Source organism: Salvelinus alpinus, chromosome 9 (genome assembly GCF_045679555.1).
Source record: "Salvelinus alpinus chromosome 9, SLU_Salpinus.1, whole genome shotgun sequence".
Taxonomy (NCBI): domain Eukaryota; kingdom Metazoa; phylum Chordata; class Actinopteri; order Salmoniformes; family Salmonidae; genus Salvelinus; species Salvelinus alpinus.
In genome coordinates this window covers 48,807,030-49,085,375 of record NC_092094.1, presented here as the reverse complement: position 1 = coordinate 49,085,375, position 278,346 = coordinate 48,807,030, and the positions used below count along the sequence as shown (strand labels likewise).

At 42.8% G+C, this 278,346-nt stretch overlaps 6 protein-coding genes and 1 long non-coding RNA gene across 28 annotated transcripts; 2 read left to right on the top strand and 5 right to left on the bottom strand.

Annotated features, from left to right (window-relative positions):
- Nucleotides 1-7,464: 7,464 nt before the first annotated feature.
- On the bottom strand, nt 7,465-36,228 carry LOC139530255 (plasma membrane calcium-transporting ATPase 1-like). Its single transcript, XM_071326489.1, has 21 exons — nt 35,815-36,228; nt 31,173-31,612; nt 26,544-26,741; nt 25,548-25,805; nt 25,202-25,327; nt 23,907-24,152; nt 20,930-20,956; nt 16,473-16,619; nt 16,121-16,335; nt 15,764-16,006; nt 15,224-15,465; nt 14,878-15,115; nt 14,476-14,655; nt 14,296-14,383; nt 14,089-14,195; nt 13,760-13,951; nt 13,362-13,575; nt 10,092-10,303; nt 9,881-9,988; nt 9,571-9,759; nt 7,465-9,418 (listed from the first exon to the last, which is right to left on the bottom strand). Exons 2-21 carry the CDS (start codon nt 31,369-31,371, stop codon nt 9,047-9,049), a joined length of 3,801 nt encoding a protein of 1,266 aa, XP_071182590.1. The 5' UTR covers nt 31,372-31,612; nt 35,815-36,228; the 3' UTR covers nt 7,465-9,046.
- A 19,312-nt stretch (nt 36,229-55,540) lies between these two features.
- Nucleotides 55,541-103,224, top strand: LOC139530251 (GRAM domain-containing protein 4-like). 5 transcript variants are annotated; one of them, XM_071326474.1, is made up of 20 exons: nt 55,541-55,660; nt 68,145-68,352; nt 70,168-70,291; nt 77,763-77,886; nt 78,176-78,240; nt 83,602-83,734; nt 86,384-86,409; nt 86,605-86,696; nt 87,174-87,265; nt 87,375-87,423; nt 87,605-87,676; nt 87,822-87,865; nt 91,182-91,291; nt 91,471-91,625; nt 93,380-93,397; nt 96,584-96,731; nt 96,969-97,062; nt 98,011-98,101; nt 98,641-98,709; nt 99,729-103,224. In XM_071326474.1, the coding sequence occupies exons 2-20, from the start codon at nt 68,188-68,190 to the stop codon at nt 99,834-99,836; spliced, it is 1,779 nt and encodes a 592-aa protein (XP_071182575.1). In that variant the 5' UTR covers nt 55,541-55,660; nt 68,145-68,187; the 3' UTR covers nt 99,837-103,224. The 5 variants fall into 5 exon arrangements, with proteins under 5 accessions (XP_071182575.1, XP_071182573.1, XP_071182574.1 ...); XM_071326472.1 differs by lacking the exon at nt 55,541-55,660 and adding an exon at nt 65,632-65,851; XM_071326475.1 differs by lacking the exon at nt 55,541-55,660 and adding an exon at nt 67,790-67,996.
- On the bottom strand, nt 60,433-119,882 carry LOC139530962 (uncharacterized). The gene is made up of 7 exons (XM_071327758.1): nt 119,640-119,882; nt 118,472-118,643; nt 117,411-117,488; nt 116,365-116,889; nt 61,046-61,184; nt 60,631-60,785; nt 60,433-60,538 (listed from the first exon to the last, which is right to left on the bottom strand). Exons 1-5 carry the CDS (start codon nt 119,880-119,882, stop codon nt 61,051-61,053), a joined length of 1,152 nt encoding a protein of 383 aa, XP_071183859.1. The 3' UTR covers nt 60,433-60,538; nt 60,631-60,785; nt 61,046-61,050.
- LOC139530254 (uncharacterized) lies at nt 98,401-99,681 on the bottom strand. The gene is made up of 2 exons (XR_011665989.1): nt 99,311-99,681; nt 98,401-98,884 (listed from the first exon to the last, which is right to left on the bottom strand). It is a non-coding gene; the product is annotated as an uncharacterized lncRNA (long non-coding RNA).
- Nucleotides 116,497-202,143, bottom strand: LOC139530252 (GRAM domain-containing protein 4-like). 14 transcript variants are annotated; one of them, XM_071326484.1, is made up of 23 exons: nt 200,793-202,131; nt 200,612-200,696; nt 199,854-200,061; nt 197,871-197,994; nt 175,139-175,346; nt 173,156-173,279; nt 165,508-165,631; nt 165,169-165,233; nt 154,295-154,415; nt 151,664-151,689; nt 151,377-151,468; nt 150,742-150,833; nt 150,584-150,632; nt 150,325-150,396; nt 150,136-150,179; nt 148,175-148,284; nt 147,849-148,003; nt 146,238-146,255; nt 143,182-143,329; nt 142,857-142,950; nt 141,800-141,890; nt 141,168-141,236; nt 136,113-139,811 (listed from the first exon to the last, which is right to left on the bottom strand). In XM_071326484.1, exons 5-23 carry the CDS (start codon nt 175,301-175,303, stop codon nt 139,704-139,706), a joined length of 1,767 nt encoding a protein of 588 aa, XP_071182585.1. In that variant the 5' UTR covers nt 175,304-175,346; nt 197,871-197,994; nt 199,854-200,061; nt 200,612-200,696; nt 200,793-202,131; the 3' UTR covers nt 136,113-139,703. The 14 variants fall into 14 exon arrangements, 11 of the variants coding, with proteins under 11 accessions (XP_071182585.1, XP_071182579.1, XP_071182588.1 ...); XM_071326478.1 differs by lacking the exons at nt 197,871-197,994; nt 199,854-200,061; nt 200,612-200,696; nt 200,793-202,131 and adding exons at nt 175,898-175,982; nt 178,139-178,564; nt 180,394-180,478; nt 180,575-180,770; XR_011665988.1 differs by lacking the exons at nt 136,113-139,811; nt 197,871-197,994; nt 199,854-200,061; nt 200,612-200,696; nt 200,793-202,131 and adding exons at nt 116,497-116,633; nt 119,640-120,125; nt 121,828-124,532; nt 176,079-176,299.
- Nucleotides 202,144-215,285: 13,142 nt separating this feature from the next.
- On the top strand, nt 215,286-223,252 carry LOC139530250 (L-amino-acid oxidase-like). 2 transcript variants are annotated; one of them, XM_071326471.1, is made up of 9 exons: nt 215,286-215,301; nt 215,394-215,539; nt 215,993-216,201; nt 216,334-216,446; nt 216,903-217,104; nt 217,235-217,303; nt 219,314-219,450; nt 219,799-220,096; nt 220,395-223,252. In XM_071326471.1, exons 2-9 carry the CDS (start codon nt 215,503-215,505, stop codon nt 220,869-220,871), a joined length of 1,542 nt encoding a protein of 513 aa, XP_071182572.1. In that variant the 5' UTR covers nt 215,286-215,301; nt 215,394-215,502; the 3' UTR covers nt 220,872-223,252. The 2 variants fall into 2 exon arrangements, with proteins under 2 accessions (XP_071182572.1, XP_071182571.1); XM_071326470.1 differs by lacking the exon at nt 215,286-215,301 and having other exon boundaries at nt 215,365-215,539.
- Nucleotides 223,253-237,090: 13,838 nt separating this feature from the next.
- Nucleotides 237,091-252,802, bottom strand: LOC139530249 (platelet binding protein GspB-like). Of its 4 annotated transcripts, none has more exons than XM_071326466.1 (10): nt 252,505-252,802; nt 249,853-249,915; nt 249,512-249,673; nt 249,101-249,190; nt 248,774-248,892; nt 248,468-248,603; nt 248,074-248,340; nt 239,824-244,608; nt 239,604-239,679; nt 237,091-239,483 (listed from the first exon to the last, which is right to left on the bottom strand). In XM_071326466.1, the coding sequence occupies exons 1-10, from the start codon at nt 252,526-252,528 to the stop codon at nt 239,377-239,379; spliced, it is 5,829 nt and encodes a 1,942-aa protein (XP_071182567.1). In that variant the 5' UTR covers nt 252,529-252,802; the 3' UTR covers nt 237,091-239,376. The 4 variants fall into 4 exon arrangements, with proteins under 4 accessions (XP_071182567.1, XP_071182568.1, XP_071182566.1 ...); XM_071326467.1 differs by lacking the exon at nt 252,505-252,802 and adding an exon at nt 251,998-252,258; XM_071326465.1 differs by lacking the exon at nt 252,505-252,802 and adding an exon at nt 250,259-251,169.
- Nucleotides 252,803-278,346: the final 25,544 nt, after the last annotated feature.

The following is a 278,346-nucleotide window of genomic DNA, read 5'->3' as shown; positions in this document are numbered from 1 at the left end:
TAAGAAGGAAAGAAATTCCACAAATTAACTTTTAACAAGGCACACCTGCTAATTGAAATGCATTCCAGGTGACTACCTCATGAAGCTGGTTGAGAGAATGCCAAGAGTGTGCAAAGCTTTCATCAAGGCAACAGGTGCCTACTTTGAAGAATCTCAAATATAATATATATTTTGATTTGTGTAACACTGTTTTGGTTACTACATGATTCCAGAAAATAAGGGGGGGGGGGCAGAAATGCTATTTCTGAATGTGGGGGGGGAATTTCCGCAGTGAAAGTTGAGCCCCTGAGTGGAAGGGTACTTTTAGTTATGCAAATTGTAGTTGAGAAACTCATCAAGACAATCAATTAATTAAGACAAGAAAATGACCTCAATGTCTTCGTCAGTGAGGGCATCAACGCCGAGGTGGCGTTGGAGAGCAACTGTTCTGGAAAATACCAAGTAATAAAGTGCATTATTTTTTATTGATCAAACGTTGTATTCCAATTGGAAAATTACGCATTAACAATGAGATGGACTCCCAAAGACATACCTGTTGAATGTAATCTTCGTCACGCATACTCTGCCAGAGACGCAGCATGGTATCGAAGAAGATGCCACAATGCTGACTCATCAAGTTCCTGTCTCCACCACAAGGTCGTGAACCTCGAGTTCTGCCATCTGTAATACATAAGAAACAATATGATTGAGTTGAACATCTTCATTCAGACACTTTGTTCAGAACCTGGAACACACAGATTGCTATTTAAATAAGGTTGATGACTTACGGAGCAGACAAAGACTCCAGTTGTCACAATACAGGATTTTGTTATGTTGCCCTTTACACTCGTACCCAGAAACTTTTGCAAATGTTTTGTTGTCTGTAAGTCGCACTTACCTCATATTTTCCAGGAATATTCTTATCATGTTACTGATTGTATCCAGAGTATTTTCAGATTTCGTTAATATTTCTGCTTCTGCTATTGTTGTGTCCTCACCTTTGGTCTAATAATGTTCACATAATCTCCAAACTGTTCCCTTTCAATTGCTACCATGTTTGTGCCTATGCATTTCATATTTCTTCTGTAAGAAACATTTCAATTTAGCCCTATCCATATAGGCCAATTCCCAGGAGGGTCTAAGGTTAATATACCACAACCATGACTTCCCATGTGTTTTGGAATTGAGGTATGGAGAGGGTTGAGGTACCCCAGCAAGTCTAGACCCTCTGACCCGATGCCTTGGCAAGAGCCTTTTGACTCATACACTCTGATCTGCTTGGACGCACCATCAAAGACCTGTCTGTCACGTTCCTGACCTATTTTTATGTTATTTTGATTATGTTTAGTTGGTCAGGGCGTGAGTTGGGGTGGGCATTGTATGTTGTGTGTGTTTGGTTAGTCTATGGGTGTTGTATGTGTATGGGATAGTGTTTGTTAGGTTGTCTAGTTATGTCTATGGCTGCCTAGATTGGGTCTCAATCAGAGACAGCTGTCATTCATTTGTCTCTGATTGGGAGCCATATTTAAGGTAGCCATAGGCAGTAGGCTTTTGTGGGTGTTTGTTTCCTGTGTCAGTGTTTGGACCACACAGGACTGTTTTGAGGTATGTCACGTTTGTTGTTTTGTAGTTTGTAGTGATTTCTTGTTATTTACATTAAACATGTACAATTACCAATCCGCATCTTGGTCCGATCCATGCTCCTCCTCGTCTGAGGAGGAGAACGACTTTGACAGCCATTACACTGTCGAAAATATTCAATACATGCATATCTCATGAGACCTCATGACATGACATGGAAATTTGTCTTAGGTCTTCAACATGTCACAAAAATCATTAACTGGACAGGCACCTAAAGGATGCAATGGTCCCCTTTCTCAGGATCAGCTCCCACACACTAAGGAAGAAGGACCTTGGTTGTTTGTTTAAACATCCTGTTTGGGTTTAGAGTTTATGAGGATTTAAATAGCTTTGCAAATAAATGACTAAATATGAATCAGAAGAGGGCAGTCATTTCAAAAGGTGGTAAAGTAATTAAGTTAAATTAATCTGCAATTCATACCTTCAGGAAGGGGAGCAACTTTCACATTCTCAAATTGCCTTTTTGTCCCCGCCCCCAGTTTTAAAAACAAAACGCAGCAACGGTGTGCGTTAGTACCATGCGGACGCCTCCAAGCGGTCGGGTAGGCTTTTTGGAGTGTTTATCAGACTGGATTTAGGACCACAAGGACACCACAGAGACTGTGACAGGCTGTGTGAAGGCAAAGCTTCTGGAAGGCTGGCTGGACCAGCACAGGAGAGTTGAGCATAGTTCAGTGTGCACTGGCTACTCTTTAGTTGACTGATGTAGTTGGCAAGGTAACTTTCAGAAGTAAATTAACTTGGCAAGCTTTTGCCAGTTGATGCACCTTTAGAGAGAGAGCTGGCCAAAAGTTGGTTTACATTAGCTATTATTTTTGCCTCAATCAAACTAGACCTGAATCAAACGATGAAACCATCGGCCAAACGATTGAAGATTGATATTCTGACGTTTTTTTCAGTGCAATCTGAGTTGTATTAGCAGTGGCGACCCGTCATTCATGAGTCCCACATTTTTAGCAAAAAACATTTTTTACATGTTATTTTGGCATTAATACGTGTCACATATCAGTTTGCAAACAATGTAAAAAAACAATCATTGAGTTAATAAAGCCTCTATACAAACATGGTCTCTTTTTTGCTTTCGTGAGTAAGGCAGATCCAAAATGCAGGTGTTTCAGCCTAGCTCAGTGCTTTCTGTGGTGGTGGGGCAGCCAGCGGAAAATACGGAGCGTAGGAGTTGGTAATGTTCTCCAGTTGCACCGTGATTGGCTCATTGTTCTGTCACTCATGGGGACACTACTCCACTGACGAATCTAAGGGTAGAGCTCCAAAATTCAAGCCCCTTGGGTGCTGCCATAGAGTTACATTAGAAGTGCCCATCGGAGAAGGCTCAATGTCATTGGCCACAGATAAAATGACTCCAAATCACGTTATACCTACAGTAGCTTTGATTGGACTGTCAACTTCATACTTTCAAAATCTTAGCTAGCAGTTATCATTATGAATCAAGTCAACAATCTACTGGCAAATCCTGTTTAATCCTTGTCAAATGAAGAGAAATAATGAAGAGAAATTATAGATAAAACGTATCAGTGCTCATTGGCCATTGGACATAAACATTACACAACAAGTTGGAAATCGCAAATTCAAGTGGTTTGGAAGGAATCAGTGGCTAACTGCAAGCATTACACAGCAATCACTAGCCTGTTATTCAGTGGAGTGGGTGTGTGGTCCCAATTCTGGGTTTAAGGGTCTCTTTTCCAAGCTTAAAATGATAAACATTGGCCATGCTGTCAATCCAGCATGATTTCTGCCGTGCTCAAAATACATTTTGAATGGTCATCCAACTTGGAATTGTAAGTCAGGAACTCAGGGAACTTCTAGATCTACGACCTGAAAATCACTGACGTTTGTTTCCGAGTTTCCAGTTGTCTTGAAAGCACCATAAATCCAGTGAATGCCAGACTTTGATGACAAAGTTTGATGACCAAATTTGCCCATGAAGGAACACTGCGCCACCTTCTTGTTCAAGTGAGCACAGCACAACAAGGTGAGCCCAAAAATGTCTTGCATGCTGCTGCATAAATTATGTAATAAGCCAGAGAGATATGCATACTGTAGCTAAGAAAGTAATACCAAGTGTATGTTGTGTAGTAAGCTTTTAGTAGCCCATGTGCCTCACCCTAGTAATTTGGTATATTTTCCCCTCCTAATTTCGCCTACTGTTTTGACTTGGTGGTGCACATGTAGCCTATAACCTGTTTTAGAGAAATGTAATCATCGAATATTGTAAGAGCTTTCATTGTCTGCTTATGTGCCCCCTTTATTTATCCTAAGCTTCTGACTTGGTGTACAGGGAGAACACTGTAAGAATGGTCCCTGTTCTGAATTGTGTCGCTGTACATTTCAAAAGTGCTGAACAAGTAGTTATATTGACTACGTCTGTCCTAACTCGCTCGTTAATGTCTTCATCACAATTACGGATTGCCTCTTATCCGTTTGTCGTCCCCTTATGCCATAGTTCATACATCTCAATTGTCAGTAGAAATCACATTTATTTAAGCAAGTCAGCCAAGTCAGCCATATCAGCTCATCTGATAGCCAGGTGTAGCAGTGGTAAGGTGTTGGGACTGCTGTTGGGACTGCTATTGGGACAGCTTTATGTAGGCCCTAACCATTTGTCACCGTTATAGTGCAATTCATGTATTGTTTAGTGTTGTGTTGTGTAGTGGCTTTGATGGCATGCCACTGTGTATTAGTCAGTATGTCAGTGTAACGGTATTGATCTGTCAATTTCCCAAGATAATTCCCTACTTTTCAGTTGTTCATTTGTTAGGCTATTAGTGAAAGGTGCCACACAATATTGATTATTGTATTATCATGGATCTAGTTGAGTCTTATCAATCACTTAAACATATTTAATAATCTCTTACCTAGCTTGATGACTGTGGGCCTTTTTACTTACTTTTTGTTGTTCTAAATAGAGATGGCTAGAATTATATTATATTCTACACAATATTAGATTGTGTAGAAATGCAGGAAATGTGCTTTAGATGTCCCCCAAAAATGGGAGGTCCCCCAGACCCCCTGCCAAGTTATGTCAAACAAAAGATTGTAAAATATACCGTGTCCGTAAAATGTATATACTATGCATACGCTGGAAGTATAAGCCTAAGTGTTGTTGTCCATTAGTTACACTACATGACATTTTTTTTAAATTTTTTATCTTTTACTCATGGGTTTTTCAATAATAGGGTATTGTAATGCTAGCATTGCAAACAACTGGGAGGACCACATACCAGTAGGCATACATGTGGTGTGGTTTTTTTCAGCAACATGTCTTGCTGCACCTACATTTCTTATGACACTGATGACCAAATTCAATAGCATTTTTCAATTCATTGAGTATGTTGCAACAATGACTGACAGTTGAGAAAAGATTCAATACCATTTTTAGGTAAGCTAAATATGAATCCTTTATTTTCAAAAACCATACACAGCACTCAATAAGTTTCAAAAATAAATATCAACCACAAGAACCATTTACACTGCTCAAAATAAACAGACATTAAGTACTTTTTTAAAAACCAAATATTGAGATATAAAAATGTATAATCCATAAAGAGATTGATAAACATTCATTCCCAATTGTGGAATGAAACTACAGAGAAACACAAAAGTGACCTACGGAAACGTTCTCCCATTTTTACCACCTAAGTACTTTCTTTGGATTTATACCTATCTTTCGATGCCGTTTGTAATTGCACCACAGGGAAGAAATCCAAAATAATTATGTCGTCAAATTAACTGTGACCCTGACATGGATTCCAGAAACATAAAATTGATCCTATACTGTGAAAAGTTGCATTAAAAAAGTGTAATGAAGTTAATAATTTTTAGACCATAATGTAACAAAACTATTTTTTAAAATCCAGTTCTCCACTGCCCAGGACCTCTTTTTTTGTTCTAGCATTCCTGGTTATTAGGTGTCTGTCTTTTTTTATAGCACTTGGTAAACATTTAGGCTATTTCCAATGACAGTGTGAGGGTATTTGGACTTTTGGCTTGCAAAACGTTTTAAATCATTTTCCATCCTCTCCCAACTGATGATACCTTGACTTTTGTGACAGATGAAAGCTACAGCTCTCTCTAAGAAGATACAAAGCTAGGCTATATTTGACAAAATGTAAGTCTCCCTAAAGGAGGTTTAGTGCAATAAAGTACTCTGTGCTGAGAGTCTTTTGTGTCTTGAGTATTTTATGTTTCCTAAAAAATACAACATTCTCCCAGGTCACGAGAGAGATCAAAATTAAACGAGTATCACTTAATCAACTCATACTGTACATGTTAATGATATGGAGAATGAAGTTATTTCTGTTAGCTGGACGAACCCATTGATACTATTTTGTGAAATACCACTCAGGTCCTTAAAACCATTCAATAAATGTAATTCCTTTGAATTAGGTTATTTTTGATCAAACAACAACTTTCTCTTGATGTCAAAATCCTAAAAATAACAATCTACTCGCTTTACAAAATGTTCTCTACAGAAAAATCTGAAACAGTAACTGGTTTCTCCTCTCTTTTTCTGTAATGTATGGATCTTATCCTTGATTCATAATGAGCCTGTCAATGGATCAGTGGTCAGTGCTTATGATCAGTGGTCTAGATTGAAAGCACTAGGGACACAAATAGGAGCTCCACCACTTTCTAGTAATCATGAAATTGAGTTTTGGAATGATTTGGGAACAAAGTTAAAGAGATTCTCCGGTACTTTAGTTTACTTTTTAGCCAGTAGTTCTGAAAGTAGCAGCACTCACGAGCCAAAAGCGGTCCCTGAAGATTGCTTACTACGTCACATATGTGCGTAAATGTGCACCATGTCATTGCTATATCTCTCGCTCTCTCTCTCTCTTCTGTGTCCACTGAGCCGGTGGGCCTGCCCTGCAACTTCATTGGATAACACTGGGCAGGCCTCTTGCTAGCTGTCACTCAAATGCTGAAGCTCATTGGCTAGAACTTGAATTGCTAGGGGGCTGACCCATGTGGGGAGAAATGTAGGGAAAATTGCGCTGCAAAGCTTCAAGAAAACAATCACTATCAAAATAAGGATTTCTTGGCTAATTGAGATAAGACAGTAATTATGCTCATAGATTATGCAGGTATGTACTACATATTGACACATTCAGCCCAAAGCTGGAGGTTTATAAAACAATTTCTTAGTCGCCAAAGTACCGGAGCATGTCTTTTAATATTTACAGTGTGGAAGTGTGAACATGGATATTTGAGGACATTTTCCAGTTTTCTCAATGTCTTCTTATAAACCAATTTCTTCTTACTTCACTAGATATTTATATGTACCTAGAAAAAACCCTACCAAATAGAACCTGCAGGCATATTAGTTCAGTTTCAACAGAAACCTTGCTTTTCTCCTAAAAGACAGCAATATCTAAAATACATTATTAATTTTTTTCATTTCGCAGTATGCAGCCCCACTTTGTACATATTATAACGTTGGTTTTTCACGGACACTCAAAGTTTCACAAACGTGTAAACAGGGTTGCTTTCACAACATGAATGAAATCATAAAAATATATAAATAGCCAATGCATGAATTCTTTAGAAGTACTGCTGATGTACAGCAATGCATACCAGTCTCCCTGTTCATTTAATTACACCAAAAAACGGTCTATAATTCTTCCACGCAAAATGTGCACCTCTCCTCGATACAAGACCAAAAAATGTTTTAGGAACCAAACATACAGTGGGGAGAACAAGTATTTGATACACTGCCGATTTTGCCGATTTTCCTACTTACAAAGCATGTAGAGGTCTGTAATTTTTATCATAGGTACACTTCAACTGTGAGAGACGGAATCTAAAACAAAAATCCAGAAAATCACATTGTATGATTTTTAAGTAATTCATTCGCATTTTATTGCATGACATAAGTATTTGATACATCAGAAAAGCAGAACTTAATATTTGGTACAGAATCCTTTGTTTGCAATTACAGAGATCATACGTTTCCTGTAGTTCTTGACCAGGTTTGCACACACTGCAGCAGGGATTTTGGCCCACTCCTTCATACAGACCTTCTCCAGATCCTTCAGGTTTCGGGGCTGTCGCTGGGCAATACGGACTTTCAGCTCCCTCCAAAGATTTTCTATTGGGTTCAGGTCTGGAGACTGGCTAGGCCACTCCAGGACCTTGAGATACTTCTTACGGAGCCACTCCTTAGTTGCCCTGGCTGTGTGTTTCGGGTCGTTGTCATGCTGGAAGACCCAGCCACGACCCATCATCAATGCTCTTACTGAGGGAAGGAGGTTGTTGGCTAAGATCTCGCAATACATGGCCCCATCCATCCTCCCCTCAATACGGTGCAGTCGTCCTGTCCCCTTTGCAGAAAAGCATCCCCAAAGAATGATGTTTCCACCTCCATGCTTCACGGTTGGGATGGTGTTCTTGGGGTTGTACTCATCCTTCTTCTTCCTCCAAACACGGCGAGTGGAGTTTAGACCAAAAAGCTCTATTTTTGAATCATCAGACCACATGACCTTCTCCCATTCCTCCTCTGGATCATCCAGATGGTCATTGGCAAACTTCAGACGGGCCTGGACATGCGCCTGCTTGAGCAGGGGGACCTTGTGTGCGCTGCAGGATTTTAATCCATGACGGCGTAGTGTGTTACTAATGGTTTTCTTTGAGACTGTGGTCCCAGCTCTCTTCAGGTCATTGACCAGGTCCTGCCGTGTAGTTCTGGGCTGATCCCTCACCTTCCTCATGATCATTGATGCCCCACGAGGTGAGATCTTGCATGGAGCCCCAGACCGAGGGTGATTGACCATCTTGAACTTCTTCTATTTTCTTCTATTTTCTAATAATTGCGCCAACAGTTGTTGCCTTCTCACCAAGCTGCTTGCCTATTGTCCTGTAGCCCATCCCAGCCTTGTGCAGGTCTACAATTTTATCCCTGATGTCCTTACACAGCTCTCTGGTCTTGGCCATTGTGGAGAGGTTGGAGTCTGTTTGATTGAGTGTGTGGACAGGTGTCTTTTATACAGGTAACGAGTTCAAACAGGTGCAGTTAATACAGGTAATGAGTGGAGAACAGGAGGGCTTCTTAAAGAAAAACTAACAGGTCTGTGAGAGCCGGAATTCTTACTGGTTGGTAGGTGATCAAATACTTATGTCATGCAATAAAATGCAAATTAATTACTTAAAAATCATACAATGTGATTTTCTGGATTTTTGTTTTAGATTCCGTCTCTCACAGTTGAAGTGTACCTATGATAAAAATTACAGACCTCTACATGCTTTGTAAGTAGGAAAACCTGCAAAATCGGCAGTGTATCAAATACTTGTTCTCCCCACTGTATAAGTAAAAACAGAAACCCATGAGGCTTCCAGAAGCCCTCTCTCCCCACGTCTTGGTATTGTGAAGTGGACTGAGGTGAGTGGGTAATTACTGGTATTAGGGCCCAGCTCAGAGGGAGGTCTCCAGGCTGTGCAGCGGGCTCCCAGGGCGCGGCGGCAGCGCAGCACTCTGGGGGATCCCGCCAGTCTTTGGGCTCTCTTTGTAGAAGGGGATGATCCTGTCCACAGCATTATTGTTCTGGTTGGGCGTGGATGGAAGGGTGGCCAGCGTGGAGGGTGGGGGCAGGGTCTGTGCAGCGTTGCGCTTGGTGGGAGCATCGTTCTCCCCCTCTGTGTCATCGATGAGGGGGATCTGCGGCTCCGAGTCTTCTATCCGGAACTCCGGGGTGGTCATGAAGTTGTGGATTGAGTTGCGGGACTCAGGGGTCTCCAGGCCTTCGTAGGGGGACAAAGTGTCTTGGAAGGCATTCACTACGCGGATCTGGATGGTTTGGGGATGAAGACACAGTCAACATTTTAGTATTGAGTCCCCATCGAAAGTTAAAGCACAATCCTGCGTTTGTATCCTTGGTTTGGTGTAAAGCTAAGGGATGATTGTGAGCTGAGATGTAATTATGAGTTGATCAAACAAACCTGAGTCTGGATCCTGCCTAGGCCTCTGCACCAGAGCACCTGCCCCCTTCTCATCTCCATCTCACCATGGTCGATCTCATCCAGGTCCTCCATCTCCTCCAGCTCATCCTCAGGGATCTCCTCCTGCTGCGTGCCATGACCTGCAGACTTCAGGAACTTCAGCCGGCTGGTGGGGACAGTGGTGACCACCTAGAAATGAACAGACAGGAACTCAAATGTTGTCACTAATTTGTGACAAAACAGTTGTGACAAAGCTTCATAACAGCCAAGGAGATCATTGGAAGACATTAGAAACCTCTGAGAATCTCACCTGGCCCCATAGAAGACATCCAAAGCCCAAGAACACACACCAGAGCCACTGGTCGATGCTGAGGCCCACACAGCTGAAAGGTTTCCCTCCAAACTGAACGATCACAATCTGGACAAGAAAACACAGGTTGATTAGAGAGCAATGTTATTTTCTGTCCAATGTGAAATCTCCTCTGTGTGAATATCCTGTATGGATCTGAAGGCTAGCTCACCTGGATAATGAACGTTCCGAACACAATGGAGCAGAAGATCATGTTTTTGAAAATGCCGTCAAAGACGTTACGCTCGCCGTGGATCTTGCGAGCGTTGATTTCGTTGAAGAGCTGCATCATGACGAAGGTGTTGAAAACAATGGTGTAATGTTCCGAGGGAGGGGCATGGAGAGGCGCATACCTCCCGCTGTCAATGTCGAAAATCTGCTCCCCTGTGGTGGCAATATACAGGTACATAATAACAAGTCCCACTGGAGACAAGCAATACGGATCAAGTCATTTATTAGATCAATACATTTGCTTTCATATCTTCATAAAGAACAAAGTTAGATGTCCAATTGGCACGACTAACTAATTTGAACCCAGGCGGTACTCACCAGTAAGGATGCAAAGCTACTGGTAATTTACCAAAGTTACCGGAATCTTTGGCAATCTATGGCAATCTATGGCAATCTATGGTAACTATGGTAATTTATCCTTGAATAACTTGAATTTAAAAAATGTATTCACATATAGTTAACACTTTTTATATCAAAGGGCAGTGGTGGAAAAAGTACTCAATTGTCATACTGTAAAAGTAAAGATATTAAAAGTGAAAGTCACCCAGTAAAATACTACTTGAGTAAAAGTCTAAAAGTATTTGGTTTTAAATATACTTAAGTATCAAAAGTAAATGGAATTGCTAAAATGTACTTCAGTATCAAAAGTAAAAGTATAAATAATTTCAACTTTCTTATAAACTTAGCAAAAAAAGAAACGTCCACTCACTGTCAACTGCATTTATTTTCAGCCAACTTACATGTGTAAATATTTGTATGAACATAACAAGATTCAACAACTGAGACATAAACTGAACACGTTCTTCAGACATGTGACTAACATAAATGGAATAATGTGTCCCTGAACAAAGGGGGGTCAAAATCAAAAGTAACAATCAGTATCTGGTGTGGCCACCAGCTGCATTAAGTTCTGCAGTGCATCTCGTCCTCATGGACTGCAGCAGTTTGCCAGTTCTTGCTGTGAGATGTTACCCCACTCTTCCACCAAGGCACCTGCAAGTTCCCGGACATTTCTTGGGGGATTGGCCCTAGCCTTCACCCTCCGATCCAACAGGTCCCAGACGTGCTCAATGGGATTGAGATCTGGGCTCTTCGCTGGTGACGGCAGAACACTGACATTCCTGTCTTGCAGGAAATCACACACAGAACGAGCAATATGACTGGTGGCATTGTCATGCTGGAGGGTCATGTCAGGATGCACCTGCAGGAAGGGTACCACATGAGGGAGGAGGATGTCTTCCCTGTAACGCACAGCGTTGAGATTGCCTGCAATGACAACAAGCTCAGTCCGATGATGCTGTGACACACCGCCCCAGACCATGACGGACACTCCACCTTCAAATCGATCCCACTCCAGAGTACAGGCCTCGGTGTAACGCTCATTCCTTCGACGATAAACGAGAATCCGACCATCACCCCTGGTGAGACAAAACTGCGACTCGTCAGTGAAGAGAACTTTTTGCCAGTCCTGTCTGGTCCAGCGACGGTGGGTTTGTGACCATAGGTGATGTTGTTGCCGGTGATGTCTGGTGAGGACCTGCCTTACAACGGGCCTACAAGCCCTCGGTCCAGCCTCTCTCAGCCTATTGCAGACAGTCTGAGCACTGATGGAGGGATTGTGCGTTCCTGGTGTAACTTGGGCAGTTGTTGTTGCCATCCTGTACCTGTCCCGCAGGTGTGATGTCCGGATGTACCGATCCTGTGCAAGCGTTGTTACACGTGGCCTGCCACTGCAAGGACAATAAGCTGTCCGGTCTGTCTCCCTGTAGTGCTGTCTTAGGCGTCTCAAGGTACGGACATTGCAATTTATTGCCCTGGCCACATCTGCAGTCCTCATGCCTCCTTGCAGCATGCCTAAGGCACGTTCACGCAGATGAGCAGGGACCCTGGGCATCTTTCTTTTGGTGTTTTTCAGAGTCAGTAGAAAGGCCTCTTTAGTGTCCTACATTTTCATAACTGTGTTCTCATAACTGCCTACCGTCTGTAAGCTGTTAGTGTCTTAACGACCGTTCCACAGGTGCAGGTTCATTAATTGTTTATGGTTCGTTGAACAAGCATGGGAAACAGTGTTTAAACCCTTTACAATGAAGATCTGTGAAGTTATTTGGGTTTTACCTAATTATCTTTGAAAGACAGGGTCCTGAAAAATTTACATTTCTTTTTTTGCTGAGCTTATTAAGCAAACCAGACAGCACAATATTTTTTAAATGTTTTAACGGATAGCCAGGGGCCTACTCAAACACATCATTTACAAACAAAGCATTTGTGTTTAGTGAGTCCGCCAGATTTAATGAAGTACTTTACACCACTGTCTAGGGATGGATCGAAATATAGAGAAAGGTTACATGGAGGAAAATGGGGGAGGGTCATGCTTTTTGAATTTCAATCAAGGAGAGGGTTTAGTCTTTTTTTTAATCTAGTCCAGGGGAGGGTCATGTAATTTGTCATTGATGAAATCTCTATATTTCTCAGTGTTTGAGTTGTTTATCTTTGTGTGCCTGATGCTGCCCCTTATCTCTGATTCTCCACTGGGCGGGCAATATCAATAGGCTATAGGCTACGAAGTGCATCCTCTGAGAGGCACAGAGCAAAGTTATATTTCTAAGATAGCTGCTGGGATGGTATAAATACAACTAGGCTGCATTACACCCATTACTCCCTGAGCCCCGGCCTGCTCTGTTCTTGCTGATCAAAAACATGTTTGTGTGCTGCCTAACCAATGGCTCTGCTGTGTAGGCCTACAGTGGCAGTTCAGGAGGAGAGTCAAAGGCTTCTTCCGAATATTTTATTTATTTATTAGGCCTAGTCCAAAGAATCTTGCTCCCGGACTAGCCTATAGCCCAGGTCTTTCCAACCCTGTTCTTGGAGAGCTACTCTTCTGTAGGTTTTCGCTCCAACCTCAGCTGTAACTAACCTGATTCACCTTATCAACCAGCTAATTATAAGAATCAGGTGTGCAAGATTACGGTTGGAGTGAAAACCTACAGGACGGTAGCTCTCCAGGAACAGGCTTGCTGAAACCTTCATTTTAAACACCAATTGTATCCACTATTTATTCTTAGGATAATGTTTTAATTAATTGCATTATTTTATATATTAGGCCACACATAGGGCCAGACATAATTTCAGACACCTGTGATAATATGAATTACCCAAAAGGGGCACTTTGAAAGTTTCCAGTAATATACCCTCCCTTTGCAACACTACTCACCGGTGAAGAGCAGGGTGAAGATGACAGTGAGCTGGTAGACAGCATGGCCCAGGATGTTCTTCATCATGGTGCGGGAGATGAGGGGCTTGTTGCGGCCATACGGTTTCCTCAGCAACAGAGACTCGGTGGGGGGCTCAGTGGCCAGGGCCAGGGAGGCAAAGGTGTCCATGATCAGGTTCACCCACAGCATCTGGACAGCTTTGAGAGGAGAGTCCTGGGGGAGATGTAGTTTGTGTTATGTATAGCTCCCCACTTTTCAAAGACCGTTGTAACTTGTAGACTTGATAAGAAAAACTCCCTATAGTGAGTCAGCCGCTCTCTAGTTGACCTATGCATCCCCTTTTCAAGCAGAAAGACAAGATGGGTAGGATGAACATGACAGCAATACGGTGTCTCACCTGTGTGATGCATGCTCCTGTGAAGGCCACGATGACAGCCACCACGTTGACTGTCAACTGGAACTGGAGGAACTTGGAGATGCTGTCGTAGACGTTCCGCCCCCACATCACCGCCTTGACGATGCTGCTGAAGTTGTCGTCTGTCAGGATGATGTCTGAGGCCTCTTTGGCTACGTCCGTGCCCGCAATGCCCTGTGGGGACAGCATGTCACAGCGCATTAGTCACAGGACCAAAAGTACCCGTCTGGTCAAATCAGAGAGACAACATACTCATGAAATATTGATGGGATATAACATACGCCAGATCTTGAAGTATAAAAATACCATACCATGGCAAATCCAACATCCGCTTTCTTCAAGGCAGGGCCGTCATTAGTACCATCTCCTGTTACAGCAACAACTTGTCTTGGTTCTAGTACAGTGCTGTCCATTATACCTGTGAACAGAGGAAAGCATCATCTCTTTAGATAATAATAATATGTAAGACCTAAAAATGTATCTGTAGTGATAAATGAAAAAATACCCCCCAAACATACCTTTTACTAAAGTATGTTTGTCAGTGGGTGAGGATCTTGCAAGCACACGGAGTTTAGGCCAAATCTTATCAATGCGTTCTTGCTCAATCTGGAAGTAGATTGCTTCTTGCGTCACTCTATCATCACCATTTTTCTCCACAGAAACAGATGCATTTTGTGAGAGAAAGAGAGGAATATTACCTCTCCCAGTTGGTTTCTTATCCGTCGGTTGAACTCTTTGCCGTCTATACAGAGGAAATCATCTCCGGGGTGCACTATGCCACACTTACTGGCAATGGCGCGAGCCGTGTCGATGTTGTCCCCTGTGACCATGCGCACCGTGATGCCAGCGCGCTGACACCTCTTAATGGCGTCAGGAACCTAGGGTGGAAGAAAAATACTTTCTTTTTCAGATTATAGAAATGTGGGTTTTGCTTATAATCTAACACCCCAAGACACACTCAGAAAGACCTGCTCTCCCCTTCAGGGGGATTATACATGTACATCGTTGAGGGTTATACCACCACAAACATCTACCTCCTTGAATTAATTGGACCTTTGCAACAAGGACCTTGATTGGGCATTTCCCGCTTGCCCTTTTACCTCTGGCCGTACAGGGTCCTCGATGCCCACCACACACAAACAGGTGAGGCCGGTGAGGATGTCAGTTTCATTTTCCCAGTCTGGCTCGCCGTCGACCGGGGGGAAGTCCCTGTAGGCCAGGCATATGGTCCTCAGGCCCTCGGAGGCCATGGGCTCGATCACATTCTTCACCACATTGTCTCTGTCCCTGGGCTTGAAGACCTTAGCCTCCCCGCTTGCTGTCATGATCTTACAACACCTGCGATGAGATAAAGAGGAAATCTATATTACATTTCGGACAAATAATACTGGGGAAGTTCATTGAGTTAATTTGCAAGAAAGCAAGAAACTGAAAGTGCCAGCCTACTTCTTTAGGAGGATCTCTGAGGCTCCTTTGCTGAACATGCGGTAACTCCCGTCTGCGTTCTTCAGCACTGTGCTCATGGACTTCCTGACTGAGTTGAAGGTGTAGACCTTGAAGAGCTTCTCCTCTGGGATCTCGTTGCGGATGGTCATATAGTCACGTCTCAGATCCAACACAAAGCCCAGCAAGGCACATTCGGTCTTGTTGCCCACCTGGCGTGGCAGCCCGCCCTCCTTCTCAGGAGACTGAGACAAACCATTTACACGTTAAGGTCAGTTCCAAACTTCAAATCAACTAACATAACTGATACTTTGTACGAAAATGTCCCATTATATCAATGCATGATTTAAAATAAAGTCTGAGTTCTCAGATTTCAAGAGGATTTGGCCCTGGCTTGAAATCCCTGACCTGGCACTCAACGTATTTGCTCAGGTGTCAAGGAACGATTGCTATGAAAAGAGCTGTATTGCACATCTCTTTGTGTTCTGTTTGACAGAGGTGAAAACCTCAACTCGGAGTCTCAAGTGAAGTATGTCCACTTACCATGATCTTGGATGTGTAAGCACAGTTGACTCCGATGCCCATAATGAGCAGGTCCAAGACTTTGCCTGGGATGAGGTCAGACTCAGGAACCTTCCTGTAGTGCCTGTCTCCCAGATAAGCCTGGACCACGGTCATCCTGTTCATGGTTAATGTTCCCGTTTTGTCAGAGCAGATGGCTGTGGCGTTGCCCATGGTTTCACAGGCATCCAGGTGCCTCACCAGATTGTTGTCTTTCATCATTTTCTGAGGAAGATAGGAGGCTATGATTTGGGATCTGGCAATGCCTTTCTTAATTGCTCCTGTCTGTAATATATATATACGATAGTAACATAGTGGTGACAAAGTAGTGATACCTACTTTGACAGAATACGCAAGTGAGATGGTGACGGCCAGGGGGAGACCTTCGGGCACGGCCACCACAAGCACAGTAACACCAATGATGAAGAACTTGACGCAGAACTGAATGTAGATGGGTGTGCAGTCTGCGACCCACGGTAGGCCCTGGATCCAGAAAGTGTCCACCATAAACAGAGTTATCAGGATGATGACCGTCAACCCTGACATGAACAGGCCTGGACAGAGGAAACGATAGTAGTGTACTGTACACAATGAAATAATACAATATTTGCAATAATGACAAACTGGGACAAGCTGCTGCTGAAAATCAAACGCACTTTCAACATTCAGAATTCCCTTGTGGTGGTCTTACCTGCTTTGCCGATCTGCACCGCTAATTTGGTCAATTTCCCCTGGAGCACAGACTTCTCCTTCTTAGGGTGGGCTTTCTTCTTCTCCTCTCCTTCGTCGTCACTGTTGAGGGCCTGCATCTCCACGCCTGCACCATCCTGAGACTTACCTGAGGGAGAGGAGAGGATGGGTCCAAAGACGTTAAGTTTAAATAGGGACATTTAAATAAGAATTGTTGATGCAGCCAATAAAAAAAGTATGAAATGGGACAAATAGTCAAAAAATTGTACATTGGTGTTTAAGGGTTCATAGTGAGATGGCACTGCTACTGCTTGGAAACAGATAGGGGGTGCTATTCTATGTGATACACCGCACAACACTATGGTGTTTGGTTCACAGTCCTTAATCCGAGTCTGGGGATTATTGCTCCTTCTAGGCTGAGATTCTTTACAAACAAATTCTTCCACCATCATCCCAAAACATGCCCACGTTCTATAATAGTACAAACACACATGCACCAGAACACTAAATACTCAAAACTTTTGTAAGTGAAGTAAAGGGACATTGTTCATCCGGGCAAATGTGTGAGTTAGTGTGTGTCTGTAAGTGTGTACAGTATGTGTGTCTGTAAGTGTGTACAGTATGTGTGTCTGTAAGTGTGTACAGTGTGTGTGTCTGTAAGTGTGTAAAGTATGTGTGTCTGTAAGTGTGTCTGTAAGTGTGTACAGTATGTGTGTCTGTAAGTGTGTACAGTATGTGTGTCTGTAAGTGTGTCTGTAAGTGTGTACAGTATGTGTGTCTGTAAGTGTGTACAGTATGTGTGTCTGTAAGTGTGTACAGTATGTGTGTCTGTAAGTGTGTACAGTATGTGTCTGTAAGTGTGTACAGTATGTGTGTCTAAGTGTGTACAGTATGTGTGTCTGTAAGTGTGTACAGTATGTGTGTCTGTAAGTGTGTACAGTATGTGTGTCTGTAAGTGTGTACAGTATGTGTGTCTGTAAGTGTGTACAGTATGTGTGTCTGTAAGTGTGTACAGTATGTGTGTACAGTAGGTGTGTCTGTAAGTGTGTACAGTAGGTGTGTCTGTAAGTGTGTACAGTAGGTGTGTCTGTAAGTGTGTCTGTAAGTGTGTACAGTATGTGTGTCTGTAAGTGTGTACAGTATGTGTGTCTGTAAGTGTGTACAGTATGTGTGTCTGTAGGTGTGTACAGTATGTGTGTCTGTAAGTGTGTACAGTATGTGTGTCTGTAAGTGTGTTGGTCCAAAAACAGTACATAAGGTTGTTAGCTAAGGGAAGAAAGGCACTGGGAAAAATCAGCTGCTGAGCTTAAGAGCTGTAATCTCCTTGGTCCTAATCACCATGAACGGAGTCAAGAGCACCTGCTGCTCGGACCACAGGAACACACACATGACCATATGGCCTCAGGGACACACAGGGCCACACTCAGACTATACACACCTTGTGCACAAACCGGAGCCCTATACTATGAATTTAGTTTGGTCAACTCTGAGTTCAACTTGGGATAACCAATACCACGAAAGTGGCTCACCTTTAAGCAAGGTCAATTTCTATGCCAACGAATCCTTCAGATCTAACCTGAGCCATATACTACAAATCTAGTTTGAGGACTTAGTGAGGTACAGTGCTTTCAGAAAGTAGTCACACCCCTTGACTTTTTCCACATTTTGTTGTGTTACGGCCTTTAAGATTTTTTTTGTCACTGGCCTCCACACGATACCTTATAATGTCAAAGTGGAATTATGTTTTTAGAAATATTTACCAATTAACTAAACATGAAAAGCTGTAATGTATTGAGTCAATAAGTATTCATCCCCTTTGTTCTGGCAAGCGTAAATAAGTTCAGGAGTAAAAATGTGCTTAACAAGTCACATAATAAGTTGCATGGACTCACTCTGTGTGCAACAATAGTGTTTAACATGATTTTTGAATGACTACCTCATTTCTGTATCCCACACACACAAATATGTCTAAGGTCCCTAAGGCGAACAGTGGATTTCAAACAGAGATTCATCCACAAAGACCAGGGAGGTTTTTCAATGCTTCATAAAGAAGCGCACCTATTGGTAGATAAAAAATAAATAAAAAAAGGAGACATTTAATATCCTTTTGATCATGATGAAGTTATTATTTTCCCTTTGCATGGTGTATCTATACACACAGTCACTACAAAGATACTGGCGTCTTTCCTAGGTCAGTTGCCGGAGACAGAGGAAACCACTCAGGGATTTCACCATGAGGCCAATTGTGACTTGAAAAAGGTTGAATGACTGTGATAGGAGAACTGAGGATACATCAACAACATTGTAATGCTAAACAATACTAACCTAATTGACAGAGTGAAAAGAAGGAAGCCTGTAAAGAATACAAATATTTCAAAACATGCATCCTGTTTGCAAGGCACTACAGTAATACTGAAAAAGAATGTGGCAAAGGAATTACATTTTTGTCCTGTATACAAAGTGTTGTGTTTGGGGCAAATCCAATAAAACACATTACTGAGTACCACTCTCCATATTTTGAAGCATAGTGGTGGCTGCATCCTGTTATGGGTATGCTTGTTAAGGACTGGAGAGTGTTTCAGGATAAAATACTAACAGAATGGAGCTAAGCACAGGCAAAATCCTAGGTTCAGTCTGCTTTGCACCAGACACTGGGAGATTATTTCACCTTTCAGCAGGACAATAACCTAAAACACAAGGCCACATCTACACTGGAGTTGGTTACCAAGATGACAGTGAATGCTCCTGAGTGGCTGAGTTACAGTTTTGACTTAAATCTACTTGAAAATCTATGGCAAGGCCTGAAAATGGTTGTCTAACAACCAATTTGAAAGAGCTTGAAGAATTATGAAAACAATAAATAGTCAAATGTTGCACAATCCAGGTGTGGAAAGCTCTTAGACACGTACCCAGAAAGACTCACAGCTGTAATCGCTGCCAAAGGTACTTCTACAAAGTATTGACTCAGGGGTATGAATAATTATGTAAATTCGATTTCTGTATTTAATTTTCAATAAGTTTGCTAAAATGTCTAAAAACATGTTTTCACTTTGTTATTACGGGGTAATGTGTGTAGATGGGTGAGCAAAAAAAGTATTTAATACATTTTGAATTCAGGCTGTAACACAACAAATTTAGGAATAAGTCAAGGGGTATGTATGAATACTTTGGTCAACTCTGAGGTCAATCATTTAGAACCACACCAAAGCACACCTAAGAAGCCATTAACAATAAGTAATAACATAAAGAAGGCACTTCTAAAAGTCTAGATAGCCTGCTGAATTTGCAAGATAACTTTTCTTTCATTTTGATTTCGGGAACAAATGAAAATATGGCACTGACCCACCCATGGATTGATGTTTCAGCATTGAATCAATGACGAGTACTTTGTTCGACTAGCCACGTGCTGCATGCATGCGCAGTTACAGCTGTAGGATCTTAATTTGATCACTCTTTTTTGTTGCTGAGAATTTTCCTGCACAACAGGAAATGCAAATGTGTATGAGGTTTAAAAAGGCATCGACATTTTTCTATTTTCACTTTGAAATTTCAGACTTGATTTGCCCTAACGAAAAACTTATCAACCCATAGAAACATTTCCATGAATTATAATCCACATAATAATTTACAATTGCTGTTGCTGCAGGTTTATTTTCCTGCTGTAGTTAACTGGCTCAAATTAAGATCCTACATCTGTACAAGCCTGCAAGAGTTAGTGTCTGACAGACAAGCAATGTACACCGTCGTAGTATGGATGAAGCTAACTGAAGCTGGCTAGCTTTAGAAAATCTGAGTAGATCTAGCTTGCTTCGCAGTATACCCCTCCGACCATACAGATTCTATATACTGTTAACACACACAAACTAAACTAGTAAGTACCCAATATAAACACAACATGGTCATGGAGTGCACACAAACTAAACTAGCAGTCTCAATATAGATATAACACACAATGAGTACGGTTACATGCACACAATAATGTGATTATTGTGGATAGTACGATTAATAGTTCTATTACAACGTTTACATGCTTTGCAAAAATAACCATTTCCCTAATAATCCTGTTTACATGGACACAACTGAAATAAGGCTACTTGATGGCACTCTGATAAATGCATTTGATTCTGAGTTTGTACATATAAAGTTTGTATGTGAATACTACTTCTAGACCATACATTCAGTATGTTCAGAGTTTGCTCCGAACTCACTTTGTTTTTTCAGATCAAATACACCGCTGGAACGCCAATTAAGCTCTTTTCATGTCATAATAATTTGAAAGATAACTCAGAAAACCAGGTGTTTTAATCGGCGTATACTTACTGCGATTTTGACCTTTGGCCGATTTAAGATGAGCAAAGTAAGGTGTTTACATGACTATTGCATAATCTGCATACTGCCATAATCAGTTTAATATCAAATTATTACTGTGGATTTAAACGCACTCATTGACAAACTTACCTTTCTTGTTTTTCTCATCTCTTTTATCTGTGGAAAAATAAACGACTGCAGTTAATAATTTGTCCATTTACACATCAGCAAAGAGCTTCTCACTTTTGCAGAGTGGCAAAACACTTTTAGTTCTAATATGTTCCCTTGGATGCGAGTTCCCTTGATGGCTAGCCCTTAGACACTGAATTGGAAACTATGAGGTGTGAATGCTCTGACATGCATTTCTGTGTTAACTCCCTGATACAGTCCTCAGTCACTCTGAGAATCCCCTGATCAATGATACTGCGACTACAAACGTAAACAAAACACTCCCCTAACACACTTAGCAGCTATGCACCAGGTTGGTTAATTCACAGGCGGTAACTTTTCTTTTGCCTTGGTATGGCAGGTTAGGTAACGTCCATAGTCCAACTGACCCAACTGCAGTCAGTTAACTAACTGAGATGTTAACCAACTGTGTCTAAGTCAGCATCCTCTATAGCGCTCTCACATGCCGTGATTAACCTGCACCAAGATTCAGCTACAGATACTCTGTCTGTGTATTGTGGTGTAAGGTGGGAACTTCCTCTATTTGGCCCAGCATCTGAGTGGGAATGTTGAATGTTGAATGTCACTCTCACGCCACTGGCAGACACATCATATCATTCAAGATCGTTGAACAAAAAGCAACATTTCATTTGACTACTTTCATGAATTGTTCTTTGACCCCTTCAGTTAATACAGAGCTAATGTTGCAGGGCTTTCGAGCCATCACAGATTACAAAGGGAAACCCAGCCGCGAAATGCCCACCGGTGCTAACCTAACAGACGAGCTTAAAGCCTTCGACGCTCACTTCAAGGCAAGAGACATTGAACCAAGCAACACTCCTCCGTAGCACATCAACACCATCATCCCAGACACCCTGTAACCACTCCAAATTCCATACCACCCCAACAGATCCACAGATGACGCAATCTCTATTACACTCCAACTGCCCTAGCCCACGTGGACAAAAGGAAGACATATGTAAGAATGCTTTTCATTGAGTACAGCTCAGCAAGTTTGACAAACCCCATCATCAAGTTTACTGACGACACGACGATGGTATGACTGATCACTAACAACAATGAGGCAGCCTATAGGGAGGAGGTCAGTGTGGCGCCAGGACAACAACCTCTCCCTCAACGTCAGCAAGACAAAGGAGCTGATCGTGGACTACAGGAAACGGAGGGGTGAGCACGCCCCCATCCACATCGATAGGGCTGTAGTGCAGTGGGTTGAGAGCTTCAAGTTCCTCAGTGTCCACCACTAAGGAATTAACATGGTCCACACACACCCACATAGTTGTGAAGAAGGCACGATCTAAGTGATTACATGATCTAAGTGACTGATAGTTGGTATTCAGCATTCATAAAAGTATGCCTTATTTACTTTGAAGAACTACTAAAATAGTGATTTTGTCCAACAGCATAGGCAACAGCTCAATGGAGATGAGATGTTGACTTGGAATGAAATAATAAAGTCACCAAATAAAACAAATGTAATATACACAACAACTGAACTATTTTATTAAAGTAAAGTATTGTGAAAAAATGAAGGTTAATAAGCAGTAATTGTCATGCCCTGATCTGTTTCACCTGTCCTTGTGCTTGTCTCCACCCCCACCAGGTGTCGCTCATCTTCCCCATTGTCCCCCGGGTACCTATGCCTGTGTTCTCTGTTTGTCTGTTGCCAGTTCGTCTTGTTTGTCAAGTCAACCAGCGTTTTGTCTCAGCTCCTGGTTTCCCCCAGTCTCTCTCTTTCTCGCCCTCTTGGTTTTGACCATTGCCTGTCCTGACTGAGCCCGCCTGCCTGACCACTCTGCCTACCTCTGACCCTGAGTCTGCCTGCCATCCTGTGCCTTTGCCTCACTACTCTGGATTATCGACCTCTGCCTGCCTTGACCTGTCGTTTGCCTGCCCCTGTTGCTGTAATAAACATTGTTACTTCAACACAGTCTGCATTTAGGTCTTACCTGAAACGTGATAGTAATGGGCAGTTACTACCATCATGGGACTTTTATTAATTGTTTTATTCTGTGTTGTTACAGAATTCAACCCACATAATGCATAGTGCATTTACTGTTTAAAAAAATATGGAAACCGAAATAGAAAACCGTGATTACAAAAAATATATAGAACAGAAACGACCTCAAAAAGCACTAAGTGCTCAGCACTAGCTCTCTTGCACTGACTCTATGCACACACACACTTAACTGTACACACTCACACATAATTACACTGACACCCCAACATATACACACACACTATATGCGCCCACACACACACATAACATGCGCACACATGCATGCTTACACCACACAATAGCTGCTGCTAATGTCTATTATCTATCCTGTTGCCTAGTCACTTTACCCCTACCTATATGTACATAGTTACCTCAATTACCTTGTACCCCGGCACATCGACTGGGTACTGGTACTCCCTGTATATAGCCATGTTATTTTCTACTCCCTATGTATATATATATAGCCCTGTTATTTTCTACTCCCTGTATATAGCCATGTTCTTTTTACTCGTTATTGTTATCCGTTATTCCCTGTGTATTTTGTATCTTTATTTTTAACTCTGCATTGTTGGAAAAGTAAGTAAGCATTTCACTGTTAGTCTACACCTGTTGTTTACAAAAGCATGTGACAAATAACATTTTATTTTAATAACCTTGTCTGACACCTTCTATGGTGGCAAATAGCTTTATGTTATGCCACTGGCAAAATGTAACTTAATAGAATCTGTAGGCCCTATAGGATAGCATCATGGAATATCTCATAACACATATTGTTGGACAGGGTTTTTCAAAGCAATTATATTCTACGCTTACTCCTATGATGGTGAGTCTCAACCAAAAGCAAGTAGGCCTATATTTCACAATTAATACAATATAGATGAGGTTAGTTTTACAAATGTTGTGTAACAGATGACTATAAAAGTAGAATCCAGTTCCACATACTTTTCTTGTCCAGTTTGTCCTTCTTGTCCTTCTTGTTCTTCTTTTCTTTCTTCTCTTTCTTTTCCCTCTCTTTCTCCTTCTTCTTCTCCTCCCTTTCCCTCTTTTTCCTTTCCTTCTCTGCTTTTTCCTCCTCATCGTCATCTTCGTCTTCCTCGGCTCCGAGCAGGGTGAAAATGATGCCCGTCTGGGAGTTGACACCTACTGCTGTGATCAATATCTTCCCAGAACCCTCCATGACATGGGTACCTGACGAAAGACAAACATGGACAGTCATTGAGACATGGTCATAGGAACCTGACAAATATAATATCTCCAACTAAAATGGGATAGTAAAAGATGCTTCTTTCTTTTACAAGTAAGGCCATACAAATGCATTTAAATGTTTAACGGATAACATTTTTGTGAGGTGAGCAAGCAAATAACATTTGATTTGATTTTTTTGAAAAGTGAAGAGGGGCATGCGTTAAATATTTAATGACATGTGTATGACCAAACAGTATTTATACAGGAATAGCAAGATCATGCTGTTTCAAGTAGTTGTTAACTTCTAAGCGCTCTTATGAAGATTGATTGACAGTAATAAGATGCCAGGGTAAACAACAAATGAAAACAACAATGGAAAAGCAAAAGGACCCAGTGGTGTAAAGTACTTCAAAGTATTTTTTACTTTACTTCACTATTTATATTTTTGACATCTTTTACTTTTACTTCACTACCTTCCTAAAGAAAAGAATGTACTCTTTACTCCATACATTTTCCCTGACACCCAAAAGTACTCATTGCATTTTGAATGCTTAGCAGGCCAGGAAAATTGTCTAATTCACGTACGTATCAAGAGAACATCTCTGGTCATCCGTATTGCCTCTGATCTGACGGACTCACTAAACACGAATGCTTTGTTTGTAAATGATGTCTGAGTTTTGGAGAGGGCCCCTGGCTATCTGTAATTTAAAAAACAAGAAAATGGTGCAGACTGGTTTGCTTAATATAATGAATTTGAAATTATTTATACTTTTACTTTGATACTTAAGTATATTTTAGCAATTCAATTTACTTTTGATACTTTAGACTTTTACTCAAGTAGTATTTTACTTGAGTCATTTTCTATTAAGGTGTCTTTACTTTCACTCAAGTATGACAATTGGGTACTTTTTCCACCACTGCCACCACCTTAATTCATAGTGGAAAGAACAAACGAAGCGATGCCTCTGGGCGATGCCCAGCTTGATCCAAATTGGACCTGCATCTAGACATCAGCCATATTACATGAAGAGAGGAAGGTTCATCATCATTACCTGACAGCAGCATTGGATCGTTGTCCAAAGTCTTCTTGACATGGTCAGATTCACCGGTGAGAGAGCTTTCATCGATTTTCAAATCATTTCCCTGGATCAATACACCATCAGCAGGAAGAAGGTCACCTGGGAAAAACGTACATACTATACATGAACATCAGACAGTCCAGCTGGGTAAGTTAGCTCATTTAACCCAGATTCAGACAGAGTAGTGGAAAAAGAAGGGTAAGGAAAGTTATATCAAAAGTAGGATTGAAGATGCTCTTTGGTTTTAATGCACACGCGCATATGTAAGCTCTCACGGACACACACACATACACAGGTCACTTTTCCTTCAGGAACATACCGTATTTCACTTGTGCAACGTCGCCGACTACGATCTCAGCCACGTGGACCTGGATGACTTGGCCTCCGCGGACCACCGTAAACTTTTGCTCCTGTTCGATGCGGCTCTGCAGCCCGCGGAACTGCTTCTCTTTACTCCAGTCGTTGAACGCTGTCACCAGGACCACACAGACGACGGACAGGAGGATGGCTGCACCCTCAATCCAGCCCGCGTCTGCCTCCCCCTCATCCTCCACCCCTCCCGCTGCCTTTCCACAATCTGAAAAGAGGGACAGTTGTCAGTATCTGGACATGCTACAAAGAACAGAAGTACAATGCAATCCCTCCAGAATTGTGTTTTTAAGCCTAGGCCTAACCCTAAATCGAGGACAAATGGCTAATTCATTCTGACGACATTGCCAATGTTGTCGTTGGTAGCATGGCCATCTAGTGATTACCCAAGGGGACAGATACAGTGAGTCCCACAGAAAGTAGCCTACAAAAGTAACCTATAATGATTATAAGACAGGAAGTATCACTGTCTTGATCGCAGGAAGTAAAACTGGCTACCCACTATGCCTCTAAAGAGTCCTTTGAAGAATGGGATTATGGATTGATTGATGTGTATCAAGAGTATCAGAGTAAATCCCTGTATGATTATTCAATGGGCAGGATACTCACATTTTGTACCAATTGATATCTCTTTGTGCCAATAAAGCCAGAGACATGAGATCAAACCAAACTTTGTGAGCATCCTCGGGAAGACGCAGCAAAACATCTGAAATTAGATCTAGGCTACTTGTTTTGGCCTCCAATGAATTCCAAAGTATCTGTCCAAGAAACAATTACCAGAAAGTGCACAAACCAGACACGTGGAAATTGCATGACTGCATGCATGAAGTTTACAGGTGCAAAGTAGCAACAATCTGATCATTTGGTATTAGACGGAGTAAATATTCATTATCTGGTGACGAATCAATTAGAATACATTACATTTCAAATGAGAGGAGACACTTACTTTCTCTTTCGGCATCTGGAGGTCTATAAAAAGAAAGGCCTAATGAAATGATGGCTGCCACTTCTAGGATGATTAGTGTCACATCTTGCAATGCTTCCCACACTAATTGAAGAAATGTTTTTGGCTTTTTTGGAGGTATAACGTTTTGTCCAAACTCCTCTTTCCTTCTGGCAATGTCGTCGGCATGGCCTCCTAAACCTAGAGACAAAAGAGGGGAAGGAATAATGAACAACTGTAAGGCATTTGCATGGTCTAGAATTCAAACATTAGCAAATACATGCGTCACTCTCTCCTGGCTGAACTCCCTTTTTAGAGCCATGTAGTGCAGACCTGTGTTTATATTTGTTCTATGTTCACAGACTGAACAGCAGAAACAGAACCTGTCAAGAATGGTAAGCTTGGCTTGTTTTTGGAGGCTTTCGAAGCTGAAGCTTCAGACCTTTGAGGTGGCTCTGCATGGGGGCTGTGTTCATGACAAAAGAGGGCCATGAATATAGCCCATGCAGCGTTACCACAAGGGTCTTCAGCACAGGCATTCGATGTCAACAGCAGGGAATCAATGACTTTCAAACGCACAAGCCCTCATCTGCTCTCAGACAACATACTCAACAGTCGGTTTAAAAGCAGTAGCTCTCAAAATACTGTAGTTCCAGTGAGATGGATCTCAAAACCTTTTTTTACGTTGTGCATGAGATGACGGCAATACCATGCAGAAATTATGCAAATCCCAACAGTGCGTATGGGATCATGTTTATTGATGCACTTGTGAGCTGCAATATTCCAATATCTTTGGTAATATTTTGTCATTTTGCGGACAGAACGTGTCATAAGAAAACCACCCCAATCCACACCAAAACCTTTTTGTTGGACATGTATTCTCGCTGAAAGGATTTCATCGATGAATTCCTCACTGTGACACTGTACTTTTCTGTACATTTAATCATTGACAAAGTTATAAATAACAAATACCTACATTTCCATTATGTGACTCAGCCTCTGCATCTCTGATTCAGAAAGCAAACCAAATGAATCTCTGAGCTATATGGACAGGCAACCCGGCAAAAGACGTCACACAACGAACCATGTTTATCACTCGTATATTCTCAGTCGATCTAACAGAGATGACTAGTGGCTCTATGATAACAACAAATAAAAGAGACAAGAGAAGAAAGCCTTGTGCTAATGTGAGTTACACGTGAACATTGAAGTTACAACTCTGCCCTGAGTGTGTATGTATTTAACGTCCCTAAAAAGTAATGGTCAGAGCCACAAACGATGTGTGTGAAACAGAGACGCTGCTCTCTGCTGTGGCAAACATCTGGATTTAAAAAAAATCATGTCATGTAACATTTAGCAGTTCAAAATGACAAGCATTGCTGTTTGCGGGCACAAAACGTCAATCAAGGAATGAAGAGTAACAAACCGGGAAAGTTCAACTAGTGAGGAGAGATGGTCTGCAATTGATCATATGAGCCGCACAAAACTGGTCTGCACAAAACAATTAAAAGTAACTACCAATTGGATATCACAAAATTGGGGAGAAAAAGGGGTACATATATATATATATATATATATATATATATATATATATATATATATGTGTGTGTGTGTGTTGTTGTTTATGCTCCAGGAGACTAGTAGATGTAATTAAATTAGACTGAACTTTAATTGTAATCAAAGAGTAAGAGTGCAGCTCTTTGAACTAATATCATGAGACATGACCTATCTTGCGTTCCCCCTGGAGAGCTGATGACTCCATTGTTATCACTGCAGTAGGGGTCAAATGGCTGCTTTTGTGACTCCATGTAGCACAGCATTGGCCTTCTCTGACCTGAGTTGGGTTAGTATGCTTATTCCCTCTAAATCCCTCTAAGCAATGCTGCTTCTTCTGACGCTTTAAGGTTAGATTCCAACTCAGGGAAAAACCCCTGCGGTGATTCTTCACCCTATCACTGAATTGCATATTTCTGACTTATCTTAGATTCATTCTGACTATTTTGAGGAGGTGTACTTGTTGCTACGGCGTCTCAAGAAGGACAAACAGTTATATTGCCACTTTTTTCTCATTTTTGAAGCAAAGCTCTTTTAAGGGAGAATGCGAGGCACAGACGTGCACTTCGCCGCGCCGAGTTCTGCCAGGAGCAAACCCAACCTAGTATGCGGGTACCTTTATACTAGCACCTGCCATTTGCATTTTATAGTGCAAAATGTATATGTGTGTCACATGGATTTGTAACTGTACTCATTTTCTTATACCGTCTTAAATTGGGAATCATGTATGCTGCAGGATTGGAAATGTTTTTTTGTAATCTGAGAATCCCATTCAAATCCCATTCCCTAAGAGTTCACCAAAAGGTCATCAAAGGGATTATGCAGAAGGACAATAGAGAAGCAGTACTGAAAGGCTTGTCACAATTTGGCCGGTGTACGCTATGTGTGTGCTTGACTGACAAATTCAGGTATAGATTGGAGCAGAATAGGGCATCATCACAAGCACAGCAGTATCAAAATGGGAAAAGGTTCATGGCCAACATGTTAGCCAAACAACATCTAACATCACATAATTCCATCCACATAGGGATTTATAAAACGGCTTGGTCTGAGTAAAGCTGGTTCCTGTTTCCCAACAGCCTACAACTGGCAAAAACATACATGAAAAAGCCATTATAATTGCTAGTAAATGTGTATCAATGCATATTTCTGAATTATAAAAAAGGATTTTAGTTGTCATGCTTTTAATGCTTATACATGTTTACAAATGAATGTATTAATTGTATGTACAGTGCCAACAGAAAGTATTCACACCCCTTGACAGTCCCCACATGTTGTTGTGTTACAGCCTGAATTTAAAATGGATGCATTTGAGATTTTTGGTCACTGGCCAACACACAATACCCCATAATGTCAAAGTGGAATTATGTGTTTCGAAATTGTACCAATTAACTAAAAATTAAAATCTGAAATGTCTTGAGTCACAATAAGTATTCAACTCCTTTGTTAAGTTCAGGAGTAAAACTTAGCTAAATACGTCACATAATAAGTTGCATGGACTGTCGGCAATAATAGTAACATGATTCTTGAACGACTACCTCATCTCTGTACCCCACACATACAATTATCTGTAAGGTCCCGCAGTCGATCATTGAATTTCAAACACAGATTCAACCTCAAAGAGCAGGGAGGTTTTCAATGCCTCACAAAGAAGGGCACCTATTGGTAGGTGGGTAAAAATAATACCTTTGATCATGGTGAAGTTATTAATTACACTTTGGATGGTGTAGCAATACACCCAGTCACCACAAAGATACAGGCGTCCTTCCTAACTCAGTTGCCGGAAAGGAAGGAAACTGCTCAGGGATTTCACCATGAGGTCAATGGTGATTTTAAAACAGTTTAATGGCTGTGAGAGGAGAAAACTGATGATGGATCAACAACATTGTAGTTGCTCCACAATACTAACTTAATTGACAGAGTGAAAAGAAGGAAGCTTGTGCAGAATAAAATATATGCTGCAAAGCAATTCACTTTAATTCCTTAATACAAAGTGTTGTGTTTAGGGCAAATCCAATACAACACAAGAGTACCACTCTCCATATTTTCAAGCATAATGGTGGCTGCATCATGTAACGGGTATGCTTGTAATCATTAAGGGCTGGAAAGTTTTTCAGGATAAAAAAGAAAACGGAATGCAGCTAAGCACAAGCAAAATCCTAGAGGAGAACCTGGTTCAGTCTGCTTTCCACCAGACACTGGGAGATGAATTCACCTTTCAGCAGGACAATAACCTAGGCCAAACACAAGGCCAAATCTACACTGGAGTTTCTTACCAAGAAGACAGCGAATGTTCCTGAGTGGCCAAGTTACAGTTTTGACTTAAATCTACTTGAAAGTCTATGGCAAGATCTGAAGATATTTGTCTAACAATGATCAACAACCAATTTGAAAGAGCTTGAAAAATGTTGAAAATAATAAAATGGGCAAATGTTGCACAAACCAGGTGGGGAAATCTGTTAGAACCTTACCCAGAGAGACTCACAGCTGTCATCGGTGCTGTGTGAAAAGTGTGAGTTATCCCCATGTGTAGAGAAGTGACAGCCGGGCCCTGCAGAGTGCCGTCCACTCAGAGCCCAAACCGTAGCCCACACCAGTTCCCCTCAATAAACTCAACAAGACATTGTGCTAAAAGGCTTGAGATTGGTGTAGGAGGAGCAACTCATGACAACTCCAATGGAATCAATGCAGTATCTAGAATCATTCTGCATGGCAGTTGTAGATGCCATTTCGAATTGTTCTTGTATTCAAAATGTAACCACAAACTTGTTATTGGGGGGTCGGGTTGAAGTCAATTTAATTTCAGCCACCAGATAAATCGGCAATCAACTCATAAATTGAATACGTCCATTACTTCAATTAGGGGTTTTCAATTTGTAAATTATTACAATTCGTTGCAGAGGGGCCCAACTAAATCTCGCTTAGGGCCCCCAAAAGGCCCAAAAGGCCCCCAAAAGGCCCAAAAGGCTGATTGGAGTTAAGCCTATCCCCAATGAGTAATAGGAGAATTGGTGTGTGAAGGACCAGACCTGAAAAAATAACAAAAATACAAAGCAAGATGCTCAGCAGCATATTTACCAGAAATAGGTGATGTTCTTAGTCTGGTACAGAGTCCTTGGACATCTCCGTAACATTCCTGGATTCTAGTTATTCCCTCAGGTCCCCTGAGTTCCATGAGAGACCGCAGCTCCTTGAGAGAGCAGTTGAAGTCTCCAACATCATGATTGGCCTGTGCATGTCGACCACGCTTTGACCCACGGAACGAGTTGCTGGCCATGTCTCCTCTACAGCGCACCACTCGAGGGTGGTGGAGAGAGGCTTTCCCAAAAAGGCAAGTAAAATCCTCAGAGGCAAAATACGGTGTTTCCCATAAACTGCTGTTATTTCTCAGGGGTGTAGGTTGCTTGACTCCTTAGAGCATGACTTGGACATGTAGAAAGCCATTTTAATTTGATTCCTGTAAGCCCACTCTCTCATCTTGGCTGTTGATGTTGGCTTAAGTCCTCACAAGGCTACATCTGAAAAGACAAAAAAATATTGAGTAAAGGTTTTTCCGTTTATCTCTGAAGTCATTCATGTTGAAATAAGGAACTGGATCCCGCATATGGCTGAAATGCTATCTAGTAATGTCACACTAATAAACAAATACAATGATCCCCAAATCATTTACTTACACTGATAACATACTACAATACGATCAATACATCGTACTGTCAACATACTACAATACGATCAATACATTTGTAGTAAACATTTTACATTGCATTTACATGTTAGTCATTCAGCAGATGCTCTTATCCAGAGCGACTTACATCTGAGTGCATACATCCTCATATTTGTTTTGTACTGGTCCCCCATGGGAATTGAACCCACAACCCTAGCATTGCAACTCTAGCAACTGAGCCACACTGGAACCCTCAGCAACATATGGAATCTGCCTTTTGAAACACACGTCTGTTAAAGTAAATATGGATATGGAGATCTTTAGCAATGTTTATGCCAAGCTTCTGCACAGCCTCTGTATAGAAAAGCTGTTTGAGGAAGAAGTCACCCAGAATTCTACCATGACATGACCATGAAATCATTCCCCTTCTCCTGAAATGATGAGGACATTTTGATGGTCTCTGGTATAGCTCTAGACCTCCCATCTCAGTAAATCAATCAATCATTTGTTTTTTGACTCAATCAACTTGAAGGGAGAGTTCTGTTAGGGGTGAGCCTGTCTGACACTCACACCCACTGGCCAGTACACAAAGTGACAGCCGGCTTTAAACACAAGGCCCTGCGAAGTCTATTTAAGACAGGAAAGGCACAAATTAGTTCAGTTACATAAAAAACTGACACGTTGGCCCTGAAATGATCAGCTTTGGGCAAAGTGTACTTGACTTTGTGTACTTGAAATTTGGAGAGAAACGCTGGAAAAAGGACCCAAAGATGTTGAGGACCTATCTGCTCATCCTTACTGACACATCTAAGCCTAGTGGGGCTAATAATAACACACAGGGTGCAACTAATTGTCGGCACGATGGGTGTGCCTTGCAATGAAAACTGTGACGCCTGAAGACATCGATCCTTGGAGTCGTTTCGGTGGTCGAGAAAGTCTTGTAATTTAACAGCTGATCAGACAGTGTCTGCGTTGGAGGGAGACAAGATTAGCAGGCCCCGACTCAAACACCAGACATCAGGCCTCTCTTATTTGTATCCGCACGGAGCAATAAGAAGTATAACCCCTTCAAGGAATGACACCGTGCAAGCACGGCTAACGAGTGACACTGGACGACACCTTACAGCGGTAGCAGAGAGAACCAGCTTGAGCATTATTAAAGAGACATGACACATTTTCCGTACAACAATTAACACTGACACTCACAATGGATTTTAGAGATTGCTTCTGCGTTGACCAAAAGATTGAGTGTACTTACTAGAAATCCACTCTTTTCATATCGTCATAGCAACAGGAGGTATATGACGGTAACACCACAGGTCCGATTAGGGAAGGCAGTGTCTTTCACAGAACTCCAGAAACATCCCCATAATCCCCCTAGGAGCATCGGCCAGCACTTCTCAGAGGGTATCCAGTTAGTTACCCTTCTCAGGGTTACGTCCAAATTGCAAGTCTTCCTTTGAAAATCAAGGTTTGACCTTCAGTGCACACGCTCAACCGACACAGGCTTCATTAGAGGGAAAAAGGCTCGCTCAATGATTATCTCAGGAAAGCTTCTTCCTTAATCTAATTAGACAATCTGTGGCATCGGTGCGCTCTACCGCCACTGCTTGCCGTCCCTGAGAGAGCCACTAACACTGTGATGGGGAGACACTGTGGAAAAGTGAAGACACAGCCACCCCATATTCTTCACGACCAGTTTCACTACCACTGTCCATTCAGCTCTACTTTGCCTGTGGTGAATGACATCTGTCAAAATGCAGACTAGAGAACAATTAAAGGCACTGAATTAGGAGGAATATCTTACAATCACAACCAGGGAATGTACCGTGTTCTGGAATGTACCCGTCCTTGGTTGAAACCTTTCCAGGTAGACTGAACTTCCTACTCAAGGGAGGCACACTGCCTAGATATCACAGACCACCAGATGTTTTATTCACTTCTGTTTGACACTGAATGGCTATGGAATACAATCTTCTCTTGACAATTTTGATTATATTCTGAGGTCTACTTTATGCCTTCAAGCACAAACAGATGAGCGCTTTCTATTTAATTAAATCAATTGCTACACTAAATACTCTTTCACAGCCTCGACCGGTGAAAGGTTATTTTTTGGTGAAACGTTTTAATTATGTAGATCTCACTACAAGACAAACTAGAGCCATGGAGTTATAACCAAATGGTTCGAGCACATTCTAGCCTAAATAGCCTAGATTAATTGGGCCACAATACAACAACAAACAAAACGTCACAGGGTCACCTGTAACATACAGGAATGGATTAGTTGCATTGCGGCAACCAATTGTTGCGTGCCACGTCATCAACTGTGCAGTTAGGCATCAGATTGCTATATGATAAGATGTGGTAAACGTATGTGTTAAATACCTATCCAGGCGTTGTAAGATCTGGCATCGGTCTGCATTGTAGTCCTGATCTAGTGACACTACAAGTGTAATGATGCCACATCGCGGACCGAAGCTGATTAAGTTATATTCATCAACTCCGGGACACCCTACAACTTCAGGGAGCAAGTCATGAGAAAATGAGTGTCGAATCTAGGCAATAATGTGAACAATATAAAATATGAATATTTCTATAAAAATGACTCACAGGATACAGAGCATTGACCTAAGATATATTTTGTCTGGAAGCATTCTGCTCTTTCATGTCAGGACCTTTATATCAGTTTGGACCTTCCCCCAGGATCTCTGTCTATGGCGTTCTCTGCCTTTGAATTCATACACTGCCCGCAGAAAGAATTCAGCCAAAAACACGTATGGATGTTAGTTGCATTTCAACAGAACGAAAGTAGCCTCATGACCCCGCTGATGAGCATGCATGTTTGTCTCTTCCATCCATTACACGTTTGTCTTTGTGAATCTCAGTTACTACGGAAATGATTGAAAGACCTTGTAAAGGTAAGCACCAAAAAAATGACTCTGTCGTCAATGATCTTTTTCTGTTGTCTTAAAGCTGAATGGAGGCTGGAGAAACACAAATGTGTGTGTGCTTGTGTGTGTGTGTGTGTGTGTGTGTGTGACGTGCGTGCGTGCCTGGATGCAACGTGTGTGATGTGCATTCGTAGTGTGTGCTCTCGGGTTTGTGTGTGTGTGTGTGTGTGTGTGTGCGTTCAAGTATGATGAATTGATCACACTTCAAAGGGAAAAGGGATGAAGAAGTAAAGCTCTCCATAACAACAAAGACAACAGGAGAAAATGAGTCAATGGATTTCTGCTGTAAAGGTCAAAGTTGGGGGGGTTAAGTAATTCATTTGGACAGCTTTCCTTCTCCACTGAGGCCATCAATACTACAACAACAGGCATAATCCTGAAATCTATTTGAAATGATAGTCCTGATGGCACCGCTAATGACTTCAGATCACACATCCCCCCCCTTTGGATAGGGGTTAAATTCTCGCTAGAGCCCATTCTGTCTGCATGCCCCTCTATCTGTATCTCTCTTCTTTATTTGATGACTTCACTACAATAAATAAAGAAAAATACTTAAAAAGACAACAACTCCCACATTGATACGTCATCAAATGGAAATGTTTTGATATTAAATTCCGTAAAAAACAACGTTAAGGTTCACGGAAACACGGTGATTCAAACAGCTCGTGACATGGCAACATTTTAAGCCATGTCATGTTGCTTCCAGTTACATAGATGCTTCATCTTAAAATGGTGGCACCTACCTATCCCCTTGTAAATGCATTCTCAGACAGAGAATATATTAATAACGTCTTATGTGTTGCTACGACACAGTGTGCGTGTGGTGTTAGCGTGACAGAGCAAATAACAAATAATAAAAGGATAAATAAACAATTGGTATAGCTTTTAAAATTCAATTCTAAATACAAAAAGCTCCCACAACTGGTAATGCAAATGTCTTATTTTGACCAACAAAAAGGGAATAATTTCAGAATTCTACAAAAAAATATAATTCTAATAAAATGATCTGCAAATCCAATGAGATCCAAGAAACCACCCAAGAGCCCACAAATGATTGTTTATGTTGGTTTGATATGATAGTTCATGTCAAGGCGGAGTCACTTACAGGTGAGTCACAGAGGGGGCCGCCGGTGGGGCAGGGCTCGTGTGCAGAGGTGAAGAGAAGCCGCCATGTCAGAAACATCCAGAAGAGCCCTGTCTATCTGTCCATCAACGGTCCCACACACGAATGGAGCCCGGTCCTGCTGCCCAGCTTCATCCTTTGCCAGCCCTCTCTTGCACGACGACAGCACGCAAGCGGCGCTTAACTCCGATTGCTCCGTCTCAGGGACAGTAGAGAGCACGACCTCACCGAAACAGGATTAGCTATAAATAGGCATGCATATCCGTCCAGGGGCGGCTGCCTGGCAGTGGCTCAGTCTTTGCCTGTGTGGTACTCTGTAGCACTAGAGCGCTAAACACTTGTGGAGTAAACTACTAAACCTGTGTACCCTCACTCAACCCCACCCTACTTCACCCACCAGACATTGGGTTAGCTATAGCTCCAAGGGATTTAGGGAGTGATGGGCAGGGGATTATGTTAATCAGACTCCTTTCCCGTCCCCTTTGTTCTACAGAGTCCTGCCTCTCACTATGCCCCCAACTCCCCAATTAAGAGATCAAGCCAAGTATCCCATGATCAAGGCCTCATTTCACCTCACTACTGCTGTGTTTTACACATACTGAAATGCAGTGCACATATCGCACATGCATGCACACACCCTCCCGTGCACAGATGCCCACATTCAGAGGAGGATTAAACTACACTGCACCTACACACATGCACACACAGCCAGATTACAGACGCACATATACACACGACACAGAAGGATTATACACAAATGCACACACCCACACATACACTGCAGCTAGACAGCAGGATTAGAGGCACACACAAGTACACACACAGAAAGAGACAGACAGAGAGAGAGATTACAATGCAGTTCAGACCCGGTTGCCTCTGCAGAATGTGCAGATCTGATATGTAGGGCAGCAGAGGAAGAGGACATTATTTAATGCAATCTCTCCAAATAATATGATACCCTCCCTGCCAGTGACACTGTTTGAAAGCTACCCTAACTTGACATTCGGCCAGGGCAACCACAAAGAGTGATGAGCCATTGAAAAGCATAGCGACCAGGCTGCGTTTCTCTACCATGTCAGCTTCTTTCTGAGAGGATTGTTTGTTGCTTGTGGCTCCTAGGTATTCGATCCTTTAGACAAAGGGCAATTCCACAGTAACGGAATGCCGCTTTGACTCCGTTTTTCACTTGAAAATGCATACCAAACAAAAAACATTGATTTCAAAGATCAACAAACCATACAAGGACTACTTTTTGTACAAAAACTAATTTAGTGGAAGAACTGTCCAGATGCAAACTTTGGTAACATCATTTTTATGTGACCACGTTTTCCAAAAACGTTAAATACCTGCTCCGAATTCTGATTAGATGATATCTGCATAAAGAATGGGGTATCAGCTATGGCATGGCACCTTGAGTTTGAAAAAAATCTCTTTCGGTTATTGAACTACAGCAAGTGAAGTAGATTTACACCTGATAACTGAGTTACGGTAACAGATTTACATCATGGGTCCCTGATCTCTACTACACAGAAATGCATAATTATGGATACGAATGTCATTCTCCTCATGTTTCACATGTTTGGACATCAAAGCGCAGCACAGTAGAGTACAGCACAGTACAATACAGCACAGCAGGGTACAGTACAGTGCTGTACAGTACAGTACTCAGTACTGTATTGTACTTGTTTTGTACTGTACTGCGCTACCCAAACTTGTGAAACAAATGTCTATGATAGGTTCAGATTTGGTAACGGAATTATGAGTTTTAATCACTTCATTATTAATAATCAAAATTGATATAAATTAAATCACTATGACTAATTGATAGGTCTTCCATTACTTGTTACTTCTATGAACTTTTATTATCCTTCCTCCTCATGCAGTTTTGATAACAGAATCACAAGCAACAAGGCAATATTCCTTAAACTTACAGACGGTAAACAATTTCTCCAAAACAACATTTTGATATCTTGGCAGGGGTCTTTATGTCAACATTATTGTGTTTTGATGTATTTCTGATACCTTTTAAGACTTTTTCTGGTAGATGTTTTCTAAGACACCGTTTCCGTCCGTTCAGCTTAATCATTTTGAAAATGGAAAATGGTTGAAAGATGTAACTTTATTCAGGGAACAGTAGTTATATTCATAACTGTAGGTTTCCTTTCAGTCGGTCACTCAGTATAACATACGATGGGGAAATACAATCCCACACCAGGCCGGCTTAGACGGTACCAATCTAGGAGGCCCATGGCAGCCCAAGCACACACAGGTTCCACTGGCTCCTCCACCTTTTTCCCTAATACTTACCGAGAAGCCTGAACTGTCAGACCCCTATATAGGTAACCAGAACCTGCTGCAAATTGGCTATGCGCCCTGACCATAGAGTCCAAGTCCATAGACCCCACAGTTCCAAGAACAATACTTACCTTGAGAGTCTGAAATGTCAGAACTCGTACAAGGAACCCCAAGTCTAAAACAACAGAACACCTGTCGTGACTTAGTAAAGCACGCACGCGCACTGCATAGCATCGATCAGAGTCGGGGAATTATGGTAACCCGGGTTAAATGCGCAACCTGCACAGTGGTCTAAGGCACTGCATCGCAGTGCTAGCTGTGCCACTAGAGATTCTGGGTTCGAGTCCAGGCTCTGACGCAGCCGGCCGCGACCGGGAGACCCATGGGGCAGTGCATAATTGGCCCAGCACCGTCCGGGTTAGGGAAGGGCCTGTCCCGAGTCCGTGTGGGAGTTGCAGCGATGAGACAAGACTGTAACTACCAATTGGATACCACAAAATTGGGGAGAAAAAGGGGTAATTTAAAAAAAAATGTATAAATAAAATAATAAATAAAATAAATGCGCAACCTGCGGGCTGCCTAACACCCACTCCTGAACCCAGTAATAAAAACACTATGAGGCACACTGGGAGCAGTTACATCCAAGTGACACAACTGCAGCAAAGATATCACCAATTGTCATACTCCTGCAAAATGCCCAAGCAGCTGCCACACCCCTAGTGGAGTGAGAACCCTTGTCCTTTGCTTTCATACCCCAGGGAGATCCAATGAGAAATACACTGCTTAGAAAGAGCCCTACCCCTAGCTAGATTAGTGAAATAGACACAAAGCTGGTCACAAATGCAGATATCCTTGGACCTATCCAAACACGTGCATAAAGCGCGCATCGGACACAGGCCATGCAACATCCGTTGTTCACTGGAACAAATGGAGTAGGTTAGAAAGGGAACAGCTTGAATGCCAGGGACCTGTAAGACATAGGCATAACCTTGGGAGCAAACACTGCATTAGGCCATAGCATCACCTTGGAGTCGTCAGGTGCAAACTCCAAATAGGAAGGGTGTACTGATAGCGCGGAGATCCCTAATGCGTTTGGGCGATGCCAAGGCCATGAGTAGCCCAGTCTTGTAGGAAAGGATCTTCAGGTCCACAGACTCCAATGGTTCAAATAGAGGCTCACACAGTGTCCAGGACCAAATCCAGGTCCTAGGTCGGGGCCATAGGCTTAGACACTGGTCTGAGCCGACGCATGCCTTTCAGGAACCGCCCCACCAGAGGATGAGACCCCAGGGTATTTTCTTTTATTTATTTAACCTTTATTTAAATAGGCAAGTCAGTTAAGAACAAATTCTTATTCACAATGACGGCCTACCCCGCCCGATGCTGGGCCAATTGTGCGCCGCCCTATGGGACTCCCAATCACAGTCGGTTGTGATACAGCCTGGAAGGGTCTGGGGTGACACCTCTAGCACTGGGATGCAGTGCCTTAGAACACGCCGAGATGGCTGCCATATAAACCTTTAATGTGGAAAAAGATTTTTTTTTTTTATGTTCTTGCAAGAACATCAAAATCCACCAAAGAGCTCTGAAAAGGCGTAACTGGTTTAACCTGAGAATGCGCATTTTGTCTTATAAAAGTGGGACTAAACACTTCCCTCTGCAACTGGATCCTGGACTTCCTGACGGGTCGCCCCCAGTCGGTGAGGGTAGGTAGCAACAGGGGACTGCGTGCTCAGTCCCCTCTTGTACTCCCTGTTCAGGCCAGGCACGACTCCAACACCATCATTAAGTTTGCAGACGACACAACAGTGGTAGGCCTGATCACCGACAACGACGAGACAGCCTATAGGGAGGAGGTCTGAGACCTGGCCGGGTGGTGCCCGAATAACAACCTATCCAAAATGTAACCAAGGCTAAGGAGATGAAGGTGGACTATAGGAAAAGGAGGACCGAGCACGCCCCCATTCTCATCGACGGGGCTGTAGTGGAGCAGGTTGAGAGCTTCAAGTGCATTGGTGTTCACATCAACAACAAACTAGAATGGTCCAAACACACCAAGACTAGAGGTCGACCGATTATGATTTTTCAATGCCGATGCCAATACCGATTAATCGGCCGATTTTCCCCCCCGATTTTTTTATTTGTAAAAATGACAATTACAACCATACTGAATTAACACTTTTATTTTAACTTAATATAATACATCAATCAAATCAATTTAGCCTCAAATAAATAATGAAACATGTTCAATTTGATTTAAATAATGCAAAAACAAAGTGTTGGAGAAGAAAGTAAAAGTGCAATATGTGCCATGTAAAAAAGATCACGTTTAAGTTCCTTGCTCAAAACATATGAAAGCTGCTGGTTCCTTTTAACATGAATCTTCAATATTCCCAGGTAAGAAGTTTTAGGTTGAGGTTATTATAGGAATTATAGGACTATTTCTCTCTATGCCATTTGTATTTCATATACCTTTGACTATTGGATGTTCTTACAGGCACTATAGTATTGCCAGTGTAAGAGTATAGCTTCCGTCCCTCTCCTCGCCCCTGCCTGGGCTCGAACCAGGAACACAACAGCCACCCTCGAAGCATCGTTACCCATTGCTCCACAAAAGCCGTGGCACTTGCAGAGCAAGGGGAACAACTACTCCAAGTCTCAGAGCGAGTGACGTTTGAAACGCTATTAGCACGCACCCCGCTATCTAGCTAGCCATTTCACATTGGTTACACCAGCCTAATCTCGGGAGTTGATAGGCTTGAAGTCATAAACAGCTGTCCTATTTTTGTTTCTCCTCGAAACAGGCCTGTAAGGACTTCATAGCTGAGCCAAACAACCTTGTTGGCGAAACTGGCTCATGAGCGAAAGCCACCTGAGCATGTTTCCACCCTAGACAAACAGGACAGCCCTCGTGAGTATCTTTCATTTTCCTAAAAATAGGGCACGGTCAGAGGTTCAAACTCTGCTTTTTGAAATTACTCTTACCACTGGCCATCTTGGCTACACACACAGAGCAGAAAGTAACGTAAACTCACGTAAACTCGTACATCGCCTTGGTCCGTACAATTGCCCTTATTATAGCGCCCCAAAAACGTAACACTTCCAGATCAACTGTAGTGTCAATACCATTGTAAAGCACAATTTCATCCCAACATTATCAATTACATGACCTAAACGCTGCCCGTTTCTGCATAATTCAAGCAGGCAATGAGCCCCGTTGGGTCTTTTTAAAAATGGCGGGTGGGGATGCGAAACTAATGCGTGATAGTGAGAAGGAGAGATGTTGTGTGTGAAAATTGCTTTTTTTCACTCGATCTGTCCAACTTATCGCCTCTAAAATGTAAATAAAACACGATAAAGAGTTTATATAATGTGTCATTACATACCTATTTGAAGGTTTGTGTCGAATTTGAATCGGGTTTTTAGGGCGGTGCTAAAGTGATCTTAGAAGTTGTCACGTTCCTGACCTTATTTCCTTTGTTTAGTCTTTGTTTAGTTGGTCAGGACGTGAGCTGGGTGGGTATAGTCTATGTTATGTGTTTCTATGTGTAGGTTTGTCTATTGGCCTGATATGGTTCTCAATCAGAGGCAGGTGTTTTGCATTGTCTCTGATTGGGAACCATATTAAGGTAGCCTGTTTGCACTGTTGGTTTGTGGGTGATTGTTCCTGTTCGTGTGTTCATGTATTTTGTGTTCCCATGTTCAGGACTGTAGCTTCTTTGGTTTTCGTCTGTTTATTGTTTTTGTTCGTGTTGAAAAGTATTCCAATAAATATGGAAACGTACCACGCTGCGCTTTGGTCCTCCTCTCTTTCCAACGACGAGAGCCGTTACAGAAGTAAACAGCGGCTTTGAGAATGATGATCGCATGCAATGATGACGCAAAAAATGAATAGGTATCCCCCTTACCCCCGTCACTGTCCATTTCTTGTTTTTAAAGTGCTACACCTGGTGTAGAGAGATTGTAAAACAGAAATAGTTGCTTTATGCGTGCTGTACGTTACGACATGACACGTCACGATGTAACGGAGCGTTCGTTTTTTCAACTTTTCTCCAATACTATAGAGCCATTACCATGTCGATCAACGCTTGAATAGAAACCTAGTTCACACCCCCGATTTTGAAGTCAACACAGTCGCTACAGTCCCATTCGTTTTCTTTGTAGCCTCGTGTGAATGTTGCGGTTGCGCACATTTGTACGGAATGGGGTGAGTTTAAGTTTGTGGGGTTTTAGCAAACACAAATTGTACTGAAGCAAGGAGGCATTAGCTACACAAGCAGAGCAGAAAGTAGTTAGCTTTTAGCAAACACAAAAACCGATACCAAGACCCAAACTTGCAACATCTAGGGGGACGAGTACTCTCTCCCCACTAACAGACTAACAGAAGTCAGAGACGAATCCCTTAGTCTTCAAATGCTTCGTAAATTAGTTAGTAAATTGTGTAACACCTACTTCCTTCAGGCGAGCTAAAGAGAGAAGCATTTAGGAAATGGATGCGAGCCCCGGTATTATAGCCAGGAAGGCGTTACTTCCAAGGGCATACTAGGTATTCATTGGCCCATTGGGTGTGATTTCAGTTTTCTTCAGGTGAATATAATTGGTTGTTGACTCCCCATATTGTGTTATACCGAGTGACCGACTGAAAGGGAACTGAAGATGCATGCTTAGTCATTCATTTTTGTTTTTAGGCATGCAGAATTCATGGCCTGCTGGTCAGTGTGGCCTTTTGTTTTAGAGAGAGTATGTCTGTGTACACGAACCATGGTCACATGGGTAAGCAAGCATGTCATTAAATCTAACAGACGCACCTCCCCTACCTTGCCAGTCAACCAATCATTGTCTGTGTATCGGGCATGGCGCTTGTGGAAGCCTAAAGCTGTTGTTAGCTTAGAACTAAGGATTGTTAGCAATTACAAATCTATAGTGTGTCTTTAAGTTAAAGTAAATATTCTGGCACAAAGCTGCAGCACTCATGTCTGCCCCAGAAACCTTACTAACACACACACACACACACACACACAAAGCCACTGAAGAAGATTAATCATTTTAGAGGTTAACAGCATCAGTATGCACACAGATTAGCCCCATGGGCATCACTAGGCAACACACATCATATGGTGGCAACCGTGGCATCAAATGAATCCACACCTTACCCACTCAACCTGTCTGCTAATCAAAGAACTGGTCATGGACACATGTTTGCAGTCCAGTTTTGCAGTCCAGGTAATGACTAGAGGGTGTGAAAGGCAGTAAACTTCTCATTAACATTCAGTGAAAGCCAATGTTCCATCAGGTAACAGGAGAACAGGATCACGTTTCTGACATTACTGTACATGTTCAAACTGTTTCTGTTCAAACTGACAAAATGTGGAGCTCAATAACTAATGTACTGAAGGGAGAGCAAATATCAACGGTCAAATGGATTAGATGGTTTATCACCAGGTTTGGGGGGGGGGGGTTCAATTCACTGTAATTCTGTCCATTCAGCAAATGTATTGAAAATCACTCCATCAGGATCTAATGGAGAATTTCCCAATCCATTTTAGCCAAGGTAAGTGGACAAATCTTGTTTGTATTTTGAGAGGAACATTTTTTTAATGCCTGCACCAGTCTTTAAAGGGATGTTTCACCCATAACATAATATAATCTGTGTAGCTCAGTTGGTAGAGCATGGTGATTGCAATGCCAGGGTTGTGGGTTCACTTCTCATGGGGGACCAGTATAAAAATGTATGCACTGCTGTAAGTTGCTCTGGATGAGAGTGTCTACTAAAATGTCAATGATTTTTGACGAAAGGGTCCTTGCTGCTTCTGTTTACATAGTACACCGTAGGCTACTAGAGAAGAAATGTCTGCATCCAAATGTTGCATTGTATTTTAGGGAGAATATATCGATTTCATTTACTTTCAATCATCCTTTCTCAAATAAAATTACATGCAATCTGCAGTGTTGGAAGAAATCAAATACATTGACCTCACAAAATACTGGCAAATATTATGTGATACTGCCTACTTGTGGTCATTGTTGACCATCTGGAATGTTTTCTCAAAACTTGTAAAACATTTTCGCGAGAGCTGCCTCGGCCACAATTTATATCTCAATGGAATACATACGAGGCTCTGAATATTTCCTAAACCTAGAAGAAAACAGTAACATTCATCACACCAAAGAGAGATACATTAACTTTACTGGCGTGGTAAATTGTTTCCCTACTTTTTAAACCGAGAATACTCAGTATATAACTCTGATTGTGCAATAGTGCATACAAGGGCACACTTGTGTGGAGAATTGGTGGCTGTATCATTTGAAGCCCTAGAAACATGTCACATTCAGTCTCACCCCACACTTTGACACATTTGATGGAGAATGCAGGCGCCCACTACTACAGGACATTAGGACTGAAGAAGAAATAGAACTTCCCCCCCATTGGAGTGGTCAATGATCCTAAAAGAGTCGTTGAGGTGGATCTCTTCACCTGATGAAGACCATCAATGCCATATCCAGCGATGTGGTGAGGGAACTTCACCAGGCTCCCTGGGAGGAGGAGCAGGTCCATCTGAAGCGACAGAGAGCAACCCTGTGCATGTGCTGCCTGTAGCAGAGATGAGGCAGTTTAGTTTTTCATTCATCTTGTTCCAATTTATCTTGTATCCTTTTCATTGTATTCTGGTACTTTTAAAGGGGTAGTTCAGGCCCTTTATCCACTTCCCCAGAGTCAGATTTAATTGTTGATATCATTTGTATGTATCTGTGTGCAGTTTGAAAGAAGTAGCTAACCAGCATTAGCACAATGACTGGATGTCTATAGGAACAGCTGTTCCAGTCATTGGGCTAATGCTAATGCTCATTAGCATTGGCCGTGAAACTACTTCTTAACTTGCTTCATATTGGACGCAGATACATAACAATGGTATCAACGAGTTCATCTGACTCTGGGGAAGTACACAAATGGCATTGCCAGCATCCCATACTATCCCTTTAATGACCATGTTTGAGTTGTTGCAACCTAAATTAAATCTCTTGAATTTGAATGTTTACTATGAAATGATATATTTCTCAGTATTATCAAAGTAGGCTAAGAAGCAAAATATAACATTGTGGTGTCCTCCTATAGCCTTTTCCCGCCCTCCTTCCCATACCCCCAGTGCTCCTTCATGTCACACCTACAGTTGAAGTCAGAAGTTTACATACACTTAGGTTGGAGTCATTAGAACTCGTTTTTCAATGAGTCCGCAGATCTCTGCGTTAATAAGCTATAGTTTTGGCTAGTCAGTTAGGACATTTGCGATGATGCCAGACAGAAGTAATTGGGCCAGCAATTGTCATATGGTCAGATGAAACCAAAATATAACTTTATTGGTATAACAACTCAACTCGAGGATCAAAGAATGCTGAGTTGCATCCACTAAGAACACCATACCTACTGTGACAGCATGGGCGGTTCCTGGAAACGATGTCATGGCTTTGGGGCTGTTTTTCTGCAAAGGGACCAGTTGACGACTGATCCGTGTAAATTGGACAGAATGTACATGGGGCCATGTATCGTCGAGGCCTATTTTCGAGCTGAAAACCTCCTTCCATGACAGCAAGGGCATTGCAAGATGAAATGTGGCTGGGTCTTTCAGCATGACAATGATCCCAAACACACCGCCCGGGAAACGAAGGAGTGGCTCATCGTAAGAAGACATGTTCAAGGTGCCTGGAGTGGCCTAGCCACGTCTCCAGATCTCAACCCCATAGAAAATACTTTGGAGGGAGTATGAAAGTCCGTGTTGCCCATGCAACAGCCCCAAAACATCACTGCTCTAGGAAGGAGATCTGCATGGAGGAATGGGCCTAATAATGACCAGCAACAGTGTGTGAAAACCTTGTGACAGACTTAATCCCAGAACAACATTTAAGGACCTCTGTGCATATGCCAGACGAAACGGGTATATAACAAAGTATCTGAGATAAACTTTTGTTATTGACCAAATACTATATTGTTCCAGCCAGTAATTTGCAAATAAATTCATAAAAAATCCTACAATGTGATTTTCTGGATTTTTTTTCTCATTTTGTCTGTCATAGTTGAAGTGTACCTCTGATGAAAATTACAGGCCTCTCTCGTCTTTTTAAGTGGGAGAACTTGCACAATTGGTGGCTGACTAAATACTTTTTTGCCCCACTGTATGTTTGGAGGAAAAAGGGGGACGCTTGCAAGCTGAAGAATACCATCCCAACCGTGAAGCACGAAATGGGTCAAAATTCACCCAACTTTTTCTGGGAAGCTTGTGGAAGGCTACCTGAAACGTTTGACCCAAGTTAAATAATTTAAAGGCAATGCTACCAAATACTAAATCATTCTCTCTACTATTATTCTGACATTTCACATTCTTAAAATAAAGTGGTGATCCTAACTGACCTGAGACAGGGAATTCTTACTAGGATTAAATGTCAGGAATTGTGAAAACTGAGTTTAAATGTATTTGGGTAAGGTGTATGTAAACGTCCGACTTCAACTCTACCTGCAGAAGCCCTTTTCTTCCTGAGTAGCAGACCCATTCTACCCAACAGTCAGGAGATCTCACCCTCGATATGAGCAGATCAGTCCCCAAAATGCACACACCGCAGCCTCCATCCTTCCCACACATTGACCTCTCCGACCTTTCATCCTGACAGGATCACTTACTCCTGCTCATCTCAGAGGTACTCCACCTCAAAATCAAGATATATCATTTGAAATTAATGAAAAATTAGACAAAATTGTACCACTCTGTCGATGTTAAAGACAAAACTCTTCTATCATGTCAATAGCTAAGGCTACTTTATTTTTATTTGAGAGCTTCAGTGAGCCTCTCTAGGCAATGCCTAGGCCTACAATACCTGCCTACCTTTACTTTACACGAATAGGATATAGCTGTGTCACGTTCTAATTTCTTTGTGTGTAGTTCATTGAAAAGAAACACTGTGAAAACATGAATTGGCGTCCCCTTTAAGATATCACTGTCATCTACTAAATGTACTGGTAGCTAGCCTTGAATGCCTCACTAAAAGCAAACAGAACTTTGAAACAGCTTATTGTTGTGGAATGCTTTCATAAAACTCTAAGAACTTTAGCGGGACTTCAACATTTTTTTGTGTATGGACTTCTTGCATTGTTTGCCATGAGATAATGTTATTTATTGGGGTTCTACAGAGGCTGGTGGGACTGGACTATAGGAGGATGGGCTCATTGTAATGGCTTGAATGGAATTGATGGAACGGAGTCAAACATGTGGTTTCCATATGTTTGATACTGTTCCATTGATTCCATTCCAGCCATTAAAATGAGCCCGTCCTCCTATAGCGCCTCCCACCAGTCGCCACTGCTGGAGTTCAATGTTAAAGAGAAACTTCACCAATTTTCAACTTCATATTCATCATCTCCAAAACCACCCCAACATCAACATATGTGAAAATGTGTTTCTATGTTCTGCAGTAAAAAAGATTAAGATAAGTGTTTTCGATCATCAACCAATTAGTAGACAAATTGCAGCCAATTAGTAGGCCACGCCTACTCACAATTGGTCAAAATCACACAAATAATACTGATGATGTCATTGGAAAAACTTATCTTCCTCAATTGTTTTACTACAAAACATAGAAATGCACCATTTTCACATACTGTATGTTGATATTGGAGTGGTGCTGGAGATGATGAAGTTGAAAACTTGTGAATTTTCCCTTTAATACCTTGAATGAAGGTTTCTTTGAAACGTGTGTCCTGAACAGCATTAATATGAGCAACATTAGTGGACACTTCCCTTGACAGGAGGACGGGAAGGGTCATATAGCCTAGTAACTTTTGTTGTGATAACTAGGGATGAAACGGTTACCGGACGGTAATTATTACCGTTTCAAATTTGAATTATCATTGAAACCGTGTTTGATTATTACGGTTTGAAAAACTCACAGTAAATACTGTCCAGCATCAACCAAAGTTAGCAACAGTCGGACGCAGGTGCAGCATGTAACGTGGGTTTTGTTTTGTGTGAAAACATGGCCGGAGATTTTTCACATGGCGGGAGATTTTTGCCTTCTAAGAGGACCAAATCTGAAGTGTGGTCGTATTTTGGGTTTTACAAGAGTGCTGAGAGAAACTTAATCGAAGATGGTCACCCTTTCTGCAGAACATGCAAAAATAAATTGCTGCGAAAGGGGGCAACACTTAAAATCTCTTGAGTCATCTTCGTGACCACCAACCACACTACTTTATAGCGAATGCAAGGTAAGTATCTATATCCCCAGTAAAACGAGATATATATCGACATAACCTGAAAGGCCACTCAGCAAGGAAGAAGCCACTGTTCCAAAACCTCCAATAAGCCAGACTACGGTTTGCAACTGCACATGGGGACAAAGATTGTACTTTTTGGAGAAATGTCCTCTGGTCTGTTGAAACAAAAATAGAACTGTTTGGCCATAATGACCATAGATATGTTTGGAGGAAAAAGGGGGACGCTTGCAAGCTGAAGAACACCATCCCAACCGTGAAGCATGTAATGGGTCAAAATTCACCCAACTTATTGTGGGAAGCTTGTGGAAGGCTACCTGAAACGTTTGACCCAAGTTAAACAATTTAAAGGAAATGCTACCAAATACTAAATTATTACCGTTTCAAATTTGAATTATCATTGAAACCGTGTTTGATTATTACGGTTTGAAAAACTCACAGTAAATACTGTCCAGCATCAACCAAAGTTAGCAACAGTCGGACGCAGGTGCAGCATGTAACGTGGGTTTTGTTTTGTGTGAAAACATGGCCGGAGATTTTTCACATGGCGGGAGATTTTTGCCTTCTAAGAGGACCAAATCTGAAGTGTGGTCATATTTTGGGTTTTACAAGAGTGCTGAGAGAAACTTAATCGAAGATGGTCACCCTTTCTGCAGAACATGCAAAAATTAATTGCTGCGAAAGGGGGCAACACTTAAAATCTCTTGAGTCATCTTCGTGACCACCAACCACACTACTTTATAGCGAATGCAAGGTAAGTTAACTTTTAGCTCAATGCATGATGTGAGGACTTTGGAATGGGGGAAAATGTTATGGTTTGTTTGTCTGTCTAACTTGCTAATGGCTTGTCAATAATGTAAACTGAAGCGTTCAGTGTTACCTACTCTTGTAAAAACACTACACGTTGTTCTGCTGCTGTATGCGTCATGTGTCTGTAGACTCTATTCGCTCATTGCACACGATAGCACGTTATGTAGTTTAGTCACCCAACCAACATATTTTGTTCATTTAAAATCCGTCAGTCCTCGACTTGGTTGTAAAAGTGTTCCAACAGGAGAAACACTATATACTCCTATACAAGACTCCTGTATTTATGTCAATTGTTGGGCTCATTGCAATTACTATCACTGTCTTCTTAAGACTCATTTGTATTTATGTAAATTATGCATGGGGTCATTACATATACTCAAATGCAACACAGAAGTGAGTGAGATAATAATTATAATGTAGCACTAATAATAATACTACATTTGATATTCCCTTGTTTACAGAGTGGATGTGCAGCAGGCAAACCCAGTGATGCTACTGGTCCCTCATCTACAGTTGTGACAGACACTCAAGCAAGTATTTAAAAGGCAGGTTGCTTATGCACCCACATCAAAAAATGCTCAAGACCTCACTGCAGCCCTTTCATATTACATTGCAAAGGACATGATGCCATTTCAAATTGTTGAGAGGCCTGGCTTTCTGAGGCTGATGAAGGTTGCCGTGCCTCACTACAAAGTGCCATTACGAACATTATTTTCCACGACTGAAATCCCAAACCTGTACAACCAGGCTAAAGCTGATGTTGGGAAACGTTTGGCTCAAGGCACATGGTTTGCTGCAACTACTGACCTCTGGACCAGTGAAAGCAGGGCTGGTCAACTACACCAGCTTCACTATCCATTACCTCACCCCAGACTGGCAACTGGAATCAAGCTGCCTAGAAAACACAGTTCTTCCCAGAATATCACTCAGCTCACAACATCAGAGTTTTTTGAGAATATGCTGGAAGAGTGGGGGGGGATCAACAAGAAAGACCTGGTCTGCATTACCACAGACAACGCAACAAACATGATCAAGGCTTTTGAAGAGTTCCCAGATCTGTGGCTTGGGTGCTTTGGCCATCCTTTGAACCTGGCCATCTCAAAGGCTCTGAAAATTAAGTCAAGGCCTGCCATCATCTGGTCCAAGACTTCTCACGGAGCTGGAAGAGAAGGAGAAAACTGAGAGAAAAGCAAGCTGCCCTCAACATGCCACAGAAGGCTCTGATCCATGATGTGGGGACCCGATGGGGATCTACACACAAGATGCTTGAGTGTTTCCTCAGTCTACAGCAGCCAGTCTGTGCGACACTGGCTGGAGAAAAAGGAACATGGCATCTGATGCTGACATAAGTGTCACGGAGCAACTGTGCCAGCATCTTGAACCTCTGAACCTCTGAAGTACTTGCCTCAGAGACACGAGTGACACTGTCAGCCATCAAGCCTGTCCTGGACCACATCACCCGTGATGTTCTGGTGGAAAAGGATACGGAGCCAATCCCTGACCAAGGAGATGAAAAGGGTAATGAGAGAAGACCTTAACAACAGATACACAGAGAAGGCAAAGAGTCATGCACATGGCTTGTTTCATTGACCCCCGCTTCAAAAGGAGCTTTTTAGATGAGCTTGAGGCTGCAAAAGTTAACACTGACAGCTGTGTCCAGGAGGCTTTGAAGCTGGCAGCTGCACAAGTCAGGGAATAACCAAAAAGCACCAGCAGCATCTCCACCAACAACACCCCCACAGCGGCATTGGAAATCCCTGGCTGGGTTGCTGAGAAAGATTACCTCGCTGGCCATGGCAGAACACTGACATTTCTGTCTTGCAGGAAATCACGCACAGAACGAGCAGTATGGCTGGTGGCATTGTCATGCTGGAGGGTCATGTCAGGATGAGCCTGCATGAAGGGTACCACATGACGGAGGAGGATGTCTTCCTGTAACGCACAGCGTTGAGATTACCGGCAATGACAACAAGCTCAGTCTGATGATGCTGTGACACACCGCCCCAGACCATGACGGACCCTCCACCTCCAAATCGATCCTTCTCCAGAGTACAGGCCTCGGTGTAACGCTCATTTCTTCAACGATAAATGCGAATCCGACCATCACCGCTGGTGAGACAAAACCACGACTCGTGAGTGAAGAGCATTTTTGCCAGTCCTGTCTGGTCCAGCAACGGTGGGTTTGTGCCCATAGGCGACGTTGTTGCCGGTGATGTGTGTCCAGTGTGTGTTTCCACTGTGTGTGTGTTTCCACTGTGTGTGTGTGTCCTGTGTGTTTGTGCGCGCGCACACACACACACACACACACACACACACACACACACACACACACACACACACACACACACACACACACACACACACACACACACACACACACACACACACACACACACACACACACACCTCTTGATAGTGAAGCTAACATTTTAAATGTGACTCTGTACTCCAGTATTTTGGGTTTCAGATCAAATATTTCATATGAGGTGACAGTACATAATGTCACCTTTGATTTGAGGGTATTTCCATACATTTTGAAATGAAAGCACTTCATGTATCTAGTCCCCCTATTTGAAGAAGTCAGACGTATTCTGACCAATTCACTTGTATTAAACCTGCACTAGGGAAACTTTTACCTCTCATGGCCACATGGTGTCATCTTTAATGTTAATGTTATTAATTTAATGTTAATGCACACAAAAAGTGCATAGTGCTGCTAATTTAATTTGTTGGTTGTTGGTTTTCAATATAAAACTTGACGAAATGATTTCAGTGTGTGTATCAGTACTTTTTGAACATTCCCAGCACATTTTAACAATACTGCGATAATACTGATAACCGTGATAATTTTGGTCACTATAATCGTGATATGAAATGTTCATACCATTTCATATCTTTTCCACCTTTTAGTTAGATGAGAGACGAAGAAGAAAAGGACTGAAAATGGCTAACGATCTGGTGTCGATAAAAATGCCCCTGCTCCTATTCGGATACATGGAGGTAATTTACAAGATTTGCCTGAAGGCAATAACAGCAAAGGAAGGAAATACATATAACCTGGGCTCCCACCTCAGGGTACACCACCTTCTGACCTATGCACGCGCTGGGCCTGGGTCCTCATCATTGCCGTCACCAACCCAATCTACACAGTGGTGTGTATTCATGGATGCCAAGAGAAGCCAGGCTTCCCCAAAAAATTTACCAATATTTAAAAAAAAATGTTTGACATCAAATATTTTATCTTTTGCCTCTCTGTTTCATCATTTTCCTTCAATTGGCAAGAAGCTGAATGCATCTCAACGGAGAAATCATCCGAGCGAGCAATACAGCGCCCTCTCTCTATGTTTAGGCCATCTATTTCATACTGTCTGGCCCAAACGAGTATGACATTGTTGCCGCACGTAGCATTGAATGTAATGCAAGGGAAGCACAAGCATTTGGCCTCCCTTGACGAAAAAAGTTTTTAAAAAAAAAGCCAAAACTGAGCGACCTCACCTGTGAATGGTCCTGGTGTCAAGGGAAGCCAGCTTGGATGTCAAATCAAATGTTATTTGTCACATGAGCCGAATACAACAGATGTAGACCTTACTTACAAGCCCTTACAAGCCCTTACAATGCAGTTCATGAAATAGAGTTGACAATTTTTGGTGTCACTCCTATACAACCGCATTGAGAGCATACAGTACGTCATTGATAGAAACAACTTGAATTGTTTCATCTCATTGTGTTGCTGTCCTCCGGTGGCTTGCTAGCTAAAGTTGGCCCTTTCCTAAATTAGCCATGGATGGAGATAGGGATTTTGACTTGTGGTTTTACTTAATTTTCTGTATTGGCCAATGATTATAACGGCGATTCTGGTCCAACCATTAATTCATACATTGTTGTGCCCCTGGCCTGAGAGGATGGAAGTTCAATATGTACTTTGATGTAAAAGACTAATGTTAACTAGCTAACATCGCCCATGAATGGAAGTTAGGCTAGCGAGCAAGCATTTTAGCCAGGTAGCCTATGACAACAAAAAATAAAAGCGTGTACTGTATGACAGAGTGATAGACCGTTTTGTCTTAATGTTTTTCCTCATAACCCTGGACTATCAAATCAAATCAAATCAAGTTTATTTTATATAGCCCTTCGTACATCAGCTAATATCTCGAAGTGCTGTACAGAAACCCAGCCTAAAACCCCAAACAGCAAGCAATGCAGGTGTAGAAGCACGGTGGCTAGGAAAAACTCCCTAGAAAGGCCAAAACCTAGGAAGAAACCTAGAGAGGAACCAGGCTATGAGGGGTGGCCAGTCCTCTTCTGGCTGTGCCGGGTGGAGATTATAACAGAACTATGCCAAGATGTTCAAAATGTTCATAAGTGACAAGCATGGTCAAATAATAATCATGAATAATTTTCAGTTTTCATAGCCGATCATTAAGAGTTGAAAATAGCAGGTCTGGGACAGGTGGCGGTTCCATAACCGCAGGCAGAACAGTTGAAACTGGAATAGCAGCAAGGCCAGGTGGACTGGGGACAGCAAGGAGTCATCATGCCCGGTAGTCCTGACGTATGGTCCTAGGGCTCAGGTCCTCCGAGAGAGAGAAAGAAAGAGAGAATTAGAGAGAGCCAAGATTTTCAAAATGTTCATAAATGACAAGCATGGTCAAATAATAATCAGGAATAAATATCAGTTGGCTTTTCATAGCCGATCATTAAGAGTTGAAAACAGCAGGTCTGGGACAGGTAGGGGTTCCATAACCGCAGGCAGAACAGCTGAAACTGGAATAGCAGCAAGGCCAGGCGGACTGGGGACAGCAAGGAGTCATCATGCCCGGTTTGCCGTGACGTATGATCCTAGGGCTCAGGTTCTCCGAGAGAGAGAAAGAAAGAGAGAACGAGAGAATTAGAGAGAGCATACTTAAATTCACACAGGACACTGGATAAGATAGGAGAAGTACTCCAGGTATAACCAACTGACCCTAGCCCCCCGACACATAAACTACTGCAGCATAAATACTGGAGGCTGAGACAGGAGGGGTCAGGAGACACTGTGGCCCCATCAGAAGAAACCCCCGGACTGGGCCAAACAGGAAGGATATAACCCCACCCACTTTGCCAAAGCACAGCCCCCACACCACTAGAGGGATATCTTCAACCACCAACTTACAATCCTGAGACAAGGCCGAGTATAGCCCACAAAGATCTCCACCACAGCACAAACCAAGGGGGGGCGCCAACCCAGACAGGAAGATCACATCAGTAACTCAACCCACTCAAGTGACGCACCCCTCCCAGGGACGGCATGAAAGAGCACCAGTAAGCCAGTGACTCAGCCCCTGTAATAGGGTTAGAGGCAGAGAATCAGAGTCTTTATTGAAGACTCATCTCTTCAGTAGGTCCTATGATTGATTGAGTGTAGTCTAGCCCAGGGGTGTGAAAGTGAACGCAAAGGCACTGGAGCGACGAACCACCCTTGCTGTCTCTGCCTGGCCGGTTCCCCTCTCTCCACCGGGATTCTCTGCCTCTAACCTATTATGGGGGCTGAGTCACTCACTGGCTTACTGGTGCTCTTCCATCCCGTCCCTAGGAGGGGTGCGTCACTTGAGTGGGTTGAGTCACTGACGTGATCTTCCTGTCCAGGTTTGGCGCCCCCCTCGGGTTCATGCCGTGGGGGAGATCTTCATGGGCTATACTCGAGAATCCGGATTGGGACACCTCCCATAGGCCTACGTTTTCAGAGACGTGAAAATGCCCCCCTCCCCTCTACAATATCAATCTAAAGTATAACATTTTTCCATCAACGGCCATGTAGTTGCTTTGATCGGCCCGAGCTCTTATCGCCATAACCCAAACCATTAAGACACCAAGTCGGCATGGTGTTGGTCCATGGCACCAGTGGCGGTTCTAGACCATTTCAACTGGGCTGGCCAAGCTGGGGCCAATTGTCCTGTTAGAGGGGCCAGTTACATTAGACGGTATTGTTGTCATATCGTTTTCTTCACTGAATTGCAGGCATTAGCAGGCAAAAGACCATGTTCATAATCATCATCGTTGCCACTGTCTAATAACGGATGTAAAAAAAGAACGATAGCAAAAATGTATGTAAAAATTATTTCACACTCCACATTTAGGGGGGCCACAAGGGGGTCCAAAATTGTTGTCACCCCCCCCCCCCCCCCCCCCAGAGTTAGGCTAGAGTCCTGGTGCTAGCTGGGATTACAATTGATGTTTACTTTGTGTCAAATTAACTAATTGTTTTCTTTTGTTTTACTTATATAACAGTAAAACAGTGTTTAGGATCATCTAGTCAAATTGCATCGGTTTGCATCAGTTTCAATGGGTGACTTTTAATTTGAAGGCGAACCGCCGATTCCGCTATTGTTGTCCACAGCACCCTGGTCTATGAAACACTGACAGGTGAGAAAGGGCGACCGAAGGACTAACAACAGCGTTAATGAAACTTTGTTGCTGATTTCGTTATGGGTAAGAAACTTTCTGACCGGTTCTTATTTATTTAACCTCATAGTTCTAAGATCAACAGGCGCAGTCCTGTGCGATGTCTCGTGGCACCAAAAATATATTGGTTTAATTCGATTTCAGGCTCTCATTCTGCGCTCATAGAGAACATGATATTTCACAACGTGTCGTCTTCCCCTGACCACATTTAAAGTTTTTGATAGAATTCTATAATTTAGCCTAGCATAACCTACTGTTATAGTCTTTCTTATTAATATGTACCATTGCCTCATTTTACTCTTGTGTTAGCCACCACTACGACTAAAACTGGCTACTTTTGTCTGCTTTACAATAGTCTAACGTTACACTGTAACAATGTTCTTTCGATCACGATTAGCTGGTGATGGCGCAACATCGTATAACGAAATGATGTTTGTACATGTGTTTCTACAAACCCTCATCCAAACGTCTTGCACTTGAAGGTTCGGATTTTTACATTTTATTTTGCAATGATATGTGGCGATGTAATCTGCCCAGCAGCTACATAATTCAGTCTCTGTTGGCCCATTTAAAAACACATAATGACCATTAACAAAGACAGTACAACCTAAAGGACCAAACAACATATACCATACTGCCTCTGTCATTAATATTTATAAGCTTATTGATCTCCTGTTCAAGGAGTGGTTCTTAGTGTGTTGCACCCAATGATATACATTTACACTAGATCACGGAAAGGGGTGCTGTTTTGAAGCTTACGTGCCTCCATCTTGGCACAACCCACCATAAGAAAAAAAGCCGTTCAATTCACTAACTTTGTACTTTGTAATGCAAAATATGCTGATTTTAAATCTGATTGCCGCCTAAACTTTATTCATTCACTTAATCGGTCTCTCTCACGTCTCTCCCAAAGATGATCTATTGCCTCAGTGAACTGACTGTGTCTGTGAATAGGGCTTCCACAGGCCACCTCGTGAATGACCACATTACTGGTTAGAGATAGTGGGCACTTTTGTAAAATAAGCTACTTTTATGCAGATGTTGTTGATCAGTACAATAAAACAAGCTCAATAACTCAATGCATGCACACACACCTATTGAATATGCATTCAACTGTATTATGAATAGGCCTAGGCTTGATTTACCCAATCGAGATTTACCATTAAAATAAATAATCACTATGTTACCAAAGTCAAATTGATTATATGATTTATTCATTAATGCATACATGGCTGTCACTGAAAAATTTTGACGTGTAAAATTGAATGATATTGAACTCAAAATATTCCCAACGATTTAAACAGAGCAGAGTTTCTCTCTGGCTCAAGTGCCATTCTGTGATTTTGGTTAATATGCCTTTTTTGCCGTGGTATCGTTTTAGTATCGTGATGGTATTGAAAATCGTGATACTAAACCCGGTATCGATGTAAACATTTTGGTAATGTGACAACACTATGTCACATAAGACCTTTACCCTTTAGCACACGCGTCAAACTCATTCCATGGAGGGCCGAGTGTCTACGGGTTTTCGGTCCACCCTTGTACTTGATTGATGAATTAAGGTCACTAATTAGTAAGGAACTCCCCTCCCCTGGTTGTCTAGGTCTTAATTGAAAGGAAGAAACAAAAACCCGCAGACACTCGGCCCTCCATGGATTGAGTTTGACACCCCTGATTTACATCTTCCATGATAAAGGAATTGGAATTGTGAGGGACTGTAAAAAAAAGTTGCACTATGCTCCCTTTCCTCCCTATGCTTTCCTTTCCTCCCTTTCCTCCCCTTTCGTCCCTTTCCTCCCTATGCTTTGCTTTCCTCCCTTTCCTCCCTATGCTTTGCTTTCCTCCCTTTCCTCCTCATCAGCAACTTGTTGCCAGGACTGAAAATAGGGTAAATCCATTTAAATTCAACCACTTTTTGTCAACATTCATTTTGATTTAAACAAAACTTTCCATACATGTTTGCTCATGGAAGAAGCGGTCAGAAATATACTTTTTGGACCAGAATGCCAAAACATTCAGTGTATAAAGGTGCTCAAAGTTGACCCATTTTGCATACCCCACCATACCATGCGACATTCAGGTCTTCATCACTGGAAAAGATAAACGGTTGATTGATTATCATTTGAAAGCTTAAAGTGTGTTCTCAAACAATTTCATTATTTCTTTAAAAAAATATTTTAATAAACATTTTAAAACTTTAACATCATTTATCTAAACACACGTATTTTCATATTCACGTACAGTTAATTCGGAAAGATACTGCCGCCACCGTGCTTCACCGTAGGGATGGTGCCAGGTTTCCTTCAGACGTGACACTTGGCATTCAGGCGAAAGAGTTCAATCTTGGTTTCATCAGACCAGAGAATCTTGTTTCTCATGGTCTGAGAGTCTTTGGGTGCCCTTTGGCAAACTCCGTGTGCCATTACTGAGGAGTGGCTTCCGTCTGGCCACTATACCATAAAGGCCTGATTGGTGGAGTGCTGCAGAGATGGTTGTCCTTCTGGAAGGTTCATCCATCTCCACAGAGGAACTCTGGAGCTCTGTCAGTGACCATCGGGTCAATGATTTCTCAGTTTTGCCGGACTGCCAGCTCTAGGAAGAGTTTTGGTGGAATGATGGAGGCCACTATGTTCTTGGAGACCTTCAATGCTGCAGACATTTTTGGTACCCTTCCCCAGCTCAAAATGTGGAAAAAGTCAAGTGGTCTGAATACTTTCCGAAGGCACTGTATGTTGTAGCGTAGACCCTATTTCACATCATCGGAGGTTTTTGTGTTGTGCCCGTCATTATTTGATCTGCAATTTAGCTGGTACACCATTGACATTTTTACCACACAGATGACTTCAGGTCCATCCGCCATTGATCGTCAACTTAAATGGTCATGTCTATTCTATTATCCATATTTCTATGATTTTAATTGGTTTCCTATTGAGTTTGACAGTATAATTTAAAACAGATATTTCCATTCAAGTCAACATTCTCTGATGTGTGGACACCCAACCTTCTTTGTGGTAGCATTTGAAAGTAGAAATGTAAATGTTTTTCTCCCAATTTTAGTACATTTATCAGTCAAAACATGACACCCACCGTGCATGCAAGAGTGGGCACAACACAACCTTAGACTATGTAAAATAGGGTCTAAGCGACAACATATGGAAAAAATCGGAGTTTAAGCATTTTTTGATAATTGCTGTTATTAAAAGTTTAAAAAAATTACAATTTGTGTTATTTAAAAAAAACTAATTTTTTTCTTCCAGAAATGATAAAATAGTTTGACAACCCTGTGTGTAAGCTTTTAAATTATATCAAACTCAACCCTTTATCTTTTGCAGTTATGGTATGGTGGGGTATGGCATTCAGGTCCAAAAAGTTACTTTCTGAGTACTTCTACAATGGGCAAATATCTATAGAATGTATCATTCAAATCAAAAGGGCTACTGTCAAAAAGTGATTGAATTCAAATGGATTTACCCTATAGGCTTAGAGGATTTTAGTCTTCTCATTGCTCTGTTTACTTTGCCTTTGTGCACAGACACAGACATCACACCTTTCTGCTCATGATTTTCTCTCAATCGGTAGGGCTTAGCTGCATATGTCAAACCCCTTAACTCAGAAAAGATTAATGGTTAACCTTAGTCCCTTCTTAGACTTTAGCATTTATTCATGCAGTTATCTTCTGGCTGGGGGAGTTTTGTTAAAGGGCACTTCCTGATTTGGCCTTTTTCATCAATGCTCATTAAGAAATCCTTGCAGCTATGACAAAAGTCAAACGAGACTTGTCTTGAGGGTGTGGTTTGATGTGGCAATTTCTTGGGTGTGTCTTTGCCATTCAATCACAATAAACAAGACCAGTAGTGAGTACAGTGAGGTAAGCTAAGCTAGCTTTGCTATGGAGAGAATTAAGTTTTGAAGTTGAGGACTTCTCCCCTCCAGACTGATTCGCCATCTCAAGATGGAAAGCTAATTCAGTTCTTGGTGAAATACTGCACCAAACATCTTAGTTAGATGTAAAATTGCGAAACTAAGATCTCCTCCGCAAAAACGTCAAAATGAATGACCGATTTCTTGAGTTATTTTAGTATACACTTCCTCAAAAGTCAGAATTAATCTAACTACGGCGTCTCAAAATGGACAAACGGTACTATTGTCGCTTTTTTCTCATTTTTCAAGCGAAGGTCTTGTAAGGGAGTATATGAGCACACTCCTTCCTTTCGGCTAGGCACCAGCCAAACTGAAGCATGCTGAGGCCTTAACCACACACTGATATGCACAGCTCTCTGGGTGAGATTCTGTCTTCAAGTCTCCAGTGGTTGATATGAAGTCCCTTCCATCTATGTAATGTATTACAGGTTATGGACAAGTGAGGTCAGGTGGCAAGAGGGCTGGAGTGCATGACACTCCATCCTGGATATGACTGAGTTTGCCTCAACCCATGGGTCCAGCAGGCAGAGTTCAATAAATACAGGCAGATGTGAGATGCAAGAGGATGACACTCTTCTAATACCACTCCGTAGGCTGTCTAATTCAAAGCTTCCGCCAGAAGGAAGCTTTGATTAGGTCCGTAGCCTACAGAGTAATATGAGAAGAGTGTAATTGCTGAACTTATGCAGATATTCGAAACAAAGTGTTTTGATAACTTTCAAGTGTAACAGTTTCATGTAGAATAATCCATATTCTGCTAGTATAACAATGTGTAAATATTATACCTTCCGGTACAGTGTCATGTGTAAGAAAGAAGCTCCCTGACATGTTTGATAGTACCATTCGACTCAATAATAACAAAAGACGATAAAAAGTAATAGATGTCTTGTATAATTTTAATGCTGAGTGTAAGGTCTCTCCCAATTCAGACATCAGTATCAACCTGTTTCAGGACTCCATTTCAAAAGCATCTCTTCTGCCCATCTGTTGAAAAACAAGGAAGGGTTGATGAGGGACATGCATCAAAAGGGTGATATTATTAAACACTTGTGATGTACTGTCTCATTAGCAATCACCTTTTGTCCCTTCTGAGGTATTTGCCAATGCCTGATGGGCATGGTAGCATAGATCAGCTCCAGGCCCCTCGTCACACATACTGGTCATGAAGGAGCCTGACTTTGGCTCCTGTATCCAACCCAGCTCCTATAGCACAGAGGGGGAGAGAGAGAGACTGCCACCATACAGTCATGGAAGCCACAAGTAAATACACGGTTGAACATAGTCAATCGGAGATGCTAATTCACAAGGGACACATGCCAGCATGGTACTGATTGGTTGGCATTACACACGTGCCCAGGAGTAGTCCATTGGGACAGTGGAAGGGGCCACCTCCTTACAACATACAAGACATACAGCACTGATTACATTATCAATGGTGGTTAGGTGAATTCCAGGATAGATAGTATATTGACCAGATCAAATGTGCCCAACCTGATTCAAGTGTCCTCCATTACTCTGAAGCGGCACTGGTGTCTGGCCACTGCCTCAGCCTTCTGTAACAGCTCTTGATACGTTAGCGGGGTTCCCAAGACGCTGCTGAACAATAAATCCACCAGGTTCTGTACTTTGCCTGTGAATGGAATAAAGTATCACCCAATAAACATATAGCGAGAAAAATAACTTATTCTAGTTTGGAAGCAATTTATATGCTAAAAGAGGGACTGTAACTACAGAATAGATTCAGGCCAGTGACGCTGATGCCGTGACTATGCAAACAGCTGTGTACATTGCTGAATGCTTGCTGATACATGTTGATATTTGCTGCCATAGCTGTATTTTTAGTAGACAAGTACCATCCTTAATTCGTTTTTGCCTTTGAAAATACACAAACTTTTATGAGAACAGGCATGTTGTTTTGGGTTAGAAGACGAATCTGAAATGCTAGCTACTTAACTTGCAAATCCGGGTTAGTTATATTTTTGTCTGAGTTGAAACAAGTTGGCTAGCTAACGTTGGCTAGCCAGTTTGAGTTGAAACATCATTGAAAGCAAGCTAGCTACATCCTATGATAAGCTTGGAAGCTAGTATCCAAGAGCCTGTCCTGTATTGACCTAAATGCCAATGTACTACAGTTAGCTGTTGTTAGCAAGGTAGCTAGCTAACGTGAGCTACACACATCTTCCTCTGACTACATCACATTACACATTATCTTGATGTGGTGCCTTTTGGACCTCATAACTTTTAAGGGAAAAAAGTGTTTATATACTGATATACAGTGGGGAGAACAAGTATTTGATACACTGCTGATTTTGCAGGTTTTCCTACTTACAAAGCATGTAGAGGTCTGTAATTTTTATCAAAGGTACACTTCAACTGTGAGAGACGGAATCTAAAACAAAAATCCAGAAAATCACATTGTATGATTTTTAAGTAATTAATTTGCATTTTATTGCATGACATAAGTATTTGATACATCAGAAAAGCAGAACTTAATATTTGGTACAGAAACCTTTGTTTGCAATTACAGAGATCATACGTTTCCTGTAGTTCTTGACTAGGTTTGCACACACTGCAGCAGGGATTTTGGCCCACTCCTCCCTACAGATCTTCTCCAGATCCTTCAGGTTTCGGGGCTGTCGCTGGGCAATACGGACTTTCAGCTCCCTCCAAAGATTTTCTATTGGGTTCAGGTCTGGAGACTGGCTAGGCCACTCCAGGACCTTGAGATGCTTCTTACGGAGCCACTCCTTAGTTGCCATGGCTGTGTGCTTCGTGTCGTTGTCATGCTGGAAGACCCAGCCACGACCCATCTTCAATGCTCTTACTGAGGGAAGGAGGTTGTTGGCCAAGATCTCGCGATACATGGCCCCATCCATCCTCCCCTCAATACGGTGTAGTCGTCCTGTCCCCTTTGCAGAAAAGCATCCCCAAAGAATGATGTTTCCACCTCCATGCTTCACGGTTGGGATGGTGTTCTTGGGGTTGTACTCATACTTCTTCTTCCTCCAAACACGGCGAGTGGAGTTAGACCAAAAAGCTCTATTTTTGTCTCATCAGACCACATGACCTTCTCCCATTCCTCCTCTGGATCATCCAGATGGTCATTGGCAAACTTCAGACAGGCCTGGACATGCACTGGCTTAAGCAGGGGGACCTTGCGTGCGCTGCAGGATTTTAATCCATGACGGCGTAGTGTGTTACTAATGGTTTTCTTTGAGACTGTGGTCCCAGCTCTCTTCAGGTCATTGACCAGGTCCTGCCGTGTAGTTATGGGCTGATCCCTCACCTTCCTCATGATCATTGATGCCCCACGAGGTGAAATCTTGCATGGAGCCCCAGACCGAGGGTGATTGACCGTCATCTTGAACTTCTTCCATTTTCTAATAATTGCGCCAACAGTTGTTTCCTTCTCACCAAGCTGCTTGCCTATTGTCCTGTAGCCCATCCCAGCCTTGTGCAGGTCTACAATTTTATCCCTGATGTCCTTACACAGCTCTCTGGTCTTGGCCATTGTGGAGAGGTTGGAATCTGTTTGATTGTGTGTGGACAGGTGTCTTTTATACAGGTAACGAGTTCAAACAGGTGCAGTTAATACAGGTAATGAGTGGAGAACAGGAGGGCTTCTTAAAGAAAAACTAACAGGTCTGTGAGAGCCGGAATTCTTACTGGTTGGTAGGTGATCAAATACTTATGTCATGCAATAAAATGCAAATTAATTATTTAAAAATCATACAATGTGATTTTCTGGATTTTTGTTTTAGATTCCGTCTCTCACAGTTGAAGTGTACCTATGATAAAAATTACAGACCTCTACATGCTTTGTAAGTAGGAAAACCTGCAAAATCGGCAGTGTATCAAATACTTGTTCTCCCCACTGTATATAATACAGGTCAAAAGTTTGGACACCTACTCATTCCAGGGTGTTTCTTTATTTTTACTATTTTCTGCTTTGTAGAATAATAGTGAAGACATCAAAACTATGAAATAACACATGGAAACATGTAGTAACCAAAAAAGTGTAAAACAAATCAAAATATGTTATATTTGAGATTCTTCAAAGTAGCCACCCCTTTTTTTGTATGTGGTTTTGTTATAAACATTTTTTTACCTCTTTTTCTCCCCTATTTTGTGGTATCCAATTTGTTGTTAGTCCTGTCCCATTGCTGAAACTCCCGTATGAACTCGGGAGAGGCAAAGGTCGAGAGCCGTGCGTCCTCCGAAACACGACTCCGCCAAGCCACACTGCTTCTTGACACAATCCTCGCCGCACCAATGCCAGCCGCACCAAAGCCAGCCGCACCAATGTGTCGGAGACCGCTGCGCCACTCGGGAGGCCTGACATTTTGTTTTTTTACATTGGATAAAAGTAGAGACAGAGCTACAAAATGGTATGTCATGGGAAAGTAATTCTGCTTTGAAAGTTGATAAACTTGTAGCCCCACTTTTGAGAAAGTGGCCCTTGAATGATTTTTGGTACGCCTACTGGAGTGCTACTTTGTCTAGACCTATTCAACATTGTTCACACCCTCTTAAGCTTTAGAACCGCCTGTCTCTTTAATGATTCACTTGTGAGGCCATGTGCTAAACAGAGGGAGTAAGATAGTCTTGAACTCTTTGGTTGTTTACTATACTAAAAGTGGTTTAAGTAGTAGCCTACAATAAGGGAAAAACTCCAGGTAAAAATACACTATCTAGTTTTTGGCCTATATCTTAATCTGACTTTCCAGATAAAAAATATTGTATAAACATTTTATAATTATTAGATGACGCTTGTCTAAACACTTGTCTAAATTGATGGGTCATGTGATATAAATGCTATAACCAGCCACATGTAGCTACGTGGATGGGTCACAAAAAAGTAGTCTGTAGTAGTGACGTGTGACATATGCCTAGCTTCTTGAAACGGGTTACAATTATCCTATTTACACTTTGTAGTCAAGTTTGACACTAAAAATAATGTTTCTGAGTCATATCGACACCACATTTTTTTGGTTTTAAACGGTCTAAGGGTCAGTTGACCTTTTAGAGCTCCGCATTAACACACATCGCTTGTCTATAAAAAGACGAAGGTTAAATTACTACACATCTTGGTAAGTTTAGGGTTAGTGTTCCCACGCAGCCATATCTCCATGTTACAGCGCTTGTTTACAGAAGACGTGCTACACCTGTGTGTAAGTGTACTCGGGAAAGAAGTGTAGCGGAAGTGTATTTTGTCGGCTGAAGTCACACAGCCGTATGGATCTGTGCAAACCTGCTACAGCAAGTGTCTTTTTTTTAATTTGAAAGATAAGATCCATATGTTTCGAAAACCTTATCGCAAGCAATGATTATTGATGTTTCTAAACGATAAAACAGAGCGTCGGGGTTGTAGTTCACATGGTCCCACCGGTAAGCGGTGCTTATAGTTGAGATCCCTTGGGATTTGGATTTTTATTAGGATCCCCGTTAGCCGACGCCAATGGCAACAGCTAGTCTTACTGGGGTCAGACACATAACGAAAAAGACATTACAGGCAAAAGACTCCAATTTACATACATTTAAAAACATTAACATGTGTGTGTGCATCTATCAGTTTCACATACAGTGCATTTGAAAACTGCCATGCGCTGTCAACTGTGGGACCTTATATACTGTAGATAGGGGTGTGCCTTTCCAAATAATTTCCAATCAATTGAATTTACCACAGGTGGAATCCAATCAAGTTGAAAAAAGTAATTTTTTTTGTTGAAATTATCAAATAGTTTGACAACCTTTTTTGTAAGCTTATATATCAAACTCAACCATTTATCTTTTCCAGTGATGCAGACATAGATGTCTCATGTGAGACATCAAAATGTGATTGAAATGAATTAGAATGACCCTCCTAAATTAAACCCCTCGTCTTATAAAGGGTGCCTAGTCTCCTAATTAATGATGCAAGTTGGCCATGTACCACATCTCTCTTTCAATCTCGCTCTCTGGGCAGAGGCTAAAGGGTCCGGCGTTCTGTCTGACCTACATAGAGTAAAGAGATAATGCTGGAGAGGCCCAGCCCTAAAATCATTGCCCGACTCACCCACACCGCCTCAGTCACATTGGTCTCACACCGCTCTGCCCCTACTTTGCTGGTGCAACATGTATAGCAAGTTAAGTTTTGGGGAAAGAATAATACTTAGAAAAATAGATTCTAGATGAAAAGGGATCAAAGTTACGGTAGAAGAAATAGACATTCTTCCTGCCCACCATTTGGCTATTTTGTCATCGTTTTAGAATTGTCTAATCATGTGGAGAAGTGATGGGAGTCATGTTTATTCTACGGTAAGTGTCTCATTACTGATTTGAGTAGAGGGTTTTATTTCTCCCGTAGGAAATTGATAGGAATGAAATCATGCTGTGTGCCCATTACTCTTGCAGAATTGAATGACTGCATGTGGATGACTATGCCGTTCATACCACCCTCATGCCTGTGCTAGAATGCAATGTCATGTGGAATGCACATGTAAGTATTACACTGCTCAAAAAAATAAAGGGAACACTTAAACAACACAATGTAACTCCAAGTCAATCTCACTTCTGTGAAATCAAACTGTCCACTTAGGAAGCAACACTGATTGACAATAAATTTCACATGCTGTTGTGCAAATGGAATAGACAACAGGTGGAAATTATAGGCAATTAGCAAGACACCCCCAATAAAGGAGTGGTTCTGCATGTGATTACCACAGACCACTTCTCAGTTCCTATGCTTCCTGGCTGATGTTTTGGTCACTTTTGAATGCTGGCGGTGCTTTCACTCTAGTGGTAGCATAAGACGGAGTCTAAAACCCACACAAGTGGCTCAGGTAGTGCAGCTCATCCAGGATGGCACATCAATGCGAGCTGTGGCAAGAAGGTTTGCTGTGTCTGTCAGCGTAGTGTCCAGAACATGGAGGCACTACCAGGAGACAGGCCAGTACATCAGGAGACGTAGGAGGGCAACAACCCAGCAGCAGGACCGCTACCTCCGTCTTTGTGCAAGGAGGAGCAGGAGGAGCACTGCCAGAGCCCTGCAAAATGACCTCCAGCAGGCCACAAATGTGCATGTGTCTGCTCAAATGGTCAGAAACAGACTCCATGAGGGTGGTATGAGGGCACGACGTCCACAGGTGGGGGTTGTGCTTACAGCCCAACACCGTGCAGGACGTTTGGCATTTGCCAGAGAACACCAAGATTGGCAAATTCGCCACTGGCGCCCTGTGCTCTTCACAGATGAAAGCAGGTTCACACTGAGCACATGTGACAGACGTGACAGAGTCTGGAGACGCCGTGGAGAACGTTCTGCTGCCTGCAACATCCTCCAGCATGACCGGTTTGGTGGTGGGTCAGTCATGGTGTGGGGTGGCATTTCTTTGGAGGGCTGCACAGCCCTCCATGTGCTCGCCAGAGGTAGCCTGACTGCCATTAGGTACCGAGATGAGATCCTCAGACCCCTTGTGAGACCATATGCTGGTGCGGTTGGCCCTGGGTTCCTCCTAATGCAAGACAATGCTAGACCTAATGTGGCTGGAGTGTGTCAGCAGTTCCTGCAAGAGGAAGGCATTGATGCTATGGACCGCCCGTTCCCCAGACCTGAATCCAATTGAGTACATCTGGGACATCATGTCTCGCTCCATCCACCAATGCCACGTTGCACCACAGACTGTCCAGGAGTTGGCGGATGCTTTAGTCCAGGTCTGGGAGGAGATCCCTCAGGAGACCATCCGCCACCTCATCAGGAGCATGCCCAGGCGTTGTAGGGAGGTCATACAGGCACGTGGAGGCCACACACACTACTGAGCCTCATTTTGACTTGTTTTAAGGACATTACATCAAAGTTGTATCAGCCTGTAGTGTGGTTTTCCACTTTAATTTTGAGTGTGACTCCAAATCCAGACCTCCATGGGTTGATACATTTGATTTCCATTGATAATTTTTGTGTGATTTTGTTTTCAGCACATTCAACTATGTAAAGAAAAAAGTATTTAATAAGAATATTTCATTCATTCAGATCTAGGATGTGTTAATTTAGTGTTCCCTTTATTTTTTTGAGCAGTGTATATTTCTGCACCGGAATCTTTAAATTGGCATTTAGAATTGGTCATATTGATATAGTTTCATCATTTTCCGATATTTTTATTAATGACGATGGGTTTGGATTTCTGAGCTTGAACTATTATTAATCATTAGTTATAAAAGAGACATAAAGGGTGCCATATTGAAGCTGGGGGGGGCTGCTGAGTGCAGGGAAAACGGTCACATGTGGCAGTACAGATAAGGGGAGGAACTGTTTAAGGCCCATATCACTCAGCTCCCAGCCTAGCAATAATGATGCAATGTTTAGCGATAAGGAGGAGACTGCACCCAAAGTGGGTTATGTATACTACCACGGGTGGAACCATGTCTTTGTCTGTTTAGCTGTTCAATCCTCTGGGAAGAATACACTTGGTTTGAGCTTTGTCTGAGTATTTACTCTAATAATTAGAACCTAACAATGACAATATAACGCCTTATGGAGACACATCCTGGTCAATGAGTTGGCAGTACAATATTTTATTCTAATCACCTGTGTCTTTCTTCCTTTTTGTCCCCACAGGGATGCCATACGCCATGTTAAGATAAAGACGACTGTGTTTAACATGCTTAAGCGGTTGGACAAAATCCGGTTCCGGGGTCAGCGGACAGATGTGTTTCTGGATCTGGGCGACTCGCCCAACACATCTGACACTGAATGTAGCGAAGAGATTCTGATGAAGCCTCGGCCCTCACTTGAAATGAAAGACACTGAAGAAGTGCAAGACCCTGTAAGTGAATATCAGTGTTAATAGAACCACAGAAATGGCGTCTCTTCAGACTCTTTCACTTCACTAATTCTCACTGAAACAAAAGAGATATTTGCTTCCTAATTTAGTTTGGAATCTTCCAGATCACTTTGTTAAGTCTACTCACTCGCCATGCCAAGGTGCCGCTTCCTGTTTCGGGGGGATTTTGGCCAAAATGTCCCCCCTTTGATACATGGCGTTCATGTTTATTCAACCCCCTTCCTGTTGATGTCGTTCACTCAAGCGAGGATGGAGAGAAAGACTTAACAACCGCTGTCTGCTTCACTGCAGGCAGAGCTTAGTCAAACTAGACATGAGCCAAGGCCTACCACCAACTCAACATCCCTGAGCACATTAGAAGAACAACTGTTTTTCATCTTACTATTTCATTTGTCGGCGTTGATGTTTATATTTTTGTGGAAAGAGGTTGATAAAACTGCTTGATCTTTGAAGATATACTCAGAGGAAAAAGTTGAATGCATGTTTTCCCCATTTAACACAGATCAAAGTTATCATGAGTTATTGATAACATCATCCCACACTGGGTCAAATTGATTGCGTTCTTTATGAAGTGTCCAAAAAAAAGCTCACAGTTGACAGATACACACTAAAGACGTGCAAACTTGGCACTGGTGCAAATGCTCAGCTAGCCGATCTGGTTCCTAAATATCAAGACCCAACTTGCACGTCGAGTCTACATAAGAGAAGACAGTTGGAGATGTTGATCCTTTTAGGATCGCTGTGTCTCAAACAAACTTTGACCTGGAACGCCTATGTGCAGTGGAATTAGGGCTTAAACACAGCCCCTGTAATGTCTTAACCACACACGTCTTGGTTCAGTACTGTACAGTGACACATTTTGTTTGTGTCTTGGGCTTGTTCTCATGGAAACAGGAACAGTGTGGTTCTTCTCACTCTGGTTATTTATCATAATCTTGACACCTTTGTCATTATGTTGTAATCGATTTATGAACTCATGTCAAATAACCGTTCCAGATGTATTTAACCCCGTTAAGCCTGGCTGTCATTACTTAACACTTTTGATGCACTTCAGCTCTTTTATGGGGTACGTCTAATTAACGTTGAGGTCTAATTTACACAGATGGATTACATTGATGTACATTACATTTGTCAGCTAGTAGACCTAGTGAAAGGCGTCACTGCTTCTCCGGGTAAATGGCTCAAAGAGGGACAGTGTTAATGTCCTTCTATTATTCTCATCGTTTTACAGAGCAAACAAGCATCACTATTGCAATCTGCTATTGCACTGATTTCTCTCCTGACACAAGCGGTCTTTCCTCCTGCTGAGAGGATGTGAAATTAAATCATCTTTCCCTCTCCCAGCTCTGTTGTCTGAGTAGTGTCGTACAAGTTGGCACTAGTGGCTATCTCACTGTGGCAATCCTCTCTCTCACACTCACACACTCACTTACTCAATCTTTCCTCTTGCGCACTCTCACCATCTCATTCTCCTTTTGTTTCTCTCTCTTTGTCAAAATCTTTGTTCCTTTATCAGTGTTTTGGGTCATGATACTAGGCATACAGGATTATACTGCTGTTTTTGAGCCAGGCTTGATGGTGCAGGGAGAAACTGTTGGGTGAAATGAAGTCTTCTGCAGTCAGCTTGCCTCCATTTATGTTTGTTTGGGTGTTTGTGTGTGTTTGCTTTGCAATATCCAAATTTTGAGGTTCTGTGTGCAGCTGTTTTGAACCAGAGCCTACGATAGCTCACATCGGCAAGGAGGTGTTTCATCTTTACTCACCCCTGCATTTTCTTGTGTGTTTGCCCACATCCAGGCTGGTCCAGGGACACTTACTATGCCTTCTGCAGCCATCCAGGACTACCAGAGGACTGAGACAGATCGACTCAACGACTTGAAAGGCCACCTGGAAATTGCCTTACTGGAAAAGCATTTTCTACGTGAGTACTGCACTGTGTAGTGCAGTTTATTTTTCAACCTAGGTGATAGTTTGTCAGACCTCTAGCCGGAAGTCTTTGATTTGCAAAAAGGGATATCTTCACACATTTTGTTGTTTGATTGCCAATCTTCACAGCAGCTTTGGATATCTGTCTTTCCTGTCCAGGTGTCTGTTGGGGCATTTTCACACATGCAGTAACAGTCAAAAGTTTACACACACCTACTTATTCAAGGGTTTTTCTTTATTTTCACTATTTTCTACCGTGTAGAATAATAGTGAAGACATCAAAACTATGAAATAACACACATGGAATCATGTAGTAACCAAAAAAGTTTTAAACAAATCAAAATATATTTTATATTTGAGATTCTTCAAAGTAGTCACACTTTGCCTTCATGACAGCTTTGCGCACTCTTGGCATTCTCTCAACCAGCTTCATGAGGTAGTCACATGGAATGAATTTGAATGAACAGGTGTGCCTTAAAAGTTAATTTGGAATTAATGCGTTTATGCCAATCAGTTGTGTTGTGACAAGGTAGGGGTGGTATACAGAAGATAGCCCTATTTAGTAAAAGACCAAGTCCATATTATGGCATGAACAGCTCAAATAAGCAAAGAGAAACAACAGTCCATCATTCATTTAAGACATGAAGTTCAGTCAATCTGGAAAATTTCAAGAACTTTGAACGTTTCTTCAAGTGCAGTTGCAAAAACCATCAAGTGCTATGATGAAACTGGTACTCATGAGGACCGACACAGGAAAGGAAGACCCAGAGTTACTTCTGCTGCAGAGGATACGTTCATTAGAGTTTACCAGCCTCAGAAATTGTAGCCCAAGGACACAAATAAGAAGAAGAGACTTGCTTGGGCCTTGAAACATGAGCAATGGACATTAGACCGGTGGAAATCTGTTCTTTGGTCTGATGAGTCCAAATTTGAGATTTTTGGTTCTAACCGCCGTGTCTTTGTGAGACGCAGAGTAGGTGAACGGATGATTTCCGCATGTGTGGTTCCCACTGTGAAACATGGAGGTGTGATGGTGTGGGGATGCTTTGCTGGTGACACTGTCGTGATTTATTTAGAATTCAAGGCACACTTAACCAGCATGGCTACCACAGCATTCTGCAGTGATACGCCATCCCTTCTGTTTTGCGGTTAGTGGGACTATCATTTGTTTTTCAACAGAACAATGACCCGAAAAACACCTCCAGGCTGTGTAAGAGCTATTTGACCAGGAATGAGAGTGATGGAGTGCTGCATCAGAAGACCTGGCCTCCATAATCACCCAACCTCAATCCAATTGAGATGGTTTGGGATGAGTTGGACCGCAGAGTAAAGGAAAAGCACCCAACAAGTGCTCCGTATATGTGAGAACTCCTTCAAGACCGTTGGAAAAGCATTCCTCATGAAGCTGGTTGAGAGAATGCCAAGAGTGTGCAAAGCTGTCATCAAGGCAAAGGGTGGCTACTTTGAAGAATCTATAATTTGTTAAACTTATTTTGTTACTACATGACTCCATATGTGTTATTTCATAGTTTTGATGTTTTCACTATTATTCTACAATGTAGAAAATAGTCAAAATAAAGAAAAACCCTTGAATGAGTAGGTGTGTCCAAACTTTTGACTGGTACTGTATTTCTGAGCTCTAGTTCGAATCAGTTTGTTTATTTGTTACATTGTATTTTTTTCATTTGATAAGGTTGGTTTCAAATTGTCGAATTAACTAAAATGCCTAAACGAAACCACGTGTTCATGTAAGTCATTTGTTTATTGGGCAACAGTGCTCACTTTAAAACCATCTATAATATCATGGAGCATCACTTTTTGTCCCAATCGTCATATTACTTGAACTTTCTCTTCCGACAACATGCGGGAGGGAAACAGCTCAATAGCTGCTCTAACTGCGACGTGAAGTGAATATATTCAGTAGGCTATATCCTCTATACAGCCCCCGTCTCCGCTAATCTGCATAGGATGCACTCATAAATGCGCTGCTGCTCACGCAATGTTTCAGAGATATCAAGTTATGTTAATGTGTGCATTTTATAAAACGCTTGCATCAAACCACCAATAATACTGTGCGCCTCAGGAAAATAACTAACGTTTGGTCCGGACTGCGTTCTCACCTGCAGCGAAACCGCACCACGGTACTAATAGAAACGGACAGAGGCCACCCTTTTTGAATGAACCCCAGTGCTTTGTTTGGTACGTTCCCGAGTGCGGTCACACCAGTTCAAATGTACACACTAACGGGGTAAACGCACTAGAGTTAGAATACTTTTTTTTTGGTGTGAAAGCCCCCTTAGTTGGTAAACTCATTAGAATTTGTGTAAATTGTATTTTTCTCTCTTTTGGGGCTCTCCTGGCTGCGGAATTACTATATACCCCTCTGGCAACGTTAAGTGTTAGCCTCTTATTACCCTAGCTAGGTCAGTGATCGTACATATAGTATCTGTGAGTGAGTGACTATCACTACTAAATGATGATTACGTTTGGCCGTTATTGTCATCATACTCGGGCATGTATCAATACATTTCGCACATTGAGGAGATCAAAGTACAGAAGAGGTGTGTGTGTGTGTGTGTGGCCTTCATTTCACATCAGCCCTTCATCTGGGATGCAGGATGTGTGTGTCAGCAGTATGTGTCTCATTGTACAGCCTATTGACCTCTGTCTAGCACCAAAGGGTACTATGGGAACGATCACAATCTCCAAATGTACTTTTGCTGCTCTGCTAAAGCACACGTGTAGTGACACGTTTTTTTTCTAAAGATGAGATTCCAGATTTCCGTGTTGTCACAGTTGGTATTGAAGTTGATAATCCAATGACAAGGAGAGCATTGTGCATTTGCAATGCGAATGTTGTTTGTCTGCCTTGATTTGAATCCTGGTCTGTAACTTGAAAGGGGCGGGAGAATGTTTTCTCATGAGCCTTCAGGGAGGTGGCAAATTGAGTAAATGATCAGCTTTGTCCTTTTTTAATTTTGCTTTGAGTCAGTAAGACCTGCAGCTCCGAGACGTGTTCAGGAATGGTGGTGTTGCATTGCACTGTGTTGGCAAACCTTGTTTATCAAAGTGACCCAGCCTTTAATTTCAATTAGTGTGTTAGCAGGCCCAAGAGATTACCCCTATGCTGATCAGAGAATGGTTAGAAACACGCACGGACATGCACTACAGTAAATGCAATCGCTACCAGGAATGACCAGTTACATTGTAACACACCGACCACAGTCATGTGTTTAACACACATGCACAGCACACACTGCAATGCTGATTAATTGAGGCCAATCTGCCCCGCGCTCAATACATTAGTCTAACAGACAGTCCATGTTGTGATATCATCAGCCTCTACAACGGCACAGACCAAGGCATTACCACCCTTTTGAGTTGGATACAATTGACAGATTTAATAGTGCTGTGAGGTTGACCATTTCCCCTAAATAGCTTGGATTTCACTCTCACGATCGATTCTTTCACACAACCTGCAACAGGAAGAGCCTCAGAGACCCAGGAATGTGTATTTTTATGAGTTTTCCCCCTGCTTGCTCTCTTGATGTTTAAATCCTAGAGGCCTCCGCACTTACCACCTGCACTGACTCCCTGCACCTTAGCACACATGCACTCACTTACACACACGCGTGCACGCACACACAATTTAAACACTTGCCCCCCCCCAGTCCCCTCTTCCCTGATACATGTGTACATTTTGTACTCTAAATTGTGCGTTCCTGTATTATACTTATGCAACAAACAAAAAAAAAGATTCTGCTAAACCATTGACTTTGTTTGTATTCTTATCTTTTATTAATTCTTATTGCTTTTGCATTGTCGAAGGAACCTGCAAGTAAGCCTTTTGGAAGGTGTATACCATGTGTATCCTGTACATATGACAAATACAACTTGAGTCACTTCACAAGATTTTAAATAACGTGAAGTGAGGTAATTGTCCACTATGAGTGCGGGAGGACATGAAAAGTCAGACGAGGACCTTCTTACTGTGCCAGTAAATTAAATCAATTATTACGGATAGTCGATGTCACAGAAGCCTCCCTACACTCAGAAGAAAGGCAGGCAGGTATTGAAGGACCATTGGGTGTCTCTGGTCTGATCTGCTGGTACAGAGACCGAAGGATAAGAGGTCTCACACAGTTAATTTCACAGTAGTAGTTACTTCAGAAGCATTCACTATGGCCTCTCCCTTGCTCTAGGCAACTTAATCTATGCTGGCTAGAAACCACAATACATTTTTTTATAGTCTCCAATTCCAAACTCGTCTGTTCACACGCCTGGGCATGTGTAACCAGGGCTACACTTTTAACGACAATGGCGGCGTAGAATGAGAGAGTGGTGGTAGCAGTAGTATGATGTATTTTAATAGGCGTTAATTATGCCTATGTATGTGTAAACACTGTTAGTAAAGTAGTCCAGGTTCTGTTGCACATTTTATGTAACAGCTTGCCCCCAGAGAAATGGGGATGTTTCTACAACAGCGAGTGTTTTCATCGTCCAATAGGGCTATATCTAAAATGCGTTTAATCTTCACTTGAGCTAAAGGTCGGTAGGTACTAAAGCGGTCGTACCTCCCAGGTGCCCTGTATTTGAGGGATAGCTTTTGTCTTTAGAGATCAGGGTATGGGGTGGTTGTGCCAAAACGAGGCAGAAGCCGTTTTTGATTCTTTCCAGTTTACTCTGCTAGTCTCTGGCTACAGGCCAAAACAAGGTCAAGTCACACGGGTCCACCTCCTCCTGTTTTACATTGTGAAATGCCTGGAGGAGGTTACATAGCGATACCTCAGGAATGTCCAGGCCAGCCTGTAGACGTCATTCCACTCACTGTTTCCTTGTCGTGAATCATTGCGCAGGGCGCTCGGTTTTCTTAGGGAAAGTATTAGTGTGAAGAGATGCTGCATGTCCTGGATGGCATTAGTCCTTTGGCTCACTTTTACATTTTTATACCCACTGTTAGACACTGATTCTGGGACAGTTGGTCAAGGTTATATGATAACCCTGCCCCCCCTTCCCCATCTACCTAGAATGTGTGAGGATATAGCTAGCTTTGAGTATGACGTGAACCTCACCCAGAACACTATTACAGGAATTCAACCTGTTAAGCATTGCGTCATGGAATTGAATATCTAATTCTCGGCATCTCTGTGTGGGAGTTAGAGGCGAAACTATGTGCCTGTGTAACAGGAGTAAAATACCTATGTTTACCCTGGCACTCCTTTCCCTAGCCTGGCAACATATCCATTAGCTAAGTGTTAGCCAGTGATAAAGATACAGCACCTCCCTTACCATAGGTGTCCCATGATACCGACGCTGGAACATTTACTTGAATATAATAGACGAGAGCGACCTCAACAGCGTGTTGGAGATGCTAACATAAATGGTTGTCTTGCGTTGGCAGCTAGCCAAAACAAGGCACTGTGGGAAAGAAGAAGCAAGGAAGTCAGAGAGATAGAAGCTGGCCTTCAAATACGGGGAACCTGGGAGGTACAACCGCTCTCTGTGACCGCCGGTAACTTCAGGACAAAGTTGACTACAAATACAAAGTTACCAATGTCGTCGCAATTGATACAAACCAGCGACGTATTAAAAAATATGCTTCAAATTAAAACCGATATGACTGCGTTAAAATACAGTAGGCCTATTTCAGCAACATTTAAGGCAGTTATGAATGTATTGTAATGTATAACAGATTTTACAATGTTTTAAGTGTGTGCCCACAGGCCTCTACTTTACTACCACATATCTATGACACAAAATCCATGTTTACATGTGTGTGTGTGTATAGTGCGTGTGTTTGTATGCGTGTGTCTATGTTTGTTGCTTCACAGTCCCTGCTGTTACATAAGGTGTATTTGTATCTGTTTTTTAAATCTAATTTTACTGTTGGCATGAGTTACTTGATGTGGAATAGAGTTCCATGTAGTACTGTGCGCCTCCCATAGTCTGTTCTGTACTTGGGGACTGTGAAGAGACCTCTGGTGGCATGTCTTGTGGGGTATGCATGGGTGTCTGAGCTGTGTGCCAGTAGCTCGGTGCATTCAACATCAATACCTCTCACAGTCAATACCTCTCACAAATAGTGATGAAGTCAATCTCTCCTCCACTTTGAGCCGGGAGAGATTAGCATGCATATTATTAATGTCACTTGACCGCACGACCAAACAGTTGTGCTGGTGCGTCAACTAGGGCCTGTAGGACCTGCCTTGTTGATAGTGCTGTTAAGAATGCAGAGCAGTGCTTTATTATAGACAGTTCTCCCCATCTTAGCTACTGTTGTATCAAAATGTTTTGACCATGACAGTTCACAATCCAGGGTTACTCCAAGCAGTTTAGTCTCCTCAACTTGCTCAATTTCAATCAATTGAGTTCTATTTTTCTACTTGTAGGCTACCGTTTGTAATTTGTCTCAATATATTTTATGATGTGTAGCCTAACGTGCGCAATGATTTACCAAATCTTGATTTATTGCATTATTATAGGGTAAACAATAGAATAAGCTCCTCAATATTTGCAAACATGGATATTATCGCCTATCTAGGAGCTGATCCATCGTCAGTATTGTGGAATAATTCTAATGTTGAGGTAAGATTTGAATGGATAAATCTGATCCGAGAGCAGCGTTGCCTTTCCTGCGATCCTCAGTGTCGCCACATGCCTCAACGACGCGTTTAGCGAACATTCTCTCTGGGTGGTGTTTTGGGAAACGTGTGTTACATCTTCGGCCGTCGTAGGAAAGATGCATTGTTAAAACACTCGGAAGCCGAAATTTCATCGCTATCCAGATACCGGGCCCTGGACAGTTGAAATGAACATAATTGATACCTTGTTGCCTGTCTACCTCCTTATTGTGTTAGCCTATCCCATTCAAATAATATCAAGTCATTCTTTCTCTTGGGGATTAAGGAAGGACATTGAGGAAGAGTCTTCCTGAGATCTTTTCTGTATCTGTTATTCTGTGTCATGGGGGAACATCCCTTGTGAAAAAATGTCATTTTTCTTTTATAAGGTCTTAGTTCAATTACAGTGATGAAGTAGGTTGAGGTGTTCTCTGCCAGAACTCTGTGCTACATTCATTTTTAATGACCTAAAACAGTTGCATTAACGAGAGAAACTTTACGGGTCTTAATTCATCTTCTTTTTTCCCCTCTCTCTGCTCAGGCAAATAAAAGCTCAATGATTTGGGGACTGTTAAGGTAGTTGTGGGCAAAAATATCTGTTCCCATAGAACAGGCGTAGGCAACCCTGGTCCTGGAGTGCAGCAGATTCTTATTTTAGTTCCAACCAGGAACAACATCTGATTCTACCAATCATCAGATGTGCTACTTGAGCAATATCAGTGACTGGTTAAAGACTTACCAGTTTGTCCAGGTGCCTTTGACAGGGACTCTCCAGGAGCAGGGTAACTGTTAGGAATATGTATTGGCTGAGACAAATTGATGAGCTTTTATTGCTTTGTTTTTCAGAGGAAGAGTTGAGGAAACTTCGAGAAGAAACCAACATAGACACTCTGAAACAGGAGTTGGAGAAAGAGAGATCGAAGAGGCTGGACTTGGAACAGAAACTGAACTTGGAAGTTCTCAAAATGGGGTAAGGCGCATGTGCGCACATGCTCCACCGCAGGCGTCCTTGTGTTAGTGTCTATGTGTGTGTCAGTTGTATTTGTCAGTCCTTGTTAAAAATGGAGCCTCTCCCTAGAGTTGGGAGTGGGAATTTCTCAAGAAGCAGAGCCAGGCTGCCAATAAGCAATAATTGTTTTTCCCCTATCATTTTGCTTTCGCTTGTCTGACACAATTATGTCTCAATAAGTGAATGTGTTTTTCTGAAGCCTTGACTAATGCTCTACCTACCATCAATGCTTTTTCTTCCCTGTTCCTAGACCGGAAGATTCCCCATCACAGCGACCCAGAGAAACACCTCCACCTCCCACTGCCAACGGTACAGGTAAGCCAGAAACAGGTATTCCACAATAGATAACTAAAGATACGCACAGACACGCTGACAGGCACGCTAATTCACACATTTTTTGAATACCTTTCATTGCAGACTTGACACTCCCCAGATTGCGTATCCCAGGATTTCAGCTCCATAACAGGCCATCTCTCTCACCATTCAAATGACCTGTCTCATAATGGTTCAGAATGGAAATGTGGCATTGGAGATGGTCTCGGCATCTCTGTGTGGGAGTTAGAGGCGAAACGATGTGCTTTTCTAAGCCCCTCTGGTTTTTGATGGCTAGAGAGCTATCTATCTTTCCCGTGTTTGTGTGTATGTGTGCAAAGCTTAGCATGAGTATCAGGAAGGGTGTGTGGCGACAGGAATTGCATCCTTCTCCCTCTCTGTAGGGATTGTCACACATTCATAGGTGGATGAATGCAGCTGTGGGACACTGCCTCTTATGGTGGAACATTGCCTTTCTACTCCCCTGTGACCGTGCTCAAGTCTTGATTTTGTCTCACACCATGTTTCTTCATTCAATTCTGTCAGCCTTGTTTTCAGATGAGGGTTTCTTTGTACTGCGAGATACAATATGTGACCGACTGGGTCGATTCGGTCCTACGTAGCAAAATGTGTTTATTTTTTATTTTTATATTGGATAAAGTACACTCGGAGCTAGAACATGGTATATCATACACCGCAGTTGAGGAACAATGGGAAAGTAATTATGCTTAGAAAGTAGATCAACTTGAATGCCCTTGAATGTTTTGGTGCACCTACTGGAGAGCTCTTCTTTGTCTACACCCATTCAGCATTGTTCACACCCTCCTTAAGCCTTAGCACTACTGATCTCTTTAAGGATTCACATGTGAGGCCATGTGCTAAACAGAGTAAGATAGTGTAGTAAATAACCAAATATTTCAAGACTAAAAGTGGTGATAGTAGTAGCCAAAATACATTTTATCTAGTTCAAAATATGACTGTAATCACACCTGGCTAACTTGATGGGTCATGTAATTATTTGACGAATTGGAGTCTTTTGTTCAGACATGTAGTTAGCTAGCTAAACAATTAACCTAATGGTGCTTTCAAGACGACTGTGAACTTGGAAAAATACGAGGTCAAATCATGACCTCAGTGATCTCCAGGTCGGAAGATCTAGAAAGAGGCCAAAGTTCCCGAGTTGGAAATACGAGTTAGATGACAAAAAAATCTAATCCGATTCAGAGCTAGTTTTTTCCCGAGTTTTCAGTTGTCTTTAACGAGCTGAATTCAGAAGTCAGAATTCTGAGCTCCCAGTTGTTTTGAATGAGGCAATAATCCCAATCCAGATACTACTAACAATACAAACGGATTGTCATAGCTAGCCACCATGCATGAATCTGCAGGTAGCTAAAGCTAATCAACGAGGTTCAATGTTAGCTAGCTAGCTAACATTAGGCTATAACTAGCAATGCAAATGGCTTTCTGAGATACACAGATCATACACATAACGTTAGCTACCAAGCCAGCCAGCTAACGTTAGCTAGCTAGCTAGCTAACAGTACACTTTAACTTGCAATGAAAACAACTTTAGAAATGTATAATATCTGAAAATGTAGCTAGCTAGACCATCTTACCCGTATACATGGATGAACGCTTCTCGCTGTCTGTCACCGATGCCATGGTTGCCCTTAGTTTGAAGATGTAATCCGCAGACAGGTGTTTTATTCAACTTCTCTTTTCGACTCCCGCCACATATTTGCAATCAAACGCCAGAATTATCTCCATCTCCTTAGCTATCATACTCTGCTTCCACTGGGCATTCCACTGATTTCAAAACTGGGTAAACTTCTTTCATGACAACAACACTGCTGTCTGTCGTTTTAAAAGACTACAATGTCTGGTTCAATGAAAATGTTTTTACCGAAATCAGGGATTTCCTCATCATCTGATTCATTTTCAGAGTCCGAGAGAGTCAGCATGGCACGATCGTCCTCCAGAAAGTGGAGCGCATTAACAACACTTTTGCAGTTCTTCATGTTATTTCTTTAAGAAAAACTTGGTAGAAAGGTTTAGCTACACATACTGAGCAGGTCATGTTATAGACAGAAGCATGCTACATGGCTACCAATCCGAACTAATTTCTCGGCAGGCTAGCGGGAAGGTTCCTGTGTTTTTCTGTGGTTAAACCAACTAGGGTCGTAATTTAACAAATGTATTCGTATTTACAGATGGCATAAATTTTTGCTATTATGGCACATGAAAGTTCACATGTTCCAGAAGGCATTTCTACCAAAAAACACATTTTAATAACAAATAAATGTTTACATTCAAATGCCTCTCCTGTGAAATAGTGACGTGCAACATCCGCCTAGTTTCCTGAAACGAGTCAAATATTTGACTAAAACATAATCTTTTCAAACCTTGCTTATGGGTGGGAAAACTTTGGAACAGATTTCCAAAATTAAAATCACTTGGATGTCACCTGGAGATGATTTGCTGGTGTTTTTACCATCTTATGTCGAACAATGAATACAAATAAATCAATACTAATGGGCCAAATAAAATCACCCTCAGACCAAATTCAGCCTGCTGGGGAACCTTGGGGAACCTTGCCTTAAAAAAATAGATTTGTTTAAAAATCTTTTATGTAAATTGCATGTTATGTAAAGGTCCAGAGGCTTTTTTTTGTGATTTCACGTGGTTCTGAAAAACATACCCAACCTGCAATAGACTTCCTCATTGCTCGTTCTGCAGTATGGGGGCTCTGAAAAACATGAAAAAAGGCTCCAAAAACACCCAAATACTTTCTTTTGAAATGACAAAGCTCTCAGTATAGTGATGCAAGTAGATGTTTAGAAATGATATCGTGTACTTTATCTGCTACCTTATATTCCATTTTGTGCGACTCAAGCTGTTTCCCCTACCAGATGTGCTGCGCGGGCTACACAGAGAAGCAGCACAGATGATAGACACTCATTGGATGTGGTAGGGCTTCCAAACTATCAGGGATTACAAAGGGAAACCCAGCCACGAGCTGCGCAGTGGAGCGAGCCTACCAGACAAGCTAAATGCCCTCTGAGGCAGACAACACTGAACCATGCATGAGAGCACCAGCTGTTATGGACGACTGTGATCTCGCTCGCTGTAGCCGATTTGAGTAAGACCTTGAAACAGTTTAACTTTCACAATGTCGCGGGGCCAGACGGATTACTAGGATGCGTGCTCAGAGCATGCGCTGACCAGCTAGAAAGTCTCTTCACTGACATATTCAACCTCTCCCTGACCCACTCCAATTCGCATACCGGCCCAACAGATCCACAGATGACGCAATCTGAATTGCACTCCACACTGCCCTCTCCCATCTGGACAAGAGGCAGTGTTCAACAACATAGTGCCCTCCAAGCTCATCACTAAACTCAGGACCCTGGGACTGAACACCTCCCTTTGCAACTGGATCCTGGACTTCCTGACAGGCCGCCCCCAGGTGGTGAGGGTAGGCAACAATACACACGCAACGCTGACCCTCAACACGAGGCCCCTCAGGGGTGCATGCTTAGTCCCTTCCTGTACTCCCTGTTCACCCTTGACTGTGTGGTCACGCACGGCTCCAACACCATCATGTTTGCTGATGTCACAACGGTGGTTGGCCTGATCACCGACGATGATGAGACAGCCTATAGGGAGGAGGTCAGTGACCTGGCAGTGTGGTGCCAGTACAACAACCTCTCCCTCAACGTCAGCAAGACAAAGGAGCTGATCATGGACTACAGGAAACAGAGGGCCGAGCACACCCCCATCCACATCAACGGGCGGGTCAAGAGCTTCAAGTTCCTCGGTGTCCACATCGCTAAGGAATTATCATGGTCCACACTCACCAACACAGTCGTGAAGAAGGCACGACAATGCCTCTTCCTGCTCAGGAGGCTGAAAAGATTTGGCATGGGCCCTCAGATCCTAAAGTTCTACAGCTGCACCATTTGAGAACGTCTTGACTGGCTGCATCACTGCTTGGTATAGCAACTGCTTGGCATCTGACTGCAAAGCGCTATAGAGAGAAGTGCGGCTGGCCGAGTACATCACTGGGGCCGAGCTCCCTGCTATCCAGGACCTCTAAAAAATTGTCAAAGACTCCAGCCACCTGAGTCAGACTGTTTTCTCTGCTACCGTATGGCAAGCGGTACCGATGCACCGAGTCTGGAACCAACAGGACCCTGAACAGCTTTTACCCCCAAGCCATAAGATTGCTAAATAGTTAGTTAAATAGTTAACCAATAGCTACTCAGACTAACTGCATTTACATTTTTTGACTGATCACATATGCTGCTGCTACTGTTTTATCGTCTATCCTGTTTCCTCAACACTTTATCCTTACCTATATGTACATATCTACCTCAATTACCTTGTACCCCTGCACATCGACTCGGTACTGGTATCCCCTGTATCACAGGAGGTTGGTGGCACCTTAATTGGGGAGAACGGGCTCGTGGTAATGGCTGGAGTGGAATGGTATCAAATACATCAAACACATAGTTTCCATATGTTTGATTCCATTTGATACATTCTGGCCATTATTATGAGCTGTTCTCCCCTCAGCAGCCTCCTGTGCCATTGTCGTTACTCATCGTGTGTCTATTCCTCGTGTTATTTTTCAATAATTTCCCGTTTTTTTCCTCTGCATTTTTGAGAAGGGCCCATAAGTAAGCATTTCACTGTTAGTCTCCACCTGTTGTTTACGAAGCATGTAACAAATACAATTTGAGTTGAACCACCCACCACCACATAGTCCCGGAAATCCCAGACCTATGCTGGAACATTGTTAACATTGTGGGATGCAACCAATATGCCTTGGGAGACTGACTACCACATTGCTCGTCCGCTCAGCCACATTCCAAACTAAGCGAGGATGGAGTACAGATTTGAATGGTACTTGTGATGTGTCTTGGGGAATAACCCGAGGTGTCTATTTTAATTGGGTGTGATGTCAGGCTGCAATTTATTTTAGTGAGGTGTCTCGTAGCGAGCTGTTAGTTAATTAGTTCCAGAGACGTGCTGTAGTGACGATACAGTATGAGGGAAAAGGAGATTAGAGAAACGGCTAAATAAAGACACGGTGTTTGGATACACTGTAATGAAGAAATACAGGTGCTAATGTAGGTCTAACAAAAAGCATACAGTGTGTTGTATTCACATAGTTTCATACTGCTACGACCATGTAACATTGAGTTGAATACTGGTCAAATGTATACAGTATAAGTCATGGTCACCAACACTAGTCCTGGAAACCAACAAGGTGTGCAGGCTTTTGTTCCAACCCAGATATAACCGACCTGATTCAATAAAACAAGGTCTAACAATATCCCATATGTTCCTTTGCCCCTGCAGACAAGCAGAAGGAGACCATGTACTCATGGCTGCAGGCGTGGCTATACAACCGGTTTGGAGCGTACATCGGGGACTTCCTTTTCCAGCCGGAGGAGAACACAGTGGAGCCAGAGGAGCCGCTAAGCGCTAAGAGGTGAGAACTGTCACACTTTTTCCCCCCGTTGAGAACATGTGTAGGGATAGTTTTGTGGAATTTCCCTTACCTTGAGTTCTGCCTAAAGGCCCATACTGACGGAATCCACAATAATCCATTGTTTACTTCTGTCACAGCCAGGCGCTAGCATAATGGGCATCGTCCAAATTCATGAATTTAAACCAGCGGACTGATGTTAGCAAAGCGTCACTATGGACCTTCAGCTAGGGTTACAAAGCTACTGGTAATTTACCAAAATTGCCAGAATCTTCAGTATTATTGGTAATTAACAGATTGCCATAGATTTTCCATCGTAACTTTGGTAAATGATGCTTGAATAAAATACATCTATTCATATCGTGTTCTTTTTTTAAATTATCTGTTGTCCATGAGTTTCTAGTAGATAGACCACAGGAGAAAATAGCCTAATTGAATGAAAAATATCTAATCACCAATGGCATTATTTTCTATTAACTCTGCAACTCTTCCAACTATTGACTTCACAACTGCCACCAGTTTGACACCAAAACATTGAGAAAATAAATGAAGTGTGTAAAAAAAAATTATATAATGGATATTTCATGCTGAAACCCTCATATTTGATGCACACACACACTACATGTTAATGTTTTTAATGGATGTAAATTGTAATGTCTTTTGTCTGTAATGTCTGTTTTGTTATGTGTCGGACCCCAGTAAGACTAGCTGTCACCATTGGCGTTGGCTAATGGGGATCTTAATAATTCAAATGAAATGTTCACTAAGTTTGTATTTAGGATAATGTTTTACAGTTTTGTCATTGTATTTTTTTAAATTTTAAAGTCATCTTTAAAATCTGCAATATATAACTTTTTGGGTGACCCGACCAAATTCACATAGAAATATGAGTTACAGATCTTTCATTCTCTTTGAAAGCAAATCTAAGTAGTGTTAGATATGCTTTATGTACGCTATTTCTATGCTTCCCGTTCTTAAGTTTCATTTTTGCGTCTTTTACTTTGGGTTTTGTACACCAGCTTCAAACTTCTGAAACAACAATATTTTGGGTTATTGAAAATATATTTCATAGTGGTTTAGATGGTAAAATGACTCTACACTATGCGTTGTTTGTTTTGTCACAAACTGAAGTTAGGCAAACTATTTGAATTTTAGCAAACAGGAAGTGGCTAAGAGATTTCTGCATATTGCAACTTTAATTATTTCATATTTTTAAATGTTTTAAATGTGATAAGGGTCGGAGATAATTAGACACCTGTGATAATCTGAAATACCCAAAAGTGCCAGTAGATGTCTTGTGATAGATTACATAAATTCCTTGAAAGATTATGGTAGTGTACTGGTAAACGTCAAAAGTTTCCAGTAATATACCTTCCCTTTGCAACCCTAGACACAACTCAAGGTAAGGTTAATTCCACCCATATGTGGATTTTGCCTGAACTATCCCTTTTTAAGATTCTGATTTCAACATTTGCTCTGACGTTGCTCCCCTCTGCTTCTCCCCTTTTCATTTCGATCAGCCAGCCACCAGTCATCAGGTTAACCAGCTCGGATGACCCTGAGTACATGCTGCTTAGAGAAGGGTCATAAAACTGATTGCTTTGTAATGGGCCTAGAGTCTGTCAGCATGCTATTCATCAGCACCCACCGTAAAGTAGCCGTCCCCATGTCTTCACCCTGATGCCAAATTGGCCTGTTATTATAACCCACAGCCAATCCCAGGGCTTTCAGCACAGTAGAAGTTGTAACCCTGTTGTTGTGGAAGTGGGAGGATTGTCTGACCCCTGGGGCTAGATTGAGTGCACTGCAGCAGGCTGTTGTCATTCTATGCTAGTTAAAACTGATTTAGGATCAGTTCTTCCTGCTCCAATCCAAACAGTGACCTTTTATAGTTGCCCTGGATCAGTCCTCTCCTGATTAACGCAGAGTGGAGTCATGGGTACTCTGACTCAAACTGTGTTATGAAACTCAATCCAAGTACAATATACAGGGGTGAGAGGAAGAGGGGAGGAGAGGAAGAGAAGAAGAGAACACTCAGTGTTAACAATGCCAGTATAGTCATGAGTAGTCTGACTCAAACTGTGTCCTGTAACTTTATCCAAGTGCATAAGAGGACGGAGAGTGAGAGAGCAGAAGAGGCAGGGGAAGAGAAGGAAGGAGCGTTCACTGCACCCTGCCAGTTGAAATTAACTTGATGTTAGTATTGGAGGCTGAAACAGAAAGGGAGATGAGATAGGAGGCAGACAAGAAGGCTTTGGCAGACAAGTGATTATTTCAGGCAACACATATGGCAGGTAGGTAGCCTAGTAGTTAGAGCGTTGGACTAGTAACCGAAAGGTTGCTAGATCGAATCCCCGAGCTGTCAAGGTAAAAATCTGTCGTTCTGCCCCTGAACAAGGCAGTTAACCCGCTGTTCCTAGGCCGTCATTGAAAATAAGAATTTGTTCTTAACTGACTTGCCTAGTTAAATAAAGGTCAAATAAAATACTTTCCCATGAAGGATAGCTAAATGCGGGGAAATCAGTTTTACTCTTCCTCCACCAACACCTATATAGCACTGTTTGTGCTTTTTCCTTACATCATTTTGTTCTTGCTTTTGTCATGCTGTGTTCTAATTGAAAAAACTCCCCTTCTCTTGTCCCCTGTACTCAGATTGACTGAAAACATGAGAAGACTCAGTAAGTTTAGTGAACAAGATGTACAGATCACACTCAATGTCAGCCGTATCTTGATGAATATCATATTCTGAGTCTAATGCTATTCCAATGACATATCTTTATTGTAATAAAATATGTATACATGATTGATGCATCAACATTTGTGTCTTGATAGTGTTTAAAAAAAATGTTTTAATACTTTCTACATGTCTGTAGAGCGAGGTGCCAAACCTGTCATAAACTTTAAGAGGAACCTTTTTGCCTTGTCCAGCTGGCAATCAGTGTATACGTCAGCCTTCGCCTTCATTGTGAGTGTATACACACACACACACACACACACACACACACACACACACACACACACACACACACACACACACACACACTGTTGAGCGTGAAAACCCAGCAGCGTTGCTGTTCTTGAGACAAACCGGTACGCCTGGCACGTACTACCATACCCCGTTCAAAGGCACCTAAATCTTTTCTCTTGCCCATTCACCCTCTGAATGGCACACATACATAAGTCATCTCGATTGTCTCGAGGCTTAAAAATCTAGATTCCAGCGATAAAAATCAATAGCTCTATCGCTCCACCTGTATAGCAACATCTATTTATTTTTTAGAGAGATATTTGCATGAAAATCTTTATCTGCCCCAAAACGGTATGCAATATGTGTTGCATAGTACCGAGATGTTTCATACTCAGTATGAGTATAGACTAGAGGTGGATAGATGGAAATAATAGATTGTGTGTGACCTGTTCTCCCCCTTTATATTTTACACAGATCTATATGAATGCAGCGTGGCACGGTTGGGCCGTCCCCATGTTTATCTTCCTAGCCATTCTAAGGTTGTCCTTGAATTACCTCATTTCCAGGTAGCTAAGCTCATTACAAGGTGCATTGCCTGTTCTAAATTGTTCCATTTGAACATATACAATCTCTTGTGAGTTGAGTCAAACTTGTCTCTCTCCACTTTCTTCTCAGAGGTTGGAGGATCCAGTGGAGTATTGTGCCCGGGGTCTCTGAACCTGTGGTAAGACTTTAATGATGTCACCTCTTTTGGGATCAAGCTTTACCTAGGTCCAAAAAGAATCCCCTTGCACCTTCCACACGCTCCTACACCGTCAGTGTTTGCAGATTTTAGGGCACTGGGCGTTACCTTAATGCTGTTTGCTTTCGGGGGAATAGTTTGGATGTATCTCTTCTTTTCCTAGGAACCACCAAAGGAGGATCTGACTGTTTCAGAGAAGTTCCAGTTAGTTCTTGATGTAGCTCAAAAAGCACAGGTGAGCTGTAACAACTGTTTCACCTTTTTGAGTTAGAAATTGTTAGAGATGCTTGATGACATCTATTCATAGTCATGGAGCTGCGATGTGAGGTGTTTAAATTGTTGTCCCTTTTTCACAACAACAATGTGTGTGTTCTTAACAGAATCTTTTTGGAAAGATGGCAGATGTCTTGGAGAAAATAAAGAAGTGAGTGTGTGTTTGTTACCGGTATGTTTAAGTTTGTTAACCAGCGTGTGTTTTACACTTCGTGTGTATATATACAGTTGAAGTCGGAAGTTTACATACACCTGAGCCAAATACATCCTCGTAAAAATTCCCTGTCTTAGGTCAGTTAAGATCACCACTTTATTTTAAGAATGTGAAATGTCAAAATAATAGTAGAGAATTATTTATTTCAGCACATTCCCATTAGGTCAGAAGTTTACATACACTCAATTAGTATTTGGTAGCATTGCCTTTAAATTGTTTAACTTGGGTCAAACGTTTCGGGTAGCCTTCCACAAGCTTCCCACAATGAGTTGGATGAATTTTGGCCCATTCCTCCTGACAGAGCTGGTGTAACGGAGTCAGGTTTTTAGGCCTCCTTGCTCTTTTACAGCTCTGCCCACAAATCTTCTGTAGGATTGAGGTCAGGGCTTTGTGATGGCCACTCCAAGCCATTTTGCCACAACTTTGGAAGTATGCTTGGGGTCATTGTCCATTTGGAAGACCCATTTGCGACCAAGCTTTAACTAACTGACTGATGTCTTGAGATGTTGCTTCCATATATCCACATAATTTTCCTCCCTCATGATGCCATCTATTTTGTGAAGTGCACCAGTCCCTCCTGCAGCAAAGCACCCCCACAACATGATGCTGCCACTCCCGTGCTTCACGGTTGGGATGGTGTTCTTCGGCTTGTGAGCCTCCCCCTATTTCCTCCAAACATAATGATGGGCATTATGGCCAAACAGTTCTATTTTTGTTTAATCAGACCAGAGGACATTTCCCCAAAAAGTACGATCTTTGTCCCCATGTGCAGTTGCAAACCAATCTGGCTTTTTTTATGGCGGTTATGGAGCAGTGGCTTCTTCCTTGCTGAGCGGCCTTTCAGGTAATGTCGAAATAGGACTCGTTTTACTGTGGATATAGATACTTTTGTACCGGTTTCCTCCAGCATCTTCACAAGGTCCTTTGCTGTTGTTCTGGGATTGATTTGCACTTTTCGCATCAAAGTACGTTCATCTCTAGGAGACAGAATGCGTCTCCTTCCTGAGCGGTATGACGGCTGCATAGTCCCATGGTGTTTATACTTGCGTAGTATTGTTTCTACAGATGAACGTGGTACCTTCAGGCGTTTGAAAATTGATCCCAAGGATGAACCAGACTTGTGGAGGTCTACAATTGATTTTTCCTAAGGTCTTGGCTGATTTATTTTGCTTTTCCCATGATGTCAAGCAAAGAGGCACTGTGTTTGAAGGTAGGCCTTGAAATACATCCAAAGGTACACCTCCAATTGACACAAATGATGTCAATTAGCCTATCAGAAGCTTTTAAAGCCATGACATCATTTCCTGGAATTTTCCAAGCTGTTTAAAGGCTTAGTCAACTTAGTGTATGTAAACTTCTGACCCACTGGAAATGTGATACAGTGAAACAATCGGTCTGTAAACATTTAATGAAAAAATTACAAGTGTCATGCACAAAGTAGATATCCTAACCGACTTGCCAAAACTATAGTTTGTTAACAAGAAAATTGTGGAGTGGTTGAAAAACTAGTTTTAATGACTCCAACCTAAGTGTATGTAAACTTCTGAGTTCAACAGTGTGTATATATATATACACAGTGGGGAGAACAAGTATTTGATACACTGACAATTTTGCAGGTTTTCCTACTTACAAAGCATGTAGAGGTCTGTAATTTTTATCATAGGTACACTTCAACTGTGAGAGAAGGAATCTAAAACAAAAATCCAGAAAATCACATTGTATGATTTTTAAGTAATTAATTTGCATTTTATTGCATGACATAAGTATTTGATACATCAGAAAAGCAGAACTGAATATTTGGTACAGAAACCTTAGTTTGCAATTACAGAGATCATACGTTTCCTGTAGTTCTTGACCAGGTTTGCACACACTGCAGCAGGGATTTTGGCCCACTCCTCCATACAGACCTTCTCCAGATCCTTCAGGTTTCGGGGCTGTCGCTGGGCAATACGGACTTTCGGCTCCCTCCAAAGATTTTCTATTGGGTTCAGGTCTGGAGACTGGCTAGGCCACTCCAGGACCTTGAGATGCTTCTTACGGAGCCACTCCTTAGTTGCCCTGGCTGTGTGTTTCGGGTCGTTGTCATGCTGGAAGACCCAGCCACGACCCATCTTCAATGCTCTTACTGAGGGAAGGAGGTTGTTGGTCAAGATCTCGCGATACATGGCCCCATCCATCCTCCCCTCAATACGGTGCAGTCGTCCTGTCCCCTTTGCAGAAAAGCATCCCCAAAGAATGATGTTTCCACCTCCATGCCTCACGGTTGGGATGGTGTTCTTGGGGTTGTACTCATCCTTCTATTCCTCCAAACACGGCGAGTGGAGTTTAGAGCAAAAAGCTCTATTTTTGTCTCATCAGACCACATGACCTTCTCCCATTCCTCCTCTGGATCATCCAGATGGTCATTGGCAAACTTCAGACGGGCCTGGACATGCGCTGGCTTGAGCAGGGGGACCTTGCGTGCGCTGCAGGATTTTAATCCATGACGGCGTAGTGTGTTACTAATGGTTTTCTTTGAGACTGTGGTCCCAGCTCTCTTCAGGTCATTGACCAGGTCCTTCCGTGTAGTTCTGGGCTGATCCCTCACATTCCTCATGATCATTGATGCCCCACGAGGTGAGATCTTGCATGGAGCCCCAGACCGAGGGTGATTGACCGTCATCTTGAACTTCTTCCATTTTCTAATAATTGTGCCAACAGTTGTTGCCTTCTCACCAAGCTGCTTGGCTATTGTCCTGTAGCCCATCCCAGCCTTGTACAGGTCTACAATTTATCCCTGATGTCCTTACACAGCTCTCTGGTCTTGGCCATTGTGGAGAGGTTGGAGTCTGTTTGATTGAGTGTGTGGACAGGTGTCTTTTATACAGGTAACGAGTTCAAACAGGTGCAGTTAATACAGGTAATGAGTGGAGAACAGGAGGGCTTCTTAAAGAAAAACTAACAGGTCTGTGAGAGCCGGAATTCTTACTGGTTGGTAGGTGATCAAATACTTATGTCATGCAATAAAATGCAAATTAATTACTTAAAAATCATACAATGTGATTTTCTGGATTTTTGTTTTAGATTCCGTCTCTCACAGTTGAAGTGTACCTATGATAAAAATTACAGACCTCTACATGCTTTGTAAGTAGGAAAACCTGCAAAATCGGCAGTGTATCAAATACTTGTTCTCCCCACTGTATATATGTGTGTGTATATGTATGTATATATATATATAATTAAATCCGTGTGTGTGCGCGCATATGTATTTCAGCCTGTTCATGTGGGTGCATCCTGAGTTTACTCGGAAGCTTTACGTTGGTCTATGGGTGGCCTTGATCTGCTCCTGTCTCATCCCCTACAAGCTCATGGGCTTTATGATTGGTAAGTACAATATGTAAATTGTACCCTGGACTGACCTAAGGTCAGCATAGGGGTCACTACCTGCTACACCTACTCAGTGAGAGCCCCAAGCATTGAGATGAGAAAAAGACTGATATATACCAGATGTGGAAAGAGACTCTTGAGCTTCCCTCATGCCTTTCTGCATGTCTCCTCTTCAGGGCTGTATGCGGGGATCAAGTTCTTCATCATCGACTTCATGTTTAGGAGCTGTCCCAAGCTAAGGGACAAGTATGACACGCCCCACATCATCTGGACCAACCTGCCCACTGACCCCCAGCTGAAGGAGCGCGGGGGCGCGGCATTGTCCAGACGGGTACGTCTCAAACTCTACACATACTATTGTATATAATGTGTTTGTGTGTCTGTATATGTGCAAGTCTTTTGTGCCTACAGTGGATTCGGAAAGTATTAACTTCCCTTTTTCCACATTTTGTTACGTTAAAGCCTTATATTCTAAAATGTATTAACACGTTTTTCCCCCTCATCAATCTATACACAATACCCCATAATGACAAAGCAAAACCAGGTTTTTAGAAAATGAAAATATGACATGTACATAAGTATTCAGACCCTTTACTCAGTACTTTGTTGAAGCACCCTTGGCAGTGATTACAGCCTCGAGTCTTCTTGGGTATGACGCTACAAGCTTGGCACAGCTATATTTGGGGAGCTTCTCCTATTCTTCTCTGCAGATCCTCTCAAGCTCTGTCAGGTTGGATGGTGAGCTTCGCTGCACAGCTATTTTCAGGTCTCTGCAGAGATGTTCGATCGGGTTCAAGTCCGGGCTCTGGCTGGTCCACTCAAGGACATTCAGAGACTTGTCCCGAAGCCACTCCTGCTTAGTCTTGGCTGTGTCCTGAGTGCTCTGGAGCAGGTTTTCATCATGTATCTCTCTGTACTTTGCTCCGTTCATCGTTCCCTCGATGCTTACTAGTCTCTCAGCCCTTGCCGCTGAAAAACATCCCCACAACATGATGCTGCCACCACCATGCTTCACCGTAGGGATGGTGTCAGGTTTCCTCCAGACGTGACGCTTGGCATTCAGGCCAAAGAGTTCAATCTTGCTTTCATCAGACCAGATAATCTTGTTTCTCATGGTCTGAGAGTCTTTAGTTGCATTTTGGCAAACTCCAAGCAGGCTGTCATGTGCCATTTACTGAGGAGTGGCTTCCGTCTGGCCACTCTACCATAAAGGCCTGATTGGTGGAGTGCTGCAGAGATGGTTGTCCTTCTGGAATGTTCTTCCATCTCCACAGACAAACTCTGGAGCTCTATCAGAGTCACCATCGGGTTCGTGGCCACCTCCCTGACCAAGGCCCTTCTCCCCCTATTGCTCAGTTTGGCCGGGCGGCCAGCTCTAGGAAGAGTCTTGGTGGTCCATTTAAGAATGATGGAGGCCACTGTGTTCTTGGTGACCTTCAATGCTGCAGAAATTTTGTTGTACCTTTCCCCAGATCGGTGCCTCGACACAATCCTGTCTCGGAGCTCTACAGACAATTCCTTGGACCTTATGACTTGGTTTTTGCTCTGACATGCACTGTCAACTGTGGGACCTTATATAGACAGGTGTGTGTGCTTTTCCAAATCATGTCCAATCAATTAAATTTACCACAGTTGGACTTCTACAATCAAGTTGTAGAAACCTCTCAAGGATGATCAATGGAAACAGGATGCACCTGATCTCATTTCCGAGTCTCATAGCAAAGGATCTGAATACTTATTTTACATAATGTGTCTCAGTTTATTCTATTTTTATATATTAGAAAACATTTCTAAACTTTTTTGTTACTTTGTCATTACGGGGTATTGTGTGTAGATTGATGAGGAAAAACATGAATTGAATCAATTTTAGAATAAGCCTGTAACGTAAACAAATGTGGAAAAGGTCAAGGGGTCTGAATACTTTCCGAAGGCACTGAAGGTACATGTACACACACATGACATATTGATGTGTGTCATTGTCACAGTTCATCCCTACTAATGTTGGTGGTCACAGCAGCTGGGACTGTGGGAATCCTTATGTTTGTGTCTGATCACCTGAGTTCTCTGTTGTTTTTCCTCTCTCAGCTCTCTGGGTGTGAAAAGGTAGGGCTCCCTAGCGTGCACTTTGGTTGGAGAGTGTCTGTGTTTGCGCCACCATCGTGTATGTGTCATTAGAGATAAGCTGCATTCCAAAAATGACCCCTTGACCCTTTGGATATCAGCAGTAGAGCAATGCTAACAGTGTCTATGTGAAGGATCAAAATGTGCCTTGTCTTTTTAAATATGTGCATCTACCACAGTGCTGTTGAAAGTGTTATTTTCCATGTGGCACCAAAGTAGAGATTACCATAATGGTGTTTTGAATGTTAATTTTGTATCCATTCTGATAGACGCGATCAGAAGGAACACTATATTCAAGGTAGTGCTATGTGTGTTGAGGAAGTAACTGGAAGCTAAAAACTGCTCATTGGTTCTTTTGAAAGATAGTGATTTGTTAATAGTATTTGTAGTTTGTGCAAAAGTGTGATTGCATTAGAGTAATGTCTATCATAATATCATACCGGGAACTACTCTTCCATAAAATCCCATGCAATTATTTAAGGTTGTTTTTATAATGTTCTAATAGTTAGCAATACTTATCAGTGTGTTCGGGCCAGTTTGTGTTTTCTAGAGAGAATTCCTGCCAATGGTCAGCAAAAACACATTCAAGTCAAATCTAATAAATAAAGGAATAAAATAAATAAGAATGGAGCTATATACAGGGAGCACCAGGTCAATGTGCTGAGGTACGAGGTATCATGAAGGCAGGGTAAAGTGACTAGGCATCAGGATAGAGAATAATAAGGTATTTGAGGTAGATATGGACATTAAGGGGCAGGGTAAAGTGACTAGGCATCAGGATAGATAATAATAAGGTATTTGAGGTAGATATGGACATTAAGGGGCAGTGTAAAGTGACTAGGCATCAGGATAGATAATAATAAGGTATTTGAGGTAGATATGGACATTAAGGGGCAGTGTAAAGTGACTAGGCATCAGGATAGATAATAATAAGGTATTTGAGGTAGATATGGACATTAAGGGGCAGTGTAAAGTGACTAGGCATCAGGATAGATAATAATAAGGTATTTGAGGTAGATATGGACATTAAGGGGCAGTGTAAAGTGACTAGGCATCAGGATAGATAATAATAAGAGTAAAATAAAGAACAGAGTAGCAGCAGCAACTTTTGAGTTTCAAAGTGTGTGTGTATGTTGTGAATGGGACTGTTAGTGTTGTGTGTGTGTGTATAGTCTAGTGAGTGTGCGTAGGGTCCGTGCAAGATGGAGTCAGTGCAGATAGTTTGGGGACCATTAATTAACTATTTACTATTTAACTATTTAGCAGTCTTATGGCTTGGGGGTAGAAGCTGTCTTGGCGCCTGTTTGTCCTGGAGCCGATGCTCTGGTACTGTTTGCTAGGAAGTAGCAGAGTGAACAGTCTATGGATTCAGTGGCTGGAGTCTTTGGCAATTTTTCGGGCCTTCCTCTGACACAGCCTGATACTGTTTAGAGGTCCTGGATTGCAGGGACCTCGGCCCCATCACCCTCTCTCCACACCACCCTCTGTAGCGCTATGCTAAAGATGGTGGTGTTTCTGCGGTCAAGGGCGGTGCATTTGGTATACCAAGCGGGGAAGCAGCCAGTCAAGATGCTCTCGATGGTGCAGCTGTATAACTTTGAGGAGCCTAGGGCCCATGCCAAATCTTTTCAGCCTCCTGGGGGGGGGGGAAAGGCCCTGCTGTGCACTCTTCACAACTGTGCAGGTGTGTGTGGACCATGTTAAGTCCTTAGTGATGTGGACGCCAAGGAACTAGAAGCTCTCGACCCGCTCCACAACAGCCCTATCAATGTGGATGGGGGCCTGCTCTCCCCTCTTTCTCATATAGTCCACGATCAGCTCCTTGGTTTTACTAATGTTGAGGGAGAAGTTGTTGCCCTGGCATCACACTGTTAAGTCTCTGACCTCCTCCCTGTAGGTTGACTCATCAACCTACCACCATCGTGTCGTTAGCAAACTTGATGATGGTGTTGTAGTCATGCGTGTCCACACAGTCATAGGTGAACAGGGAGTACAGGAGGGGACTAAGCACTCATCCCTGAGGGGCCCCCGTGTTGAGGGTTAGCAAACTTGATGATGCTGTTGGAGTCGTGTGGCTACGCAGTCATGGGTGAACAAGGAGTATAGGAGGGGACTAAGTACACACCCCTGAGGGGCCCCCGTGTTGAGGGTTAGCAAACTTGATGATGCTGTTGGAGTCGTGTGGCTACGCAGTCATGGGTGAACAAGGAGTATAGGAGGGGACTAAGTACACACCCCTGAGGGGCCCCCGTGTTGAGGGCCTGCGTGGCGGAGGTGTTGTTGCCTACCCTTACCACCTGGGGCCGGTCCGTCATGATGTCCAGGATCCAGTTGCAGAGGGAGGGGTTCAGTCCCAGGGTCCCTGGCTTGGTGATGAGCTTGGAGGGGACTATGGTGTTGAACACTGAGATGTAGTCTATGAACAGCATTGTCGCGTAGTTATTTCCCCTCTTGTCTAGGTGGGAGATGGCAGTGTGAAGTGCAATTGAGATTGCATCATCTGTGGATCTGTTGGGGAAGTAGGCGAATTAGAGGGGGTCTGGGATGATGGTGTTGTGTGTCTTGACCAGCCTTTCAAAGCACTTTATAATTACAGATGTGAGTGCTACAGGGCGATAGTCATTTACGCAGGTTACTTTGGAGCTCTTGGGAAACATGGACAATGGTGGTCAGCTTGAAACATGTTGGGACAACAGACTGGGACAAGGAGTGATTGAAAATGTCTGTGAAGACACTTGCCAGTTGGTCTGCGCATGCTTTGAGAGAACCTGTCCAGTAATTTTTCATGTTTCATTCTTTAGAATGAAAGGTTGTTATATACAGTACAGGGCATGAGTCCATTGCGTCATGCTTTGCATGAGACACACCATAAACGTATCATTCACATCCCCATAAGCAATGTATCCAATGCTCTCCACTAGTACCCCAGCCAATATGCACTGCTAACCAAAAAACTGTGTACGCTTTGAGTCACCTGCAGTGAAGTTGACTGAGTGATGCTGATGACCAAGTCAAGCCACTGGTTTGAGAGAGCCTGCTATAATACACATACGTTGCTTAGGTCTAGCCAATTCCCTTCCCCACACTCCTAGTCTAAAATGCTGACCTCTCCCCTCCATCCTTCCTTGTATCCTACCATTCTTATCCCCGCTCTCTGTTTCTCTTTAGATCCATCCGACGGTAGCTCATGGCAGTCTAGGAACAGCCTTACCATGTGGTATCAGTCTAGAGGAACAGACTGGCAGGGCCTACAATACTAAGAAGGGGGCTTTCCACGAGGTCTTCAATCTTTCCGGGGATGAGCGCCCCCTAGCAGGTTGGTAGAGCACTACATGATAATTCTCAGGAGCGACAGCTGACTATTTGTGCCTGGATCACCACCTCACCCTTTTCCATGTTGACCTATTTCCATAGTTTTTGTTGAGGAATTTAGTGTTTATCGATTGTGTTATGTTGGTGCAGTGCAAGCAGTGAAACCATGAGTATTGACTGTGTTTGTTGGCAGTGTGTCAGACCTGATATATATGTGTGTGTCGACTGGTTTCGTTGGCAGTGTGTGAGAATGGCTGGCGATGCTGCTTGATCAACAGGGACAGGAAGAGTCCCACAGACTACATCCGTAATGGTGTGCTCTTTGTCACTGAAAAGTAAGCCATATACTGCTATTACCTAGCTGTCACATGTAGATATGCACACTGAGTATACCAAACATTAGGAACACCATACCCCGTTCAAAGGCACTTAAAATCTTATCTTGCCCATTCACCCTCTGAATGGCGCACATACACAATCAATGTCTCAATTGTCTCAAGGCTTAAAAATACCTTTTTTTATTGTATTTATTTTGATTTAACATTTTTATTTAACTAGGCAAGTCAGTTAAGAACAAATTTACAGTTAAGAACCAATTTATTTACAATAACGGCCTAAAAATAAAATAAAAAAATAGGACAAAACACGAGAGAGAGAGAGACACCTAAGACAACAGCATAGCATGGCAGAATAGCTTCATTAAAACCCCCTAGAGTCGATGTCCGGGCCCCCGTGGAAATCTAATTAGCATAATACAAAAATCCCCATAAAAATCCTTCAGTTTAAGCTGGAGATGTGTTTTTATGCATTGGAAGCATCTCAATCCACCGTGTCCGAAAGGTGACCGAGCTAGAGCGGTGTTTTTCAGATCATGAGACATCCCGAAAATCGGTCTTCTCAGAAAATCGTCTGTAGCGTCTGAACGGGTTTGGCCTACAAACTATTATGACCCCTCTATGGCAACATGAGACTCACACGAACATGATGGTGTTCTACAACCCCCACAAGCGTCTTGGGACTCGTCTGAAGGGCTTAGACTGTTATGGGTTAGCTTGTCTCCTGCCTTTCATCTACACTGATTTGAAGTGGATTTAACAAGGAACCATAGCTTTTACCTGGATTCACCTGGTCAGTCTGTCATGGAAAGAACAGGTGTCCTTAATGTTTTGTAAACTTAGTGTATGCATGTGCTCTTGCAGCACCCTGTTGTGTGTTTTGTATTGGTTGGTGTGTTCAGGTGTAATGTGTCCTTCTCTGTGCTTACAAAGTGTTTCCCTCCCCAGTTACCTTTGCTTTGAAGGCTCAAGCTGCAGGTCAAATTCCTCTAGAAAGAACAAAGTCATCAAACTGATTGACATCACTGATATTCAGAAGGTGGGTTTCTCTATTTTCACTTCACCTTCTGTCCAATGTCTAAATTCATTGGTTGAACAAAAATTTGAGTCGGGCGGTATTCATATTTTCTGTACCATACCGAGGTATACGGTATTACCGAATGTGCACGCAAGGGGTGCTATTTCCAAATTATAAAGGGAACTTTGCAGTAGTTTAGGAATCACAAAGACAGACGTGACTGGACAGGGATGTTAGTGAACTTTGTTTACTTGTGTTTAAATAAAATAAAAAAATGATTCATGTTTTTTTTTTTTTGAGGCACAAACAATTTAGGCAAGAAGGATCTTGATCCAGGAGGATGCATAGCTGGAGCCCTCTGCTGGATATAATTTATTTGACACATCTTAGATTGCACACCCAAACCCCCAAAAATAAACATGATTTTCTACAGTATTTAAAATCATACAATCAGTATTTCGGTATAAACGGTATATCGCCCAAGCCTACTAAAAATCGACTTCTGCAGTAGAATGTTAAGGTTGTCTGAGTTTATCTGGTGTTTTTTTTTTGTCCCACAGTACAAAGTCTTGTCTGTATTACCTGGATCTGGAATGGGAATCTCCATAGCAACACCGTCCACCCAGAGGGTAGGAACACTTATGGACAGTCCATTTTAGGCCATGTTTCTTTTCTCTCTATTTAGGTCTGAGTGTTTTGTCAAATATGTTGTTAACAAGTTGAGAAGATTGTTTATTTTTTGTGTTAAATTTTATTTATTCAGGGGAGCCCAATTTAGACCAGGGTCTTCTTTTCAATGGTGCTCTGGGGGCAGAAAAGAAAATATAGAAAACTATAAGAATATCAAGTCCATTACATTAGAACATCACATCCATCATAAACTACTGTAGCTGTTAAAGTAAATCAATCAACAAAATTGCACACCTGGGTGAAGTCGTTTATCATCAGGGTTTTAAAGTGCCCTAGTGGCACCAGGGAATCCAAATGTAATTCATTTTGTAAGTGGTTCCAAAAATGTGGAGTGTTACAACTAAAAGCGGATTTACCTAGTCCAGTGGAGACCCAAGGAACCTTGAGTGAACGGATTTGGTATCTCATGTTTTTATACTTTACTTTTTATATATACTTTAACAACCAAGTGAGTTAAGTTGGAAGCTTGTATAGTAGAGCTTTATAAACAAAAAGGAAGTAATTAAGTGATCTACGGGACTTTAATGAGGACCAGCCTACCTCTTGAGACAGGATGCAGTGTTGAGTATTAAAACGGTCACCTGTGATCGAGCGAAAGGCACTATGGTAGAGTGGTAAATGGTATCACCATAGACAAGATCTGGTAGGAAAGTTGACTGTACAATCTGCTTCCTGCTATTTAGGGAGAGGCAATATGTATGTATATATATATAAAAAAAAAAAAGCCCACTTTAAATCTTAGCTTTTTAACTAGCTAATTTGTATGGTTTTTAAACATAAAATCTTTGTCAATTCAAAAGACCAGATATTTATAGGCAGGAACCCAATAATTGAGCTCCATAACAGCTTTTTGACAGGTTTATCAACGCCTCAAATAATCTTCCAAAAAATATCCCCCCCTATTGTCACTGTCTTTCTATCCCCTCACTCTCCCCTTTATTTACCCGTTCTCTCTCAGCCGTTGGTGTTTGGTGCCATGATCCACAGGGACGAGGCCTTTGACGCCATCTTCACACAGTATACGAAGAAAGTGACCATGACCACAGCCACCAACCCTGAGACCTAACATACCAAAATGGCTGCCTTCACCAGGGATGTCCTATACTGACACAGCGAGTTCTCTATGTAGTACACTGCTACTGGCCAATTAGTATATCTGCACGTATGTTAAGCTAGTGTCCATGCCAAGGTGGTGGATTCCTCCACCAAGCCACATTAGGTTAGTATGTCAGGATGGTATCCACTTGATCTGGGGCCTGGTCCATCACTATAGAGCCCAAGGTCTTCTTATCCTCTCGTTGATAACCACAACTCCTCATTAGGTCTAACTAAGGAACTACAACTCCTGGACCCGCACACCATCGCTGCCTCCTACTGGTTCGGTCGAGGCTATTGCATCCAGGGAAGTAACCTATAGAGCCTAGAGAGCACCTTGTCTTGATTTGCTGCTGTTCTGTACTCGGGTAATAGCTTTTCAATTCTATCTCTCTTTTGTTGTCAGTTTTTTATTTGTGCATGCGTGCAAGAATGTGTGCTGCTAAAAAGCGTATGTGTGTGTGTGTGGTGGGGGGTGATCATTTTATGGTCAACACTGTTGTGCTGTTTCAGGAGGAGGCTGGATCTCTTTGCCTATCAGACAGGACTGCCTGGCATTCCCATTTTGTGTATCACACACATTGATGCTCTTTGCTCCACTTAATGCTCTCCTTCAATAGGATGTATTTGGTTTGATATACTGTATATATCATTGGTGGCCTTGCACACTTAACTCACATTTTGTTAAGTGCACCCGAAACCACGTTCATGAAAACCTCAAGCCTTCATGTTCCCAGATAATGAATGTGCTTTAGATATCATTTCTGCAATAGCCTTTAGGTGTAACTGTTTTATTTAGCCTTTTTTCTGAGAGTGGAGTGGAGGGACGGAACGGGAATCATTTAATGATGGGCAGCCAAAAGTCAAAAGCCTGAAGTTATTGTAGTCGATATCTTTCTCACACACATTGTTGTCTTGGCAAAGAAAAGGTATGGATGTACATGTCCATGTTAAGGAGTCATGATGCATTCATAAGCACCGCATAAACATGACCTAATGTCAACACCGTCTTTCTGAAGCCTCAGAGTATAATATGTAGAACAATATGTGATTTGTAATATGTGACATTCCACATAACTAATTGGATCAGTAAAAACAATAACTTATGTAGGTTTTGTGGAATGTTTATGAATGTACTCTAAGTACTTTATGGGACAGATTACATGTAAAGCAATTTCAAAAAAATCTATCTCCAAAAAAGCAGGAGCCTTTTCTACACTGCCTTGTTCAACCACTCTCAATGAAGCCTTATCTAATTCTCTCACAGATTTAGGCCAGGATTCAAACCAATGCAGCACTGCACTTTCTACTGATTCTGACGTGTAACTTCAGGTAAATTGCCATTGGATCACGAAACCACATGTTCTTAAAAGTCGAGTGCAGTGCAATGCCAGTTATTTGTGTTAGTTTGAGTCCCGGACAAATATTTTGGCAATAAAGTTTTCTTTTGGGTTTTGACAGCAAACGGGAATGGGGTTTATATTAAAATGCTAGTGACCTTGTCAAGAGGTTTGGACCTCTTGGTGTAATGGTTAAGGTGTTGGCTTGAAGGTCGCTGGACCCGGCTTTGAGTCCCGGTCGGGGATACCCCCTGAATTCGCTACATTGGTGTCAGAAGTGGGATGGTGTCTGTGAGGTCATCGGAGAGGCGTGTACACCTGAGGGACTTGGTATAGAGAAAGTATTGGGGGGGGGGGGGGGCACTCCCGAAGGAAGGGGGTAATGTAGCGTCATTAACCCAACACCTAGCGACCTTGTCAAGATGTTCAGAGCTTTTGGCGTAACGGTTAAGGTGTTGGCTACAATATGTTCTAGTTGAGCACATGCTAGGGAGGCTAACTGGACATTTGCTTGATGCCTTTTAGTCTACACTAAGTAACTTAGGTATCTCACTCTCCAAGCCCCTCGAAAAAGTTAGATATACTTAAGAAGCACAGTATGTACTGTATGTATGCCAAAATGTTTTCTTCATTTCACTGCTTGTCATTTAGTTCTTTCACCCTATATCTGTAATGTTTACAGATGTTAGGTTCTAAACTCCACTGCTTTAAGTCAGTTTGATTCCTTGTAAGACTATGAGGTCATGAAGACTGACCGGTACGTCTTGTGATGGAGAAATTCTGAATGCTGATAAACCTGAGTGGTCACATCTCAGCCAATCAAAAACTTCACCTGGGTTTAGCCACACTCTTTGCAAGTGGATGGTGAATTGAAAGGTGTCAATTCGTGGAGTCATGTTGCTTCCAAATCGGTTTGAATCAGCACTGTCTGAACAATGTCAATTTATGGCATGGCCGTCAACTTGAAGATGGAAAGTAATCATTATAGTACCGTGTGTGTCCCAAACCATCGAAGGTGTTGTAAAATAAAATAGCCTCGCTAATCGATCATGCCCTTGTTGATCGATCATCCTTTTCGTCGCTTGCAAATTCCCAGTATGATGGCAATGGCTTCACCAAGCCCACCAAGTCCAGTTTGTTGTGTTGCAGCCTGAATTCAAAATGGACAAAAACAAAACATTTTCTCTCACCCATCTACACACAATACCCCATAAATGACAAAGTGATAACATGTTTTTAGAAAATGTTGCAAATGTATTAAAATACAGTAAAATACAGAAATATCTCATTTACATAAGTATTCACACCCCTGAGTCAAGACTTTGTAGAAGCACATTTTGCAGAGATTATAGCTGTGAGTCTTTCTGGGGTCTATAAGTCTATAAGCGCTTTCCACACCTTGTTTGTGCAACAGTTGGCAATTTTTTTTGTTTTTTTGTTTACCTATCTACCAATAAGTGCCCTTTGCGAGGCATTGGAAAACCTCCCAGGTCTGATGTCGAATCTGTATTTGAAATTCACTGCTCGAATGAGGGACCTTAGGCTTGCCATAACAAAGGGCTTGAATACTTATTGACCCAAGACATTTCAGCTTTTCATTTTTTATTAATTTGTAAAAATGTCTAAAACTTTGACATTATGGAGTGTTGTGTGTAGGCCAGTGACAAAGACATGTTGTCCTTTTTAAATTCAGGCTGTAACACAACAAAATGTGGAAAAAGTCTAGGGGTGTGAATACTTTCTGAAGGCACTGTATTTCTTTTAAATCAAAGTACTTGTTTGCTAATTCATTTTTCATAATACTTCCCAATCGATATGTAACTGTTTAGGAACGATAACCAGTTACAGTAGGTGTGAATACTTCTTTGTAATCTGCGGTGTCCACTGCCTTCCCAAAAAATTGTACATATCACATTTTGTAATGAACACATTTTAAATCCCTGTCAAGTTTTTAAAGAAAATTGTTTTATTGTAAAATGTTATGAACATTTTCACTTAAGTAAACACATTTTAAAGTAATGATTGTTGGCCGTTTTCTTTCAAGCATCTCAGTAACTTTATCACTTATTTCTTTATCCCTGTAATCTGGGATTATCCCTTGATGAAGGTGGGCATACACTGGAAAGATTTGGAACGCACTGGGATAGAAGACCGCGGCAAATATGATTTTGTTTCTGGTGTGAATGGATCCTTTGGAGAGACATTGGCTTGAATGCTCAGAGTGCAAGAGCTTTGTACTAACTTGTGATTGCTCAGTCTGTACACAAGCATGGTGTAGGTTGAAATTGCCCCTAGATGCTGATCTTGGGTCAGTTTTGCATATCCCCCACTAATGGTTAAGGTTAGGATTGGGGAGGGGGAGCTGATGATATAGTGGGTCCTCATTTAAAAGTTTTGTTATGCTTGCGGAATGGTATGGTACATTGGAGTGAATGACGTCATAGTATTTTACTATTAGCCATTGTTGCCGTTAATGCTAGTTCGACCACCAGAGGGCGTCAGTGTCTTTATGAAGCTTCTTCGTGCTTGCTTACGTTTCCAAATAATCCTACGGTCCATGTAGGGCAGACGTTTTGATTGCTATACCCTATCCGAAAAGAGCATATTCCAAGGTTTTTAATTAACCTAGTTTTGCCAAACAACACAAAATGTTTTACAAATGGTCTCTCTTTCAAAATATAACTTTTCCTAGAATAACTGCAGCTCCATGCCCACTGATGAAAATCAGCAAATACCCATTTGGGGAAAATATCCTTTCTATTGTGTTCTCTTATATTCCATCATATTGTAAAGGGCTGGGGAATGTAAGCATGTGATGTCTGCTAAATTAACACGTTCATTTCATTGACATGCCATGGCCTATAGCACAGATACATAAATCTTAAAACATGCTATTCTGTTATTTTTTTATAAATTGTCTTACTACCCTGTTTTTTTTATTACCTCTCTAAACAAAATATGAATGGATTTCTTTGTGATTGTGTATATTAAACATATTTAGGAAAAATCGGGGGAGAGATGGGTTCAAGGTTTTTATTGAAAAGACATGAAGCTGTAGGCCTAAGAGTGCTGTTTACTGTAGCTGTCTTAACTTACTTACTGGCATAAAGGCCGACTTCAATATACAGTTTATCAATCAATCATCCAGTCGTGTATGTCATCACACAGCATCCGTGTCTTTTTAAATACAATCAAGCATTTTAGTTATAAAACTAAATAAAGGGAGCCTTGAATAATTAAACAATGAATAAAGCGCAACATATGTTCCTAAAGCATTTGAATTCACAAATGTGTTTGACTGTTTCTTATATTGGCTGTACTAAAGAATTTACAACCTTTTTTTGTTAGAACAGACTACATGGGATTGATTATAATTTGTAAGATATTATTGTATTTGTTGTGCTGTTTATACTGTTAGGCAGCTGTAAAATGCATTTTTCTATGTAGAGACCTCAGGGTTTCCATTAGGAAAATATGGAGCTGTACAATGTGACCGGTCGGGAGTAGGCCTAGGCTACTAAGCGACTGTGATTGAAGAGAAAAATAATCCTAACATTTCCACAACCTAATTATAGGGTAACCAATAGCCAAATGGAGATTCAGTGGGGGAAAAAATCTGATTGATCAAGTCCAGTCCCCATGCTTGTCTCAGCAGTGCGAAATGGTGCTGAAATAGTTGACCACACGTGGGTAGGCTTTTGCTTCCAATCCGAGTATAACAATTGGATGACTTTGGGAGTTTCAGTAAGCAACAATTTGTCGCCTTCAATTGCATTAGCCTACTTTATTCCAATATTTCCGTCATTCAGTGATATTCCCACAGTACTTTGTTATGAATCCATCCAGTTGTGTGACATGCCTCGCAAACATCCATTAATACATGTAAAGTCCCTAAACTCGGCAAGAGTATATTGTCCTGCTGATAGCCCATCAAGAGTGGATGGCATCTTTTGAATTCCAATTTATTGGAAAGGCTGCTAAACCATTTACATCTGGCCCACAGCGTTATTGCGTACTTACAGTGCACTTTCACTCCGTTCTCCGCCTGACTCTCTACCAATGCCACCAGATACTTCTTTCTATTGTTGTTATCCTTTCGGTAAAATTTCACAATTAAATGTAATAAATAAAACCCAAATTAAACAGCTCAGGTCTTAAATATGTGGAAACAATTTTTTATATATTTTTTTTATATGTGCTTACTAGCCGAGGCTATATGGCTGCACCATCAACTTGTTAATTTAGCAGACATGGCTTGTGTGTATTCAGTCAACACATACTTTAAGAATATAACAGAACGTTTTAGTTTCTCTTAGAATAAAAACCTTAGTGTAACAGTTTTAGTAAGTGATAGGCTCGTCCAGCTACAGCTTCTTCTGACAAAGTAGAAACAAAAAGTGCGCGGAACAGAGGAAGAGCAATTCTTGCACTATTGTTCTAAATTCAATTACCCTCTTCTTCTTCATCATCCTCATCATTCAGTTCATTCAAATAGAAATGTAATACATTTTGTCCCGTTCAACAACTCCAAATCACTATTGCATGCACTCCAAAGGGACAACTTGAAATAACATGATATAGGTTAAGTAAATAATCAAAAGGGAAAATGTGATTTATTTATTAGCCTAGTGGATATAAGTATTTTAGGCATATTATGTGAATTAGGCCTCATGTAAAATCATTGTCAAAAGCGCAAGATAAACTGTTGCATGACAAACAGGTGCTTTTAGATTACAGTATTGTTTTCTGCCCGTTTAGAACAATGTAAACAACACCAGATCCTTTATTACAGCATAGCAAAGTTTAAGAAGACGGATTTGTGAAATTGCTTTATCTGACATTTTGTGGTTGCATGATCCTTGGTGATCACAGAATCAGTAGGATATTAAACAAACACTCAACTAGGCAACAGAAGCATAGGGCTGACTCACTCATTCCTGGTTTTCATTCAGTCCTGCATCGGGTCGTCCCGGAGTTGAGAGAGAACTTTGGTAAATACAATGTCGCAATTACACTTGACATGTGAACTGACGATTTTCTAAAATTAGAATACTTGTGCCTTACCGCTCATTACATAAACAAAGAGTGGGTGTTATCCAACACAGAGTGGGACAGTGCAGCTCAAACTGCAGATAACATAAGGCCAGCTATTGTGAAAGAATACTTGTGGATCTTGTTGATTTCCTCTATCGCTTCAAGAGGCCTGCTGTCCACCTGGTAATTGTGTGGTTCCAAAGGACAAAGCGTCACCGTTAGATGGATCTGTGATTTCCAAGAGAAGCCAGCTGCGACCAGGCGCCGTGGATGACATCCTTTTCTTGCGCAGCAATTTGAAGAAATCCAGTGACGAAAGGACTGTTTTTGAAGTTATTGTGTAATAGAAATTCAACCCCAGGGACACCTGTCAATGTTAAATGAATCACTCTTTATTAACAGTTAACTGGAGAGGTTCCAACGAACTTGATGCACCATAGTGAACGTCTGTCAGGACGCCGCCGGGGGCGGTCCCTTCAGTTCTCTTATATACTGCTTACACAGACATATTTGCATGATTTACATGATTCATTAGTCATCACTAACGTTGGCTCCTGCATTTGACTGACCAATACCTCACATGGCTTCCTCTCTCCAAGACCTAGAAACTGAGATACCTCTGTTCCCATAGCAATGTTCTGGACGCACTGCCAAGTTGCTTATCAGTGATGGTGAGGATTCCTCCATACACGATCAGTCAGTCACCTGCACGAAGCCGTCTAATTGGTTATTAGAAAAGTAGCATTGATTTGATACGCAAACGGGACAGTTTCCCTCACATTCCCTCCTCTTATCACTCTGATAATTATCGTGCCATTTTAGGGTAAGCATTAGATTATAGCTTCTATCAAAGGAGGTTCAATCAAAATAGTTCTGATAACGTAAGCAAAATCAACACAGAAAAACAGACACTTCATCCTTTCAAACCCTTCACTCTGGGTTTTACAATCTAAAATACACACACACTCAGAGGTGACAATCTCTCAATGTATAACCATTGTTTACGTAGGTCTTACCACAATCGGGTTGCAGTGACATTTGTTCTGCGCCAACTGTTCCAGAGACTAGTCAAAACATAAAACAAATCCTCTAGGGCCTTCTAAACATGTCAAACAAAAAATAACTTTCAATTGTCAATCATCGTCCTTTTCTAAAGGGGGAAAAGGAAGCTCTTCCAGAGTCGGCAGCTCATCAGTCTCATCATCCTCTTGAGGAGCATTAAACATGATGGCTGCCAAAATCTTATCAGCTAGGGAGGCACAAATAGCCTTACAACATGTTATTAATACAATTAGATAGACTAAGCAAAAAACAAACGCTGCAGCCCATTTGGCAATTTGGGATCCCCAACATCCAAACAGAGATTTCAAGTTGCAAGAGTCCACTCTGGCTGTCGGGAATTGTTCTTAGCCACAGTGGCAATGTATTCGGCAAGATCGGTAACAGAGTACCGATCCAGGACAAAAGTGCACCACTCATCTCCAATTCTTACACGTGCACCCTTGACCTGCCAAAAGATAGTCAAGACCCTCTCTGTTTTGCAGAGCCAATTTACGCAATTCTTTCAGTTCGCCATTCAATTGTTTCAGGGCATTTCGAGTACCATTGCCAATTTCTTCTATGTGTTTAGAGATATCACGAATTTGGTCTAGTGCGCATGTGACTCCATACCCTGGAAAAAATACACCAAAGAACCTGGAGGCAGGTGCCTGAGTGTGAGTGATGTCAGCCAGAGACCTCTTATCTCTTCTCATTCCAGGAGGTTTGTAGGCTCTAAACAGAGTCTTAAGACTCTTATCATTGTTTGGAACGGTTGTCATAGCTGTCACTACAAACCCAACAGTACAAGTACCTCCCCAGTTCAGGGGCAGGCTATAGTAAGCCATTTCCCCACACAACCAATAGGTGCCATCTGGTGCTCCTCTCAAAGGGATAATAACACTATAGACTGAAATACCATAAGTAACATTACCAGGTTCCCCAGTGTCGGCATTGTTAACAGTTAACTTACAGGTATTGGACCCGTTGTAATACATTGTACAATTACATTCTCGTTCACCCAAATGATTGACTCCTTCTCCTCTAATATACCAAGGGGCTGTCATCACCCCTGCTACTGAGATGGGTGGGAGTAAAGTATTATCTGGGCTAGCAAACGACGGTGGGCCTATGTGGTTGTGTAATGCAGAAAACGTCATGGGGTCAGGGTTACGTGGCATTTGTGTAGTTAGATTTACCCTATGGGAACTTCCACAAGTGGTAAACCTGCTCCTACCTTAACTGGCCCCAACCCACACACCCAACACTCTTTTTGTCCAGATGTAAGATTAGTAACCATTTCTGCTCTAGAGAGGAACAGATTGCCCTGATGGTTATGATAAAATGGTAACAGTGTTAGGCACCAGAGGTGCTCTTGCATGTACAGCATTGTTTACTATCCAAAAGTCTTGCCCAAAACGATAATCACCAGATGGTTTCCTAACAGGTAAAATTGGTGTGTTGCATGGTGAATTCGAGCAGGGAACCAGAGTGCCTCTTTCAACTAACACACTATGAATGGGAATGATACCCTTTTCGGCTTCTTTGCCAACAGGGTACTGAGCTTTGTAAGGTCTGTGGGTGCTTTTTGGAACGTCCACAACTGGTGCAGCTCCTTTCATACGTCCAACGTCGGTCTTTGATTTAGCCCACAGTTCATCAGGTATATCCTTTAGCCAATCAATGTATCAATTATCTTGTAATACCGCAGGCATGGTTTCAACGGGAATTGTTTATTTTCTTGGTGTTGTCATCGCAGTAGCCCAGTATGGCGAAAGTTGCTGTTGAAGCTGACCACTTTCCTTCCCCTTCCCAGGCCACCAAATCAGTTTCTTCCATAGCTTTCTTCATCCAAACACCCACATCTTTCCATTGTGTTCCAGGAGCTTTTGATAAGCTACAATGGGGAAGAGAGCCACGGACGTCATACAAACTCATGTTAGTGTCTGTCAACAACACTCCAGCTGCTACTAAGTCTTCTCCTCTGTATATCCCATTCATGGTTATCTCAACTTTCTGTTTTGACCATCTTTGTTGGTATTCAGGGTCCTCGTTGCATGAGGGAACAGCAGCAGTACAATGTAGGTGTTCAGATAATTCCCAGTTAGCATGCAACGGGGAAGAGAGGGATTGCTAGCTTAGCTGTCCCTCCAACATGTTGATTATTCATAGTAATAGTTCATCAGGCACGGGAAGATTCCATTTTCTCTTGATCCCAATGACAATCCTTCTTCAGTACAGGCAACAGATGAATTCATTTTACACATCAAATCTCTTCGTAAGAAATTTACTGGGCAGGCAGATGAGTATAGGAATCGGTGTCTCCATTTGCCCTCTCCCCACTCCACGTCCAGGGGAAAGGTCAAAGATTCTTCAGAGGGAATTCCAGACACTCCAACTGTGTGCATTGTTTTCTTTGAGGGCGATACAGACAGGGCAGACATTTTCAACACTGAGACCGCAGCCCCAGTGTCCACCAAAAATGTAATTGTATGTTTATTAACTAAAATATCAATATCAAGTGGGTTTTGGGTTGACAGTGGTCTTTTTTAGCATTTGACAGGTTTCTTCTGGTTCTTCATCATTTTTTTCTTCATTAGTTTCTTCTTCTGTTTCCGCCTCATCCTATGATTGGTAGGCCCCTCATCCACCTCTTCCAAATGGGTTGTTCACCTGCACGCCCACAGGTGGGGACATCCACTCTCCTTGAGCTTCTCCAGGACAGTGTCTTGAAAGATGCCCTACCTTCCTAAATTTGTAGCAACTCTCGTCTCCCTCCGTCAGCTCCAGCAGGGGTCCCTCTGCTTCTACCTCTTCCTCTACCTCTTAGGTTTCCATGGTTGCCATCATTTTCTCTATGTCCTTTTCCTCCTCCAGAGTAGCACATCAGCTGTCCCTTCTTCAGTGTATTTCCGTCCTTAGTTTCATTTTCCTTCAATTGTCTTTCTGAATAGGTTATAGATGGCTTTATGTCAGACAGTGGGTTTTTTCCCCATGCAATACAAGTTGTAGTTACAGCTGTTTTCAGATCTTGTGTCAGGCCTGTCACCACAGCATGACACAATAGGCTGCTGTAGGAGTCTTGGTCAGGCCTAAATGTTGGAGGAAGACTGTCTCCATTCTTTCCATGTAGTCACTCACTTTTTCATCAGTTCCCTGTTTGGTGGAATGGATTTTCTGCCAGTCTGTGCGTCCCCCCCCCCCAACCTTTATAGCGGTAAAAACTGCAACCAACTGGTCACCACGAACAGCCACTAGTGCATCGCGGTCCCACGTGTTTATAGTCCTTCCATTTAAAGGAAGGAGCGGCGGAGTATCTCTTCAATTCCTCTGGTGGTGGGGTTGTACATGGAGATGATTGCTTTTACCTCTTCCTCAAACCTCACAGCATCTTTTGCTGGGTCAATGACATCGCCCACTATTGCTTTTATTTCGTCAACATCCCACGTTCTCTCCATTTCTATTATCCCACCTCCGTTGGGGTAGTGTATTATTGGAAACTTTTCCTCAAGCTTCTTGAGGGGGTTTTCTTTCTATCCTTCTGCTGGTCTTTTCTGCTTTTCCTTCGTTGTAGTCCCACGGCTCCTCCACGGCTCCTCCACCTGGCACAGGCACAACCCCACCATCTCAGGTCTGCTGGTGGAGGATTTGGCAGTGGCAGATACAAGGGGAGCCCCATGAATGGGTTCCCCTCTCAGAAAGGCCAGTCAGGCTTCTTCTTGTTCTTTTCTTCTCCGGTTCTACTTGCTTTACCATCAATCCTCTTACAGCTTTATCTTTTGCATTTTTCTGCTTCTCCCTCCCACTCTCTGAAATTGTCCCACTTCACTTAAACGTTCTTGTGTTTTCTTTCTTTACTTTCAAGTTGGCCTCACAGACTCCAGTTGTTCTGTGCTCAGTGTCCCATCAACAGGGACATGTCAGTCTGTCCATCTTGTCCAGTCTTCTGACACGCTGCAAATAAGCATCTGATTATTCGTTATGAATAGCATTTATTTAATGTATTTCGTTAACATTCATTTTAACCACAATGTCAAAAATAATTGAACATATACACACACACACATACACATGAGCGGATTAACTTGGTCAAAACATTTATTTATTTAAGATTGTCAGAATGTTGGTGCTTATTAACTTTGATCCTAAGCCACGAATGATCCACTCAGCTTTATGATGACAAATCTAGATATATGGTGCAAAATAGCCTACTAAATATGTCAAGCGTAAACAAATATATTAAATTGCCTAAATAAACTAGTACATTTCATTATTTAAATAAATACATTTAAGTAGCTCAGGTCTTGAAAATATGGACAACCTTTTCCCCTCCCTATCCTCACTGGGATCTCTTTCATTCAGTTTCTTCTTCTCATCAGCGAAGAAGGACTCCATGTTTCAGAAATTCAATTCATATAGAGGGGCGATCACTCTTTCACACTGGTAAATAAAGCCAGTTTTTCATTTAGAATACTTTCTTTCTACTTTTATAGGGAGAGAAACCAAATGCATTATCAGCGTTCTAACTCTTCCTTGTGATAGTGTGGCGCAAGAACAGAATGACATCATTTACCAGAAACTGACGCAGCATAAGCTCAAAACTTTTAATTGAGGAACCACTATAAATCTGTGGCTTGAGGAAACTTCACCCCAGAGCGGTGGTCATGGGAGGTGGTGTGGCTGTGGCATGCAAAGGGGAGACCAGGATGTGTGAACAACTGACTTCTCCAATGCAGTGTTTCAGTTTTAATTCTGTAATATTTTGAACCATTTCCATCATTAGGCCTACATCTGTCATTTAAATGGTTTGTGACCAGAGTTTATGGTAAATTAATGATCTATTCTCTGTGTCGATATTAACCCTTCTGAGCACATCCTGGAAACATAAAAAACAGTCCAGCTTGGAGTAAGGAAATTGTTTTAATATCATGAAAAAAATAAAATAAATTCCAGTCAACTCAAAAAGTGAACCAAAGTCTAATTCAATTCAAATCCATGGTGAAGTCCCTTCCCTCCAGAGCTTCTGCCATTGTTTTATTCACACAATTAACCCCCTCCAAGTCCCTAGGACTAGGCTGGTGTTGTACCCACATTTCTCTTTCACTTTCCCCCATTCTTCTACGGGTGTGTTTGGATGGAGTAGGTGTAAAGTAACAGGTATTTTCCACACCCAGAGTCTTATTAATCTCACTATCTACTCCCAACCCCATTATGCCGCGACAGCCTGGATAATTACCCCCTCCCGTAGGGTGACTGGTTACAGTAATTGGGGCCAAACACCCCTCTGGGGGGCATGGTCCCCCTTCTACCCACAGACCTTTTATCCATATTCAATATCGCGTTAACACACTTCTCATAATATTTATACATTGCAGGGTCTTTTTTAGTCTGCATTTTAGTCGTGATGTTCCTTTAGGATAATTGCTTCCTGTCCCCTCAGCGCGCGTCCCCTCAGCCCGAGTTAGAAGATAAGGCCATACAAGTGGACGTGATTAAAAGCGAAAGGGAACATTAAGGCTATACACACATTGATGTGTTCAATACCTTAAAGGGGATCCGGGCACGCCTTTATGGGAAAATGAGTGTGTAGAAACAGCAAACCAAGGACTGGAAGAATGTAATGTCAACATACCCTGGTCAAACTCTTTTAAATGACAGGTCTGGATGATGTCGTGAATCAGCCTGGTCAATATGACATGATGACCCCGCCAATCTCCCGAGAGGACTCTGGCAACACTGAAACCAGGAAGAATAAGAAGAAGCGGAAGGACAGGAAGGAAGAAGACCTAACCATAAGCAGCTAGAGAACAGCTTGACCCAGTTAAAGGCAGGGAGGAAGTGACTGGTGTGGGTAGACTGTATGCAGATGCTCCTCTGCTGGAGAACGGAGGTTCCTCTAATATAGCAACACCCCCGTTAAACTCAAGCCCTGGGTTATAGCTGCAGGATGGCAGGTGGGCCTTTGAAACGGATGACACCCCGGATTGTTCTCATGTATGAAGGAAACAATGTGTTAACCTACCTGCGTAGACACCACGTGTAAAAGGAGTCAAAGTGTTATGTAACTTATTTTTATACATTTTTTATTTAACCTTTCTTTAGCTAGGCAAGTCAGTTAAGAACACATTCTTATCTACAATGACGGCCTACACCGTCCAAACCAGGACAATGCTAGGCCAATTGTGCGCCACCCTGTGGAACTCCCAATCACAGCCGGTTGTGATACAGCCTGGATTCGAAACGCCTCAAGCACTGATATGCAGTGTCTTAGACCGCTGCGCCACTCGGTTTAAACTTTGCTTAAACATCACGTGTGAGAGAGAGGATGTGATGTGTGGCTGTAGTCAAGAGAGGCCTCGGCTTGGGAAAAATGTATAAATGCCAATGTAAAAGATAGGGAAAGGGAAGATTCTAGGACTGACAGAGCAGGAGCTGATTGCTGTATTATAAGTGTGAAGACTTTGAGGCAAGGTAAGCACAGAGCTTAATTACTATTGTTAAAGCAACTGTAGAGTGTAATTGCTATTAAAAATGATCTATTAAATCCATCAGTTGCGAAGCTGAGGAACAAAAAAAGGAACTGTTACTGGTTTTCATTAACTATTTAAAGTGGAAATTCATCCAAAAACACGATCTTTGTCCCCATGTGCAGTTGCAAACCGTAGTCTGGCTTTTTTTAGTCTGGCTTCTTCCTTGCTGAGCGGCCTTTCAGGTTATGTCAATATTGGACTGGTTTTACTGTGGATAGATACTTTTGTACCTGTTTCCTTCAGCATCTTCACAAGGTCCTTTGCTGTTGTTCTGGGATTGATTTGCACTTTTCGCACCAAAGTACGTTCATCTCTAGGAGACAGAACGCGTTTCCTTCCTAAGCTGTATGACGGCTGTGTGGTCCCATGGTGTATATATAGTGGGGAGAACAAGTATTTGATACACTGCCGATTTTGCAGGTTTTCCTACTTACAAAGCATGTAGAGGTCTGTAATTTTTATCATAGGTACACTTCAACTATGAGAGACGGAATCTAAAACAAAAATCCAGAAAATCACATTGTATGATTTTTAAGTAATTAATTTGCATTTTATTGCATGACATAAGTATTTGATACATCAGAAAAGCAGAACTTAATATTTGGTACAGAAACCTTTGTTTGCAATTACAGAGATCATACGTTTCCTGTAGTTCTTGACTAGGTTTGCACACACTGCAGCAGGGATTTTGGCCCACTCCTCCCTACAGATCTTCTCCAGATCCTTCAGGTTTCGGGGCTGTCGCTGGGCAATATGGAGTTTCAGCTCCCTCCAAAGATTTCCTATTGGGTTCAGGTCTGGAGACTGGCTAGGCCACTCCAGGACCTTGAGATGCTTCTTACGGAGCCACTCCTTAGTTGCCATGGCTGTGTGCTTCGTGTCGTTGTCATGCTGGAAGACCCAGCCACGACCCATCTTCAATGCTCTTACTGAGGGAAGGAGGTTGTTGGCCAAGATCTCGCGATACATGGCCCCATCCATCCTCCCCTCAATACGGTGCAGTCGTCCTGTCCCCTTTGCAGAAAAGCATCCCCAAAGAATGATGTTTCCACCTCCATGCTTCACGGTTGGGATGGTGTTCTTGGGGTTGTACTCATACTTCTTCTTCCTCCAAACACGGCGAGTGGAGTTAGACCAAAAAGCTCTATTTTTGTCTCATCAGACCACATGACCTTCTCCCATTCCTCCTCTGGATCATCCAGATGGTCATTGGCAAACTTCAGACAGGCCTGGACATGCACTGGCTTAAGCAGGGGGACCTTGCGTGCGCTGCAGGATTTTAATCCATGACGGCGTAGTGTGTTACTAATGGTTTTCTTTGAGACTGTGGTCCCAGCTCTCTTCAGGTCATTGACCAGGTCCTGCCGTGTAGTTCTGGGCTGATCCCTCACCTTCCTCATGATCATTGATGCCCCACGAGGTGAAATCTTGCATGGAGCCCCAGACCGAGGGTGATTGACCGTCATCTTGAACTTCTTCCATTTTCTAATAATTGCGCCAACAGTTGTTTCCTTCTCACCAAGCTGCTTGCCTATTGTCCTGTAGCCCATCCCAGCCTTGTGCAGGTCTACAATTTTATCCCTGATGTCCTTACACAGCTCTCTGGTCTTGGCCATTGTGGAGAGGTTGGAATCTGTTTGATTGAGTGTGTGGACAGGTGTCTTTTATACAGGTAACGAGTTCAAACAGGTGCAGTTAATACAGGTAATGAGTGGAGAACAGGAGGGCTTCTTAAAGAAAAACTAACAGGTCTGTGAGAGCCGGAATTCTTACTGGTTGGTAGGTGATCAAATACTTATGTCATGCAATAAAATGCAAATTAATTATTTAAAAATCATACAATGTGATTTTCTGGATTTTTGTTTTAGATTCCGTCTCTCACAGTTGAAGTGTACCTATGATAAAAATTACAGACCTCTACATGCTTTGTAAGTAGGAAAACCTGCAAAATCGGCAGTGTATCAAATACTTGTTCTCCCCACTGTACTTGCATACTATTGTTTTGTTATAGATAAACGTCGTACCTTCAGGCATTTGGAAATTGATCCCAAGGATGAACCAGACTTGTGGAGATCTACAATTTTTTTTCCTAAGGTCTTGGCTGATTTATTTAGATTTTCCCATGATGTCAAGCAAAGAGGCACTGAGTTTGAAGGTAGACCTTGAAATACTGTCAGGGGGTCTATGTGTAGCTGGTGTATAGGAGTCAGCCGCAGGACAGCAGATATGAGTAAATAAACATATTTTACTCAACATATAATAAATGCAATACAAAAACAGAGCCCACAATAACGGACCTTCCTACATAGAAACAATCACTCACAAACAAACATTTGGGAACAGAGGGTTAAATAATGAACAGGTAATTGGGGGATTGTAACCAGGTGTGTAAGACAAAGACAAAACAAATGGAAAATGAAAAGTGGGTCGGAGATGGCTAGAAGGCCGGTGACGTCAACCGCAGAACGTCGCCCGAACAAGGAGAGGGACCGACTTTGGCGGAAGTCTTGACAGTACCCCCCCCCCCCCCCCCCTCCAGCAGCGCGCCAACACTGACCCCGGGGACGAACCAGAGGATGAGGCGCAGGGCGATCCGAATGGATCGCCCTGCGTAGCAACGAAGGGTCCAGGACGTCCTCCACCGGCACCCAGCATCTCTCCTCTGGACCGTACCTCTCCCACTCCACGAGGTACTGAAGGACCCTCGCCCGACGCCTCGAGTCCAGGATGGCTCGAACAGCATCCGCCGGGGCCCCCTCGATGTCCAGAGGGGGCGGAGGAAATTCCCACACCTCAACTTCCTGGAGTGGACCAGCCACCACCGGCCTGAGGAGACACACATGGAACGAGGGATTAATGCGATAATCTGGGGGAAGCTGTAACCTATAACACACCTCGTTCAGTCTCCTTAGGACTTTAAATGGCCCCACAAACCGCGGACCCAGCTTCCGGCAGGGCAGGCGGAGAGGCAGATTTCGGGTCGAGAGCCACACCCGGTCCCCCGGAGCGAACACCGGGGCCTCACTGCGGTGGCGGTCGGCGCTTGCCTTCTGCCGCCTCACGGCCCATTGCAGGTGCAATCCTCAGAGCGCTTAAACCATTCGTCCACCGCAGGAGCTTCGATCTGGCTCTGATGCCACGGTGCTAGAACCGGCTGATACCCCAGTATGCACTGGAAAGGAGAGATGTTAGTGGAGGAGTGGCGGAGTGAGTTTTGGGTCATCTCTGCCCAGGGGATGAACGCCGCCCACTCCACCGGCCGGTCCTGGCAATATGACCCCAGACACCTACCCACATCCTGATTTACTCTCTCCACCTGCCCTTACTCCTGGGGTGAAAACCTGAGGTGAGGCTGACCGAGACCCCCAGACAATCCATGAACGCTCTCCAGACCCTGGACGTGAACTGGGGACCCCGATCAGAGACTATATCCTCAGGCACCCCATAGTGCCGGAAGACGTGAGTGAACAGGGCCTCCGCAGTCTGTAGGGCCGTAGGGAGACCGGGCAAAGGGAGGAGACGGCAGGACTTAAAAAACTGATCCACAACGACCAGGATCGTGGTGTTGCCCTGTAAAGGAGGAAGATCTGTCAGGAAGTCCACCGACTGGTGCGACCACGGCCGTTGTGGAACGGTTAGGGGTTGTAACTTCCCTCTGGGGAGGTGCCTGGGAGCCTTGCACTGGGCGCACATCGAGCAGGAGGAAATATAAACTCTCACGTCCTTGGCCAAGGTGGACCACCAGTACTTCCCACTAAGGAAACACACCGTCCGACCGATGCCAGGGTGACCAGAGGAGGGTGACGTGTGGGCCCAATAGATCAAATGGTCGCGGACAGCAGACAGAACGTACAGGCGCCCAGCTGGACACTGGGGGGGGGGGGGGCTCTGTGCGTAACGCCCGCTCTATGTCCGCGTCCAACTCCCACACCACCGGTGCCACCAGGCAAGAGGTCGGAAGTATGGGAGTGTGATCCATGGACCGCTCCTCTGTGTCCTACATCCGGGACAGTGTGTCTGCCTTAGCGTTCTGGGAAGCTGGTCTGTAGGACAGAGTGAAAACAAAACGGGTAAAGAACATGGCCCACCTTGCCTGGCGAGGGTTCAGTCTCCTCGCCGCCCGGATGTACTCCAGATTGCGGTGGTCAGTCCAGATGAGAAATGGGTGGTTAGCCCCCTCAAGCCAATGTCTCCACTCCACAGAGCCTTGACAACAGCCAACAGCTCCCGGTCCCCCACATCATAGTTTCGCTCCGCCGGGCTGAGCTTTGGTGGCGTGCCCGAGCGCTGAGAGAGCACGGCTCCTATCCCAGCCTCGGACGCGTCCACCTCCACTATGAATGCCAAAGAGGGATCCGGATGAGCCAGCATGGGAGCCGAGGTAAACAGAGCCTTCAGGTGACCAGAAGCCCTGTCCGCCTCAGCCGACCACTGCAGCCGCACTGGTCCCCCCTTCAGCAGTGAGGTAATGGGAGCTGGTACCTGACCAAAACTCCGGATAAATCTCCGGTAGTAGTTGGCAAACCCTAGAAACCACTGCACTTCCTTTACCGTGGTGGGAGTCGGCCAATTATGCACGGCTGAAATGCGGTCACTCTCCATCTCCACCCCTGAAGTGGAAATGTGGTACCCTAGGAAGGAGACGGACTGTTGGAAGAACATACATTTCTCAGCCTTGACGTACAGGTCATGCTCCAACAGTCGACCAAGCACTCTGCGCACCAGGGACACATGCGCCAGGGACACGGCGCATGTAGTGAAGTATATCAGAATGCGGTCGATATACACCACTACACCCTGCCCGTGCAGGTCCCGGAAAATCTCGTCAACAAAGGCCTGGAAGACTGATGGAGCATTCATCAACCCGTACGGCATGACGAGGTACTCATAGTGCCCAGAGGTGGTACTAAATGCTGTCTTCCACTCGTCCCCCTCACGGATACGCACCAGGTTGTAAGCGCTCCTGAGATCCAATTTTGTGAAGAAGCGCGCCCTGTGCATTGACTCGATCGCACTGGCGATGAGAGGCAGCGGGTAGCTGTATTTTACCGTGATCTGATTGATACCTCAGTAGTCAATACACTGGCGCAGACCCCCATCCTTCTTCTTCACAAAAAATAAACTTGAGGAGGCAGCTGAAGTGGAGGGCCGAATTTACCCCTGCCCCAGAGATTCGGAGACATATGTTTCCATAGCCACCGTCTCCTCCTGTGACAGAGGATACACGTGACTCCTGTGAAGTGCTGCGTCTGCCAGGAGATTTATTGCACAATCCCCCCGTCGATGAGGTGGTAATTTAGTCGCCCTCTTCTTACAGAAGGCGAGAGGAAAATCGGTATATTCTGAGGGGATGCGCACTGTGGAGACCTGGTCTGGACTTTCCACCGTAGTCGCACCGATGGAAACCCCCACACACCTCCCTGAGCACTCTCGTTACCACCCCTTGAGAGCCCTCTGTTGCCACGAAATAGTGGGGTCATGACAGGCCAACCAGGGTAGGCCCAGCACCACGGGAAACGTAGGAGAATCAATAAGGAAGAGACTGATTCTCTCCTTATGACCCTTCTGCGTTACCATGTCTAGTGGAGCGGTGGCCTCCCTAATCAGCAGTGACCCTAATGGTCGACTATCTAGGGCGTGCACAGGGAAGCGCATATCCACAGGATCAAGGGGGATCCCTAAACTAAGGGCAAATGAACGGTCAATAAAATTACCAGCTGCGCCTGAATCTACGAGCGCCTTATGTTGGGAATGCGGGGAAAACTCAGGAAATGAAATAAATACATACATGTGAGCATCAGGGGGCTCTGGGTGAGCCTGGTGCCGACTCACCTGGGGTGACACGATGGTGCCCTGTCTGCTGCCTCGACTCCCTGAGGAACCCCCCCAGCACCGACCAGGAGTGTGCCCTCTGCTGCCACAGATGGTGCAGGGAATGGCCCCTCCTCCGGTTTCCCTAAGTGCAGCACCTCCCAGCTCCATGGGCATATGAGCGGAGGTGCTGGGGGATGGAACTGACAGGCCCCGATCGGGACGTCCGCGGGCAGTCAGCAGGTTGTCCAGCCGGATGAACATGTCCACCAGCTGGTCCAATGTGAGGGTGGAGTCTCGGCAGGCCAACTCCCGACGGACGTCCTCGCGTAGACTGCACCTGTAGTGATCGATCAGGGCCCTGTCGTTCCATCCTGGGTCCGGAAGTCCAAGGCGAAATCCTGTGCGCTCCTCGTCCCCTGCCTCAGGTGGAACAGACGTTCACCCGCCGCTCGGCCCTCAGTCCCGGTTTCTTCACACATCGCGCCGACAGAGACACACATCTCTCTGGTAAGAAGAAGGGCGGGTGTGTATGCTTTATGATTAACGAGTCGTGGTGTGATCATAACAACATACAGGAGCTCAAGTCCTTTTGTTCACCTGACCTAGAATCCCTTACAATCAAATGCGGACGCCATTATCTACCAAGAGAATTCACTTCGATTATAATCCCAGCCGTTTATATCCCCCCCAAGCAGACACCTCGACGGCCCTGAAAGAACTTAATTGGACTCTATGTAAACTGGAACCCACATATCCTGAGGCTGCATTTATTGTGGCTGGGGATTTTAACAAAGCTCATCTTAAAACAAGGCTGCCTAAATTGTATCAGCATATCGAATGCGCGACCCGGGCTGGCAGCATTCTGGATCATTGCTACTCTAACTTCCGCAACACATACAAAGCCCTCCCTCGCCCTCCTTTCGGCAAATCTGACCACAACTCCATTTTGTTGCTCCCAGCCTATAGACAGAAACTAAAACAGGAAACGCTCGTGCTCAGGTCTGTTCAATACTGGTCCGACCAATCTGATTTCACGCTTCAAGATTGCTTCGATCACGTGGACTGGGAAATGTTCCGGATAGCCTCAGACAACAACATTGATGTATACGCTGATTCGGTGAGCGAGTTTATTAGCAAGTGCATCGGTGATGTTGTACCCACGGTGACTATTGAAACCTTCCCCAACCAGAAATTGTAATTTGATGGCAGCATTCGCGCAAAACTGAAAGTGCGAACCACTGCTTTTAATCATGGCAAGGCGACCGTAAAAATGACAGAATACAAACAGTGTAGCTACAGTTGAAGTCGGAAGTTTACATACACTTTAGCCAAATACATTTAAACTCAGTTTTTCACAATTCCTGACATTTAATCCGAGTAAAAATTCCCTTTCTGAAGTCAGTTAGGATCACCACTTTATTTTAAGAATGTGAAATGTCAGAATAATAGTAGAGAGAATTAATTATTTCAGCTTTTATTTCTTTCATCACATTCCCAGTGGGTCAGAAGTTTACATACACTCAATTGGCTGATTTCATTTGATTTTCCCATGATGTCAAGCAAAAGAGGCACTGAGTTTGAAGGTAGGTCTTGAAATACATCCACATGTACACCTCCAATTGACTCAAATGATGTCAATTAGCCTATCAGAAGCTTCTAAAGCCATGACATCATTTTCTGGAATTTTCCAAGCTGTTTAAAGGCACAGTCAACTTAGTGTATGTAAACTTCTGATCCACTGGAATTGTGATAGTGAATTTTAAGTGAAATAATCTGTCTGTAAACAATTGTTGGAAGAATTACTTGTGTCATGCACAAAGTAGATGTCCTAACCGACTTGCCAAAACTATAGTTTGTTAACAAGAAATTTGTGGAGTGGTTGAAAAAATTAGTTTTAATGACTCCAACCTAAGTGTAAACTTCTGACTTCAACTGTACCTGGTACTAGATAAAGCAACTTAAAGTAATTTGTTGTGGAAAGAAACCTCTTAATCTTAGGAAAGATAATTGGAACCTGGAACATGAAAAGACACCCACCATGAGCGCCAACTAAATTTGCCCAGAAAGAGGCAGGCAAAATAAAAACCCACACCAAACTTAAAGATAGGAACCAAACCAAAAAGTGGTGCAAAACGAACAGGGAAGATCAGACAAAATAATGTTTTTTGAGAAATCAAATAGGGAGTGCAAACTAAAAGGTGTTGACCTTCCACATCTCTCAAGACAACTGGAGCACTGGGCCAGCCACTCTTCAATAGCACCTAGCAGTATTGCGGTGTCAACGTCGACTCCCTTGGTGCCCTCAGAACCAGAATGGCGCATATGCTGGTTACAGCTGCACAAAAATGGGATAAAGAGGAACAGATGGAACCTGGGTGGATTGGTTCAGAGCCAGCAGGGTTGGCCCTCTACCACAACCTCTTACCAAAAATCTCGGTCTCATGGACACCCTTCGGCATCCACCCTAAACAAAATAGGAAGGGAAGAAAGTGGACCCGCCCAGAGATATAGAACAAACACCTCAACCAAGGGGGCAAATGGAAATGAGCAGGAGTGACACAGCCGTGAGGGGCCAAAGCCACAGTGAACTGGGATCTTGAAGGGGGAAACCGCAAAAGAGAAGGGGAAGCGAAAGGAGACATGTCTGCTCCTAAATTACATCCCGGCCGAATCAGGCAGGAGGTTTAGCACAGGAAATTTGCTATTGGGAGGACCTCGACTGGAGGCCGAAAGACAAGCCCAGATTGCAGTAAAGGGACCAGCAAAGGATATACATTTTTTTAAATAATTAATGGAAGTAATCTGACCAAAAGCACCCCCTCAGGAGAGGTTAGGAAGTATGTGGAACATGCAGTGGTACCAGAGAAAAAAAATCTCACAAGATTTCCTAGGAGAAATCCAGGAAACGGCGGTAAGGGGAAACGTTGGTAAGGGTCCTGGAGACCTGTCATAAGGCAGGCATATCCTCGGTGCCGGGATATTCGGAGCCACCACAGAGGAATCTGCACAAGCCACAATAGAACTGAAATGGTACTTGGAAAGGTACTGTAATGAGCCCTCAGGGTTGAGACACATAATGATAGTGGCCTATTCCCAAGGTGACTATCAATGGAGAATTTGAATGAATGCATATTATCAAGGTTTGGGGGTGGACGGACCATGTGGGACCACATATATCGGAAATGAGATAGCCACCCAGGTACGGGATGGTGGCCCCTAGACCTATGGTCAGGCCAGGGGTCCAGTCCAAGTGTACGCTCCATGACACCAACAGGCCAGTATTAAACAAATAATAACGACCCTGAGGATGATAGGGATGATAACAATAACAGGAGGGACAGAAACCCTAAACGAGCTAGTAGAAAGTAGAAAACATGCACTTAACAATACTATAAATACTATGTTCCTAGAACAGAAGAGACCATTATTACCCCTCCTAGATCATTATTACCCCTCCTAGATCATTATTACCCCTCCTAGATCATTATTACCCCTCCTAGATCATTATTACCCCTCCTAGATCATGGATCGATAAGATGGATGAAGGAACTTGTGTCACAGGGTTCACTTATGGTGATTAATTTTGCCAACCACCCCTTCTCAGAGCATTTGATGACTCTCGCCCTTAAAACGTCCATAATGGAGGTGGCACATGATGCCATGTTGCAGGAGCCTAGAAGAAAGATGAGAAAATAATTACAAGTGGAAAGTAAAAAGAAAAGGAGAGTTAAGAATTTCAGAGGCTGAAGACTGAGATGACTCTAGCTCTGAGACATTAAACAGCAAGAGCTGCTGGGACCCAGTGCGTCCTCGAGAGGACACGCTGGCAGTTTTGATCTGAGCTCTGACAGACCGCTACAGGAAGCTGGGTTACCACAACCACAAGCAATACCCACGAGAACCTTGTTTCTGTCTGATGTGCTGTGAGAACCCAAAATATTATAGACAGTGTTGCCTAAAAGATATAGACTACCTACAGTATCTAGAGTTAAACATTTACTAGACACGTATGGCTTCTCTGAAGAGCCCCAACAGTTGTGGTAACTTCAAACTGCAGTATTTGAAGGCCTGTTAAAAACGAAATATAAGCACATAAAAAATGTGAGAATAATAACTGATAGTGACTACTGCCATAGAGCCCTAAAATAAGACCTAAGGATCTGGGAACAAAATGGCTATGAAGGAGGTAAAGGAAAGCATAAAGCTAACCAAGGTGTATGGGCAAAAATAGCTGAATTGCTAATGCATTTGCAACATGAAATAATACACTAGCAAGCACATGTGAAAGAAGGAGAGTACTGGCAGGGTAATGAGGAAGTAGACTCTATTGCTCAGATGAGGAGTGTAATAGTGGAAGGGGAAGAAGCTGGAAAACAATTCCTAAAGGGAGAGCTCCCTGGGGAGGCTGAACGAGAGCTGATGTCTGGCGTCCATATGGGTTTAAAACACCGAGGGATAAAACGAACTAGGGAAAAACGTATGGTCCAGAAGAGCCTTACCGCTACCAGAGTTACAGTAGCGAAGGACGGCATGACTAGCACGGTGCCTGAAGGTCTGAAGTGGCGCCAAGATGTAGTAGGAGAGTGTGCCACCCGCCTGTTGTCTGGCAGTGTCGTGGGACGGAAAGGCCAAGAAAGATACCGGGCGGAGAACAATGTTATTAGATGGAATAACAGCAGGACCAGTTAAAGTGGGGGATATATTGTTTTGCTACCATTGTCGAGTTAACCTACTCCCTAAGCTGAAGATAGTTGTGGAGTGAAAAATAAGGGTGATGAAGTAACAATGCCCACTGACTGTTTCTGTAAGTTCGATGGTGCCCAGCTGTCCAACTGTCCAAGACGTTCACCCGCCGCTCGGCCCTCAGTCCCGGTTTCTTCACACATCGCGCCGACAGAGACACACATCTCTCTGGTAAGAAGAAGGGCGGGTGTGTATGCTTTATGATTAACGAGTCGTGGTGTGATCATAACAACATACAGGAGCTCAAGTCCTTTTGTTCACCTGACCTAGAATCCCTTACAATCAAATGCGGACGCCATTATCTACCAAGAGAATTCACTTCGATTATAATCCCAGCCGTTTATATCCCCCCCAAGCAGACACCTCGACGGCCCTGAAAGAACTTAATTGGACTCTATGTAAACTGGAACCCACATATCCTGAGGCTGCATTTATTGTGGCTGGGGATTTTAACAAAGCTCATCTTAAAACAAGGCTGCCTAAATTGTATCAGCATATCGAATGCGCGACCCGGGCTGGCAGCATTCTGGATCATTGCTACTCTAACTTCCGCAACACATACAAAGCCCTCCCTCGCCCTCCTTTCGGCAAATCTGACCACAACTCCATTTTGTTGCTCCCAGCCTATAGACAGAAACTAAAACAGGAAACGCTCGTGCTCAGGTCTGTTCAATACTGGTCCGACCAATCTGATTTCACGCTTCAAGATTGCTTCGATCACGTGGACTGGGAAATGTTCCGGATAGCCTCAGACAACAACATTGATGTATACGCTGATTCGGTGAGCGAGTTTATTAGCAAGTGCATCGGTGATGTTGTACCCACGGTGACTATTGAAACCTTCCCCAACCAGAAATTGTAATTTGATGGCAGCATTCGCGCAAAACTGAAAGTGCGAACCACTGCTTTTAATCATGGCAAGGCGACCGTAAAAATGACAGAATACAAACAGTGTAGCTACAGTTGAAGTCGGAAGTTTACATACACTTTAGCCAAATACATTTAAACTCAGTTTTTCACAATTCCTGACATTTAATCCGAGTAAAAATTCCCTTTCTGAAGTCAGTTAGGATCACCACTTTATTTTAAGAATGTGAAATGTCAGAATAATAGTAGAGAGAATTAATTATTTCAGCTTTTATTTCTTTCATCACATTCCCAGTGGGTCAGAAGTTTACATACACTCAATTGGCTGATTTCATTTGATTTTCCCATGATGTCAAGCAAAAGAGGCACTGAGTTTGAAGGTAGGTCTTGAAATACATCCACATGTACACCTCCAATTGACTCAAATGATGTCAATTAGCCTATCAGAAGCTTCTAAAGCCATGACATCATTTTCTGGAATTTTCCAAGCTGTTTAAAGGCACAGTCAACTTAGTGTATGTAAACTTCTGATCCACTGGAATTGTGATAGTGAATTTTAAGTGAAATAATCTGTCTGTAAACAATTGTTGGAAGAATTACTTGTGTCATGCACAAAGTAGATGTCCTAACCGACTTGCCAAAACTATAGTTTGTTAACAAGAAATTTGTGGAGTGGTTGAAAAAATTAGTTTTAATGACTCCAACCTAAGTGTAAACTTCTGACTTCAACTGTACCTGGTACTAGATAAAGCAACTTAAAGTAATTTGTTGTGGAAAGAAACCTCTTAATCTTAGGAAAGATAATTGGAACCTGGAACATGAAAAGACACCCACCATGAGCGCCAACTAAATTTGCCCAGAAAGAGGCAGGCAAAATAAAAACCCACACCAAACTTAAAGATAGGAACCAAACCAAAAAGTGGTGCAAAACGAACAGGGAAGATCAGACAAAATAATGTTTTTTGAGAAATCAAATAGGGAGTGCAAACTAAAAGGTGTTGACCTTCCACATCTCTCAAGACAACTGGAGCACTGGGCCAGCCACTCTTCAATAGCACCTAGCAGTATTGCGGTGTCAACGTCGACTCCCTTGGTGCCCTCAGAACCAGAATGGCGCATATGCTGGTTACAGCTGCACAAAAATGGGATAAAGAGGAACAGATGGAACCTGGGTGGATTGGTTCAGAGCCAGCAGGGTTGGCCCTCTACCACAACCTCTTACCAAAAATCTCGGTCTCATGGACACCCTTCGGCATCCACCCTAAACAAAATAGGAAGGGAAGAAAGTGGACCCGCCCAGAGATATAGAACAAACACCTCAACCAAGGGGGCAAATGGAAATGAGCAGGAGTGACACAGCCGTGAGGGGCCAAAGCCACAGTGAACTGGGATCTTGAAGGGGGAAACCGCAAAAGAGAAGGGGAAGCGAAAGGAGACATGTCTGCTCCTAAATTACATCCCGGCCGAATCAGGCAGGAGGTTTAGCACAGGAAATTTGCTATTGGGAGGACCTCGACTGGAGGCCGAAAGACAAGCCCAGATTGCAGTAAAGGGACCAGCAAAGGATATACATTTTTTTAAATAATTAATGGAAGTAATCTGACCAAAAGCACCCCCTCAGGAGAGGTTAGGAAGTATGTGGAACATGCAGTGGTACCAGAGAAAAAAAATCTCACAAGATTTCCTAGGAGAAATCCAGGAAACGGCGGTAAGGGGAAACGTTGGTAAGGGTCCTGGAGACCTGTCATAAGGCAGGCATATCCTCGGTGCCGGGATATTCGGAGCCACCACAGAGGAATCTGCACAAGCCACAATAGAACTGAAATGGTACTTGGAAAGGTACTGTAATGAGCCCTCAGGGTTGAGACACATAATGATAGTGGCCTATTCCCAAGGTGACTATCAATGGAGAATTTGAATGAATGCATATTATCAAGGTTTGGGGGTGGACGGACCATGTGGGACCACATATATCGGAAATGAGATAGCCACCCAGGTACGGGATGGTGGCCCCTAGACCTATGGTCAGGCCAGGGGTCCAGTCCAAGTGTACGCTCCATGACACCAACAGGCCAGTATTAAACAAATAATAACGACCCTGAGGATGATAGGGATGATAACAATAACAGGAGGGACAGAAACCCTAAACGAGCTAGTAGAAAGTAGAAAACATGCACTTAACAATACTATAAATACTATGTTCCTAGAACAGAAGAGACCATTATTACCCCTCCTAGATCATTATTACCCCTCCTAGATCATTATTACCCCTCCTAGATCATTATTACCCCTCCTAGATCATTATTACCCCTCCTAGATCATGGATCGATAAGATGGATGAAGGAACTTGTGTCACAGGGTTCACTTATGGTGATTAATTTTGCCAATCACCCCTTCTCAGAGCATTTGATGACTCTCGCCCTTAAAACGTCCATAATGGAGGTGGCACATGATGCCATGTTGCAGGAGCCTAGAAGAAAGATGAGAAAATAATTACAAGTGGAAAGTAAAAAGAAAAGGAGAGTTAAGAATTTCAGAGGCTGAAGACTGAGATGACTCTAGCTCTGAGACATTAAACAGCAAGAGCTGCTGGGACCCAGTGCGTCCTCGAGAGGACACGCTGGCAGTTTTGATCTGAGCTCTGACAGACCGCTACAGGAAGCTGGGTTACCACAACCACAAGCAATACCCACGAGAACCTTGTTTCTGTCTGATGTGCTGTGAGAACCCAAAATATTATAGACAGTGTTGCCTAAAAGATATAGACTACCTACAGTATCTAGAGTTAAACATTTACTAGACACGTATGGCTTCTCTGAAGAGCCCCAACAGTTGTGGTAACTTCAAACTGCAGTATTTGAAGGCCTGTTAAAAACGAAATATAAGCACATAAAAAATGTGAGAATAATAACTGATAGTGACTACTGCCATAGAGCCCTAAAATAAGACCTAAGGATCTGGGAACAAAATGGCTATGAAGGAGGTAAAGGAAAGCATAAAGCTAACCAAGGTGTATGGGCAAAAATAGCTGAATTGCTAATGCATTTGCAACATGAAATAATACACTAGCAAGCACATGTGAAAGAAGGAGAGTACTGGCAGGGTAATGAGGAAGTAGACTCTATTGCTCAGATGAGGAGTGTAATAGTGGAAGGGGAAGAAGCTGGAAAACAATTCCTAAAGGGAGAGCTCCCTGGGGAGGCTGAACGAGAGCTGATGTCTGGCGTCCATATGGGTTTAAAACACCGAGGGATAAAACGAACTAGGGAAAAACGTATGGTCCAGAAGAGCCTTACCGCTACCAGAGTTACAGTAGCGAAGGACGGCATGACTAGCACGGTGCCTGAAGGTCTGAAGTGGCGCCAAGATGTAGTAGGAGAGTGTGCCACCCGCCTGTTGTCTGGCAGTGTCGTGGGACGGAAAGGCCAAGAAAGATACCGGGCGGAGAACAATGTTATTAGATGGAATAACAGCAGGACCAGTTAAAGTGGGGGATATATTGTTTTGCTACCATTGTCGAGTTAACCTACTCCCTAAGCTGAAGATAGTTGTGGAGTGAAAAATAAGGGTGATGAAGTAACAATGCCCACTGACTGTTTCTGTAAGTGGGATGGTGCCCAGCTGTCCAAGTGTGGAAAAGGCCCCAAAGAAGGAGGCCAAAGATTCTATGAAAAGGGTGAGGATGGTGAAGGAGGAAATGCTGGGCGTGGTGGGGAGCCGTCCAGGAAGCGCTCGTTCGTGTTTAGACTCCATAACATTCTCAGACAACTAATCTCTCTTTCAGCGGGATCGTCCTCTAAAGTGGAAGTATTGTTACCGCTGGAGCATGGGCATGCTGTTTTTAGTACTGCTGTTGGTGTCTTTGTACTTGATTGGAGAGCCAGGCTGGGAACAAACACATGTTAGAGTAGGGATAAAGAAAACGGAAAGATTGAACAAAACTGCCCGCATTCCAGTGTTTAAGACTCGTGCACTCCCGATAATATGTGAATGGGCACAGGGTATGATCTCTACTAAAGGTGGTTTGATATTTAAGCACTGGAAAGTCAGCAGAAAATGAGAAAAGCTTTTTAAAGGATATAGGAAAAGAGATAAATGAGACTTGAGCCGGGTGCTCACAGAGGTTAGTGAATCGGAAGGTTGACGGCCACTTGAATGATGAGGTTGGCTACAGAGTCTTGGACGTAAACTGGGACCGCAGGAATTTTACTGGGTCACACTGCAGTGGACCGAGTTAGAAGATAAGGCCATACAAGTGGACGTGATTAAAAGCGAAAGGGAACATTAAGGCTATACACACATTGATGTGTTCAATACCTTAAAGGGGATCCGGGCACGCCTTTATGGGAAAATGAGTGTGTAGAAACAGCAAACCAAGGACTGGAAGAATGTAATGTAAACCTACCCTGGTCAAGTCTGTTCTGGGGTCATTTAAATTCGACATGCCCAGGGACAGAAAGAATTGTTAACGCTGAGGGGACAGGAAGCAATTCTCCTAAAGGAACATCACGACTAAAATGCAGACTAAAAAAGACCCTGCAATGTATAAATATTATGAGAAGTGTGTTAACGCGATATTGAATATGGATAAAAGGTCTGTGGGTAGAAGGGGGACCATGCCCCCCAGAGGGGTGTTTGGCCCCAATTACTGTAACCAGTCACCCTACGGGAGGGGGTAATTATCCAGGCTGTCGCGGCATAATGGGGTTGGGAGTAGATAGTGAGATTAATAAGACTCTGGGTGTGGAAAATACCTGTTACTTTACACCTACTCCATCCAAACACACCCGTAGAAGAATGGGGGAAAGTGAAAGAGAAATGTGGGTACAACACCAGCCTAGTCCTAGGGACTTGGAGGGGGTTAATTGTGTGAATAAAACAATGGCAGAAGCTCTGGAGGGAAGGGACTTCACCATGGATTTGAATTGAATTAGACTTTGGTTCACTTTTTGAGTTGACTGGATTTTTTTTTTTTTTTTCATGATATTAAAACAATTTCCTTACTCCAAGCTGGACTGTTTTTTATGTTTCCAGGATGTGCTCAGAAGGGTTAATATCGACACAGAGAATAGATCATTAATTTACCATAAACTCTGGTCACAAACCATTTAAATGACAGATGTAGGCCTAATGATGGAAATGGTTCAAAATATTACAGAATTAAAACTGAAACACTGCATTTGAGAAGTCAGTTGTTCACACATCCTGGTCTCCCCTTTGCATGCCACAGCCACACCACCTCCCATGACCACCGCTCTGGGGTGAAGTTTCCTCAAGCCACAGATTTATAGTGGTTCCTCAATTAAAAGTTGAGCTTATGCTGCGTCAGTTTCTGGTAAATGATGTCATTCTGTTCTTGCGCCACACTATCACAAGGAAGAGTTAGAACGCTGATAATGCATTTGGTTTCTCTCCCTATAAAAATAGAAAGAAAGTATTCTAAATGACTAACTGGCTTTATTTACCAGTGTGAAAGAGTAATAGCCCCTCTATATGAATTGAATTTCTGAAACATGGAGTCCTTCTTCGCTGATGAGAAGAAGAAACTGAATGAAAGAGATTCCAGTGAGGATAGGGAGGCGAAAAAGGTTGTCCATATTTTCAAGACCTGAGCTACTTAAATGTATTTATTTAATTTATGAAATGTACTAGTTTATTTAGGCAATTTAATATATTTGTTTACACTTGACATATTTAGTAGGCTATTTTGCACCATATATCTAGATTTGTCATCATAAAGCTGAGTGACTCACTCATTCGTGGCTTAGGATCAAAGTTAATAAGCACCAACATTCTGACAATCTTAAATAAAGAAATGTTTTGACCAAGTTAATCTGCTCATGTGTATGTATGTGTGTATATGTTCAATTCTTTTTGACATTGTGGTTCAAATGAATGTTAACGAAATACATGAAATAAATGCTATTCATAACGAATAATCAGATGCTTATTTGCAGCGTGTCAGAAGACTGGACAAGATGGACAGACTGACATGTCCCTGTTGATGGAACACTGAGCACAGAACAACTGGAGTCTGTGAGGCCAATTTGAAAGTAAAGAAAGAAAACACAAGAACGTTTAAGTGAAGTGGGACAATTTCAGAGAGTGGGAGGGAGAAGCAGAAAAATGCAAAAGATAAAGCTGTAAGAGGATTGATGGTAAAGCAAGTAGAACCGGAGAAGAAAGAGGAAGAAGAAGCCTGACTGGCCTTTCTGAGAGGGGAACCCATTCATGGGGCTCCCCTTGTATCTGCCACTGCCAAATCCTCCACCAGCAGACCTGAGATGGTGGGGTTGGGCCTGTGCCAGGTGGAGGAGCCGTGGAGGAGCCGTGGGACAACAACAAAGGAAAAGCAGAAAAGACCAGCAGAAGGATAGAAAGAAAACCCCCTCAAGAAGCTTGAGGGAATGTTTCCAATAATACGCTACCCCAACCCCAATGGAGGTGGGATATTGGAAATGGAGAGAACGTGGGATGTAGACGAAATAAAAGCAATAGTGGGTGATGTTATTGACCCAGCAAAAGATGCTGTGAGGTTTGAGGAAGAGGTAAAAGCAATCATCTCCATGTACAACCCCACCACCAGAGGAATTGAAGAGATACTCCGCCGCTGCTTGAAAGTTAAATGGAAGGACTATAAACACGTGGTACCGCGATGCACTAGTGGCTGATCGTGGTGACCAGTTGGTTGCAGTTTTTACCGCTATAAAGGTTGGGGGGGGGGGAACGCACAGACTGGCTGATAATCCATTCCACCAAACAGGGAACTGATGAAAAAGTGAGTGACTACATGGAAAGAATGGAGACAGTCTTTCTCCAACATTTAGGCCTGACCAAGACTCCTACAGCAGCCTATTGTGTCATGCTGTGGTGACAGGCCTGACAAGATCTGAAAACAGCTTTAACTACAACTTGTATTGCATGGGGAAAAAACCCACATAAAGCCATCTATAACCTATTCAGAAAGACAATTGAAGGAAAATGAAACTAAGGACGGAAATACACTGAAGGGACAGCTGATGTGCTACTCTGGAGGAGGAAAATGACATAGGTTTCTATTGTTGCCACCATTTTCTCTAAGAGGTAGAGGAAGAGGTAGAAGCAGAGGGACCCCTGCTGGAGCTGACGGAGGGAGAGACTAGAGTTGCTACAATAGTAGGAAGGTAGGGCATCTTTCAAGACACTGTTCTGGAGAAGCCCAAGGAGAGTGGATGTCTCCACCTGTGGGCGTGCAGGTGAACAACCCATTTGGAAGAGGTGGATGAGGGGCCTATCAATCATAGAATGAGGCGGAAACAGAAGAAGAAACTAATGAAAAAAATGATGAAGAACCAGAAGAAACCTGTCAAATGCTAAAAAAGACCACATTGTCAACCCAAAACCCACTTGATATTGATATTTTAGTTAATAAACATACAATTACATTTTTGGTGGACACTGGGGCTGCGGTCTCAGTGTTGAAAATGTCTGCCCTGTCTGTATCACCCTCAAAGAAAACAATGCACACAGTTGGAGTGTCTGGAATTCCCTCTGAAGAATCTTTGACCTTTCCCCTGGACGTGGAGTTGGGGAGAGGGCAAATGGAGACACCGATTCCTATACTCATCTGCCTGCCCAGTAAATTTCTTACGAAGAGATTTGATGTGTAAAATGAATTCATCTGTTGCCTGTACTGAAGAAGGATTGTCATTGGGATCAAGAGAAAATGGAATCTTCCCGTGCCTGATGAACTATTACTATGAATAATCAACATGTTGGAGGGACAGCTAAGCTAGCAATCTCTCTTCCCCGTTGCATGCTAACTGGGAATTATCTGAACACCTACATTGTACTGCTGCTGTTCCCTCATGCAAAGAGGACCCTGAATACCAACAAAGATGGTCAAAACAAAAACAGAAAGTTGAGATAACGTAGCAGCTGGAGTGTTGTTGACAGACACTGACATGAGTTTGTATGACGTCCCTGGCTCTCTTCCCCATTGTAGCGTATCAAAAGCTCCTGGAACACAATGGAAAGATGTGGGTGTTTGGATGAAGAAAGCGATGGAAGAAACTGATTGGGTGGCCTGGGAAGGGGAAGGAAAGTGGTCAGCTTCAACAGCAACTTTCGCCATACTGGGCTACTGCGATGACAATACCAAGAAAATAAACAATTCCCGTTGAAACCATGCCTGCGGTATTACAAGATAATTGACACATTGATTGGCTAAAGGATATACCTGATGAACTGTGGGCTAAATCAAAGACCGACGTTGGACGTATGAAAGGAGCTGCACCTGTTGTGGTCGTTCCAAAAAGCACCGACAGACCTTACAAAGCTCAGTACCCTGTTAGCAAAGAAGCCGAAAAGGGTATCATTCCCATTCATAGTGTGTTAGTTGAAAGAGGCACTCTGGTTCCCTGCCCGAATTCACCATGCAACACATCAATTTTACCTGTTAGGAAACCATCTGGTGATTATCGTTTTGGGCAAGACTTTTGGATAGTAAACAATGCTGTACATGCAAGAGCACCTCTGGTGCCTAACACTGTTACCATTTTATCATAACCATCAGGGCAATCTGTTCCTCTCTGGAGCAGAAATGGTTACTAATCTTACATCTGGACAAAAAGAGTGTTGGGTGTGTGGGTTGGGGCCAGTTAAGGTAGGAGCAGGTTTACCACTTGTGGAAGTTCCCATAGGGTAAATCTAACTACACAAATGCCACGTAACCCTGACCCCATGACGTTTTCTGCATTACACAACCACATAGGCCCACCGTCGTTTGCTAGGCCAGATAATACTTTACTCCCCCCCCATCTCAGTAGCAGGGGTGATGACAGCCCCTTGGTGTATTAGAGGAGAAGGAGTTAATCATTTGGGTGAACTAGAATGTAATTGTACAATGTATTACAACGGGTCCAATACATGTAAGTTAACTGTTAACAATGCCGACACTGGGGAACCTGGTAATGTTACTTATGGTATTTCAGTCTATAGTGTTATTATCCCTTTGAGAGGAGTCCCAGATGGCACCTATTGGTTGTGTGGGGAAATGGCTTACTATAGCCTGCCCCTGAACTGGGGAGGTAGTTGTACTGTTGGGTTTGTAGTGACAGCTATGACAACCGTTCCAAACAATGATAAGAGTCTTAAGACTCTGTTTAGAGCCTACAAACCTCCTGGAATGAGAAGAGATAAGAGGTCTCTGGCTGACATCACTCACACTCAGGCACCTGCCTCCAGGTTCTTTGGTGTATTTTTTCCAGGGTATGGAGTCACATGCGCACTAGACCAAATTTGTGATATCTCCCCACTGAATCTCCATTTGGCTATTGGTTACCCTATAATTAGGTTGTGGAAATGTTAGGATTATTTTTCTCTTCAATCACAGTCGCTTAGTAGCCTAGGCCTACTCCCGACCGGTCACATTGTACAGCTCCATATTTTCCCAACGGAAACCCTGAGGTCTCTACATAGAAAAATGCATTTTACAGCTGCCTAACAGTATAAACAGCACAACAAATACAATAATATCTTACAAATTATAATCAATCCCATGTAGTCTGTTCTAACAAAAAAAGGTTGTAAATTCTTTAGTACAGCCAATATAAGAAACAGTCAAACACATTTGTGAATTCAAATGCTTTAGGAACATATGTTGCGCTTTATTCATTGTTTAATTATTCAAGGCTCCCTTTATTTAGTTTTATAACTAAAATGCTTGATTGTATTTAAAAAGACACGGATGCTGTGTGATGACATACACGACTGGATGATTGATTGATAAACTGTATATTGAAGTCGGCCTTTATGCCAGTAAGTAAGTTAAGACAGCTACAGTAAACAGCACTCTTAGGCCTACAGCTTCATGTCTTTTCAATAAAAACCTTGAACCCATCTCTCCCCCGATTTTTCCTAAATATGTTTAATATACACAATCACAAAGAAATCCATTCATATTTTGTTTAGAGAGGTAATTAAAAAAACAGGGTAGTAAGACAATTTATAAAAAAAATAACAGAATAGCATGTTTTAAGATTTATGTATCTGTGCTATAGGCCATGGCATATCAATGAAATTAACGTGTTAATTTAGCAGACATCACATGCTTATATTCCCCAGCCCTTTACAATATGATGGAATATAAGAAAACACAATAGAAAGGATATTTTCCCCAAATGGGTATTTGCTGATTTTCATCAGTGGGCATGGAGCTGCAGTTATTCTAGGAAAAGTTATATTTTGAAAGAGAGACCATTTGTAAAACATTTTGTGTTGTTGGGCAAAACTAGGTTGATTAAAAACCTTGGAATATGCTCTTTCGGATAGGGTATAGCAATCAAAACGTCTGCCCTACATGGACCGTAGGATTATTTGGAAACTTAAGCAAGCACGAAGAAGCTTCATAAAGACACTGACGCCCTCTGGTGGTGAACTAGCATTAACGGCAACAATGGCTAATAGTAAAATACTATGACGTCATTCACTCCAATGTACCATACCATTCCACAAGCATAACAAAACTTTTTAAAAATGAGGACCCACTATATCATCAGCTCCCCCTCCCCAATCCTAACCTTAACCATTAGTGGGGGATATGCAAAACTGACCCAAGATCAGCATCTAGGGGCAACTTCAACCTACACCATGCTTGTGTACAGACTGAGCAATCACAAGTTAGTGCAAAGCTCATGCATTCTGAGCATTCAAAGCAATGTCTCTCCAAAGGATACATTCACACCAGAAACAAAATCATGTTTACCGTGGTCTTCTATCCAAGTGAGTTCCAAACCTTTCCAGTGTATGCTCACCTTCATCAAGGGATAATCCCAGATTACAGGGATAAAGAAATAAGTGATAAAGTTACTGAGATGCTTGTAAGAAAACGGCCAACAATCATTACTTTAAAATGTGTTTACTTAAGTGAAAATGTTCATAACATTTTACAATAAAACAATTTTCTTTAAAAACTTTACAGGGATTTAAAATGTGTTCATTACAAAATGTCAAATGTACAACTTTTTGGGAAGGCAGTGGACACCGCAGATTACAAAGAAGTATTCACACCTACTGTAACTGGTTATCGTTCCTAAACAGTTACATATTGATTGGGAAGTATTATGAAAAATGAATTAGCAAACAAGTACTTTGATTTAAAAGAAATACAGTGCCTTCAGAAAGTATTCACACCTCTCGACTTTTTCCACATTTTGTTGTGTTACAGCCTGAATTTAAAAAGGAAAACATGTCTTTGTCACTGGCCTACACACAACACTCCATAATGTCAAAGTTTTAGACATTTTTACAAATTAATAAAAAATGAAAAGCTGAAATGTCTTGGGTCAATAAGTATTCAAGCCCTTTGTTATGGCAAGCCTAAGGTCCCTCATTCGAGCAGTGAATTTCAAATACAGATTCGACATCAGACCTGGGAGGTTTTCCAATGCCTCGCAAAGGGCACTTATTGGTAGATAGGTAAACAAAAAAACTAAAAAATTGCCAACTGTTGCACTAACAAGGTGTGGAAAGCGCTTATAGACTTATAGACCCCAGAAAGACTCACAGCTATAATCACTGCCAAATGTGCTTCTACAAAGTCTTGACTCAGGGGTGTGAATACTTATGTAAATGAGATATTTCTGTATTTTATTTCAATACGTTTGCAACATTTTCTAAAAACATGTTATCACTTTGTCATTTATGGGGTATTGTGTGTAGATGGGTGAGAGAAAATGTTTTGTTTTTGTCCATTTTGAATTCAGGCTGCAACACAACAAAATGTGGAATAAGTCAAGGGGTATGAATTCTTTCTGAAGGCACTGTAAGTGTTTAACACAGAGGCCACATGATTACTACTGCAGTTTTCAGTTGGCAAGCCTCAGTGGTTCAAACCATCTCTGCCCCTCTGATACAGAACTATAGAGACAATATCCATCATCCTGTGAAAATGTATCCAGTCCCGTGTTGATCGTCCTTAACTATTGTGAAATGACACGGTAGGTGAGCATTACAGTGTGGCAGAAACTGTACAAAAACCTACCAGAGGACTTGGTGAAGCCATTGCCATCATACTGGGAATTTGCAAGCGACGAAAAGGATGATCGATCAACAAGGGCATGATCGTTTAGCGAGGCAAATTTTTTTACAACACATTCAATGGTTTGGGACACGCACGGTACTAAAAATGATTACTTTCCATCTTCAAGTTGACGGCCATGCCATAAATTGACATTGTTCCGACAGTGCTGATTCAAACAGATTTGGAAGCAACATGACTCCACGAATTGACATCTTTCAATTCACCATCCACTGGCAAAGAGTGTGGCTAAACCCAGGGGAAGTTTTTGATTGGCTGAGATGTGACCATTCAGGTTTATCAGCATTCAGAAGTGCTCCATCACAAGACGTACCGGTCAGTCTTCATGACCTCATAGTCTTACAAGGAATCAAACTGACTTAAAGCAGTGGAGTTTAGAACCTAACATCTGTAAACATTACAGATATAGGGTGAAAGAACTAAATGACAAGCAGTGAAATGAAGAAAACATTTTGGCATACATACAGTACATACTGTGCTTCTTAAGTATATCTGACTTTCGAGGGGCTTGGAGAGTGAGATACCTAAGTTACTTAGTGTAGACTAAAAGGCATCAAGCAAATGTCCAGTTAGCCTCCCTAGCATGTGCTCAACTAGAACATATTGTAGCCAACACCTTAACCGTTACGCCAAAAGCTCTGAACATCTTGACAAGGTCGCTAGGTGTTGGGTTAATGACGCTACATTACCCCCTTCCTTCGAGAGAGTGCCCCCCCTCATACTTTCTCTATACCAAGTCCCTCAGGTGTACACGCCTCTCCGATGACCTCACGGACACCATCCCACTTCTGACACCAATGTAGCGAATTCAGGGGGTAGCTCCGACCGGGACTCAAAGCCGGGTCCAGCGACCTTCAAGCCAACACCTTAACCATTACACCAAGAGGTCCAAACCTCTTGACAAGGTCACTAGCATTTTAATATAAACCCCATTCCCGTTTGCTGTCAAAACCCAAAAGAAAACTTTATTGCCAAAATGTTTGTCCGGGATTCAAACTAACACAAATAACTGGCATTGCACTGCACTCGACTTTTAAGAACATGTGGTTTCGTGATCCAATGGCAATTTACCTGAAGTTAAACGTCAGAATCAGTAGAAAGTGCAGTGCTGCATTGGTTTGAATCCTGGCCTAAATCTGTGAGAGAATTAGATAAGGCTTCATTGTGAGTGGTTGAACAAGGCAGTGTAGAAAAGACTCCTGCTTTTTTGGAGATGTAATCTGTCCCATAAAGTACTTACAGTACATTCATAAACATTCCACAAAACCTACACAAGTTATCGTTTTTACTGATCCAATTAGTTATGTGGAATGTCACATATTACAAATCACATATTGTTCTACATAATATACTCTGAGGCTTCAGAGTAATGTTTATGCGGTGCTTATGAATGCCTCATGACTCCTTAACATGGACATGTAAATCCATACCTTTTCTTTGCCAAGACAACAATGTGTGTGAGAAAGATATCGACTACAATAACTTCAGGCTTTTGACTTTTGGCTGCTCATCATTAAATTATTCCCGTTCCGTCCCTCCACTCCACTCTCAGAAAAAAGGCTAAATAAAACAGTTACACCTAAAGGCTATTGCAGAAATGATATCTAAAGCACATTCAATATCTGGGAACATGAAGGCTTGAGGTTTTCATGAACGTGGTTTCGGGTGCACTTAACAAAATGTGAGTTAAGAGTGCAAGGCCACCAATGATATATATATATATATATATCATCCAAATACATCCTATTGAAGGAGAGCATTAAGTAGAGCAAAGATCATCAATGTGTGTGATACACAAAATGGGAATGCCAGGCAGTCCTGTCTGATAGGCAAAGAGATCCAGCCTCCTCCTGAAACAGCACAACAGTGTTGACCATAAAATGATCACCCCCCACCACACACACACACATACGCTTTTTAGCAGCACACATTCTCGCACGCGTGCACAAATAAAAACTGACAACAAAAAGAGAGATAGAATTGAAAAGCTATTACCCGAGTACAGAACAACAGCAAATCAAGACAAGGGTGCTCTCAAGGCTCTATAGGCTACTTCCCTGGATGCAATAGCCTCGACCGAACCAGTAGGAGGCAGCGATGGTGTGCGGGTCCAGGAGTTGTAGTTCCTTAGTTAGACCTAATGAGGAGTTGTGGTTATCAACGAGAGGATAAGAAGACCTTGGGCTCTATAGTGATGGACCAGGCCTCAGATCAAGTGGATACCATCCTGACATACTAACCTAATGTGGCTTGGTGGAGGAATCCACCACCTTGGCATGGACACTAGCTTAACATATGTGCAGATATACTAATTGGCCAGTAGCAGTGTACTACATAGAGAACTCGCTGTGTCAGTATAGGACATCCCTGGTGAAGGCAGCCATTTTGGTATGTTAGGTCTCAGGGTTGGTGGCTGTGGTCATGGTCACTTTCTTCGTGTACTGTGTGAAGATGGCGTCAAAGGCCTCGTCCCTGTGGATCATGGCACCAAACACCAACGGCTGAGAGAGAACGGGTAAATAAAGGGGAGAGTGAGGGGATAGAAAGACAGTGACAATAGGAGGGGATATTTTTTGGAAGATTATTTTAAGCGTTGATAAACCTGTCAAAAAGCTGTTATGGTGCTCAATGATTGGGTTCAGTCAACTTTCCTACCAGATTGTAACGAACGTCTACTTCGTCCTCCTCCTCAGACGAGGAGAGGCGAGAAGGATCAGATGACCAATATGCAGCGTGGTAGTTTGACATAATGAAATGTATTTACAAAACAGACGAAGACGAAAAAACTCTTAAACAAACTACAAAACAACAAACGACGTAGACAGACCTGGACTTGAGAACTTACATACTACGAAGAACGCACGAACAGGTACAGACTACAATCAAACGAACGAACGATACAGTCCCGTGTGGTACGAACATACAAACACAGGAAACAACCACCCACAACAAACAATGTGAAACAACCTACCTTAATATGGTTCTCAATCAGAGGAAACGTAAACCACCTGCCTCTAATTGAGAACCATATCAGGTCACCTATTAACCAACATAGAAACACATAACATAGAATGCCCACCCCAACTCACGCCCTGACCGACTAAACACATACAAAACAACAGAAAACAGGTCAGGAACGTGACACAGATCTTGTCTATGGTGATACCATTTACCAGATAGCAGCAGTCACCACTCTACCATAGAGCCTTTTGCTCGATCATAGGTGACCGTTTTAATACTCAACACTGCATCCTGTCCCAAGAGGTAGGCTGGTCCTCATTAAAGTCCCGTAGATCACTTAATTACTTCCTTTTTGTTTATAAAGCTCTACTATACAAGCTTCCAACTTAACTCACTTTGTTGTTAAAGTATATATAAAAAGTAAAGTATAAAAACATGAGATACCAAATCCGTTCACTCAAGGTTCCTTGGGTCTCCACTGGACTAGGTAAATCCGCTTTTAGTTGTAACACTTCACATTTTTGGAACCACTTACAAAATGTATTACATTTGGATTCCCTGGTGCCACTAGGGCACTTTAAAACCCTGATGATAAACGACTTCACCCAGGTGTGCAATTTTGTTGATTGATTTACTTTAACAGCTACAGTAGTTTATGATGGCTGTGATGTTCTAATGTAATGGACTTGTTATTCTTATAGTTTTCTATATTTTCTTTTCTGCCCCCAGAGCACCATTGAAAAGAAGACCCTGGTCTAAATTGGGCTCCCCTGAATAAATAAAAGTTAACACAAAAAATAAACAATCTTCTCAACAACATATTTGACAAAACACTCAGACCTAAATAGAGAGAAAAGAAACATGGCCTAAAATGGACTGTCCATAAGTGTTCCTACCTTCTGGGTGGACGGTGTTGCTATGGAGATTCCCATTCCAGATCCAGGTAATACAGACAAGACTTTGTACTGTGGGACAAACAAAAACACCAGATAAACTCAGACAACCTTAACATTCTACTGCAGAAGTCGATTTTTAGGAGGCTTGGGAGATATACCGTTTATACCGAAATATTGATTGTATGATTTTCAATACTGTAAAAAATCATGTTTATTTTGGGGGGTTTGGGTGTGTGTGTTATGCCACTGCTTATAACTTTAAGAAATCTAAGATGTGTCAAATAAATTATATCCAGCAGAGGACTCCAGCTATGCATCCTCCTGGATCAAGATTCTTCTTGCCTAAATTGTTTGTGCCTCAAAAAAAAACAAAAAAAACATGAATAATTTTTTTAAACACTAGTAAACAAAGTTCACTAACATCCCTGTCCAGTCACGTCTGTCGTTGTGATTCCTAAACTACTGCAAAGTTCCCTTTATAATTTGGAAATAGCACCCCTTGTGTGAACATTCGGTAATACCATATACCTCGGTATGGTACAGAAAATACGAATACCGCCCGACTCAAATTTTTGTTCAACCAATGAATTTAGACATTGGACAGAAGGTGAAGTGAAAATAGAGAAACCCACCTTCTGAATATCAGTGATGTCAATCAGTTTGATGACTTTGTTCTTTTTGGAGGAATTTGACCTGCAGCTTGAGCCTTCAAAGCAAAGGTAACTGGGGAGGGAAACACTTTGTAAGCACAGAGAAGGACACATTACACCTGAACACACCAACCAATACAAAACACACAACAGGGTGCTGCAAGAGCACATGCATACACTAAGTTTACAAAACATTAAGGACACCTGTTCTTTCCATGACAGACTGACCAGGAAGATCCAGGTGAAAGCTATGATCCCTTATTGATGTCCCTTGTTAAATCCACTTCAAATCAGTGGAGATGAAAGGCAGGAGACAAGCTAACCCATAACAGTCTAAGCCCTTCAGACGAGTCCCAAGACGCTTGTGGGGGTTGTAGAACACCATCATGTTCGTGTGAGTCTCATGTTGCCATAGAGGGGTCATAATAGTTTGTAGGCCAAACCCGTTCAGACGCTACAGACGATTTTGTGAGAAGACCGCTCTAGCTCGGTCACCTTTCGCCACCGATGGGAACATGCGACATCGGCGGACACAGTGGATTGAGATGCATCCAATGCATAAAAACACATCTCCAGCTTAAACTGAAGGATTTTAATGGGGATTTTTGTATTATGCTAATTAGATTTCCACGGGGGCCGGACATCAACTCTAGGGGGTTTTAATGAAGCTATTCTGCCATGCTATGCTGTTGTCTTAGGTCTCTCTTCATGTAGTGTTGTGGTGTCTCTTGTCGTGGTGTGTTTTGTCCTATTTTTTTATTTTATTTTTAGGCCGTTATTGTAAATAAATTTGTTCTTAACTGTAAATTTGTTCTTAACTGACTTGCCTAGTTAAATAAAAATAAATACAATAAAAAAATAAGTATTTTTAAGCCTTGAGACACTTGAGACATTGATTGTGTATGTGCGCAATTCAGAGGGTGAATGGGTAAGATAAGATTTTAAGTGCCTTTGAACGGGGTATGGTGTTCCTAATGTTTGGTATACTCAGTATGCATATCTACATGTGACAGCTAGGTATTAACAGTATATGGCTTACTTTTCAGTGACAAAGAGCACACCATTACGGATGTAGTCTGTGGGACTCTTCCTGTCCCTGTTGATCAAGCAGCATCGCCAGCCATTCTCACACACTGCCAACGAAACCAGTCGACACACACATATATATATCAGGTCTGGCACACTGCCAACAAACACAGTCAATACTCATGGTTTCACTGCTTGCACTGCACCAACATAACACAATCGATAAACACTAAATTCATCAACAAAAACTATGGAAATATGGAAAAGGGTGAGGTGGTGATCCAGGCACAAATAGTCAGCTGTCGCTCCTGAGAATTATCATGTAGTGCTCTACCAACCTGCTAGGGGGCGCTCATCCCCGGAAAGATTGAAGACCTCGTGGAAAGCCCCCTTCTTAGTATTGTAGGCCCTGCCAGTCTGTTCCTCTAGACTGATACCACATGGTAAGGCTGTTCCTAGACTGCCATGAGCTACCGTCGGATGGATCTAAAGAGAAACAGAGAGCGGGGATAAGATTGGTAGGATACAAGGAAGGATGGAGGAGAGAGGTCAGCATTTTAGACTAGGAGTGTGGGAAGGGAATTGGCTAGACCTAAGCAGCGTATGTGTATTATAGCAGGCTCTCTCAAACCAGTGGCTTGACTTGGTCATCAGCATCACTCAGAAAACTTCACTGCAGGTGACTCAAAGCGTACACAGTTTTTTGGTTAGCAGTGCATATTGGCTGGGGTACTAGTGGAGAGCATTGGATACATTGCTTATGGGGATGTGAATGATAGGTTTATGGTGTGTCTCATGCAAAGCATGACGCAATGGACTCATGCCCTGTACTGTATATAACAACCTTTCATTCTAAAGAATGAAACATGAAAAATGACTGGACAGGTTTTCTCAAAGCATGCACAGACCAACTGGCAAGTGTCTTCACAGACATTTTCAATCACTCCTTGTCCCAGTCTGTTATCCCAACATGTTTCAAGCTGACCACCATTGTCCATGTTTCCCAAGAGCTCCAAACTAACCTGCGTAAATGACTATTGCCCTGTAGCACTCACATCTGTAATTATAAAGTGCTTTGAAAGGCTGGTCAAGACACACATCAACACCATTATCCCAGACCCCCTCTAATTCGCCTACTTCCCCAACAGATCCACAGATGATGCAATCTCAATTGCACTTCACACTGCCCTCTCCCACCTGGACAAGAGGGGAAATAACTATGTGAGAATGCTGTTCATAGACTACAGCTCAGCGTTCAACACCATAGTCCCCTCTAAGCCAGGGACCCTGGGACTGAACCCCTCCCTCTGCAACTGGATCCTGGACATCCTGACGGACCGGCCCCAGGTGGCAAGGGTAGGCAACAACACCTCCACCACGCAGGCCCTCAACACGGGGGCCCCTCAGGGGTGTGTACTTAGTCCCCTCCTATACTCCCTGTTCACCCATGACTGCGTAGCCACACGACTCCAACACCATCATCAAGTTTGCTAACCCTCAACACGGGGGCCCCTCAGGGGTGTGTACTTAGTCCCCTCCTATACTCCCTGTTCACCCATGACTGCGTAGCCACACATGACTCCAACACCATCATCAAGTTTGCTAACCCTCAACACGGGGGCCCCTCAGAGGTGTGTACTTAGTCCCCTCCTGTACTCCCTGTTCACCTATGACTGTGTGGCCACGCATGACTACAACACCATCATCAAGTTTGCTAACGACACGATGGTGGTAGGTGATGAGTCAACCTACAGGGAGGAGGTCAGAGACTTAGCAGTGTGATGCCAGGGCAACAACTTCTCCCTCAACATTAGTAAAACCAAGGAGCTGATCATGGACTATAGGAGAAAGAGGGGAGAGCAGGCCCCTATCCACATCGATAGGGCTGTTGTGGAGCGGGTCGAGAGCTTCAAGTTCCTTGGCGTCCACATCACTAAGGACTTAACATGTTCCACACACACCTGCACAGTTGTGAAGAGTGCACAGCAGGGCCTTTTCCCCCCTCAGGAGGCAGAAAAGATTTGGCATGGGCCCTAGGCTCCTCAAAAAGTTATACAGCTGCACCATCGAGAGCATCTTGACTGGCTGCTTCCCCGCTTGGTATACCAAATGCACCGCCCTTGACCGCAGAAACACCACCCTCTTTAGCATAGCGCTACAGAGGGTGGTGTGGAGAGAGGGTGATGGGGCCGAGGTCCCTGCAATCCAGGACCTCTAAACAGTATCAGGCTGTGTCAGAGGAAGGCCTGAAAAATTGCCAAAGACTCCAGCCACTGAATCCATAGAATGTTCACTCTGCTACTTCCTAGCAAACAGTACCAGAGCATCGGCTCCAGGACAAACAGGCGCCGAGACAGCTTCTACCCCCAAGCCGTAAGACTGCTAAATAGCCAGACTGCTAAATAGTAAATTAATGGTACCCAAACTATCTGCACTGACTCCATCTTGCACGGACCCTACGCACACTCACTAGACTATACACACACACACACACAACACTAACAGTCCCATTCACAACACACACACACAATTTGAAACTCATAATTTGCTGCTGCTACTCTGTTCTTTATTTTACTCTTATTATTATCTATCCTGATGCCTAGTCACTTTACACTGCCCCTTAATGTCCATATCTACCTCAAATACCTTATTATTATCTATCGTGATGCCTAGTCACTTTACCCTGCGTTCATGATACCTCGTACCTCAGCACATTGACCTGGTGCTCCCTGTATATAGCTCCATTCTTATTTATTTTATTCCTTTATTTATTATTATTTATTTGATTTGACTTTAATTTGTTTTTGCTGACCATTGGCAGGAATTCTCTCTAGAAAACACAAACTGGCCCGAACACACTGATAAGTATTGCTAACTATTAGAACATTATACAAACAACCTTAAATAATTGCATGGGATTTTATGGAAGAGTAGTTACCGGTATGATATTATGATAGACATTACTCTAATGCAATCACACTTTTGCACAAACTACAAATACTATTAACAAATCACTATCTTTCTAAAGAACCAGTGAGCAGTTTTTAGCTTCCAGTTACTTCCTCAACACACATAGCACTACCTTGAATATAGGGTTCCTTCTGATCGCGTCTATCAGAATGGATACAAAATTAACATTCAAAACACCATTATGGTAATCTCTACTTTGGTGCCACATGGAAAATAACACTTTCAACAGCACTGTGGTAGATGCACAGATTTAAAAGACAAGGCACATTTTGATCCTTCACATAGACACTGTTAGCATTGCTCTACTGCTGATATCCAAAGGGGCAAGGGGTCGATTTGGAATGCAGCTTATCTCTAATGACACATACGATGGTGGCGCAAACACAGACACTCTCCAACCAAAGTGCACGCTAAGGAGCCCTACCTTTTCACACCCAGAGAGCTGAGAGAGGAAAAACAACAGAGAACTCAGGTGATCAGACACAAACATAAAGATTCCCACAGTCCCAGCTGCTGTGACCACCAACATTAATAGGGATGAACTGTGACAATGACACACATCAATATGTCATGTGTGTGTACATGTACCTTCAGTGCCTTCGGAAAGTATTCAGACCCCTTGACCTTTTCCACATTTGTTTACGTTACAGGCTTATTCTAAAATCGATTCAATTAATGTTTTTCCTCATCAATCTACACACAATACCCCGTAATGACAAAGTAACAAAAAAGTTTAGAAATGTTTTCTAATATATAAAAATAAAATAAACTGAAACACCTTATGTAAAAATAAGTATTCAGATCCTTTGCTAAGAGACTCAGAAATGAGATCAGGTGCATCCTGTTTCCATTGATCATCCTTGAGAAGTCTAACTGTGGAAAATGTAATTGATTGGACATGATTTGGAAACGCACACACACCTGTCTATATAAGGTCCCACAGTTGACAGTGCATGTCAGAGCAAAAACCAAGTCATGAGGTCCAAGGAATTGTCTGTAGAGCTCCGAGACAGGATTGTGTCGAGGCACCGATCTGGGGAAAGGTACAACAACATTTCTGCAGCATTGAAGGTCACCAAGAACACAGTGGCCTCCATCATTCTTAAATGGACCACCAAGACTCTTCCTAGAGCTGGCCGCCCAGCCAAACTGAGCAATAGGGGGAGAAGGGCCTTGGTCAGGGAGGTGGCCACAAACCCGATGGTGACTGATAGAGCTCCAGAGTTTGAAGAACATTCCAGAGGACAACCATCTCTGCAGCACTCCACCAATCAGGCCTTTATGGTAGAGTGGCCAGACGGAAGCCACTCCTCAGTAAATGGCACATGACAGACTGCTTGGAGTTTGCCAAAATGCACCTAAAGACTCTCAGACCATGAGAAACAAGATTATGTGGTCTGATGAAAGCAAGATTGAACTAAGCATCGAGGGAATGATGAACGGAGCAAAGTACAGAGAGATCCATGATGAAAACCTGCTCCAGAGCGCTCAGGACACAGCCAAGACAAAGCAGGAGTGGCTTCGGGACAAGTCTCTGAATGTCCTTGAGTGGACCAGCCAGAGCCCGGACTTGAACCCGATCGAACATCTCTGCAGAGACCTGAAAATAGCTGTGCAGCGAAGCTCACCATCCAACCTGACAGAGCTTGAGAGGATCTGCAGAGAAGAATAGGAGCAGCTCCCCAAATATAGCTGTGCCAAGCTTGTAGCGTCATACCCAAGAAGACTCGAGACTGTAATCACTGCCAAGGGTGCTTCAACAAAGTACTAAGTAAAGGGTCTGAATACTTATGTACATGTCATATTTTCATTTTCTATAAACCTGGTTTTGCTTTGTCATTATGAGGTATTGTGTATAGATTGATGAGGGGGAAAAACGATTTAATACATTTTAGAATATAAGGCTTTAACGTAACAACATGTGGAAAAAGGGAAGTTAATACTTTCCGAATCCACTGTAGGCACAAAAGACTTGCACATATACAGACACACAAACACATTATATACAATAGTATGTGTAGAGTTTGAGACGTACCCGTCTGGACAATGCCGCGCCCCCGTGCTCCTTCAGCTGGGGGTCAGTGGGCAGGTTGGTCCAGATGATGTGGGGCGTGTCATACTTGTCCCTTAGCTTGGGACAGCTCCTAAACATGAAGTCGATGATGAAGAACTTGATCCCCGCATACAGCCCTGAAGAGGAGACATGCAGAAAGGCATGAGGGAAGATCAAGAGGATCTCTCCATGTCTCTTTCCACATCTGGCATATCTCAAGTCTTTTTCTCATCTCAATGCTTGGGGCTCTCACTGAGTAGGTGTAGCAGGGAGTGACCCCTATGGTACAATTTACATATTGTACTTACCAATCATAAAGCCCATGAGCTTGTAGGGGATGAGACAGGAGCAGATCAAGGCCACCCATAGACCAACGTAAAGCTTCTGAGTAAACTCAGGATGCACCCACATGAACAGGCTGAAATACACATGCGCACACAGATTTATTATATATATATACATACATACATACATACATACACACACACACACACACACACACACACACACACACACACACACACACACACACACACACACACACACACACACACACACACACACACACACACACACACACACACACACACACACACACACACACACACACACACACATATATACACTGTTGAACTCGGAAGTTTACATACACTTAGGTTGGAGTCATTAAAACTCGTTTTTCAACCACTCCACAATTTTCTTGTTAACAAACTATAGTTTTGGCAGGTCGGTTAGGATATCTACTTTGTGCATGACACTTGTAATTTTTTCATTAATTGTTTACAGACCGATTGTTTCACTGTATCACATTTCCAGTGGGTCAGAAGTTTACATACACTAAGTTGACTGTGCCTTTAAACAGCTTGGAAAATTCCAGAAAATGATGTCATGGCTTTAAAAGCTTCTGATAGGCTAATTGACATCATTTGTGTCAATTGGAGGTGTACCTTTGGATGTATTTCAAGGCCTACCTTCAAACACAGTGCCTCTTTGCTTGACATCATGGGAAAAGCTAAATAAATCAGCCAAGACCTCAGGAAAAATAAATTGTAGCTCTCCACAAGTCTGGTTCATCCTTGGGAGCAATTTTCAAACGCCTGAAGGTACCACGTTCATCTGTACAAACAATACTACGCAAGTATAAACACCATGGGACTATGCAGCCGTCATACCATTCAGGAAGGAGACGCGTTCTGTCTCATAGAGATGGACGTACTTTGGTGCGAAAAGTGCAAATCAATCCAGGAACAACAGCAAAGGACCTTGTGAAGATGCTGGAGGAAACAGGTACAAAAGTATCTATATCTACAGTAAAACGAGTCCTATTTCGGCATAACCTGAAAGGCCGCTCAGCAAGGAAGAAGCCACTGCTCCATAACCGCAATAAAAAAGCCAGACTGGTTTGCAACTGCACATGGGGACAAAGATCGTACTTTTTGGGGAAATGTCCTCTGGTCTGATTAAACAAAAATAGAACTGTTTGGCCATAATGCCCATCATTATGTTTGGAGGAAAAAGGGGGAGGCTCACAAGCCGAAGAACACCATCCCAACCGTGAAGCACGGGAGTGGCAGCATCATGTTGTGGGGGTGCTTTGCTGCAGGAGGGACTGGTGCACTTCACAAAATAGATGGCATCATGAGGGAGGAAAATTATGTGGATATATGAAAGCAACATCTCAAGACATCAGTCAGGAAGTTAAAGCTTGGTCGCAAATGGGTCTTCCAAATGGACAATGACCCCAAGCATACTTCCAAAGTTGTGGCAAAATGGCTTGGAGTGGCCATCACAAAGCCCTGACCTCAATCCTACAGACAATTTGTGGGCAGAGCTGAAAAAGCGTGTGAGCGCAAGGAGTCCTAAAAACCTGACTCAGTTACACCAGCTCTGTCAGGAGGAATGGGCCAAAATTCACCCAACTTATTGTGGGAAGCTTGTGGAAGGCTACCCGAAACGTTTGACCCAAGTTAAACAATGTAAAGGCAATGCTACCAAATACTAATTGAGTGTATGTAAACTTCTGACCCACTGGGAATGTGATGAAAGAAATAAAAGCTGAAATATATCCTTCTCTCTACTATTATTCTGACATTTCACATTCTTAAAATAAAGTGGTGATCTTAACTGACCTAAGACAGGGAATGTTTACGAGGATGTATTTGGCTCAGGTGTATGTAAACTTCCGACTTCAACTGTATATATACACACGAAGTGTAAAACACACGCTGGTTAACAAACTTAAACATACCGGTAACAAACACACACTCACTTCTTTATTTTCTCCAAGACATCTGCCATCTTTCCAAAAAGATTCTGTTAAGAACACACACATTTCTGTTGTGAAAATGGCACAACAATTTAAACACCTCACATCGCAGCTCCATGACTATGAATAGATGTCATCAAGCATCTCTAACAATTTCTAACTCAAAAAGGTGAAACAGTTGTTACAGCTCACCTGTGCTTTTTGAGCTACATCAAGAACTAACTGGAACTTCTCTGAAACAGTCAGATCCTCCTTTGGTGGTTCCTAGGAAAAGAAGAGATACATCCAAACTATTCCCCCCGAAAGCAAACAGCATTAAGGTAACGCCCAGTGCCCTAAAATCTGCAAACACTGACGGTGTAGGGGCGTGTGGAAGATGCAAGGGGATTCTTTTTGGACCTTTCCTAGGTAAAGCATGATCCCAAAAGAGGTGACATCATTAAAGTCTTACCACAGGTTCAGAGACCCCGGGCACAATACTCCACTGGATCCTCCAACCTCTGAGAAGAAAGTGGAGAGAGACAAGTTTGACTCAACTCACAAGAGATTGTATATGTTCAAATGGAACAATTTAGAACAGGCAATGCACATTGTAATGAGCTTAGCTACCTGGAAATGAGGTAATTCAAGGACAACCTTAGAATGGCTAGGAAGATAAACATGGGGACGGCCCAACCGTGCCACGCTGCATTCATATAGATCTGTGTAAAATATAAAAAGGGTAGAACAGGTCACACACAATCTATTATTTCCATCTATCCACCTCTATCCACCACCTCTCATACTGAGTATGAAACATCTCGGTACTATGCAACACATATTGCATACCGTTTTGGGGCAGATATAGATTTACATGCAAATATCTCTCTAAAACATAAATAGATGTTGCTATACAGGTGGAGCGATAGAGCTATTGATCTTTATCGCTGGAATGTTGATTTTTAAGCCTCGAGACAATCGAGATGACTTCTGTATGTGTGCCATTCAGAGGGTGAATGGGCAAGAGAAAAGATTTAGGTGCCTTTGAACGGTGTATGGTAGTACGTGCCAGGCACACCGGTTTGTCTCAAGAACAGCAACGCTGCTGGGTTTTCAGGCTCAACAGTGTGTGTGTGTGTGTGTGTGTGTGTGTGTGTGTGTGTGTGTGTGTGTGTGTGTGTGTGTGTGTGTGTGTGTGTGTGTGTGTGTGTGTGTGTGTGTGTGTGTGTGTGTGTGTGTGTGTGTGTGTGTGTGTATACACTCACAATGAAGGCGAAGGCTGACGTATACACTGATTGCCAGCTGGACAAGGCAAAAAGGTTCCTCTTAAAGTTTATGACAGGTTTGGCATCTCGCTCTACAGACATGTAGAAAATATTAAAACATTTTTAAAAAACACTATCAAGACACAAATGTTGATGCATCAATCATGTATACATATTTTATTACAATAAAGATATGTCATTGGAATAGCATTAGACTCAGAATATGATATTCATCAAGATACGGCTGACATTGAGTGTGATCGGTACATCTTGTTCACTAAACTTACTGAGTCTTCTCATGTTTTCAGTCAATCTGAGTACAGGGGACAAGAGAATGGGAGTTTTTTCAATTACAACTCAGCATGACAAAAGCAAGAACAAAATTATGTAAGGAACAAGCACAAACAGTGCTATATAGGTTTTGGTGGAGGAAGAGTAAAACTGATTTCACTGCATTTAGCTATCCTTCATGGGAAAGTATTTTATTTGAACCTTTATTTAACTAGGCAAGTCAGTTAAGAACAAATTCTTATTTTCAATGACGGCCTAGGAACAGCGGGTTAACTGCCTTGTTCAGGGGCAGAACGACAGATTTTTACCTTGACAGCTCGGGGATTCGATCTAGCAACCTTTCGGTTACTAGTCCAACGCTCTAACTACTAGGCTACCTACCTGCCATATGTGTTGCCTGAAATAATCACTTGTCTGCCAAAGCCTTCTTGTCTGCCTCCTATCTCATCTCCCTTTCAGCCTCCAAAACTAACATCAAGTTCATTTCAACTGGCAGGGTGCAGTGAACACTCCTTCCTTCTCTTCCCCTGCCTCTTCTGCTCTCTCACTCTCCGTCCTCTTATGCACTTGGATAAAGTTACAGGACACAGTTTGAGTCAGACTACTCATGACTATACTGGCATTGTTAACACTGAGTGTTCTCTTCTTCTCTTCCTCTCCTCTTACCCCTGTCTATTGTACTTGGATTGAGTTTCATAACATAACACAGAGTACCCATGACTCCACTCTGCGTTAATCAGGAGGACTGATCCAGGGCAACTATAAAAGGTCACTGTTTGGATTGGAGCAGGAAGACCTAAATCAGTTTTAACTAGCATAGAATGACAACAGCCTGCTGCAGTGCACTCAATCTAGCCCCAGGGGTCAGACAATCCTCCCACTTCCACAACAACAGGGTTACAACTTCTACTGTGCTGAAAGCCCTGGGATTGGCTGTGGGTTATAATAACAGGCCAATTTGACATCAGGGTGAAGACATGGGGACCGCTACTTTACTACTTTACGATGGGTGCTGATGAATAGCATGCTGACAGACTCTAGGCCCATTACAAAGCAATCAGTTTTATGACCCTTCTCTAAGCAGCATGTACTCAGGGTCATCCGAGTTGGTTAACCTGATGACTAGTGGCTGGCTGATCGAAATGAAAAGGGGAGAAGCAGAGGGGAGCAACGTCAGAGCAAATGTTGAAATCAGAATCTTAAAAAAGGGATAGTTCAGGCAAAATCCACATATGGGTGAAATTAACCTTACCTTGAGTTGTGTCTAGGGTTGCAAAGGGAAGGTATATTACTGGAAACTTTTGATGTTTACCAGTACACTACCATAATCTTTCAAGGAATTTATGTAATCACAAGACATCTACTGGCACTTTTGGGTATTTCAGATTATCACAGGTGTCTAATTATCTCCGACCCTTATCACATTTAAAACATTTAAAAATATGAAATAATTAAAGTTGCAATATGCAGAAATCTTTTAGCCACTTCCTGTTTGCTAAAATTCAAATAGTTTGCCTAACTTCAGTTTGTGACAAAACAAACAACGCATAGTGTAGAGTCATTTTACCATCTAAACCACTATGAAATCTATTTTCAATAACCCAAAATATTGTATTTTCAGCTGTTAGAAGCTGGTGTACAAAACCGAAAGTAAAAGACGCAAAAATGAAACTTAAGAACGGGAAGCATAGAAATAGCGTACATAAAGCATATCTAACACTACTTAGATTTGCTTTCAAAGAGAATAAAAGATCTATAACTCATATTTCTATGTGAATTTGGTCGGGTCACCCAAAAAGTTATATATTGCAGATTTAAATAAGATGACTTTAAAATAAAAAAAATGCAATGACAAAACTGTAAAACATTATCCTAAATATAAACTTAGTGAACATTTGATTTGAATTATTAAGATCCCCACTAGCCGACGCCAATGGTGACAGCTAGTCTTACTGGGGTCCGACACGTAACAAAAAAGACATTACAGACAAAAGACATTACAATTTACATCCATTAAAAACATTAACATGTAGTGTGTGTGCATCAAATATGAGGGTTTCAGCATGAAATATCCATTATATCATTTTTTTTGTCAATGTTTTGGTGTCAAACTGGTGGCAGTTGTGAAGTCAATAGTTGGAAGAGTTGCAGAGTTAATAGAAAATAATGCCATTGGTGATTAGATATTTTTCATTCAATTAGGCTATTTTCTCCTGTGGTCTATCGACTAGAAACTCATGGACAACAGATCATTTAAAAAAAGAACACAATATGAATAGATTTATTTTATTCAAGCATCATTTACCAAAGTTACGATGGAAAATCTATGGCAATCTGTTAATTACCAAAAATACTGAAGATTCTGGCAGTTTTGATAAATTACCGGTAGCTTTGCAACCCTAGCTGAAGGTCCATAGTGACGCTTTGCTAACATCAGTCCGCTGGTTTAAATTCATGAATTTGGACGATGCCCATTATGCTAGCTGCTGGCTGTGACAGAAGTAAACAATGGATTATTGTGGATTCCGTCACTATGGGCCTTTAGGCAGAACTCAAGGTAAGGGAAATTCCACAAAACTATCCCTACAAATGTTCTCAACGGGGGGAAAAAGTGTGACAGTTCTCACCTCTTAGCGGCTCCTCTGGCTCCACTGTGTTCTCCTCCGGCTGGAAACGGAAGTCCCCGATGTACGCTCCAAACCGGTTGTATAGCCACGCCTGCAGCCATGAGTACATGGTCTCCTTCTGCTTGTCTGCAGGGGCAAAGGAACATATGGGATATTGTTAGATCTTGTTTTATTGAATCAGGTCGGTTATATCTGGGTTGGAACAAAAGCCTGCACACCTTGTTGGTTTCCAGGACTAGTGTTGGTGACCACTACTTATACTGTATACATTTGACCAGTATTCAACTCAATGTTACATGGTCGTAGCAGTATGAAACTATGTGAATACAACACTCTGTATGCTTTTTGTTAGACCTACATTAGCGCCTGTATTTCTTCATTACAGTGTATCCAAACACCTTGTCTTTATTTAGCAGTTTCTCTAATCTCCTTTTCCCTCATACTGTATCGTCACTACAGCACGTCTCTGGAACTAATTAACTAACAGCTCGCTACGAGACACCTCACTAAAATAAGTTGCAGCCTGACATCACACCCAATTAAAATAGACACCTCGGGTTATTCCCCAAGACACCTCACAAGTACCATTCAAATCTGTACTCCATCCTCGCTTAGTTTGGAATGTGGCTGAGCGGACGAGCAATTTGGTGGTTAGTCTCCCAAGGCATACTGGTTGCATCCCACAATGTTAACAACGTTCCAGCATAGGTCTGGGATTTCCCAGACTATGTGGTGGTGGGTGGTTCAACTCAAATTGTATTTGTCACATGCTTCGTAAACAACAGGTGGAGACTAACAGTGAAATGCTTACTTATGGGCCCTTCCCAAAAATGCAGAGAAAAAAAAAACGGGAAATGATTGAAAAACAATACGAGGAATAGATACATGATGAGTAACGACAATGGCACAGGAGGCTGCTGAGGGGAGAACAGCTCATAATAATGGCCAGAATGTATCAAATGGAATCAAACATATGGAAACTATGTGTTTGATGAATTTGATACCATTCCACTCTTTCCGCTCCAGCCATTACCACGAGCCCGTTCTCCCCAATTAAGGTGCCACCAACCTCCTGTGATACAGGGGGTACCAGTACCGAGTCGATGTGCAGGGGTACAAGGTAATTGAGGTAGATATGTACATATAGGTAAGGATAAAGTGTTGAGGAAACAGGGTAGATGATAAAACAGTAGCGGCAGCATATGTGATCAGTCAAAATGTAAATGCAGTTATTCTGAGTAGCTATTGGTTAACTATTTAACTAACTATTTAGCAGTCTTATGGCTTGGGGGTAAAAGCTGTTCAGGGTCCTGTTGTTTCCAGACTCGGTGCATCGGTACCGCTTGCCATGCGGTAGCAGAGAAAACAGTCTGACTCAGGTGACTGGAGTCTTTGACAATTATTTAGAGGTCCTGGATAGCAGGGAGCTTGGCCCCAGTGATGTACTCGGCCAGCCGCACTTCTCTCTATAGCGCTTTGCTGTCAGATGCCAAGCAGTTGCTATACCAAGCAGTGATGCAGCCAGTCAAGATGTTCTCAAATGGTGCAGCTGTAGAACTTGAGGATCTGAGGGCCCATGCCAAATCTTTTCAGCCTCCTGAGCAGGAAGAGGCATTGTCGTGCCTTCTTCACGACTGTGTTGGTGAGTGTGGACCATGATAATTCCTTAGCGATGTGGACACCGAGGAACTTGAAGCTCTTGACCCGCTTTACTACAGCCCCGTTGATATGGATGGGGGTGTGCTCGGCCCTCTGTTTCCTGTAGTCCATGATCAGCTCCTTTGTCTTGCTGACGTTGAGGGAGAGGTTGTTGTCCTGGCACCACACTGCCAGGTCACTGACCTCCTCCCTATAGGCTGCTTCTCTGTCTCATCATCGTCGGTGATCAGGCCAACCACCGTTGTGACATCAGCAAACATGATGGTGTTGGAGCCGTGCGTGACCACACAGTCAAGGGTGAACAGGGAGTACAGGAAGGGACTAAGCATGCACCCCTGAGGGGCCTCGTGTTGAGGGTCAGCGTTGCGTGTGTATTGTTGCCTACCCTCACCACCTGGGGGTGGCCTGTCAGGAAGTCCAGGATCCAGTTGCAAAGGGAGGTGTTCAGTCCCAGGGTCCTGAGCTTAGTGATGAGCTTGGAGGGCACTATGTTGTTGAACACTGTGCCTCTTGTCCAGATGGGAGAGGGCAGTGTGGAGTGCAATTCAGATTGCGTCATCTGTGGATCTGTTGGGCCGGTATGCGAATTGGAGTGGGTCAGGGAGAGGTTGAATATGTCAGTGAAGAGACTTTCTAGCTGGTCAGCGCATGCTCTGAGCACGCATCCTAGTAATCCGTCTGGCCCCGCGACATTGTGAAAGTTAAACTGTTTCAAGGTCTTACTCAAATCGGCTACGGCGAGCGAGATCACAGTCGTCCAGAACAGCTGGTGCTCTCATGCATGGTTCAGTGTTGCTTGCCTCAGAGGGCATTTAGCTTGTCTGGTAGGCTCGCTCCACTGCGCAGCTCGTGGCTGGGTTTCCCTTTGTAATCCCTGATAGTTTGGAAGCCCTACCACATCCAACGAGTGTCTATCAGCTGTGTGTCACGTTCCTGACCTGTTTTCTGTTTAGTTTTGTGTGTTAGTTGGTCAGGACGTGAGTTTGGGTGGGCATTCTATGTTATCTGTTTCTATGTTGGTTTAGGGTTGCCTGGTATGGCTCTCAATTGGAGGCAGGTGTTTGGCGTTCCTCTAATTGAGAGTCATATTTAGGTAGGCTGTTCACAGTGTTTGTTTGTGGGTGGTTGTCTCCTGTGTCTGTGTCGATGTTTGCACCATACGGGACTGTTTACGGTTTGTTCATTTATGTAGTCTGTTCCTGTTCATTTCGTTCTTCACGTTGTATGTAAGTTCGTTGTTCAGGTCTGTCTACTTTCGTTTTGTTATTTTGTATCATTTTCAAGTATAGTTCGTTTTCGTGTTTGTTCGTTTTGTTTATTTAAAATAAAATTCATCATGTATTCACAACCCGCTGCGCCTTGGTTCCCTCACTACTCCTCCTTTTCGGTAGAAGAGGAGGAGGACCGCCGTGACACTGTGCTGCTTCTTTGTGTAGCCCGCGCAGCACATCTGGTAGGGGAAACAGCTTGAGTCGCACAAAATGGAATATAAGGTAGCAGATAAAGTACACGATATAATTTCTAAACATCTACCTGAATCACTATACTGAGAGCTTTGTCATTTCAAAAGAAAGTATTTGGGTGTTTTTGGAGCCTTTTTTCATGTTTTTCAGAGCCCCCATACTGCAGAACGAGCAATGAGGAAGTCTATTGCAGGTTAGGTATGTTTTTCATAACTACGTGAAGTCACAAAAAAAGCCTCTGGACCTTTACATAACATGCAATTTACATTAAAAAAAGAGATTTGGTTAAAAATCTTTTAAGGCAAGGTTCCCCAACTTGCAGGCTGAATTTGGTCTGAGGGTGATTTTATTTGGCCCATTAGTATTGATTTATTTGTATTTATTGTTCGACATAAGACTGTAAAAACACCAGCAAATCATCTCCAGGTGACATCCAAGTGATTTTAATTTTGGAAATCTGTTCCAAAGTATTCCCACCCATAAGCAAGGTTTGAAAAGATTATGTTTTAGTCAAATATTTGACTCGTTTCAGGAAACTAGGCGGATGTTGCACGTCACTATTTCACAGGAGAGGCATTTGAATGTAAACATTTATTTGTTATTAAAATGTGTTTTTTGGTAGAAATGCCTTCTGGAACATGTGAACTTTCATGTGCCATAATAACAAATATTTATGCCATCTGTAAATACGAATACATCTGTTAAATTACGACCCTAGTTGGTTTAACCACAGAAAAACACAGGAACCTTCCCGCTAGCCTGCCGAGAAATTAGTTCGGATTGGTAGCCATGTAGCATGCTTCTGTCTATAACATGACCTGCTCAGTATGTGCAGCTAAACCTTTCTACCAAGTTTTTCTTAAAGAAATAACATGAAGAACTGCAAAAGTGTTGTTAATGCGCTCCACTTTCTTGAGGACGATCGTGCCATGATGACTCTCTCGGATTCTGAAAATGAATCAGATGAGGAAATCCCTGATTTAGGTAAAAACATTTTCATTGAACCAGACATTGTAGTCTTTTAAAACGGCAGACAGCAGTATTGTTGTCATGAAAGGAGTTTACCCAGTTTTGAAATCAGTGGAATGCCCAGTGGAAGCAGAGTATGATAGCTAAGGAGATGGAGTAAATTCTGGCGTTTGATTGCAAATATGTGGCGGGAGTCGAAAAGAGAAGTTGAATAAAACACCTGTCTGTGGATTACATCTTCAAACTAAGGGCAACCATGGGATCGGTGACAGACAGCGAGAAGCGTTCATCCATGTATACGGGGAAGAGGGTCTAGCTAGCTACACTTTCAGATATTATACATTTCTAAAGTTGTTTTCATTGCAAGTTAAAGTGTACTGTTAGCTAGCTAGCTAACGTTAGCTGGCTGGCTAGCTAACGTTATGTGTATCTCAGAAAGCCATTTACATTGTTAGTTATAGCCTAATGTTAGCTAGCTAGCTAACATTGAACCTCGTTGATTAGCTTTAGCTACCTGCAGATATATGCATGGTGGCTAGCTATGACAATCCGTTTGTATTGTTAGTAGTATCTGGGTTGGGATTATTGCCGCATTCAAAACAACTGGGAGCTCAGAACTCTGACTTCTGAATTCAGCGCGTTAAAGACAACTGAAAACTCGGGAAAAAACTAGCTCTGAATGCGATTTCCTTTCTAACTCGTATTTCCAACTCGGGACCTTTGGCCTCTTTCTAGATCTTCGGACCTGAAGATCACTGAGGTCATGATCCAAGATGGCGTAGCAGTCGGACGTGTCTTTGTCATGTCCTGTCCCGTGTAAATAGTCTTCGTATTTTTCGTGTACATTTCGTATATATTTTAATTTCACTTTCCATCTAGGAACTGAATATACATTCCTACATTCCGCCTCACTCAATGTGGTACGGACCTGCTATTTTTTTATACTTTAGAACCGTAACCCCAATCAGAAGCTAGCCAGATAACTAGCTACTAGCTAGTAGTCAGTTAGCCACTGCTGCGGTCTTCACCCTCAACTCGGACACAGCCAGCTTCAATACCGGGCCAATACCTGCCAGTCTGCAAGCGCGATATCAACCCAGAGCATATAGGACTGCTTTTTCTCTACCACATCACCGGATTCCTGACGCAAGCTCTGGACAATTACACCGTATCATCACAGCTAGCTAGCTGCAACCGAGTGGCTACTACTGGCTAACACCTCTGTCCCGAAGCAAGCACCAGTTAGCCTTGAGCTAGCCTCGAGCTAGGCCCATCTGCCGGCTAGCTGAAGAGGTCTACCAGCGAATTCTTGGGCTACAATACCATCTACAAGCTAATTTAGCAATTTTTTTGCCGCTGCTAGTAGCTTTTACCTTCTGCACAGACACCAGCCCTGTTATTAGCCTGGATATTACTCACCAATTTACCAGCATCGGACTGTCTCTCGACAACAACGCCGGATTCCTGCCGTAATCCCTGAGCCACTACTTCTGATCCTCACAGCTAGCTTGCAGCTAGCGCTGCTAGCGCCACTGCCACGAAGCTAGCACCAGTTAGCAAACACAATTCTACAATTCACAACCTCTCTTTCGCCATCGCCATCTGGCTTGGATTCTCTGTCGACACGACCACGTCTGAGCAGACCCCCTCCGTCTGAACAGACCACCCCCCGGGCTACTAACTTTAAACGCCGCGTGCTAGCTTAGTGGAGGCCTCCCTGCTCCATCTACGGCTGCCCCCTGGACACTATGATCACTTGGCTACATAGCTGATGCATGCTTGACTGTCCATTAATTCACGGTACTCCATTCTGTTTATTTGTGTTTTATCTGTCGGCTCTGTGCTTTAACTCAGGATCTGTGTGTAGTTAATCCGACCCTCTCTGCCTAGTCGTCGCCATTTTTACCTGTTGTTGCTGTGTTAGACTAGCACCCTGTTATTGCTGCTGTTATCTTACCTGTTGTTTTAGCTAGCTCTCCCAATCAAGACCTGCAATCACTTTATGCCTTATTGTATGTCTCTCTCAAATATCAATATGCCTTGCATACTGTTGTTCAGGCTAGTTATCATTATCATTGTTTTGGTTTGCAATGGACCCTGTAGTTCCACTCTCCGTACCTCTGATACCTCCTTGGTCCCACCCCCCACACATGCGGTGACCTCACCCATTGAGACCAGCATGTCCAGAGATACAACCTCTCTTATCATCACCCAGTGCCTGGGCTTGCCTCCGCTGTACCCACGCCCCACCATACCCCTGTCTGCACATTATGCCCAGAATCTATTCTACCACGCCCATAAATCTGCTCCTTTTATTCTTTGTCCCCAACGCTCTAGGCGACCAGTTTTGATAGCCTTTAGCCGCACCCTCATCCTACTACTCCTCTGTTCCTCGGGTGATGTGGAGGTAAACCCAGGCCCTGCATGTCCCCAGTCACCCTCATTTGTTGACTTCTGTGATCGAAAAAGCCTTGGCCTCATGCATGTCAACATCAGAAGCCTCCTCCCTAAGTTTGCCTTACTCACCGCTTTAGCACACTCTGCCAACCCTGATGTCCTTGCCGTGTCCGAATCCTGGCTTAGGAAGGCCACCAGAAATTCTGAGATTTCCATACCCAACTATAACACTTTCCGTCAAGATAGAACTGCCAAAGGGGGAGGAGTTGCAATCTACTGCAGAGATAGCCTGCAAAGTTCTGTCATACTTTCCAGGTCTATGCCCAAACAGTTCGAACTTCTAATTTTAAAAATTAATCTCTCCAGAAATAAGTCTCTCACTGTTGCCGCCTGCTACCGACCCCCCTCAGCTCCCAGCTGTGCCCTGGACACCATCTGTGAAATGATCGCTCCCCATCTAGCTTCAGAGTTTGTTCTGTTAGGTGACCTAAACTGGGATATGCTTAACACCCCGGCAGTCCTACAATCCAAGCTTGATGCCCTCAATCTCACACAAATCATCAAGGAACCCACCAGGTACAACCCTAAATCCGTAAACATGGGCACCCTAATAGACATTATCCTGACCAACCTGCCCTCCAAATACACCTCTGCTGTCTTCAATCAAGATCTCAGCGATCACTGCCTCATTGCCTGTATCCGCCACGGGTCCGCGGTCAAACGACCACCCCTCATCACTGTCAAACGCTCCCTAAAACACTTCTGCGAGCAGGCCTTTCTAATCGACCTGGCCCGGGTACCCTGGAAGGATATTGACCTCTTCCCGTCAGTTGAGGATGCCTGGTCATTCTTTAAATGTTACTTCCTCACCATATTAGACAAGCATGCTCCGTTCAAAAAATGCAGAACCAAGAACAGATATAGCCCTTGGTTCACTCCAGACCTGACTGCCCTCGACCAGCACAAAAACATCCTGTGGCGAACTGCAATAGCATCGAAGAGCCCCCGCGATATGCAACTGTTCAGGGAAGTCAGGAACCAATACACGCAGTCAGTCAGGAAAGCAAAGGCCAGCTTTTTCAAGCAGAAATTTGCATCCTGTAGCTCTAACTCCAAAAAGTTCTGGGATACTGTAAAGTCCATGGAGAACAAGAGCACCTCCTCCCAGCTGCCCACTGCACTGAGGCTAGGTAACACGGTCACCACCGATAAATCCGTGATAATCGAAGACTTCAACAAGCATTTCTCAATGGCTGGCCATGCCTTCCTCCTGGCGACTCCAACCTTGGCCAACAGCCCCGCCCCCTCCGCTGCTACTCGCCCAAGCCTCCCCAGCTTCTCCTTTACCCAAATCCAGATAGCAGATGTTCTGAAAGAGCTGGAAAACCTGGACCCATACAAATCAGCTGGGCTTGACAATCTGGACCCCCTATTTCTGAAACTGTCCGCCGCCATTGTCGCACCCCCTATCACCAGCCTGTTCAACCTCTCCTTCGTATCATCTGAGATCCCCAAGGATTGGAAAGCTGCCGCGGTCATCCCCCTCTTCAAAGGGGGAGACACCCTGGACCCAAACTGTTACAGACCTATATCCATCCTGCCCTGCCTATCTAAGGTCTTCGAAAGCCAAGTCAACAAACAGATCACTGACCATCTCGAATCCCACCGTACCTTCTCCGCTGTGCAATCCGGTTTCCGAGCCGGTCATGGGTGCACCTCAGCCACGCTCAAGGTACTAAACGATATCATAACCGCCATCGATAAAAGACATTACTGTGCAGCCGTCTTCATCGACCTGGCCAAGGCTTTCGACTCTGTCAATCACCATATTCTTATCGGCAGACTCAGTAGCCTCGGTTTTTCTAATGACTGCCTTGCCTGGTTCACCAACTACTTTGCAGACAGAGTTCAGTGTGTCAAATCGGAGGGCATGTTGTCCGGTCCTCTGGCAGTCTCTATGGGGGTACCACAGGGTTCAATTCTCGGGCCGACTCTTTTCTCTGTATACATCAATGATGTTGCTCTTGCTGCGGGCGATTCCCTGATCCACCTCTACGCAGACGACACCATTCTATATACTTCCGGCCCTTCCTTGGACACTGTGCTATCTAACCTCCAAACGAGCTTCAATGCCATACAACACTCCTTCCGTGGCCTCCAACTGCTCTTAAACGCTAGTAAAACCAAATGCATGCTTTTCAACCGTTCGCTGCCTGCACCCGCACGCCCGACTAGCATCACCACCCTGGACGGTTCCGACCTAGAATATGTGGACATCTATAAGTACCTAGGTGTCTGGCTAGACTGCAAACTCTCCTTCCAGACTCATATCAAACATCTCCAATCCAAAATCAAAGCAAGAATCGGCTTTCTATTCCGCAACAAAGCCTCCTTCACTCACGCCGCCAAACTTACCCTAGTAAAACTGACTATCCTACCGATCCTCGACTTCGGCGATGTCATCTACAAAATAGCTTCCAATACTCTACTCAGCAAACTGGATGCAGTTTATCACAGTGCCATTCGTTTTGTTACTAAAGCACCTTATACGACCCACCACTGCGACCTGTATGCCCTAGTCGGCTGGCCCTCGCTACATGTTCGTCGTCAGACCCACTGGCTCCAGGTCATCTACAAGGCTATGCTAGGTAAAGTGCCGCCTTATCTCAGTTCACTGGTCACGATGGCTACACCCACCCGCAACACGCGCTCCAGCAGGTGTATCTCACTGATCATCCCTAAAGCCAAAACCTCATTTGGACGTCTTTCCTTCCAGTTCTCTGCTGCCTGCGACTGGAACGAATTGCAAAAATCTCTGAAGTTGGAGACTTTTATCTCCCTCAACAACTTTAAAAATCTGCTATCCGAGCAGCTAACCGATCGCTGCAGCTGTACATAGTCCATCTGTAAACTACCCACCCAATTTACCTACCTCACCCCCCATACTGCTTTTATTTATTTACTTTTCTGCTCTTTTGCACACCAGTATCTCTTCTTGCACATGATCATCTGATGATTTATCACTCCAGTGTTAATCTGCTAAATTGTAATTATTCGATTTATTGCCTACCTCATGCCTTTTGCACACATTGTATATAGATTCTCATTTTTTTTCTACCATGTTATTGACTTGTTTATTGTTTACTCCATGTGTAACTCTGTGTTGTCTGTTCACACTGCTATGCTTTATCTTGGCCAGGTCGCAGTTGCAAATGAGAACTTGTTCTCAACTAGCCTACCTGGTTAAATAAAGGTGAAATAAAAAAAATAAAAATAAAAAAATGATTTGACCTCGTATTTTTCCAAGTTCACAGTCGTCTTGAAAGCACCATTAGGTTAATTGTTTAGCTAGCTAACTACATGTCTGAACAAAAGACTCCAATCCGTCAAATAATTACATGACCCATCAAGTTAGCCAGGGGTGATTACAGTCATATTTTGAACTAGATAAAATGTATTTTGGCTACTACTATCACCACTTTTAGTCTTGAAATATTTGGTTATTTACTACACTATCTTACTCTGTTTAGCACATGGCCTCACATGTGAATCCTTAAAGAGATCAGTGGTGCTAAGGCTTAAGAGGGTGTGAACAATGCTGAATGGGTGTAGACAAAGAAGAGCTCTCCAGTAGGTGCACCAAAACATTCAAGGGCATTCAAGTTTATCTACTTTCTTAGCATAATTACTTTCCCATTGTTCCTCAACTGTGGTGTATGATATACCATGTTCTAGCTCCGAGTGTACTTTATCCAATATAAAAATTTAAAAAATGTTGCTACATAGGACCGAATCGACCCAGTCGGTCACATATTGTATCTCGCAGTACAAAGAAACCCTCATCTGAAAACAAGGGTGACAGAATTGAATGAAGAAACCTGGTGTGAGACAAAATCAAGACTTGAGCACGGTCACAGGGGAGTAGAAAGGCAATGTTCCACCATAAGAGGCAGTGTCCCACAGCTGCATTCATCCACCTATGAATGTGTGACATTCCCTACAGAGAGGGAGAAGGATGCAATTCCTGTCGCCACACACCCTTCCTGATACTCATGCTAAGCTTTGCACACATACACACAAACACGGGAAAGATAGATAGCTCTCTAGCCATCAAAAACCAGAGGGGCTTAGAAAAGCACATCGTTTCGCCTCTAACTCCCACACAGAGATGCCGAGACCATCTCCAATGCCACATTTCCATTCTGAACCATTATGAGACAGGTCATTTGAATGGTGAGAGAGATGGCCTGTTATGGAGCTGAAATCCTGGGATACGCAATCTGAGGAGTGTCAAGTCTGCAATGAAAGGTATTCAAAAAATGTGCGAATTAGCGTGTCTGTGCGTATCTTTAGTTATCTATTGTGGAATACCTGTTTCTGGCTTACCTGTATCGTTGGCAGTGGGAGGTGGAGGTGTTTCTCTGGGTCGCTGTGATGGGGAATCTTCCGGTCTAGGAACAGGGAAGAAAAAGCATTGATGGTAGGTAGAGCATTAGTCAAGGCTTCAGAAAAACACATTCACTTATTGAGACATAATTGTGTCAGGCAAGCGAAAGCAAAATGACAGGGGGAAACAATTATTGCTTATTGGCAGCCTGGCTCTGCTTCTTGAGAAATTCCCACTCCCAACTCTAGGGAGAGGCTCCATTTTTAACAAGGACTGACAAATACAACTGACACACACACATAGACACTAACACAAGGACGCCAGCGGTGGAGCCTTACCCCATTTTGAGAACTTCCAAGTTCAGTTTCTGTTCCAAGTCCAGCCTCTTCGATTTCTCTTTCTCCAACTCCTGTTTCAGAGTGTCTATGTTGGTTTCTTCTCGAAGTTTCCTCAACTCTTCCTCTGAAAAACAAAGCAATAAAAGCCCATCAATTTGTCTCAGCCAATATATATTCCTAACAGTTACCCTGCTCCTGGAGAGTCCCCATCAAAGGCACCTGGACAAACTGGTAAGTCTTTAACCAGTCACTGATATTGCTAAAGTAGCACATCTGATGATTGGTAGAATCAGATGTGGTGCCTGGTTGGAACTAAAATAAGAATCTGCTGCACACCAGGACCAGGGTTGCCTACACCTGTTCTATGGGAACAGATATTTTTGCCCACAACTACCTTAACAGTCCCCAAATCATTGAGCTTTTATTTGCCTGATCAGAGAGAGGGGAAAAAAGAAGATGTTTCTCTCGTTAATGCAACTGTTTTAGGTCACTAAAAATGAATGTAGCACAGAGTTCTGGCAGAGAACACCTCAACCTACTTCATCACTGTAATTGAACTAAGACCTTATAAAAGAAAAATGACATTTTTCACAAGGGATGTTCCCCCATGACACAGAATAACAGATACAGAAAAGATCTCAGGAAGACTCTTCCTCAATGTTCTTCCTTAATCCCCAAGAAAAAGAATGACTTGATATTATTTGAATGGGATAGGCTAACACAATAAGGAGGAGGTAGACAGGCAACAAGGTATCAATTATGTTCATTTCAACTGTCCAGGGCCCGGTATCTGGATAGCGATGAAATTTAGGCTTCCGAGTGTTTTAACAATGCATCTTTCCTACGACGGCCGAAGATGTAACGCACGTTTCCCAAAACACCACCCAGAGAGAATGTTCGCTGAACGCGTCGTTGAGGCATGTGTCGACACTTAGGATCGCAGGTAAGCCAACGCTGCTCTCAGATCAGATTTATCCATTCAAATCTTACCTTAACATTAGAATTATTCCACAATACTGACGACGGATCAGCTCCTAGATAGGTGGCAATATCCATGTTTGCAAATATTGAGGCGGCTTATTCTATTGTTTACACTATAATAATGCAATAAATCAAGATTTGGTAAATCATTGCGCACGTTAGGCTACACATCATAAAATATATTGAGACAAATTAGACGGTAGCCTACAAGTAGAAAAATAGAACTCAATTGATTGAAATTGAGCAAGTTGAGGAGACTAAACTGCTTGGAGTAACCCTGGATTGTAAACTGTCATGGTCAAAACATTTTGATACAACAGTAGCTAAGATGGGGAGAACTCTGTCTATAATAAAGCACTGCTCTGCATTCTTAACAGCACTATCAACAAGGCAGGTCCTACAGTCCCTAGTTTTGACGCACCAGCACAACTGTTTGGTCGTGCGGTCAAGTGACATTAATAATATGCATGCCAATCTCTCCCGGCTCAAAGTAGAGGAGAGATTGACTTCATCACTATTTGTGAGAGGTATTGACATGTTGAATGCACCGAGCTACTGGCACACAGCTCAGACACCCATGCATACCCCATAAGACATGCCACCAGAGGTCTCTTCACAGTCCCCAAGTACAGAACAGACTGTGGGAGGCACACAGTACTACATAGAGCCATGACTACATGGAACTCTATTCCACATCAAGTAACTCATGCAAGCAGTAAAATTAGATTTAAAAAACAGATACAAATACACCTTATGTAACAGCAGAGACTGTGAAGCAACAAACATAGACACAAGCATACAAACACACATGTAAACATGGATTTTGTGTCATAGATATGTGGTAGTAAAGTAGAGGCCTGTGGGCACACACTTAAAACATTGTGAAATCTGTTATACATTTTAAAAACATTACAATACATTCATAACTGCCTTAAATGTTGCTGAAATAGGCCTACTGTATTTTAACGCAGTCATATCGGTTTTAATTTGAAGCATATTTTTTAATACGTCGCTGGTTTGTATCAATTGCGACGACATTGGTAACTTTGTATTTGTAGTCAACTTTGTCCTGAAGTTACCGGCGGTCACAGAGAGCGGTTGTACCTCCCAGGTTCCCTGGGAAGGGAAGGCCAGCTTCTATCTCTCTGACCTCCTTGCTTCTTCTTTCCCACAGTGCCCTGTTTTGGCTAGCTGCCAACGCAAGACAACCATTTATGTTAGCATCTCCAACACGCTGTTGAGGTCGCTCTCGTCTATTATATTCAAGTAAATGTTCCAGCGTCGGTATCATGGGACACCTATGGTAAGGGAGGTGCTGTATCTTTATCACTGGCTAACACTTAGCTAATGGATATGTTGCCAGGCTAAGGAAAGGAGTGCCAGGGTAAACATAGGTATTTTACTCCTGTTACACAGGCACATAGTTTCGCCTCTAACTCCCACACAGAGATGCCGAGAATTAGATATCCAATTCCATGACGCAATGCTTAGCAGGTTGAATTCCTGTAACTTTCAATAGTGTTCTGTGTGAGGTTCACGTCATACTCAAAGCTAGCTATATCCTCACACATTCTAGGTAGATGGGGAAGGGGGGGCAGGGTTATCATATAACCTTGACCAACTGTTCCAGAATCAGTGTCTAACAGTGGGTATAAAAATTTAAAAAAGTGAGCCAAAGGACTAATGCCATCCAGGACATGCAGCATCTCTTCACACTAATACTTTCCCTAAGAAAACCGAGCGCCCTGCGCAATGATTCACAACAAGGAAACAGTGAGTGGAATGACGTCTACAGGCTGGCCTGGACATTCCTGAGGTATCGCTATGTAACCTCATCCAGGCATTTCACAATGTAAAACAGGAGGAGGTGGACCCGTGTGACTTGACCTTGTTTTGGCCTGTAGCCAGAGACTAGCAGAGTAAACTGGAAAGAATCAAAAACGGCTTCTGCCTCGTTTTGGCACAACCACCCCATACCCTGATCTCTAAAGACAAAACCTATCCCTCAAATACAGGGCACCTGGGAGGTACGACCGCTTTAGTACCTACCGACCTTTAGCTCAAGTGAAGATTAAACGCATTTTAGATATAGCCCTATTGGACGATGAAAACACTCGCTGTTGTAGAAACATCCCCATTTCTCTGGGGGCAAGCTGTTACATAAAATGTGCAACAGAACCTGGACTACTTTACTAACAGTGTTTACACATACATAGGCATAATTAACGCCTATTAAAATACATCATACTACTGCTACCACCACTCTCTCATTCTACGCCGCCATTGTCGTTAAAAGTGTAGCCCTGGTTACACATGCCCAGGCGTGTGAAAAGACGAGTTTGGAATTGGAGACTATAAAAAATGCATTGTGGTTTCTAGCCAGCATAGATTAAGTTGCCAAGAGCAAGGGAGAGGCCATAGTGAATGCTTCTGAAGTAACTACTACTGTGAAATTAACTGTGTGAGACCTCTTATCCTTCGGTCTCTGGACCAGCGGATAAGACCAGAGACACCCAATGGTCCTTCAATACCTGCCTGCCTTTCTTCTGAGTGTAGGGAGGCTTCTCTGACACCGACTATCCGTAATAATTGATTTAATTTACTGGCACAGTAAGAATGTCCTCATCTGACTTTTCATGTCCTCCCGCACTCATAGTGGACAAGTGGACTCATAGTGCACTCATAGTGACTCAAGTTGTATTAGTCGTATGTACAGGATACACATGTTATACACCTTCCAAAATAATTTATAAAAGATAAGAATACAAACAAAGTCAATGGTTTAGCAGAATCTTTTTTTGGTTTGTTGCATAAGTATAATACAGGAAGGCACAATTTAGAGTACAAAATGTTCACATGTATCAGGGAAGAGGGGATTGGTGGGGGGCAAGTATTTAAATTGTGTGTGCGTGCACGCGTGTGTGTACGTGAGTGCATGTGTGCTAAAGTGCAGAGAGTCAGTGCAGGTGGTAAGTGCGGAGGCCTCTAGGATTTAAACATCAAAAACTCATAAAAATACACATTCCTGGCTCTCTGAGGCTCTTCCTGTTGCAGGTTGTGTGAAAGAATCGATCGTGAGAGTGAAATCCAAGCTATTTAGGGGAAATGGTCAACCTCACAGCACTATTAAATCTGTCAATTGTATCCAACTCAAAAGGGTGGTAATGCCTTGGTCTGTGCCGTTGTAGAGGCTAATGATAACACAACATGGACTGTCTGTTAGACTCATGTATTGAGCGCGGGGCAGATTGGCCTCAATTAATCAGCATTGCAGTGTGTGCTGTGCATGTGTGTTAAACACATGACTGTGGTCGGTGTGTTAAAATGTAACTGGTCATTCCTGGTAGCGATTGCATTTACTGTAGTGCATGTCCGTGCGTTTGTGTTTTTAACCATTCTCTGATCAGCATAGGGGTAATCTCTTGGGCCTGCTAACACACTAATTGAAATGAAAGGCTGGGTCACTTTGATAAACAAGGTTTGCCAACACAGTGCAATGCAACACCACCATTCCTGAACATGTCTCGGAGCTGCAGGTCTTACTGACTCAAAGCAGAATTAAAAAAGGACAAAGCTGATCATTTACTCAATTTACCACCTCCCTGAAGGCTCATGAGAAAACATTCTCCCGCCCCTTACAAGTTACAGACCAGGATTCAAATCAAGGCAGACAAACAACATTCGCATTGCAAATGCACAATGCTCTCCCAGTCATTGGATTATTCAATACCAACACGGAAATCTGGAATCTCACCTTTAGAAGAAAAAAAGAGAGTCACTACACGTGTGCTTTAGCAGAGCAGCAAAAGTACATTTGGAGATTGTGATCGTTCCCATAGTACCCTTTGGTGCTAGACAGAGGTCAATAGGCTGTACAATGAGACACATACTGCTGACACACACATCTTGCATCCCAGATGAAGGGCTGATGTGAAATGAAGGCCACACACACACACACACACACACACACACACACACACACACACACACACACACACACACACACACACACACACACACACACACACACACACACACACACACACACACACACACACACACACACACACACACACACACACCTCTTCTGTACTTTGATCTCCTCAATGTGCGAAATGTATTGATACATGCCCGAGTATGATGACAATAACGGCCAAACGTAATCATCATTTAGTAGTGATAGTCACTCACTCACAGATACTATATGTACGATCACTGACCTAGCTAGGGTAATAAGAGGCTAACACTTAACGTTGCCAGAGGGGTATATGAGCCAGTAATTCTGCAGCCAGGAGAGCCCCAAAAGAGAGAAAAAAATAAAATTTACACAAATTCTAATGAGTTTACCAACTAAGGGGGCTTTCACACCAAAAACAAAGTATTCTAACTCTAGTGCGTTTACCCCGTTAGTGTGTACATTTGAACTGGTGTGACCGCACTCGGGAACGTACCAAACAAAGCACTGGAGTTCGTTCAAAAAGGGTGGCCTCTGTCCGTTTCTATTAGTACCGTGGTGCGGTTTCGCTGCAGGTGAGAACGCAGTCCGGACCAAACGTTGGTTCTTTTCCTGAGGCGCACAGTATTATTGGTGGTTTGATGCAAGCGTTTTATAAAATGCACACATTAACATAACTTGATATCTCTGAAACATTGCGTGAGCAGCAGCGCATTTATGAGTGCATCTTATGCAGATTAGCGGAGACGGGGGCTGTATAGAGGATATAGCCTACTGAATATATTCACTTCACGTCGCAGTTAAAGCAGCTATTGAGCTGTTTCCCTCCCGCATGTTGTCGGAAGAGAAAGTTAAAGTAATATGACGATTGGGACAAAAAGTGATGTTCCATGATATTATAGATGGTTTTAAAGTGAGCACTGTTGCCCAATAAACAAATGACTTACATGAACACGTGGTTTCGTTTAGGCATTTTAGTTCATTTGACAATTTGAAACCAACCTTATCAAATGAAAAAAATACAATGTAACAAATAAATAAACTGATTCGAACTTGAGCTCAGAAATACAGTACCAGTCAAAAGTTTGGACACACCTACTCATTCAAGGGTTTTTCTTTATTTTGACTATTTTCTACATTGTAGAATAATAGTGAAAACATCAAAACTACGAAATAACACATATGAAATCATGTAGCAACAAAAAAAGTTTAACAAATTATAGATTCTTCAAAGTAGCCACCCTTTGCCTTGATGACAGCTTTGCACACTCTTGGCATTCTCTCAACCAGCTTTATGAGGAATGCTTTTCCAACGGTCTTGAAGGAGTTCTCACATATACGGAGCACTTGTTGGCTGCTTTTCCTTTACTCTGCCGTCCAACTCATCCCAAACCATCTCAATTGGATTGAGTTTGGGTGATTGTGGAGGCCAGGTCATCTGATGCAGCACTCCATCACTCTCATTCCTGGTCAAATAGCCCTTACACAGCCTGGAGGTGTTTTTCTGGTCATTGTTCTGTTGAAAAACAAACGATAGTCCCACTAACCGCAAAACAGAAGGGATGGCGTATCACTGCAGAATGCTGTGGTAGCCATGCTGGTTAAGTGTGCCTTGAATTCTAAATAAATCACGACAGTGTCACCAGCAAAGCATCCCCACACCATCACACCTCCATGTTTCACAGTGGGAACCACACATGCGGAAATCATCCGTTCACCTACTCTGCGTCTCACAAAGACACGGCGGTTGGAACCAAAAATCTCAAATTTGGACTCATCAGACCAAAGGACAGATTTCCACCGGTCTAATATCCATTGCTCATGTTTCATGGCCCAAGCAAGTCTCTTCTTCTTAATGGTGTCCTTGGGCTACAATTTCTGAGGCTGGTAAACTCTAATGAACGTATCATCTGCAGCAGAGGTAACTCTGGGTCTTCCTTTCCTGTGGCGGTCCTCGTGAGAGACAGTTTCATCATAGCACTTGATGGTTTTTGCAACTGCACTTGAAGAAACGTTCAAAGTTCTTGAAATTTTCCGGAGTGACTGACCTTCATGTCTTAAATGAATGATGGACTGTTGTTTCTCTTTGCTTATTTGAGCTGTTCATGCCATAATATGGACTTGGTCTTTTACTAAATAGGGCTATCTTCTGTATACCACCTCTACCTTGTCACAACACAACTGATTGGCTTAAACGCATTAAGGAAAGAAATTCCAAATTAACTTTTAACAAGGCACACCTGTTCATTCAAATTCATTCCAGGTGACTACCTCATGAAGCTGGTTGAGAGAATGCCAAGAGTGTGCAAAGCTGTCATCAAGGCAAAGTGTGACTACTTTGAAGAATCTCAAATATAAAATATATTTTGATTTGTTTAAAACTTTTTTGGTTACTACATGATTCCATGTGTGTTATTTCATAGTTTTGATGTCTTCACTATTATTCTACACGGTAGAAAATAGTGAAAATAAAGAAAAACCCTTGAATAAGTAGGTGTGTGCAAACTTTTGACTGTTACTGCATGTGTGAAAATGCCCCAACAGACACCTGGACAGGAAAGACAGATATCCAAAGCTGCTGTGAAGATTGGCAATCAAACAACAAAATGTGTGAAGATTTCCCTTTTTGCAAATCAAAGACTTCCGGCTAGAGGTCTGACAAACTATCACCTAGGTTGAAAAATAAAGTGCAGTACACAGTGCAGTACTCACGTAGAAAATGCTTTTCCAGTAAGGCAATTTCCAGGTGGCCTTTCAAGTCGTTGAGTCGATCTGTCTCAGCCCTCTGGTAGTCCTGGATGGCTGCAGCAGGCATAGTAAGTGTCCCTGGACCAGCCTGGATGTGGGCAAAGACACAAGGAAATGCAGGGGTGAATAAAGAAGAACAACCTCCTTGCCGATGTGAGCTATCGTAGGCTCTGGTTCAAAACAGCTGCACACAGAACCTCAACATTCAGATATTGCAAAGCAAACACACACAAACACCCAAACAAACAATAATGGAGGCAAGCTGACTGCAGAAGACTTCATTTCACCCAACAGTTCATCCCTGCACCATCAAGCCTGGCTCAAAAACAGCAGTATAATCCAGGCTTGTATGCCTGGTATCATGACCCAAAACACTGATAAAGGAACACAGATTTTGACAAAGAGAGAGAAACAAAAGGAGATTGAGATGGTGAGAGTGGGCAAGAGGAAAGATTGAGAAAGTGAGTGTGTGAGTGTGAGAGTGAGAGAGAGAGGATTGCCACAGTGAGATAGCCACTGGTGCCAACTTGTACGACACTACTCAGACAACAGAGCTGGGAGAGGGACATTTTCATTTCACATCCTCTCAGCAGGAGGAAAGACCGTTTGTGTCAGAAGGAGAGAAATCAGTGCAATAGCAGATTGCAATAGTGATGCTTGTTTGCTCTGTAAAATGATGAGAATAATAGAAAGACATTAACACTGTCCCTCTTTGCGCCATTTACCCGGAGAAGCAGTGACGCATTTCACTAGGTCTACTAGCTGACAAATGTAATGTACATCAATGTAATCCATCTGTGTAAATTAGACCTCAACGTTAATTAGATGTACCCCATAAAAGAGCTGAAGTGAATCAAAAGTGTTAAGTAATGACAGCCAGGCTTAACGGGGTTAAATACATCTGGAACGGTTATTTGACATGAGTTCATAAATCGATTACAACATAATGACAAAGGTGTCAAGATTATGATAAATAACCAGAGTGAGAAGAACCACACTGTTCCTGTTTCCATGAGAACAAGCCCAAGACACAAACAAAATGTGTCACTGTACAGTACTGAACTGGCTGAAGCCCAGTTTCCCAGAACTAAGACGTGTGTGGTTAGACATTACAGGGGCTGTGTTTAAGCATAATTCCACTGCACATAGGCGTTCCAGGTCAACGTTTGTTTGAGACACAGCGATCCTAAAAGGATCAACATCTCCAACTGTCTTCTCTTATATAGACTCGACGTGCAAGTTGGGTCTTGATATTTAGGAACCAGATCGGCTAGCTGAGCATTTGCACCAGTGCCAAGTTTGCACGTCTTTAGTGTGTATCTGTCAACTGTGAGATTTTTTTGGACACTTCATAAAGAACGCAATCAATTTGACCCAGTGTGGGATGATGTTATCAAATAACTCATGATAACTTTGATCTGTGTTAAATGGGGAAAACATGCATTCAACCTTTTCCTCTGAGTATATCTTCAAAGATCCAGCAGTTTTATCAACCTCTTTCCACAAAAATATGAACATCAACGCACCAGAATATGCCGACAAATGAAATAGTAAGATGAAAAACAGTTGTTCTTCTAATGTGCTCAGGGATGTTGAGTTGGTGGTAGGCCTTGGCACATGTCTAGTTTGACTAAGCTCTGCCTGCAGTGAAGCAGACAGCGGTTGTTAAGTCTTTCTCTCCATCCTCGCTTGAGTGAACTACATCAACAGGAAGGGGGTTGAATAAACATGAACGCCATGTATCAAAGGGGGGACATTTTGGCCAAAATCCCCCCGAAACTGGAAGCGGCACCTTGGTATGGCGAGTGAGTAGACTTAAAGTGATCTGGAAGATTCCAAACAAAATCAGGAAGCAAATATCTGTTTTGTTTCAGTGAGAATTAGTGAAGTGAAAGAGTCTGAAGAGATGCCATTTCTGTGGTTCTATTAACACTGATATTCACTTACAGGGTCTTGCACTTCTTCAGTGTCTTTCATTTCAAGTGAGGGCCGAGGCTTCATCAGAATCTCTTCGCTACATTCAGTGTCAGATGTGTTGGGCGAGTCGCCCAGATCCAGAAACACATCTGTCCGCTGACCCCGGGACCGGATTTTGTCCAACCGCTTAAGCATGTTAAACACAGTCGTCTTTATCTTAACATGGCGTATGGCATCCCTGTGGTGACAAAAAGGAAGAAAGAGACAGGTGATTAGAATAAAATAGTGTACTGCCAACTCACTGACCAGGATGTGTCTCCATAAGGCGTTATATTGTCATTGTTAGGTTCTAATTATTAGAGTAAATACTCAGACAAAGCTCAAACCAAGTGTATTCTTCCCAGAGGATTGAACAGCTAAACAGACAAAGACATGGTTCCACCCGTGGTAGTATACATAACCCACTTTGGGTGCAGTCTCCTCCTTATCGCTAAACATTGCATCATTATTGCTAGGCTGGGAGCTGAGTGATATGGGCCTTAAACAGTTCCTCCCCTTATCTGTACTGCCACATGTGACCGTTTTCCCTGCACTCAGTCCCCCCCCCCCCCCCAGCTTCATTATGGCACCCCTCATGTCTCTTTAATAACTAATGATTAATAGTAGTTCAAGCTCAGAAATCCAAACCCATCATCATTAATAAAAATATCGGAAAATTTTGAAAATATATCAATATGACCAATTCTAAATGCCAATTTAAAGATTCCTGTGCAGCAATATAATACTTACATGTGCATTCCACATGACATTGCATTCTAGCACAGGCGTGAGGGTGGTATGAACGGCATAGTCATCCACATACAGTCATTCAATTCTGCAAGAGTAATGGGCACACAGCATGATTTCATTCCTATCAATTTCCTACAGGAGAAATAAAACCCTCTACTCAAATCAGTAATGAGACACTTACCGTAGAATAAACATGACTCCCATCACTTCTCCACATGATTAGACAACTCTAAAACGATGACAAAATAGCCAAATGGTGGACAGGAAGAATGTCTATTTCTTCTACCGTAACTTTGATCCCTTTTCATCTAGAATCTATTTTTCTAAGTATTATTCTTTCACCCAAAACTTAACTAGCTATACATGTTGCACCAGCAAAGTAGGGGCAGAGCGGTGTGAGACCAATGTGACTGAGGCGGTGTGGGTGAGATGGGCAATGATTTTAGGGCTGGGCCTCTCCAGCATTATCTCTTTACTCTATGTAGGTCAGACAGAACGCCGGACCCTTTAGCCTCTGCCCAGAGAGCGAGATTGAAAGAGAGATGTGGTACATGGCCAACTTGCATCGTTAATTAGGAGACTAGGCACCCTTTATAAGACGAGAGGTTTAATTTAGGAGGGTCATTCTAATTCATTTCAATCACATTTTGACCGCACTCCTTTTGATTTGAACAAAACGTTCCATACATATTTACTTTTTTGGACCTGAATACCAAAACATTCAGGAGATAGAGGTGCCATAAGTTTACCCATTTTGCATACCCCACAATACAATGAGACATCTATGTCTGCATCACTGGAAAAGATAAATGGTTGAGTTTGATATAATTGAGTTTGATATATAAGCTTACAAAACTATTTGATAATTTCAACTAAAAAAAATACTTTTTTCAACTTGATTGGATTCCACCTGTGGTAAATTCAATTGATTGGAAATTATTTGGAAAGGCACACCCCTATCTACAGTATATAAGGTCCCACAGTTGACAGTGCATGGCAGTTTTCAAATGCACTATGTGAAACTGATAGATGCACACACACATGTTAATGTTTTTAAATGTATGTAAAATTGGAGTCTTTTGCCTGTAAATGTCATTTTTTCGTTGTGTCTGACCACAGTAAGACTAGCTGTTGCCATTGGCGTCGGCTAACGGGGATCCTAATAAATCAAATCTAAATCCCAAGGGTTCTCAACTATAAGCACCGTTTACCCGCGGGACCATGTGAACTACAACCCCGACGCTCTGTTTTATCATTTAGAAACATCAATAATCATTGCTTGCGATAAGGTTTTCGAAACATATGGATCTTATCTTTCATATCAGCGAGAATCTTTCAAAAAAAAAAAAAAAAGACACTTGCTGTAGCAGGTTTGCACAGATCCATACGGGTGTGTGACTTCAGCCGACAAAATACACTTCCACTACACTTCTTCCCCGAGTACACTTACACACAGGTGTAGCACGTATTCTGTAAACAAGCGCTGTAACATGGAGATATGGCTGCGTGGGAACACTAACCCTAAACTTATCAAGATGTGTAGTAATTTAACCTTCGTCTTTTTTATAAACAAGCGATGTGTGTTAATGCGGGGCTCTAAAAGGTCAACTGACCCTTAGGCCGTTTAAAACCAAAAAAATGTGGTGTCGATATGACTCAGAAACATTATTTCTAGTGTCAAACTTGACTACAAAGTGTAAATGGGATAATTGTAACCCGTTTCAAGAAGCTAGGCATATGTCACACGTCACTACTTCAGACTACTTTTTTTGTGACCCATCCACGTAGCTACATGTGGCTGATTATAGCATTTATATCACATGACCCATCAATTAAGACACATGTTTAGACAAGCGTCATCTAATAATTAGAAAATGTTTATACAATATTTTTTATCTGGACACTTTCAAAGTCAGATTAAGATATAGGCCAAAAACTAGATAGTGTATTTTTACCTGGAGTTTTTCCCTTATTGTAGGCTACTACTTAAACCACTTTTAGTATAGTAAACAACCAAAGAGTTCAAGACTATCTTACTCCCTCTGTTTAGCACATGGCCTCACAAGTGAATCATTAAAGAGACAGGCGGGGCTAAAGCTTAAGAGCGTGTGAACAATGTTGAATAGGTCTAGACAAAGTAGCACTCCAGTAGGCGTACCAAAACATTCAACGGCCACTTTCTCAAAAGTGGGGTTACAAGTTTATCAACTTTCAAAGCAGAATTACTTTCCCATGACATACCATTTTGTAGCTCTGTCTCTACTTTTATCCAATGGGGAAAAAACTACTTCAGGCCTCCCGAGTGGCGCAGCGGTCTAAGGCACTGCATTGCAGTGCTAGCTGCATCACTACAGATCCTGGCTGTGTCGCAGCCAGCCGCGACCGGGTTGTCCTTGTCCCATCGCACTCTAGCGACTCCTGTGGTAGGCCGGGCGTAGTGCACGCTGACATGGTCACCAGGTGTACGGTGTTTCCTCCGACACATTGGTGCGGCTGGCTTTGGTGAGGCTGGCTTTGGTGAGGCTGGCATTGGTGCGGCTGGCATTGGTGCGGCTGGCATTGTGTCAAGAAGCAGTGTGGCTTGGCAGAGTCGTGTTTCGGAGGACGCACGGCTCTCGACCTTTGCCTCTCCCGAGTCCATACGTGAGTTGCAGCAATGGGACAGGACTAACAACAAATTGGATACCACAAAATAGGGGAGAAAAAGGGGTAAAAAAATGTTTATAACAAAACCACATACAAAAAAAACTGACAAGGGGTGGCTACTTTGAAGAATCTCAAATATAACATATTTTGATTTGTTTTACACTTTTTCAGTTACTACATGTTTCCATGTGTTATTTCATAGTTTTGATATCTTCACTATTATTCTACAAATCAGAAAATAGTAGAAATAAAGAAACACCCTGGAATGAGTAGGTGTCCAAACTTTTGACTGGTATTATATATATCAGTATAAACACTTTTTCCCTTAAAAGTTATGAGGTCCAAAAGGCACCACATCAAGATAATGTGTAATGTGATGTAGTCAGAGGAAGATGTGTGTAGCTCACGTTAGCTAGCTACCTTGCTAACAACAGCTAACTGTAGTACATTGGCATTTAGGTCAATACAGGACAGGCTCTTGGATACTAGCTTCCAAGCTTATCATAGGATGTAGCTAGCTTGCTTTCAATGATATTTCAACTCAAACTGGCTAGCCAACTTGTTTCAACTCAGACAAAAATATAACTAACCCGGATTTGCAAGTTAAGTAGCTAGCTAGCTAGCATTTCGGATTCGTCTTCTAACACAAAACAACATGCCTGTTCTCATAAAAGTTTGTGTATTTTCTAAGGCAAAAACGAATTAAGGATGGTACTTGTCTACTACAAATACAGCTATGGCTCTGGCAGCAAATATCAACATGTATCAGCAAGCATTCAGCAATGTACACAGCTGTTTGCATAGTCACGGCATCAGTGTCACCGGCCTGGATCTATCCTGTAGTTACAGTCCCTCTTTTAGCATATAAATTGCTTCCAAACTAGAGAATGTTATTTATCCTCGCTATATGTTTATTGGGTGATACTTTATTCCATTCACAGGCCAAGTACAGAACCTGGTGGATTTTTGTTCAGCAGCGTCGTGGGAACCCTGCTAACATATCAAGAGCTGTTACAGAAGGGCCAACTCATCCCTAACCATCTCAATTGGATTGAGTTTGGGTGATTGTGGAGGCCAGGTCATCTGATGCAGCACTCCATCACTCTCATTCCTGGTCAAATAGCCCTTACACAGCCTGGAGGTGTTTTTCGGGTCATTGTTCTGTTGAAAAACAAATGATAGTCCCACTAACCGCAAAACAGAAGGGATGGCGTATCACTGCAGAATGCTGTGGTAGCCATGCTGGTTAAGTGTGCCTTGAATTCTAAATAAATCACGACAGTGTCACCAGCAAAGCATCCCCACACCATCACACCTCCATGTTTCACAGTGGGAACCACACATGCGGAAATCATCCGTTCACCTACTCTGCGTCTCACAAAGACACGGCGGTTAGAACCAAAAATCTCAAATTTGGACTCATCAGACCAAAGGACAGATTTCCACCGGTCTAATATCCATTGCTCATGTTTCATGGCCCAAGCAAGTCTCTTCTTCTTAATGGTGTCCTTGGGCTACAATTTCTGAGGCTGGTAAACTCTAATGAACGTATCCTCTGCAGCAGAGGTAACTCTGCTAGGCTGGGAGCTGAGTGATATGGGCCTTAAACAGTTCCTCTCCTCATCTGTACTGCCACATGTGACCGTTTTCCCTGCACTCAGCCCCCCCCCCCTCAGCTTCATTATGGCACCCCTCATGTCTCTTTAATAACTAATGATTAATAGTAGTTCAAGCTCAGAAATCCAAACCCATCATCATTAATAAAAATATCGGAAAATTATGAAAATATATCAATATGACCAATTCTAAATGCCAATTTAAAGATTCCTGTGCAGCAATATAATACTTACATGTGCATTCCACATGACATTGCATTCTAGCACAGGCGTGAGGGTGGTATGAACGGCATAGTCATCCACATACAGTCATTCAATTCTGCAAGAGTAATGGGCACACAGCATGATTTCATTCCTATCAATTTCCTACAGGAGAAATAAAACCCTCTACTCAAATCAGTAATGAGACACTTACCGTAGAATAAACATGACTCCCATCACTTCTCCACATGATTAGACAACTCTAAAACGATGACAAAATAGCCAAATGGTGGACAGGAAGAATGTCTATTTCTTCTACCGTAACTTTGATCCCTTTTCATCTAGAATCTATTTTTCTAAGTATTATTCTTTCACCCAAAACTTAACTAGCTATACATGTTGCACCAGCAAAGTAGGGGCAGAGCGGTGTGAGACCAATGTGACTGAGGCGGTGTGGGTGAGATGGGCAATGATTTTAGGGCTGGGCCTCTCCAGCATTATCTCTTTACTCTATGTAGGTCAGACAGAACGCCGGACCCTTTAGCCTCTGCCCAGAGAGCGAGATTGAAAGAGAGATGTGGTACATGGCCAACTTGCATCGTTAATTAGGAGACTAGGCACCCTTTATAAGACGAGAGGTTTAATTTAGGAGGGTCATTCTAATTCATTTCAATCACATTTTGACCGCACTCCTTTTGATTTGAACAAAACGTTCCATACATATTTACTTTTTTGGACCTGAATACCAAAACATTCAGGAGATAGAGGTGCCATAAGTTTACCCATTTTGCATACCCCACAATACAATGAGACATCTATGTCTGCATCACTGGAAAAGATAAATGGTTGAGTTTGATATAATTGAGTTTGATATATAAGCTTACAAAACTATTTGATAATTTCAACTAAAAAAAATACTTTTTTCAACTTGATTGGATTCCACCTGTGGTAAATTCAATTGATTGGAAATTATTTGGAAAGGCACACCCCTATCTACAGTATATAAGGTCCCACAGTTGACAGTGCATGGCAGTTTTCAAATGCACTATGTGAAACTGATAGATGCACACACACATGTTAATGTTTTTAAATGTATGTAAAATTGGAGTCTTTTGCCTGTAAATGTCATTTTTTCGTTGTGTCTGACCACAGTAAGACTAGCTGTTGCCATTGGCGTCGGCTAACGGGGATCCTAATAAATCAAATCTAAATCCCAAGGGTTCTCAACTATAAGCACCGTTTACCCGCGGGACCATGTGAACTACAACCCCGACGCTCTGTTTTATCATTTAGAAACATCAATAATCATTGCTTGCGATAAGGTTTTCGAAACATATGGATCTTATCTTTCATATCAGCGAGAATCTTTCAAAAAAAAAAAAAAAGACACTTGCTGTAGCAGGTTTGCACAGATCCATACGGGTGTGTGACTTCAGCCGACAAAATACACTTCCACTACACTTCTTCCCCGAGTACACTTACACACAGGTGTAGCACGTATTCTGTAAACAAGCGCTGTAACATGGAGATATGGCTGCGTGGGAACACTAACCCTAAACTTATCAAGATGTGTAGTAATTTAACCTTCGTCTTTTTTATAAACAAGCGATGTGTGTTAATGCGGGGCTCTAAAAGGTCAACTGACCCTTAGGCCGTTTAAAACCAAAAAAATGTGGTGTCGATATGACTCAGAAACATTATTTCTAGTGTCAAACTTGACTACAAAGTGTAAATGGGATAATTGTAACCCGTTTCAAGAAGCTAGGCATATGTCACACGTCACTACTTCAGACTACTTTTTTTGTGACCCATCCACGTAGCTACATGTGGCTGATTATAGCATTTATATCACATGACCCATCAATTAAGACACATGTTTAGACAAGCGTCATCTAATAATTAGAAAATGTTTATACAATATTTTTTATCTGGACACTTTCAAAGTCAGATTAAGATATAGGCCAAAAACTAGATAGTGTATTTTTACCTGGAGTTTTTCCCTTATTGTAGGCTACTACTTAAACCACTTTTAGTATAGTAAACAACCAAAGAGTTCAAGACTATCTTACTCCCTCTGTTTAGCACATGGCCTCACAAGTGAATCATTAAAGAGACAGGCGGGGCTAAAGCTTAAGAGCGTGTGAACAATGTTGAATAGGTCTAGACAAAGTAGCACTCCAGTAGGCGTACCAAAACATTCAACGGCCACTTTCTCAAAAGTGGGGTTACAAGTTTATCAACTTTCAAAGCAGAATTACTTTCCCATGACATACCATTTTGTAGCTCTGTCTCTACTTTTATCCAATGGGGAAAAAACTACTTCAGGCCTCCCGAGTGGCGCAGCGGTCTAAGGCACTGCATTGCAGTGCTAGCTGCATCACTACAGATCCTGGCTGTGTCGCAGCCAGCCGCGACCGGGTTGTCCTTGTCCCATCGCACTCTAGCGACTCCTGTGGTAGGCCGGGCGTAGTGCACGCTGACATGGTCACCAGGTGTACGGTGTTTCCTCCGACACATTGGTGCGGCTGGCTTTGGTGAGGCTGGCTTTGGTGAGGCTGGCATTGGTGCGGCTGGCATTGGTGCGGCTGGCATTGTGTCAAGAAGCAGTGTGGCTTGGCAGAGTCGTGTTTCGGAGGACGCACGGCTCTCGACCTTTGCCTCTCCCGAGTCCATACGTGAGTTGCAGCAATGGGACAGGACTAACAACAAATTGGATACCACAAAATAGGGGAGAAAAAGGGGTAAAAAAATGTTTATAACAAAACCACATACAAAAAAAACTGACAAGGGGTGGCTACTTTGAAGAATCTCAAATATAACATATTTTGATTTGTTTTACACTTTTTCAGTTACTACATGTTTCCATGTGTTATTTCATAGTTTTGATATCTTCACTATTATTCTACAAATCAGAAAATAGTAGAAATAAAGAAACACCCTGGAATGAGTAGGTGTCCAAACTTTTGACTGGTATTATATATATCAGTATAAACACTTTTTCCCTTAAAAGTTATGAGGTCCAAAAGGCACCACATCAAGATAATGTGTAATGTGATGTAGTCAGAGGAAGATGTGTGTAGCTCACGTTAGCTAGCTACCTTGCTAACAACAGCTAACTGTAGTACATTGGCATTTAGGTCAATACAGGACAGGCTCTTGGATACTAGCTTCCAAGCTTATCATAGGATGTAGCTAGCTTGCTTTCAATGATATTTCAACTCAAACTGGCTAGCCAACTTGTTTCAACTCAGACAAAAATATAACTAACCCGGATTTGCAAGTTAAGTAGCTAGCTAGCTAGCATTTCGGATTCGTCTTCTAACACAAAACAACATGCCTGTTCTCATAAAAGTTTGTGTATTTTCTAAGGCAAAAACGAATTAAGGATGGTACTTGTCTACTACAAATACAGCTATGGCTCTGGCAGCAAATATCAACATGTATCAGCAAGCATTCAGCAATGTACACAGCTGTTTGCATAGTCACGGCATCAGTGTCACCGGCCTGGATCTATCCTGTAGTTACAGTCCCTCTTTTAGCATATAAATTGCTTCCAAACTAGAGAATGTTATTTATCCTCGCTATATGTTTATTGGGTGATACTTTATTCCATTCACAGGCCAAGTACAGAACCTGGTGGATTTTTGTTCAGCAGCGTCGTGGGAACCCTGCTAACATATCAAGAGCTGTTACAGAAGGGCCAACTCATCCCTAACCATCTCAATTGGATTGAGTTTGGGTGATTGTGGAGGCCAGGTCATCTGATGCAGCACTCCATCACTCTCATTCCTGGTCAAATAGCCCTTACACAGCCTGGAGGTGTTTTTCGGGTCATTGTTCTGTTGAAAAACAAATGATAGTCCCACTAACCGCAAAACAGAAGGGATGGCGTATCACTGCAGAATGCTGTGGTAGCCATGCTGGTTAAGTGTGCCTTGAATTCTAAATAAATCACGACAGTGTCACCAGCAAAGCATCCCCACACCATCACACCTCCATGTTTCACAGTGGGAACCACACATGCGGAAATCATCCGTTCACCTACTCTGCGTCTCACAAAGACACGGCGGTTAGAACCAAAAATCTCAAATTTGGACTCATCAGACCAAAGGACAGATTTCCACCGGTCTAATATCCATTGCTCATGTTTCATGGCCCAAGCAAGTCTCTTCTTCTTAATGGTGTCCTTGGGCTACAATTTCTGAGGCTGGTAAACTCTAATGAACGTATCCTCTGCAGCAGAGGTAACTCTGCTAGGCTGGGAGCTGAGTGATATGGTCCTTAAACAGTTCCTCTCCTCATCTGTACTGCCACATGTGACCGTTTTCCCTGCACTCAGCCCCCCCCCCCTCAGCTTCATTATGGCACCCCTCATGTCTCTTTAATAACTAATGATTAATAGTAGTTCAAGCTCAGAAATCCAAACCCATCATCATTAATAAAAATATCGGAAAATTATGAAAATATATCAATATGACCAATTCTAAATGCCAATTTAAAGATTCCTGTGCAGCAATATAATACTTACATGTGCATTCCACATGACATTGCATTCTAGCACAGGCGTGAGGGTGGTATGAACGGCATAGTCATCCACATACAGTCATTCAATTCTGCAAGAGTAATGGGCACACAGCATGATTTCATTCCTATCAATTTCCTACAGGAGAAATAAAACCCTCTACTCAAATCAGTAATGAGACACTTACCGTAGAATAAACATGACTCCCATCACTTCTCCACATGATTAGACAACTCTAAAACGATGACAAAATAGCCAAATGGTGGACAGGAAGAATGTCTATTTCTTCTACCGTAACTTTGATCCCTTTTCATCTAGAATCTATTTTTCTAAGTATTATTCTTTCACCCAAAACTTAACTAGCTATACATGTTGCACCAGCAAAGTAGGGGCAGAGCGGTGTGAGACCAATGTGACTGAGGCGGTGTGGGTGAGACGGGCAATGATTTTAGGGCTGGGCCTCTCCAGCATTATCTCTTTACTCTATGTAGGTCAGACAGAACGCCGGACCCTTTAGCCTCTGCCCAGAGAGCGAGATTGAAAGAGAGATGTGGTACATGGCCAACTTGCATCGTTAATTAGGAGACTAGGCACCCTTTATAAGACGAGAGGTTTAATTTAGGAGGGTCATTCTAATTCATTTCAATCACATTTTGACCGCACTCCTTTTGATTTGAACAAAACGTTCCATACATATTTACTTTTTTGGACCTGAATACCAAAACATTCAGGAGATAGAGGTGCCATAAGTTTACCCATTTTGCATACCCCACAATACAATGAGACATCTATGTCTGCATCACTGGAAAAGATAAATGGTTGAGTTTGATATAATTGAGTTTGATATATAAGCTTACAAAACTATTTGATAATTTCAACTAAAAAAAATACTTTTTTCAACTTGATTGGATTCCACCTGTGGTAAATTCAATTGATTGGAAATTATTTGGAAAGGCACACCCCTATCTACAGTATATAAGGTCCCACAGTTGACAGTGCATGGCAGTTTTCAAATGCACTATGTGAAACTGATAGATGCACACACACATGTTAATGTTTTTAAATGTATGTAAAATTGGAGTCTTTTGCCTGTAAATGTCATTTTTTCGTTGTGTCTGACCACAGTAAGACTAGCTGTTGCCATTGGCGTCGGCTAACGGGGATCCTAATAAATCAAATCTAAATCCCAAGGGTTCTCAACTATAAGCACCGTTTACCCGCGGGACCATGTGAACTACAACCCCGACGCTCTGTTTTATCATTTAGAAACATCAATAATCATTGCTTGCGATAAGGTTTTCGAAACATATGGATCTTATCTTTCATATCAGCGAGAATCTTTCAAAAAAAAAAAAAAAGACACTTGCTGTAGCAGGTTTGCACAGATCCATACGGGTGTGTGACTTCAGCCGACAAAATACACTTCCACTACACTTCTTCCCCGAGTACACTTACACACAGGTGTAGCACGTATTCTGTAAACAAGCGCTGTAACATGGAGATATGGCTGCGTGGGAACACTAACCCTAAACTTATCAAGATGTGTAGTAATTTAACCTTCGTCTTTTTTATAAACAAGCGATGTGTGTTAATGCGGGGCTCTAAAAGGTCAACTGACCCTTAGGCCGTTTAAAACCAAAAAAATGTGGTGTCGATATGACTCAGAAACATTATTTCTAGTGTCAAACTTGACTACAAAGTGTAAATGGGATAATTGTAACCCGTTTCAAGAAGCTAGGCATATGTCACACGTCACTACTTCAGACTACTTTTTTTGTGACCCATCCACGTAGCTACATGTGGCTGATTATAGCATTTATATCACATGACCCATCAATTAAGACACATGTTTAGACAAGCGTCATCTAATAATTAGAAAATGTTTATACAATATTTTTTATCTGGACACTTTCAAAGTCAGATTAAGATATAGGCCAAAAACTAGATAGTGTATTTTTACCTGGAGTTTTTCCCTTATTGTAGGCTACTACTTAAACCACTTTTAGTATAGTAAACAACCAAAGAGTTCAAGACTATCTTACTCCCTCTGTTTAGCACATGGCCTCACAAGTGAATCATTAAAGAGACAGGCGGGGCTAAAGCTTAAGAGCGTGTGAACAATGTTGAATAGGTCTAGACAAAGTAGCACTCCAGTAGGCGTACCAAAACATTCAACGGCCACTTTCTCAAAAGTGGGGTTACAAGTTTATCAACTTTCAAAGCAGAATTACTTTCCCATGACATACCATTTTGTAGCTCTGTCTCTACTTTTATCCAATGGGGAAAAAACTACTTCAGGCCTCCCGAGTGGCGCAGCGGTCTAAGGCACTGCATTGCAGTGCTAGCTGCATCACTACAGATCCTGGCTGTGTCGCAGCCAGCCGCGACCGGGTTGTCCTTGTCCCATCGCACTCTAGCGACTCCTGTGGTAGGCCGGGCGTAGTGCACGCTGACATGGTCACCAGGTGTACGGTGTTTCCTCCGACACATTGGTGCGGCTGGCTTTGGTGAGGCTGGCTTTGGTGAGGCTGGCATTGGTGCGGCTGGCATTGGTGCGGCTGGCATTGTGTCAAGAAGCAGTGTGGCTTGGCAGAGTCGTGTTTCGGAGGACGCACGGCTCTCGACCTTTGCCTCTCCCGAGTCCATACGTGAGTTGCAGCAATGGGACAGGACTAACAACAAATTGGATACCACAAAATAGGGGAGAAAAAGGGGTAAAAAAATGTTTATAACAAAACCACATACAAAAAAAACTGACAAGGGGTGGCTACTTTGAAGAATCTCAAATATAACATATTTTGATTTGTTTTACACTTTTTCAGTTACTACATGTTTCCATGTGTTATTTCATAGTTTTGATATCTTCACTATTATTCTACAAATCAGAAAATAGTAGAAATAAAGAAACACCCTGGAATGAGTAGGTGTCCAAACTTTTGACTGGTATTATATATATCAGTATAAACACTTTTTCCCTTAAAAGTTATGAGGTCCAAAAGGCACCACATCAAGATAATGTGTAATGTGATGTAGTCAGAGGAAGATGTGTGTAGCTCACGTTAGCTAGCTACCTTGCTAACAACAGCTAACTGTAGTACATTGGCATTTAGGTCAATACAGGACAGGCTCTTGGATACTAGCTTCCAAGCTTATCATAGGATGTAGCTAGCTTGCTTTCAATGATATTTCAACTCAAACTGGCTAGCCAACTTGTTTCAACTCAGACAAAAATATAACTAACCCGGATTTGCAAGTTAAGTAGCTAGCTAGCTAGCATTTCGGATTCGTCTTCTAACACAAAACAACATGCCTGTTCTCATAAAAGTTTGTGTATTTTCTAAGGCAAAAACGAATTAAGGATGGTACTTGTCTACTACAAATACAGCTATGGCTCTGGCAGCAAATATCAACATGTATCAGCAAGCATTCAGCAATGTACACAGCTGTTTGCATAGTCACGGCATCAGTGTCACCGGCCTGGATCTATCCTGTAGTTACAGTCCCTCTTTTAGCATATAAATTGCTTCCAAACTAGAGAATGTTATTTATCCTCGCTATATGTTTATTGGGTGATACTTTATTCCATTCACAGGCCAAGTACAGAACCTGGTGGATTTTTGTTCAGCAGCGTCGTGGGAACCCTGCTAACATATCAAGAGCTGTTACAGAAGGGCCAACTCATCCCTAACCATCTCAATTGGATTGAGTTTGGGTGATTGTGGAGGCCAGGTCATCTGATGCAGCACTCCATCACTCTCATTCCTGGTCAAATAGCCCTTACACAGCCTGGAGGTGTTTTTCGGGTCATTGTTCTGTTGAAAAACAAATGATAGTCCCACTAACCGCAAAACAGAAGGGATGGCGTATCACTGCAGAATGCTGTGGTAGCCATGCTGGTTAAGTGTGCCTTGAATTCTAAATAAATCACGACAGTGTCACCAGCAAAGCATCCCCACACCATCACACCTCCATGTTTCACAGTGGGAACCACACATGCGGAAATCATCCGTTCACCTACTCTGCGTCTCACAAAGACACGGCGGTTAGAACCAAAAATCTCAAATTTGGACTCATCAGACCAAAGGACAGATTTCCACCGGTCTAATATCCATTGCTCATGTTTCATGGCCCAAGCAAGTCTCTTCTTCTTAATGGTGTCCTTGGGCTACAATTTCTGAGGCTGGTAAACTCTAATGAACGTATCCTCTGCAGCAGAGGTAACTCTGCTAGGCTGGGAGCTGAGTGATATGGTCCTTAAACAGTTCCTCTCCTCATCTGTACTGCCACATGTGACCGTTTTCCCTGCACTCAGCCCCCCCCCCCCTCAGCTTCATTATGGCACCCCTCATGTCTCTTTAATAACTAATGATTAATAGTAGTTCAAGCTCAGAAATCCAAACCCATCATCATTAATAAAAATATCGGAAAATTATGAAAATATATCAATATGACCAATTCTAAATGCCAATTTAAAGATTCCTGTGCAGCAATATAATACTTACATGTGCATTCCACATGACATTGCATTCTAGCACAGGCGTGAGGGTGGTATGAACGGCATAGTCATCCACATACAGTCATTCAATTCTGCAAGAGTAATGGGCACACAGCATGATTTCATTCCTATCAATTTCCTACAGGAGAAATAAAACCCTCTACTCAAATCAGTAATGAGACACTTACCGTAGAATAAACATGACTCCCATCACTTCTCCACATGATTAGACAATTCTAAAACGATGACAAAATAGCCAAATGGTGGACAGGAAGAATGTCTATTTCTTGTACCGTAACTTTGATCCCTTTTCATCTAGAATCTATTTTTCTAAGTATTATTCTTTCCCCAAAACTTAACTAGCTATACATGTTGCACCAGCAAAGTAGGGGCAGAGCGGTGTGAGACCAATGTGACTGAGGCGGTGTGGGTGAGACGGGCAATGATTTTAGGGCTGGGCCTCTCCAGCATTATCTCTTTACTCTATGTAGGTCAGACAGAACGCCGGACCCTTTAGCCTCTGCCCAGAGAGCGAGATTGAAAGAGAGATGTGGTACATGGCCAACTTGCATCGTTAATTAGGAGACTAGGCACCCTTTATAAGACGAGAGGTTTAATTTAGGAGGGTCATTCTAATTCATTTCAATCACATTTTGACCGCACTCCTTTTGATTTGAACAAAACGTTCCAAACATATTTACTTTTTTGGACCTGAATACCAAAACATTCAGGAGATAGAGGTGCCATAAGTTTACCCATTTTGCATACCCCACAATACAATGAGACATCTATGTCTGCATCACTGGAAAAGATAAATGGTTGAGTTTGATATAATTGAGTTTGATATATAAGCTTACAAAACTATTTGATCATTTCAACTAAAAAAAATACTTTTTTCAACTTGATTGGATTCCACCTGTGGTAAATTCAATTGATTGGAAATTATTTGGAAAGGCACACCCCTATCTACAGTATATAAGGTCCCACAGTTGACAGTGCATGGCAGTTTTCAAATGCACTATGTGAAACTGATAGATGCACACACACATGTTAATGTTTTTAAATGTATGTAAAATTGGAGTCTTTTGCCTGTAAATGTCATTTTTTCGTTGTGTCTGACCACAGTAAGACTAGCTGTTGCCATTGGCGTCGGCTAACGGGGATCCTAATAAATCAAATCTAAATCCCAAGGGTTCTCAACTATAAGCACCGTTTACCCGCGGGACCATGTGAACTACAACCCCGACGCTCTGTTTTATCATTTAGAAACATCAATAATCATTGCTTGCGATAAGGTTTTCGAAACATATGGATCTTATCTTTCATATCAGCGAGAATCTTTCAAAAAAAAAAAAAAAGACACTTGCTGTAGCAGGTTTGCACAGATCCATACGGGTGTGTGACTTCAGCCGACAAAATACACTTCCACTACACTTCTTCCCCGAGTACACTTACACACAGGTGTAGCACGTATTCTGTAAACAAGCGCTGTAACATGGAGATATGGCTGCGTGGGAACACTAACCCTAAACTTATCAAGATGTGTAGTAATTTAACCTTCGTCTTTTTTATAAACAAGCGATGTGTGTTAATGCGGGGCTCTAAATCAAATCAAATCAAATGAAATTTTATTAGTCACATACACATGGTTAGCAGATGTTAATGCGAGTGTAGCGAAATGCTTGTGCTTCTAGTTCCGACAATGCAGTAATAACCAACAAGTAATCTAACCTAACAATTCCACAACTACTACCTTATACACACACACAAGTGTAAAGGGATAAAGAATATGTACATAAAGATATATGAATGAGTGGTGGTACAGAACGGCATGGCAAGATGCAGTAGATGGTATAGAGTACGGTATATACATATGAGATGAGTACTGTAGGGTATGTAAACATAAAGTGGCATAGTTTAAAGTGGCTAGTGGTACATGTATTACATAAAGATGGCAAGATGCAGTAGATGATATAGAGTACAGTATATACATATGAGATGGGTAATGTAGGGTATGTAAACATTATATTAAGTGGCATTGTTTAAAGTGGCTAGTGGTACATTTTTACATAATTTCCATCAATTCCCATTTTTAAAGTGGCTGGAGTTGAGTCAGTATGTTGGCAGCGGCCGCTAAATGTTAGTGGTGGCTGTTTAACAGTCTGATGGCCTTGAGATAGAAGCTGTTTTTCAGTCTCTCGGTCCCTGCTTTGATGCACCTGTACTGACCTCGCCTTCTGGATGATAGCGGGGTGAACAGGCAGTGGCTTGGGTGGTTGTTGTCCTTGATGATCTTTATGGCCTTCCTGTGACATCGGGTGGTGTAGGTGTCCTGGAGGGCAGGTAGTTTGCCCCCGGTGGTGCGTTCTGCAGACCTCACTACCCTCTGGAGAGCCTTACGGTTGTGGGCGGAGCAGTTGCCGTACCAGGCGGTGATACAGCCCGACAGGATGCTCTCGATTGTGCATCTGTAGAAGTTTGTGAGTGCTTTTGGTGACAAGCCGAATTTCTTCAGCCTCCTGAGGTTGAAGAGGCGCTGCTGCGCCTTCTTCACAACGCTGTCTGTGTGGGTGGACCAATTCAGTTTGTCCGTGATGTGTACACCGAGGAACTTAAAACTTTCCACCTTCTCCACTACTGACCCGTCGATGTGGATAGGGGGGTGCTCCCTCTGCTGTTTCCTGAAGTCCACAATCATCTCCTTTGTTTTGTTGACGTTGAGTGTGAGGTTATTTTCCTGACACCACACTCCGAGGGCCCTCACCTCCTCCCTGTAGGCCGTCTCGTCGTTGTTGGTAATCAAGCCTACCACTGTAGTGTCATCCGCAAACTTGATGATTGAGTTGGAGGCGTGCATGGCCACGCAGTCGTGGGTGAACAGGGAGTACAGGAGAGGGCTCAGAACGCACCCTTGTGGGGCCCCAGTGTTGAGGATCAGCGGGGTGGAGATGTTGTTACCTACCCTCACCACCTGGGGGCGGCCCGTCAGGAAGTCCAGGACCCAGTTGCACAGGGCGGGGTCGAGACCCAGGGTCTCGAGCTTGATGACGAGTTTGGAGGGTACTATGGTGTTAAATGCTGAGCTGTAATCGATGAACAGCATTCTCACATGGGTATTCCTCTTGTCCAGATGGGTTAGGGCAGTGTGCAGTGTGGTTGCGATTGCGTCGTCTGTGGACCTATTGGGTCGGTAAGCAAATTGGAGTGGGTCTAGGGTGTCCGGTAGGGTGGAGGTGATATGGTCCTTGACTAGTCTCTCAAAGCACTTCATGATGACGGAAGTGAGTGCTACGGGGCGGTAGTCGTTTAGCTCAGTTACCTTAGCTTTCTTGGGAACAGGAACAATGGTGGCCCTCTTGAAGCATGTGGGAACAGCAGACTGGGATAAGGATTGATTGAATATGTCCGTAAACACACCAGCCAGCTGGTCTGCGCATGCTCTGAGGACGCGGCTGGGAATGCCGTCTGGGCCTGCAGCCTTGCGAGGGTTAACACGTTTAAATGTTTTACTCACCTCGGCTGCAGTGAAGGAGAGCCCGCAGGTTTTGGTAGGGGGCCGTGTCAGTGGCACTGTATTGTCCTCAAAGCGGGCAAAAAAGTTGTTTAGCCTGTCTGGGAGCAAGACATCCTGGTCCGCGACGGGGCTGGTTTTCTTTTTGTAATCCGTGATTGACTGTAGACCCTGCCACATACCTCTTGTGTCTAAGCTGTTGAATTGCGACTCGATTTTGTCTCTGTACTGGGACTTAGCCTGTTTGATTGCCTTGCGGAGAGAATAGCTACACTGTTTGTATTCGGTCATCACCTTGCCCTGGTTAAAAGCAGTGGTTCGCGCTTTCAGGTTTCACGCGAATGCTGCCGTCAATCCACGGTTTCTGGTTTGGGAATGTTTTAATCGTTGCTGTGGGTACGACATCGTCAATGCAATTCCTAATGAACTCGCTCACCGAATCAGCATATTCGTCAATATTGTTGTTGGACGCAATGCGGAACATATTCCAATCCGCGTGATCGAAGCAGTCTTGAAGCGTGGATTCAGATTGGTCGGACCAGCGTTGAACAGACCTGAGCGCGGGAGCTTATTGTTTTAGTTTCTGTTTGTAGGCTGGAATCAACAAAATGGAGTCGTGGTCAGCTTTTCCGAAAGGGGGGCGGGGGAGGGCCTTAAATGCGTCGCGGAAATTAGTATAACAATGATCTAGGGTTTTTCCAGCCCTGGTAGCACAATCGATATGCTGATAGAATTTAGGGAGTTTTGTTTTTAGATTAGCCTTGTTAAAATCCCCAGCTACGATGAATGCAGCCTCAGGGTGTGTGGTTTCCAGTTTACAAAGAGTCAGATAAAGTTTGTTCAGGGCCATCGATGTGTCTGCTTGGGGGGGAATATATACGGCTGTGATTATGATTGAAGAGAATTCCCTTGGTAGATAATGCGGTCGACATTTGATTGTGAGGAGTTCTAGATCAGGTGAACAGAATGACTTGAGTTCCTGTGTGTTGTTATGATGATCACACCACGTCTCGTTAATCATAAGGCATACCCCCCCGCCCCTCTTCTTACCAGAAAGATGTTTGTTTCTGTCGGCGCGATGCATGAAGAAACCAGCTGGCTGCACCGACTCCGTTAGCGTCTCTTGAGTTAGCCATGTTTCCGTGAAGCAGAGCACGTTGCAATCCCTGATGTCTCTCTGGAATGCTACCCGTGCTCGGATTTCATCAACCTTATTGTCAAGAGACTGGACATTGGCGAGTAGTATGCTAGGGAGTGGAGCGCGATGTGCCCGTCTCCGAAGCCTGACCACGAGACCGCCTCGTTTTCCCCTTTTACGGCGTCGCACAGGGTCGCCGGCTGGGATCAGATCCATTGTATTGGGTGGAAGGCAAAACACTGGATCCGTTTCGGGAAAGTCATATTCCTGGTAGGAACGATGATGAGTTGACGTTAATCGTATATTCAGTAGTTCCTCCCGACTGTATGTAATGAAACCTAAGATTACCTGGGGTACCGATGTAAGAAATAACACATAAAAAAACAAAATACTGCATATTTTCCAAGGAACGCGAAGCGAGGCGGCCATCTCTTTTCGGCGCCGGTCAACTGACCCTTAGGCCGTTTAAAACCAAAAAAATGTGGTGTCGATATGACTCAGAAACATTATTTCTAGTGTCAAACTTGACTACAAAGTGTAAATGGGATAATTGTAACCCGTTTCAAGAAGCTAGGCATATGTCACACGTCACTACTTCAGACTACTTTTTTTGTGACCCATGCACGTAGCTTCATGTGGCTGATTATAGCATTTATATCACATGACCCATCAATTAAGACACATGTTTAGACAAGCGTCATCTAATAATTAGAAAATGTTTCTACAATATTTTTTATCTGGACACTTTCAAAGTCAGATTAAGATATAGGCCAAAAACTAGATAGTGTATTTTTACCTGGAGTTTTTCCCCTATTGTAGGCTACTACTTAAACCACTTTTAGTATAGTAAACAACCAAAGAGTTCAAGACTATCTTACTCCCTCTGTTTAGCACATGGCCTCACAAGTGAATCATTAAAGAGACAGGCGGGGCTAAAGCTTAAGAGCGTGTGAACAATGTTGAATAGGTCTAGACAAAGTAGCACTCCAGTAGGCGTACCAAAACATTCAACGGCCACTTTCTCAAAAGTGGGGTTACAAGTTTATCAACTTTCAAAGCAGAATTACTTTCCCATGACATACCATTTTGTAGCTCTGTCTCTACTTTTATCCAATGGGGAAAAAACTATTTTAGGCCTCCCGAGTGGCGCAGCGGTCTAAGGCACTGCATTGCAGTGCTAGCTGCATCACTACAGATCCTGGCTGTGTCGCAGCCAGCCGCGACCGGGTTGTCCTTGTCCCATCGCACTCTAGCGACTCCTGTGGTAGGCCGGGCGCAGTGCACGCTGACATGGTCACCAGGTGTACGGTGTTTCCTCCGACACATTGGTGCGGCTGGCTTTGGTGAGGCTGGCTTTGGTGAGGCTGGCATTGGTGCGGCTGGCATTGGTGCGGCTGGCATTGTGTCAAGAAGCAGTGTGGCTTGGCAGAGTCGTGTTTCGGAGGACGCACGGCTCTCGACCTTTGCCTCTCCCGAGTCCATACGGGAGTTGCAGCAATGGGACAGGACTAACAACAAATTGGATACCACAAAATAGGGGAGAAAAAGGGGTAAAAAAATGTTTATAACAAAACCACATACAAAAAAAACTGACAAGGGGTGGCTACTTTGAAGAATCTCAAATATAACATATTTTGATTTGTTTTACACTTTTTCAGTTACTACATGTTTCCATGTGTTATTTCATAGTTTTGATATCTTCACTATTATTCTACGAATCAGAAAATAGTAAAAATAAAGAAACACCCTGGAATGAGTAGGTGTCCAAACTTTTGACTGGTATTATATATATCAGTATAAACACTTTTTCCCTTAAAAGTTATGAGGTCCAAAAGGCACCACATCAAGATAATGTGTAATGTGATGTAGTCAGAGGAAGATGTGTGTAGCTCACGTTAGCTAGCTACCTTGCTAACAACAGCTAACTGTAGTACATTGGCATTTAGGTCAATACAGGACAGGCTCTTGGATACTAGCTTCCAAGCTTATCATAGGATGTAGCTAGCTTGCTTTCAATGATATTTCAACTCAAACTGGCTAGCCAACTTGTTTCAACTCAGACAAAAATATAACTAACCCGGATTTGCAAGTTAAGTAGCTAGCTAGCTAGCATTTCGGATTCGTCTTCTAACACAAAACAACATGCCTGTTCTCATAAAAGTTTGTGTATTTTCTAAGGCAAAAACGAATTAAGGATGGTACTTGTCTACTACAAATACAGCTATGGCTCTGGCAGCAAATATCAACATGTATCAGTAAGCATTCAGCAATGTACACAGCTGTTTGCATAGTCACGGCATCAGTGTCACCGGCCTGGATCTATCCTGTAGTTACAGTCCCTCTTTTAGCATATAAATTGCTTCCAAACTAGAGAAAGTTATTTATCCTCGCTATATGTTTATTGGGTGATACTTTATTCCATTCACAGGCCAAGTACAGAACCTGGTGGATTTTTTTTCAGCAGCGTCGTGGGAACCCTGCTAACATATCAAGAGCTGTTACAGAAGGGCCAACTCATCCCTAACCATCTCAATTGGATTGAGTTTGGGTGATTGTGGAGGCCAGGTCATCTGATGCAGCACTCCATCACTCTCATTCCTGGTCAAATAGCCCTTACACAGCCTGGAGGTGTTTTTCGGGTCATTGTTCTGTTGAAAAACAAATGATAGTCCCACTAACCGCAAAACAGAAGGGATGGCGTATCACTGCAGAATGCTGTGGTAGCCATGCTGGTTAAGTGTGCCTTGAATTCTAAATAAATCACGACAGTGTCACCAGCAAAGCATCCCCACACCATCACACCTCCATGTTTCACAGTGGGAACCACACATGCGGAAATCATCCGTTCACCTACTCTGCGTCTCACAAAGACACGGCGGTTGGAACCAAAAATCTGAAATTTGGACTCATCAGACCAAAGGACAGATTTCCACCGGTCTAATATCCATTGCTCATGTTTCATGGCCCAAGCAAGTCTCTTCTTCTTAATGGTGTCCTTGGGCTACAATTTCTGAGGCTGGTAAACTCTAATGAACGTATCCTCTGCAGCAGAGGTAACTCTGGGTCTTCCTTTCCTGTGGCGGTCCTCGTGAGAGACAGTTTCATCATAGCACTTGATGGTTTTTGCAACTGCACTTGAAGAAACGTTCAAAGTTCTTGAAATTTTCCGGAGTGACTGACCTTCATGTCTTAAATGAATGATGGACTGTTGTTTCTCTTTGCTTATTTGAGCTGTTCATGCCATAATAGGGACTTGGTCTTTTACTAAATAGGGCTATCTTCTGTATACCACCTCTACCTTGTCACAACACAACTGATTGGCTTAAACGCATTAAGGAAAGAAATTCCAAATTAACTTTTAACAAGGCACACCTGTTCATTCAAATTCATTCCAGGTGACTACCTCATGAAGCTGGTTGAGAGAATGCCAAGAGTGTGCAAAGCTGTCATCAAGGCAAAGTGTGACTACTTTGAAGAATCTCAAATATAAAATATATTTTGAGTTGTTTAAAACTTTTTTGGTTACTACATGATTCCATGTGTGTTATTTCATAGTTTTGATGTCTTCACTAATATTCTACACGGTAGAAAATAGTGAAAATAAAGAAAAACCCTTGAATAAGTAGGTGTGTGCAAACTTTTGACTGTTACTGCATGTGTGAAAATGCCCCAACAGACACCTGGACAGGAAAGACAGATATCCAAAGCTGCTGTGAAGATTGGCAATCAAACAACAAAATGTGTGAAGATTTCCCTTTTTGCAAATCAAAGACTTCCGGCTAGAGGTCTGACAAACTATCACCTAGGTTGAAAAATAAAGTGCAGTACACAGTGCAGTACTCACGTAGAAAATGCTTTTCCAGTAAGGCAATTTCCAGGTGGCCTTTCAAGTCGTTGAGTCGATCTGTCTCAGCCCTCTGGTAGTCCTGGATGGCTGCAGCAGGCATAGTAAGTGTCCCTGGACCAGCCTGGATGTGGGCAAAGACACAAGGAAATGCAGGGGTGAATAAAGAAGAACAACCTCCTTGCCGATGTGAGCTATCGTAGGCTCTGGTTCAAAACAGTTGCACACAGAACCTCAAAATTCAGATATTGCAAAGCAAACACACACAAACACCCAAACAAACAATAATGGAGGCAAGCTGACTGCAGAAGACTTCATTTCACCCAACAGTTTCTCCCTGCACCATCAAGCCTGGCTCAAAAACAGCAGTATAATCCAGGCTTGTATGCCTGGTATCATGACCCAAAACACTGATAAAGGAACACAGATTTTGACAAAGAGAGAGAAACAAAAGGAGATTGAGATGGTGAGAGTGGGCAAGAGGAAAGATTGAGAAAGTGAGTGTGTGAGTGTGAGAGTGAGAGAGAGAGGATTGCCACAGTGAGATAGCCACTGGTGCCAACTTGTACGACACTACTCAGACAACAGAGCTGGGAGAGGGACATTTTCATTTCACATCCTCTCAGCAGGAGGAAAGACCGTTTGTGTCAGAAGGAGAGAAATCAGTGCAATAGCAGATTGCAATAGTGATGCTTGTTTGCTCTGTAAAATGATGAGAATAATAGAAAGACATTAACACTGTCCCTCTTTGCGCCATTTACCCGGAGAAGCAGTGACGCATTTCACTAGGTCTACTAGCTGACAAATGTAATGTACATCAATGTAATCCATCTGTGTAAATTAGACCTCAACGTTAATTAGATGTACCCCATAAAAGAGCTGAAGTGAATCAAAAGTGTTAAGTAATGACAGCCAGGCTTAACGGGGTTAAATACATCTGGAACGGTTATTTGACATGAGTTCATAAATCGATTACAACATAATGACAAAGGTGTCAAGATTATGATAAATAACCAGAGTGAGAAGAACCACACTGTTCCTGTTTCCATGAGAACAAGCCCAAGACACAAACAAAATGTGTCACTGTACAGTACTGAACTGGCTGAAGCCCAGTTTCCCAGAACTAAGACGTGTGTGGTTAGACATTACAGGGGCTGTGTTTAAGCATAATTCCACTGCACATAGGCGTTCCAGGTCAACGTTTGTTTGAGACACAGCGATCCTAAAAGGATCAACATCTCCAACTGTCTTCTCTTATATAGACTCGACGTGCAAGTTGGGTCTTGATATTTAGGAACCAGATCGGCTAGCTGAGCATTTGCACCAGTGCCAAGTTTGCACGTCTTTAGTGTGTATCTGTCAACTGTGAGATTTTTTTGGACACTTCATAAAGAACGCAATCAATTTGACCCAGTGTGGGATGATGTTATCAAATAACTCATGATAACTTTGATCTGTGTTAAATGGGGAAAACATGCATTCAACCTTTTCCTCTGAGTATATCTTCAAAGATCCAGCAGTTTTATCAACCTCTTTCCACAAAAATATGAACATCAACGCACCAGAATATGCCGACAAATGAAATAGTAAGATGAAAAACAGTTGTTCTTCTAATGTGCTCAGGGATGTTGAGTTGGTGGTAGGCCTTGGCACATGTCTAGTTTGACTAAGCTCTGCCTGCAGTGAAGCAGACAGCGGTTGTTAAGTCTTTCTCTCCATCCTCGCTTGAGTGAACTACATCAACAGGAAGGGGGTTGAATAAACATGAACGCCATGTATCAAAGGGGGGACATTTTGGCCAAAATCCCCCCGAAACTGGAAGCGGCACCTTGGTATGGCGAGTGAGTAGACTTAAAGTGATCTGGAAGATTCCAAACAAAATCAGGAAGCAAATATCTGTTTTGTTTCAGTGAGAATTAGTGAAGTGAAAGAGTCTGAAGAGATGCCATTTCTGTGGTTCTATTAACACTGATATTCACTTACAGGGTCTTGCACTTCTTCAGTGTCTTTCATTTCAAGTGAGGGCCGAGGCTTCATCAGAATCTCTTCGCTACATTCAGTGTCAGATGTGTTGGGCGAGTCGCCCAGATCCAGAAACACATCTGTCCGCTGACCCCGGGACCGGATTTTGTCCAACCGCTTAAGCATGTTAAACACAGTCGTCTTTATCTTAACATGGCGTATGGCATCCCTGTGGTGACAAAAAGGAAGAAAGAGACAGGTGATTAGAATAAAATATTGTACTGCCAACTCACTGACCAGGATGTGTCTCCATAAGGCGTTATATTGTCATTGTTAGGTTCTAATTATTAGAGTAAATACTCAGACAAAGCTCAAACCAAGTGTATTCTTCCCAGAGGATTGAACAGCTAAACAGACAAAGACATGGTTCCACCCGTGGTAGTATACATAACCCACTTTGGGTGCAGTCTCCTCCTTATCGCTAAACATTGCATCATTATTGCTAGGCTGGGAGCTGAGTGATATGGGCCTTAAACAGTTCCTCCCCTTATCTGTACTGCCACATGTGACCGTTTTCCCTGCACTCAGTCCCCCCCCCCCCCCAGCTTCATTATGGCACCCCTCATGTCTCTTTAATAACTAATGATTAATAGTAGTTCAAGCTCAGAAATCCAAACCCATCATCATTAATAAAAATATCGGAAAATTATGAAAATATATCAATATGACCAATTCTAAATGCCAATTTAAAGATTCCTGTGCAGCAATATAATACTTACATGTGCATTCCACATGACATTGCATTCTAGCACAGGCGTGAGGGTGGTATGAACGGCATAGTCATCCACATACAGTCATTCAATTCTGCAAGAGTAATGGGCACACAGCATGATTTCATTCCTATCAATTTCCTACAGGAGAAATAAAACCCTCTACTCAAATCAGTAATGAGACACTTACCGTAGAATAAACATGACTCCCATCACTTCTCCACATGATTAGACAATTCTAAAACGATGACAAAATAGCCAAATGGTGGACAGGAAGAATGTCTATTTCTTGTACCGTAACTTTGATCCCTTTTCATCTAGAATCTATTTTTCTAAGTATTATTCTTTCCCCAAAACTTAACTAGCTATACATGTTGCACCAGCAAAGTAGGGGCAGAGCGGTGTGAGACCAATGTGACTGAGGCGGTGTGGGTGAGACGGGCAATGATTTTAGGGCTGGGCCTCTCCAGCATTATCTCTTCACTCTATGTAGGTCAGACAGAACGCCGGACCCTTTAGCCTCTGCCCAGAGAGCGAGATTGAAAGAGAGATGTGGTACATGGCCAACTTGCATCGTTAATTAGGAGACTAGGCACCCTTTATAAGACGAGAGGTTTAATTTAGGAGGGTCATTCTAATTCATTTCAATCACATTTTGACCGCACTCCTTTTGATTTGAACAAAACGTTCCAAACATATTTACTTTTTTGGACCTGAATACCAAAACATTCAGGAGATAGAGGTGCCATAAGTTTACCCATTTTGCATACCCCACAATACAATGAGACATCTATGTCTGCATCACTGGAAAAGATAAATGGTTGAGTTTGATATAATTGAGTTTGATATATAAGCTTACAAAACTATTTGATCATTTCAACTAAAAAAAATACTTTTTTCAACTTGATTGGATTCCACCTGTGGTAAATTCAATTGATTGGAAATTATTTGGAAAGGCACACCCCTATCTACAGTATATAAGGTCCCACAGTTGACAGTGCATGGCAGTTTTCAAATGCACTATGTGAAACTGATAGATGCACACACACATGTTAATGTTTTTAAATGTATGTAAAATTGGAGTCTTTTGCCTGTAAATGTCATTTTTTCGTTGTGTCTGACCACAGTAAGACTAGCTGTTGCCATTGGCGTCGGCTAACGGGGATCCTAATAAATCAAATCTAAATCCCAAGGGTTCTCAACTATAAGCACCGTTTACCCGCGGGACCATGTGAACTACAACCCCGACGCTCTGTTTTATCATTTAGAAACATCAATAATCATTGCTTGCGATAAGGTTTTCGAAACATATGGATCTTATCTTTCATATCAGCGAGAATCTTTCAAAAAAAAAAAAAAAGACACTTGCTGTAGCAGGTTTGCACAGATCCATACGGGTGTGTGACTTCAGCCGACAAAATACACTTCCACTACACTTCTTCCCCGAGTACACTTACACACAGGTGTAGCACGTATTCTGTAAACAAGCGCTGTAACATGGAGATATGGCTGCGTGGGAACACTAACCCTAAACTTATCAAGATGTGTAGTAATTTAACCTTCGTCTTTTTTATACATACACTTAGGTTGGAGTCATTAAAACTAATTCTTTCAACCACTCCACAAATGTCTTGTTAATAAACTATAGTTTTGGCAAGTCGGCTAGGACATCTACTTTGTGCATGACACAAGTAATTCTTCCAACAATTGTTTACAGACAGATTACTTCACTTATAATTCACTGTATCACAAGTCCCGTGAGTCAGAAGTTTACATACACTAAGTTGACTGTGCCTTTAAACAGCTTAGAAAATTCCAGAAAATGATGTCATGGCTTTAGAAGCTTCTGATAGGCTAATTGACATAATTTGAGTCAATTGGAGGTGTAGATGTGGATGTATTTCAAGGCCTACCTTCAAACTCAGTGCCTCTTTGCTTGACATCATGGGAAAAGCAAAAGAAATCAGCCAAGACCTCAGAAAAAAAGATTGTAGACCTCCACAAGTCTGGTTCATCCTTGGGAGCAATTTCCAAATGCCTGAAGGTACCACGTTCATCTGTACAAATAATAGTACGCAAGTATAAATACCATGGGACCACGCAGCCGTCATACCGCTCAGGAAGGAGACGCGTTCTGTCTCCTGGAGATGAACGTACTCTGGTGCGAAAAGGTCAAATCAATCCCAGAACAACAGCAAAGGACCTTGTGAAGATTCTGGAGTGAACAGAGACAAAAGTATCTATATCCACAGTAAAACGAGTCCTATATTGACATCACCTGAAAGGCCGCTCAGCAAGGAAGAAGCCACTGCACCAAAACCGCCCAAAAAAAGCCAGACTATGGTTTGCAACTGCAAATGGGGACAAAGATTGTACTTTTTGGAGAAATGTCCTCTGGTCTGATGAAACAAAAATAGAACTGTTTGTCCATAATTACCATTGTTATGTTTGGACAAAAGGAGGAGGAGGCTTGCAAGCCAAAAAACACCATCCCAACCGTGAAGCACGGGGGTGGCAGCATCATGTTGTGGGAGTGCTTTGCTGCAGGAGGGACTGGTGCACTTCACAAAATAGATGGTATCATGAGGTAGGAAAATTATGTGGCTGTATTGAAGCAACATCTCAAGACATCAGTCAGGAAGTTAAAGCTTGGTCGCAAATGAAACTTCCAAATGGACAATGACCCCAAGCATACTTCCAAAGTTGTGGCAAAATGGCTTAAGGACAACAAGTCAAGGTATTGGAGTTACCATCACAAAGCCCTGAGCTCATACCTTTAGAAAATTTGGTGGCAGAACTGAAAAAGCGTTTGCGAGCAAGGAGGCCTACAAACCTGACTCAGTTACACCAGCTCTGTCAGGAGAAATGGGCCAAAATTAATTCTTTCTACTATTATTCTGACATTTCACATTCTTAAAATAAAGTGGTGATCCTAACTGACCTCAGACAGGGAATTGTTTCCTGGATTAAATGTCAGGAATTGTGAAAAACTGAGTTTAACTTCTCTGCGCTACGGGTCCCTTTAGCGAGATCATTTTCCTAAACAACCGCTGAATTGCAGGGCGCAAAATATTACAAAAAATATTTATAATCATGCAATCACAAGTGAAATATACCAAAACACAGCTTAGCTTGTTGTTAATCCACCTATCATGTCAGATTCTGAAAATATGCTTTGCAGCGAAAGCAATCCAAGCTTTTGTGAGTGTATCAATCAATGCTAGAACAGCTATCCCCAAATTAGCATGGTCACGTAAGTCAGAAAAGCAATACAATTAATCGCTTACCTTTGATAATCTTCGGATGTTTGCACTCACGAGACTCCCAGTTACACAATAAATGTTATTTTTGTTCGATAAATATTACTTTTATAACAAAAAAACGCCATTTGGGTTGCGCGTTATGTTCAGAAAATCAAAGCCTCGTTCCGTTCGACGAAAATTCCAAAAAGTATCCGTAATGTTCGTAGAAACATGTCAAATGTTTTTTATAATCAACCTTCAAGTTGTTTTTAACAAACATAATCGACAATATTTCAACCGGACCGTAACCTATTCAATAAAAGAGAGAAAGAAAATGGAGAGCTACCCCTCTCGTGCGCAGGAACTAATCAAAGGACACCTGACTAGTTTTATAAAATCTTGCTAATTTTTCAAAATAAAAGCCTGAAACTATGTCTAAAGCCTGGTCGGAGCCTGAGGAAGCCATTGGAAAAGGAATCTGGTTGATACCCCTTTAAATGGAAGAAAGACGGGCAAGGAAACACAGATTAAAAATAAAAAAAATCACTTCCGGGCTAGATTTCCTCAGGTTTTCGCCTGCAGAATCAATTTTGTTATACTCACAGACAATATTTTGACAGTTTTGGAAACTTTGGAGTGTTTCCTATCCTAATCTGTAAATTATATGCATATTCTACAATCTGGACCTGAGAAATAGTCCATTTACCTTGGGAACATTATTTAAAAAATAAATAAAAATCTGACCCCTAGCGTTAAATGTATTTGGCTAAAGTGTATGTAAACTTCCGACTTCAACTGTAGCTACACTGTTTGTATTCTGTCATGTTTCCGGTCGCCTTGCCATGATTAAAAGCAGTGGTTCGCGCTTTCAGTTTTGCGCGAATGCTGCCATCACGATTTCTGGTTGGGGAAGGTTTCAATAGTCACCGTGGGTGCAACATCACCGATGCACTTGCTAATAAACTCGCTCACCGAATCAGCGTATACATCAATGTTGTTGTCTGAGGCTATCCGGAACATTTCCCAGTCCACGTGATCAAAGCAATCTTGAAGCGTGAAATCAGATTGGTCGGACCAGTATTGAACAGACCTGAGCATGAGCGTTTCCTGTTTTAGTTTCTGTCTATAGGCTGGGAGCAATAAAATGGAGTTGTGGTCAGATTTGCCGAAAGGAGGGCGAGGGAGGGCTTTGTATGTGTTGCGGAAGTTAGAGTAGCAATGATCCAGAATGCTGCCAGCCCGGGTCGCGCATTCGATATGCTGATACAATTTAGGGAACCTTCTTTTCAGATGAGCTTTGTTAAAATCCCCAGCCACAATAAATGCAGCCTCAGGATATGTGGTTTCCAGTTTACATAGAGTCCAATGAAGTTCTTTCAGGGCCGTCGAGGTGTCTGCTTGGGGGGGATATACACGGCTGTGATTATAATCGAAGAGAATTCTCTTGGTAGATAATGCGGTTGGCATTTGATTGTAAGGAATTCTAGGTCAGGTGAACAAAAGGACTTGAGTTCCTGTATGTTGTTATGATCACACCACGACTCGTTAATCATAAGGCATTCACACCTGCCCTTCTTCTTACCAGAGAGATGTGTGTCTCTGTCGGCGCGATGTGTGAAAAAAACGGGTGGCTGTACCTACTCTAACGTATCCCGACCCATTGTCCTCGGTGGGGGTCCAAACAGAGGATCTGCTTCGGGAATGTTGTATTCCTGGTCGTAATGTTTTTAAGTTGACGTTGCTCTTAAATCCAATAGTTCTTCCCGGCTGTATGTAATAAGGCTTACAATTTCCTGGGGTAACAGTGTAAGAAATAATACATAAAGAAACTAAATACTGCATAGTTTCCTAAGAACACGAAGCGAGGCGACCATCTCTGTCGGCGCCATGTTGTGTCTATGAACGTGGTACACTAAGTTGACTGTGCCTTTAACATCTCTGGGATATTCGGGACGCAAGCGTCCCACCTCAACAACGGCCAGTGAAATTGCAGGGCGCCCAATTCAAAAGAACAGAAATCTCATAAATATAATTCCTTAAACATTCAAGTATTTTACACCATTTTAAAGATAAACTTGTTGTAAATCCAGCCACAGTGTCCGATTTCAAAAAGGCTTTACGACGAAAGCACACCAAACGATTATGTTAGGTCAGTACCTAATCACAGAAAAACACAGCCATTTTTCCAGCCAAAGAAAGGAGTCACAAAAAGCAGAAATAGAAATAAAATGAATCACTAACCTTTGATGATCTTCATCAGATGACACTCATAGGACTTCATATTACACAATACATGTATGTTTTGTTCGATAAAGTTCATATTTATATCAAACATCTTAGTTTACATTGGCGCGTTATGTTCAGTAGTTCCAAAACATCTGGTGATTTTGCAGAGAGCCACATATACTTACAGAAATACTCAAAATAAACATTGCTAAAAGATACAAGTGTTATGCATTGAATTTTAGATCCACTTCTCCTTAATGCAACCGTTGTCAGATTTCAACAAAGCTTTACCGAAAAAGCAGGCCATGCAATAATCTGAGTACAGCGCTCAGACAACAAAACAAGCCATACAGATATCAGAAAGTCAGAAATAGCATTATAAATATTCACTTACCTTTGATGATCTTCATCAGAATGCACTCCCAGGAATCCCAGTTCCACAATGTTTGATTTGTTCAATAAAGTCCATCATTTATGTCCAAATACCTCCTTTTTGTTTGCGCGTTTAGTACACAATCCAAACTCACGAGACGCGGGCAAGTCCAGGCGAAAATTCAGATAAAGTCATTACAGATCGTAGAAACATGTCAAACGAAGTATAGAATCAATCTTTAGGATGTTTTTATCATAAATCTTCAATAATGTTCCAACCGGAGAATTCCTTTGTCTGTAGAATTGCAATGGAACGTAAACTACCTCTCACGTGACCGCGCGTGAACAGCTCGTGGCACTCTGCCAGACCTCAAATCAAATCAAATTTTATTTGTCACATACACATGGTTAGCAGATGTTAATGCGAGTGTAGCAAAATGCTTGTGCTTCTAGTTCCGACAATGCAGTAATAACCAACAAGTAATCTAACCTAACAATTCCAAAACTACTACCTTATACACACAAGTGTAAAGGGATAAAAAATATGTACATAAAGATATATGAATGAGTGATGGTACAGAACGGCATAGGCAAGATGCAGTAGATGGTATAGTGTACAGTCTATACATATGAGATGAGTAATGTAGGGTATGTAAACATAAAGTGGCATAGTTTAAAGTGGCTAGTGATACAGGTATTACATAGAGATGGCAAGATGCAGTAGATGATATAGAGTACAGTATATACATATACATATGAGATGAGTAATGTAGGGTATGTAAACATTATATTAAGTGCATTGTTTAAAGTGGCTAGTGATACATTTTTACATAATTTCCATCAATTCCCATTATTAAAGTGGCTGGAGTTGAGTCAGTATGTTGGCAGCGGCCACTAAATGTTAGTGGTGGCTGTTTAACAGTCTGATGGCCTTGAGATAGAAGCTGTTTTTCAGTCTCTCGGTCCCTGCTTTGATGCACCTGTACTGACCTCACCTTCTGGATGATAGCGGGGTGAACAGGCAGTGGCTCGAGTGGTTGTTGTCCTTGATGATCTTTATGGCCTTCCTGTGACATCGGGTGGTGTAGGTGTCCTGGAGGGCAGGTAGTTTGCCCCCGGTGATGCGTTGTGCAGACCTCACTACCCTGTGGAGAGCCTTACGGTTGTGGGCGGAGCAGTTGCCGTACCAGGCGGTGATACAGCCCGACAGGATGCTCTCGATTGTGCACCTGTAGAAGTTTGTGAGTGCTTTTGGTGACAAGCCGAATTTCTTCAGCCTCCTGAGGTTGAAGAGGCGCTGCTGCGCCTTCTTCACAACGCTGTCTGTGTGGGTGGACCAATTCAGTTTGTCCGTGATGAGTACACCGAGGAACTTAAAACTTTCCACCTTCTCCACTACTGTCCCGTCGATGTGGATAGGGGGGTGCTCCCTCTGCTGTTTCCTGAAGTCCACAATCATCTCCTTTGTTTTGTTGACGTTGAGTGTGATGTTATTTTCCTGACACCACACACCGAGGGCCCTCACCTCCTCCCTGTAGGCCATCTCGTCGTTGTTGGTAATCAAGCCTACCACTGTAGTGTCGTCTGCAAACTTGATGATTGAGTTGGAGGCGTGCATGGCCACGCAGTCGTGGGTGAACAGGGAGTACAGGAGAGGGCTCAGAACGCACCCTTGTGGGGCCCCAGTGTTGAGGATCAGCGGGGTGGAGATGTTGTTACCTACCCTCACCACCTGGGGGCGGCCCGTCAGGAAGTCCAGGACCCAGTTGCACAGGGCGGGGTCGAGACCCAGGGTCTCGAGCTTGATGACGAGTTTGGAGGGTACTATGGTGTTAAATGCTGAGCTGTAGTCGATGAACAGCATTCTCACATAGGTATTCCTCTTGTCCAGATGGGTTAGGGCAGTGTGCAGTGTGGTTGCGATTGCGTCGTCTGTGGACCTATTGGGTCGGTAAGCAAATTGGAGTGGGTCTAGGATGTCAGGTAGGGTGGAGGTGATATGGTCCTTGACTAGTCTCTCAAAGCACTTCATGATGACGGAAGTGAGTGCTACGGGGCGGTAGTCGTTTAGCTCAGTGACCTTAGCGTTCTTGGGAACAGGCACAATGGTGGCCCTCTTGAAGCATGTGGGAACAGCAGACTGGGATAAGGATTGATTGAATATGTCCTTAAACACACCAGCCAGCTGGTCTGCGCATGCTCTGAGGACGCGGCTGGGAATGCCGTCTGGGCCTGCAGCCTTGCGAGGGTTAACACGTTTAAATGTTTTACTCACCTCGGCTGCAGTGAAGGAGAGCCCGCAGGTTTTGGTAGCGGGCCGTGTCAGTGGCACTGTATTGTCCTCAAAGCGAGCAAAAAAGTTATTTAGTCTGTCTGGGAGCAAGACATCCTGGTCTGCGACGGGGCTGGTTTTCTTTTTGTAATCCGTGATTGACTGTAGACCCTGCCACATGCCTCTTGTGTCTGAGCTGTTGAATTGCGACTCTACTTTGTCTCTATACTGGGACTTAGCTTGTTTGATTGCCTTGCGGAGGGAATAGCTACGCTGTTTGTATTCGGTCATGTTTCCTGTCACCTTGCCCTAGTTAAAAGCAGTGGTTCGCGCTTTCAGTTTCACGCAAATGCTGCCATCAATCCACGGTTTCTGGTTTGGGAAAGTTTTAATCGTTGCTGTGAGTACGACATCCTCAATGCACTTTCTAATGAACTCGCTCACCGAATCCGCATATTCGTCAATGTTGTTGTTGGACGCGATGCGGAACATATCCCAATCCACGTGATCGAAGCAGTCTTGAAGCGTGGAATCAGATTGGTCGGACCAGCGTTGAACAGACCTGAGCGCGGGAGATTGCTGTTTTAGTTTCTGTTTGTAGGCTGGAAGCAACAAAATGGAGTCGTGGTCAGCTTTTCCGAAAGGAGGGCGGGGGAGGGCCTTATATGCATCGCGGAAGTTAGTATAACAATGATCCAAGGTTTTACCAGCCCTGGTAGCACAATCGATATGCTGATAGAATTTAGGGAGTTTTATTTTCAGATTAGCCTTGTTAAAATCCCCAGCTACGATGAATGCAGCCTCAGGGTGTGTGGTTTCCAGTTTACAAAGAGTCAGATAAAGTTCGTTCAGGGCCATCGATGTGTCTGCTTGGGGGGAATATATACGGCTGTGATTATAATCAAAGAGAATTCCCTTGGTAGATAATGCGGTCGACATTTGATTGTGAGGAATTCTAAATCTGGTGAACAGAATGACTTGAATTCCTGTATGTTGTTATGATCACACCACGTCTCGTTGATCATAAGGCATACACCCCCGCCCCTCTTCTTACCAGAAAGATGTTTGTTTCTGTCGGCGCGATGCGTGAAGAAACCAGCTGGCTGCACCGACTCCGTTAGCGTCTCTCGAGTGAGCCATGTTTCCGTGAAACAAAGACGTTACAATCCCTGATGTCTCTCTGGAATGTTACCCGTGCTCGGATTTCATCAACCTTCATCAACCTCTGACTCATTCAGCTACCATTCCCCCCTCCTTCACAGTAGAAGCATCAAACAAGGTTCTAAAGACTGTTGACATCTAGTGGAAGCCTTAGGAAGTGCAATATGACCCCATTTCCCCTGTATCTTGGATAGGCAAAGAGTTGAAAAACTACAAACCTCAGATTTTCCACTTCCTGGTTGGATTTCTTCTCATGTTTTTGCCTGCCATATGAGTTCTGTTATACTCACAGACATCATTGAAACAGTTTTAGTAAACTTCAGAGTGTTTTCTATCCAAATCTACTAATAATATGCATATTCTAGCTTTTAGGACTGAGTAGCAGGCAGTTTACTCTGTGCACGTTTTTATCCAAGCTACTCAATACTGCCCCCCCGTCCCAAAGAAGTTTACCCTCTGTTCCCCCATGTTTGTTTGTGAGTGATTGTTTCTATGTAGGAAGGTCCGTTATTGTGGGCTCTGTTTTTGTATTGCATTTATTATATGTTGAATAAAATATGTTTATTTACTCCTATCTGCTGTCCTGCGCCTGACTCCTATACACCAGCTACACATAGACCTCCTGACAGAATCACTCACTGAAAGAATGGAGTCAGCAGGAGCAGACGCCCTCCCCTCCGAGATAGAGGAGCCAGCTGCACGCGACCATATTGCAACATCTGGGCACCGCCATGAATCGCGTGCTGCAGAAGATGGATCGTTGGGAGAGAGGAGGAGGTTGTCCAGCGCCTCCACCAGCCCCACTACAGCAGGTTCCACTGTCCACCCCTCGTTCACCCGGTTCCAGCAGGATCCGGCTCCTGAAGGAGTATGATGGGACGACTGCCGGATGCCAGGGGTTTCTACTACAGCTGGAGCTCTACCTGGCGACCGTCCACCAGGCTCCTTCGGGGCGTGAGAGTGTGTCCGCCCTCGTCTCCTGCCTCTCAGGCAAAGCCCTGGAGTGGGCCAACGCCGTATGGAGTGAGGGAGACGCGGTGTTGGACCATTACACAGAGTTCACCCGCCACCCGAACGTCTGTTCCACCTGAGGCAGGGGACGAGGAGCGCACAGGATTTCACCTTGGACTTCCGGACACTGGCCGCCAGCGCAGGATGGAACGACAGGGCCCTGATCGATCACTACAAGTGCAGTCTACGCGAGGACGTCCGTCGGGAGTTGGCCTGCCGAGACACCACCCTCACATTGGACCAGTTGGTGGACATGTCCATCCGGCTGGACATCCTGCTGACTGCCCGCGGATGTCCAGATCGGGGCTTGTCAGTTCCATCCCCCAGCACCTCCGCTCCGATGCCCATGGAGCCGGGATGTGTTGCACCATCTGTGGCCGCAGAGGCCACACTGCTGGTCGGTGCTGGGGGGGTTCCTCAGGGAGTCGAGGCAGCAGACAGGGCACCATCGTGTCACCACAGGTGAGTCGGCACCAGGCTCACCCAGAGCCCCCTGTTGCTCACATGTATGTGTTTATTTCATTTCCGGAGTTTTCCCCGCATTCCCAGCATAAGGCGCTCGTAGATTCAGGCGCAGCTGGCAATTTTATTGACCGTTCATTTGCCCTTAGTTTAGGCATCCCCCTTGTTCCTGTGGATATGCCCTTCCCTGTGCACGCCCTAGATAGTCGACCATTAGGGTCAGGGCTGATTAGGGAGGCCACCGCTCCACTAGACATAGTTACACAGGAGGGTCATAAGGAGAGACTCAGTCTCTTCCTTATTGATTCTCTTACGTTTCCCGTGGTGCTGGGCCTACCCTGGTTGGCCTATAATGACCCCACTATTTCGTGGCAACAGAGGGCTCTCAAGGGGTGGTCACGAGAGTGCTCAGGGAGGTGTGTGGGGGTTTCCATCGGTGCGACTACGGTGGAAAGTCCAGACCAGGTCTCCACCGTGCGCATCCCCTCAGATTATGCCGATTTGGCTCTCGCCTTCTGTAAGAAGAGGGCGACTAAATTACCACCTCATCGACGGGGGGATTGTGCGATAAATCTCCTGGCAGACGCAGCACTTCACAGGAGTCACGTGTATCCTCTGTCACAGGAGAAGACGGTGGCTATGGAAACATGTCTCCAAATCCCTGGGGCAGGGGTAAATTCGGCCCTCGACTTCACCTGCCTCCTCGAGTTTCTTTTTTGTGAAGAAGAAGGATGGGGGTCTGCGCCAGTGTATTGACTATTGAGGTATCAAACAGATCACCGTGAAGTACAGCTACCCACTGCCTCTCATCGCCAGTGCGATCGAGTCAATGCACGTGGCGCGCTTCTTCACAAAATTGGATCTCAGGAGCGCTTACAACCTGGTGCGTATCCGGGAGGAGGACGAGTGGAAGACAGCATTTAGTACCACCTCTGGGCACTATGAGTACCTCGTCATGCCGTACGGGTTGATAAACGACATTCTGATATACTCCACTACATGCGGCGAGCATGTGTCCCTGGTGCGCAGAGTGCTTAGTCGACTGTTGGAGCATGACCTGTACGTCAAGGCTGAGAAATGTCTGTTCTTCCAACAGTCCGTCTCCTTCCTAGGGTACCACATTTCCACTTCAGGGGTGGAGATGGAGAGTGACCGCATTTCAGCCGTGCGTAATTGGCCGACTCCCACCATGGTAAAGGAAGTACAACCCTTTTCTAGGGTTTGCCAACTACTACCGGAGGTTTATCCAGAGTTTTGGTCAGGTAGCAGCTCCCATTACCTCACTGCTGAAGGGGGTCCAGTGCGGCTGCAGTGGTCGGCTGAAGCGGACAGGGCTTTTGGTCACCTGAAGGCTCTGTTTACCTCGGCTCCCATGCTCGCTCATCCGGATCCCTCTTTGGCGTTCATAGTGGAGGTGGATGCGTCCGAGGCTGGGATAAGAGCCGTGCTCTCTCAGCGCTCGGGCACGCCACCAAAGCTCCGCCCCTGTGCTTTCTTTTCGAAGAAGCTCAGCCCGGTGGTGCGAAACTATGATGTGGGGGACCGGGAGCTGTTGGCTGTTGTCAAGGCTCTGAAGGTGTGGAGACATTGGCTTGAGGGGGCTAACCACCCATTTCTCATCTGGACTGACCATCGCAATCTGGAGTACATCCGGGCGGCGAGGTGACTGAACCCTCGCCAGGCAAGGTGGGCCATGTTCTTTCCCCTTTTTGTATTCACTCTGTCCTACAGACCAGGTTCCCAGAACGCTAAGGCAGACGCACTGTCCCGGATGTAAGACACAGAGGAGCGGTCCATGGATCACACTCCCATACTTCCGGCCTCTTGCCTGGTGGCACCGATGGTGTGGGAGTTGGACGCGGACATAGAGCGGGCGTTACGCACAATACTTATTTTCCACCATAATTTGCAAATAAATTCATTAAAAATCCTACAATGTGATTTTCTGGATTTTTTATTCTCAATTTTGTCTGTCATAGTTGAAGTGTACCTATGATGAACATTACAGGCCTCTCATCTTTTTAAGTGGAAGAACTTGCACAATTGGTGGCTGACTAAATACTTTTTTGCCCCACTGTATTATATGTTGAGTAAAATATGTTTATTTACTCATATCTGCTGTCCTGCAGCTGACTCCTATACACCAGCTACACATAGACCCCCTAACAGTATTTCAAGGTCTACCTTCAAACTCAGTGCCTCTTTGCTTGACATCATGGGAAAATCTAAATAAATCAGCCAAGACCTTAGGAAAAAAAATTGTAGACCTCCACAAGTCTGGTTCATCCTTGGGATCAATTTCCAAACGCCTGAAGATACCACGTTTATCTATAACAAAACAATAGTATGCAAGTATAAACACCATGGGACCACACAGCCGTCATACCTCTTAGGAAGGAAACACGTTCTGTCTCCTAGAGATGAACGTACTTTGGTGCGAAATGTGCAAATCAATCCCAGAACAACAGCAAAGGACCTTGTGAAGATGCTGAAGGAAACAGGTACAAAAGTATCTATCCTCAGTAAAACGAGTCCTATATCGACATAACCTGAAAGGCCGCTCAGCAAGGAAGAAGCCAGACTAAAAAAAGCCAGACTACGGTTTGCAACTGCACATGGGGACAAAGATCGTGTTTTTGGATGAATTTCCACTTTAAATAGTTAATGAAAACCAGTAACACTTCCTTTTTTTGTTCATCAGCTTCGCAACTGATGGATTTAATAGATCATTTTTAATAGCAATTACACTCTACAGTTGCTTTATAGTAATTAAGCTCTGTGCTTACCTTGCCTCAAAGTCTTCACACTTATAATACATCAATCAGCTCCTGCTCTGTCAGTCCTAGAATCTTCCCTTTCCCTATCTTTTACATTGGCATTTATACATTTTCCCCAAGCCGAGGCCTCTCTTGACTACAGCCACACATCACATCCTCCCTCTCACACGTAATGTTTAAGCAAAGTTTAAACCGAGTGGCGCAGCGGTCTAAGACACTGCATATCAGTGCTTGAGGCGTTTCGAATCCAGGCTGTATCACAACCGGCTGTGATTGGGAGTTCCACAGGGTGGCGCACAATTGGCCTAGCATTGTCCTGGTTTGGACGGTGTAGGCCGTCATTGTAGATAAGAATGTGTTCTTAACTGACTTGCTTGCCTAGCTAAAGAAAGGTTAAATAAAAAATATGTATAAAAATAAGTTACATAACACTTTGACTCCTTTTACACGTGGTGTCTACGCAGGTAGGTTAACACATTGTTTCCTTCATACATGAGAACAATCCGGGGTGTCATCCGTTTCAAAGGCCCACATGCCATCCTGCAGCTATAACCCAGGGCTTGAGTTTAACGGGGGTGTTGCTATATTAGATGAACCTCCGTTCTCCAGCAGAGGAGCATCTGCATACAGTCTACCCACACCAGTCACTTCCTCCCTGCCTTTAACTGGGTCAAGCTGTTCTCTAGCTGCTTATGGTTGGGTCTTCTTCCTTCCTGTCCTCCTTCCGCTTCTTCTTATTCTTCCTCGTTTCAGTGTTGCCAGAGTCCTCTCGGGAGACTGGAGGGGTCATCATGTCATATTGACCAGGCTGATTCACGACATCATCCAGACCTGTCATTTAAAAGAGAGCTCCGTGTTCAGATTGTTTTAGGGGGACAAAGAGCATAGCTGTGAAGCACTGTTGCTTCCATTGAGTGCTATTTGTCACACAAAGGTGAGACAACAAACTATATTTTATGCAGCTTTGTGGATAGATTGCCCCTTTAATGTCTATACAACACCACCAGGCTAACTCAAAACATGAATTATCTGCCATATCAAACACTTTGTTATCCAGTTATACAATTCACGGAAATAAGGAATTATTATGATGCAATCTTTCTGACTCTTGATTGCCTAATACATCCTTATAAAAAGACAAGTCGGCAGCTTATTGCCATTTGACAGAAGAACAGGGTGAGTACACATCATTCTGATAGACACATGAACACAATGCAGTTCAATTTACTGATAATACAAATGAAACAGAAAACTATTTTCTTTCTCAGGTAAGGTGAGCGGTTAGAGACTCGAAAATAACACCAGCATACAACTTTATCAGAAGAAAATAGGTTTAGTTTTGCTATAATTTACCTTTGGAAGTAATTGGGCTTTGGAATGAGGATGATCGCTTACTTGGCTCTGTGTAAATACTGTAAGTATTTGATTGATTATATCCTTTTTCTTCTAAACATTATGTTCTCATAGCCAATAATGACAGCTTGATTCATAGATTAATCATAGTTTATTATGGTCTTCAATGTGCACTCAACTTATCCTACACATTCAAAATGTATAGCTGAGCATGCTGTCAAATTCCACATAAGAGACTGATTTATCTTAGATTGATTAATGCAACCAATGTAAATGTGAACCAGTAACTTCACCATTAAATTTGAGCAAGTAACTTTGTTGGTATTTCCACATTGTTGAGAAGTAAAGAAAGGGATGTTGTTACATTCTGCAAAAATTACTAATATGCACAAATTATTTTGATTTCTATTATTGTGCTGTTCATTGTTGCCATTTACATTCTTGCAATTACTGATAATTGATCTCTTATTTGTTATTCATTTGATTTCCATGATCTATTTCTGGCCTCCCCTAGTCTCTCTAGCCATAGTTGTGGTCATAGTTTCCAGTGTGAATGGAAATGACCCTCTATTTGATTGCCTACAAGACTCAGACTACAACGAGCTACTTAGTATAGTGGACAATGGTCTCCCCCACACCAACACATCTCATCATATTGCCATCATTGGGGCTGGCATGGCTGGCCTGACGGCAGCAAAGTTTTTGGAGGAGGCAGGACACAAGGTAGTCACCCAGATTCACTGAACAGTATCTAAACACAATGTGAATGTCACACTTCTGTGTCAGTATAACACCTATTACAAATAGTACATGTGCAGTACATGATCACTTTAATGACTTTTATTGGACCACCAGGTAACCATAATAGAGTCAAGCAATCGTATTGGAGGACGGGTAGAGACGTACAGACCTAAGGGAGAGCACTGGTACGCAGAACTTGGGGCCATGAGGATCCCTAACTTCCACACGTGAGTAAGGCCTGTTATCCTTGGCTTATCATTGCAGGGTTAGGGTCAATTGAATTTGAATTCAAATGGTTTCATGAAGTGATTTGAAATCGTGTTGTTTTCCATGGTGATTTTCCGAATCACATTTCTTGCTCTTGACCCCAACACCATATGATAGATATGAGTCAGAGTGTTGCAATGTTGGTCATGGGGTAGTTCTAGTAGTAGACGCTTATGTAGACGTGAGAGATTCAGAGTTGTAAAAACAGGAAATAAAGCAGTTCAGAATGATCTTGAACGAAGTCAGACATTCAGTTCTATACGCCACAATACAAAGGTATCACAATATCTCTGACTGTTTATTATTGCAAAAAAAGTCAAGTATCTTATCAAAAATGATTTGCATGGGAATGACAGCATGTGCTCACTTTTCCCATCAACATTTCAATGTTAACCATAAGACATCTCACTCCATAGAATTCTGTTGACGATTGCAAACAATGCAGGCCTTAGTCTGAACCGATTCATTGAGGATGACAATAATACCTACTATTTGGTGAATGGGTTGCTGCACAAAAACTATCAGGTGAAAGGGGACCCAGACGTCCTCAACTATCCGTTGAATGAAGATGAGAGAGGGAAGTCAGCTGATCAACTCTTCGACTTGTCTCTGCAGAAGGTTGGTGCAGATGCAGTGGAATCAAATAGGGTTTTAGGGTCCAATACAGTAAACTATTTTCGATTCTCCTGAACAGTTGCAGTGACATCTTATCACAAAATGTACATGACAAATACATGATTTGTTGCAGATAAGAGATTATGTGAAGAACAATGGCTGCCGTGCCATGCTGGACAAATATGACATGTTCTCTGTAAAGGTAAAGAAAGAAACATCTTCCTTGTAGGCCTACTCTATATGGTTGGCTTTTATGAGATAATCCATTTTGAGTGACGACACCAGACAAGATACAGCAGCTGCTTTGAGTAAATGAGAATGTGATGGGTTGATATTGATTGTAACATTATTACAACATTATGTATACATTTTGCATATACAGTTGAAGTCAGAAGTTTACATACACCTTAGCTAAATATATTTAAACTCCGTTTTTCAATTTCCCTGTCTTAGGTCAGGATCACCACTTTATTTTAAGAATGTGAAATGTCAGAATAATAGTAGAGAGAATGATTTATTTCAGCTTTTATTTCTTTCATCACATTCCCAGTGGGTCAGAAGTTTACATACACTCAATTAGTATTTGGTAGCATTGCCTTTAAATTGTTTAACTTGGGTCAAACGTTTCGGGTAGCCTTCCACAAGCTTCCCACAATGAGTTGGATGAATTTTGGCCCATTCCTCCTGACAAAGCTGGTGTAACTGAGTCAGGTTTGTAGGCCTCCTTGCTCACACATGCTTCTTCAGTTCTTCTCACAAATCTTCTATAGGATTGAGGTCAGGGCTTTGTGATGGCCACTCCAATACCTTGACTTTGTTGTCCTTAAGCCATTTTGACACAACTTTGGAAGTATGCTTGGGGTCATTGTCCATTTGGAAGACCCATTTGCGACCAAGCTGTAACTTCCTGACTGATGTCTTGAGATGTTGCTTCAATATATCCACATAATTTTCCTTCCTCCATTGATGCCATCTATTTTGTGAAGTGCACCAGTCCCTCCTGCAGCAAAGCGGCAGCAGGGTAGCCTAGTGGTTAGAGCGTTGGACTAGTAACCGAAAGGTTGCAAGTTCAAATCCCCGAGCTGACAAGGTACAAATCTGTCGTTCTGCCCCTGAACAGGCAGTTAACCCACTGTTCCTAGGCCGTCATTGAAAATAAGAATTTGTTCTTAACTGACTTGCCTAGTTAAATAAAGGTAAAATAAATAAAATAAAAAAAGCACCTCCACTACATGATGCTGCCACCCCCGTGCTTCACGGTTGGGATGGTGTTCTTCGCCTTGCAAGCTTGCCCCTTTCTTCTCCAAACATAACGATGGTAAGTATGGCCAAACAGTTCTGTTTTTGTTTCATCAGACCAGAGGACATTTCTCCAAAAAGTACAATCTTTGTCCCCATGTGCAGTTGCAAATCGTAGTCTGGCTTTTTTATGGCGATTTTCGAGCAGTGGCTTCTTCCCTGCTGAGCGGCCTTTAAGGTTATGTCGATATAGGACTCGTTTTACTGTGGATATAGATACTTTTGTACCTGTTTACTCCAGCATCTTAACAAGGTCCTTTGCTGTTGTTCTGGGATTGATTTGCACTTTTGGCACCAAAGTACGTTCATCTCTATGAGACAGAATGCGTCTCCTTCCTGAGTGGTATGACGGCTGCATGGTCCCATGGTGTTTATACCTGCGTACTATTGTTTGTACAGATGAACGTGGTACCTTCAGGCGTTTGGAAATTGCTCCCAAGGATGAACCAGTCTTGTGGAGGTCTACAATTTTTTTCTGAGGTCTTGGCTGATTTCTTTTGATTTTCCCATGATGTCAAGCAAAGAGGCACTGAGTTTGAAGGTAGGCCTTGAAATACATCCACAGGTACACCTCCAATTGACTCAAATTATGTCAATTAGCCTATCAGAAGAACATTTTCTGGAATTTTCCAAGCTGTTTAAAGGCACAGTCAACTTAGTGTATGTAAACTTCTGACCGCATGGGATTGTGATACAGTGAATTTTAAGTAGATGTCCTAACCGACTTGCCAAAACTATAGTTTGTTATCAAGAAATTTGTGGAGTGGTTGGAAAACGAGTTTTAATGACTCCAACCTAAGTGTATGTAAACTTCCGACTTCAACTGTATGCCTTTGAACGTAGACCCTTTCATCCAGCCATTCTACATATACAGTACAGCTAATGTTAAGTCTAAATGGTTTGTTTCTGACAGGAGTATCTTGTGAAGGAGGCCAATCTGAGTCGTGGTGCTTTGCGGATGATTGGGGATATTCTTAATGTGAACAGTTTATTCTACACTGCAATCACAGAGGCACTGTATGATCAGTCTGATATCAATGATGAGACTTTGTAAGAATGCCCCTTCTGTATATACACCACAAGCATCTGATTATAGAGAGCCCTACTTGGTGGAGTGCAATTATTTCCGCAGAGGGTCGGTGTGGGTCTATGCTTTCATTCCAACCACAGTAGCAAACCTGATGCAGCTACGCCTCGAATGAAGACTGTAAATCATTTAACACACGCGTATAGAGATGTTACTTTTTGGTTGGAACAAAAGCCTGGACCCACAACGGCTCTTTCAGATAAAACTAGGCACCACTGCCTCACCACTTCGGTTACAACACATTTACACATGTGCGGTATAGCCTGTATGCCCACGCTTTACAGCAGTGTGATTATTATTTATTTTTTCAGCTACTATGAGGTGACAGGCGGGTTTGACAAACTACCCAATGCCATTTGCGAGGACTTGAAGGGCACCATCCACCTAAATTCCAAGGTGAAACGCATCAGTCAGACCAGCAATAAAGTGACCGTGTCCTACCAGGACCACCATCTCTGGCACAAACCATCCTCCCTCACCCACCTGACAGTAGACTACGCCTTGGTGACAGCCACCGCCAAGGCTACTCTCTTTATCGACTTCCAGCCCCTGCTCTCAGCAGACAAGATGGAGGCGCTGCGTTCGCTGCACTATGATAGCTCCACCAAGGTAAGAGTTGCAGTGTAATATAGTGTAGTTTAGGTTTTCTCAATTCTAGGTCTGGAGGGGGGCCTTGGTGATTGCACATTTTTGTTCTTGCCAGCACTAACACCCCTGATGCACCTAATCAAACGCTCAATGATTAGTTGAACCAGGGGTTACTGAGCTAGCATTAACATTTGCAGTCCTCTGGGTCCCCAATACAGGAATTGGTGTATTACGCACGGTGCATTCTGATAGTTTGATCCTGTTATTTGAAACTGTTCGAATGAGAAGGGCTATTAATAAAGTTGATATCATTATGAAGGTGGTCCTGATATTCAGTGAGAGGTTCTGGGAGAAGGAGGGCATCAATGGAGGGAGGAGCATCACGGATATGCACTCTCGTTTCATCTACTACCCCAGCCACAGATTCCCTAACACGGACATCGGGGCCCTCTTGGCTTCCTATACCTTCTCGGATGACTCCACCCTCTTTCAGGGGGTGAATGACGAGGAGCTGCAGGGTCTGGTGCTGGATGACCTTGTCAAGATCCACGGGGAGGGCATACGGCCACTCTGCATTGAAGGGCTGGTGAAGAAGTGGGCGCTGGATCCCTATAGTCTTGGGGCATTTGCCCTCTTCACCCCGTACCAACATATAGACTACGCCTCAGAACTGTTCAGGAACGACAATAGGATCCACTTTGCTGGGGAGCACACAGCCCTGCCTCATGCCTGGATAGAGACGGCCATGAAGTCTGCTCTAAGGGCAGCTAGAAATATCAATAACCTCAGAGAGTAGAGAACGGGTGCAGTACAGTATATACTCTAATCCACCGGTGGAAGCGTATATCTGTATACTCTGGAGAAGAGAGAACACGTACAGTTGAAGTCAGAAGTTTACATACACCTTAGCCAAATACATTTAAACTCAGTTTTTCACAATTCCTGACATTTAATCTGAGTAAAAATTCCCTGTCTTAGGTCAGTTAGGATCACCACTTTATTTTAAGAATGTGAAATGTCAGAATAATAGTGTAGAGTGATTTATTTCAGCTTTTATTTCTTTCATCACATTCCCAGTGGGTCAGAAGTTTACATACACTCAATTAGTATTTGGTAGCATTGCCTTTAAATTGTTTAACTTGGGTCAAATGTTTAGAGTAGCCTTCCACAAGCTTCCCACAATAAGTTGGGTGAATTTTGGCCCATTCCTCCTGACAGAGCTGGTGTAACTGAGTCAGGTTTGTAGGCCTCCTTGCTCGCACACGCTTTTTCTGTTCTGCCCGCAAATTTTCTATAGGCTTGAGGTCAGGGCTTTGTGATGGCCACTCCAATACCTTGACTTGTTGTCCTTAAGCCATTTTGCCACAACTTTGGAAGTATGCTTGGGGTCATTGTTCATTTGGAAGACCCGTTTGCAACCAAGCTTTAACTTCCTGACTGATGTCTTGAGATGTTGCTTCAATATATCCACATAATTTTCCTTCCTTCATTGATGCCATCTATTTTGTGAAGTGCACCAGTCCCAAAGCACCCCCACACCATGATGCTGCCACCCCTGTGCTTCACGGTTGGTATGGTGTTCTTTGGCTTGCAAGGCTCCCCCTTTCTCCTCCAAATATAATGATGGTCATTATGGCCAAACAGTTCAATTTTTGTTTCATCAGACGAGAGGACATTGTTCCCAATGATGAACCAGACTTGTGGAGGTCTACCATTTTTTTCTGAGATATTGGCTGATTTCTTTTGATTTTCCCATGATGTCAAGCAAAGAGGTACTGAGTTTGAAGGTAGGCCTTGAAATACATCCACAGGTACACCTCCAATTGACTCAAATTATGTCAATTAGCCTATCAAAAGCTTCTAAAGCCATGACATAATTGTCTGGAATTTTCCAAGCTGTTTAAAGGCACAGTCAACTTAGTGTATGTAAACTTCTGACCCACTGGAATTATAAGTGAAATAATCTGTCTGTAAACAATTGTTGGAAAAATTACTTGTGTCATGCACAAAGTAGATGTCCTAACCGACTTGCCAAAACTATAGTTTGTTAACAAGAAATTTGTGGAGTGGTTGAAAAACGAGTTTTAATGACTCCAACCTAAGTGTATGTAAACTTTCGACTTCAACTGTATTTGTTTATGTACACTGCAAGACCAACAGTATGTTGACCCCTCCTCGTCGAACATCTCCTTCCAAAATCAAGGGCGTAAATATGGGCCAGTCAAGTTCTTCCACACCGATCTCGACAAACCATTTCTCGCTTTGTGCACAGGGCCATTGTCATGCTCAAACAAGAAAGGGCTTTCCCCAAACCGTTGCCACAAAGTTGGATGCACAGAATTGTCTAGAATGTCATTGTATGCTGTAGCGTTAAGATTTCCCTTCACTGGAAGTAAGGGGCCTAGGCCAAACCATGAAAACAGCCCCAGATCTGTATTCCTTCTCAACCAAACTTTACAGTTGGCACTATGCATTGGGGCAGGTAGCGTTCTCCTGGCATCCGCCAAACCCAGATTCGTCAGTCGGACTGCCAGATGGGGAAGATTCATCACTCCAGAGAATGCGCTTCCACTGCTCCAGAGTCCAATGGCGGCGAGCTATACACAACTCCAGCCGAAGCTTGGCATTGCGCATGGTTATCTTAGGCTTCTTTGCAGCTGCTCGGCAATGGAAACCCATTTTTGGAGCTCCTGATAAACAGTTATTGTGCTGACATTGCTCCAAGAGGCAGTTTGGATCTCGGTAATGAGTGTTGCAACCGAGGACAGACAATTTTTTACACACTGTGTGCTTCAGCACTCGGCGGTCCCGTTCTATGAGCTTGTGTGGCCTACCATTTCACAGCTGAGCCGTTGCTGCTCCTAGACGTTTCCACTTCACAGTAACAACACTTACTTAATCTATGGAGATTGCATGGCTGTGTGCTCGATTTATACACATGTCAGCAATGGGTGTGGCTGAAACAGCCAAGTCAACGAATTTGAAGGGGTGTGCACATACTTTTGTATATACTGTATAGTGTATCTGTATGCTTCAGGAAGTCCATGACAAAATGTTCTATCCACGATCTTCATAGCAATGCTCCTTCCATAGAATGACAATGAAAAACAATCAAAATAATAATGGCACATTATCAATATTAATAAAAAGTGTTGATAAAATTCTCACAATTTGAAACGTTAACTGTGCTTATTATGTGTTAAGAGTGTTATTGTGTTCATATGGTTGCTGCTCATCTACATTCATATATTGAACTGTTTTATATGGACTATTTTATACAGTACCTCTGCATAATCATGAATGAGAAACTAAAATAGGTAATTTACAGTGCATTCGCAAAGTATTCAGACCCCATTCCCCTTTTCCACATTCTGTAATGTTACAGCCTTACTCTAAAATGGATTAAATACATGTTTTCCTTCATCAATCTACACACAATACCCCATAATGACAAAGCAAAAACAGGTTTAGAAATGTATGCAAATGTATTACAAATAAAACTGAAATACCTTATTTGCGTATTCAGACCCTTTGCTATGAAATTGAGCTTGAAATTGAGCTCAGGTGCATCCTGTTTCCATTGATCATCCATGTGATGTTTCTATAACTTGAATGGAGTTATATTATATAAATTCCATTCATTGGACATGATTTGAAAAGGCACACGCCTGTCTATATAAGAACAAAAACCAAGCCATGAGGTCGAAAGAGTTGTCCGTAGAGCTCCAAGACAGGATTTTGTCGAGGCACAGATCTGAGGAAGGGTACCAAAACATTTATGCCACATTGAAGGTCCCCAAGAACACAGTGGCCTCCATCATTTTTAAATGGAAGAAGTTTGGAACCACCAAGACTCTTCCTTGAGATGGCAGCATGGCCAAACTGAGAAATCGGGGTAGAAGGGTCTTGGTCAGGGAGGTGACCAAGAACCCTTTGGTCACTCTGACAGAGCTAAAGAGTTCCTCTGTGGAGATGGAAGAACCTTCCAGAAAGACAAGCATCTCTGCAGCACTCCACCAATCAGGCATTTTTAGTAGAGTGGCCAGAAGCCACTCCTCAGTAGAAGATAAATGACAGCCTGCATGGAGTTTGCCAAAAGGCTCCTAAAGGACTCTCAGACCATAATAAATGGTGGTGGCGGCATCATGCTGTGGGGAAGTTTTTCAGCAGCAGGGACTATGAGTAGACTAGTCAGGATCGAGGGAAAGATGAACGGAGCAAAGTACAGAGAGAGATCCTTGATGAAAACCTGCTCCAGAGCGCTCAGGACCTCTGACTGGGGCGAAGCTTCACCTTCCAACAGGACAACGACCCTAAGCACACAGCCAAGACAACGCAGGAGTGGCTTCGGGACAAGTCTCAATGTGCTTGAGTTACCCAGCCAGAACCCGGACTTTAACCCGATTGAACATCTCTGGAGAGACCTGAAAATAGCTCTGCAGTGATGCTCCCCATCCAACCTGACCGATCTTGAGAGGATCTGCAGAAAAGAATGGGAGAAACTCCCCAAATAAAGGTGTAAATGTCATATTTCAGTTTACATTTTTTATAAACTTGCAAAAATGTCTAAAAAACTGTTTTTGTTTTGTCATTATGGAGTATTGTGTGAAGATTGATGAGGGGGAAAAAACTATTTAATCCAAGGCTGTAACGTAACAAAATGTGTAAAAAGTCAAGGGGTATGAATACTTCCTGAATGCTCTGTACATAATTGTAATTACATATCAATTATTCTGTTATGATCAGTACATTTACTAATTGTAACTATTGTTGCTTTCAAAATAAAACTTTTAACAAATCCAATGGGAGAACCAAATTGTTGTTGATCATGACAATTACTTGAACAGTCTGGACAGAAATAGAAACAGATCTACTTACTGAATATTGCACGCAGAATGACAATATGCCATAGTTGTTCCCATTTGCCCCATGTATTTGGCAGCCTGTATTAGGGTGTCTGAGACTATATTGATAATGTAAGGTTATTAATATAACCACTGTTCCCTGAAGGATGGAAACTAGATATAACATTGCTATGGGGGATCGCTCATCAAAATGCGAGACCGGCTGAAGACCTTTCAACATGCCTGTAAGGGCCAATGGAATTGCAGTGTCCGAGGAGGTCCCACTCTCCTCGTTTATATGAAATCCATAAAATTGTTCCAAAACCTTCTGGTGTTATATCTAGTTTCCCTCTTTCAGGGAACAGTGGTTGTATTCATAACCTTACTTAACTTTTCAGTCGGTCCACTAGATATAACATTGCTATAAGAAAGTACAATGCAGGGAAATGAAACATGGGCCCAGGCAGACCTACCAAGGCAGATCCGTTTATAAGACAGGAAGGCAAGGGCCTCCCGAGTGGCGCAGCGGTCTAAGGTACTGCATCGCTGTGCTAGAGACGTCACTACAGTTCCGGGTTCGATCCTGTGCCGCAGCCTGCCGCGATCGGGAGACCCATGAGGCGGCGCACAATTTGATCAGCGTCGTCCGGGTTAGGGGAGGGTTTGGCTGGCTGGGATGTCCTTGTCGCGCTCTAGCGACTCCTTGTGGCGGCCCGGGTGCATGCACGCTGACTTTGGTCAAATCAAATCAAATGTTTTGTTGGTCACATAAACATGGATAGCAGATGGTAATGCGAGCGTAGCGAAATGCTTGTGCTTCTAGTTCCGACAGTGCAGTAATATCTAACAAGTAATCTAACAATTCCAAAACAACTAACTAATACACACAAATCTAAAGGGATGGAATAAGAATATGTACATATAAATATATGGATGAGCGATGAGCGGCATAGGCAAGATGCAATAGAAGGTATAAAATACATATGTGATGAGTAATGTAAGATATGTAAACATTGTTAATGTGGCATTATGTAAAGTGACTAGTGATCCATTTATTAAAGTTGGCAATGATTTGAGTCTGTATATAGGCAGTAACCTCTATGTGTTAGCGATGGCTGTTTAACAGTCTGATGGCCTTGAGATAGAAGCTGTTTTTCAGTCTCGGGGTGAACAGGCAGTGGCTCGGGGTGAACAGGCAGTGGCTCGGGTGGTTGTTGTCGTTGATGATCTTTTTGGCCTTCCTGTGACATCGGGTGCTGTAGGTGTCCTGTAGGGCAGATAGTTTGCCCTCTGTGATGCGTTGTGCAGACCGCACCACCCTCTGGAGAGCCTTGTGGTTGAGGGTGGTGCAGTTGCCGTACCAGGCGATGATACAGCCCGACAGGATGCTCTCAATTGTGCATCTGTAAAAGTTTGCCAGCTGTATGGTGTTTCCTCCGACACATTGGTGCTTCTGGCTTTCGAGTTAAGCGAGCAGTGTGTCAAGAAGCAGTGCGGCTTGGCGGGGTCGTGTTTCGGAGGACGCATGGCTCTCTGTACGGGAGTTGCAGCAACGGGACAAGAAGGAAGTCCAGGACCTCTATACCAGGCGGTGTCAGAGGAAGGCCCTAAAAATTGTCTAAGACTCCAGCCACCCTAGTCATAGACCGTTCTCTCTGCTACCGCACGGCAAGCGCTACCGGAACACCAAGTCTAGGTCCAAGAGGCTTCTAAACAACTTCTACCCCCAAGCCATAAGACTCCTGAACATCTAGTCAAATGGCTTCCCAGACTATTTTCAGTGTCCCCCCCCCCCCCCCACACACACACACCCTCTTTACACCGCTGCTACTCTCTGTTGTCATCTATGCATAGTCACTTTAATAACTCTTCCTACATGTACAGTGAGGGAAAAAAGTATTTGATCCCCTGCTGATTTTGTACGTTTGCCCACTGACAAAGAAATTATCAGTCTATAATTTTAATGGTAGGTTTATTTGAACAGTGAGAGACAGAATAACAACAAAAATATCCAGAAAAATGCATGTCAAAAATGTTATAAATTGATTTGCATTTTAATGAGGGAAATAAGTATTTGACCCCTTCTCAATCAAAAAGATTTCTGGCTCCCAGGTGTCTTTCATACAGGTAACGAACGGAGATTAGGAGCACACTCTTAAAGGGAGTGCTCCTAATCTCAGTTTCTTACCTGTATAAAAGATACCTGTCCACAGAAGCAATCAATCAATCAGATTCCAAACTCTCCACCATGGCCAAGACCAAAGAGCTCTCCAAGGATGTCAGGGACAAGATTGTAGACCTACACAAGGCTGGAATGGGCTACAAGACCATCGCCAAGCAGCTTGGTGAGAAGGTGACAACAGTTTCTGTGATTATTCGCAAATGGAAGAAACACAAAAGAACTGTCAATCTCCCTCAGCCTGGGGCTCCATGCAAGATCTCACCTCGTGGAGTTGCAATGATCATGAGAACGGTGAGGAATCAGCACAGAACTACACAGGAGGATCTTGTCAATGATCTCAAGGCAGCTGGGACAATAGTCATCAAGAAAACAATTGGTAACACACTATGCCGTGAAGGACTGAAATCCTGCAGCGCCCGCAAGGTCCCCCTGCTCAAGAAAGCACATATACATGCCCGTCTGAAGTTTGCCAATGAACATCTGAATGATTCAGAGGACAACTGGGTGAACGTGTTGTGGTCAGATGAGACCAAAATGGAGTTCTTTGGCATCAACCCAACTTGCCGTGTTTGGAGGAGGAGGAATGCTGCCTATGACCCCAAGAAACCATCCCCACCGTCAAACATGGAGGTGGAAACATTATGCTTTGGGGGTGTTTTTCTGCTAAAGGGACAGGACAACTTCACCGCATCAAAGGGACGATGGACGGGGCCATGTACCGTCAAATCTTGGGTGAAAACCTCCTTCCCTCAGCCAGGGTATTGAAAATGGGTCGTGGATGGGTATTCCAGCATGACAATGACCCAAAACACACGGCCAAGGCAACAAAGGAGTGGCTCAAGAAGAAGCACATTAAGGTCCTGGAGTGGCCTAGCCAGTCTCCAGACCTTAATCCCATAGAAAATCTGTGGAGGGAGCTGAAGGTTCGAGTTGCCAAACGTCAGCCTCGAAACCTTAATGACTTGAAGTAGATCTGCAAAGAGGAGTGGGACAAAATCCCTCCTGAGATGTGTGCAAACCTGGTGGCCAACTACAAGAAACGTCTGACCTCTGTGATTGCCAACAAGGGTTTTGCCACCAAGTACTAAGTCATGTTTTGCAGAGTGGTCAAATACTTATTTCCCTCATTAAAATGCAAATCAATTCATAACATTTTTGACATGCGTTTTTCTGGATTTTTTTGTTGATATTCTGTCTCTCACTGTTCAAATAAACCTACCATTAAAATTATAGACTGATCATTTCTTTGTCAGTGGGCAAACGTACAAAATCAGCAGGGGATCAAATACTTTTTTCCCTCACTGTACATACTACCTCAAATAACCACATTGACTCTGATCGGTAACCCCCTGTATATAGTCTCGCTATTGTTATTTCACTGCTGGAATTGAATTACTTGTTACTTTTATCTCTTGTTCTTATCTGTATTTTTTTAAACTGTATTGTTGGTTAGGGACTCGTAAGTAAACATTTCCCTGTAAGCTCTACACCTGTTGTATTCGGCGCATGTGACTAATACAATTTGATTTGATTGATTTGATTTGTACAGCTCTGATTCAAAGTCTTTAAGGTGATTGGGACATTAGTGTGTCCTAACAGGGTGAGGAGACAAAGTAGCCATTGATGGTTGTTGTTCTGGGGCCTGCCCAGGCTGCACAGCTAACTGGTCATTCTGGAGCAGTATCCTTCCTGTATGTCTGGCAGGGTATTCAGGGCTGTGTGGTGATCAGTTTCCAACTACAGCAGTTGGTTCCAGGCCCATTGACTAACTGGATGATGCTAGGATTCTCCAGTAGTGGAATGGTTAGTTGTCTGGTTGTGAAGGAGAGTCTGTGAAAGTGCTGTCAATAAAGCCTTGTTCACCCTGCAAGCATTCCAGGTGAAGCTGGTTGAGAGAATGCCATCATGTGCAAAGCTGTCATCAAGGCAAAGGGTGGTTACTTTGAAGAATCTCAAATCTATTTTGATTTGTTTAACACTTTTTTGGTTACTACATGATTCCATGTGTGTTTTTTCATAGTTTTGATGTCTTCACTATTATTCTACAATGTAGAAAATAGTAAAAATAAAGAAAAACCCTGGAATGAGTACGTATGTCAAAACATTTGACTGGTACTGTATAAAAAATATAAAATAATAATAGTAATATATATATACATTTACAACTGTAGCAATGATACATGTCCATTGGGGGGGTGGGGGCAATTTTACCAACACAATAAGATTCAACCTTGTCTAGTGTATTTTGTTTTGACGACATTTGGAAAGTTGACCAACAAATTTCCTGTTTCCATCAGGCCTGTCGTGATATTTTTTTATCCGCCATGTACTTTACTCGCAGTAAAAGGTTGGATGGAAACTTGATTAGTGTGACCATTTACGGTATCTAGTTGTTGATTCTAAAGAGCAGAAATGTGTGTCTTACTACTCACAATCTTTCCAATGCCTAATTGGTCTGTGGGTGGAGATTTTTATGTTAAATGTGGCAAAATGTCCTGCATTCTACATATTCCTTTGGAAGTCAGGTAGGATGGCAGATATTAGCTCTGGGTGGTTGGCTGTGATTACAGTCTGGAGCAGGCCCTGCAGGAGACATGGAGAGGGACAGAACCGGGGAGGGTGACCTCAGGTTAACAATAGGTTACTTAGAGGGTAGGTCATAGACTACGACTAAGAAGCGTTATGAGGGACGTAGCACAACTCCACACGCATATACATTTGAAGAGGATCCCTGGGCTTTGATGGAAAGTAAAGGGGTTGCAGAAGGAGGTGGAGCTGGTCGAGCATGGTGCACAAAGACCACTATCTCACAATCAATCCCAGCCACCATACACAATGACATATAGCATCTTTGTTTAAGTTTGTCCATTTTAAGAGGCCTCTTTTTTGCCATAGATGGCATATGTCCATAACTGCACCCGCTGATTTGGCCTCGTTTTTATTGGATTGCTCCTCAAGCGGCCATGACAGAAGCCAAACGTGAGTTGGCTTGGGGGTGTGGTTTGATGTGGGTGTTCTTGAGTGTGTCCTTGCCACCTCCAAGACCCAGGAGTAGAGATCAACACCAGGACAAAATGGAGTGTTAAAAAAATATGTTGTTGTTATAGTTTACTCATGTTCTCTGTACCAGACAACACAGTGCCTAACACCTCTTTGCTCTAAAATAAGACCTTGTCCAGGGTCAGGAGTTTTCCCTGGTCAGTTCATGTGGTCAGGAAAACCTCCTTACCCTGCTCATACTTTACAGATATGCCGCTGGGTCAAGGTCAGATCCCATCGCTTTAGCATCACTGTGCTTCCTCTATGTATGAAGGGAGTGAATACTGAATATACATTGCTTTTACACTCTTTGGTTTACTGCTGCTGGCGAGTGTATGTAGTGACCCGCAGTCTAAACTCAGGGGCACTCTCAAATTCCAAATGGGGTTTGCAGGCATTTGTCGGTCCACTTCATCCTCGCGCAGGAGAAATACACTCATGGCTGTGCTTTTAAAGAAGAGACATGCTTTTAGTTTGGAAAATGTTATCCCAAGAGAGGAGCCAAACCCCAGCCGGCTGCTTTCTTCAGAGTCACATTTCATTTCAATGGAGGGGAACAAACAGAAGTGTGTGTGAGCAGACTTCTAAGGCCACGATTTTGTCACACTAATCAGGTTTCCAACCAACTTTTATATGCGAGTAAAGGACTTGATGGATAAAACATTTCACGACAGGCCTGATGGAAACAGCAAATTTGTTGGTCAACCTTACAAATGTCAACAAAACAAAATACACTAGAAAAGGTCAGATCTATTTATGTCGGTAAAATGAATTATGCGAGAAATGGCGGTGGAATCGCCTTTATGCGCAAATATGTATATAATAACCATCATATCGAAGTAAACTTGGAGTCACGCAATGATATTGTGTGGTCCTCCCACTATGACTCGGGAAAGCATGCAGTTTATTAGGCTACAGATGAAATAAGTTATGATGAACTTGATGATGTTGATGCTCCTTTCCAATAAATATCAAGGGTCTTATTCTGATGGCATGATGATCGATGCTTGGCTGCCGTTTGACAAGTAAAATCATACAGTATAGGCTATACCCGCACTTTATCAGCGAGCTGTTGGCTAGAGCACACGTGCCTAGACCAGAGTGGGCACATTCTCTATATAACTCAAACAATTTTGTGACAAAACCATCAGTAGAGTTGAAAATGCGATGGAAACCCAATTGTTTTTTATTATTTGGCACATGGGAATTTAACCGCAAAAGTTATTTTATGTGCACTACGTCTTAATCTGTAACAAGTCAATTTGATGGAAACACACTGGTGGGAAAATATGCATATTTTTTTCATGCAGAACTTTGAATATTCGCATGAAAATCTGTCGCGAATTGGATGGAAACCTAGCAACTGACAGGAAAAGAGATTTAGTTTATGCATTTGTGGTGATTTAAGAATGGTATTTACAATATTGCATATGGATAGGAATAAAATACCTCTACACTTACAGTATGTCAGATACCAAGATTATCATTGACAGAACAGGATGGTATTTAAAATATTATAGATAACTGTCACGACTTCCGCCGAAGTTGGTCCCTCTCCTTGTTCGGGCGGCGTTCGGCGGTCGACGTCACCGGCTTTCTAGTCACCACCGATCCATGTTTCATTTTCGTTTTATTATGTCTTCATTATACACACCTGGCTTCCCTTTCTGTTTTGTGGGTGATTGTCATTGTCATGTGGGTTCGTTCTTTGTGCTCTGGATATTTGTATTTTTCCTTGTTGGAACATTGCTTACATTTTTGAGTAAATTCAGATTATTACTCATACCTGTGTCCTGCGCCTGACTCTGCTTATCCATTTACCTAATCGCTGACAATAACACTATTATCCAACTGGACCTCTAGAGTTACAGTTTGAGATACAGAGATCAGTTGACAGGTCGTCTGAAAAGGACATACCAGGCCTTTCCTGCCAGTATGATTTTGACCGTATTGTATCACTTTTTTGTTGTGGTTAGCCACTGTTTACTGGACAGTCTCTGGACTCATGTCCGTTTACTCATGTCTGACTCCCAAATCCAATAGTCTGAAACAATATCCCTTCCTTTATTTTTTACATTGTTAATAAGCAGGATGTGTGTTAAGCAGGGGAAACAATAATGGGGGACATAAGGAGGAAATGTCAGCATGGATTTGTGTATTAGCCTCTGGCAATGTGGGGAAGGAGAGTAAACAAACATGTAGTGTTCCTTACTAGTTTATAATCAATTCAGCTGTACTGAACAAACAGATTTCATTTTTTTTACTAATTGCCTAATCTATAACACATTGGTTGATGTTTTTCAAAAAGCAAAATGATTTGGACACATCTTGACATTTTGGCTACAGAGGCAGTCATTCTTTTTTAGTTATAGATTATGAAGCAAGTTATGCTTAAATCCTCTGAGGACATAGAAGTCTAAAAACTATCAAGTAGTCTGAAACAAAGTACATCCATTTTTATTAGAACTGTTGTAAGGGTCAACGGGATTCATAGTGAAGATTCTAGGATGAGGGCTCTCAAAAGGCATGTAGGAAATGAAGTAGGCAGCAAAAGCTCAAAACTTAAATACTTAAGAAACTTGTGGAAACACAAAAGATTCACACAGTGCAGAATGATTTCCCAGTGGTTGTAAATACAATCTATTTTTCTACAGGATATTTATGTATTTATTTTTTTGCATAGTGGTCACATCACAATGTCAGGTGTCATCAAATAAAATGTTATTTGTCACATGCGCTGAATACAACAGGTGTAGTAGACCTTACAGTGAAATGCTTACTTACCCCAACTTGACCCCGACTTTATATAGTTGTATTGCTATTTAGGACGGGGCAAACTTGGGTCTTCTTTCCCCTCATTTTAAGATGGAATTCAGTCAAGACTACCTCTGACTGAAATGAAAGATTGTCTGCTTAGAATAATTTTGAGGCAAAATCCTTTCTAAAACATTTCAAAGCCTTATCAGTGCCCCTTTCCTGGTCAAAGGTAGTACACAATATAGGGACTAGGGTGCCATTTGGGAGGCTCAATGCAACCTGTGAGTATGGCTCTATTGGAGCATTCATGTCAAATCTTCCCATTTGATCTCCATTTCAAATTGAATCCCACCCTGATAGGAATATCAGATTGAAAGGGCTTCATTGTTGTTTATTCATACATCATCACAGGGACGGTTTTCAGAAAGTTGGGGAATCTATTGATAACAATTCAGACAAATCCTTTTCACTGCATCAGCAGAAGTGTGATAGTCATTTGCTGTGAGACATATTGTTTTATGACATAATTACATCATAATTGAATATATAAAGGAAAAGACAAAGGTTAAGAAAAAGGCTAATAGGATTTTAGGGTCATTTAGATGATATGCTTTACTGTTCTAAACTACTGTAACACAGTTAGTAACACTATATTACCATTTAGAGCCCACTGCTGTGGGAGTCTGTCAGATAGTGTGCCCATTAAATGGTACATCAAATCAGAAGGCAAGTGATAAATTATTCTGAAGTACTCAGATATATGGCAGCTGGCCGTAAGACTTACATGCTCCGGCAACTTCAAATATATACAACCTGAAGTACAGTGGGGCAAAAAAGTATTTAGTCAGCCACCAATTGTGCAAGTTCTCCCACTTAAAAAGATGAGAGAGGCCTGTAATTTTCGTCATAGGTACACTTCAACTATGACAGACAAAATGAGGAAAAAAAATCTAGAAAATCACATTGTAGGATTTTTAATGAATTTATTTACAAATTATGGTGGAAAATAAGTATTTGGTCACCTACAAACAAGCAAGATTTCTGGCTCAGACCTGTAACTTCTTCTTTAAGAGGCTCCTCTGTACTCCACTCGTTACCTGTATTAATGGCACCTGTTTGAACTTGTTATCAGTATAAAAGACACCTGTCCACAACCTCAAACAGTCACACTCCAAACTCCACTATGGCCAAGACCAAAGAGCTGTCAAAGGACACCAGAAACAAAATTGTAGACCTGCACCAGGCTGGGAAGACTGAATCTGCAATAGGTAAGCAGCTTGGTTTGAAGAAATCAACTGTGGGAGCAATTATTCGGAAATGGCAGACATACAAGACCACTGATAATCTCCCTCGATCTGGGGCTCCACGCAAGATCTCACCCCGTGGGGTCAAAATGATCACAAGAACGGTGAGCAAAAATCCCAGAACCACACGGGGGGACCTAGTGAATGACCTGCAGAGAGCTGGGACCAAAGTAACAAAGCCTACCATCAGTAACACACTACGCCGCCAGGGACTCAAATCCTGCAGTGCCAGACGTGTCCCCCTGCTTAAGCCAGTACATGTCCAGGCCCGTCTGAAGTTTGCTAGAGAGCATTTGGATGATCCAGAAGAAGATTGGGAGAATGTCATATGGTCAGATGAAACCAAAATATAACTTTTTGGTAAAAACTCAACTCGTCGTGTTTGGCGGACAAAGAATGCTGAGTTGCATCCAAAGAACACCATACCTACTGTGAAGCATGGGGGTGGAAACATCATGCTTTGGGGCTGTTTTTCTGCAAAGGGACCAGGACGACTGATCCGTGTAAAGGAAAGAATGAATGGGGCCATGTATCGTGAGATTTTGAGTGAAAACCTCCTTCCATCAGCAAGGGCATTGAAGATGAAACGTGGCTGGGTCTTTCAGCATGACAATGATCCCAAACACACCGCCCGGGCAACGAAGGAGTGGCTTCGTAAGAAGCATTTCAAGGTCCTGGAGTGGCCTAGCCAGTCTCCAGATCGCAACCCCATAGAAAATCTTTGGAGGGAGTTGAAAGTCCGTGTTGCCCAGCAACACGGCTCTAGAGGAGATCTGCATGGAGGAATGGGCCAAAATACCAGCAACAGTGTGTGAAAACCTTGTGAAGACTTACAGAAAACGTTTGACCTCTGTCATTGCCAACAAAGGGTATATAACAAAGTATTGAGATAAACTTTTGTTATTGACCAAATACTTATTTTCCACCATAATTTGCAAATAAATTCATAAAAAATCCTACAATGTGATTTTCTGGATTTTTTTTTCTCATTTTGTCTGTCATAGTTGAAGTGTACCTATGATGAAAATTACAGACCTCTCTCATCCTTTTAAGTGGGAGAACTTGCACAATTGGTGGCTGACTAAATACTTTTTTGCCCCACTGTATAGGGAGATGTACACATGTCAGTCACATCTCTAAGTATACTGCATTCAACACATGCATTTGTCTGGCAAGGAGACTACTCTCTTGTGATGTAGCATTGGTTAAAACATGACAACAGACAATGAAAAAGGAATCTTCAACCTCTTTTCAACCTTTGGATAAAAGCGTCTGCTAAATGGCGTACTTGATATTGAGCAACTCAGGGTATAGAATGTCAAAAGGAACAGAGGTGGCTTTGTACACTGGCCATCAGGGCCGGTTCCAGGCATAAGCAACATAAGCAGTTGCATAGGGCCCCCGACTGCTAGAGGGCCCCCCGACCAAAAATAAAGAAATAAACGTACCCCCCAAAAAATGTACTCAGTAAAATGTGGTTGTGCATATACATGAAGTATGTGGACACCCCTTCAAATTAGTGGATTCGGCTATTTCAGCCACACCCGTTGCTGACAGGAATATAAAATCAAGGACACAGCCATGCAATTTCCATAGGCCTTACTGGAGAGCTTAGTGACTTTCAACGTGGCATCGTTATAGAATGCCACCTTTCCAACAAGTCAGTTTGTAAAATGTCAGCATTGCTAGAGCTGCCCTAGTCAACTGTAAGTGCTGTTATTGTGAAGTGGAAATGTCCAGGAGAAACAACGGCTCAACCGCAAAGTGATAGGCCACACAATCTCACAGAACGGGACCGCCGAGTGCTGAAGAGTGTAACGCGTAAATATTGTCTGTCCTCGGTTGCAACACTCACTACCGCATTCCAAACTGCGTCTGGGAGCAACGTCAGGACAAGAACTGTTTGTCGGGAGCCTCATGAAATGGGTTTCCATGGCCGAGCAGCCGCACACAAGCCTTAAATCCCCATGCACAATGCCAAGCGTCGGCTAGAGTGGTGTAAAGCTCGCCGCAGTGGAAACACTTTCTCTGGAGTGATGAATCAAGCCTCACCATCTGGAACGACAGACGATTCTGGGTTTGGCGAATGCCAGGAGAATGCTACCTGTTCCAATGCATACTGCTAACTGCAAAGTTTGTTAGAGGAGGAATAATGGTCTGGGGCTGTTTTCCATGGTTCGGGCTGGGCCACTTAGTTCCAGTGAAAGGAAATCTTAACACTACAGCATACAATGCCGTTCTAGACGATTCTGTGCTTTTAACTTTGTGGCAACAGTGTGGGGAAAGCCCTGTCCTGTTTCAGCATGACAATTCCCCCCATGCACAAAGCGAGGTCCATACAGAAATGGTTTGTCGAGATCGGTGTGGAAGAACTTGACTCACCTGAACAGAGCCCTGACCTCAACCCCATCGAACACCTTTGGGATGAATTGGAACGCCGACAGCGAGCCAGGCCTAATCGCCCAACATCCGTGCCCGACCTCACTAATGCTCTTGTGGCTGAACATAAGAAAATCCCTGCAGCAATGTTCCAACATCTAGTGTTATAGCAGCAAAGGCGGGACCTAAGTCAATATTATTGCCCATGATTTTGGAATGAGATGTTTGACAAGCAGGTGTCCACATACTTTTGGTAGTGTAGTTTAGCCGGCTATCTAAACTAGTAATAATTATGGCCAAATGCCGTGCCCAGGGGCCCTGACCTCCAGAGGGCACCCATTTATTTTGTTAGTCATTCACACTCAGATATCTTATTAACATGGCATAGGTCATTACAAAATGTGTAGAATTGCAGGAAATTTGCTTTAAATCTGCAAACATTTCTATCCACCCCATGGCAAAATGGGTCAAATTGAAGGAAATAAACTGTAAAACTGCACTTTAAAAAAAATCTGTGCCCCATGGCATACTGAGTATAATTGCATGACATTTGTTATAAAAAGTTCTCACTGTCCCATAGCAAAATATGTAGAATTGCAGAAAACTTTCTTCAAACCTTACATTACACACCTTACACATGGAGTGTGTATGTGTGCCGTTCAGAGGGTGAATGGGTAAGACAAAAGATTTAAGATTGAATTGCCTTTGAACGAGGTATGGTAGTAGGTGCCAACAGTTTCCTGTGTGTATCAAGAATGGTCCACCAGCCAAAGCACATCCAGACAACTTGACACAACTGTGGGAAGCATTGGAATCAACATGGGCTAGTATCCCTATGGGACGCTTTTGACACCTTGTAGAGTCCATGCCTCGACAAGGGTGATCTGAGAGCAAAAGGGGTGCAATGGAATATTAGGAAGGTGTTCCTAATGTTTTGTACACTCAGTGTACAGCCAAACCAACAAGGAACTCTCTGAATTTGATATAAAACCATCTGTGTTCGTCATAGAACGATGGGACTAGTTTCTGTGGATGGACTCCTTCACGTGGTTGATTGCCCTTGTATATCTATCTGTCTATCTGAATGGTTGGTGGACCATTCTTGATACACACGGGACACTGTTGAGCGTCAAAAACCCAGCAGCGTTGCAGTTCTTGACAAACTCAAATCGGTGTGCCTGCACCTACTAACATACCCCGTTCAAAGGCACTTCAATACTTTGTCTTGCCCATTCACCCTCTGAATGGCACACATACACAATCCATGTCTCAATAGTCTCAAGGCTTAAAAATCCTTCACTAACCTGTCTCTTCCTCTACACTGTGACATCAATAAGGGATCATAGCTTTCACCTGGATTCACCTGGTCCATCTATGTCATGGGAAGAGCACTCATGTTTTGTACACTCACTGCTTTAATACTGCTAATGAATTTGTCAGACAGCAATGTTGTATTTCACACTAGAAACTCTGAATTCAATATACTGTATATGATTCATCAAGCCCTTCTCTGCCAAGGCAGAGTTAGAGGAAGATGTAAGTACGCATTTCACCTGTTCTACTCAGCGCATGTGATAAATATATTGATTCGATTTTCTAATAGAAGATATTTGTCGCCATCTTGAGGCCTTTTCTACCTCTTTCAGGGCCGTGCCAATTAAATAAATACATGAATGTCAGGCAACTTCAGACCGTCTCTCGTGATTATACCCTGATGAAGACAGCTTGGCTGTCGAAACGTTGGTAATTACATTTTTGCATCTGAGCTCCTAGAGTGTGCGGCTCTCCTTTATTTTTAAACTTCAGACCGTCTAACACCAATATAGCTTTTGTTGAGCAAACAAATATCACCATCAAGTTGACATACATCAATTCACTTTTATTCATTTACATTATTTCTACTATAATATAAAGCTCCATAATGAATATCTTAATACTGCACTATGGATACCATTATATACCCTTATAGAAGTCATAAAATGACTAAGCCTAGTTCATACCCTTCGTGTGCAACACAAGAACGCTTCACAAAATGCTGATCCTGCGTTCTTGTGTAGTGTTTTTTGTGTAGCTGCTTGTAGTTATTTCTTGTGTACGTATGTAGGGTATAAACTACACTTTAGTCACATGTCATCAAATTAGTACCTAAATTAAAATGAAAAATTATAAAAGATACAATATTAATCAAAATCTGCAATACAAATGGTTTATTAAAACAACCATTAAAAAGGATGTAAGTGATTGAAAAATAAAATACATAGTTCCTCAAAGCCCAAAAAGTTTAGCACCACTTTCCTAATCGTAAGAGTAGAAGCTGCTGTCGGCCTACCCTCCTTGTCATTTTTTAATTTAGGCTAAATATCTACATCAAATTTAGAGGCTGCAATGGACGTGGATCAATGATTACAATAGGGAGAGGGCATCAGATGTACAGCACATCTAGTCAATTGGTTGGGCTTCTTATCTTATCTTCCTAATCACAGGAGAAGCTGTAGATGTCTGAATGACATTTAGAAGCTCACATTCCTAGTTACAGGAGTGGGAGCTAATAAGGGATCAAAAGACCCAGATGGAATTTTGGTGTTAAGTAGCCTATAGTGGATCTTCCTTAAGGAGTATAAACTAATGGTAAGCTAGTCCACTGACAGCCTGGTTCAAATATAGCAGCATTAGGGGACTCAAAATGAAAACAGAAATGAACAACAAAAATAAAAATGTTGTATTGAGGCCAGTTGTGGTGTCCTCCTCAGATGTAGCCTGGCAAAAGCAACTGACATGGGCTGCACGTCATCCAGGCTACCCATCAGAGGACCCAGAGGACTTGCAGGTGACCAAGCGTTTCCAGGCCTTCTGGACTCCCCAGAAGAAGCCCCGGATGCCTTTCCTCATCTTGGATAATTTAACTGGCAAGAAGATGAAAATATGTAAGAATTTCAGATGGACAATTGTCTGACAAAACAACAATTTATTACTTATTTTTATATAATTGTCCCATAAGAACATTTCCCCCCAGGAATACTCACTCATAGGTGGAGAATCCACAGCAATGTACATCTCTGGCTGGTCTGTAGTGTCTTTAAGGACAATGCTCATCTTGGACTGTGATCAGAATTCAAAGATGCACAATTAAACATCAATTTCACTTCCTTTACATATTCCTATAATTATACAACTATATTTACTGGTGCCGATATCAAAAAGCACAACCAATGACCATTCAAGAGTAATCTGAGCTTGTCTTACCTTTCTGCCGGTGGCATAATGCACCCCCTCAGATTCCACATCCTCCACATCATCACTGCATGAGTCTTCAAGGTCTGAGGTCTCGCTGGGCACTGAGGGTTTCAAGATGGCCAGTAGCTTGTGGGAAACAATGACAGAGACAATGGAAAGCATCTCCTGATCCTCAAATAAATCGTCAATTTTCAAGGAGCGTTTCAAACGCTTGACCTTCCCAAGGTCAGTGTAGATGGCATCTGCCAGCTTCGATGTCATCTTAGAATTGAAACTTTTTTGCTGGCTTCCCATTTCCTCAATCAGATATTTGGCCACCTCATCATCGAACAATCGGATCAGCTCAGTCACCAGATCACTGATCTGGATGCGCTGATGTTTGTTGGTCCTTTTTGGCATACGGCATATCTTCTTGACAAGCTTCATCAGGACTTCTTCTAATATAAGCTCCCTAATGAAGCTGCTGGAACCGGATGTCACTTGTTCCACAGTGGACCACTCCGGCTGTTCAATCTCAGTCTTGATGCTGCTCTGCTCAGCTTTCTTATTCAAAGATTGACGGGTTGTCATTTCATTAAACAAGGCTGTCAATTCTTTCAAGTTGAGTGTAGATTCCAGATTTTTGGTGCCTTGAAGTTTGGATGGTGCATCCATAATTGCGTTCGTGACAAGACAGACAATGTCCTTGTGCAGCTTGGGTGCCTTGTGGCACAGTATCTTCTGTAGGGCTTCCTCTGTGCCATAGCGTTGCATCAACTTTCTATGCACAGACAGCACCAGCTGAAAGATGTCTGTTGCCTTCAGGCAGACATTTGCTTCCCTCCACCTGTTAGTCACCCTCACCCACAGAGCACTGGACAGCTTGTTGGTCACATCCTCAACTAGGGTCCAGCTGGCCAGTTTATCCTGGGTCCGAGGAACAATCAGAGACCGCAGCCGGACAATGATATCCATCACCGCCTCTACGTGAACAATAATATACACCGGTTGGGATGCCTTCACCTCAGCCGAGCCACATCGGCTCTTAACCATGACCTTGTCCTGGTCTGTCCTTAGGCAGATGTCTGAGGAGAGCGGCCGGACAGAGACTTTGGGTACGATTGAACCCAGACGGTTGACTTCCCTGGTGACTGCACTCGCAATGGCTGTTGTCATCTCCCCGCTGCCGCGGCTCAAAGCTCGCCTCAGAGCATCAGGAGAGCCCATGTGCTCCTCCAGCTCTCTGCAGAGGGCACTTACAATCCTTGCACTTGAGGGGCGGGAGTACGGCGTCTTGAGATCCTTGGTCATTTCCAATGCTGAGGTAACGTCTGGGGAATCGGACATGTCCCGAAGGACAGAAACCACCATGTCCATTGCCACATCAGAGAGAGTGGTGGTTGGGGATGACACAGGTGATGCAAAGTCCTCTGAGTCAAGCTCATACCCATGAAGCAGCTTGGTGATCAGGTCTACAACCACCTCTGGTGTGGAATGTAGACTGGGAGAGTCCTTGTCGGAGGTCTCAATCATACAGGATTCAATTTCACTCAAAGCCCCTCTGACCATGATGTTTGTCTCAGAGTCATCGGGTACATTGTTCTCTTTGAGAGGTTTGATACCTGCCTCACACAGCTCTTTCACATGGATGTTCTCGGAAGACATCACTGCTTCTTGAATAGTAGGTGGTTGATTGGCTATGGTTGTAGCCATGATTGTCCTTACCATCAGAGGACAAAGCTTCGCAACCAGTTCATACTGTAGCTTAAAGCTCTCAGAGCGGCTGTCGTTCATGGGTACCTCAGGGATGTCAAGGCCCTGAAATAGCATCTTCCGTACCAGTTTGCCCACTACACCCTCCAGTAGGCAATTAGTAGGGCTCGGGGTCTCATTCCCTCTGCCACTGGTGCTGGAAGGTAACTCTTGCTTCTTGTGAAGGCCATGAATGGCCTCACTTTGCGCAATACAACCCTCAACAGGCAACTCCTCTACTGCAATCGTGTGCACAACCACATTCACGTCGTTGGTGTGGGGTCCAATCAAAAGCTTTTTATAGGTTGGGTCTGTGACATATTGTAAAACACCCCCGCCTGTCTTTAAGTTCTGAGCTTTATCTCCAAATGTCCTATCCAGGAGACACAATACTGACTCAGATAGTGGGTCAGTGAACTCCTGGAGCTCTAGGCTGCTCTCAACTTCGAAGGGGCTGAGGCTGCAGCTGATCTGGGAGCTGTAATAAGAAGCCTGCAGCTCTCTCTTGGACTCCAATGTGTCATGCAACTTTGGATATAAGGCATCTGCAATGGAGTCTGTGAGCCGCTCATCCAAATTAACAGAGAAAATATTATTCAGGCTTTTGTTGGAAGCCTCCTCTTTGGTTTTCCTCAGGATGTCCCGCACAGCTTCCCTTGGGGCAGAACCAGAAGTGCAAGCATGTCCATTGGATGGTGTCTGGGTGCCAGTAAGGGATTCCTTGATCAAGAAACTCTGGAGTTCGGTGGCCACTTCCTTACACATCTCCCTTCTGATCTTCAGAACAGCAGGTGTCAGTGTAGCTTTCTCTGAGGTCAAAGGTGTCAGAACTCTGGTCAAAGTTGAGGGGCATCTGAGATGATCACCCAGACCCTCTAAGTCATCAGAGCAGGACACCTTGGCAACTTGAAATAAAACCGAACTAATAAGGTTCTGAGCCACAGCAGATGATTTTGCTGATGCTGCCTGGAGTGTCTCTAAACTAACCTGATTGGAGGCAGCCATCTTTGTTGTTGCCCTGGTAATGATGTTACTCACAGGCTTGATGGAGTAGCTCATAAACTGGGATCTCAGGCTTTCAAAGACTCCCTTCACTCTTTCTGCCTTCAGGTCTTTGTCAGTGGCAAATACACACGACTGAACAGCATGGAGAGATACAGGGAGAGGAAAGCCCAAGGGTGAAGCCACATCTGTGATATGGATGGAGGACTCTGAGGGTGTCCCATCAAGGCGCCTCTGCAGCAACTTTATCATCTCCAGGACTCTGGCATTGTCCTGTGGTGAGATGGAGCACTCTCCTGAGAGGTTCTCACTGTCTAGTGTGTTCTGGATTCCAAGCAGTGTTGTGCTGAGTATCCTCCTGTCATGGGGAAGCACTCCCCTCAGTGCAGAAGAGGACCGGCTCTGTGGTGCTGGTGTGCTGCATGGTGTTGATGCACCAGAGACGTCACTTCCACTGTCATCATCTTTTTTGGTCCTCATTATAATAAGGATTTCGTCAATGATCTCATCACTGTAGACTTCTAAGTCCTCTGTGATAACATGGGCCGTTGGGGTGGCGATACTCAGAGTACGACCCCCAAGAAGTTTGAAGGACGTCTCCGACCCACTGCCAAGAGGGCCAACAGACACACATTGCAGTGTTTCGCTGGATGATGAAGAACAACTGGAGGAGAGATCAAGCAGCTCCTCCTCCAAAGTCGGAGAGGAGGAAAGAATTCCCTCCATTTTCAGGACAGAGATAACATCCGCAAGTGTTGAATCTACAAGGTCCTCACCTAGTGGGCTACTCCTTAAGTGGCTGACAAACACCCTTGTAGGAGAATGGGAGACTGTGGTGGGAGATGGAGAGCCCTCCTCACCATTCACACTTGACCGCGCCTCCACAATTGCTAAAGACTTGGAGATGACGGAACATACAAGCTCGCCAGCCCGCTCAATAATGGAGGGGAGGGAAACATCCAAAGGGGCTGGAGGTGTCACACTCCCTCCTTGGCCATTTCTATCTTGGCTGAGGCAGATCGACGAGACCTCAGTAGCAAATTGATTCTCGCGCACAGGGCTGCTGCTAGAGTCATGTCCAGGAACAGTTGAAATAGAGCTCACAGCCAGGGAGCAAGGAATGTCACTCCTACTGTCTAAAAGCTTGATGGAGCACGAGGAGGGGCAGCTGCTGGAGGGGAGGTTGGTGTTGGTCTCTTCGCTGGAGAGTAAGGAGGAGAAAGGGGCCAAGGTCAGTTTGACAGGGATGACATGCCCACGACCTACCACAGCAGATAAGGTTCCAGAGTAGTCAGTGGCAGTAGGTGGTTTAGCAGATTGTGGTTTAGCAGATTGTAGTTTAGCAGGTGGTGGTTTAGCAGATCGTAGTTTAGCAGGTGGTGGATTAGCAGATTGTAATTTAGCAGGTGGTGGTTTAGCAGATTGTGGTTTAGCAGATCGTAGTTTAGCAGGTGGTGGTATAGCAGATCGTAGTTTAGCAGGTGGTGGTTTAGCAGATTGTAATTTAGCAGGTGGTGGTTTAGCAGATGGTGGTTTAGCAGATGGTGGTTTAGCAGATGGTGGTTTAGCAGGTGGTGGTTTAGCAGATTGTGGTTTAGCAGGTGACGGTTTATCAGATGGTGGTTTAGCAGGTGATGGTTTAGCAGGTGGCGGTTTGGCAGATTGGGGCCTGGTAGAACGTGGCCTAGTAGCCAGGAGGTTCTTAGTAGAGATCTGACTGGAGGAAGAGTGTGCTCGTTCCTCACTGGACAGAGAACTGCTGCTACAACAAGTCTGGACAGCAGTGACTGGTTCATCAATGGAGATTGGGGAGGACCTACTGTCAGGACTCTGAGTGAGACAGATCACATTGACTTTGGAGAGTAAGGAGGTACAGCTGACAGAGCCCTGGGTTGAATCTTCGTTGGTGTCTTTGCTGATGGGGAGCATACTCTCTGCAGCACTTTCTGAAGCTCTCAGCCTTATAAGGTCAACCAAGGCAGGGATCAGGATGCTATTTACCTCCTCCAATACTGAGCTTGTTATGTGCCCAATCATGAGCAGCAAGTCCCTAACAGTAATCTGTATATATGAACACAGAAAGGTACATCAACAGAATTGATTAAGATTTACAGTATGTTGGAAATCAAAACACATGTTAATCCATATCCAAAATATTTTTTAAGTAAATATAACAAGTATACCTTTCATTTTTTGTTGTTGCAATTATTCTATATCAAATGTGTGGTCTCCATTGTTGCAACTTAATCATCTTCCTCATCTAGACTTTTTACATTTACCAAAGTGGCAAACGCATATTACATCATATCATCCAAATACAGTGGCAAGACAAAGTATATGAACCCTATTGGAATTATCTGAATTTCTGCATGAATTGGTCATAAAATTAGATTTAATCTTCATCTAAGTCACAACAACAGATTAACACATTCTGCTTAAAATAATAACACACAAATGATTGTATTTTTCTTGTCTATACTGAATACATCATTTAAACATTCACAGTGTAAGTTGAAAAAAGTATGTGAACCCCGAGGCTAATGACTTCTCCAAAAGCTAATTGGAGTCAGCTAACCTGGAGTACAATCATTGAGACCAGATTAGAGATGTTGGAGATTGGAGATGTTGGAGATGTTGGTTAGAGCTGCCCTAAAAAAACACTCAGTTTGCTATTCACAAGAAGCATTGTCTGATGTGAACCATGCCTCAAACAAAAGAGATCTCAGAAGACCCAAGATTAAGAATTGTTGACTTGCATAAAGCTGGAAAGGGTTACAAAAGTATCTCTAAAAGCCTTGATGTTCATCACTCCACGGTTACACAAACTGTAGATAAATGGAGAAAGTTCAGTACTGTTGCTACTCTCCCTAGGAGTGGCCTTCCTGCAAAGATGACTGCAAGAGCACAGCGCAGAATGCTCAATGAGGTTAAGCAGAATCTTAGAGTGTTAGCTGAAGACTTAAATAAGTCTCTGGAACATCCTAACATCTCTGTTGACGAGTCTACGATACGTAAAACACTAAACAAGAATGGTGTTCATGGGAGGACACCACGGAAGAAGCCACCGACTGTCCAAATAAAAACATTGCTGCACGTTTGAATTTTGCAAAAGAGCATCTGGATGTTCCACAGCGCTACTGGCAAAATATTCTGTGGAGAGATGAAACTAAAATTTTGTTGTTTGAAAGGAGCACACAACACTGTGTGGAGAAAACAAAAGCACAGCACACCAATTTCAAAACCTCATCCCAACTGTAAAGTATGGTGAAGGGAGCATCATATCATGGTTTGGAGCTGCTTTGCTGCCTCGGGGTCTGGACAGCTAGCTATCATCGATGGAAAAATGTATTGCCAAGTTTATCAAGACATTTTGTTGGAGAATTTAAGGTCGTTCGCCAATTGAAGCTCAACAGAAGTTGGGTGATGCAACAGGACAACGACCCAAAACACCGAAGTAAATCAACAACAGAATGGCTGCAACAGAAGAAAATATGCCTTCTGTAGTGGCCCAGTCAGAGTACTGACCTCAACCCGATTGAGATGCTGTGGCAGGGCCTCAAGAGAGCGGTTCACACCAGACATCCCAAGAATATTGCTAAACTGAAACAGTTTTGTAAAGAGGAATGGTATAAAATTCCTCCTGACCGTTGCGCAGGTCTGATCTGCAACTACAGAAAACGTTGAGGTTATTGCTGCCAAAGTAGGGTCAACCATTTATTAAAACCAAGGGTTCACATAAACTCAGCAAAAAAAGAAACGTCCTCTCACTGTCAACTGTATTTATTTTCAGCAAACTTAACATGTGTAAATAATTGTATGAACATACAAGATTGAACAACTGAGACATAAACTGAACATGTGGCTAACAGAAATGGAATAATGTGTCCCTGAACAAAGGGGGGGGGGGGGGGGGGTTCAACATCAAAAGTAACAGTCAGTATCTGGTGTGGCCACCAGCTGCATTAAGTACTGCAGTGCATCTCCTCCTCATGGACTGCACCAGATTTGCCAGTTCTTGCTGTGAGATGTTACCCCACTCTTCCACCAAGGCACCTGCAAGTTCCAGGACATTTCTGGGGGGGATGGCCCTAGCCCTCACCCGCCGATCCAACAGGTCCCAGACGTGCTCAATGGGATTGAGATACGAGCTCTTCGCTGGCCATGGCAGAACACGGACATTCCTGTCTTGCAGGAAATCTCGCACAGAACGAGCAGTATGGCTGGTGGCATTGTCATGCTGGAGGGTCATGTCAGGATAAGCCTGCAGGAAGGGTACCACATGAGGGAGGAGGTTGTCTTCCCTGTAACGCACAGCGTTGACACTGCCTGGAATAACAACAAGCTCAGTCCGATGATGCAGTGACACACCGCCCAAGACCATGACAGACCCTCCACCTCCAAATCGATCCCGCTCCAGAGTACAGGCCTCGGTGTAACGCTCATTCCTTCGACGATAAACGCGAATCCGACCATCACCCCTGGTGAAACAAAACCATGACTCGTCAGTGAAGAGCACTTTTTGACAGTCCTGTCTGGTCCAGCGATGGTGGGTTTGTGCCCATTGGCGACGTTGTTGCCGGTTTCCTTACAACAGGCCTACAAGCCCTCAGTCCAGCCTCTCTCAGCCTATTGCGGACAGTCTGAGCACTGATGGAGGGATTGTGCGTTCCTGGTGTAACTCGGGCAGTTGTTGTTGCCATCCTGTACCTGTCCCGCAGGTGTGATGTTTGGATGTACCGATCCTGTGCAGGTGTTGTTACACGAGGTCTGCCACTGCGAGGACGATCAGCTGTCCGTCCTGTCTCCCTGTAGCGCTGTCTTAGGCGTCTCACAGTACGGACATTGCAATTTATTGCCCTGGCCACATCTGCAGTCCTCATGCCTCCTTGCAGCATGCCTAAGGCACGTTCACACAGATGAGCAGGGACCCTGGGCATCTTTCTTTTGGTGTTTTTCAGAGTCAGTAGAAAGGCCTCTTTAGTTTCCTAAGTTTTCATAACTGTGACCTTAATTGCCTATCGTCTGTAAGCTGTTAGTGTCTTAACGACCGTTCCACAGATGCATGTTCATTCATTGTTTATGGTTCATTGAACAAGCATGGGAAACAGTGTTTATACCCTTTACAATGAAGATCTGTGAAGTTATTTGGATTTATACGAATTATCTTTGAAAGACAGGGTCCTAAAAAAGGGAGGTTTATTTTTTTGCTGAGTGTACTTTTTCCACCCTGCACTGTGAATGTTTACACGGTGTGTTCAATAAAGACATGAAAAAGTAAAATTATTTGTGTGTTATTAGTTTAAGCAGACTGTGTTTGTCTATTGTTGTGACTTAGATGAAGATCAGATAACATTTTATGACCAATTTACACAGAAGTCCAGGTAATTCCAAAGGGTTCACATACTTTTTCTTGCCACTGTACTTGGATATGGATTTCCCAGGAGATGGGAGACAGGGAAGCAGTAATATGTCTACATCCCCCAAAGAGTGAAAGCTGGGAACATGTTCATGACCAAAATGACCTACCACTGACGGGCTAGCTGAATGTGGTGAGCAGGTCATCACAGTAGACAAGGTTCCAGAGTGATCAGAGTCACTGCTAGGTCTTTCAGTTGGTGGTCTGGCAGAACGTGGTCTGGCAGTATGTAGCCTAGCAACCTCGAGGTTCTCAGTCGAGATCTGACTGGAAAGAGTGTCCATCGAGGAGGTGGAGTGTCTGAAGGGAGAGTCCATTACCAGAGGTGTGTGTGTCTCCATGCCCAGGGGTCTCCAATCTCCCATCTGGCTACCAGGCTAAGAGAGACGGGTGAGAGAGAGAGGCAAATGGATGAAGATACCAACAGAAACACTGAGGTCCTACTGCTGCTTAAGCAACTATGAGTTGATATCAGCCCTAGGAGTGCCGCTGTTCCATCCTTACCTGTCCAGTTCGGCGCTCCAGGCGCAGCTCCCTGCACACTTCTCTTTCCAGCTCCTCAAGCCTGAGGCGTCGTTTCACATCCCAAGCCAGTTCGGCCAAGTAAAGGTTCTTCCCCTCTTCCATTTCACTCTGAAACCTTCACATACAAGGGAACATAAAACATGATTTACCTTCATTTTTCTACAACTCAAACTGTCCACCATATCTATTTCTTAAGTTATTGCTAGATAGGAGGTCAACGTGATTCCACACCTTTGCTTATGTTTTTTTTAACAAATTTGGGTAAAAGATTCTAATAACACTCACGTGTTCTTGAAGTAGTTTCTACCCTTGGCAATGAGCCATTCTCTAATATCCGTCAGTGAGATGTGGGACGGAACCTCCCCTTGCTGCTGCAAGACTAGGAACTGCTTCAAAAGATTTTTCTGATAGAGAGAGAGAGAGAGATTAATTTGCACCCTTGCCTTCCACAAGTTTTTCCTGGTCTTGTCACGTGATCAGAAAACCCTTTCCCGATCCATGAGCGACAGCAAGTTACATACACAGTTGAAATAAAACGCATGGAAAGGTGTGTCTTACAATATAGCTTTTGTGTTTTTATAATTGTGCATCTAGAAAGTAGACCACTCTAACCTGCTGGGCACAGCACTGCTTCTCCCACAGCAACTGAACTGACTTGATGTAGCCACTGTAGCGATTGTACTCTTTACACGTACACAGCACCTGAAAGGGAGGCGCCACAAAAGAGTCATTTTTAGAGGAAGTTCATGTGTACAAACACCCAATCCCAAATCTACCTCTAACCCCTACCCCAATATTGATTGATTTTGCCTTTATTTAACCAGGTAAGACATTAAGAACACATTTTCTTTTACAACCTGCACTAACAATGACCATATGCACTTGTAGATTTGGATTTGTGTAAACTAAGCAAAATGGCAAACATTTCACCTAGCCATCATATTGCTTACACCTGTCCAATTTTCTCAGTTCCATATAAGTGTCACATTTAGATTTTGGAAAGAAAAAGGAGGTTTGCCATGCCTTCTCATTTGAGGTGATGAGGCCTTGCTTCACCAGCCGCTTCTTCCTTTCCGGATGGCGGAAAAAACACTTGAGGTGTTTGTCGTGGAGGCAGTTATAACTAACATCTATGACTCTCATGTTGGGGTCCAACAGGTCAAACCCTGGGGTCTCCTGATGGAGCTGTGGATTGTGTTTTAACAAACCTCAAAGTCAGGGCAATGGATACTACAGTGGGAATGGTTGTGGAATTAGGACTGGAAATGGGAAGGAAGTCATTAAAAATATATAATTAGGTAACATTTAATTTGAAAGAAATTGAGGATCTCAGATCATTTGGAATGTCATACTATCACACTAACCTTCTCCCCCAGTTTTCCTCTGAAGAATACAGGGAATGTCCTCTCTGGGGCTTCCTGTAACCCCTACAAAGACAGAGACAATCATGACAAAAGACATGGGGTTTTGGTAAGGGTTTTGATAGTAGACCCCATCCCTGTCACTTGGTTTGCAATAATTCCACCTTTTGCCAATTCACTTTGCATGAAAAATGTTGAATCAAGCTCATATCTATAACAAATTTGTTTGATCCATTTACATTGTTAAACTATTCTTAAAGTAGTCAACTAGCCGTAGGCCTACATGATGACTGATTCTGTAGGCTACATATTCATCTCATAGACTTTCATCATCCATCTTTAGAATTATACAAATGTGAAGCGACATTAATATGAAGAACGAACAAAGCATTATCCTAGGCCTACTCACATTTTCTTCTTCTTTGCCCGCACTTTTTGACATAGTAGGCATATTGACTAATATTGTAAACAAGTGATGTCATAACGGAAACTTGATTATCCTGTGTCTCCAGAAAAGGTAGGCCCTATGCCCCCCAAACGTCCGCTATCTGATAGACCTATGTTGTTGTACTGATATAAACACTATGAAAGGATATTGTAGCCTTAACCTATTGATATAGTCTACAGGCTTATTTATGGTGTGCCCGCTCCATAAAGCGCAGCTCCAGTTGTGCCTGGGCATGCTGCAACAGGTGCACTCTGTTGCCAAGCCTTCCACAGAATCATACCTCAACCCTAAAATGTGATCCACATGTATTCGATTTCGAAACTGTCAAGTTATTTGCAGTGATGGATTTAAAGCATTATCACGACTAACAGGCTGACTACACCAAATGAATTTAGAAATCTATATTATTCAATTATTGCACCCACACTGCTTGGGCGCGCCAACGAGCGTCTGCATAGCAAAGTGCTAAAATAGAAGTCAGTTCTATTTCTGATGCAGATCGCACTGCAAGTCCTGCCTCTCCCATCTCCTCATTGGTTTATAGAAGCAGGTACCCACGTGCCATCTCCTCATTGGTTATACCCAAGTGGGTGACTGAAAAACGAACGAGGTCAGTGGCGGTAACGCACCTAATTTATGAAAGTTGCCAATCGCAATATAAAATCAAGAGAAGAAAAAGCCTGGAAGGAGGAGAGATGACTAGAAACGATTCGGTTGACCGTTTTATGTGTGAATTAATTGGTGGAGTAGAGGACCTTGGTTCACATAGGGTCATGTCTGGCGAGTCAGTGGACAAGTTTCCTGCCTCTATTGTATTGTGTTTTGGAGAAAATGGGGGTCGTATTAGCAGTAACTGCAAAAAGTTACTGTGAAACCAAGGTAAATGGCAGTAACTGAACTTAGTGCCTTTTAGCTTGGTTTCAACCTGCCCTTGGCTGCAGTTACTGCGTTTTACCTTGGTATCATATCATTTTATTCTGATAGTGATGCAATCGAACCTGTATGACACTGACTGACAGCTACACACACATACATTGCTAATCTAGGGATACAACACCATGGCACAGCATTCCCAGGGGAAAATGATGGTTGAACTTGCTCTGAAACGCCGATATCCAGACACTGGTAAGAACTAGCTAGCTAAGTAGATCTGACATCAAAATTATTAGCTAGCTAGCAAGCTAAGCTAGCTAACTAGCTAGCGAGCATAGACTAACAATGCGACCTGCTCTCATAAGATATCTGCAATTGATACTAACGTCAATCTATTAGCCATATAATGAATTATATTCTGACATTTCATCTGATGGTTTCTTTGAATCAGTACACCATACACACGATTTCTAGCCAGTGACAGCCACCTAGCTAAAACTGACGCGCCCCTACCAAAAGGTCAAAACCTACCTAGCTAGCATTAGCATGAAGCAATAGATTTGTGCTACATGTTCCCATAAGAGACGATCAGCAGTTTATACTAGCTTCAATCTATTATACCTAGAATTAATATAATCCTTGTAGTTGTATTCTGACATTCAATGGGTTATTTGAATCCGTAACGTTACACCACACACACGATCTCTAGCCAGCTGACGGTCAGTTGGACGTGCACCCCATACTGAATTGTCAAAAGCCACGCACACTCGTTTTCCGGATGAGCGCACACACAGCATTGCTAGCTCATTAATAATATATCTACTCACATGTTCAGGGTTTCTGGTTTTCTTTTATATTCCAGTATTGCGTGACTGTCCTGGTCAGGAAAGTTAAAATCCCAAATTGTATCCATCCCCTTTGTTGGTGGCATATGTAATTAGTACAACAAGCTTTGACATGCCAAACGTGTGCTCAATGTGTCTGCTTCAGTGCCATCTTTACATGAATGCGGAAAAAACTGTTTTGCATGACTTCCACCAATCCCTGTGGTCTAGATGATTAGTATCTATGCGGATCAAAATTGCCATGTGAGGGTGTATTAGGACAGTACAACCACGTCAATACTAGGTTTTATTCCTGTCAATGTCCATCCATGCCATTTTTTTGTATTTGTAAATAAAAATGAATATGTAAGAGCCTTTTTGGGAGCAGGGGATTTACACATAACCCCAGACATGCACCCTTTTCCATACATTTTTCAGTGTAATCAATACAAAAACTGTCTACAGTCAATCATTTCAAGGCTAGGCCTATAGCGATAGAAATTGACTTACTTTTCGGGCCTCGTCGCCGTCCATGCTACAAGTCTAGGCCTACTTCGGTATCCAAAATGAGCCGGTAAAACATCGTACTTCATCTGAGGTTGCCAAAGCTTGAATGCTACTGAATATTAAACTGGCTTAGAAATAAGAATGAATAGAAATTCCAAAATACCATTGAAATTATTGCGTCACAATACCAGGCAGCCATTGGGAGTGTACCCATGAGTTTACCAGTCAATTTCCAGGGTTAGAGTTCCAAGCCCATTCTATTCATTCTTATTTCTGTGAGCCCAGGCCTACTCCCATCATGATGTAATTTGCAATTCACATCATTAAGCATAAATCATAGACCACAGACGCCGAGACGCACTATTTTGCTCAAAATATATAGATTTTACCCTTTGGTGTAAGCTATACAGTACCAGTCAGAAGTTTGGATGCACCCACTCATTCAAGGGTTTTTCTTTATTTTTTACTATTTTCTACATTGTAGAATAGTGAAGACATCAAAACTATGAAACACATATGGAATCATGTAGTAACCAAAAAAGTGTTAAAACAAATCCAAATATATTTGAGATTCTTCAAAGTAGCCACCCTTTGCCTTGATAACAGTTTTGCACACTCTTGGCATTCTATCAGCCAGCTTCACCTGGAATGCTTTTCCAACAGTCTTGAAAGAGTTCCCACATATGCTGAGCAATTGTTGGCTGCTTTTCCTTCACTCTGCGGTCCAATTAATCTCAAACCATCTCAATTAGGTTGAGGTCAGGTGATTGTGGAGGCCAGGTCATCTGGTGCATCACTCCATCACTCATCTTGGTCAAATAGCCCTTACACAGCCTGGAGGTGGGTTAGGTCATTGTCCTGTTGAAAAACAAATGACACTCCCACTAAACACAAACCAGATGGGCTGGCGTATCGCTGCAGAATGCTGTGGTAGCCATGCTGGTTAAGTGTGCCTTGAATTCTAAATAAAGCAAAGCACCCCCACACCATCACACCTCCTCCATGCTTCACGGTGGAAATCACACATGCAGAAATAATCCGTTCACCTACTCTGCGTCTCACAAAGACACGGCCGTTGGATCCAAGAATCTCAAATCGCAGGCTGTCAAATCAAAAGGCACTCCTTCGATAAAGTTGTTTTTGACTCAAATGAAAACATGTCATTTTCACAAGGTTGTGGAGTAACATGTTCAACTACTTATTATTGGCTCGAATTCGGGTTGTGCCTTTAGATTGACAAAATTAACAACCAATGCAAGAATTTTCACTTCTTAAACCCCGCCCTGGTCTGCTTGGTTTGTTTCGCAAGCGTTCAAGAAAGTCTTGTGATGTTGCGCCTCTTGGTTCAGAAATTCTGATGTAACATTAAGGCTGTTAGAAGACATTTACAGGAAAAATGTACAGGAATCCTAGTCTCTCAGCCTGTATCTTTGGTGCTAAGCTATCAATGCTAGTTAGCTAAGTATCTAAACCTGATGCATCTGAAATAACTATCGTTTAACGTTAAATACAGCCTCAGTGACTGTTCAAGCAAACAACAACACTGGAGGCCTATTGGAACAAATACAAAGTATGAAATTTACAAGTAATTAAATAAAAAAAATATAGGCTATTTGGAAAGGACACAATGGCTGCAACTTCGGTCGGTGATGGTGGGAGTGGTTTTGCCGAATGGACCCATAGGTGTTTGAGCCTTGAACAACTGAAAAATATTGAGTAACTACTCTCATTCTACAGGTTTTTAAGCATCTAGTTACAGACGTTAGACTAAGACATCCAGAGCAACACATAGCAGGGAGCTCCAATATGATCAGGAAACTAGACCGGTTATATAGATCGCTGAAAATGACGGTCAATCATTTCTTGTATTAGTCATCTCAGGAATGGTACTTGAAAAATGTAGCAGAAGCAATTTCCGGTTTAGCTCCTCACTAAACAGTCTATAGACATGAAATCATAAAATTACACAACTGAGTAGGACAAAATAAAACCACCAAAACTCGCAATCGGAAAAAAACTGGCAGTGAAAGCAAAGATCCAAGTCATCTACCCAAAGGTAGTAACTGCAGGCAAGAGCGAAATGGATTCAATAGGGTCGGTTGTTTGAAAAGTTCAAATGAAAGACTATTTTTAAATTCGTTTTTCAAATAATTTGTTCTGCTTTTAAATTAGTTCTGCTCCTTTTGTTTACAAATCTACAAACGATTCTCTCAACATCCATCACTTCTCTCATTCTTCACACATTTTCAACTTTATTTCTAATGTTTACAATTTATTTTATTTTGAATTCAATACTTAAGGCGTGAAATTGACCCCATATTTTTTCCCCAAACAATATACAATATTGTTGCATTCCCTCCCCACCCCCATAACATCATAATAAACATCAAGGGCGTTTTACTAAGACATATGCAATGTACACAACTGAAAACTGCTCCCAAAAAAACAGGACACTGCCCTTGCCACCAAACTATACTTGATTTTCAGCACAGGGAAAGACCTCAAATTGAAAATATATTTATGTGATCAAGACAAAGGAGATGATTGTGGACTACAGGAAAAAGAGGACCGAGCACGCCCCCATTCTCATCTACGCGGCTGCAGTGGAGCAGGTTGAGAGCTTCAAGTTCCTTGGTGTCCACATCACCAACAAACTAACATGGTCCAAGCACACCAAGACAGTCATGAAGAGGGCATGACAATGCCTTCTCCCCCTCAGGAGACTGAAAAGATTTGGCATGGGTCCTCAGATCCTCAAAAGGTTCTACAGCTGCACCATGGAGAGCATCCTGACTGGTTGCATCACTGCCTGGTATGGCAACTGCTCGGCCTCCGACCGCAAGGCACTACAGAGGTAATGCGTATGGCCCAGTACATCACCAATTATGGGTAAAAAGTACCCCCTACACATTTATATTACAAATGTGGTGTTCGGGTCCACTGGGGGTAATAAAAGTGTGGAAGTGTGTGTATGAAAACAAGTAAAAATGAAACAAAAATGTTTGCCCTGTGCCTTCACTCTGTCTTCCTCTTCCCTGGGCCTGCTGTTTCAGCATAGCACCAAGTACCTGTTGGTCTCCCTGCCTGTCTACCCGTCTCCCACTTTTCTCGCACTCTTTACCCTTTGCAGTGTGTGAAACTACACAATGGCTTGTGGGAACCTGCACAATGTTATTACAATACATTGTAGAAAATTCTGTATTTTCCCACACTCTACCCCAGCCAGGTGCAAATTGAGGGAGGGACACAATAAATAAATAGCTTTGCATGTGTGACCACAATCAATCAGTATGGCAAAAAGATTCTCTGCTCAGAGGGCCTTAGGAATTATTTTTGCAGAGAGAGAAGCTAGTGTGGAAGGAGCGTCTTCCACTTTGAAGATTAAGAATTTTCCGAATATGAGAATCATGTCTCTGTCAATTCGGAGTCTAACAGTGAGTTGGAAGAAGAGGATGAGATTTACCCTCAGCCAGCCCCAGGACTAGCTCGTCAGCAGCCAGCCCCAGGAACAGCCCGTCAGCAACCAGCTCATCAGCAGCCTGCAGGTGGAGAAATATGGATGTCAAAAAATTGTGAAATTGAATGGTCTTCTTGTCCAAGGAATGAGCCACCCTGCATGGCTGCCAATGTGATAAGGAAGCAACCATGGCCGACGCGGATGGCGGTTACTCACGTGCAGGACATAGTCTTCTTTTGAACTGTTCATCCCAGACACCCTCCAGAAAATCATTCTGGACTGCACTAATTTGGAGGAAAGGCGCGTTTTTGGAGAGATGGAAGGAGATGGACCAAACTCATTTACATGCATTCTCTGGGGTTCTTATCCTTGCTGGTGTTTTCAGATCTAATGGAGAATCCACAGAATCCTTGTGGGATGCAGAAACTGGCAGATAACTTTTCCGTGCAACAACGTCTCTGGAAAACTTCCTCATTATTTCCAGGATTATCCGCTTCGATAACCGAGACACTAGACCAGCTCAGCGGCAGAGAGACAAGATAGCTGCAATCAGGCCAGTGTGAGACAAGTGGGTGGACCACCATCCTCTTTTTTACAACCCTGGGCCCAACGTTACTGTCAAGGTTTTACTGCTATCCTACAAAGCATTACATGGACTTGCTCCTACCTATCTCTCCGATTGGGTCCATCCATACATACTTACACGTATGCTACGATCACAAGACGCAGGCCTCCTTATTGTCCATATAATTTATAAGCAAACAGCTGGAGGCAGGGTTTTCTTCTATAGAGCTCAATGTTTATGGAATGGTCTGCATATCCATGTGAGAGACGCAGACTTGGTCTCAACCTTTAGGTCTTCACTGAAGACTAATCTCTTCAGTAGGTCCTATGAATGAGTGTAGTCTGGCCCAGGGGTGCGGAGGTGAATGGCAAGGCACTGGAGTGACGAACCACCCTTGCTGTTTCTGCCTGTCCTGCTCCCCTCTCTCCACTGGGATTCTCTGACCGTATTACGGGGGATGAGTCACTGGCTTACTAGTGCCTTTCTATGCCGTCCCTGGGAGGGGACGTCACGTCGTGCCAGGCTTGTTTCGCTATACCTGACTTGAGTAGGTTGAGTCACTGACGTGATCTTTGCGCCCCCTCTGGCTCGTGCGGTGGAGGACATCTTCATGGGGTGTACTCAGCCTAATCTCAGGGTAGCAATCACTATCAATAACGATAGTGATAGACTAGATAGTTGTATGCATACCATCAGGGGTAAAGTGGCTGAGCAGCAGGATAAAAAATAGTAGCAGCAACGTATGGCTTTTGTGTTAGGAGAGAGTCATTTGAATAGAGGCACCGCAGATAGTGCTGATGACTGGTCCATTTGAACCATGCATGAACAAGAGAATCTATATTCGGAGAGCCTGTTTCTGTCCCGCCCTTGACTTTGGTGCATGGCATGTGATGTCCATAGCCTCTTTGTCGCAAAACTCCCTGATCTTCTCAAAAATATATGTTTGTCTAGCTGTGTTCAGTCCAGGTGGTGCTTGTACAGGCAGACCATCTATGGGAGGAAGGATGTCAGCGTTGCGCAGCAGCTGGAACCTGGTCCCGACTGATTCCGAACACTCCTTGGCTACAACAACACCAGGCTCCATAGCAGCAAAAAATTACAAGACATTACAACCTTGCACAACATCAATTCACCTCCCAAGTGTATATAAGAAGAATAACCTTATACAATGCAATGGAAATAATATTCACCTGAAGTGCTGGTACTGCTTAATCTGTGGCAGCGGCCTGAAGTACGGAGTCAGGTGTTGATGCTAGCCATAGCTTTCCACAAAACACCAGTCTCAACGTCAACAGTGAAGAGGCGACTCCGGGATGCTGGCCTTCTAGGCAGAGTTGCCAAGAAAAAGCCATAACTCAGACTGGCCAATAAGAAGAAAAGATTAAGATCGACAAAGAACACAGACACTGGACAGAGGAACTCGCCTTGAAGGCCAGCATCCCAGAGTCGCTTCTTCACTGTTGACGTTGAGACTGGTGTTTTTCTGGTACTATTTAATGAAGCTGCCAGTTGAGGACTTGTGAGGCATCTGTTTCTCAAACTAGAAACTCTAATGTACTTGTCATCTTGCTCAGTTGTTCACTGGGGCCCCCCACTCCTCTTTCTATTCTGGTTAGCGCCAGTTTGCAATTTAGACTTTGGTCACTAGATGGCATCAGTGTATGTGCAAAGTGTTCGACTGATTCAATGAACCATTGCATTTCTGTTCAAACTTTTGTATCAAGACTGCCCAAATGTGCCTAATTTGTTTATTAATAACTTTTCATGTTCAAAATTGTGCACTCTCCTCAACAAATAGCATGATATTCTTTCACTGTAATAGCTACTGTAAATTGGACAGTGCAGTTAGATTAACAAGAATTTAAGCTTTCTGCCAATATCAGATATGTCTATGTCCTGGAAAATGTTCTTGTTACTTACAACCTCATGCTAATCGCATCAGCCTACGTTAGCTCAACCATCCCGTGGAAGGGACACCGATCCCGAAGAAGCTAGCTAAAAAATGTACTCAAATCCCAATCCATAGAGTAATGTTAGCAAGCCAGTCATCAAACTCCAGCTGGCTAGCTAACAGCAAGCTTTAACTAGCAATACAAACCAATTGTCATAGCTAGCTAAAGTTAACTAAATAGGTTCAATGTTAGCTAGCAAGCCAGCCATCTAACCTCCGCTAACGTTAGTTTGCTAACAATAAGCTTTGACTTGGTCTTTTGTTTAGATATGTAACGTAACGTTAGCTAGCAAAAATTTTTACAAAAATCCCAATCCATAGAGTAATGTTAGCAAGCCAGCCATTTTAAGTCCAGCTGGCTAGCTAACGGCAAGCTTTAACTAGCAATACAAACCGATTGTCATAGCTAGCTAAAGTTAACCAAATAGGTTCAATGTTAGATTCTTACCCGTATACATGGATGATAGCTTCACGGCAGACCACAACCCCTTTCATTAAATAAGACGTCCTGTGTCGTTTCTGATTAGTTTGCACAGCTTGTTTGGCCAGTTGTGTCAAGTCACTCTTTATTAATATCCATAGAGTAACGTTAGCAAGTCAGCATGGCACGATCGTCCTCCAGAAAGTAGTCCATCACAACTTTTTCCCACTGACCTATGTCGATGGCGCCTGATAAATTCAGGGCAGCAATTTTATTGAGAGCAGTGGCAACATATTTGCAGGTCTCCATGGCTAACGTTATATCTTTAAAAAAAAACTGCAGTAGAAAGGATTATTTACGCATTACGAGCAGCTCATTTTATAGACACAACATGCTACACCGCAGACCAATCCAAACTCATCTCTCGGCATGTCCAGTCCACTCATTATCTCAGCCAATCATGGCTAGCGGGAAGGTTGCTGTATTTGTCTTGGGCTAAACCAACTAGGCTTGTAATTTAACAATTGTATTTGTATTTACAGATGGCATACAAGTTTGATATTAAGGCAAATGAAAGTTCACATGCTCGAGAAGGCATTTCTGCCAAAAAGCACATTTTGATCGAAATAAAAATACTTTCAAATGCCTCTCCTGTGAAGTAATAACGTGCAACATATGCCTAGCTTCCTGAAACGGGTCACATATGGCACCAATTTTGAAAGGGGAGACTGTCACGAACACAAAGGTGTCGGTTCATCTGCTCTACACAAGGGTGATGGAAGCCGTCTGAAGGTAACCCAGTTATGGCTTAAAAAATGCATAGGGGTAAAATGCGCCACGAATACTGTGACCAAATATGGGTTGATTTTGTTTTACTGTTGTTTGTTTTGTTTTTCTCATATCTCTCAAATATAGGACAGACATTTCAAAACCTTGTTCTTTGTGATTTTCTTCCTGTATGTTTTGCAATGTACAAATGTGTCATTCAATGCGTTTCTATGGGCTATAGCAGTAAAGACCAAATTCTATGTTTCATCAAATCTTTTTTTAATATATATATTTTTTACTTACATGGATCCTAAAATTCTAAATCAAATGGCAAAATTATACATTTTATGTCCATCTTAAATCAATTCCATATGTTAGTTTCGTAGATATTGCAATCCTAGGGATTACACCGGTTTAGGAGAACTTCTAAGTTATGTTCTATGAGATGATATCAGTGAATTTACATGACCTTTATGAGTTATGAAGCCTTTATGTGCTTGTTTTGATTACATAAATGATTCAAAATGCACCAAAGAAATCACAGAAATTGACAACGTTTACCACATACCTTATTTCTGGTGTTTAGTAGATACAATTATTCTCCTATTGGGGGTGTGGCTTTCAGATTATTATTTTTGGCCACCCGTTACAGAAATGTAATTCCTGTTCATGTTAAGTTTATACACTGCAAATGTATATTTTCCTTTAATATTTAACCGGAATGACATTTACTCTCACAGGTGGCCAAAAAAATGATCTCAACACCACTCCCGTACTAAGCCATGCCTCCAGACTTCAAAGAAAACAACCTAACTTAGTGACCCAAATGGTTGGGTCAAAATAACCCAAATTGTGTTCTGTCCACTATTTACTCAGCGTTGGGTTGTTTTTAAAACCTTTTACTGTTGTGGGCTAAATTAGGGTCACACATATTGTGTCTTGGTAATCTTTAAAAAATCTACTTTGACACAAAAGTATACACCTCACACACATGGTTTGGGCTTAAAAAAAGTCACATGTACAATGTCAGATATAGGTTAGTGATTCATTTTAACTATATTTCTGCTTTTTCTAACTCCTATTGTTGGCTGAAAAATGGCTGTGTGTGTTTGTGACTTGGCTCTGATCTAACATAATCATATGTTGTGCTTTCACTGTAAATCATTTTTGAAATCGGACACCATGGGTAGATTAACAAGATGTTTATCTTTCATTTGCTTTATTGGACTTGTTAATGTGTGAAAGTTAAATATTTCAAAAAATATATTTTTGAATTTCGCGCGCTGCCTTTTCAGTGGAATGTTGTGGGTGTTCCGCTAGCGGAACCCCTGAGCTAGAAAGGTTAAATGTATTACATTTTGAGTTTGCATCCCAATATTACACTTTATATAAATCACAGAAGACTGACCATTTGACATAGAAACACGGGATTTTCGGCAGTTTACATTTTTTGGTTTGTTTATTCATTATAATATTAATGTCACACCCTGATCTGTTTCACCTGTCCTCGTTTTTGTCTCCACCCCCTCCGGGTGTCGCTTGTTTTCCTCAGTGTATTTATCCCTGTGTCTCTCTGTGCCAATTCATCTTGTATGTTTCCTACCAGCGGTTTTTCCCCATTTTCCTGCTTTGCCTTTTCTCCTTTTTCTAGCCCTCCCGGTTTTGACCCTTGCATGTTCTGGACTCTGTACCCGCCTGCCTGACCATTCTGCCTGCCCTGACCTCGAGCCTGCCTGCCACTCTGTACCTCCTGGACTCTGATCTGGTTATGACCTTTTGCCTGTCCACGACCATTCTCTTGCCTATTCCCTTTGAATTTATTCAACATCTTAAACTCCAACCATCTGCCTCCTGTGTCTGCATTTGGGTCTCGCCTAGTGTCATGATAATTAAAATATGAATGATATTCCACCCATGAGGCCACTAGAGGGCGACCCCAGCATGTTTTTGACTGTACTCCTCTGACTGTAGGAAGTTCTGCACAAGATCTGATCTTTTAACAGTTCATAACTTAAGACATCACAGGCGAGTACTCACTGGAAATACATCGTATTACTGTTCTGACTGAGGGAAGTGCTTCACAACATCAGGTGATCTAACAATTCATCTGAGTGCACACATGAGACATTTTACTCCTGGTCTGACTGTGGGAAGTGCTTTACCCCATCAAGTGGTCTAACGGTTTATCTGAGATTGCACACAGGAGAGAAATCTTACTCCTGTTCTGACTGTGGGGAGTGCTTCATAAGAACTGATATTCTAACAGTTCATCAGAGTGCACACAACTGGGTAACTTAAAACATAATACACACTGGAGAGGAACCTGATCAGTGCTCTTCTCTCAGACCTCCAACAATTGAAATCACTCAATTCTCAGCTCATAGAATACATTGTTAGAGTGAATTGGATTAAATGAAGAGTTGCACACAACTGTAATCCCATTGTTTCTTACAAGGTGGGGGACTGCAAACAATGGAAAACTAGCCTACTCCTGGTGGGCAAAACTGGCTGCAATTACATTAGGCTAATGTCCTAATTAGTTAGGTTGTATACTGATTGTAAAAAAAAAATTGGCATCTTTGTGACCAACAAAATCTTTATTTATTTATTTATCTGACATAGATTCAATCAGATATGTCATGTTGAAAAGCCAAAACAAGTAAGACTTTGGGAGTTCACCTCAAAAATATATTACAATATTAATCTTATTAAATCAAATTCTAAACAAATGTTATTGGTCGTGTACACATGTTTTGCAGATGTTATCGCAGGTGCAGCGAAATGCTTACGTTTCTAGCTCCAACAATGCAGTAATAAATAACAATTCAAAACAATGCACACAATTCCCAAAACATTTAAATAAAGAAATTAAGGAATATCAGAACGAGCAATGTCAGAATATAAGTATCTATTTAGGCGTGCCATAACAAAGGGGTTGAATACTTATTGACTCAAGACATCTCAGCTTTAAATTTTTTATGAATTTGTAAAAATCGCTAAAAACATAATTCCACTTTGACATTATGGGATATTATGTATAGAAGTGACAAAAAAAATCTTGATTTAATCCATTTTCAATTCAGGCTGTAACACAACAACATCTGGAAAAAGTTGTGAATACTTTCTGAAGACACTGTACATCCCTGGCTGTTCAAAAGCCTTGCTGGTCATCACCAGTAACACATGCAGATTATAACACGGTCTGCTGACTTGCTGAAGGCATCTGTTTTCTGTCTTCTGACCTCCCTCCGGGCCATTCAGAGTCGTAATAAAAGAAAGGGAGAGCAATTTATTTGTCTTGTGATAGGGAGGGCTGACCTCCCCCCTTTCATTCCATTGATGCGGTCCAGGGAATATCTGTTTTCCAATACCCCCCGACTGAGAGTGCATGATTTCACTTGTGGGCTCTCGCTAAAACAACATGTTTTTCTTTCTTTCAAGTTTCTCGGTATCTTGGTATCACTGCTCAAAGTTAGCAGAGTTTGGGACTTAATTGCTCACTCATTTCATTTGTATATGTCCTACCAAAGCCACTTGGTGTCACTAGATCATAAGATTCAGAGCTATGTTCAAGAACGTTCTCCAGTCACATGTAGTCTACAGAATACTACGCTTCCAATTTGCCCTCATTCCGATAACCAGTTTGTGAAAGGCTTATAAATAACAGTATAATAATTCATATTTTCACCCATTCAAGTGATGGTGTAGAGAGAAAACAATTAAAAAACTATTTTAAGGCATAATACTGCTGTCCCTGCAGCTGTTTGTAAACTGTTGTGATGAGCTTTTGTATGTTGAAATATCAGGCTTATTCCCCAGGCTGGTCCTCTTGTTAAGAAGCCATAGGGAAGCTATGCAAATTTTTCTCTGTATGAATAAACCATCTGGCTCCCTCCGGTACTGAGCAGCGTATTCACTTACAGCTCTCGCTGGAACCACGGGGGTGTTTCCTATACCTTTATCAAACTGTAAACTGGCAGGTTGCACCTTGTAAGAGCCATGTAGGTATGGTTGCATACTCAGTGGAAGGGCATGCTTGACAGAGAAAAGGGGTAACTGGATCAAAGTTTATGTAGTATGACTTCTGTGATTTGTGAAGCAGTTATGTAGTGCTTATGAAGCCTTAATACATTAGGGTTTTTATATAGAGGGACCCACATTGATAAAGAAAGAGGCAGTGAAGATTAGCCACTTGCCTTATCAATTTGGGTCAACTTTTACCACCACTGGGACTTCCCTTAAACCACGCTATGTTATGGAGACACAACAGACAATTATTACTACAGGTTTTCATAATGACTTCACCTACTGACAACCCTTATCTCACAATCTCTAATTTGCTCCATGTCTACTTATTTTTGCTCCAGTTTGAATTTTCCATGTGAGGCGAATATTAATGTCACTTATGTAATGCGGTGGCCAGGTGGTTCTCTGTGCAGTGCAGCTGCAGCAGCCAGCCAGTGTGGTTTAAGGAAAGTCCCAGTGGTTGTAAAAGTTGACATTTCAGAGCATATTATTCCTGGAAACATCTTCTGGTTACCCAGCTGTTCCTGCTAATTGCAGTGTAATAAATTCCTAAAGTTAATGTCAGTCAGACAAATACTCCCTGGTAAAGAGGATACAGGAGCATTAATACCAAGGTTTGGCTCACTTGTTATATGATAATTGGGGTTAAAGGTCCTGTCTAGTAAACATCATGTTTTCTGTTGAATTCTGTTATATTTAGCCAGATGAACTTAGCATCATCAATGGTTGAAAAATGTGTTTCATTGCTACTGTATGTTGCTAACGCTCTATGTGAAAAGGTCTGAATCACACGTTTCAAAGACCACTAAGACAACGTATCTTGTCGTCACTGGTTGTTTCTACAGCTGCACCGGGACCAGGACTATACAGTAGATAACGGGGAAGCAGCCTGCCATCATTGTGCAATCAAATCTGTTAAAAAATATTGACCCTTTGCCATCCTTAGGGTATATGTGTAAAATAAAGAGACCGGGTGGCAAAGAAATGTTTTGGTATCTGTATTCCATTTTCACTGGTAAATTCCCATTGGTGAGTCTCTAAGCGTTGCACCAAGGGAACAAATCTTGGAACATTTTAATTTGGCCCAAAGGCCTTCTCTGCCACCACCTCTCCCTGGACACCAAGTAAACACATCTCCTGTCTTAGAGGTGTGATTGTTTTCATGGTTGCTCTTGGGATACTTTCCTCAGTAATGGGCTCCTATTCTGTCTGGGGGACGAATTTGAATATCTTTCAGTCTGCTGTGTTATCACGGCCCTTTTCCATTTGAACATTTCCCTTTTCGGTGCTATGCTGCATCGTGCCGCAGAATGATATCTGCTCTCTGTCAGCAGATGCTGGATTTAATCATAGCCAGGGAGGCACCCTGTTTGCAGCAAGCACCAGTATTTTCATTTGCCGCGACTCTTCACCATTATTTGTTATCTGCATGCCCTCACTGGAGTGGCGACAGCACTTCAAATCCTTGGAGGGGCCCTGCCTCATACTGAATGTTATTTTTTTGGGGTGGTTTGCTCGCAATTCTGCTCATAATTGCAAACAGAGATAGCTCTGGACATATTTGGGTTTGGAACCATTTTTGTCCATGTACTGTTATTACACATTCTGTTGAACCTGAAGGGGGAACCTTCTCAGGAATGTTCCGGTTTCCCTCTGACAGGGAGCCCGCACCTCCTAATGTATATCATGAGTGCCCTCTGCTAAGCTGCTCAACTGTGAATGAGAGAGTCTGAGGACAGTTCAGTCGTTGCTTTGTTTGGTTCAGTGCTTGTCACCAAAGTGTTTTCAAAGGGTACCAAATTGCCATTTTCTATCTATGTTGTATCTATGTTTTTTTAATGGTGAGAAGAATAGAATAGATTAGGAATCCACTTTTTTTCTAGTGGGAAATATAAGGTATTCATGGTTTTCTGGAATCTCATTTATATTTGTCAAGAATTCAATTCCCTTTTTTTTTTTAATATAAATTAATAAAACCGAAAGCTTACCTTAACTTGGAAAAGTTGCAGTGTTGGAAAGCCTTAGCCAGCAAGCTAGCATACATATCATTCCTCTCTATTTGAGTCAGGCTGTTGAGTGTTTGTTAAGGATGTCGGGGTTAAACATATGTTGAAGTTAAGGAGACAGATGATCCATCTACATGGAGAGACATCTCTCTCTTGCCCACTGTCTATAAAGTGTTAATGAAATGCTTGATTGCCCGCGCACTACCATGGCTTGTAGATACAGGCCTTCTCTCTCCCAAACAAAAGGCATATATACACTGTAGACAGACAGGGCATGAATGGATATGTATTCTGCCTTAGAACTGGAATTGCTGACTTTAAGCAGGAATCCACAAAGTTTAACACTGTGTTATTGGTCTTTTCGATATGCCTTTGGTACTTTATCAAAGTGTAGTGATCAATGCCCTTGAAGAAATACGCCTGCCTCAGCCTTATTTGGACATTATATCCGATGTATACAAAGGCAATTTTTTCCAAGTCATTTGTGGAAGCAGCTGACTGAAGAAGCATTCGTAAGAAGCATTTCAAGGTCCTGGAGTGGCCTAGCCAGTCTCCAGATCTCAACCCCATAGAAAATCTTTGGAGGGAGTTGAAAGTCCGTGTTGCCCAGCAACAGCCCCAAAACATCACTGCTCTAGAGGAGATCTGCATGGAGGAATGGGCCAAAATACCAGCAACAGTGTGTGAAAACCTTGTGAAGACTTACAGAAAACGTTTGACCTCTGTCATTGCCAACAAAGGGTATATAACAAAGTATTGAGATAAACTTTTGTTATTGAATAAAAATACTTATTTTCCACCATAATTTGCAAATAAATTCATAAAAAATCCTACAATGTGATTTTCTGGATTTTTTTTTCTCATTTTGTCTGTCATAGTTGAAGTGTACCTATGATGAAAATTACAGGCCTCTCTCATCTGTTTAAGTGGGAGAACTTGCACAATTGGTGGCTGACTAAATACTTTTTCGCCCCACTGTATACTTCCATACATTTTTTCAATCTGTATCAGGGGACCTTCGGATGAGTTTTGTGGGGCCTGCGGGCATCCTCGAGCAATACTGTGTACCGCAAACTGTTCTGACCCTACAGACAATTATTTGAGAAGACCGATTTTCAGGATGTCTCATGGTTTGACAAACACCGCTCTAGCTCTGCCACCTTTCACCGTAGACGTGGGAGTGCGACAACGGCGGATGTGGTGAACAGATATCTTAAACTGACAGATTTCTATATGGGTTTTTCGTATTATGTTAATTATATTCCTGCAGGGCCTTCAGATTTATTCAACAAATACGATAGTCAGTTTAAAAAGTCAGAAACGTCCAGCTAACCCTATGCCCTATCTCAAAACTGAACTTGGATTGAGCTCGCCTAGAGCACATGTGCGCCGAGCTGGGCTAATTCAGGAGACAGATTGTAGTTTTTATGCCCTGATATCAGGAGCTGGCGGCGAGAAATTTGATTAAACAATTCAGAGACTGAAACTAATAAATCAGGTGACTTATATTTAAGTAGATCGATAGACAATCCTGAAATCAGCTGTCAATAGTAAAACAAGGTTTAAACGATGTTTGAGTGAACCCTGAATACAGAACATTTATGGTGAAGTCGTTTCCGGACACTATAGACTTCTCCTTCTCCTTGGTATCAGGCAGATGCAGCTACGGCAGCACTGGACTAGCTTGAGGCTGCTTGGGAAACTCGCTGCTATGGACTGTGCTTACCATTCTGTCTCCCACTCCATGTATCAGAATGCTGCTATTGGCGAAGACATTCTCACTTTTAGTGTTGAGGCGAGATTTCAGGTCCTACCAACAAAATACAACCTAGCACGTTGGTGTCTGTTGCACATCAAATAAAATCAAATTGTATTGGTCACATGCACATGTTTAGCAGATGTTATTGTGGGTGTATTGAAATGCTTGTGTTTCTAGCTCGAACAGTGCAGTAATATCTAACAATTTCACAACAATACACACAACACACACAAATCTAAAGTAAATGAATGGAATTAAGAATATATGAATATTTGGACGAGCAATGTCGGAGTGGCATAGACTAAAATACAATAGAATAGAATACATGATGTACATATGAGATGAGTAATGCAAAATATGTAAACATTATTAAAGTGGCCAGTGATTTCAAGTCGATTTAAATAAGGCAGCAGCCTCTAAGGTGCTGGTGATGGCTGTTTAACAGTCTGATGGCCTTGAGATAGAAGCTATTTGTCAGTCTCTCGGTCCCAGCTTTGATGCACCTGTACTGACCTCGTCTTCTGGATGATAGTGGGGCGAACAGGCAATGGCTCGGGTGGTTGTTGTCCTTGATGATCTTTTTGGCCTTCCTGTGACATCGGTGCTGTCGGTGTCCTGAAGGGCAGGTAGTTTGCCCCCAGTGATGCATTGGGCAGACCAAACCACCCTTTGGAGAGCCCTGAGGTTGCTGGTGGTGCAGTTGCCATGCCAGGCGGCGATATAGCCCGACAGGATGCTCTCAATTGTGCATCTGTAAAATTTTGCGAGGGTTTTAGATGCCAAGCCAAATTTCTCCTGGTACCACCCTCCCAGGGCCCTCAACTCCTCCCTGTAGGCTGTTTAGTCATTGTTAGTAATCAGGCCTACTACTGTTGTGTTGTCGGCAAACTTGATGATTGAAATGGAGGCGTGCGTGGCCACGCAGTCATGGGTGAACAGGGAGTACAGGAGGGGGCTGAGCACGCACCTTTGTGGGGCCCCTGTGTGGATCAGTGAAATGGAGGAGGAGTTTCCTACCTTCACCTACCTGGGGGCGGCCCGTCAGGAAGTCCAGGACCCAGTTGCACAGGGTTGGGTTCAGACCCAGGGCCCCGAGCTTAATGATGGGCTTGGAGGGTACTATGGTGTTGAATGCTGAGCTATCGTCAATGAACAGCAACCTTACATAGGGATTCCTCTTGTCCAGATGGGATAGGGCAGTGTGCAGTGTGATGGCGATTGCATCGTCTGTGGATATATTGGGGCGGTAAGCAAATTGAGGTTGGTCTAGGGTGTCAGGTAAGGTAGATGTGATATGATCCTTGACTAGTCTCTCAAAGCACTTCATGATGACAGAAGTGAGTTCTACAGGACGATAGTAATTTAGTTCAGTTACCTTTGCTTTCTTGGGTATATGTTGTTAATGGTTGACACTCATACAAAGTACATAGCTAGACACTGCCTTGTCGACCTGATAGCTACTGAGGTGAGACAGGAAGTCTCACCAACAACACACGTTCACAAACTCTCTCAGGCTGGTTTAATGTTGATGATGATATGTTTCTTGTATGCCACATATGCCAGACGTTGTTGTGGGGGAGGCCAAAGGGAGGTGCTCATTTTGGAAGTAGGTTGCTCTTTTGACTCTTACAAGGAGCAGACCTTTTTTGACAAGTGACTGAAATACCAGTCCTTCGTGTCATGTCTTAACAGCCTTGGTTATCAGTGCAAGCTTGTGGTGCTGATATTTGGGAGTCGAGGCCATGTACATAGACTGACAGTACGTGGCCTTCAGATTGCAGGCCTGCATAAGACAAAGGCAGAAGCAGCTAGCGAGGAACTGCTCTGTGTCAGCGGTCATGGGCACCTTTGCTGTGTGGAGAAGAAGGTGCTATCTGTCTCCATGTGTCCAGATATCCATGTCCTTTGAAATGTTTTAATTCATCTCAACTGTAATGTGATTTAAATAAAGTATTTCAACTGTGCCTGCAGTCTGGCATATGAAGAACCCCACTTAATATATCCCCCCATGCTACATGTCTTCAAACGAGACGAGTGAAGCTTCCAAGAACATTATCTTTGAAAAAAAAGTCATTAACATCAAGATGATGTTATTTGTTTACTAGTCAAAGAGAAATACTCACAATTTAAGCAAGAAGATTCCCTCTTTCAAAATGTGATGCCTTGTATTTTCTTATGATGGGCATTTTAGAAAATAACAATGTTAGGGTGACGATGGGCATTTCAGATTCGTCTCCTTGACATGGAATGTTGAAGCCGGGGGGTTATCTGTTGAAAGACACAATCTGTTCTCGCAGACATCTAGAAATTGGCGTGTCACCTTTCTATGTGACTTCATGAAATCCGTGAATCAATCATCAAAAAGGATTGGTTGGTGAGATGGAGTGAACAGTGAGTCAGTGAACCTTGGGGTCACTTAGTTGAAGTCAGACACTTCAAAGCGATATTGTTTGAAACTCTCAAGGTTGTCTGATGAAAACAGACGTTGTGTCACACCACGTTATCAGGGTTTCCTGTTCATAGACACAATAAAGAGAGGAAAGACTCAGACGCGTGAATGACATTGGTGCTGCTGTCTAATTGGATAAACAGATGTGAGGGTAAGGTGTGCCGACGCTCTAATATTTCCCACTTCTTTAAGAGTGAGTGGAGCTGGGGAGTGTGTTTATGGGAGAGTGAAAGTGGGTGGAAAACTCTACAATAGATATGTACCAACATTATGTGAACGTTTGTGCGACGGTTTCTGTCAGTGTTTGTGTTTCTCCAGAGTGGGCATGAGGTGGTCGGCGTGGCGTTCGTTGTGATCGAGTTTCTGTCTTCGCCGGCGATGCATGATGGCCATCTGGAGGGAAGCACATTGCCCATTAATCACCTCCCTCTGGACAGACTTCATTAAACATTCTGCTAAGGTGCGCTTCACTAATTCACTGTTCTTTCTTTCCCTTTTCATTCTCTCTCTTTCTCTCTCTCTCTGAGATACTATGTTGATAGTGATAACATTTTCTTCCGAAAAGGAACTGCATTTAACTGCTGGAGGTGGAACAGGAATCTAATTGGTTTCTTGCACAGTACAGGGGATTCAGAAGGTAAAGCTGAAAACTTATCAGGCAGTACGCTGTAATGCTTCCATTCACCACAACATGGCAGTGTGTCTACATGAATGAGAGCCATGGAGCAATGAAATAGACCATGGTTGCTGGCTGCACTGTTAAAGAGGGTGCACAGTAAAATACTGGACTTTTTTTGTTATGTTTCGATCTGTTAATTTTGTACGGTGCGCACACACTCGCACGCACGCACGCACGCACACACACACACACAATATCTCTCACTCGCTCTCTTCACATTGCTCCTTGGATTAGGAAGGTAGCTTAGAGCTCTTACTAAGACGTATCTTATACAGTGAGGGAAAAAAGTATTTGATCCCCTGCTGATTTTGTACGTTTGCCCACTGACAAAGAAATGATCAGTCTATAATTTTAATGGTAGGTTTATTTGAACAGTGAGAGACAGAATAACAACAAAAATATCCAGAAAAACGCATGTCAAAAATGTTATAAATTGATTTGCATTTTAATGAGGGAAATAAGTATTTGACCCCCTCTCAATCAGAAAGATTTCTGGCTCCCAGGTGTCTTTCATACAGGTAACGAGCTGAGATTAGGAGCACACTCTTAAAGGGAGTGCTCCTAATCTCAGTTTCTTACCTGTATAAAAGACACCTGTCCACAGAAGCAATCAATCAATCAGATTCCAAACTCTCCACCATGGCCAAGACCAAAGAGCTCTCCAAGGATGTCAGGGACAAGATTGTAGATCTACACAAGGCTGGAATGGGCTACAAGACCATTGCCAAGCAGCTTGGTGAGAAGGTGACAACAGTTGGTGCGATTATTCGCAAATGGAAGAAACACAAAACAACTGTCAAACTCCCTTGGCCTAGGGCTCCATGCAAGATCTCACCTCGTGGAGTTGCAATGATCATGAGAATGGTGAGGAATCTGCCCAGAACTAAACAGGAGGATCTTGTCAATGATCTCAAGGCAGCTGGGACCATAGTCACCAAGAAAACAATTGGTAACACACTACGCCGTGAAGGACTGAAATCCTGCAGCGCCCGCAAGGTCCCCCTGCTCAAGAAAGCTCATATACATACCCGTCTGAAGTTTGCCAATGAACATCTGAATGATTCAGAGGACAACTGGGTGAACGTGTTGTGGTCAGACGAGACCAAAGTGGAGTTCTTTGGCATCAACTCAACTTGCCGTGTTTGGAGGAGGAGGAATGCTGCCTATGACCCCAAGAAACCATCCCCACCGTCAAACATGGAGGTGGAAACATTATGCTTTGGGGGTGTTTTTCTGCTAAGGGGACAGGACAACTTCACCGCATCAAAGGGACGATGGACGGGGCCATGTACCGTCAAATCTTGGGTGAAAACCTCCTTCCCTCAGCCAGGGCATTGAAAATGGGTCGTGGATGGGTATTCCAGCATGACAATGACCCAAAACACACGGCCAAGGCAACAAAGGAGTGGCTCAAGAAAAAGCACATTAAGGTCCTGGAGTGGCCTAGCCAGTCTCCAGACCTTAATCCCATAGAAAATCTGTGGAGGGAGCTGAAGGTTCGAGTTGCCAAACGTCAGCCTCGAAATCTTAATGACTTGAAGAAGATCTGCAAAGAGGAGTGGGACAAAATCCCTCCTGAGATGTGTGCAAACCTGGTGGCCAACTACAAGAAACATCTGACCTCTGTGATTGCCAACAAGGGTTTTGCCACCAAGTACTAAGTCATGTTTTGCAGAGGGGTCAAATACTTATTTCCCTCATTAAAATGCAAATCAATTTATAACATTTTTGACATGCGTTTTTCTGGATTTTTTTGTTGATATTCTGTCTCTCACTGTTCAAATAAACATACCATTAAAATTACAGACTGATCATTTCATTGTCAGTGGGCAAACGAACAAAATCAGCAGGGGATCAAATACTTTTTTCCCTCACTGTATATGGGCTTCCACAAAAGACAGTTGAATCCCTTTGGATATTAGAGTATCTCTTTCAGTAATCACACACACACACACACACACACACTTTGTCTGCCCCCTCAGGCCTCTGCTGTGCTCGTCTCAAGTGCCGGACAGAGGAGAGCAGTTAGAGAGGCCTGGAGGAAGTAAACACTGTATATCATTTAGGATGAATGCCCTGTATTATCCCTCGCTCCTCTCCTCCGCTCACACATTGGCCCACAGGTGGGAGTTACAGTAGCTGGCCCCGCTGCTTATTGCAGTCCAGATGCCTGGCTGGGGTGTTTACTGTGAGAATGGGACTGGCTGTGTTCAGAGCCACTCTGTTTCAGAGGACTCACAAGGCATGCCACATGTTGTGAGTTGGCTCGAACCGAAGCAGACAAATGATATAGCCATGAAAGGTGTGTTTGTGTTTACATGTATTTTGCATACATCATATCTTCCAGCTTTCATCTCATCTGCTGTTGGTAATGTGTGTGTGTTTATTTCTAGACCATCACTATGATATATGTCTGGCCCCTTGTATCACTTTAGAGACCCATATAGTGAACTCCCCTCAAACGCCTGCAAGATAAATTGACCCCAACCCCCGCAGGTGTGATGTTCCCTTGTTCCCACCAAATGGTTCAACTAATGTGGGTGTACAGGAGGCATGCATGGCGGATGGGTGACTTTATTGCTCAGGGGGGTGTGCCCAAACCTGCCTTAGTGGCCCCCATGTGATTACAGTACTGCAAGCCCACCAGGCTCTCCCACCTGGATAGATAGAAATAGGAGAGGAGAGAGGAAGAGAGGTTGTTCCCTTTGATGTATACCTTTATCCTAGATTATAACTTTGGTGTTTAGAACAGTTCAAACACAGCAATCTGTGATCTGTGTGAAGGTTTTAAGGTGGGTGTAATGTGCATGGTAGGAGGCTGCTGAGGGGAGGACGACTCATAATAATGATAACTGAGCAAATGGAATGGCATCAAACTACGTGTTAGATGTATTTAATACTATTCCACTTATTCCGCTCCAGCCATTACCACTAGCCCGTCCTCCCCAATTAAGGTGCCACCAGCCTCCTGTATTGTACATGTAGTTCCATGGAACATGCATTAACATATCACAATATCTGGTACTTTGGTTCTGAATCATGGACCAACCACTCAGGCAGGTAGCAGAATTTGTTTGCAATCTTGTAACCCATAACCAAATCTAGCTAGCTAACTCAATATACTTCTGGGGGTGTGAAACATTAAGCATAGATCAGGGTACCAAACACTCCAGGATCCGAATCAGAAAATGCCCTAAATTAAAATGAAGTGCTTCTCTGTTGTCAAATCAGCGTCCTCTAGGGGTGCTTGGATTGGTCTATCCCACCAAGCAGCTTCTTCCTCCAAACCCCCTTGTTTAAATGTCCTCCACATGAGTCCCCATCAGACTGCAACCAGCCTCCTAGCTGCAGGGAGATAGTCTCCACTAGGTCCTGGAACATTGTGTGGTACCTCATCAAGGCCCCATCTGTCATTCACGCTGCACCACTATGTCCACAGAGGCCTGAAGATAATGATAACCGTTAGTCCATTTGCCACAAAGCACTGGGCGACCTCCTTTTCAGACACCCTCACTCGCTGGATGATGGAGATAACTGGACCACAGCCTCCGCACTGTTGTTTGTTGATTAGGGCCTCATCCATCCAGGCAACAGATAGAGACAAAATGGCAGGCAGTCATGGGCACGATAAAAACGAAGGCAGTTAGCATGACAGCCATTGATGTCTTTCATAATTAGCGAGTGTTTTATAATTAGCTAGTTAGCTAATGGGCTGATGGCTGTTTTTCTCCTCATCCCGTCGCCGTGGTTGCAGAGGCAAGACCACCACCTCCTGTGGTATTGGACAAAATGACAGGTTAGTCAGGTCGCTTAAATGTGCCCAGCAAATGTCCCTGGTGGCTCCCAGACGTGTGATTCAGACTGCCATTTGGCCACGCTCCTAGAACTTTTCTGTGACACTGCCACCAGGGCCGGATAGGCGGGACAGCGGGACAGCAGCCTCTGCTACGTTCCAACTGCTCTACATACAGCCAAGAGAAACAGTAATTTCTTCTTAATCTATATTACTCCTCACCCATTAGGGACTCTCCTTTTGCTACCAACACCCTTCACATTGAAAGTCAAAATAATCTCTGTGATCTTGGATTTCAGTTAGAGTTCATATGGGAAGGCTTGTGACATTGACAAAAAAATGGTGGCTAAACTTCATCACTCCCTGATGAAGGTTGTGTGAAAGCATAACATTTTGGCCATAGAAGGAGATATGATCGAATGTGCTTATACCTATCCTATCATTTCAAATCCAGTGCCTAGGGCAGGGGTGTCAAACATACAGAGGGGGTCCAATCTGGCCTGCGGTGGTTTGAGTAAAAAAAAAAAAATATATATATATATATATATATACTGTAAATATTTTATTTATATTTGGAGGTGGGAGCAAGGAAATATAACACATTTGCAGTGCAGCCCACAAGCCCTCGTTGAAGACCGAATGCGGCCCCCGGGGCAAAATTAGTTTGACACTCCTGCCCTGGGAGATAAGGAATGGGGGTCGATTTGAGATTGAGTGACAGCGATTGACCTACAAAGATGATTGAAGACAGCCATTTTGAGCCGATGTCTGCCTGGAGACACACAGGATGTATGACTGAGATCTGAGGCAGAACTGCAGTGATATGTGAGGAGAAGATAAAAGAGGGGAAAGGTGTCACAGCTCCAGGGAGGAGACCAAGGGTCGGACAGCATGTAGGAGAGATGGAAGAGGGGGTTAACAGCACAGGTCTCCGCTGTCAGACAGGGTCAATCTCCCGGTTTTTATAACACTCTGAAGATGAAATAGAATACATTGACATTGAATTGGACAAATTGTTACTTCCCAGCATCTCCTCTACCATGTGAAATCCAACTGACAAACTTGATTTGAGATTCCACTCTCAGATTCCAATCTTTATCTGAGCTGAGTTAAGCAAGGCTTCCGTTTGTGGGAAGCGTGCGTGTAAGCGTGCACGTGCGCGTGCATAGACAGGCTTGTGAGGGGGTGTTCACATGTACCAATAGTTTGAACACACAAATATTGAATTATGAAGGGCTCTCACTCTTGCAAGCTCTCCTTTGTAATTGTATTGTATGGAGAGAAGGACCTTAAGTGAAAAATGTTTCATTGGGGCACAGAAGCCAGAACTATCCTTGTGCTGTTCGACCATAAAGGCCAGGAGGTGGTCTCACAATGCTCCAGCGGCAGCACTCCTCCTTTGTGGGCTTATCACTAGCATTAATGGGGTCTCCTGGGCAGCCCATTCACTCTCCAATGGCACTGTCGACCGCTGCAGCTATGGCCAATGAAACATCTGTGGGGGTAATACTGTTTTTTGTTTACTGTCCTTCTAAATTAGATTTGTGCTGAAGTTCAGAGGGAAATCGATTCGCTGTATTGAATACTGAACTGTGGGGGAGCTGTGTGGTGAGCAGGTTAAGATTTTATGGCAATGTTCCAATTCTCTGAAATGTTTTCTTACATGAAAGGACTGGAACTGTTTTTCCCACGTTTTTCCCCTTTCCCTTATTAGGTTGGTTTACAATGTTTCGTTTCCTGAAAAGGATCTTTGCCTGACTGATCTTTGCTTATAAACTGTCATTTTTTAGAGCTACAGCTATACAACTGCAATACAAAAAAATTGTTCTGAGAGCCCGAACTAATAGTTGAAATAAAATAAATAATGTAAACAGATACATCTAGATACAGAAGACAAATTATAGAGGAAAACCCTAAAGCACGGTGTAATTAATGTGCCATGGAATCAGCGCTTCCAAAATCTATTCCCAACTATTTTGCAACCTGTATGGCGCAGCTGTCAATTTTTGGGCCCTTAAATTAAAGTGGTATACTTTTTTATTTCGCCCAATTTTCTTTAACCAATTTTGGTCTTTAATGTAGGGCTGAAAGACAAGTTCCTTACCTTCTCCCTCTTCCACCTGCCTCTTCCATTTTTGTGGTAATGCTGCAATCCGTTGTTAATTTTGGAAAGAGCTGACATTTCCATTTATTTGTGTTAGCTGCATGTGACAACTCCACCAGTCCTATTCATGATATCATTAACGAGATGAAAACATTTTTAATTTTTTCCCCCCTAAAATATGAATTTTTTGTCAATCAATATGTTTGAATTTACCCATAATATTTGTTGTAATATTTGTTATTTCTTAACTGGCGGATTAAACATACATTGCAACCAGCTTTCTATGGCTTGTTTTAAAAATACCGATATTTTGGAGATTATTTCATTTTCAGATAACCGAAAGTGAGAGGTTATAATCTGAATAAAGGGAAAAGGGACATTTCTGAACACGGGGTGAGCCATACTAATATGCTGAAAAACCAGTTCGGATTTAAGTACAACTTTTGTATGACTGAAGCCTTTAGTGAGAGGTTGGTTCAATGCTTTAATATTTAATAATTTCAGCCCTTAGAAATCATATTCAATATATAAATAGGCCTGTTTAATTTTATCTGGCTTGCTGTTCCAAATAAAGTGGGATATTTTTTGCTCATATCATTAAAAAACAAGTTGTTTGGTGTAGGCAGGGCCATAAGTAAATAGGTAAACTGGGATACGACTAAATAATTTATCAGGGTGATTTATCCACAAATAGCAAGATCTTATATTTTTGCTAACTTTCTATTAAAATGTATTGTAGTGAGTTCGTTTCTTTCTTTCGGGATATGAATACCGAGTATGTCCTCTTCACTGTCAGGCCATTTTATTGGTGAACTACACAATAATGTAAAAGTTGTATTTTTTTGCACGCCGATTTGTAATATGATACAGTACACTTGTAATCCAGAGAGGCTAGAGAAATTAACTAGATCCTCCATGAGGCTATGCAGGCATCCAAATTGCGGATTTAAAAGAAAACATGAGTCGTCAGCATACAATGACAAATTTGTTTTTAAGCCCCGGATTTCTAGCCCCTTGATATTATTGTTGGAATTAATTTTAATAACTAACATTTCGATGGCCATAATAAATAGATATGCCAATAGTGGACAACCTTGTTTCACTCCTCTTGACAGTTTAATACTTTTTGAGAAGCAGCCATTATTTACTATTTTACACCTGGGCAATACTCTTTGTCATGTCAGTCTGGTTCGGTCTCTGGGGCAGCAGAACTGAGATTGGCTGGTGGGTTGAGACCCACACATGAGGAAGAGGAAGTGGCAGAGAATACATTACCTGCATTTTTGTCATGATACCGTTTGCAACCTCGTAGATTGGTGTTTCCTGAAAACAGAGGGTTCTACTGATAATGGGACGTATGTGAGGTTCAGTAATGTAGCTGAGGGAGTTTTATTTCATTGCATTTCGAGATTTGCGGCTAAATGTTCACTGCTACAAATTCTATATATTTTTTAAGAGTTTATTTCCAAAATGCTATATAGACACTTTTTTAACACTTACGGTATGTTTTTTCCATCTGAAATTAATGCTTATGTCCACTTCACTGTCAGACCATTTTATTGGTAAACTACACGGTTTTGTAGAAATAAAATTTTTGGGCGATCCATCTTTCATCTGAAATGAATACTTATGAGTACCTTTATCTGTCTGTAAAATATTACTGTTCTCAGATTTTTTATTGATATATTTTAGATATGTATTATACTGCTATACAGTATATCCATTGTTTAGCTGGAATGGAATGTGCGTATCCTGTGTATTTTCCATACAGATCTCATATTACTGTATTGATTAAAAAATATATATAAAAAAGACATATTGATGTCACATATGATTCATTTGCATAGTTCTTTATTAAAACATGTAT

Bases quoted from the DNA above. Each gene is read 5' to 3' on its own strand.
- LOC139530255 (XM_071326489.1), bottom strand. From the start codon at position 31,371: ATGGCCAGCAACTCGTTCCGTGGGTCAAAGCGTGGTCGACATGCACAG. The intron at 20,957-23,906 runs GTATGTGGAACT...ATTTTTCCACAG, and splicing joins GGACAAACTGGACAAGAAAA to ATAAAAGAGATGAGAAAAAC. The intron at 14,656-14,877 runs GTAAAAGGGCAA...CTTCCACCCTAG, and splicing joins AGGACCCTGTACGGCCAGAG to GTTCCTGACGCCATTAAGAG.
- LOC139530251 (XM_071326472.1), top strand. From the start codon at position 65,829: ATGGGAGTCATGTTTATTCTACG. The intron at 70,292-77,762 runs GTGAGTACTGCA...TTTGTTTTTCAG, and splicing joins ACTGGAAAAGCATTTTCTAC to AGGAAGAGTTGAGGAAACTT. The intron at 91,292-91,470 runs GTAAGTACAATA...TCTCCTCTTCAG, and splicing joins GCTCATGGGCTTTATGATTG to GGCTGTATGCGGGGATCAAG.
- LOC139530962 (XM_071327758.1), bottom strand. From the start codon at position 119,882: ATGTTCATCCGGCTGGACAACCTGCTGACTGCCCGCGGACGTCCCGAT. The intron at 116,890-117,410 runs GTGGACTTCCTG...AAGCGCTCTGAG, and splicing joins GGCCGTGGTCGCACCAGTCG to GATTGCACCTGCAATGGGCC. The intron at 61,185-116,364 runs GTCAGTGTTGGC...TTCCATTCACAG, and splicing joins TCCTCTGGTTCGTCCCCGGG to GCAAAGTACAGAACCTGGTG.
- LOC139530252 (XM_071326477.1), bottom strand. From the start codon at position 176,101: ATGGGAGTCATGTTTATTCTACG. The intron at 150,633-150,741 runs GTAGCTAAGCTC...CTTTCTTCTCAG, and splicing joins TTGAATTACCTCATTTCCAG to AGGTTGGAGGATCCAGTGGA. The intron at 141,891-142,856 runs GTAAGCCATATA...TTCCCTCCCCAG, and splicing joins GTGCTCTTTGTCACTGAAAA to TTACCTTTGCTTTGAAGGCT.
- LOC139530250 (XM_071326471.1), top strand. From the start codon at position 215,503: ATGAGGATGATCGCTTACTTGGCTCTGTGTAAATACT. The intron at 215,540-215,992 runs GTAAGTATTTGA...GGCCTCCCCTAG, and splicing joins CTTGGCTCTGTGTAAATACT to TCTCTCTAGCCATAGTTGTG. The intron at 219,451-219,798 runs GTAAGAATGCCC...TTATTTTTTCAG, and splicing joins GATATCAATGATGAGACTTT to CTACTATGAGGTGACAGGCG.
- LOC139530249 (XM_071326465.1), bottom strand. From the start codon at position 250,300: ATGCCTACTATGTCAAAAAGTGCGGGCAAAGAAGAAGAAAAT. The intron at 249,191-249,511 runs GCATGGCAAACC...CCTCCCTTTCAG, and splicing joins TCATCACCTCAAATGAGAAG to GTGCTGTGTACGTGTAAAGA. The intron at 248,893-249,100 runs GTTAGAGTGGTC...TCTCTCTATCAG, and splicing joins AGCAGTGCTGTGCCCAGCAG to AAAAATCTTTTGAAGCAGTT.